Genomic DNA, 288,358 nt, shown 5'->3' with positions numbered 1-288,358 from the left:
GGGAAAACTGAGCTAAATATCCCAGGCAGGTCATAGGCCAGCAATTCCAATGGGACGATAGATGATATGTCAGAAGTAACGAAGAAATCAGATTTCAGCAAAGTGGAGCAATAAAGTGTGGCCTCTGCTGATTCCAAAAAGGCACGTCAAGCAGGTCAGGTCACAGTCACACCCAGGATCTCTTGAGCAACAGCATCTGGGTTATGTTATGAGCCGGAATGTACTGGAACTCTAGAAGAACTCTTCTGAGGCCTAGTAGGTGGGTTAGAGGTCCTGACTTCGTGTTTCCATCTCATGGCTTGATATTATTATTATTATTTCCATCAAGTCTATTCTCTGTTGCCCATTTCATCATTAATACTCAGGATCGTTTGCTTTCTTCCTTTTTCCTTTTGTTCCTGTCTTGTCAATTTGCCTAGAGTAGTAATTCTCAGGTGCTGTTCCCAGACCAGCAGCATCACCATCACCTGGAAACTTACTAAAATGCAGATTATCTGGCCCCACCTCAGACCTACTGAACAAGAAACTCTGGAGCTGTGGCTCAGCAGTGTGTGTTTTAAGAAGTCCTCCGGGTGATTCTGATGCATGCTAAGGTTTGAAAACCACTGGCTAAGAATTAAGGTTATCCTAAACGGTAGTAGGTGGCAGCTCTCAAAGAAGAAAGTAGACCTACAGGAGTTGTCAATGAATATTTAACAATGTATTTCTGATGCTTTCTGAGATAGAGAATGCTAAATTGCCTTACAAATATTTGTTCCATTTTTCTCTCTCGAAGAAAGTTGTACTTTTAGGTAGGCACGTTGTCTTCTGGCTAAAGACTAAATTTCTTGGCCTCTCTTGCAGTGAAGCATGGCTATGTTTCTCAGTTTTGACCAATGGGATGCAAATGGATTGGTAATGTAGAAGGGAGCATGCTTATTCACATTTCTTTACACATCTTGCTATTGGAAAAGAATGTGACGGCTGCAATTATGGCAATTGTCTTGAACCAAATGAACAAAGACTATAGACCTTGAATTTGGTGCAGCCAAAAGTAGGAAGAAACTTGATTTCATCCTGACAACGTTGTAACTATGTAAGTCTTGGAGTTATCTATCTCCAAATTCTCTTACGTGACAGAGAAATAAACCGCTACCTAATTTAGATGACTCTTTTCTAAATCCCTGTTACTTAGAGACAAATATAATCCTAAATAAAGTAATTCTTACTGAATCTGCAAAACAATACCCCTTCTTTTTCTCTACTTCCTCAATCTTTGAGAAGACGAGGTGATTTTATATGACTCTGCTAGTGGTCTCATAGGAATTCAGAGCATTTGGCAGGAAATTGCCTAATTCATCCACATGGTTTAGATTTTGCTTCTTGGCTGTTAAATGAAGCAGTGTGTAAAGGTAAAAATAATTTTCTCATAGATTACTTTTCACACCGCAATGCAGCACAAGCTGCATTAACACCTACGGGAATATTCAGCGTCTCAGAAAAAGGCTGAGAGTTGTTCTATTTGTTTTATAGATGAGCAAATTAAGCCTAAAGACAGTAAAGTCACTTTGGTTTTAGATTATGTAATTGTACTATGAGCTCCTTGAGGGTAAGAAATGTGTCTTATTAATATCTATGTCCTGCATGCCTATAAACATGTGTGGGATATAGTCAAGTCTTCAATAAATTTTGTTGAACCTGTAATTAAATGAAAGAGAACTAGGACTAAATTCAGTAGCCTCCTCCCTCAATTGATCTATTTTAGTGAAATAAATCAAGTAAAGATGATTTCTGGGTTGTCTGTGATATTCTGGACTGAGTTTTAGCCTTAATTTTAATTTGGGGCACTTGGGGAAGACTATGAAGAAAGGAGTAGTAGGGAATGTAGAATTTCCAAACAGGAAGATGTAGTAATTTTTTTTATCATGGCAGCTGAAAGTCTCTTTATGGTCCTAATTTTGCCTATGGTAAGCTCTGATAATCAAGATGATTAAGGAAAAGTTGGTCTGAATTTCACTGGTTTAGTCATATTCTATTCTCTGACTGTTGATTATGGGCTGTGTCAAGAGGAGAAAGATGTGATGCTATTAATCTCATCTTTAACCCCAAGCCTGCCCCATCATGGGGCTAGATCATGAGCCTATTCCTCCCATCATTACTCCATAAATGGATTTCTCTTCATTCGTAAACTGTATCATGAACATGACACCACAGCCAGCTTATTAACCTAAGTCCTTAGTGCTAATAATTTCTCATTTAAAGGTATCTGGTTTTAATTGCTGGCTTTGTTACCTACTAAGCTGTGTTTATTTGGGTAAGGTTTTAACTTCTCTGGACCTCATGCTTCTCATATTTAATATGAAAATAATACTGCATTTACAGGGCTAGTGTAATAACAAAATTAAAAAATAGTTTGAATTACCCCTTGGGTTATTTTCCACCTTCATAATGCAAGCAAACCCAGAGACTCCATATTTTACATTATAGAATTATATTTTATGTGTGGAAGAACTTCCCTAAGGTTCAAATTTGTGTCTCTGGAGATTTATTTACCTTTTCCTCAGGATTTATTACTAATTTGTACTCCCACAACCATTGTTCGCTTTTAATTAAAGCACAAGTCTAAACTCACAGGCTAAAATACTTTTAAATGACACCCCCACAGAAAAAGGGAGGGGCAGGGGAAGTAAGTGTGAAGAGTAGCATGCAATCCACTTGTAAGTTCTACCTCGTTCATCTGCATTCATCTGACCAATCTTAGTGTTCCCTGGTTGCTAGATGCTGCAAGCCTCTGGATGTTGAGTTACATGAATGAATGAGTCTTTGATCTCATGGAGCTTATAATCAGAGCATCTCCTTGCTTCAATTCCAACCTGTTCTTTGTGGTAGGGATCATCTTTCCCTCACCTCTCAGAAACATAAGAAAAGTAGAGACTTAAGACTTGAGTGAGGACCAAGGAAAAGTAGTTTTCTCCCTGGGTAATTTCAGGCTGGTTCCAGATTCCTTCCTAAAACCTAGCTCTTCCACAGATACTTGACATGAAGTCTACTCACTTCAAGTAGAGACTCCACCCTCCACCAAAGGGATGTGGGCTACTGCTGACGGTTTACAGTTGTTACATCAGCACACAGCCAACATGAACTGCAGGTTACATCCTATTACATCTTGTCCTGAGCTCTTCAGTTGCATAATCTGTATATAATGAATCTTAGTTCTATCCCTCATAAGATAATAGAATCCAAGTACCTTTGCTTTGGAGTCTTGATCTTCTATCATCTGTTCTAACATTGTATTACATTACTTCCTTACTTGAACTTTCTGTTTCAGCCTAATTGAGCCACTTGTTGTCCCTAAATCAGATTATGCCTGTTGTTCATATTTTTATTCTCCTCATAGAAAATGTCATTTCTTATCCATTTATTTAAGTATTTGCTCTTCAATATCATCTCAATATTTGCCCTGTCTAGGAAGACTTCATGATCTAAATGAGCCCAGTCAGACCTCTTCCTGCCCAGTATTGATTATCACATCACTTAGTTGGTATTTATTTATGCTGCTGCATGCTGCTATTTATATGTTGTGGCCAAGTTATTTCTTTGATTGGACTGTATTCTCCTGAGGGAAGATGGAGAGTTCCAGGCCATAGGTACAATGTGTTTCCTGTGAAATTTATAAATGCTGAAAATAAGTTTTTGATAAAATTTTGTGTTTTATTGAACACATAGACATTGATCCTAGTATTAAAAAGCAGTAGCAAGGTTTTGCTTCCAGTAATAGCAGAGTAGGTCCAATTGGGCCAAATCTTTCACAAATAACAACTACTGATTCTGGACATAATACCAGAAAAAAAAGTAAACTAAAAGCACTTAAGAATGACCTCAAACATAGTTTCTCTAGAGTGCAGGGCAACATTTGGCAGAGGGGAATGGCATTGGGTGAATTTCCTGATTTTATGGCTCTTTGACTTGGTGTAGGCTTTAATTTGGCCTTCCGTGGAGTGGCTAAAACTCTGGTGGAAACTTGTGGTTTTTCTGACTGAAGAACCACAGGAACGACCACAGCAATTGGAAAGTAAGGGAGTATATTTTAGAGAGAAGACATTTAAATTCTGTGCAAAAATGACCCAAATATCTGTTTCATCACTGAACTACATAAGTGCAGGGCAAACTTCAAGCATCTAAATCTAAAAAAACTGAACAGAGATATCAGCTGCTTTTTGCTATAGAGAAACAGAGTTTGGAGTTTGAGTCCTGTCAAGTTAACAGCCTGCTAGGACCAAAACAAACAAACAAACAACATCAACAAAAAATCAAGACTCTTTCAAGGAATATAAAATATAAAAGTTCTACAATCTCTGTGACGTATCATTTACAACGTTCAGGATAGAATCCAAAATTGCTAAATGAGAAATTACTAAATGTGAAGATAGGGAAACATGGCCCATACTCAAATGTGGAAAAAGAGCAATCAATAGAGACCAACCTTAATATTACCAAATGGTGGAACTAGCCGAACAGGGTTTTAAAGCAACTATGCTCAGGGATGTAAGGGAAAATATGCTTGTAATAAATAAATAAATAGGAAATCTCAGCAGAGAAATATAAACTATATAAAGAAACAAATGAGATTCTAAAATTAAAAAATAAACACCTGAAATAAAAAAAAATCAACTGGAGAGCAATAAGTACACAGAGCACTCAGATCTTGGTTTGGAAATATAATTCTTCCAAAATGAATGAATAAATAAACATAAACCCAGGGCTCTTTGGAGAAATGGCTGATTCTAGTGCTAGGACAGATAAAATATAATGTGGGCCTGGAGCATTTTGTATACCAGAAAGTAAGGAAGTGCACACATGCGCGTGCACACGCACACGCACACACACACACGGATGAAGATTTTCAAAGGAACACAGGAGCCCACTGAAAGAGCACCTACTGGTCAAAGCAGTAAAAATTTAAGCAACAAAACAAATAAAATAGTATGGAGTTATTACTTAAAATTCAAAATAAATATCCATGAGTTTGTACTGATATAAATAGATGATTGAATTTAAAAATGCACAGGGGAGAAGAGGCAAACCATTCTTACATAAGAATTCCAAACACTACATGTAGAAAATCTCTCCTTCAAGAGGTGGAGCTTACTCCTCCTTATGTCCCCAAGGGTGGGCTAAATTTAGTCATTCTCTTTGAGAGGATATAATAAAATAGGGAAAGCAAAAAGTAGTAACTTTAAGGTGGAGAAACCTGGCAAACAGGACATCAACTGATGTGGTGAAGGTTAACCACCAGTGGTGTCGTGTAGATACCATGTACTCTCGGGCACGATCCAGCAAGGAGGATATTTCTTCTCTGTTGTATTCTTGCCCAAAACCCTAAAGCCCATTTTAGTCATAAGAAAACACTAGACAAACCTAGATTGGGGCATTCTATGGGCTAACTGGCCAGTACTCCTCAAGACTGTCAAGGTCACTAAAAATGAAAAACAACAAAAAACTATCATGGATCAGAGAAAACTGGGGAGACATGACAGCCAAATGTCTCATTGTACCCTAGACTGGGTGTGGAACAGAAAGAGGACACCAGTAGAAAAGATGTTAAAATGCAAACAGAGTCTAGAGTTTGGTTAATGGTAACATATCAGTGTCAGTTTCTTAGTTTTGACAAATGTGCCATGGTAATGAAAGATATTAACAATGAGAGAAATTGGGTGGAAGGTGATAGCACACAGGGGAAGCCTCTACTATTTTTCTAACTTTTCTGTTAATGTAAAATTATTCCCAAATAAAAACATTTATTTTAAAAAATCACTGGAGAGGCTGAAGAACAAATTGGAGATGACAGAAGTGTCAGTAAATTTGAAGACTGAGCAGTAGGAAATATACAATCTGAAGAACAAAGTTAAAAAATCCCCAAACAGAGAACTTTCATAAATGCACATAACGGGACACAGCATGTGGCTCTTTTCCCTTTTGCGGCCATCACCAAAGTGGGAGCAGCCAAAACGACGTTCAATCCCTTTGTGACTTCTGACCAAAGCAAGAACCACCAAAGGCATTTCAATGCACCTTCTCACATTCACAGGAAGATTATGTCTTTCCCTCTTTCCAAAGAGCTGAGACAGGAGACAGAAGTGCAACATTTGATCCATTTCCATCTGAAAGGATGACGAAGTTGAGGTTGTACCAGGACACTATAAAGGTCAGCAAATGGGCAAAATAGTCCAGGTTTACAGGAAGAAATATGTCGTCGACATTGAAAGGGTGCAATGGGAAAAGGCTGATGGCCCAACTGTACATGTAGTCATTCGCCCCAACAACATTTCGTCACTAAGTTAAAAGTGGCCAAAGACTGGAAAAAGATCCTTGAACAGAAAGCCAAATCTCACCAAGCAGGAAAGGAAATGGGCAAATACAAGGGAGAAACAATTGAGAAGATGCAGGAATGAAGTAATCTTATATATAGGCTTTCGTTAAAACTTAAAATGAAGGAAAAAAACTAATATCAAAAGGTCTAACAAAAATGAAGTATCAGAAGGAGAGGAGAGAGAGAATGGAGCAGGAAAATAAAATTGAAGGAATAATGATTTAAAAATTTGCCAAATTTGCTCGGGTACAGTGGCTCACATCTGTAATCCCAGCATTTTGGGAGGCTAAGGCGAGTGGATCACCTGAGGTGAGGAGTTCGAGACCAGCCTGGCCAACACTGTGAAACCCCGTCTCTACTAAAAATACAAAAAATTAGCCAGGTGTGGTGGCTCATGCCTGTAATGGTAGGCTGAGGCAGAAGAGTCTTTTGAGCCTGGGAGGCAGAGGCTGCAGTGAGACGAGATGGCGCCAGCACACTCCAACCTAAGTGACAGAGAGAGACTCTCCCTCAAAAACAACAACAAAAAATCTTTGCCAAATTTGATGAAAGACATAAATTTACAGATCAGGAAGCTCAATGAACCCCAAGTAGAATAAATAAAAACGCCCTCCCCCACCCCCCCCAAAGTACCACACATTATAATGAAACTACTGAAATGAAAGAAAAGGAGAAAATTCCAACAAAAGTAGAATGCTGCTTGGCTACATACATCAGCGTTTGGAAATCTCGCTGCAGTACTGGACTCAAGTAGAGGGGAGAGAGAACATAGAATTTCCAAGCACATTAATGCAAGCTGTGTCTCTTGGTATTTGCATGCATTCACTTCACTGCATCTTGCTTTCTGTTTATGATCTGACTTGGGGAAAAAGTTAATTTGCTACATAGCAGTGGGTATTCTCTGCTCTCACTAAGTACCATGAGTAAGGGAGGGAAAAATCAGAGCTCAGAGACTAGAGTCGTCTCCATCCAGTCTCTAGAAGGGTGAAGTTAATGTTCAGATGCTTCACAGGAGCACTGGAAGCCCTCCATGTATAAAATACCACGGAGCTTTCATGAGGATTGCAGGAATTCAGGGAGTATCTGTCAAATTAACCTCTTGCAAGGAAAACTGGGAGATTTGGGCTCTAGCAATACTCAACATTTCCCCAAATCTTAAACTCCTATGTATTGACACTGGCCCTTGAGAAAACAAAGGACCTCACACATCTTACTCTACCTTTCCTTGTAGTCTTGATCTCTCTGGGTCTTTCCTTCTCCAAGTGTATTATTCTTCTAGTAACACTTTTCCTTCCCACATGGCTCTAGGGTACTTAGGAGCTAAAATGAAATGAGTGGGCTGAGAAGGCTCTAAGGAGCAGGATGGGGCTAGTGGTAGGGGTGACCTTGGCAGGATGTAGCAGGGCTGAAGATGGAAACCAGAGAGTGAGAGGATCATGGGAGGAAGGAAGGGGAAGCCAACCTCCTCACAAGAGGCTGGTCTGTGCTGCAAGGGAAGAATTCCTGACTTTGCTTATGCCGTCTTATCATCATTAGGTATTAGATCCAAAGCTCTACTTCTTTGAATATGTATATTATGAATTCCATCCCCCATTCATGCAATGACAGATTTGTCAGCTTCTGTGGATGTTGGCAACCAGGGAAAGTGGAGGAGAGAAGCCCTTTCATCAAGAGGGCACGCCCCTGTGAAGCTCGCACTCACCTCATCACACATAAAACTTTTCCCAACAGCAGCACACTTTCTTCTCTTCCCCACCTTGTCTGCTGATCCCCTCTCCTGCCCAGTGACTCTCCTCCACCACCCAGACCGGAATGAAGGCTTCTTTCAGCAAAAGGGATTTTTCCACCTGGTTGACTTGATGAAAGCTTTATGAGTTGACATTATGTGAAAAAAGAACAAAGTGAAGTCAGAATGTGTGTGTGTGTGTGTGTGTGTGTGTGTGTGTGTGTGTGTGTGAAAGAGAGAGAGAAAAAGAGAAAGAGAGTGTTTGCAGGGGCAGAGGTTGCAGCAGCTAAAAAGAGCTGCTGAAAAGTTTATTACAAACTAAGAGACGTTAGGAGCAATAAATCACTCATGTGTCTGCCATGAGGCACAGAAAACAGGGCTGGCTTTCAGGGAGAATTGGATGCGCAGGCACCTCCTCTGTTAACAGTGAGGGTCCAGTTGCCCCTTGAAGCAGGCGTGGGCATTGCTATAGAGTTTTTCTTCTATTTGTCTCTCTTTTCTTAACCCAAAGAATAAATAATGTCACTGGAAGAGCACAGAATTTTAAAAAAGGCCATTAGCCGCCTGGAAAGTTGAGGCTCTAGTTTTCCTTTGTCTCATGAAAGAAAGTTAAGAAATTAGGCATAAGGAACCAGTTTCCTCAATCAGATGTATGTGTCTCAATTTGTGTGTGTGCGTGCATTCCCACGTGCGCGTGTGTGTATGTGCGCATGCTTCTTCTTGGGTCTTCTTAATTTTCTTAAATAGGGAAGATAAATACTTAGCCCTTACATCATTGCCGGTCCCTTCCACAGAAAAATGTATGCTCATTGAAGAGAGAAGATGCCAAAAATCATCCATAACTCCCATCACCCAGAGATATCTACTGTGTCTTTGAAACACGGATTTATATGTCCATAACAGTTGTAAATATAGTATTTGTACTTCTGCAAGAGTTGAGATTCTTTTTGTGGCAGTCTCAGAGAAGTTTGTCCAGTTTCTTTCATCACCTCTTAGATGCCCTCTGGAGCCATAAAAAAAGGTAAATCACTCCTTGGTGGCTCAGGGTGGGTGATTCTTCATATGAATGATTTTAAAGGTGGCAACAGGGTTTGGTATTGGAAATTAGAAGATGTCATTTGCAGCTATTGTGACCAGAACACTCTTGACCCAGCTAATTCCATGGAGAGAGGCCTTCAGGGAGAAAATCCATCAGCGCCAAGGATAAAGCTGAAGTTTCTGGAGAGTGTGGTTCATTTTCCTTTTGAAGGGGAATCATTATTATTACTACTACTCCTATTACTAATACCACCCCGAGTCAGCCATAATTCTTATTACAATAACAACTTTTACACTGCTTTAAAGTTAGGGAAAGTATGACATAAAGAGGATTGGTTGCAAGGTCTTACTAGGTGCTAAACACAAAGCCAGATCTTAGCCAGTTCTGTCTACAGAGCCAATGCTTCTTCTGCTACCCCCTGCCTTGTGGATTCACATATGACAACTTTTAAATCGCATTCACTTATGTTATCTCATTTAATTCCTATGAAATTTCTTTAAATTATGCATGACTTATCCTGGGTTCTGTCCGATAGGATTGCCTAAGAAGACATGTTACAAGAAGGGTTAAGGGTGAGTCAGTGACCTTCCATTTCATGGAAAGCTCTCTTCCAGTATTGTAAAAAGAAAGAAAGAAGAAAGAAATAAGGAAATAAAAGGAAAGAAAAGAAAGGAGAAAGAAAGAAAGAGAAAGAAAGAAAAGAAAAGAAAGAAGGGAGGGAAGAAAGGAGGGAAGGAAGGAAGAAAGAAAGAGAGAAAGAAAGAAAGAAAGAAAAGAAAAGAAAAGAAAAGAAAAAGAAAAAGAAAAAAAAAAGCAATGTGCTCAGACATCATGGTTATCTCCTAAAATTAGGCAGGTAAGGAAGCTGAATTGCTCCCTGCAAGGTTCATCCTAGGCTCTGCCAGCTCTCCCAATTCTTCAATAGAGGTAAATTAGGGAGAAACTCCTGGAAGAGCTCTCTTAACCGAAATTTTCACCATCACTTAACTCCCTGTCACCCTCCCTCCCGTAATTACCAGCACAGCCAAATTGCCAAGCAAAGCTTTTCACAATCAACATACAAGACTCCCTCCCTCCTCCTCCAGCCTGTCAGGCTACAGTGCTGTGTTAGCTAGCTATGCCTGCATTCGGCGTGTTCTTGGTCTCTGGGGTGCTACTCTCTGGGATGCATTTTGCAACATAAGCTATTCTCCTGCTCCATGAAGCAAAGCAAAGAATTAAAGACAAGCCTGAAATTAGAGCTACTGCGGCACTGGGATTCAGAGAATCATAAAATCATAGAATTTTGTTTTAGTTGAAAGGGGCCATAGAGATCTTTTCAACCTGCTGATTTTACATAATAAGAAATGGGGAAGGGGGAGATGGAAAAAGGAGAATACAGAAATGTCCAGTACAGGTGGTGATATTAAGTTTTAGATCATTAGTGGGTGACCAGGGTGGGAAAAATAAGAGGAAACATGTTAAGTCTTACTTAGAGTTTTCTAGTGAAAGTCTGAGTCTTTAATTCTCTCTGAAAGTGCCATGACTTTAAAAAGGCTAAACATTTTTAGAACTATAATCTAAGTCACGTCATTTCCTTGCCCATCACATACCATTTTCCTCCAAATAAAGTGAGATGGCCAAATGCTTTCATTCTTTAGATGTGGGCAGAAAAGAAAAATGTCCCTTATGTCCCTGAATATCATAGCACATCAAGTTTGGCTCGTTTATTTGTGTTTTTAAGCAAAGCTGATAAAGTAAGAAAAATGCCCCAAGGGGCTCTTCTTTCTGATGTCTCCAAAGACAATAATAATAAAAAAAATCTGAGGAATCTGAGAATCAAATTTTTTCTCCCCTAGAATAAAGGACTCAAGTACCTTTCAGGGAATATGAGTTGAAGTGAGAGTTGCATTATTTATTCCCCCAGATTTTAACTCTTTCACCTGACCAGGCCATGAAGAGCCTACCTCTTCAGAAACATCTCATTATCACCTGGAATTTTATTCCCTTTCTACTTCTCAATCATCAATCAAGTCTCCAGGGGCCTTAGGGCATTAAGAACCATTGTTAGATCACTGAGGTTTTGAATGGTTTGCAAACTTCTATGTGTATGCGCATTTTCCCAGAGGGTCCCTAGCCTCCAGCACCTTCTCAAAGGGGTGTGTGATCCTCAAAGTTATAAACAAAAAGCCTGGATTGTTAGGGCTGAAGGGGTCCTAGCTCACACCTTCCTGTATTCACTGACTAGAGATGCCGTAACAAAGTTCTGCAGTGTGGGTGGGTTAAACAACAGAAACTCATTTTCTTACCATTCTGGAGGCTACAAATTAAAGACCAAGGTCTCGAAAGGGGAGGTTTCTTCTGAAGCCCCTCTCCTTGGCGTGCAGATGGCCCTCCCCGTATCTTCACACAGTCGTCCCTCTGTGCTTGTCTGGTTCCTAATTTCCTCTTCTTGTAAGGACATCAGTCATATCAGATTAATGCCCAACCTGATGACCTCATTTAACCTTAATGATGTTTCTAAAGACCCTATATCCAAATAAAGTGACATTCAGAGACACTGCAGGTGAGGACTTCAACATATGAATTTTAGGTGCAGGACACAATTCAGCCCATAACACCCTCTACCTCTTTTCTTTATTGTGTGGGTAGAAAATTGAACCTTGGAAAGATTTGACAGTTGACCTTGAGGTTATAATAGAGCCAGCTTTTGAACCCGGGCCAAAGCCCATGCTCCCATCTCTGTCTTCAAAACCCCTGACTTTTTTATTTTATTTTATTTTATTTTAATTTTTTATTTTATTTTACTGAGACAGAGTCTTGCTCTGTTGTCCAGGCTGGAGTGCACTGGCACAATCTCAGCTCACTGCAGTCTCTACCTCCTGGGTTCAAGCAATTCTCGTGCCTTAGCCTCCCGAGTACTTGGGATTACAGGCATGCATGACCATGCCCAGCTAAGTTTTGTATTTTTAGTAGAGATGGGGTTTCATCCTGTTGGCCAGGCTGGTCTCGAACTCCTGACCTCAAGTGATCCACCTGCTTCAGCCTCCCAAAGTGCTGGGATTACAGACATGAGCCACCGCGCCTGGCCCAAAAACCATTTCTTTAAGGAGTTCACAGTTTCAGAAAGATAGCCTGACACATAAAGTTCTCAGCAGCCATACACATTGCACAGTGCGGTTCTATGTGCAATGCTGAAATGGGTAAGGGCTCGAGATTTATGGGGACTCAGATGATGGAGCAATCACTTCTGCCACAGAGGGCCACAGGTTCAAAGTGCTCCTAAGAGTCCTAGTCCGTGGGCTTTCTCACTCCATAGGGAGGCCACGTGTAATGATGAAAAGAAAACTGGACAAGAAAACTGCAATTCATATTCTCAATACACAATATCCCTGTGATTCCATTTTCTGGAGATGTTCGAGGTGGGGATGGGGCCAACTGAGGCAGGGACAAGCCGGGCTCCTTCACCCAGTGGAGGTGGTTCCTTCCTTCGCTCAGGCTTCACTGACAGGTCTCTGATTCTGCAGCCTGATTTCAGGAACTTATTCTCGCCTTTTGCTTTTCTCAGGGTAATGAGCTTTCAGCCTAGCACTTGCTAACACTAACAAATGAGGCCAATTGCAGCTCGCTGTGGATCACCTTTCAATAGTGAGTTGACAAGGAGAACAATGCATGTGTTTGCTGCTGTCGGGTCTTCAGGGAGGATCTGTCATCGCGAGGTGCGTGTCGAAAGGGTTTCAGGCTTCCTGTGACTGTCAGAGGAGAGGAGAGGAGGAAGGCGAGTTCAGGCCTGCTGACACTTCTGGGTGGAACTTGCAGCCACCTTGCCCTCTTCTGAGTTTCTGCAGGAGTAAACTTTGTTCTAGTTAAAGAGGCTTTTAATTATAATAATAGCATACTGCCTATTAGTGGGTTTTTCCCCCTAAAGAATAGTTCCCCTACACAACACATATGCATTCATGACTGCACGATGGGTAGAGGAATATCTTGGCTTCTATATATAGAAATATACATTTCTGCCTAAATAGAACAATTGTTTTCACCTTCATTTCCCTGTTGGTATTTTCTGGGCTGGAGGTGGTCTCATGCCTCTTGGAAGATTTATACCAACTATTTCGAAGGCAATGAGCAGAACAAGGTGTTCACTGCCAAGTCTCTGGTGAGGCTGCTCTTCTATTAGCTGGATGACCAGGTGGGAGGCCTGGCAGGGGTGTCAATTATTAGGAAATTTACCCTGAATCACTGGGCATAACCCACTGACAATAACAGTCCTCTGCATTTCTCAAAGGACAGGAACTTGATGGCATAGGCAAAGCTGTACAGACACCTGGGAAGGGACTTGGTTCACATAAAATTTCAACCTTCGATAATTTAACTATTGGCAACCCCCAGAGGGAGGCCACAGGGAGCAGTGCTGAAATGGAGCCTCTTGTTCATAGTACATCTGTTTTCTTATGATGCTCTGAAGTGACTGTGATATTATTGGTGAATTGGGTATTATGTCACAGTTCCCACTTTCAGACACAATTTCTATCAGGTTTCCCTACTTTTTTGCAAGAGCATTTACTTGAGTGCCTCACAATTCCTATCCAGTTTGATGTGACTACCTGCTTATAACTCAGGGATGCATTCTTAAAAGAGAAACATTTAGAGAAAACAAAAAAGACCCTTTGAAATCATTTAAATTAACCCCATACTTCCCCTCTCATCTATATCTTTGTGAGATCACAATCCAAAATAAGGTTTTTCTTCCAGATTTGATTGAAAAAAACCCTCAGTATTCATGGATGAGAATGAAAGAGGAAAAAAATACCGCAAAGACCAATGGAAAAGAACGATTAAAGACTGAAGGAGAAGAAACGTCATTTCTATGATTTGCTCCTGCACTTGGTTCAGAATTCTTTTTGGTAGCCCTTGACCTGCATTCCACAGTTCAATATATAGATTATTTATCCTGCAGGGGAGCCCCCCAAACTGAATCTGTTGTGATCCCATTAGTCACGGGGTGAGAGTGCTCAAACTTTATCTCATGTTGTAAAAAAGCAGAATTCAAAATCTGCTGGGATTTTGAATCACTTTTTCTCCCTACACCTCACCAAAGATAGGACCAAGTAGCATTTTATATTTGAAAAACAATGTACTACAAAACTTCCTACCTCTAGCAATTGAGACACTGGTTAAAGGTTCTTTGTCTACTCTTTTCTGAAAGAGCATTCAATTAAAAAGTCAAGAGACTGGCTTTGTGACCAGCTGACTTGCTATGATTTGAATAGCAATGAATGAATGTGTCCCTCCAAATTTCTATGTTGAACCTAACCACAAATGTGATAGTATTAAAAGGTGGGGCCTTTAGGAGTTGATTAGCTCTGGGGGTTCCAGCTTCATAGATGGGATTGGTGCCTTCTACAAGAGCTTGAGGGGGCAAATTTGTTTCTTCCACCCAATGAGGATGTTGTGGGAAAGCATTGACTGTGACAAATGGGTCTTCACCAGACGCTGAATCTGCCAGAACCTCGATCCTGGACTTCCCAGCCTCTTGGACTGTTAGAAATACATTTCTGTTGTTTACAAATCACCCAGTCTAAAGTATTTTGTTATAGCAGCCCTACTGGACGAAGTCATCACTGTAATGAAGATGTTAAATGGCTCAGTGTTTAAGAGTTTTCTCGTCTCAAAATCTTTATTAATTCCCCCCGACTGGTGCAATTCACCCATCTCCTCCACTCAATTCCAACTCTCCTTCTTTTTTAAGTTGCCACGTGTTGTGCCCTTTCCCTGTAAGGCCTCTCCATTTGTTGTGAGTCCCTCCTCTTGGACGTGGACTACCTTCTCCTCTGTATTGTTTGTGAACATGTGGCTGCATCTGTCCTGCTGGATAAGAAGCCGCCGGTCACTGGCCCCTAAAGCCCTCTGAGCATGTCGAGGAGAGAGAGTTTTCACGAGTGGCTTCATGGAGACTGGCATCTGAGGCATCTAGGGTGAGTGTGGTTCTTTCCTGTCAATCCTCATCCCTAGTGTCGTCCAAACAATAGCAACAATTTTCTTCAACTCAAGATTACCACATTGCTCCTATTTATAAATAATAATAATAAACTTTATCAGAAAGTGACTTTGTAAGCAATAAGTCACTCTAGGATAACAAGTATCTTGGACACAATTGGTAGTACTAGTTGAGGGCCACAGCTATTTTTTGTGGGGAGGCGGGGAATAATGTAGAAAGGAGTAAAATTCCATTTTTATTAAATCTTGCAAAAAAGTCTAGGCATAGAAATGAAATTGGGATGCATGTTGAGGCAGCGGTAGAGATGAAAATAATTAGGATTGACGTCTTCTCTGAGCTCTCACCTATCTCTTACCAATGCAAGTAACTTTTAAGGTAACCAACTACACAGGATTCCTGATTACTAGCCTGAGACGACTTCTGAAAGAATAAGATGTTTACAATGCCGTTTGGAGCTGTTGGCTTCTCTTAGAACTGAATGGCCACCAGGGGCCTGGAGGACCTAAAGTCCAGTGACTTCTTACAAAATCTAGAACTTGCTGCTTTTGAGATTAGGTGGCTTGTCCTTGGACAGTGGTGGATACCTTGATTTCTGTGCTGTGATTGTAAGCCGAGGCTATAGCCTGCTATAGGAAACCCTTCTGGTATTTTCCTAAGCTGTGCCGACTTTTCTTTTTGCAAAAGCTAATAATATGGCCAACCTATCTTACACAAGGTGGGTTGGCAAACTTTTTCTGTAAAGATCCAGATAGTAAATAATTTAAGCTTTCCAGGCCCACCATCTCTGTCACAGCCACTCAACACTGCTGTTGTGGTGCAAAAGCAGCTGTAGACAATATATAAACACATGAGGGACACTGTATTCCAATAAAACTTTATTTATAAACACTGGCATACATTTCACAACATTTCCAAGGGTCATCACATAGTTTTGTTTTGATTTTTGTACCAACCATTTTAAAATGCAAAAACACTCTTTGCACGTTGTCTGTACAAAAGTTAGGCAACTGGCCAGGTTAGCCTCTGGGCCATGATGACAGACCCCTGCTTTAAAGGAAAACTATTTACCATGGAAATCTGTTCCTTCAAGTGCTAGGTGCTCACACTGACCCTCACCCTGACAGTTGAATTAGGGTGTCTCTTCAAATCCGTGAAACTAAATAAATGAGGGCAGGCCCCTCTTACCATCCAGAATGCAGCGTGTGTACACCAGTGTTATTTCACGTATCAGATTCCCACACGGAAAACACTGTCACACCATTAATAATCTTTGGAGGAACACCTTGAAACTTGACTCGCTGAGGGCACGTTGCAAATGGGCTCTAATGGCTTTTATTTCTCATTCTTGTCACCTCAGATCTAATCAGCTGTTTTGTCATTTTTAATTCCTACTTGGCAGGATTCTCCAACTTCTCTAGCCTTTCAGATAAAGGCTCAGAGGAGAGCCTGAGGCTGTTAGACTGGGAAGCAGAGCAGAGAGATTAGGCAGCGTGGATGGTGGCCTTCAAATTTGGCTGATTCGGGAGGAGTGGGGAGGTACCCACATCCTCAAATGACCCCTGCCCCTACCTTCCACCTCTCCATGGGGGCTCATCTGTGTTCTGAAATTTGGGGACAGGATCTTTCAATCCTCAATTAGGAGTAAGTTTCAAATCTCATGCTGTTCTACATTGGTTAGGAAGAAGAAAAAGCACTGAATTAGAGACCTCTAACACGTGTAGCTTTTTTTTTGGCTTTTTTTTTTTTTCTTTTTGAGGCAGAGTCTTACTCACTCTGTCACACAGGCTGGAGTGCAGTGGCACCATCTCAGCTCACTGCAACCTTCGCCTCATGGGTTTAAGCAATTCTCCTACCTCAGCCTGCTGAGTAGCTGGGACTACAGGCGTGCACCACCACGCCCGGCTAATTTTTGTATTTTTAGTAGAGACGGGGTTTCAACATGTTGGCCAGACTGGTCGTGAACTCCTGGCCTCAAGTAATCCACTCGCCTCAGGCTCCCAAAGTGCTGGGATTACAGGTGTGAGCCACCACGCCTGGCTGAAAATATGTAGCATTTTCTTATGCAGAGCACTTGAGCTCTGGTGCAGCTCCCACAAACCTGAATTTCTGTGCCCATCTGGCTGTGAGCAACCAAAGCACCACTTTTGACTAAGACCTTAACTTCCATGGATTGTGAATGATGAAAACAATTCATTTACATCATTGTAAATGATGTAAGGGATTGTGAATGATGAAAATAAATTTCTTAAATAAATATAAAATTATAATTTAATACAAGATCCTTTAAAATAAATAAATAATGAATAAATAAAACTAATAAGAGCTAAGTGGTTTTTAGTGTTTATCACGTCCCAGGCATGATGCTAAGCATCTTTCTTATATTAGCTCATTTAATCTTCAGAATATTTATTGTTTTCATTGTACGGATCAGAAAAAGAAACACAGAAGAAAGCATATAGTTTCTCAAGGTCCACAGCTGGTAAGTAGCAGAAGTGCTTTACAATATGCAGATTCATCTGGCTTTAGAGTGTATGAACTTCACAACCCCTTAGGTGGCTGTGTGTCTTTGCCAAATCATCTTACCTTTCTGGGCCTCTATGTCCTCAGCTCAGAAATGAAGTTTCAGACTATAAAATCGCCAACCTCACTTCCGAGTCAAAATTCTAAATCTACAATTTTCACCCTTCTGTTTTCAGGAGGGGTACAAAACTAAATATGTAAGTTCATATGGTAACTTAGTGGAAAAAAACCCTAAATTTTCAGGCTATGACGCTTTGAGTCAGTGTTTATTTAGTAAAAACTCTTACACCTCTTTTCATAAACTGGAATACCATCGAGACCATTGAGCAGTAATAAATAATGAACACTCATGCTCTGCTAGATGTGGGAAAGAGACAACATGGGGATCTGCTTTGATCTCTCCTTGCAGAAGCTTGTAAACGATCCCGAAGGGTACACATAAATCAGAGCAAAGAGCTTTTCAATCAAAAATTCAAGATTCTGAATTATTTAAAAAACATTATGCTTATTAAACTGTATTTATTAAGTCAGAAAAGTAGTTGCTACCAAGATTTTTCAGCAGGAGTTGAAGCGCTAGGTGTTTAGGAGTTCAGCAGAAACTTGTTTGATGAATTATTTAAACATGAGCATTTCTGTTTAATTCTGTAACCTAAAGTAACCAATTAACTAAAGTTCCCCATTCCTGGAGTGTTCCAATATTAAGTGTCAGAGATCGAGGGAAGGATCAGGGCTGGAATAATAAAACCCAAAGCCCTCCCCTGAACATTTCCAATTTTAAGGACAAAAGACTGGAGCAATTGCTTTTAAACCAATTAAAACCAGAAATCTGGAGTCCATCCCAGCAGGGACATGGGGAATAGGTGGAAGATGAGATCTCTAAATCAAACCCAGTGATGTTATCCAATCAGCTCACAGAGAGAAACCACTACCAACCTTCCCAAAGGATATAAGCCATGACATTATTATTATTTTTTTTAAGTCAAGAGTTAAGTATCCAGCAGAAGACAGCTTTCCCTCCCTGTCTAACAGGCCCTAGCGAATGACCTGTTCCTAACTTCATTTATGTGCCTCATTTTGGTCTTTCAAATATTGATTTTTAAAATATTCTTCAGGAGAAAGCCACTTGGGGACCTTTAAGTTGGGGTTCACAAATGATGCATACCCAGAGGTGTTTATTGCAGGATGGAAATATAGACTTTTTCCCTCTCCTCATTTCCCTCCACCTAAGTATCTCTTTATTCATTACTTTAATTACCTAATCGTAAATTTCTTTAGGGGGTTACTTAGAAAGAAAATTAGCATCAAAGCTTGGCAGTAAATTCAGGGGCTTTTGGAGACAGTCCAAGCTGTTTCACCTGTGATTAATTAGATGATTTTTTTTTCCCTTTAAGTGCCAGAAGGCTGTTGAGGTCTTTAAGCAGTTACATGACTGCCGGCGGTGCTGCAATTATGATTGATGCATGCGTCTGGAGTCTGAGGCTGCAGCCTGGCTTTTGTTGGCGGTGTGTGTGTGTGTGTGTGTGTGTGTGTGTGCATGCGGGCATGTGTGTCAGACTGAGGGACAGAGACAGACTTGGGTAGCTAGAGCTTGGAAAAACTCCAAGGGTTTTAAAAACAGTGAGGTGTCTCTTTAATATTCTTATAAGTGCATGTCTTCTAGAAGCTCGAAGCCAGAATCTCCTATCAAAATATTTCAGCCATTTCAGAAATGTTGGTTTAGTAGGCCTCTTCCTAACCATTGATTATTGTGGAGTCTAGTTCTCTTTATGGGCGGATACACTAAGGAAGGCATATTTCCAACAATGCTTTTGCTACATATAAAGCAGAGTAGCCAAGCCGATTTTTGTTTAAAGATGGGGTTGTGCATGTTGTCCAGACTGGAGTGCAGTGACTATTCACAGGCACAATCCTTGCACACTACAGCCTAGAATTTGGGTTCAAGGGATCCTCATGCCTCAGCCTCCAGAGTAGCTAGGACTACAGGTGTGTGCCACCACATCTATCTCAAACATTCAAAGAGTCCATGTCTCTGTAACATTTCACATGCTGAAAAACAAGAGAGAAGAAAGTGGTCTCTGTGGGTACTTCGTTGGAAGTAAAATTATCCCCAAACTCTAGCAATAAAGTCAAAGCCACCTCTTGATAAATTTGGGAAAAACGCAAATACTGCTAGTCACAATAAACATGTGTTCAAGGATACAATATAGAAAATTGGTGATTGTTTTATTACTGGTTTCAGCTTATCATTTTTTCTTTATTCTCTATGTGGAGGAAAGAATTCTGAAAACCATTTGACTCATTCATGGTAGCAGGAAGTTCAAAGTTTTTGCCAACTTTTGCTGAAGTCTTTATGAACTTCTAAACCCCTAGAAATTGAGGTTGTTTATTACCTAACATATATTCCTCTACCTGTCCATAGGATCCCATAGGGTAAATGCACTTGCTAGCAATGATTTAAGCAGACTCTTAGAATGACCCTGTAGGGCAGATGCACCTGAATGTGTGTTCTGAGCTAGGGAATGTGGGCGTGGCCAACCCAGAGATTTGTTCCTTATTTATGATAAACATCTGAGCCCCGAGCCTGTCCTGTGGAACACAGGCCATGCAGGGGATTGAGGTCCCCAGTTTCGGGTTAAATATAGATTGCCAGCTAGAGGCCTTTGGGTGGAGGGTGTGAAGTAAAAATGCCATAGAAACTGCATGATGTTTGCAGATGGCCATGGTTTTCCTGGCCAGCCTGCTGTCCCTGGACTGTAGAAGGTGGATCTCTTGTCCAGTCCACCACCACCGGACTCTTTTTCATGTATATAACCCCAAATAAAATCCCATGTCTCTGAGTCTCTTCTTCAGCCTCTCAAACCTGGTGCCTTCACTATTGAGGTTAATAGGGGTTTGACAAAACACAGCTATGAATTATTTATTTTTTGAGACAGAGTCTCTCTCTGTTGCCTAGGCTGGAGTGCAGTGGCACAATCTCGGCTCACTACAACCTCCGTCTCCCAGGTTCAAGTGATTTCTGGCTAATTTTTATATTTTTAATAGAGATGGGATTTCACTGTGTTGGCCAGGCTGGTCTTAAACTCCTGGCTTTAAATGATCCACCCACCTCGGCCCCACAAAGTGCTAGGATTAGAGGCATGAGCCACCACACCCAGCCCCTATGACTATATTTAAACAATAAATTAAATATCTGGGGTTAGCCTGTCTTCTGAGGATGAACAGAAATGTTTGTCACACGTGTTCTTTACAAAGATTTCTGCCATCTTGGTCAGTGCAGCCTAGAGTCAGGGTTGGAAAACTCTTTCTGTCAAACAGGGGCAGATAGTAACTATCTTAGCCTTGTAGGCTGTTAGGTCTTTGTTGCAAATTCTCTGCTCTGCTATGGAAGTGTGGAAACGGCCATGAGGAATGGGTAAGAAATGGATATGGTTGTGTGCCAATGAAAGTTGTTTGCTGATCCTTGGCCTAGAGCACTGCTTCTCAGAGTTTAATGGGCATATGAAACACCTGGAGAGCTTGTTAAACTGTAGACTCCTATTCAGCAGGTCAGGAGTGAGCCCGAGGCCTGCCTACCTAGGACATTGCTAGATGATGGTGGTGCCACTGGTCCACAGATCTCACTCCGTCACCCGGACTGGAGTGCAATGGTGTGATCTCAACTCGCTGCAACCTCTGCCTCCCAAGTTCAAGCAATTCTCCTGCCTCAGCCTCCCAAGTAGCTGGGATTACAGGTGCCTGCCACCACGCCTGGCTAATTTTTTTTTTTTTTCGTATTTTTAATAGAGACAGGGTTTCGCCACGTTGGCCAGTCTAGTCTTGAACTCCTGACCTCAGGTGATCCACCCGCCTCAGCTTCCCAAAGTGCTGGGATTACAGGCGGGAGCCACCATCCCTGGCCCGGTTCTTCCTTTTTATATCCAGGGTATTCCGCGTAACATCAAGGCTCAGAGAATAGACACGGGCTCTTCGTTCATCAGAAATATTGCTGTAGGACAATGTTCTTCAAATCTATGATCTTCAAACTTTCCTCTAGCACTTCACTCCTTGGGGAGCACCCAGATTTCCCTCTCCTGAACATCACCTTCCTTTTGTCACCTTTAAGATTGGTTGTTGAGGGTCTCACACTCCTAAATGGACAGATGGCTTCAGCCGTGGTGCAGCTGCACACACACCTCATCAAAGCCCTTCACGCCAGCTCTGCTCCCTAACTGCTGCCCTTCTCCGCCTCAGTGTGCAGGGCTCTAATGACCAAGCAGAGGGCCCTCTGGCCCCTGCCTAATTGGCTGCAATGCAACAGCTAATGTAGGTTGAGAGACCAATTAACTGGGCTTGTATCTACCAACGCTGCATCTGAACATCAATTATGCTAAACAACACGCTCTATTAAGACATTTCCCTGCCACTGTCATTTGCTATGGGACATTTCAGAGCAAAGCAGAAAGAAGCTGCTTCTCGTTGACTGCCTGAAGGGTTTCTCTCTCTCATTGTTACACAGGGCTGGCAGTTGGGAGTGTGATTTTAGAACTAGAAAAACCACAAAGCAGGGAAATAGTCAATGTTAATTGGCTACTTTATCTGGACCTCAGTCTCTAGACCATGGGGATTAAGGTCCAAGAAACCAGAGAATAGGTTGGATGAGAGATTCTGGTACTGATTGGACCATTCCATTTAGAAATGGAAAATGCCAAGCACTGGGATGTTCAAAGGATCCTTTACCTAAAACTTACATAATAATGACAGGAAGTTGCTGGGAAGAAGAAGATTGTATTTTCTTCTAAAGGTTTAGCTAGTTTTGAATTTCATTCCCCATCATTTCGTCTCATCTCAAGCTCCTCCCTTGGAAGGCACCTCTTGATTTCTCACATTCACACTTTGGTCCTTACGTAGCTCAATTTATTTATATATATATTTATTTATTTATTATTTATTTAGAGATAAGGTCTCACTCCGTTGCCCAGGCTGGAGTGCAATGGTGCAATCACAGCTTACTGCTGCCTCAAACTCCCAGGCTCAAGCGATCCTTCCACTTCAGCCTCCCAAGTAGCTGGGACCACAGATGTGCACCACCACTTCTGGCTAAAGAAAAAAAAATTATACAGGTGGGGTCTTGCCATGTTGCTCAGGCTGGCCTCAAACTCCTGAGCTCAAACTATCCTCCTGCCTCCTTGGCCTCCCAAAATGCAGAGATTACAGGTGTGAGCCACTGCACCCGACCTTTGATTCATTTTAATATGTCGTTATTGTGTAGTTCCTTTGTACCAAACATGCTGAGCAATCCAACCAAGTTTAAGACACAATCCCCACCCTGGAGTTAACAGTTTAGTTGGAAAGACTGGACTGATTTAGACATCTACTCCATAGTCATTCATCCATTCAACAAACACTTGTTAATCATTCATTATATTTCAGGTGCTTTGCTAGGCTAGACACACTATTCCTTCCCTATCTAGGGTTACTGCTATATGGAAAGCAGGTAATCAAATAAGCACTAGTAATGCTGTGTGAGCCATGCTATTATGACTATGACGGTACGGCTACTAAGGGAGACACAAAATAGACAAAACACAACAGTACAATAAAATCATGCAAGGGCATTATACCATTAAAATGTAATGTAGGTTTAAAGCAGAGTGTTATGCCCTGTTTCCCTACAGTGCTTATTTCAAACTTCTACCCCTCTACTTAAACTTTTTCAAACTTCAAGAGACAACTGAGATTATCAGGCTTAAACACTCTCAATCTCCAGCCATTGAAAAGCTGTTCATATTTGCATTTATTTTCGTGCCCTCCTTCAGGTCTTGTAGGAAGAGCTGTTATTTATCTTGTTTAAGGCCATTCCCTCCATCTGTACCCTTGACTGACAATGCTCCTATCACCCCAAGGACCCTGTTGCACCTGGAATTCCCTTTCTCCTTCCCAAATGGGCAAGTCCATCTGGATTGGCTCCTTCTTCATATCATAAAATTATGATCAAGCATGTTGTCCATCTTAAAGTCCTCCCCTGATCCTACACCTCCTTTTCTTTTCTTACCATCCAAGCCTACAAATTCTTGCTTCTTGACTTGTTTTCCATCTGTCCACCTCCCAGTTTTCCTTCTTCAGACAAACTACAGTTTGGCTCCTTCTCTCCCTGCGCTCCACAGAAACTGCTCTGGCAAAAGGCCCTCGCGTTCTTCTTGCAGCTACACCAATCCTACTCTTCGTTGGACTGCATCTTCCTTGACCCCGACCCGGCATTTTGTGTCCATGGTCATCCGATCCTCTAACTCCCTTTGCTTGTCTTCCAGTTCTCCTCCTCCTCCACTGGCCAATCCTTCTGTCCTCTGCTGACTCATTTCTTTGTGTGCCCTCTAAACATCATGTTTCCATGTTTCTTCTTTGGACGTCTTCTCACTTCATATTCTCCCCCAGTGATTCCCTCTAATCACCTGCTCTCAATTTCCCACCATCTTCTGACTTTGAAAATGCATTTTGGTTAACACTGTGCCTCTGATCCTCAGCCTCCTCTACCTACTGCTCAGGCATCTCAACTTGCTCTAAACCTAAGCCACCAATTTTCCACCAAAATGTGCTACTCCTGTGTACCCTGTCATGGCAAATAGCAAGATCACTTGAAACTTGAATGTTTTTATTTTTTTTCACTTTGACAATCAACCAATAAGTCCTATCATCTCTGTTTCACTAACATCTATTATATTTGTCCTCTCTATTCCTTCTGCTCCTGCATTAGTTCAAGACTCATTATCCTTTATTTGGACAAGGACAATTAGATTATCTTCTAGCTTTCTTGCCTTTGATATTATCTGTGATTTTACACCCTTTCAGTCTATCCAATAAATAAAGCCAGGGTTGCCTTTCTAAAGTACAAATCTGGTCTTAAACAAAAGCACACTCAAAAGTTTTTGTGGCTGATCACTTCCTACCATGGTTGCCACCTTAAAGGAGAGGTTCGCTCAAGTGTTTGCAGGGAAGGTTGGTGAGAGAAGGCAATTTGGGCTTTGAAGTGTAGACATCCTTTTTCTGCCCCCAGCCCCTAGCTTAGAATTGTGCTGGCAAATGTTTAACAACCAGCTCCCCAAAAGTGAAAACAAAAACCTCCCACAAAATCCTTATTTGTAGATTTGGCTAGTTTCTATAATACAGACACTCCCACTATGACCAATTTCAAGCTACCAGCATCATGAGATTTTGGAAGAAATGTGAAGTCAGCTCTAGTGCACCACTGACTCCACCTCCTTGACCATAACAGGGCCTCAGCCAGAAAGACTCTACCTTTATCTGTCACATACACACTTGGCTTCCTCGTGAGCTGAGGATGGAAGATAGGTGTTAAGTCATGAAAACTCTGATCAATTGTTAATAGCTGTCTAGAGGACTCCAGTGAAGAATTTCTTAAATTGCCTCCAGGCTCAGGGAGTAGAGTGCTATGATCAACTAGTAATGTCTGCCATGGGCATGGAAAGCTACAGTGGCTGCCTATGCTACATATTTTTACTCTAGCTGCTATAAGTGCTAATGTGAATTCAAGAGTCATTAAACAACTAGAAAATAGTTTGAAAGCATACAAAACAAAGCCAGAGCTCACTAGCATAAAGTACAAAGTCCTCCATACTGGCCTAGGCATAATTTTTTGGCCTTAACTTTTCTACCCTCCCCAACACTCTAAGCCTTAGTCATACTGAAGAACTTGATGAGCACTGAATACACACCATGCTTTTCCACAACTCTGTGCCTGTTCTCACCCTCCTAAGACTGCTTTGGGTGTGCCCTTTCATATTCTTCCTGTGTGAAGAATACCCACAGGAATGATCCCCAGAAAGATCTCTTGAGTTATCTGGATGCTCTAAGCAGTTTAGCTTTTAATAAGGACCTTTCCCTTTGCTCACCAAACTCTCACCTAAACTAATTGAAGCCTGTAAGTCTTACGATTTAAGCAAGAGAATGCAATGTTGTAATAGTTCAGTAGCTTCATTGCAAATGTCCTGTGGTTTGGGAGGACTTGTGGATTATCTGCATAAATGTGAGTGGCCTGCAAATGCCCTGGCTGCTCTTATCAAGAGCCATGATGAGACTTCTGTTGGCCCCTTGTATGCTGGTCTTCTCTGAACATGCATAGACACATAACAGGACTACTGTCTGGCCTGTGCTTTTCCTCTTTCTTCTCATCTGGAGAGATGGACTCCCAGTTCCCTCTCGGCTGAAACTCTGAACCTCTGGGATCAGTGTGTGTTGGGCTCTGCCTGCAGGGGGGAAAGCAAATTCCGCATCAGCACCAGGGAACTCTCCTTCCTTCCCACAGGGGCCAGAGAGGTGACAATTGATAATAAAGTTTGCTTTTGCTTTGTACATATACGGCAAGTCTGTATTCTCTCTGTAAGGGCATATTTGGAAGCTCTTAGTTCTATCTTCTGAACTTTATTACTAGTTTTTTAATATTTAATTGACAAAGATTGCATATATACAAGGCATACAATGTGATTATTCTATATATGTATCCATTGTGTAGTAATTATTACACTCAAATTAATTAACATGTCCATCACCATCATGCTGTACATTAGATTCCTTGAACTTGTTCATCTTACAACTTAAAGTTTAGACGCTTTGACCAACATGCCCTGACTTCCCCCACCTCCTACCGCCTAATAACCACCTCCTACTCTTCGCTTCCATGATTTTTTTAGATTTCACATTTAAGTGAGATCATGTACTTTGCCTGGCTTATTTCACTTAGCATAATCACCTCCAGGTTCATTTTTGTGGTTGCAAATGGTAGGATTTCCTTCTTTTTAAGGCTGAATAATATTTCATTATTTTCTCTGTGCATTCACAGATTATTTGTTTTTTAATCAGACTATACTCATTTATGTTCATCCATAAAATGGGAGTAAGGGCAATTTAGTTAATTTTTATGGTTGTTTTGTGAACACAGAAGACACCACCTGTAAATACTTAACACAGAGACCAGGACACAGTAACTGCTTTAAAATACAATTGTAACAACAAAAATCATAACCATTATCATCCTTCAGAATTCACTTACATGAAGGCTTTCTTTACCATCTAGTTAGGATTGGCTCCTCCCTTCTCTGAAGAACACAGAGATTTCTCCATGGTAATTATTATTTAAAGTATTAACGTTTATTAAGAACTGACTAAATGCCCAAATCATGCTAAGGATCACATGTGTGATCCTATTTTGTGCTCATTACAGATGTATGAATTAACAAAACTGGAGGTACCGAAGGGCTAAGTAGGTAAAGACACCCAGTAAATAGATGGAAAGGTGGAATTTGGAGGAAAGAAGTCCCTGTTTCTACAGCCCATACTTTTAAGCACTATGCATTGCTACCTCCTCTTTGCATTGTGCTTGTTTTTGCAGACGGCTTCTCCACTATGAGCTGGGAGCTACTTGAGGTGAGATAGCTTTTTTCCTCTTTATAACAAGAGTTTTAGCATCTTGTGCCAAGCCTGGCATCATTCATAGAGGCTGAAGTAGAATAGAGGAATTAGAAAGGAGGACATTTTGTTACGAAGCCAACACTGTTCAAAGATGGAGAGTGTTTACATCTTTAAAACGATTGACACCTTCCTTATTTGATGTTCTCTTCTTTAGACTGTCTCTGATCCATTTTCAGGTGGCCACTGACAGATGAGATACCTCATCTGAAGAAAGAGAACAAGAGCTATGGGCTGGAAAGACAGAAGCTCTAATGTTTCCCTGGCCACCTCTGGTCCACTGTAGGGGAGGCATTGTACAAGTCCCACTTGGAGCCAGCAGAGCCTGGATGGACATGGGTCTTGCTGTGAACTGCACTGGGCTTCAGGAAGAGGCAATGCTGGGCAGAAACTTGATACTAACTAATGAGATGCCTGGGCTCTGTAATCAGAAGATGAAGGGGAGCCAATGATCTCAGTAACACTATGCAGTTGCTTGTGCAAATGCCCATTTTTCCATACAGAGGACAGGGAGGCACAGTAAAGGGCTCCTCTTGGTCCTGGGCTGACCCACCAGCGTGCTGATGTCATCTGGCCACCTTGCCTGGAAGCAGCCTTCCCTGATGACACTGCCTCTGTTCTCCAAAGCAATACATACAACTTTTTTATTATTGTGACCAAATGGATTACTCCCTTCTGCACAAGAATGTATGTCATTGTCAACATCAAAAACTTCCCTGCTTTACCCTGACAGCACATGCCTTATTGATCGGGTGCCTCTGAACAACTCACTCACACAAAGCACTTAAACCTGTATGACTTCAAAAAGTAAGGTAAGACAAGCCACGTTGAGCAGTATAGCACACACCTAACATGATTATTTCTCTTCTTCTTGGTGATAATAGAATTATGCAAAAACGGCCTTGACCCAGTAAGCATTTGCTCTTCAGAATCAAATCTCTGCTCTCCCTTGACTCACAATTCCCCCCACCCTCCCACCCTCCTTGCTTCTGAGTCCCTCAACATGGCAGCATTCATTTTTGTACCATCTGCTAAGTCTAAAGGTTTCTGAACTGTAAAGTACAACGAAACAATGAAACATGTGGCTCTACTTATCTAGGAAGTAACTGATGAAGAACAACCTCCATCTTCATTTGTTAATTCATTCTGGAATGTTTATTGATCATCTCCCACATGACTGTGTAAGTCAGACTGAGTAGCTACATTTAATTTAATGAATGAGACTTATGACAACTGTCTCAGGACTTCTCATTTCCTACTTTCCCCAAGTTGTCTGGATCTTGGGAAGAGGTAGGCCCTGCCACTAGTGTTAGTTACAGTAGTCAGTAACAGCTGATTAACAGTGGCCAAAAGAGAGACCTTGGAGGGATGACCCAGAAGAGTTTTCAAGAGCTTACCAGCGGCCGGGCACGGTGGCTCATGCCTGTAATCCCAGAACTTTGGGAGGCCAAGGCAGGCGGATCACCTGAGGTCAGGAGTTCAAGCCCAGCCTAGCCAACATGGTGAAACCCCATCTCTACTAAAAATACAAAAAAAACTAGCCAGGCATGGTGGCACATACCTGTAATCCCAGCTACTCTGGAGGGTGAAGCAGGAGAATCATTTGAATCCAGGAGGTGGAGGTTGCAGTGAGCTAAGTTTGTGCTATTGCACTGTGGCCTGGGCAACAAGAGTGAAACTCTGTGAAAACAAAAACAAAAAACTAGCTCCAGGAATGGGGCCTGCACTTTTCCCATATGTGCCAGGCCAGGTAGATTATGCCTACACCTTATAAGCACCTTGCAAGAGAGGCATATTGGCAGCCTTTCTCAGGTAGGAAAAATGAGATTTGCAGAGAGTAGGCTACTTCCTCAAATTCATGCCCCATAAAGCAACAGAGCCAAACCTGGAGCCTGGGCCTCTCTGACATTACAACTAGCTTCTTTTCTTCATCTTCCATTTTACCCATTTCTGGCACTCAGATTTTTATCACTTCAATAGGAAGGTGATGTTTTCCCAGTGGGGTCAGATGAGGTTATTTGGGTTTGGGATTATTAACAGGCAATAATAAAATGGCCATGCAGTGAGGAGAATATTTGGGAATTGTTGGAATGGCTTAAGAAAGTAGGAGATTCTATTAACTGTAGAATTTTAATAATATGCTCTAAATGCATGGATTAATAAACGGCATACATTCTGAAGAATACCTTCAAAAGGATAATTCTTTTTAGACTTCTTGGAGTACTAATTTCTTGGCAGAAGGCTAGTAAGATTTCCTTTGAGTCTTGGATCAGAACCCCATGAGTGAAGATGCCCAGATGGAGTATCTTTGATAGCAACAAAATAAAGAGCTGCTATTATTCTGAACAGCTTCTGCTCATGTTTTCAGTCATATAAAACTTCAGGACACATGTTCTGACAAAGAATTTATAAATTTATGGGTGAATTAAGTGAGAATTTGTGAAACTATGAAAAGTGCTCTTTTGGTATGAAACTCCACATTTATTATTCATTCATTCAACTAATATCTATTTAGCATCTAATATGTACAAAGCACTATTCTAAATGTCAAGAATACAGTAGCAAATGGGACATATGAGTCTTTTACAGAATCCTACCTAAAACAAACTCAATTACAACTTAAAACAAGACCTGTTAGGAGGCCAGGCAAATTGCCCAGTTGTGAAGTGAAGAACTTGAGTAAACTAAGAGGTAGCAATTTAATAGAGAGGCAATGAGTTTACAGAACCAGAATATGTTTGAGAAATAGAAGTGACAGATTTGCTAATAGATTGGATATGGACATAAGGAAAGGAGAGGATAAGGCCTTTCTCCTTTGGCCAGAGAAATTGGGTACATGAGGGTGGAGTTAACCAAGACACAGAGTAACAGAGAAGATAAAGCCTGGGGCCCAGGGAATGGTGGAATTCATTGTTTTTTCTTGACCATATTGAATTTCAGATGCACCCAACATTAAGATGTTGATGTTGACATTAATAGACACATGGAACTCAGTGGGAGATGTAAGGGCTGAAATACAAATTTTAGAGTCATTTGCATTTAGAAGATACTTAAAATTATGGACTTGGATGATATCACCAAGGAAGACAGTAAATATGGAGAAGAGGAGTCAGCCTTGGTCTGATCTGTGGAACATTCCAACTCTAGAGGTTAGATAATGGGATCTGTCCAATATGTCTGGGAAGGAGAGACCAGTGAGAAAGGAAGAAAATCAGAAAAGTGAGATACCACGAAAGTGAGTGAAGCAGGAGTTTTCAGGTGACAATGATCCTGGATGTTTCTTTGCAAAAAGCCCAGGGCTTACTGAGTATGCATTTTGTAGATTCATTGCCAAAGTAAAACGTATTTTAAGGCTATTTCGGGGTCCAGAGCAACACAATTTCAGAGATTTATTCAGCTGAGATAAGTAGTTGCCTGCTCGTATTTTACGAGAATGAGAGTGACCTCACAAGAAGTATTGATAGCAATCAAATATCTGTTCATTCTATTTCCATTTTTCAATAGAATAATCATCAGGTGAAAGCAGATTTTAATCATGACTCTAGATAGCACTGTGCTGATTGGACTCTCATCACCTGACTCCGAGTCAACTGATGTCCTTGCTTGGAGGTTCAAGCACAAAGCACAGGTAAAATCCATGTGTAAAATCAATTGACCACTCAGGAGAATTGTTAAACTGTTAAGGTGATTGGTCTTTGCTGTTCAAAATAACTATCAACAAGGAATTTTATAATCATAAAGATTCACTTCAATAATAAGGATGAGATGTATATTTACAGAGATCTAAAAACTGAGAGAATTTATGACCAGAAAATCACTACAAAAATTTCTTAAGCAATTCTGAAAGAAGAAACATTATTACAGGAAAACCTTTTGAGATGCAAGATGAGGTGGTACAGATAAAGTTAAAGAAATGAATGAATTTTTAGAAATGTACAACCTACAAAAACTGAATTATGAAGAAGTAGAAATTCTGAATAGACCTATAACTACTTGGGGGAATAAATCCATAATCAAAATCTTCAAAAAAACCAAAAAAGTGCAGGACCACGTAGCTTCACTGGTGAATTCTACCAAACATTTAAGGAAGAATTAACACCAGTACTTTTTAATTACTTTCAAAGAATTGAAGAGAATGGACACTTCTAAGCTGATTTTTTGAGGCCATCATTCCCCTGATAGCAAAACCAGACAAAAATGCTACAAGAAAACCATAAGCCAATATTCCTGATGAACATAGACACAAAAAATACTGAACAAAATACTAGTAAACTGAATTCAACAGCACTCAATGGTCATATAACATGACAAAGTAGGATTTATCCCTAGGTGCAACATACACCCATCAATTAATGTGATACACCACATTAATGGAACAAAAGATAAAAATCACATGATCATCTCAATATATGCAGAAAAAGTATTTGGTAAAATTCAACACCCTTTTATGATTTAAATGACATCCTCTCAACAAACTAGAAATTGAAGGAAATTACCTCAACCTAGAAAGGCTACATATGAAAGGCTTAAAATTGACATTATATTCAATGGTAAAAAAACTGAAAGCTTTTTCTCTAAGATTCAGAACAAAGCAAGGATGTCCACTCTTACCACTTTTACTCAACATAGTACTGAAAGTCCAAGTCAGAACAATAGGCAAAAATATAATAATAAAAGTAAAGAAATGAAAATCATCCAAATTAGAAAAGAAGAAATTATCTCTCTTTGCAGATGACAGGCTTTTACATGTAGAAAACCCTAAACACTCCACAGAGACAAAAAAATTTGTTAAACTAATAAATGAAATCAGTAAATTTGCACGATACAAACTCAACATTAAAAAATCAGTTGTAAGGCCAGGTGTGGTGGCTCACACCTGTAATCCCAGCACTTTGGGAGGCTGATGTGGGCGGATCACGAGGTCAGGAGATCGAGTCCATCCTGGCCAACATAGCAAAACTCTGTCTCTACTAAAAATACAAAAATTAGCTGGGTGTGGTGGCACATGACTGCAATACCAGCTATTCAGGAGGCTGAGGCATGAGAATCGCTTGAAACCAGGAGGCGGAGGTTGCAGTGAGCTGAGATTGCACCATTGCACTCCAGCCTGGTGACAGAGTGAGACTCTGTCTCAAAAAGAAAAAAAAAATCAGTTGTAATTCTATAAACCAATAATAAATTTTCTGAAAAGGAAATTAAGAAAATAATCTCATTTATAATATTAATATTATCACAAAGACTAAAATACTTAGCAATGAACTTAAGGAGGTGAAAGTCTTATACACTAAAAATTTTAAAATGTTGATGAAATAAATTTAAGAAGATACAAATAAATGAAAAGATATCCCATGTTCGTGGATTCATGGATTTGAAAAATTACTATTAAAGTGGACCTACTATCCAAAATGATCTATGGATTCAATGCAATCACTGTCAAAAGCCCAGTGGCATTTTTTACAAAACCAGAAAAAAATCCTAAAATTTACAGGAAATGACAAAGAAACCCAGGTAGAGAAAAGATTCCTGAAAAAAATAATGCAGCTGGAGATATCATATTTCCTGATTTCAAAATATATTACAAAGCTACAGTATTAAAGCAGTATGTTGCTTGGACAAAACTGACATGTAGAACAATGGAATAGTATAAAAAGCCTGAAAATAAACCCATGCATATATGGGCAACTGATCTTTCACAAGGATATCAAGAATATATAACGGTGGGGTGGGGGCTGGGGAAAGGATGGTCTCTTCAATAAATGGTGTTAGGAAAACTGTATATCCACATGCAAAAGAATACATTTTGACCTTACTTTATATCACACACAAATTAACTCAAAATGAATTAAAAACTTAAACATAGAACCTAAAACTATAAAATTCTTAGAAAAAAATAGGGAAAAATCTTCATGGCATTAGATTTGGCAATGAGTTCTTGAATATGACACCAAAAGCACAGGAAACAGAAGCAAAAATAAACAAATGGGGCTAAATCAAACTTAAAATCTTCTGCACAGTAAAGGAAACAAAAAACAGTGAAAAGAAAATCTACTGAATGGCAGAAAATATTTGCAAACCTTAAATTTGATTAGGGGTTAATATCCAAAGTACATAAGGAACTCCTTCAATTTGATAACAAAAAAATTAAACCCAATTAAAAATGAGCAAATAATTTGCATAAACTCTTCTTCAGAAAAGCCATGCAAATGGCCAACAGTTACATGAAAAGATGCTCAACCTCACTATCATCAGGGAAATGGAAATCAAAACAAAATGATATGTCATCTCACGTCTGTTAAGACGGCTATTATAAAAACAAAAAATTCAAAAAACAGAGATAGCAAATGCTGGTAAGGATGTAGAGAAATTGAAATCTTTCTATACTGTCCATGGGAATGTCAAATAGTGCAGCTGCTTTGGAAAAACATTGTGGCACCTTCTCAAAAAATCAAAAATAGAAATACCATATGATCCAGCAATCTCACTACCTCAATTTCAAAATAACTGAAAACAGGATCTTGAAGAGGTATTTGCACTCCCATGTTTATTGCAGCATTATTCACAATAGCCAAGATGTGGAAACAATTTAAATGTCAATTGGCAAATAAATGGATAAAAAATATGGTATATAAATACAGTAGAATATTTCCCAGCCTTAAAAAAGAAGGAAATCCTGCTGTATGTGACAAGACAGATAAACCCTGAGGACATTATGCTATGTGAAATAATCTAGTCACAGAAGACAAATACTGCTGATACCATTTAAATAAAGCATATAAAATATTCAAATATGTAGATGTAAAGTAGAATGGTGGTTGCCAGGAGCTGAGGGAACAGGGAAATAGGGATTTGCTATTCAATGGGTATACAGTTTCAGTTATGCAAGATGATTAAATTCTACAGATCTTCTGTAAAACATTGTGCCTATGGTTAACAATAATGTATTGTTCATTTAAAAATTTGTTAGGAGGGTAGATTTCATGTTAAATATTCTTACCATAATAAAGAAGATGATATGATACAAATATAAAATGTTAAATCTCCAGTAAATCCAAATAAACATTGTCTTTATAAAATTATCATAAAGATGATGTTTAATTTGAGATGTTTATAAAAAAGACTATGGGGTTCTTCTTAGAATTTAGAAAGCCATAAACAAAAATCAATCTCAAGCTAATAACAATGCATAAACCACCCCCAGGTAATCTACAAAACAATCACTTTTCAAGAAACCAATGGAGAGCTGAGTATGCAAGGCAACTTGGTGCCCTAAATTCCAAAATCTGACAAGACCCTCTCAGCAAAGACAGGACACACAGATCTTTTCATCTTTGCAGAGCACAGAAGGAAGAAGTGACCCACATAATAGTAGGTAAGAATAAACATCCACGTTTTGTAATTCTGAGGGGCAGAATAACATTGAGAATTCCTGAGAATCTCAGACACAAGAGGAGTCTACATGCACTACAAAATTATTTTTTATGGTCTTTCATCAGGTGCTTATTCAAAAGATTGTGGACAGAGCAGGAGATCTGAGAGAGACTCCTTGGAGGTGCACAGGCATGAGACCTCTCCTCATTCTCCAGTCCCTTTCTCTCATGCAAAGTACAAACCTTTAACTGCTTGAGGGAAAGCAGAAAAGGCCTAAGCAAAGATTCATTGTTCTGGGATAGGAGCAGGGGAAAAAAGCCTTCTGACTCTAGGTAACGGGCTAGGAGACCTTCCTGTCCAGGGTCCCAGGAAAAGGTGAACTGATGCTGAGATAAGAGTAGAAGTCAAACCTGTATGCTCCTAAAGGAAATGTAGGAAATATCCTTAAGCACAATCCTTGTGCTGAGTAATAAGTGAGAGGCAAAGGGAAATGCATTGAGGGAAGAGTGAAAGAACTCTTTTCCACTGGGAAGGGGAAAATCCTGCTGAGTTTAAGGATGTTGCATTGCTACAAACCAAAGGCTGGTGACCACTGGGGAGGGGCAGGAAGTGCTCTCTTGCCCAAGATCTCCCTATAGGTAGCTGGCAAAGTTTGGCAGCCATAGAAGGAAGGGGCAGTCATACTGAGAAAACCCTAACCATGACATCAAGTACGCAGTGCCTGACTAAAACTGAGGCTGAAGCAGGAGAATCCAGAATCTCTGCTCCTTCCATGCATCGTATACCTGTTAACCAGTAGTAGCATTGCTTGGGGGAAAGTACTGCTTGGGGGAAAGACAGAGCATAAAGAGAAATATTCTATGTGGTAGATGGAAACCAGACCTACAGAAAGCTAAAATTGAAGTAGAAAAAAGCCTTCAACATCCCATGCCCAACATTGACCACAAAGTTACACCCCACACCCAACATTGACCACAAAGTTACAATAGCTGCTGCTGGAGGAATTTGAGGTCCATAGGGCTTTCAAAGTAACTATTTCAACAACAAAACCCAAATACATTGAATTACTAACTAAACCCCAAACTCTTTATCTGAAAGCAAAAGATATGTGCTAATTTTCAGCACAAAATTTTTGAAGATAATTTTCAACACAAAGTTAGCACATAGGCCTCAGCCTCTGCTGTTCTACATACAATGTCTGGCATTCAATCAAGACTTGTGAGACAGAAAATAATCAAAAGAAAAGTAATTATCAAGAGATACAGCAGTCAAAACAATTAGAGGTGGCCTAGATGTTGCAACTATCAGATGAGGACTTCAAAATAACAATGATATATATGTTAAAATAACTCATGGAAAATATTAACATTGTACACAAACAGAAAATGTCAATAGAAAAAGGAAAGCCAAAGAAAGGGGTCAAATAAAAATGCTAGAATTAAAAAAACCACAGTATGAAAGATAAAAAGTCTCAATGACTGATTTATCAAAAGTTTGATACATGAGTGGAAAGAATAAGGGAATTTAAAAAGAGACCAAAGAGATGATTTGATCTGAAATACAAGGAGAAAAATAATTAAATAAAAATTATACAAACAAACAAAAACTGAACAGAGTATCCAAAATCTGAGGGATAATATTAGATAAGTAGCATATGTGTAATTGGATACTGAATGGAAAACAGAAAATGAGGCAAAAGGAATATTTAAAGAGATAATGGCTGAAATTTTCCAAACTTAATGAAAGACAACAGACCATAAATTTACGAATTTAAGAGAACTACAAGTAGGGTAAACACACACAAACACACACAGACACACACACACACACACACCCCTAGTCACATCATAGTTAAACTGCTGAAAATCAAAAATAAAGATAAAGTCACAAAGGCAGCCAGAGAATAAAGAAACTCCATATCCTGAGGAATAAAGACAGACTTCCCATAAGAAACTATGAAACTCTGAAGACAAGGTCTTTAGAATACGGAAATTAAAGAAATAAACATCATTTTTACTTTCCAATATTGTATTGGATGTCCCAGGCAGTGCCTTAAAGAAAAAAGGTGTAAACATTAGAGAGGAATAAGTAAAACAAACTTCATTCAAAGATGACATAAATATCGATGTAAAAATACCCAAGGAATCTGGAAAATGTTAATATAACTAATAAGTGAGTATGACAACATCACAGATACAAAGTTAATATACAAAAATCAATAGTACTATATTTTAGCAACAGAAAATCTGTAATTCAAACATTAAAAGTACCCATTACCCTACATCAAAAATTATGAAATACATAGGGATACATATGTGCATGATTTGTACTCTAAAAACTACAAAAAATGTTGAGACAAATTAAGAGCGAAATAAATGAAGGAATATATCATGGCTATGAAACTTCAACAGGTTTAATTATACACATAATCAAAGTCCCTGAAGGGAGGTAGAGAACAAAAAATTCAAGAAATAATGGTTAACATTTTTCTAAATTGGAAGAAAACTCTAAACTCACAGATATGAGAAACTCAATGAGTCATCAATTACAAGAAACAGGAAAAAAACTATATTAAGACATTTCATAATAAAATTATTCAAAACCAGTGACAAATAGAAAATATTAAAAGCAGCCAGAGAGGAAGAAACTTTAAGGAGAAAAATCACGTAATGATAGGCATTCACATATTCTACAATCCTGCAATTACATTTTTGTATTTCTGGACGTATATTCTCTTGATACTATTGCACATGTGTACCACATCAGTAAAAATGTACAGAACAGTTTACAATGATGAATAAAACAAAACAAAAATTTAAATGTCTATCGACACTAGAAATGGTTATACTATACAGCCACTGGCATAAATGAATGAGAAATATCAAAACATCACAAATTAGTCTTAGAAGCATAATGCTGAGAGAAAAAGGTAAGTGTTAAAACAATACAATAGAGTTTAAAACCCACCAAAACTAATTTAAAAAACTATTTCAGATACACATTTAAATGTGATAAAACCATATAAAAGGTTTGCAGAAATAGATGCAAGTTATTAAAATTATTTAATTCTTGAGTTGGTTGGGAGGCTCAAGGATGCTGACTACATTTTGTGTTTCATAATATTCATATCACTTATATTATTTTAAATGTATTAAATATGTTTAAGATGATAAAATGTAGAGAAATGGACTAAATTTATATATGTCTCAATGAATAGATCTATAATATGTTGAATAAAAAGAGTAAAATTCCATATTTGCACATTAAAAACACTGAGAAGTATACATAATTCACAAATATGTATGTGTGTAAAAGTTAAAAATAAATTAGAAGGAAATATACTAAATTCATGGTAATGGTTACCTTTATACACATCTATTAGGAGCACAGATTGGGATTAGGTTCAGGATCCAATAAAATTTAAAATTTTGGCCTGGCGCTGTGGCTCATGCCTGTAATCTCAGCACTTTGGGAGGCCGAGGCAGACGGATCACGAGGTCAAGAGATTGAGACCATCCTGGCCAACATGGTGAAACCTCGTCTCTACTAAAAATACAAAAATTAGCTGGGCATGGTGGTGCACGCCTGTAGTCCCAGCTACTCGGGAGGCTGAGGCAGGAGAATCACTTGAAATCAGGAGGCAGAGGTTGCAGTGAGCCGAGATCGCGCCACTGCACTCCAGCCTGGTGACAGAGCGAGACTCTGACTCAAAAAAAAAAAAAAAAAATTTAAAATTTTACCTGTAATATCTTCTTTTATTTAAAAAATTGAAGTACAACAAAATGCTGATAACAATCACTTACAAATGATGGAAACATAAATGTTTTCTGTACTATTTCTAAGATTTTATTCCTCAGAATTAAAATCATAATAAATTAAAGATTCTATGAAACCAGAAGTCTTGAAGTGTGGTTCCTAAGCCTGGAGTCTTTTTACGTTCTTTTGTTCTCTCTTTCTCTCTTTCATGGACATTCCTTTAAGTGTTATTATTCCTTAAAAATCTTAGAAACGTAATGTTGAGAGAAAAAGTTAAGTGTTAAAACAATACAATAGAGTTTAAAACCCACCAAAACTAATTTAAAAAACCATTTCAGATACACATTTAAATGTGGTAAAACCATATAAAAGATATGCAGAAATAGAGGCAAGTTATTAAAATTTTTAAATTCTTGGGTTGGTTGGGAGGCTCAAGGATGCTGACTATATGTTGTGTTTCATAATATTCATATAACTTATATTATTTTAAATGTATTAAATATGTTTAAAAGATGATAAAATGTAGAGAAATAGACTAATAGACCATTTATATGTAGGCATATGTCACCATCTTTTTTAAACAAACATTAACTCTGATTAGGAACAGGCCATTTATTAAAACAATTGTACCCTGGGGAAAAGGAAATACTCAGACCTTTAAAAAATTACTAGACATTGCCCCTGCTTTCATTCTAGTTCCTACAGCCCCAGAATGCCATTGTGGTCCCCTAGCCAACCTGGAGGCTTATAGTGATAAGGTAATAGCCAGAATCCCTCTCTCATTGGCTCCAGCTGGCATGTTGACTCACCCCCACATGTAGTTCCTGTGTGTGTAGTTGGAACAGACATACTTGAGAATTGGCAGAATTTGCTCAGTGGCACTCTGGACCCATGGGTGTGAGTGCTATCATGGTAAAAGGTGCTAAGTGAAAGTCTGGAATTTCCCCTCCCTACCAAGATAGTAAAGCAGGAATAATCCCTCATCTCTGAGAGAGCTGCAGAAGCTAATGCTACAATCAAAAGCTTGAATGAAGTAGGGGTTAGCAATACCTATTTAACTCTCACTTAACTCAGAGGGTGGCTTCCTAGAAATTGTTTCAGCCCCTCAGCAGGTGGCATCCCAGTGAGTTGTGCTGGCACCCAAGTAGGGGGCTTCCCAGAAAGTCACATGTCACCCAAGTAGGTTTGTTTCTAGTGATTTTCACCTGCACTCAAGGAGGTGGTTTTTGCTTACAAGTTCCACCCGTTGGCACCTTAACAACTTCTCTGGCACCCAATGGGCCACAGCCACACCCAATGATATCCACAGCTCAGCTTTGGGGGGTCTTGTGTACTTCTCCTCAGCCCTAGGAGACAGGTAATGGCTACTTCCTAAATATGCTGTTCTTCTATTTTTCAGACTTCTCTTTACTCCTCTTAACAGTTAATCTTTTGGTATCAGTTTATAATTCATTTTATTAAATCTCTTTTATAGTTAGTGGTGAGATTTCCATTCCCTACTGGACTCTGACTCATACAAGAAACCTCCAGATGTTTTGTTTATACTGAAAGCATAATTTTTGATAAATTATACTTTTCAGGGAATTTTTCCCAGTTCATCCATGTTGCCAAATTTACTATATAAACTTGTTCATATCTCATTAATATGTAAGATCTATACAATGTTTCCTTTCTAAGTTCTAATACTGATCATTTATGGCTTTGCTATGTTTTTCTTAGTTTTGATACAGTAAGCCAATTTGATTAATGTTAACGAAGATATAACTTTTGGCTTTGAAAATTTCTTTGTTGCATTATTTTCATTTTATTAATTTCTGTTCTTTATAATTTATTTGCTATCAGTTTCTTTGGTTTTGAATACCTTTTCTTTTTATAACTTATTGAGAAAGATACTTAGATTCTTAATTTTTAATCTTTCTTTTGAATGTAGCTATTTAAAATGATAAATTTCCTAAGTATAGCTTTAGCAGCATTTCTTAAATTTTGCATATATTTTCATTGTAATTCAATTCCCAATGTATTCTAATTTCTTCTTTTTTCCTTGCATTTATGGATTTTTTGGAAGAATATTGCTTGATTTCAAGTCATTTGAGAGGCTTTCTAGATTTTTAAACATTGATTTTTAGTTTAATTTTACTGTGCTCAGAAAATGTACTTTAAATATTTTCAGTCCTTAGAAATTCATTGAGATGTTCTTTATGATCCAAATATGATCAAATGGTAAATATCCCATGTGCCCTTGGAGAAAATGTTCATTCAGCAGTTGCTGCATATCATGTTTTATATTTTTCCATTAGGTTGATTTATTCTATTTTGCTACTTAAATCTTACATATCTTTACTGATTTTTTTCTCTTAAATCTATCAGTTACCAGGAGATGTTTGTTAAAATGTTTTACCTTGTATATTTATTTTTTCTGTCTCTGCTGTCATTTTTTGTTTTAAATATTTTAAGAACATATTATTAGGTAAATATAATTTAGAATTTTTAAACATTCTCATTGGATTAACATATTTATTATTACAAAATGTCCCTGAATATCTTTATTAATGTTTCTTACCTTCAAGTTTGTGTTATTTGCTATTAGTATAGCTATGCCAAGTTTCTTTCTGTTATTTTTATGGTATAAGCTTTTCTATCCTTTTTTTCAATCTTTTTGTGCCATATATTTAAGCTGTGTCTCATTGACATTATATACATTGGGATTGTTTATTCTGTTTATTCAATCTGAAAGTTTTTATTTTTTGAGTAAATATTTTTATTTTTAAAGCCTACCATCTTGCTATTTGATTACTAGTAGCTTTTTTCTTTTTTCTTTTTGTCTTTTGCCTTCTTTTGACCAATCACAGTTTTTTCCATTTTGTTTTTTATAGTTCATTATGTATTCTTTTTATTATTCTTTTAATGCTTACCCAGTAAATTATAATGAGTATCTTTCACTTAATAAAGTTACTATGAATTAGCATTTTAGTCAGTGTTTCAATCATTTTCCAGCAATGCACAAACCTTAGATATCTTTACCTCCATTTAGCAACTCCTATTTTTTTTTTATTTTAAATCTTACAAGATAATTACTATCATTTACCTTGGTCAGTATTAATTTGTATTTATCTATATATTTGCCACTTTTTTGCTTTTCATTCAGTACTGTATTTCCATATTACCATTTATGGTCTCATCTCTTGATTAAATAATTCCCTTTGGTGTTTCTTATAGTATAAGTCTGATATAGTATAAGGTGATGAATTATTTCACTTTCTGTATTTCTGGTAATGTTTGTATTTTGCCTTTATTTATAAAGGATATTTTCACTGGGTATAGGATTCTGGCCAGTTAGTTTTCTTCTTTTTCAAACCTTAAAATGTTTTATTCCACTGACCTATGACTTTCATTGTTTCAATTAAAAAGTCAGCTATAAATTTTATTATAGCTTCTTTGAAGATAATGTGTCTTTTTTGTCTGGATGTCTTTAAGATGTTCTATTTTAGTTTAATACAAAGAAATTTTACCATGATGTGTTTAGGAGTTCTTTTCTTCATGTGTGAGGTACAAAAAGATTCTTGAATGCGTGGGTCAGTGTTTTCAGTTTAGAGTAGTTCTTGGTTAGTATTTCCATAAAATTCTATCCCACTTGCTCTATCTTTTCTGTCTTTCTGGGGATCTAATTACATTTGAGGCATTATCACCATGTCTCCTACACATATTTGTGCATGTTTTCTTTTTTTCTCTATGCTATACTCTGATTTTATTCTGCTAACATTTTTTCCAGTTCTCTAATTTTACCTTCTTTTTTACCCAAACAACTGTTAAACATGTCTCTTACATTTATAATTTTACTTCTTGTATTTTTAAAATAGTTTTGGGATAAATGATCAATTTCTAGTAAATTTCTCCATCTTGTCATCCAGTGTCTTGAACGTGGTAATTAGAGTGACTTTAAAATCCATGTCTTATGTATGATATCTAGATTGCCTGTGGGCCATCTCCATTATCTATTTTTTCTTGGTTTCTGGTTTATTATTATTTTTTTGAGTTTCTCTGTTGCTGTCATTCATGATAATTAATTACCTATTTATTTCTTGCATGGGTAAAAAAGGAATAAGAGATGGTCTACATTTTTATAACTCAGAAAAGAAGAAAACAAAGCTTGCCACCCTACCTAAGGAGTAAATAAAGGCAGAGATAATATTGAGTCTAACTATTTTTATTGAGTGCTTGATATGGTGTATAAAGAGCATAGAAGAGCTCTGAATAATGTTAACTTCTAGCAGAGAGAATTTATCTTATTTTTTTTTTTCTTATGGGAAGTTACAGTAGGGATTGATCACCTTCATATAGTCAGGGAACACGAGACATTGAACTGGATTTCAGATGTTGTGAGAACTGCTCCATTCCTAGTTTGATGTAATCCTAAAGTAGGGCCTTTCAAGGACCCCAGTGAAAACAAGAGATGGTTTTGGGGGTCTATTCCCCTTTCCAGGATTTGAATGCCAATTTTCATCTTTCTAGCACTATGAGAAGGGCAAAAGCTCTGCTTAGCTTTCTAGCTTTTTAGCTAATGCTTTCTTCTTAGGTGCTCAGCCTTTCATGCTGAACATATTGGGAATAAATAAATTTCTGAAGGAGAAAAGCAGCACAGGACCTGCTTTCCAGTTCTCTTCTCCTGAACCAAGTCCCCTCAAAACCTGGCTACCTTGATAGCCCCCTGTCCAATTGTTTTCTTTCTCCCAGGATCATGAGTCTGCTGAAAACTGCCTTACAGTTCAACCTGATCTCTTGTCCAGTACCACGTACTAATTGGCAGATGCCCTAAGGAAAAAGTGGCAGAAAATGGTGAGCTTACCTCAAAGTTTTTCTTTTTTCTTGGATCATAGCCTTTCAAGGTCTTACTGACTTCATTGCTCTCTGATTACTTCAAATAGATAATTTTAAAAATGTTTATCTAGTTTTAACTTTTTTTCTTGGAGTGAGGGTTGGTCTGCTACAGCTACTCTATCACAGTCATAATCCAAAATTTAAAAGGATAATGTTGTCATATAAATATCAGAATTGCCAGTTTCTCTTAAAAATTAAAAAAAAAATCTAGCAACACCGAGCCTGCATTCTTGCATGACAGCAAAGGCTAGAGGCAAGTAACCCCTGTCCTTTTCATTTCAGTTATATGCTCTCCAGTATTTTTTTTTTGTCTGCCTAAGGGATCCCTGAGAGTGAAAAAAGAAGAGGGTCCATGATCAAGCTTTGAGTGATTCCAATACTTAATTGTGTTGTAGAAAAGGAGAATCAAAAGTAATGTGAGAATGCATAGCCAGAGAAGTGAAAGAAAAACTAGACGATTGTTATATCATGGAAGTCGGGGGAAGACAATGTTTCAGGTTGGAGAAGGAGGATCAACTGTACTGAGTCCTGCTAAGGCTTCAAGTCAGGCTAGCACTAAATATTCTAGTATCCTGAGTAACATAAATGTCATTGGTGATCTTAGGAAGAGCATTCTTAGTAGATTTATAGCCAGGTTGGGTGGTTTGAGTAGTGAATCAGAGATGTTGAAATAAAGTAGTGAATATAGACGACTAGTTACCAAGTTTGTGATGGGAAGGCAAGAGAAAGGATGGAGGCTGGAGAAAATACGTGTCATTGAGCAATAAATAGAAGAGTGGTCCTTTTTTACTGCCTCCTTAGCACATTAGCTGGCCTTTCCCACTTTCTTGCCAGATGAAATGCTGCAAAGACATTTTCTTGAAGGCAAAGAAGAGTAAAAGAGCTGGTCAGCATTTCCATATCTCAGAAAAGGAGGAAGCAAGGCTTGCTGGGCTATCTGGAGGCTAATTTAGGTTGCTAGAGAAAAGAGTAAATTAAGGCAGAAAAAAAGACTGACTGCCACCATCCGCCTGACCTGAGGAGTCACTGCATCTGTATTGTATGAAGTCATCTTTCCTGTCTTTAGAAAAGGCAGCACTCAGAAGACAGCAGCACAGGGGCTGCCTTATTTTTTGTTTTCAAAAACAAGAGGAGGGCTGGGACATTTCCCCCCTAGCTTCAGGGATCTGTTAATTGGCTCCCCAGTAAAATTACAGAAGCAGCCTGCCTGATAATGATTGTAAATGACAGAGAGGATCAGGTTTACCTTGGGACGTCCCCAGGGGACTTGCAGCTAGTTTAGTCTGAACTTAGCATCAGCTGCTAAGTTCCTTTCTTCTCAGCATGCCGTGGCTGGCCTCATCCTGTAGTCTTTCAAACCTAATTAGTGTTAGGGCCTTTCCTCGCTGGCTCCCTCCGGTCCCCAGCAGCCCTTCATTCTTCTCACTCCCTCCTTTTCTTCTCACTGTTCAGAGCGCCCTGTGTATGCAAATCAAGAAACTGACTTGAGATGACTTTTGGAGCTCTGGCTCTTGTGTTTCTTTGGCCTGGAAGAAACAACTCTTAAGTTTTGAGCTGTAAGTTGTTTTTCCTCCAGGAAAATATACATCAACCTCATTGAAGTTTAACCTCCCTTAACTCCTTTATGGTTTGAAGGTATGCAGCTTGAGAATTTTATAATTAATTGGAGGTGTTGGAAGGTATATGTCTTAAACGTAAGTTAACACGCCAAATAGCAGAATGTTGGTGGAGGTCGTTTCATTAAAACCAAACCTCCAGATCTTTTTAATTTTTCAGAAACTATTGTGTGTGTGTGTCTATATCTATATGTATATGCATATTTGTGTATATATATTTGTGTATGTGTACTATATGACACATATATATTGCATACACACATTCACATGTGTATGTTACTATAATGAGGTAGTTTTCATTGAAACCAAACCTCCAGATCTTTTTAATTTTTCAGAAACCACTGTATGTGTGTCTATATTTATATGTGTATGCATATTTGTGTATATATATTAGTATATGTTTGTGTGCATGTGTATTATATGACACACATATATTGCATACATACATGCACATGTATATATCCCTTGAAAATATTACTTTTCAAACTTTAACGTATAAATCATTTATCAACCTTGTTAAAATCCAGATTCTGATTCAATAGGCCAGGGATGGGGCCCGCTTTCAGGTAACATAGATGTTGCTGGTTGGGGGACCATATTTTGAACAGCACATCTTAAAGAGATTTTCACATATTGCCTCCAGCTTCTTCATCTTACCCTAGTTGCCCTACTCTTCAGTTCTGTTCAAATGTTGCTCCAGTATTTCTTTAGGCTACTTAAAACCATCCATTTGATGGAGAATGTTTTCCCTATTTCTCAGAATAACAAATGGTTAGCTATTGAGTAAAGCAGAGTCTTGATTTGTGTTCTGGTTTCCTGTTCCAGACAAGTTTGTTGGGAAATATGAAAACTGATGCAAAATTCCTTTAGATTTATGTCAGTTTACTCCACCATTCTTTCTCTAATTTACTATAATAAATTGAACGACTAGCTTATTAATTTTTAAGATTTCATCTATTCCTACATATGCATATAAAGTTACAAATTCACTTCTTTCTACTAATTTATATGTATGTAACAATTTATTTTATTGTGGTCAAAAACACATAACATGAAATTTACCACCTTAACCATTTTTAAGTTTACAGTAAAGTATTATTAACTATATGCACACTGTTGTGCAAAAGATCTTGGAAACTTTTTCATCTTGCAAAACTTAAACTCTATACCCATTAAACAAACTCCCCTTTACCCTCTCCCCCGCCACTTGCAACCACCATTCTACTCTCTAAGAGTTTGACTTTTGATGCCATATATTAGTGGAATCATGCAGTATTTGTCTTTTTGTAGCTGGTTTCTTTCACTTAGTTTAATATCCTCAAGGTTTGTCTATGTTGTAGCATGGATACAGTATTTGCTTTCTTATTAAGGTTAAATAATATTTCATTGTATGTCTATACCACATTTTCTTTATCCATACATCTGCTGATGGACATTTAAGTTGCTTTCACCTCTTAGCTATTGTGAATAATGCTGCAATAAGCATGGGCATATGCAATATCCCTTTGAGATACTGTTTTCTTTTTTTTTTTTGGATAATCAGAAGTGGGACTACTGGATTATATGGTAATTCAAGTTTTAACTTTTTGAAGAACTTCCACACTGTTTTCCATAGTGGCTGCAACATTTCACACTGCCACTAACAGTACACAAGAGTTCCAATTCCTCCATGTCCTTGTCAACACTTGTTATTTTCTGTTTGTTGTTTGCTTGGTTTTTTTAAGACAGGGTCTCACTCTGTTGTGCAGGCTGGAGTGCAGTGGTGCAATCATAGCTCACTGCAGCCTTGATCTGGGCTCAAGCAGTCCTCCCACCTCAGCCTCCCAAGTAGCTGGGACCACACCAGGTGCACAGTAGGTGCACACCACCACAGCTGGCTAATTTTTGTTTGTTTGGTTTGTAGAGACAGGGTCTTGCTTTGCTGCCTGGGCTAGTCTCAAACTCTTCAGCTCAAGTGATCCTCCCACCTCAGCCTCCCTTAAAATGCTGGGATGAGAGGAGTGAGCCACCTTGCCTGTTGCACAATTCATGGTGTACATAGTGATGTTTCAATACATAAAATGTATAGTGATTAAGTTAGGGTAATTAGCCCATCCATCATCTCAAATATTTATCATTTTTTGTGTGTGTTGGGAACATTTAAAGTCCTCTCATACCTATTTGAAAGTATATAATAATGCACTGTTAACTATAGTCATCCTACAGTGCTATAGAGCAATATAACTTATTCTTCCTATCTAGCTGTCATTTTGTATCCTTAACCAATTCCTTTCTACCCCATTCCCACCCCCTCCTTTTCTCATCCTCTGGTAACCTCTATTCTACTCTCTACTTCCACAAAATCAACTTGTTAAGCTTCTGCATGTGAGTGAGAACATGCGGTATTTATTTTTTTGTTCCTGGTTTATTTCACTTAAAATAATGTCCTCTAGGCTCAATCATGTTGCCATAAATGACAGGATTTTATTCTTTTTAAAAAAATGGCTAAAGACTACTTCATTGTGTATATCTATCACGTTTTCTTTACTTGTTCATCTATTGATGGACACTTAGGTTGATTCCATATCTTGACTTTTGTGAACAGTGCTGCAAACAACATGGGAGTGCAGCCATTTCTTCAACATACTGATTTCCTTTCCTTTCGATATATAACCAGCTGGATCATATGGTTGTTGTACTAATTTTCTGAGGAATCTCCATACTGTTCTACATAATAGGTATACTAGTTTATAGTCCCACAAACTACGTATAAGAGGTCGCTTTCTCCCCACACTCACCAGCATTTGTTGTTGTTGTTTGTTGTTGTTTTTTATGGTCTTTTTGATAGTAGCCATTCTAAGTGGGTTGAGATGATATCTCATTGTGGTTTCGATTTACATTTCCCTGATAATTAGTGATGTTGAGCATTTTTTCATATATTTGTTAGCCATTCGCATGTCTTCTTTTAAGAAATGTCTATTTGGATTATTTGCTGTATTTTTAACCTGATGACTTCTTTTTCTCTTGAGTTTCTTATGTATTCTGGATATGAATCTCATGTCAAATAAATGTTTGCAAATATTTTCTCTGTAGGTTATCTTTTCACTGTGTTGATTGTTTTCATTGCTGTGCAGACACTTTTAAGTTAAATATAATCTCATTTGTTTATTTTTGCTTTTGTTGCCTGTGCCTTTGAGGTCTTATTTATGTAATCATTTTTCATATCAATGTCCTGAAGAATTTATCCTTTGTTATTTAGTTGTTTTATAGTTTTGGGTCTTACGTTTAAGTCTTTACTCCATTTTGAGTTGATTTTTGTATAAGGTAAGAGATAGGAGTCTTGTTTCATTCTTACGCATACAGATATACAGTTTTCTCAGCACCACTTGTTGAAGAGACTGTCCTTTCCCTAATGAATGTTCTTAGTGCCATTGTCAAGAATCAATAAGCTGTAAATACATGTATTTATTTCTGGGTTATATATTTCATTTCACTGATCTATGTATCCATTTTATACCAATACAGTGCTCTTTTGTTTATCATACATAGCTTTGTAGTATATTTTGAGGTCTGATAGTATAATGCCTCCAGCTTTGCTCCTTTTGCTCAGGATTGCTTTGGTTATTTGAGAACTTCTGTGGTTCCATACAAATTTTAGAATTGTTTTTTCTGTTTCTGTGAAAAATGTGATTGGTATTTTGATAGAGAGTGCATTAAATCCCTAGACTGTTTTGGGTAGTATGATCATTTTAACAAAATGAATTCTCCCAGTTCATGAACGTGGGATTTCCATTTGCCTACATCTTCAATTTCTTTTATCAGTGTGTTATAGTTTTCCTGGTAGACACATTTCACCTCCTTGGTTAAACTTATTCCTAGGTTTTTCTTTTTTCTTTTTTTTAGCTATTGTAAATGGGATTTTTTAAAATTTATTTTTCAGCTAGTTTGTTGGTGTATAAAAACACTACTGATTGTTAATGTTGTTTTTGTGTCCTATAAATTTACTGAATTTGTTTATCAGTTCTAAGAGTACTTTGGTGGAGTCTTCAGGTTTTTCTATATATATTACTATGCTGTCTGCAAACAGGAACAATTGTATTTCCTATTTTCCAATTTGGATGCTCTTTATTTATTTCTCTTGCCTAATTGCTCTGGCTAGGACCTTTAGTACTATGTTGAATTAGAATGATGAGAGTGAACATCCTTGTCTTGTCCTAGTTTTTAGAGGAACAGCTTTTATCTTTTCTCCATTAAATATAATGTTAGCTGTGTGTTTATAATATGTGGCCTTTATTGTGTTGAGGTACATTCTTTCTATACCTAATTTATTGAGAGTTTTTGTCAAGAAAGGATGCTGAATTATATCAAATATTTCCTGCATCTATTGAAACGATCGTATTGTTTTTGTTCTTCATTCTGTTGATGAGATATATCACATTTATTGATTTGCGTATGTTGAAGCATTTTTGCATCCCTGAGGTAAAGCTCACTTGATTATCATATATAACGTTTTTGACGTGCAGTGGAATTCAATCTGCTAGTTTTTTTTTGAGAATTTTTGCATCTATGTTCATCAGAAATATTGGCCTGTAGTGTTGTTGTTGTGTCTTTATCTGGTGTTAGTATCAGGGTTAAAGTGGCCTTGCAGAACGAGTTTGGAAAAATTAGCCTCCCTTCAGTTTTTTGGGATAATTTAAGAAGAATTAGTATTAGCTTTTTTAAAAAATGTTTGGTAGAATTCAGCAGTGAAGCCATTGGTCCTGGGTTTTCTCCTTTGGGGACTTTTTTTTTTTTTTTTTTTTGAGACAAAGTCTCCCTCAGTAGCCCAGGCTGGAGTGCAGTGGCGCGATCCTGGCTCACGGCAAGCTCCACCTCCTGGATTCATGCCATTCTCCCGCCTCAGCCTTCCAGGTAGCTGGGACTACAGGCATCCGCCACCATGCCCAGCTAACTTTTTTTTATTTTTAGTAGAGACGGGCTTTCACTATGCTACCTAAGATGGTCTCGATCTCCTGACCCCATGATCCACCCACCTCTGCCTCCCAATGTGCTGGGACCACAGGCATGAGCCACCGCGCCTGGCCCCTTTGTGGACTTTTTATTTCAGATTCAACCTCATTACTCGTTATTGGTCTGTTTCAGTTTTCTATATTTTCTTGGTTCAATCTTGGTAGGTTGTATGTATCTGGGAATTTATCCATTTCCTCTAGATTTTCAAATGTTTTGGTCTGTAGTTGTTAGTAATAGCCTCTAGTGATTCTTTCTATTTCTGTTGGTATCAGGTGTAACATTTTTCTTCATTTCTGATTTTATTAATTTGAGTTTTCTCTTTTTTCTTAGTATAGCTAAAGATTTTTCAATTTTTTTCAAAAAAAAATTAAAAAAAATTATTATTATTTTACACTTTTAAGTGCAGGGGGTACATGTGCAGGTTTGCCATATAGGTGACTTGCATGTCACTGGGGTTTGGTGTACAAATGATTTTGTCACCCAATAGTGAACATAGTACCCAATAGGTAGTTTTTCCACCCCCATCCTCCTTCCACCCTCCCCACTCAAACAGGCTGTGGTGTCTATTGTTCCCATCTTTGTGTCCACGGGTACTCCATGTTTAGCTCCCACTTATAAGTGAGAACATGCAGTATTTGGTTTTCTGTTCCTAAATTAATTCATTTAGGATAATGGCCATCAACTGCATCCATGTTGCTGCTAAATACATGAGTTTATTCTTTTATGGCTGCATAGTATTCCATGGTGCATATATACATTTTCTTTATCCATCCCACCATTGACGGGCATCTATGTTGATTCCATGTCTTTGCTATTGTAAATAGTGTTGCAATAAATATATGAGTTTATGGTTTTTTTGGTAGAATGATTTATATTCCCTTGGGCATATAGCCAGTAATGGGGTTGCTGGTTGAATAGCAGTTCTCATTTAAGTTCTTTGAGAAATCCCCAAACTTATTTCCTTAGTGCTTGAACTACTTTACATTCCCACAACATGCATAAGCATTCCTATTACTCTGCAACCTTGCCAGCATCTGCTACTTTTTGACTTTTTAATAATAGTCATCTGAGTGGTATGAGATGGTCTCACTGTGGTTTTGATTTGCATTTGTCTAATGATTAGTGATGTTGTGCATTTTTTTCGTATGCTTGTTGTCCACCTGTATGTCTTCTTTTGAGAAGTGTCTGTTAATTTCTTTGCCCATTTTTAAATGGGCTTGTTTTTTTCTTGTTGATATAAGTTTCTTATGGATTCTAGATGTTAGGCCTTTGTCTAATACACAGTTTGCAAATGTTTTCTCTTATTCTGTAGGCTGTTTATTATGCTGATAATTTCTTTTGCTGTGCAGAAGCTCTTTGATTTACTTAGGTCCCACTTGTCCATTTTTGTTTTTGCTGCAATTGCTTTTGGGGATTTCATTGTGAAATCTTTGCCAAAGCTTATGTCTAGAATGGTATTTCCTAGGTTTGCTTCCAGGATTTTTATAGTTTCAGGTCTTACATTTAAGTCTTTAATCTGTCTTGCATTGATTTTTTTGCAAATGGTAAAAGTAAGGGGTCCATTATCAATCTTCTGCATGTCGCAAGCCGGTTATTCTAGCACCATTTATTGAATAGGGAGTCTTTTCCCCATTGCTTGTTATTGTCATCTTTGTTCCAGATCAGATGGTTGTAGGTGTGCAGCTTTATTTTTTGGCTTTCTAACATGTTTCATTTGTCTATGTGTCTGTTTTTGTACCAGTACCATGCTGTTTTGTTTATTGTAGCCTTGTGGAATAGTATGAAGTCAGGTATGTGATGCCTTTGACTTTGCTCTTTTTATTTAGGATTGCTTTGCTATTCAAGCTCTTTTTTGGTTTCATATGAATTTTAGAATAGTCTTTTCTAAATCTGTGAAAAAAATGATGTTGGTAGTTGAATAAAAATAGCATTGAGTCTGTAAATTGCCCTTGGCAGTATAGCCATTTTAAGAATATTGATTATTCTTATCCATAAGCATGGAATGATTTTCTATTTGTTAGTGTCATCTATGATTTCTTTCAGCAGTGTTTTGTAATTCTCCCTGTAGAGATCTTTTGCCTCCCTGCTTAGCTGTATTCCTAGGTATTTAATCTTTTTGTGGCAGTTGTGAATGGAATTGCATTTTTGATTTGGCTCTCAGCCTAAATGTTATTGATGTACAGAAATGCTACTGATTTTTGTAAGTTGATGTGGTATCCTGAAACTTTAATGAAGTTGTTTTTCAGTTCTAGGAGCCTTTGGGCAAATACTATGGGTATTTCTAGGCATAGAATGATATCATCAGTGAAGAAAGATAGTTTGACTTCTCCTCTTCCTATTTGCATGCCTTTTATTCCTGTTTCTTACCTGATTGCTCTGGCTAGGACTTCCAGTTCTATGTTGAATAGGAGTGGTGAGACAGGGCATCCTTGTCTCATTTCAGTTCTCAAGGGGAATTCTTCCAGCTTTTGCCCATTTAGTGTGATGCTGGTTGTGTGTTTGTCATAGATGGCTCTTGTTATTTTGAGGTATGTTCCTTTTATACCTAGTTTGTTGAGGGTTTTTAACATGAAGGGATGTTAAATTTTATTGAAAGTCTTTTCTTCATCTATTGAGATGATGATGTGGTTTTTATTTTATGTTTTGTTTATGTGATGTGATAGTCTGTTTTGCTTATTTCTGCTGTGATCTTTATTAATTCTTTCCTTCTCTAATTTTGGGTTTGGTTTGTTATTGTTTTCTAGTTCCTTGAAGTGCCTTCTTAGGTGGTTTATTTGAAGTACTTCTACTTTTTGATGTAGGTATTTATTTATTACTATAAACCTGTCTCTTAATACTGCTTTTTTGTGTCCTGTAGGTTTTTGTATGTTGTATTCCTATGTCAATTTGTTTCTAGAAATTTTAAATTTTCTTCTTAATTTCCTCCTTGATTCATTGGTTACTCAGAAATACGGTGTTGAATTTTTATGTATTTGTATATTTTTGAATATTCTTGTTAATGATTTCTAGTTTTTTTCCATTGTGGTCAGAAAAAAATACATGGTATGATTTTAATTTTTTTTTAATTTTTGGGACTTGTTTTGTGTCATAACATATGGTTCATTTAGGAGAATATTCCATGTGCTGAGAAATAGAATGTGTATTCTGCAGCTATTGGGTGAAAAATTCTATAAATGTGTTAGGTCAATTTTGTCTATGGTGCACCTGAAATTTGGTGTTTCTTTGTTCATTTTCTGTTTACATGATCTGTCTAATGCTGAGAAAGGGATGTCGAAGTCCCCAACTATTATTGTTCTGGAATCTCTCTCACTCTTTAGATCTAATAATATTTGCTTTATATATCTGGGTGCTCTGGTGTTAATGCCTATATATTTTCATTTGTTATATACGCTTGCGGAATTGATCCCTTTATTGTTACGTAATATTCTTCTTTGTCTCTTTTTACAGTTTTTGATGTAAAGTCTGTTTTATCTGACATAAATGTAGCTACTCCTGCTTGCTTTTGGTACCCATTTGATATTCCAAGGAATATCTTTTTTCATCAGTCCACTTTCAGTCTATTCATGTCTATATGATGAATTGAGTTCTCATAGGCAGCATATAGTTATGTCTGTTTATTTTTTCAACCCATTTGGCCAGTCTATATCTTTTAATTGGGAAATCAATTTACATCAAAGTTATTGATAGGGGAGGACTTACTCCTATCATTTTATTGTTTTCTGGTTGTTTTGTATATCCTTTTAAAATTTCCTCCTCTATTATTGTTTATCATTGTGGTTTGGTGGTTTTTCTGTCACAATAAGGTTTGATTCCTTTTTCTTTTTTCTTTTTGTATCTGCTTTACAGGTGAGTTTTAGAATTTTTTTGTGTTTTCATGATGATTGTTATTACCTTTTTACTTCCAAATGTAGGACCCTCTTAAGTGATTCTTGTAAGACTGGTCCAGTGGTGATAAATTCCCTCAGTCTTTGCCTGTCTGGGAAAGACTACTTCATTTCTGAAGAATAGATTTGCTGGATACAGTGTTCTTGGTTGGCAGATTTATTTTCTTTCATCACTTTGACTGTATAATCCCATTTTTTCTGACTTGTAAGGTTTCTGATGAGAAATCTGCACTAGTCTAATGGAGATTCCTTTATATGTGACTTCACATTTTTATCTTGCTATTTTTAGAATTGACTTTTGAAAATTTGACTATAACATGCCCCAGAGAGGATCTGTCTGAGTTGAAGGTATTTGGTGATTTTTGTTGTTTCTGGAACAGATGTCCATCTCTCTCCCTAGACTTGGCAAGCTTTCAGCTATTAATTCATTTTGTATGCTTCCTATGCCTTTTCCTGTCTGTTGTCTTTCTGGAACTCATATAATATGAATATTTGTTTGCTTATTGGTGCCCCATAAATCCTATAGGCTTTCTTCATTCTTTTAAGTTCTCTTTTCTTTTTCTTTTACATCTGTCTGCATTATTTCAAAATATCTGTCTTCCAGTTCAGAAAGTCTTTCTCTTGTTTGGTCTAGTATTTCATAGAAGCTCTGGACATTTTTATTTTATTCATTAAGTTCTTCTGCACTAAGATTTATGTTTGGTTCTTTCTTATGGTATTTATCTCTGTTGAGTTTCTCATTTAGATCATGGATATTTTTCCTGATTCATCAAATTGCCTACCTTTATTCTCTTGTGTTTTACTGCATGTCTTTCAGATTATCATTTTGATTTCCTTTTGTAGCATTTTGTATATTTCCTTTTATTTGTGATCTGTTACTGGATAATTATTTTGTTTCCTTGGTAGTGTCATGTTTCCTTGTTTTTTCATGTCATTTCAAGAGTGTCACTCATTTGGAACTGGATGTTTCTTTATTACATTTTCAGTTTCAAATTTCTGCCACACATGGCATAAATCTGAATATTACATCAGCACATGATATGAGTTTGGGGCTTCAATTTCTCATGATAGGTGTTTTTCATACCCAGATTCCTAAGCAAAGATAAATGTTCTTGGTCCGTTTTTGGCCAGTGGAAGGAGGCTATCTATTACTTCTTGCTCAGACGGGCTGGTCCTTCCCAGCTTAAAGTTATATTGGTTCCCAGTTCCCATCTCATCTTATGGCTCCCCATGACATCACAATTCCAGCCACTGACTAAACAGTCCTACATATTAGTCCTGTATGTCTCACAGACACCCTCTCTGGCTATGACTTCCCTCCTGCTTCTGCCTGGAAGTATTCTTTCTTTTTAAATAACTACTATCGACCAGGTGTGGTGGCTCATGCCTGTAATTCCTATAATGTAATTTCAGCACTTTGGGAGGCTGAAGTGGGCAGATCACTTGAAGTTAGGAGTTTGAGACCACCTTGGCCAACATAGTGAAACAACATCTCTATTAAAAATACAAAAATTACCTGGGTGTGGTGGCACGTGCCTGTAGTCTCAGCTACTCAGGAGGCTGAGGCAGAAGAATCACTTGAAACTGGGAGGCAGAGGTTGCAGTGAGCCGCGATTATGATACTGCACTCCACTCCAGCCTGAGTGACAGAGTGAGATGCTATCTCAAAAAAAAAAAAAGGAACTGCTATATATATATATATATATATATATATATATAATTTATTATAGTTTACCTACCATTTCTGAGTGTTTCTAGCAGAGAGAAAATCAATTTGAATTCAGTTAGTTCTGAAACCCTAAGTGCCACACTAATCTTTGAAAAATATACAGTTGACCCTTGAACAATACAGGGGTTAGGAGCCCCAACCTGCCACATAGTCAAAAATTCACATATAAATTTTGACTCCCTTCAAACTTAACTACTAATAGCCTACTCTGGACTAGAAGCCTTACCAATAACATAAACAGTAGATTAACACACATTTTTGTATGTTATATCTATTATATACTGCATTCTTACAATGAAGTAAGCTAGAGCAAAGAAAATATTATTAAGAAAATCATAAGGAAGAGAAAATACATTTACTACTGAGTGGGAGTGGATCATCATAAAGGTCTTTTCCTTGTCATCTTCACATTGAGTAGGTTGAGGAGGTGTCATCTTAACGTTGAGTAGGTTGAGGAGGAGTAAGAAGAGAAGGGATTGGTCTTGCTGTCTCAAGAGAGGATGAATAGCTGTATACCACGCAGTTCAAACTCGTGTTGTTCATGGATCAGCAGTAAATCACATCACTCACTCCAGTATTTAAAATTGTTAAAGAGCTTCTCATCACACTTAGAATCAAATTAATCTTTTTTGCCTATAGAGTCTTTATTAATTAGGTCCTGCCTATCTTTCCAGTCTCATCTCATGTAACATTTCCTCTGGTTTATTCACCATGCTCTAACAATGCTAGATTTCTTTCTTATTTTCTGCCTCCTTCAACCAGAATGTATGCTTCATGGAGAAAGCAACTTTGTCTTGGTTACTGCTCTATCCTTGGCATCTAGCACAGTGCCTGATACATAGTAGGAAGTGAAAAAAATGTTTGAATAAATGAAAATGGAAGTAATGCTCAGCATCTTCTAGTTCAACTTTATCCTTTTGCAAACAGTAAAATGAGCTGAGGAAGGTTTTAAGACCTTGCCCAATATTAAAAACAAACAAACAAACAAACAAACAAAAAATCTTTCATGAGATATCCAAAGCAGGTACTCAGGTCTCTTGACTCCCCTCTCCTATGTTCTATCTGGTGACCACTCTGCTGATTATAAAAAGTCTGTATCAGGGATTTTGAAAGATAATAAATAGACTATAGAGTGATCCATGTCCTTCTTCCCACTTACATGAGGAATTTTGTGAAATATATGCTTATGTAAATTTTTCTGGGGAGGAAGTCTGTAGCTGCCATCCAATTTTGAAAGTATTAAAGTGTCAAAAAACTTAAGAACTTCTGGTCCACATATTGTTTGTGAACTAAATTCCTTGTATGTTTTCCCTTGTCTTCATATCAGTTCTTCTATTAACAAGAATCAAACAATTATTATGAATTGAATATCCACCATATTGCCAAAGAACCTCGTGTTTATGATTCATATTATTAAAATGTTGTCACAGGTGAAGAGTTGGGTTCTGGAGCTATAGAATCACTTGGCACATAAATTTAGGGGTACTCTGCCAACTTTATTTATCAATACTGACAATATGAATGCTCACACACTGGCTGTAGTTGCAACAGATATTTCCTTAGCCAGATTTCCGGTACTCATTTCCTTAAAATACTGGATTTTGAATATCCATAGAGCCAATCCATAATTTCTTTCTCAGGAACATTTTGTCTCTACTAAACCAGTTATGTGTACAGACTGGCCAGAGGAATGGGGAAAAGGATCTAATACTGTCTTTGCAATAGGTTTTGGTGGCACTTCATCCCAGGCCATGGACCCTCCTCCCTTCCCTGAGAACAGTCCTTCATTCAGAGGCACCCTGATCCTCAGCCGTTAATAGTTGGAATGGAGTGGCCAAAGCTGAGTCCATCAAATACTTTTAAAAATTAGGATTGAGATTTAGAGAAAGTCAGTTAAAGCTTTGATATGCCTAGAACTCTACCTATATATTTGGAATTGCAGGAAGATATATCTTGCCATATATATGGAAAAGCAAAGTCTATCTGAAAAGGGGGAAGGATGAAGATGACTTTGGTAGACTTCAAAAAGAATTTTTAAATTTCCTTGGTTCCTGCCAAATTTCCTTACAATTACTCTATTTTCCACATAGATTGAGTTGATTTCTTTACAATCAAAGCTTAACTGATGCAAAATTGTATTTCCTCCAGATGGATATTTTTGTGTTTCTTTAGTTTGTTTTGTTTTCTTTATTAGTATATTTCAAAGTATAATGTCTACAAGTGCTGGAGTGAAATAAACCAGGTTTGGATGTTGATTCAATCACTTACTAGCTGAATGGAATAATTTCGACATACTTACAGTAAAAATATTATTTGTTCTTTTATCAGAAATTCATATTTAACTGGGCATGTTTATTTGATCTGGCAACACTATTTGTGACATAGTTTCTTGCCCTGCAAAACAGAAGCAACAATATCAAATCAGCAAAGATATTGTTAAAAATGTCAAGGATATTATAAATGTTATGTAAACAATTTACAAAACAATAAGTGTTATGTAAAACAATTTAAGAGAAATGGTTAATTATTTTCTTTCTCCCTCCACCCCCCTTCTACCTGTGTTGTATTGATAATGCAAGGAGCTTGCTTACAAAGTTCATCGTTGTAAGACAACCAATTGGGAGTGGATACATCCTAGATATGCTGAACTTTTGTTTACAATGTAAACAGTAACCTCTAGGTGAAATGACTTAATTGTAAGATAAGGTTTATACAGCAGTGGATTGGTTTGCTTTGGAATATGGAATAGGGAAATGTTTCAGACCTTTTATGCAATGATGTCTCTGTTCTTGAATTAGATAATTTGAAAGGTTACATACTTTAATCTATCTTATTTCACTCAGGCACCCCATCCCAGGATACTCCAACATTCATTTTTATGAAACCTCTACTATGTTCCAGGCATATGCCCAGGTCTTATAGACAAATTGTTTTCCAATTCCAGTCACATCTCCTCTTCTGGTGCTTCTCACCTCCTATAAAAAGAAATGAAATAAAAATACAATGGAGTAACAAAAAATACGATGGGGAGGGAAAGAGGGAAATATATACTACTTTACTATTTGCCTGTTCTGGGACAAAAGAAAATGTAAGATTCTTGATTGAAGGGGGTCTCTTTACTTCTTTCCTATGTCTGAGTAATTCTCCTTTTTATCTTGATTACCCGTATTTCCTGACCTGGGGAATCCAGCAAGTACTGGAGGACTTCTTTAATGCAGCTCAAATTAACATGTTTTCTAGTCAGGAGCAATGAACTTTCCTTACAGAAGCATTGATCATATATTTCTTTATTTATCACACAAGATCCAGTGGCATTAGACTTTTGTCTCATCCGAAACAGTGTGGCCTTCATGAACCACTAAGCCATGGGCAGAAAAATGGCATGCTTCCATTCTTATTTTCTTTGTTAAAAGTTAGCTTCTCGGGAGATGATTTGTAAGCAGCAAGTTAAGAGCAAGTGAAGAATATGGGTAGGTCTATAGTGGCTCTGAATATGCAAAGGGGTCCTCATCATAAACCTCCTCATCTGAGGTTTTCCTTTCATTTTCTTTTGCATTGTCACCTAAAGGTGTCTGGGATGATATAATACTGTTTGTTCTACTCTGATTCCATGCTATTTGCTTAGGAACAGAGAGGGAGTTAGTTCTCGGCTGGTAAGAATAGACTGGTGAATACAATATCTCAGTAACTGAATCAATGGTGGGAGGACAGTTTGTGTCTGAATGTGTCTCTGTTGTCTGTGATGCTTTATTTACAATTTCATATGACTTTTGCAATGAAAACTCTTCATTCCTTTTATAACAAGCAGTGCTGAAGGGTATGGCACAAAACACAAGATCTGAAGGCAGCAGCTTGAACTCATTGGCTGGCCGGGTGATCACAAACCTGTAAGACAAATCAAAGATAAATGCTGAGCCTCTGCAGCTGGCCAGTGTGGCGACAGGCAGTGGCCCAAACAAAGAGGTCATTTTGCTGGGCCCAAAGAGGAAACGTTTTTGTTTTGTTTTGCTTCATGGGTTTCTGATTAATAGTAAATAGCTATTTAGTACTTACTTATGTAGCACAGTGCAAGAGAAGAGGTTCTAGAGTAGGAATGAGGGGGCTGGCTTTCATCCCTGCCTCTGAACCCAACCACTTCTGACTCTGGGCATGGTGTCCTCCTTCTCTGGGCCTTGCTGCGCTCATCTTTTGTTCCAGTGGGAAGAACGGGAAGACTGTGGTTTGGACTGGTTGATGTCTAATGGCCTTACTCCAGGTCTATTTGATTTTAAAAGTCACTATACTCATGAATTCAGCTGGCACAATATTGACCACATAGCCAAGCTTTGTCAACAGAAAGATGACATATATTTCAGGTATTTTCATCCTGACTTAGACCTACTCTAACCTAATGCTTATGCCACCAGCTTTCCCACAGAATGTAGCCTGGCCAATGGAGAAAAGCATTAGAAAAAAACAGTTTCATCTGAAACCCTGACTAGCAAGCAAATAGCGAATGTTAATGAACCCTAAAGAATATCCAGAACCCTTAACACAGCATCAGGTACATAGCAAATGCCCAAAAATGTGAGTTGAGGTAATGAGTGCGACAGTGCTTATGTGGGAACATTGAGGCACGGTAGCTTTGTATGGCTTTCATCCTGCATTGCCTCACTAGTGCCTCAAATGATCATCTCTTTCCTAGCATAGATCTCAAGGCACCATTGAATTTCCTTCACTGAATAACCTACCAACTTTTATCTTTCCCACTGAGTCGTCTGTAACCTCAATTCTATTTTTAAAAACATCTGCTGAACAAGATCACATATTCTGTTTAAAACAAAAACATCAATTTTTCCCCTGAGATCAAGTATTAATATAAGCTGTATATTTTCCCAGTTATCATGTTGCAAGGGCTGTACAGAGGTGTTAGGGGGAGGGGTGGAGTTCAGGCAGAGAGGGAGAGAGAGAGCTATTTCCAGAACATTAGTCCTCCCCCGTTGTCTTGGTGGTGGGTACTATAAAGCCATGGCACCTTCCTTCCCCATCCATCAGAGTCGTCTGTAGACCTCGATGCTTATTTTGTCCTTTGGCACTTGACATGCTCTTCCTTTCAAACTCTAGTGCAGTCATCTTTTTACATGCCTACAGTGTCTATGTGGTTTACAACTCCAGCATTCAGACATATTGCTATGACTTCCAGTACCCGATGATCTTTACTTCCAAACCACTTTCTTGGCCATGTCCTAGCTGTTTTAATTCCTAACATTGTTCCACCTCTAAAATGTTACATTTCAATAAATCACTGCTGACTACAACTTCTCATCATACTTTCTCTCTCACTCCCTTAACTCTGAGTACATCTACTATTCAGTGCATTGGGATTTCCAATCTTTCTTCTTTCACTGTATGGTCTAGGATTGCTTCACAAATCCACAATAAGCCTCCTCTTCCACTCCTCTCAGCAGCTAATCTAAAAATTGACTCCTTTCTCAACTCCTGATACTATTTCTTCCATTTTTCTCTCAGCAATGACTGTGCACTGAGAAATCCTAGTGCAAAATAAAAATTCCCATACACACAGCCCTCACCTAGAGCTAGATCTGCCTTGGCATCTCTTCTTTTCCTCCTTTTCTCCTGTGGGCCAAAAAAATTGTTGCTGTTATTTTCTATTCAAGACCACTCCACTTTGAGTAATTTGGCTTCCTTCTCCTTTCTCCTGGAACAGGTTCCATCGATCTATTTCCACCCTATTCCTTTCAATTTCTTCTTCCCTTCTGAATCCTGTCCATTCCCACTGTGAGGATCTTAGTCTGGGCATACACCATTGTGTTGTCTCTAGACTGTAACCTCTCCTTTCCCTTTCCCCTCCATATACATTTCTATCTTCCTCAGGGCTGTCAGAGTGGTCTTTCTTTAAATTGAAAGATGAACATATCACCCCCATGATTTATATGTAAAAAGCACCATGGCTAAAGTTGATCTCAATCAATATCTACCCAATGAGTCCAACAGAAAACAAGTACATCTTTCAAATGTAGATAGTGGCATTCAGCTTTAGAAAGTTGTACAGACACGGATGAGGAGTAAGTTACAAAATTGAAACGTGGAGCTGATTTAAAATCTAGCTCCACATTTCAATTTTCACTGGGGGACAGAGACTCCATTCTTCTTACATGGCCAATATTAATAGGACCCTAATTATTCGTCCCTCTTGTTTATACCCATCCCTCCTTATTCTTACATAGTTCTTTATTTCCCATGCACCCTTCCTTGCAACTGTGGACCCTGAGCTCTGGAATTCTCTTTCACATTGAATAAAGTAGCTTTGGTTCTTATGCTTGAATGGGTAGATGGTGCTTTCCAATCTAGCACACTCCCCTTTTGTTTTCTGGGTTGAGCTCCTCTTCATCAATTATTCGGTATAAGCCAACACACAGGATTCCAAAAAGATCTAGTGAGCCACAGAACAGTTGTCCAAAGGTGTTTCTTGGCTGAGGAGAGAAGAGACAAAAATATGTCGGCTGGGCACTTTGATCAAGCAATTATAAGCACTCACTGGAGTGTCGTTTGCTTTACCTGGTAGTAGAAGCTTGGAAAGCCATTTCCTAATATCTTTGTGGCGGCACTGCCAGGTGGATAGGTAATTAAGAGTATGATTAGTTCTGAAACTCTAATCCCGTGATTGTTTTTATCATTCTGGCTCTTTCAAGAGCTTCTGGTGGGTGTGGTGTGACATGTTGTTGTGCTTGTCCTTATTACCATTGCCATTCTGGTAACCACTATGAATTAACAATGAGCCACAGGTTGGAAAACGCAGTTTTTGAGATAATGAGTTGGGATGTTAAATGACCTCTTAAGAGTCATCTTATCCTACTGCAAAACAGATCACAGTCCCAAATACTCATCTGGACCTTATTCTCGGGCTATAGCCAAGATCATTATGAATAGACAACAATTTCAAGCCCCTGCAGCAGCAAATGGGCTCAGCAAGGTCAAAAGAGATCAATCCATCCAGTTCTGTAATTCCTCAGGATAAAGAACAAAGGGAGGACATGGCATAAATGGAGAGAGGAGGGAGAGGAGTGGGGACAAGTCTACCGTCCTCTTTGATGCCAACAGGAAGTTGCTAGCAACAGTTTCCTGGGCTTATATACACTTACAAGTCCACCTGTAGGTGAGCAACCTGGGACTACGGAAATGCAAAGGACCAGACCACAAAGAGGGAGCTTCTGGAATGTGGTTTACACCTGAAATGCTAATGCACAGAGCATGGGTCTTGCCCCTTTTGGCAGCACACATCAACATGCACCAGGTATAGTATTCTGCCCAGGGGTTTTGCTAATGTCCTCTGAATCAACAAAAGATGTTTCCTTGGAAAAGCCTGCCCCTAGCAGTAACACTGGACAACTGAATGCAATGCCAATTAAAACCAAACCAGAAGGCACCACAGTGACAAGTAGATCTCTCATTTCTTGGCTGGACCCTACTCTGATTCCCAAATGCCTGGATGCCCTGTTAGAATTTTCCAGAATTATTATCTTCTCCCTTGCTGTAATCTACTGTTTACAGGCTCCCTTGGCTAAGAAAATGCAAGCATTTTCCACTGGCTCGTGCAGCCAGATTCTTAGACCCACGTACAGAAGTCTTCTGCCTGATTTCAGCTGACCTTATCAGATTTCTTTAGCATTTTAAATATAGGGAGAGTAGGCAGGCCCAGGGTCAAACTGCTGTAGCTGGGTCCCTGCTCTGACACTGATTGACAATGTGGTCTCTGGCAAGTCCTTGCTTCTCTGAGCTCCAGTTTCTTGATCTGTTAAATAGAATTAATAATAATGCCTACCATATAAATCCATGGACAGATTAAGTGGAAAAAATACTAAAAAAGACAAGCACAGAGAAAATACTCAATAAACATTAGCTGTTATAATTATTATGAATACCCTTGTCAAGGTACAAAGTTGCCAGGCCTCTCTGATGCTCCCTGTAGATTTGGGTTATTTATCTAGAAGATGGGGATAATAACAATTGCTTTATCTACTTCTCATAATTATTATAAAAAATGAATATAACATATGAACACACTGTGATTTGTAAAATACTCTATGAATAATATAAACTTGTATTCTTTTTTTGTTATTTTTATTGTTATCATTTCTGTGCTATGGGACATCTATGAACCCAAATAGCCTGGACCATTTTCAGAAGCTCAGAGAGGTAAGGAAGTGAAAGACTGAATTCTGAGAAGAGTAGACTCACATTAACGTCTGATAAAACGGTTTCGTGTAAGGACAGAAGCCCCAGCTTACACCGGTTTCTTCCAGACAAGAGCGTCGTGCAGCTATCTGCCACACCATACACCTTATCCTTATCTAAATGTTGTTCCAGCTGAGAACTTACTCCTCCTGTCACCAGCATCTGAAGCAATTCCAGGACACGATAATTGTAGAAGGCCTGGAAAACAAGGAAAAGCCACATGCAAAGTCAGAAGAGCCAATATGTGAACTGTGGAGGGGTATAGGCTTGGAGATTTAGTGGGCATTGCTGTTTAACATGGACCTGATGGTGTAGAACAGTGTTTCTCATTATCATTATCTAATGCAGCTGAAGGATGGCAGTTTGGGTACTGTGCTAGGTTAGGCTAAGTGCAGAGAAAACAATACTGACCCAGTTCCTGTTCCTTGGAGATTACACTGCAGATGAAGAAGAAAGTGGATAATGATACTGACACAAGGCATTCCCCTCTTCCCAAAATGACCAGAGGAGGTATATATGTCAGGCCACAGATACCCTAATCATCATCAATGTATATTTAAAAATACATATATTTACTGAGACGTTCTGTAGATTTTCCAGTGGGGAACTAATGATATTATTGTCATCCATACTTGAGCCTTCTGGATGTGAATTTACTTATAATCCTTTGGTTTGTGACCTATTTAGGGACAGATATTGACGTAGGTCTTATTAGTATTTGGATTTCCCATAGCTCTCATTATACTTTAGAAATTATAGCTGTTTAATAATTAAATGGATAGGGTTTCAGAATCTTTGGCATCCAAACGAAACCAGAGGAAGACATGGCAAACTTCTTATTTTGCAATGAGCTTCAGTCTGAATAATCCCAGCCATTTTAATAAAGTCTCTTTCTCCAGGATTGCTACTACATTCAGTGTGGACCAGGCATTAAAATACATGGAAAGGTCATTGGAATATATTACCCACTAGGTTTTCTCAAATTTATTGAATATATAATATTTTTAATTTTTCATCCTTCATTTTATCTAAATTAGACTTTTGCTTTATTAAAAATGAGAATTTCTATGTTTATATATTATCTAAATGCAATCATTTTTCTTTTATAATGAATATCAGGAATAACTTCAATTGTTATTCATTTACCATTTATTTTCTCTACTTTCAAATTCAGGGATCCATCTTCTGAAATCTGGATTATCATAGGAACCTCTTTACTTCTTGTTCTGCCTTGATTTTCTTCTCATCTGCATCCCATTGTTTACAATGCTTCCATTGTAAACATAGCAATTCCCAGAAACACAAATCAGATCATGACCTCCACCTCCTCAACCTTTTAGTATCCTGACACAAAACCAGGTCCTCTGTCTCCACCATGGCCTTCAAAACCTTCAGGATCTGATGCAGCCCCCTTCCCAGGCTTGTTTCCCCCATGACCTGTTCCCTCTGGGGCATACTAGTCTATGTGCAGGTGCTTAAGCGGTTCTTTTACCGCTTCATGCCTTTGCTTTTGAAACTCTGGTTCATCAGCTTTGTGACTATTTCCTGGGTCTTCTAAGCAGAATGAAAATTCTCTTTCTTTGGGATTCCATGGGCATTGGGTTTTACTTAATTTCATTTTTCTATATTTTACAGTTTTTTACAGTTAGTTGCTTTTATGAAACACACTTGAGTTTGAATCCTGGACTGTCATATCCCAGCTGGGTGCCTTTGGGCAATTCATGGTTTTTTTTTGTTTTTTTTTTTTTTGAGACAGGGTCTCACTCTGTTTGTTGTCTAGGCTAGAGTGCAGTGGTGTGATCTCGGCTCACTGCAACCTCTGCCTCCTTCATTCGAGCAATTCTCCTGCCTCAGCCTCCCAAGTAGCTGGAATTACAGGCGTGCACCACCACACCTGGGTAATTTTTTTGTATTTTTAGTAGAAACACGGTTTTGCCATGTTGGCCACGCTGGTATCAAACTCCTGACCTCAAGGGATCCACCTGCCTTGGCCTCCCAAAGTGCTGGGATTACAGGCATGAGCCACTGTGTCTGGCTGATTGTTTGTTCAGCAACAGTTTTATAATCTTTAAAGCTGACGTGGCAATACTTACCTTCTAGCATTGCTTGTGGGATTAAGTAAAATATACTGCACACATTGCTAAATTCTGTTTTCTTTATCATTGCTTCTCATGTATCTGGATCATCTGAAGTGATATTAATGAGTGTAGATTTCTGGGATCCCAGATCTCCTGGATCAGAATATATGGACAGGAGTGGGAATTGGAATTTAAAGAGCACCCTGAGTGGTTCTGGCACTGGTTGTCCTCAGATCAGACTGAGCAATACTTCCTGAAGACGATGTGCTCCTTCAGAAGATAGGCTATGTCTACATAACACTCATATCCTCAGTAGTGCACTGAACAAGGCAGGTGTTTGAAAGCTGTAAGAATATTGACTTCAATGGATAGGTAATTTTTAACAAATAAATATTGCTGGTAAAATGTAGACGTGATTGGGACAAGTTGACAAGAAATAATATAATCTATATGAATTAGAAGATAATAAAAATAACTTTTACAGTATTTTTTAGGTTAAAAGATGACTTCGCCCTAGTCCCCAGACTAAAGAAATTTCCGGAGTGATGTCTTCCTCCTTATGTTTCTTCTTTGTTATATCCCACTACCACCTGGGAGGGTGCTTATGGAATAAAGTCCCCGATATCCTGGCGGGGAGGGGGGGGTAGTGGAGGACATAAATCCAGGTTCAGTCACAATCCCTTTAAGAACATGTGGCCATAGTGTAGAGTGATCAAACGTAATGCTGTTAGAATAATTCTCCACTGATTAAAGAAAAGGTGTAAATTCTAGGGTTATCCTGGTATCAACAGCTCTAGGGAAACATGTGCTTTACATATTTCACTAAGAGAGGCTTAGCTTTTGAATATATCATTTCTTCAGCTCTGACATCAAAAGGATTATAATTCTATATTGAGAAAAATAATGGGATTTACATGTCACCCATATGCTGTGAGCTCATCTCCTATTCTTATTATTTGGGGTTCTCTGGCACAGACCTTTCTCAATATCTCTTTCTTTCTATCTTCCCTTTCCCTCCCTCCCTCCCTCTCACCCTTCCTTCCTTCCTTCCTTCCTTCCTTCCTTCTTTCCTTCTTTCCTCTCTCCCTTCATCCTTCCCTCCCTCCCTCCCTCTAGTTCTCTCTCTCCCTCTTGTTCTCTCTCTCCCTCCCTCTTGTCTTTCACAAGAAAATCTGCAAGTTGAAGGGTACTTGAAATATTTCGGACTTTCAAATTTGGTCAATGTTTCTAATATCATCTTATTTACTGGAACTTGGACTTTCAATGTTAGAAAATGTTGCTGCCCAAAATGTTTTAACTTTCAGCTACTGTGAATGTTGTGGTCCCTGTCATAACCTAGAATATTACCTAATGGTATAGATGCTAACATCCTAGCCAAATGCTGCTTTTCATTCTGAGAATTCTCAAAGACCTTAAGATCAAACATTCTTTGGGAAATACTTCTAATCTCAGAGTGAGATTATAGGATAGGAAAACTGCAACTAACAAGCCAAGTGACCTTAAGAATGTCATGTAATTTGTGTGGACTTGAATTTCCTTATAAGTAAGGGAAAGTGCTCCCCAGGTTCACATCTAGTTTTGAAAGTCTTTTGTTCTAGAACCAGATAGGAACCCTGCATATGGGCCTGGCTGCCCCACCATATTTGAATGTTTACAGCACTGAACTGATAGAGGATTAAAAGCAAATCTGAATTATATCCTATAGGCATATTTCTTCAGCTGGGTCAGGAGTTTAGGGTAGTATACCAGGAACACTTGAAGCCATTTTAATGTCAACTGTATCAGAAGGTTTGGAGGGAAAAACCCATTATTTTACATTGAAAAAACTAGCACAGGTCTATCAAGGGATAGAATTTTTAAAATTGCATGAAAATGTAAACAAAACCTTAGTATTTCTAAGCAGTAACAAGTTCACAGCACATGACTGTGGGCTTTGTGGCCTTCTTCGGATTCGCACATTTATTCTTGGTGTTTATTAGGGGCAGTGGAGAGAGAACACATGGGAAGGAAGTGGGCCCTTAATATCCAGTTGAAAATACAGTTCACTGGGATTGAAGTAATGGCTGGTGTTCTCATCTTGTTTCACAAACTGCTGAAGCATTAGCAGATACATTCAGGGAGCCTGTCCTGAATGCATCTGCTCTTAGCCTTGACCTTCTGTATAGTGTGGGTATCAGGGAAACCAACGTTTAGAGTCTAATTGCAACCTCTGTAACCTCTTATGTTGCAATGGGACACAGATCTCTTGGTGCATTAAGCTGGGCTGCAGGTTGGAAGTGTCAAACCCAGAAGACAGTCTTTGTGGAGGGATATTATGGATAAAAGGGACATGCAAAATTGGGCAAAATGACTGACTCCTGCCTCCTACACCAGACTTCTGGCTGGAAATCGGAAAACTGTCTCAGAATAGAGGAGAATAGGAATCTGTTTATGTTATGCCTCTCTGTTGGTCCTGCATCCTAACTTGAAGGGAATGAATTCCAAAATCTTCTTAACAACAGACGTCTCTTGTGCAACTGAATCTTATGCAGGTGCCTCTAATATACCACAGATGAAAGTGGAGTTACTCTGATGGAGGGGAGAGGTGTGGGTGGGCAAGGCAGGGTGGGTACATCTCCTTCTTTCTACACAGAGCATTGTCAGGGAAGGAGCCCTCTAAACTAAACTTGAAAATCTCTGTGTTGCAAGAACACTGATCATTACAGAAATAGATTTTTGGAGGGGCAGTTGATTGTGGCAGCGAGGAATGACTCTGGGATCACATACACTTGGATCTGAAAACCAACTTGTTACTGGTAAATGATGCAGCCTTTGGCAGATTATTTACCCAGCTAAGCTTCCGTATTTAACAGGAGAATTAAACCAGGTAATGGAGGTAATGCACTTAGTGAATTCCTTGGCTCTGGGTAAGTGCTTGAGAGATGTTACTCTTCTTAAGATCAATAGCTATTATTCTTGATATTATCTCAACAAGAAAACTCATCTAAATAAATTGCCTAGAGACCTATGTAGGAAAAGGTATGATCTGGGGGACGAGAACTGTGGTCATCAGCAATGTCTGCCTTGCGGGTCTGTGGGGGTCACAGCTCCAGGACCCACAACTGCCTTTCTAAGTTAATGGGGAGATCGAGGTCATTGCCTTCCTACCAACCCTCAGCCAGGAGATGCTCCAGCACATATGGAGAATAAATGAAATGTTTGAGAACGTCTTCAGGAGCCACTGTAGTGACTCTAGATGTTGTTATTGGAAGGTGATAAATGTTCTCTTCCTCTCCGAGGGTATTTCCATGTGACTAGGTGGTAAGATCCAGAGTCCACCCAAAATCAAGTGGTCCCCAGAATAAAGGAGACAATGAGATTGGAGGCTCAGTCTTGATCCTTGGGTCTTTCTTTGGTGATGGGAAGCCACCCCCACACTGATAAGGGCCCACAGAACCAGTAGAATCAGGTGCAGGGAGAAGGGAAACAAGAGAAGGAAAACAAAAATTATCAGCATTCACAATTATTTACAATGGCCCAGTTCACTCATCATTAAATAGTGTTACAGTGTGTTCATTTTGCTGTGGTGTACAACATTAAAGATTCAAGAGCTGGGGCAGAAAACTGCTAGGTAGAGATTTAGAGGTTCAAGATTCAGTCGGCACCCTTGACATAGAAGATGCCTTCTTCCCGGATGCTCCATTGCTGTCCCTGCCCAAATTCAGTTGAGCAAATGCCAGTCCTAAAATAAGTACTTACCAAGAGTTCTGAAGGCGAAGCTGATGACCCACTGCGTGTTGTGACCTCATGCGATGACCCCAGTTTTAGGTCACACTATGTGGCTTTTATTCTCTATGTAGCACATTTTGTTTTCCAGCAAGAATCTTCCTGTTCCACCGAGTGAAGCCCATCGACCCAATATCTGAAGGCAGCCTGGGAAGAACCTGCACTCTTTAGACCACCCAAGACCAATGTCACGATCAGGTGCTGAGTGGTGGGAGGAATCAGGCTCATGACCAAATCTGTGTTCCTCATACTGGCTTGTGGTTGTGTGTTCATTCATTTTTGTCCTTACTCTTCCAGCCCTTCCCTGTCCATCCTGCCCTTCTGACCAACTCTAAATAGAATCTGTGGCTCTATTCCTGCCTGTGTGAGCCAGTGGTGTTTAATTAAGTCTCAGTTTTAATTTAAGGCATGAAGCTGCCTGACATCTAAGGATCTCTGAAGAGAACTGGGACCTGAAACCCATCTGAAATGTATCTGCAGACAGGTCAAGTTCAGCGAAAGTCACCTCCTGCCTGACACTCCAGTCATTAATTCCAGGCGAGTTAATTGACATATCAGTGACAGACAGTGATATAACACTTTCTCTGACAGAGCCACCTTCTCAGAAAAGTAACCTGACTTGACTTCCTCTAGTACCTCCCTGGCTCAATGAAGGCCGAGCTGCTTAACTCTTTTGGAGCCTTGCACTCTACCAATTTGTTTAATGTTAAACTACCACTGAAGTGGTATTCTCTCTCTAAGAGCTTGATGGGGTGTATGAGACCCCTACCACGGCTTAGAGAGGCAGAGCCCAGGGCAACACAATCTCATGCCGAATGGCATTGATGTCAGGAAGGGGATGGAGATGCCCAGCCGTGCTCCCTTAAACTTGCTAACTGTGCCTTGAGGCATTCCTGAAATTCAGGCATGATGCCTCTCATTGTAGACCTCCAGGAGGCAGCAAGTTCATCAACTGTGCTCAGATTCTTCTGCATTTAAGCATCTGCATATTGACATTGCAGCTCTTCCCTTGAAAATCCCGGGCAGGAGGAGTGTAGGAGGCAGTGGGTTATGTGGCTTTCCTTTGGAAGAGTTTTTGCAAGTCATTCACAAATGGCTACACAACGATCTCATGAGTCTCGGTCAATTTGAAATTCCTTTAACACCCTGGGGTATACTCTGTAGAAAGCAGAAAAGTTCCTCTTCGAAGCTCATCTTGGTTTAAAAATAAAATAATAGACACTAGGAATAATAGCTCCTTACTCTAAAGCCTCCTATCAACTATTAGTTCTTACACCTTCACCTGGTTATTTGCTTTGGCTTATTCAGGCATGCCTGGACAGACCCAGGCAAGTCTTAGCTCATAGCTTATGCACCTTCTTTATGTGGAAATGTTATTGCTTCCTTAAACCTTTCATAAGCAACTTCCTCTCCTTCTTCATTCTTCCTTGCACTTACCTATTTAGGAAACTTTTAGGTTATTAGCAAATTGGGTATCAGTTTAAGACTGTGAGTTCCAGCTCCAGCCAATGGATGCAGGACACAGCAGTAAGGATGACCCAAATGCATAAGGGATAAATATGTCTGCTTTTCCTTTGTTCAAGTGTGCTCTTGCCATTGTTCCATCTGCCATTGAGCACCCTTTCTGCAGAAAGTAAAGATTGCCTTGCTGAGAGGTCTTTTGTCTCCATGCTGACTTTTCTTCACAGCACCAATTATCTATTTCCAACAACTCCCACCTCACTGCTTCTGAATGCTGTGTTCTCTCCTCTCCCCTAGAGCTGGGGTCACCTGCTGCCTTCTCAGCATTGCCTTCCCTGAGAAGGCAATGTTACTGAATCTTGCAATTCCTTCCCCAAATTCCTCATTTCCTATCTCACATCTCCTTAGCCCTTTAACTGGCATCCCTCTGTGTTACTTATTTATCATGCATATGTCAATCCCCTCCACTCAGCAGGCCCCAGGTGTCATTCTCACACTGCGGATTCCCCAGCACCCCAACAGTGCCCTGTGCAGAGTAGGCGTGTTCAGTGGGCATTTGTAGGATGAATTAATTCCACCCAGGGGAATCCTAATGGATGGAAAAGGTCTGCCAGGTGGCTAAAGAGGTGCTGAAAACTAAAGAACAACCATGTAGTCAACAATGCCCCCCATGAGAGGAGGAACTTGGAGGGAGATTTGACTTAGCTCTGAGCAAAACTCACCAGCAAAGGCCAGAGCTTCTTCCTTGAAACCCGGGATCCCTTTATGGCCAATTTCCACATGAGCTGTTGGGAGGATTTTAGAGAGAAGGGAAAGTGGTATCTCCTGAGCTCTCATCCCAAGGGACCTGGTCTGCAGTGATGCCTTAGAAGCTGAGAGGCTGACACTCACTCTTCCTGGCATCAGGGGTTCTGGCTGCAAGGCCCTCAAGTTTTTAATCTTGAAAATGTTGCTTCCCACACCAAGTAGTTATGAGAAAAGATTAGTTAATGTATGGGAACAAGCTTGTTTTTCAAAATCAAAGAGAACTTAGAACTGTGAGGTGTTATCATCTACTCAGCCCTACACCACCTGCTCACTTCTCCGCAGAGGGCTTGGTTTTGGGGGCTCTGTGGCTTAGCTTTTCTTACCGTGGCCAGGAGAGAATCCAAGAAGCTGCCAGAAAAAACAGTGCCCGTAGAAAAGGCAGTGCTGAGATGCAGATTTGTTTCTTGGAGGGACCCTTCCAGTCCACCAAGCTGTTCAATAAAGTGAATGTTGGAAGGATTTTCTGCAAGGCAAGAGGCAAAAAGGAAAGACAAGCAGATCAGAGTGCCATCCATGCCGGCCAAGGAGCGACCACGTGATCAAAAGATCTGATGTCTACTTTGGGGTCTCTGTGGGATCTACCCCTATTTCAGTACATTTTTTTTCTTTCCTTTCCAAATATCTTCCTTCCCAGAAAAGACATAGTTCTATTGGGTACATTCACCATCATGGGGGCATTGCTGGAGCACAGGCTGTTTCTCAAGAAGTGTTCTGATTGTCATCCTTGTATAATTTATCTTTCAAACCAGGATATTTTGGGGGAGCAAAAGGGAGCATGCTCAACAATTGTCCTGGAATCATAGGAATAAATAGGAACACATGGTCACCCCAGTTAAAGTCTTTTATTTCTCAAAATACTATGAGATAGATGACTTGGTATTTACTTGGGTTCCTAGAGTCACTTATGCCCAGTGCCTTTCAAAATTTAATGCACATATGAATCACTTAGGGATTTGGTTGCAATGTAGATTCTGATTCACTGGATCTAGGGTGAGGGCTGAGAGTCTACGTGCCCAGCCAGCTCCCAGATGCTGCTGATGTTGCCGATTCATGGACAGCACTCTGTGTGGCAAAGGCTTAGGGAATCATCCTAACTGAGGCCAGTATACCAGTAGCCAAACTATCCATCAGCATGTCTATACTGGCCCCAGGCTCCAACTCAGACCCTTGTAGGCAGCCTCTGAGGTGAATACAGCTGGTCATTGTGGTCCATGAGAGGAGATGCACAGGCTGCCTTTGTTCCTAGACTTTTTTTTTTTTTTGAGATAGTCTCACTTCATCACCCACGCTGCCCAGTGGCATAGTCACTGCAACCTCTGCCTTCCAGGTTCAAGCAATTCTCATGCTTCAGCCTCCCAAGTAGCTAGAATTACAGGCATGTACCACCATGTCCGGCTAATTTTTGTATTTTTAGTAGAGACAGGGTTTCACCTTGTTGGCCAGGCTGGTCTCAAACTCTTGACTTCAAATGATCCACCCGCCTCAGCCTCCCAAAGTTTGTTTCTAGAATCTTCTTTCAAGAATGTTTGTCTCAAGAACAGCATTGGAAGATAGAGATGGTGTCTCCCACAGGAGCAAAGGGAAGGCATGCTTACTGCCTGTCATAAAAGACTCTGGTTTCCTGAGTTCAGGTTCCTATCCTAAAGAGCAATCCACTGTGGGTACAGGTGTCACGTGGCCCTCTTCATGTCACCTGCTGGAAAGCAGGGCTTGAGCAACCAACACAAAAATGAGGATACTCTGGCTGCTGTTATTACTCTGAGTAATAAACTGGTTTTGTTTTGTTTTGTTTTGGTCTCTGATCCAGGAGTCTCATATCTTCTGCCAGCATCCGTGACACTGGGGTAGGTGCACTTGTTGGTTTGCAAATAGGATATCCTTAGACTCCCCACAGTTCTTGATATTACAGTTCTTGAAATGACCAATCCAAACAAATCTACTGGACATGTAACTCAGAATCCATTGCTTACTATGACTAGATTATCCCCTAATGCCTTAAATTATTCCTCAGTATGTTTGGAGGAAGTGACGTTAATGAATGAAGTGATATTAATGAATCATTTTCTTCGAGAACAGCTTTATTTTCATAAAAGATGAGCAAGGGATGACTAATATCAACCCACATCTCCTGTGCACTTCTACGTTCCTCTCCTTGCATTGTGAACCCTCCACACACACACACACACACACACACACACACACACACACAGACACACAAATATCCCATGAGCCTTTGTCCAAATTCTGCTGTATCATCCTAAACTAGTGGCCTCAGCTTTCCTGGCCATTTCCTTCAGATCCCCATGCATTCTGTACCAAAGTGGTACAGAACATCAGACCTGCAACTCCCATGTCAACATGACCCTTTCCAGCCAGCCAGACAACAAGAACCTGGACAAGCTGGCAGGTAGGTTGTTAGGCTAACTTGACAAGGGCTACTTGGTGCCAGAAACAAAGCCTGTAAGTCCCTGGAGAGTGATCAGATGCACCTCTGGGTCAATGAGAAACTGGCTCATTTCTTCCCAACCACTCTAACTTACACTCTTCTTTGAATTAATGCATTTGGTGTATACAGTTGGCCCTCCATTTCCACAGGTTTTGCATTCAAGAATTCAACTAATTGAATTCTTGAATGGAAACCCATGGATGCAGAGGGTTGACGGTATTACACCATTTTATATAAAGGACTTGAACATCATGGATTTTGGTGTCTGCACGAAGTAGGGCCAGGAGAGGAGTAGAGAGTGAGTGAGTTATGGAAACAATGCCTCACAGATACAGAGAACCAACTGTATACAGCTCAGGAGTGAGAGATGCTTCAAAGGGGAGGAAAAAAGTGAAATGTAATTAAAAACTGCAGCAGACAGCTTCAAGGTGGTTTCCAAATAGGCAAGCAGGTACTAGGATCCAGGGGTCTAGGATCTTCAGAGCTGAACTTCAACAGCCTCTGCTCCACAAAATGGCCAGGAAAGCTAGGTAGCAATGAGGCAGTGACTCACCTCTCACCTGCTACACTGTCACTCCCAGCTCACGTGGTGGTGACACCTACTGATTCCTCTCTAAGTTGCCCTGCTTTGTTTGCAGGACTAAGAGTTCTAGATGTTCATCTAATTTGGGATAAATCCCAGTGGTTTTGGTAATCTTGCTCATAAAATGCCCACTATGCATTTTTCTAGTTAGTAAAATCAGGTCAAATCACAGCCAGGACCAGTTTTTAGAGATCATCTCCTAATTGGTTCGATCTGCGCTAATGGCACTGTTCTCCTTTTGCCTGGGATTTTCTCCTTTTCCTGTCAACTATACTCAGTAGTAAATCCCAATGCATCCCCTGGTGCCCCAGCAATGCACTCCACCAAAGGCACTTGGGCAGCCTTCCCTGCCTTCCCTCCCTTGTCTTCTGTTCCCAGAGCTCCTCATGCCTAGGGAAGTTTTGTACAGGTGTTGGTAACAGATAACAGCATATTCTGTTAATTCTTTGAGAGGTTTTTTTTTTTTTTTTTTTTTTTTGCCTATTTTAGGAAAGTATCACTCAGGGCTGGGATTAAGGTGACAGGGGGGAATACATGGGACACAAAATTTGGAGACACCAAGGGTGAGCACCTCCTCTAAGTCTGTACCCCACATGCCTGTCCTGCCTTACCCTGGCCCCAGGCCTGGTGTCATTGCTGGAAAGGAAGGCATCTGACTTGAAGTCCTGTGATGGGTTTGACTAGTCAGTACAGGGAGATACTTTCTAGCAGTCTTCATATCCGTGGCCCCTCCCTCTGAATAAGACTAAGCTAGTTGCTAGTCCCCCTCCCTCTCTTGGTAACTAGAAGAGTGGAGAAGGCAGATGTCATTTCTGAACCCTGACACCAGATATACCGACGTCCCCAGTTGGATCAAAGCCCAGTGTAACATTCAGGCAAACACTTAAAGCTCTGAGCCCCATTCTGGTTCCTCAGTCCTTTGACTGTGCATTCTAAATAGATCCTTGGAACATCAATTATATATCACAAAAATTTCTCCATTGAATTTTGCCCTCGAAACACCACTTACTCAGTTCAGTAAGGATAGGGACTTTTCGGCAGTTTGATTTCTCATTATGTCCATTTGTGTAACCTGGAGTCTCCTCTGCAAAGAAGAAAAGAGGTGATAAATGCAAACAGAATGCCTTACAAAACTTGTCAAAAATGTAGAAGAATATCATGTAACTTGGTGCTTTATCTTAGCAAAGTTACTTTCATGTGCAAATCCCAAATCCTTTACTATGTTTAGACAAAAAATTATCATGTGGGTCTCCTCAGCATCTCCTTTTGATAAATGTGGGGAGGGGAGTGTGTATGTGTGTGTGTTGGGGGGGTCTTTCTTCTTTTCTTTTTTCTTTTTTCCTTTTTTTGAAACAGAGTCTTGCTCCATCACCAAGACTGGAGTACAGTGGTGCCATCAGAGCTCACTGCAGGCTCCAACTCCTGAGCTCAAGTGATCCTGCTGCCTCAGCCTCCTGAGTAGCTAGGACTTCTGGCACATGCCACCATACCCAGCTTATTTATTTTTATTTTTATCTTTGCAGAGATGGGGTCTTGCTATATTGCCCAGGCTGGTCACAAACTCCCAGCCTCAAGTAATCCTCCTTTCTTGGCTTCCTGAAGTGCTGGAATTACAGGTATGAGCCATTGTGCCTGGCTATGTCTGTTCTTTCTCAATGGCACTTCAAATGACTTACAAAAAAGGCGAAGCTCTCCCAGTAGTTGCTTATTGATGCCACAATTAAGATATGCTTACTCTCCACTGAGTGGCTGTGCTAGGTAACAATTCAGTCAGGCTGTAGCTCAAACCACATCAATTTGCCTGTAGTATTTTTAGGAAACTGCAAATATATGGGTGGTGCTGTCCCCATGAGTGCTTTAGGACACATTGTGAGTGGCTGCTGGCTCCCGTTATTCTCTGCCTCTTTGAGCTCCTCACTGGGCTGAGGCACTGCTGTGGTCTCTGCAGAACTGGCTGCCTGCCTGTCTCCATGTGGAAGGCTGTGGGGTTTCTTAAAGACTGAGCTTGGATGTCACTCAGAGCCCTTGACCTCTGTGCTCAGGTTGTAGACACGTTTCCCTCCTGTCTTCGGAGATAAGGCACTGCAGTAACCTCTGTGAGACTCGACCCCAAAACAGGGGATGCACGGCACTGGCTGACACAGCTTTATCACGTGGTGAGTTTCAAAAAGAAGTATGACATCAGAGGTTTGGTCTCCAACTTAAACTAAAAATGTAAGAGGAAAGAAATGGAATAGAAAGTTGGGTGCAGTGGCTCACACCTATAATCTCAACACTCTGGGAGGCTGACACGTGAGGACTGCTTAAGTCTAGGAGTTCGGGACAATCCTGGGCAACATAGAGAGACCCGTTCTCTACAAAAATTAAAAAAAAAAATAGCTGGGTATAGTGGTGCATAGCTGAAATCCCAGCTACCTAGGAGGCTGAGGTGAGAGGGTCACTTGAGCCCAGGAGTTCAGAGCTTACGGTGAGCCGTCATCACGCTACTGCACTCCAACCTGGGTAACAGACCGAGATCCTATCTTAAAAAAAAAAAAAAGAATTTGGTGGGGAAAATGGGAAAATAGGGTGCCACGAAAAAGAAAAAGAAAAACACACCATAATGGCATTGTAAGTTTTGCTTACAACCGTTGGTTACTTTCTTAAAGTTTTCTCAGGATGTAAGAGGAAAATAATATTGTAAACCTTCAAGATCTACTTGTAATTAAGATTCCCTGCTGCTTAGAAGAGAGTGAAATCTTTGGAAGGTCCTTTGTTCCCTAAGTGGGGTAATTGGTAGGGGTGAGAAGTGGAATGAATGCAGGTGAGCTCTGTGCTAAGGCCCCCTGAGAAACAGACAATGGGAAGATGGCAGGGAATGGAGCCACTGAGGTGGAGACCAGGAAGGAAAAGGGGAAATCCAAAGAGAAGTTTGTTTCCAGAGGGAATGCTACATACTACAATATTTCACACCTTTTCCACCTCGCTACTGAGATGGAAAAGAGCCATTTCTTGTTCATGCAGAGTAGAGCTGAATATATTTCTGATTTCTACTAAATTTCTGAGTAATGAACGTAGGATAAAAACTGAAGCTCCTCATGAAGAACCCAAGACATTTGGTTTATGTATAGAACCATCAGTGACCTCCGGAATTTCGCAAAATTTTTCAGTTTTTGGTGAGGAAATGGAAGAGCAGAGGGCTAACTGGATTCGCACAGCTGTTAAAGAGGAAGGTTTACACAGATGGCTAGAGATCATAATTCACTGACAATTCTTACTCTTGATGGGATCTAAATACCTTAAATTGTTTTTCCTCAAAAATATCTCTGAGATTTCCATAATGCAGGAAGACTTGGGGGAATTAAAGTTCTATTTTATTCTCAGATTAAGATGCCTTATCTGTTTCATGTGCCCTCTTTCCCTCCTTTTCTTCTCCCTTCTCTTCCCTTCCCTCCTTTCCTTCCCTTTTTTCCTAATTTCTTTCCTTTCCTCTTTCCTTCCTTTCTTTCTCCCCTTCCTCATTTCCTTCCTTCCTTCCTTCCTTCCTTCCTTCCTTCCTTCCTTCCTTCCTTCCTTTCCTTCCTTCCTTCTCTCCTTCTTCCTTTCCTTTCCCTTCCCTTTCCTTCCTTTCCCTCACCCCTTTCCCTTCTTTCTTCCTTTTCTGTTTCCTTCCTTCCCTTCCTTCTTTCCTTCCGTCCTTTCCCTTCCCTTCCCTTTCCTTCCCTTCCGTTTCCTGCCCTTCCCTCTCCCCTTTCCTTCCTTCCTTCTTTCCTTCCTTCTTTCCTTTCCCCTCCCTTCTTTTCCCTTCCCTTCCCTTCCCTTCCTTCCTTCCTTCCTTCCTTCCTTCCTTCCTTCCTTCCTTCCTTCCTTCCCTTCCTCTCCTCCTGTTCTTTTTTCTTTCTTCCCTTTCCCTCTTCTCCTTTTCTTTTTTTTCCCTTCATCCTTTCCTTCATTCTTTTCTCTTTTTCCATTTTTTCTTTTCTTCCTTTTTTCCTTCCTTCTTTCCTTTTTCCTTCCTCCTCTTTTCCTCCTCCCTCCCTTTCTTCCTTTTTAAATATTTTAAAGTATCTACTCCATGCTAGAACTATGCACAGTCCTTGCCCCAGTTACATATCACATGTTGCAAATACAAAATATTTGCAGATATTGATGAGTTTGAGAAAACCCCAAACTTTAGAGGATAGTCATTGAGTTTGGAGACACAACTTTAGATAAGGTCCCAAAGAGGGGCTTCTCTGACATTGAGACAGAATCTGAGGAAAAAAGAAAAGTCATCCTGGCAGAAGGGTTGCGATAAAGAACTCATGGTGGGAAATAGCCAGTGTGAACTGGATGAAGGAGGAGAGAATCCAATCTCCTGGCTGGCTTGCAAGATTCTAGATTTTCCTTTAATTGCCATGGGTCAACGTTGTAGAATTAAAGTAAGGAAATGAGATTATCCAATGAATATGTGTAAAAGATCTCTGGCTGCTGTGAGCAATGGACACCGTAAAGAGATAAGAATTACATAAATAATTGTTACATGTACTCTGTGAGTTAACCATAGTGAGATCACCTTTGACGACGAGAAAACTGCAGCCAGGATTTACATACCATGCCCAAGATCACATGGCTTGTAAATAATGGAGGTGGCTTCACAGCCTGATCGGCACCAACTTAAAGCCCATACCCTTTTCAGGGTACCTACTTAAGTTGTAGCCCTATTAAAATATACAAGGTTTGACTGGAATTTTCAATAAAATATTGAAATCAGTTTTCTTCAAAGGGGAAACCTCTCTATGCGTAAATCCCCCTTTGAGCCCCGCTTTCTGATTCCAGTTCTCTGCTAATAAAGGACTTGAAATATCCTGACTTTTAGAATCTAGTGTTCTAATTGGGTACAGACACATTCACATCAGCTGAAGCAGCTGTATGAAAATCTGCTTCTGATGCTGGCTGAAGGACAGCAACTGAATTTCCACCTTAACTCCATCTCCTTTTCGAGCAATGGTTAATTTGAATGTGTCAGATCATAGCCTGGGTAAATTTTACTAATGTCAATATTTTTGCTACCTAATAGTACACAGTATTATACCTGAAATCTTCCAGCCTGGCAGGGTGCTATTACAAAAGATTGCTTAATTGTAGATTACTTCTGTACATTTAAATTTCAGTAGCATATTAAGTTGTCAGGCTTAATTACTGTTATATGTTTAGATTATGCCACAGATTATTTAGTTCAGTACCTAGGTTTGCCAACCTGTTCTCCTTGTGATGTGACAGGGCAGTAATTAGAGTATTACAGAAAAACCTAAAATTTCCCATGGAGATGTCCAGGAGGCCTGGCATTCTCACTGATCCTTCAGAGAGTCCTCACTCTGCTGCTCCCCCAAAACCCCCTGCCCCATCCAATTTCCGTTGGTGAATTTCTACAGGGAATAGCCTTGGTGGTCCTAGCTTGGCTTCACATGTATGTTTATCATTACTATGAAGATGTGGAAAAGCCTGCTGATCCCTCAACGGGCTCACCAGATAGGTTAGGGCAGAGTTTCTCCACCTTGGTACTGCTGACATTTTCTAATCGTGTGAGGCCGTCCTGTGTATTGAAAGATGTTTAGCAGCATCTTTGACTTCTACCCACTAGATGGAGATATCATTCCCACAGTGGTGAAAATCGAAACTGCCTCCAGCCATTGTAAGGTGACCTCAGGAGACAAATTGCCACTGGTTGAGAGCCACTCTATCCCCTAGTGAAAGGGACATAAAACTGTCTACCAGCAAATCTTATTTTAGTGCTGATTGTGGACGATGCTTTCTGCCTCCTGGTAGAATCTCACAATCCTTTATAATTTTAGTTCTTGGGGGTGTGTATTCCTGGTTCTACCTCTTACACATGGTGGAAGAGGAGTATTATTATGGAATGAGAAGAATGATTAAGAAAGCCAAACAGGCTTCTGTGAAGATTGGGAATTTCTATATTATTAATACAAATTCCAGATAGAGACTTATGATGCCAGAGTAATTGGGGAAGATTCTGGGTAATAGCCCTTTGCTATTCACAGGTTGCCTCAAAATGTTCTTAAAATGTGACCTCATGGCCAGGCATGGTGGCTCAAGCCTTTAATCCCAGCACTTTGGGAGGCCGAGGCAGACGGATCACAAGGTCAGGAGATCGAGACCATCCTGGCTAACATGGTGAAGCCCCGTCTCTACTAAAAATACAAAACTTAGCCAGGCGTGGTGGTGGGCGCCTGTAGTCCCAGCTACTCAAGAGGCTGAGGCAGGAGAATGGCGTGAACCCGGGAGGTGAGCTTGCAGTGAGCCAAGATCATGCCACTTTACTCCAGCCTGGGCGACAGAGCAAGACTCCATCTCAAAAAAAAAAATAAATAAATAAATAAATGTGACCTCACTGATGTGACAGTGCCAGATAAGCAGACCTGACGCCTTCATTAGGTGTATCCTTAAAGCCTATATGCACCTATGCTTCCCCATCACACAAATGGGTATGATCCCATCCAAACAAGCCCAACTTAGCACATTCTTCTCTAACCTTTGCTTTTCATCTTTTCAGGTAAGCACACTCATACTCATAATGATTCAAATACTTTGACATTCCTTCCTTTTATCTTTGCCTTTCCAATTTTTTTTGACTTTCCTTCCTTTTCTCTTTGCCTTTCCAATTTTTTTTCCTTCTTTCCTCAACCTCCTTCCCCCAAAACCAGTCAGCTCCTCCTTTAAGGGCACTCTTCTTGCCTGTAACAGAGTACCCGACATATCATAAAAGATCAATATTTTTTTGTTGATTGAATGAATAAAGTAGGAAAATCACTAGATATAAAGGAAACTAAAATTAGAATCATAGGTTTATATTTTGTCTAGTCCATAAAGAAGGTGAAATTTCAATAATAGTAATAACAGGAAGAACTATTCACCTATACCATCAACTAAATGACTTACAGTGTTGTCAGTTATCCTGGGCTTATATTGTGCATGCATTTTCATTTGTATATGGATTTATAAGCATTTTTTATTTTTTTTTTGCTCTGTCACCAGACTGGAGTGCAGTGGCACGATCTCGGCTCGCTACAGCTTCTGCCTCATGAGTTCAAGCAATTCTCATGCCTCAGCCTCCCGAGTAGCTGGGATTACCAAGCTAATGTTTGTATTTTCAGTAGAGACAGGGTTTCACCATGTTGGCGAAGATGGTCTCAATCTCCTGACCTTGTGATCCCCCCACCTCGGCCTCCCAAAGTGCTGGGATTACAGGTGTGAGCCACCGTGCCCTGCCTGTACTGCTTTTAAAGTGAATACTTCTTCTTTGCCCAGTCATGGACAGTTACAAGCATGCACATGCACACACACACACACAAATGATGAGTGAATCCAAGGAGTGACCCTAATTGCTAAGCTAAGGATTCCTATGGCAGAACAAAACAGCACTTTTATGAATCTTCAGATTTGCTCAGCAGAGGTAGGGCTCACCCCTCCTGAGTCTGGCTGTTCATGGCATTTTGATATTCATGAAGTGCCTTGTTATTAGCTCTGCTTTGGAAAACACCCTGAAACCCTAATCTCTGGGTCAGGATTGGTTGCTTAGTGGAGGTCTGTCTAACAGCTGGCTCAGTTTGCCCTCCAAAGATTAGATTACCGTTTTACTCCTTTGTGCCAATAACCTTATATTTTCTTGCATAGCAACAGTGTCTAGGAGTCAGAGAGAGATTTTTGGTTTTCCAGTTTGAATCACGAACATTGTTATCGACAGCCATTATCATGAAAAGCCTTGCAATGCCTTCAATGCTAACCTCTTCAAGTGCCATGCAAAGTGGGACGGCCGTGGTCAGAGGCTGCATGGCCCAAGGATTGAGTACCTGATCTTGATACAGAGAATCAATTGTCCCCAAGGAACATAGCTGGATCCAGGGGATTTCAGTCATGACTTACTTTTATTTCTAGAATTGGAAATCTGTTTTAGATACAGAAAATTCTTCAGTAATAGTACTTTTAGATTAGGTTGAGGGGATGGTAGTCAATTTTTAGAAACAGACTAATGTATAAGTTTTTTCCCTTTTTGAGGGAGAAGGAAAATCACAGTTTTGTCATGGGGATTGACCATAGGCACATTTTGGGCATAGTGAAATGTGTGGAAGCTCTTCAGGTGTCACAGCTCATTTGCTGCAATTCAACGAGTATTTGTTAAACATCAACCAAATGACAGTAATTGCAATAGGCACTGAGAGAAACACAAAGGGAAAAAAGACATGATCCCCATCCTGGAAAGACCCTTGCATCTCCCTCACCATCTCCTTCTAGTCTGAAGTTGAAGTATGACAGTTTTAGTCTATAAGTAAGTGTTAGAAAGATCTTAGTCTTCTAAAATTCATATACTGAAATCATCTCAAAAAGTAAAAGAGAATCATGTTTCATTCTCTCAACCACAAAACTAACAATTTGAACTTGATTGCATTAGATCTATAAGATCCAATGAGAATTTCAGAATAACTATAGTAGTACCTCATTAATTAAAGTAATATACCACATGGTACGTTCACTGATCATAACAACAAAATGATAACACTTCAAAATTGTGTTATTTTTTCCTTAAAAATTAAAAAAAACTGTGTTAAGTGCATTCCATTTAGAAGATGCATGCCATTATCCATTTGACTTACAATTCCAGAGCACCGAACTGTGGGTTATTTCTACTATAGGATTCTCAGGATTGGAAGGGACCTCAGAGGACATCTGGCCCACTCTCCTGCTCCCCATAATTAAAATACTTCAAAGAGGAGTTAATTCTCTTTTCTTTTTCCATACATCCTAGCTTCTTCTTTTCAGGGGTGCTGTTCTCACCTGACACTGTGGGTGACGGGTCAGAGGAGGAGTCAATTTGCAAGGATCCGATGGTGAGGGTTGCCATGATGGCTTCTGTGTCTACCAAAGTCTGGCTGCTAGATGGCTTGGGTGGGGGGGACAAGACAACACACATGGAGCATTGCTCTATGTTGGCTGCATGGAGGTCTCCAGAATAAAGTGCACATCCCTAATGAGAGGAAAACAGAGAAAGGAGGCATTTGTCTGATGGAGGGATGTTATATCATGGCTCATGGTAGTGTCTCTTTGTGAGTGATGTAATTTTTGAGCTTTGAGCTCCAACCTTCACTGACTTGATTTTAAAACTTAGTTACCTCATATCGGACACATTTAACCTTATCAAATATTAATATTTTAGTGTGAATAAATTTCATAGATTCTTTCCTGAAAGCAAGTTTGGATGAGACAGAGGAGAGTGGGGAGGGAGGAACGTAAGTCTGTGCCACTGACTCAGGTGGAAGAAGAGAGTAGGGTCAGGGTAACAGTGATGAGGAAAAAAATTCAGAAAAAAAAGAGGTTATGGCTCTAGAGGCAAAATGTGCATCCTCACAATATTGCTAGTACAAACAGCTGGCCCTACTTGTACTCTCTGGGTTAACTAGCAAAGTGGCAGTTGCTTCTTTCTTTGGTGCGAAAACAGAGATCGATCTGGTACTGTCTTCTGGTAGGTTGGAGTCTAATATAGTGGTAAGTCCTAACACTAGCTGGATCAGATTTGCTCTTTTTTTTCTTCCTTTCAATGGACTTAAGCAGGAGAGGTAGTACAGGGAAACTTACAGTGGCTTTTTAAAAAAGCCGAATGCAATTTGCTTCTTGATAGAATTATTTTTGAAATTTGAAAAAGATTCCTTACATTAGGTTGGTGCAAAAGTAACCATGGTTTTTGCCATTACTTTCAAATATATTGCCAGCACTATGAAACTGCTTTGGTGCATATCTCAGGAAAATGAAATGCTTTGGTGCATTTCATAGTGCACACAATGGACTCCTCAACCAGCGAAATGGTGGCATAGAGTGGGACATAGATCTATGCAAGTTCAGGGAAAATATAGTTGTAACCACAATACCACATAAGCAAAATCCCTCCTCTCCATACAGCTATCAGGGACCATGTAGCATTATATGCTCCATATAAAATGTCTCCAGAAAAGACGAAAAAGTTAGAGCACAAACACTGGCCAGTATTAGCTTAGGTGTAGCCATTAAATTACAATCTGACTCAGAAATGCAAAGAAACTCTTATTGGTACAAAGACCATAAAACATGGTGATTCGAGCATTAACTCAAGAGCCACAACATCTGGATTTAAATCCTAATTTTGTTACTTACTTACTGGCTGTGCAATCTTGGTCAAGTTACTTACTCTTCCCATGCTTAAAGTTCAATAAATTTAATATTTACCCCATAGGGTGGTTTTGAGATTAAATGAATTAATATAGGTAAAATATTTAGAACAGTTTCTGGCATCTGGCAAGCACTGTAGAACTGCAATATTATTATCATTATTAATTCTAGTCCTATTAATATTGAAATCCTTATAAATATTAACTTTTCCTTATATGATACTTACAGGCAGAATGTATATCTGGGGAAAATTCCGGAGAAATCGCCATTCTCTCTGTAGATAGTCCAGAGACCCAACGAACACTATATCCTTCAGCTCCTTCCTGGTATAGTTGCTGGCTCTCAAGGGCATTACAAAGTTCCGAAGCCCCATCGGGGCTGAATGGGCATCTCCAAATACACATGCTACAATGTGGTTCCGAAACTTATGTTTTGACTTGCCAGTTCGTTTCTAAGGATAAGGATGCCAGAGTCTGGTCATTTTTATAAACAATATGAGAATCCCTCCAAGTAGGCCCCCTCTCCTCCTCCCAATTCTTCTAGGTACATCCAAAGCTCTACTTTCATAAGGTGAATAGAATTTTGCAAATTGTTTATAAAAAACAGAACTCATGCATAAGTGGTGCAATTACACCTTTTACTTTTTTGTGGAATTTCTTTTTATTTCACTTTCTTTTTAGTTTTCTATTAGCTTGGAATGCATCAACTAAAACTCAGATTAGCATCATTCCTCAGGGTGTGAAATCATTGGACCAAATGGAGAAAGTATTTCTTGATTTTTATTACACATTTTTAGCCTTGGATGTGCCATAGTAAAATTCAGTGAAAGCCTAAGACATTCCAAATTCAATGCTAAATTATGTCTTCTAGTGGTCTTGAAAATTACAGCAAGCTGTATAACATATTGCAGTATTAAGTGGGCTTTCATTCATTAGTTTGAACCACATGAATTTACCTTTTTATGGGTCAAAAATGGTTGAATAATGGCAATTTCATATGGTTCAGTTGAATATACTGAACTGATTCTATAGACTCCTGCATCAAGGAAATTCATCACACAAAGTGCATACAAGAAAAAGAAATATTATAAAAATTTCATTTCCCCATTGTGTGTTCAAGTGTTCTCATTGTTCAATTCCCACCTATGAGTGAGAACATGCAGTGTTTGGTTTTCTGTCCTTGTGATAGTTTGCTCAGAATGATGGTTTCCAGCTTCATCCATGTCGTGGGGTGGAGGGAGGGGGGACGGATAGCATTAGGAGACATACCTAATGTAAATGACAAGTTAATGGGTGCAGCACACCAACACGGCACATATGTACATATGTAACAAACCTGCATGTTGTGCACATGTACCATAGAACTTAAAGTATAATAAAAAAATTTCATTTGATCTCAAACATTTGAATATGTCTCATACTACTATCAGCATTGCCAATTGTTAACATTGCCCCTGTGTCTCTAAGTTGAAAACAAAAGAATATTCATGGAATATATTTAGGTTTCTCCCACAGTCATAGAGACTCATAAAAACAATAAATGTAACTTTCAAAGAATGATATTCCTGTGGGAAACTTATTGTAAGCCTATGTGTGGTTTCTTTCAGAGTATGGCTAATGTCTCCTCCTAATAGCACTGGGATGTGACAGAAAGAACCCTGGACTTGGAGTCAGAAGACATGATATTGTATTTTGGTTCTATTGTTAGCTATATGACTGAGCAAATTACTTAACCTTTCTGGTTCTCAATTTCTTTGTGTTTAAAATGGAAAAAAAAACCAAAGAGTTAATTTTGTTGTAGGACATAATATATTCAAAGTGTTTATTTCTTAACTCACTAAAAGTTGTTCAATAACTATCAATCAAATCTAAAAGTTATTGAATTTCTATATTTTCAAAGGAGAACATTTAGAAGCTGGTACAGAGTAAGTTTAATTTTCAGCATGAGCATTCCTTGCATTCCTAGACACACAAAGAATACTTCAAATGGATATATCATTCTTCTTTATGCCAGTCCTTTGCTGGGTTAAATGGCAATCTTCTATGAAACAGGCATTGATGAAGTCTAACAGGATAAATAAGTAACATCTGACATTTCAACAATTAAAGTTTACCAAATTAGCATATACTGGGAAATACTGTACTGTACCCTCCTTCCAAGAGAGATCTCCCTGCGAGGGGAAATAAAGCTACTTGTCTGGAGAGCCTTCCTAGAGTGATATGAATCTTAACCAAATCTATTAAATAATTGTCTCTAGCTAATCCGATTAGTTTTAAATTGAATAATGAAGCCTCTAACGGTATTTAATGTAACATGTCTAAAGTCCAACAATTGCTCTTCTGAGTAGAACTAAACAATTAGAAACAAGATACATGGCCAAGTGCATTAATGGGCACAGCTAGAGAGGCAATTTCTCCAAGAAACTGTGGCACAAAACTGTCTCCTGATTAAGAAAGATGGTGGCTATTGGAGGAAGGAGAGGATGTTCTATTTGTTCAAAGTAACTTAAATTGACCATTTCTACTTGACCTTTTTGCAAATGAAACCAAGTTTAAAGACACCCCAAATTTTGCAATCCAGATATTTCTTTCCTAGGGGCACACATTTCAAACTCCTTAGCAATTTGAAAGCTAGAAGGCATCCTAACCTTAACAAAAGACCCAGTTGGTATTCTGAACTATATTCCATATCAAGTATCATAAGGGAAATATCAATCATGGAAACCTATCTGCATTCTTAATAAATATGATCTAATAAAACTTCTGCTATTTCCATCCTTTGGTCTCAAATGTCTCAATCTGCAACCAACTTCCTGACCTTTCTAAAGATTTGTCTCCCACTGAAAATATGTTTGGCTTCCTGCTCAATGGATGTTTATTTGTATAGTTCAGAATAAGACATAATTGCTAAAATGGTGAGTTTCAGCAACCCTAATAGTCTTCTAGTTGGTATGACAGCTCTGACAGTTTTGTGTTTCTGATCAAATGATGGATCATGCTTTTACAAAAGTTGAAATATATTCTGTCAGGACACTGGCGCTGAGCCACAAAGATGTGTATGTATGCATGTGTGCATCTATCAAAAAAGTGAACTAAACTACTTTTGGAAATCAAGAAAATACATATAAGTATCAATTAGTCATATATGAAAAAATATATATAGGGTTCATACAGCATGCAAGCAATCATTTTTATTAGTTAAATTTTTCAGCTACTACTTGTAAGGTAAACCACTAAGATTATAGTTGAGTTTCCAATTCCAGAAAATTACAGTAGATGGGCATCTAGAAAGCAGGTGCCAGACCCTGGGTTAGGATACAAGACTTTTTCCATCTTAGTTGCAGGCATTTCTGTGAGTTGAGTTAGTTTGTCTCTTTGAGAAGAGAGACAAGGACATGACTGTAATATCTACAAAGATTCACCCTGGTTGGATGGAGTGTTTAGGAGGCATATTTGTGGCTAATGTGTTAAATCTAAGTAGAGCCAGCTTTAAGAAAAACCACTACAGAAAAATCCAAATTTCAAAACCAATACATTAGAAAAATGCTTATTTACTTAAAAAAAAAAAAGACTGCAGAGTCCTTGTAAACAGTAGGTTTCCCTGGTGTGTTTAAATTAATAGATTTACTAGGAAAACAGCAAAACTTCAGGAGAGCATTATTCTGAATAACTGAGTCAGCTAAACTGTCAAAGGAGAGAGGAAATAGTTGAAGACATATAATTGTTTGAAATTCCAGCATATTGCTCATGTTGGCTTTGTCAAATGCCTCGTGTGTTACTTTGCATATTATTCATATGGCTGGTGAGGGATGTGGGGTTTTTTTCTTTTTTTGACAAATTCACAGTTTACAAAGAGAAGTGACAGGTGCTTATGACTAACAAGAACATCATTTACCCTGAGAAATACTTTATCTTATTTGAGATTTGATGATGCAAGATCACCTACCAGAGTCACCTTGTCCAAAGAGGTTGGTTTGCACCAGTGAAACATCCCACTGCTATCAAGCTGGTCAGAATCTTGTTCTACATCATGTTGAAGAGTCCTAAGTAGGAAGAATTGAGAATTAGTTTGAGATTATTTGGAGCTCCTCTGTAACAAAGCCGAGATGTAAAACTCATCAGAGCCTTGAGCTCAAAGAGGAGAATAGCGTAAGTAGAATGACCTCAGGTCTGTAAGACTCTAGAATAAAGTCTTAGGTCTGAAGAGCACAAAGAGTCCAGACTGTATCATAGCTGAAGACACACTAAGCATTTTGGGCAAAAGCCACATCAGGATTTTTTTTTTTTTCCTTAGATTATATGTACCTTGAAGATAGTTATTTCTGCTTTTAATTTTGATACTGTATGATACTGTTATCCATTGGCAGATATCATGAGCTGTGTTTTGGGCACCTGAATATAGAATTTAAATAGCTGTGAGAGATTCAATCATGGGTGATATTTCTCTCCTTAGCCTATTTTTCTCCTGTCTCCTTTCCATATATTTTTCCGAATGGGTCCCTGTTGAAACATCCTGATTTAGTAAATACTTTTCGCATTCTTTAAAGCTTTCATCACTGGTCTGCATTGGCCTAGACTTTCCTCTGATCTTGATCTAAGTCTTGGCAATGTCATCCCCATGGTCACCCCACACTGCAGTTAGACACAAGCTTGTTTCATAATATATTCAATCCCTGACAGGGCTGGATGTTCTTTTGAAAAATCCCACTCTCATCCTAAGGAATGCATATTTGCTTGTGAGAGAATAAGAAAAGCCTTGTCAAATTACAGAAAATCGAGGATTAGAAAGACCTATATCAGCCAGGAAAAATCTAGGCTTATACTGCAGAAACAACCTCAACATCCCCAGGGCCTAACACAACACAGCTTACTTCTTCTCACCTACACTATATATTTTACTCAGGTGAAAAGGTGTCTCTCCTCCACACAGCCATCCAGAGCCTGGGGAACAGAGGCTCTACTATCTTATGGCCTCAACATCTGGCACATGCATCCTCCTCAGTCACCAGGCAGGAGAGGAGAAAGGAACTGGAGAACCAAGCCTAAGCCTCTACCTGCCTTGGCCCAGGGTGACTTGCTTCATTTCTCCTCACATCTCATTGGCCAGAATTAGTCACATGGCTCCTGCTGACTTGAAGAGGCCTGGGGAACATGGGAAGTAACTTGAAATGTTCAGTGAGCATTTCTGTCTCTGCCAGAAACTTTAAAGACTACCCGCCCTTATTTTATGGATTAAAGTCAAGGAGCTAACAAAGTGCAAAACTGGCATTTGAATAGACTGCTGAAGTTGAGGTTACCAACCTCACCATATCCAGTTCTGCTTTCCTTCCTGAGTGTAGGGATAGGTAGGTGGGGCCATGTGACTAGCTCTGTCCAATGAAATGTAAGAAGAGACGGGCCAGGCAGTGAGAAGCTCTCAGGTGAAGTTCTCAGGGTCTCTCCTAGCCTGGCTGCTCCAGTGGGCACCTTGAGCTGAGTGCCCTGGCCTGCTTGGCCTGTGCTGGACATGTAATGTGAACAAGAAATAAACCTTTCTTGTGCTCAGCCACTGAGATTTCGTAGCTGTTACCAGGGCATAAGTCCATGTCATTCTAACACCAATTCCTTTTGCAAAACACATGTTTCATGGTATATTAGTAACTGGAGATATCCTAGGAGTAACCAAAGTTTGAGAGGAATGGCCCCTCTTTGACAGTCACTGATACGGTCTGGCTGTGTCCCCGCCCAAATCTCATCTTGAAGAGTAGTTCCCATAATCCCCATGTGTCATGGGAGGGACCCAGTGGGAGGTAATTGAATAATGGGGATGGTTACCCTCGTGCTGGTCTCATGATAGTGAGTGAGTTCTCAGGAGATCTGATGGTTTTATAAGGGGCTTCCCCCCAATTCACTTTGTACTTCTCCTTCCTGCCACCATGTGAAGAAAGACTTCTTTGCTTCCCCTTCCACCACGATGGTAAGCTTCTTGAGGCCTCCCCAGCCATGCTAAACTGTGAGTCAACTAAACCTCTTTCCTTTATAAATTACTCAGTCTCAAGTATTAGCAGTGTGAGAATGAACTAATATAGTCACAGTGCACTTTGGCCTGTGAAAGTTTCTGACAACAGCATATAAAAGGATTTCTGCAATATATAAATCCTTTAAAAATTGTATAATCCAGTGTTTCACAACTTGTCTGACCACGAAAGCTTTTACTATTTACTTACACACTTACTTATTTTATTTATTTATTTAAAAGTATCTGTTATTGTCCCCTACAGCCCTTTGGAATATAGTGTACTGTGTGTCACATTACAGATTCAGTCCTGCTCATCTCAGATGTAACTGATAACAGTGTTCTCCCATGCGATTTTACTCTACATCCTGGGAGAAATACAATCTATTCCCCTTCATGCTGCAGGGTTAGGGGGTTTCCTTGTGAATTAATACAGTTTATTATTCAATGCCTAGCCCCCAAACTCAGACCTCAACATAATGACAAGCAATTTTGCTTTCCTCAAGCAGGCTAGCTTCTAAATTGATATCTTACACCTTATTTTTTTTCAGACAAAAGAACTTACTCCAACTTAGATTGAAGTGTCAAACTTAAAGCAATAGGACAGAGAGGACCTAGAAGGAGAAGCCAGGGTAGGGGGACTGTGATACTAGAGACAGGTTTGGAAAGTCAGAGAGGGTAATTCCTAATAAGATTGGCCAAGGTCTTGATGCAATCCTTAATATCCTCTTGCACTTAAGAACTACCTATAAACTTGGTGGGTTTAGTGAATTCTAATCATTTGCCTAGCTAGACGATGTAACATATAAGCTTCAAGGTCAGCTTGACCAAAATGGGTTACCCTGTTCATTCAAATTAACATGTCTTTTGGCAATTTAAATATCTATAAGCCATGAGCTCCAACACCAAGTTCCAAAAGCCCCACAGGCTCTCTTAATTGTACCAGACAGGACCCTGATGGCAACCTTATGCCAAGCTTGTTAATGGGACTCACCAGCAAACACAGCTGATACCTGAGTCTGGTCTTGATTTTCATCAGGATTTGGAGAATTGATGAATGATATTATTCATCCGTAGAACCTCTTTCTATCTATGAGTCACTTCCTAGACACTGTCCCTAGGATCCTCAGAACATGTGTTTACATATCATGACCAAGTTGGTAGTGATTATCTTTCAGGGACTCTTTGAGAACAATTTGGAAATAGCTATGTCACCTTTTAGGAGGTGGTTCCCTGCTGTCTGCCCTCAGCACTCAAGTCTACAGCTGCTACTGCTACTTTCCTTCTGGTCACTTTCTTCAGCTTTTCTCTACTTCCCCTCCTTCTCCACCCTCTCCACCCTCATGATAAATGAAGTGTCTTTGGTCTGGTAATTAAATGCCCTTTTGGCAAATTTAAGATGATCTTCTCCCAAGCACATTTTAACATGACTCAGAATAGGGAATCAATCACTGTACATTTTTATCATAATAAAAGTGTGATATATGTATACAAGCTGTCAGAGAAAACATTTTTCTTCATTCTAATGTTATGAAAAACAGATATGCCTTAAAGGAAACACCTGTTGGAGACCAATATTTAAAAAATGCTGGAGGAAACCCACTTCATCATAAAGGCATCCATCTGGTGTCCTTGCCAAAGCAAAACCGAATGCAATTTACAGCACCATCCCTTAACTAAAGCTCCCTTCTGCCATATGCTTTGCAAATGTCATGATCCTCACAGAAACATACTCTCCTAAAGAGACTAATAAATCATCTATGAGAATGTTCAGCACTAGCAGTCTTAGAACGTGGAAGCAAGGAATAGAACATAAAGGTTATGCTATAGGAGGAAAAGGTAGCCACGGGGTACCATTCAGGTCAAAAAAGACCTGTCAAAGCCTGACCAAGGTGGAGGGGGCTTTGTATATAGGAGAGGCTGTCAAGAAATGTGGTGGGAGTTGTATGGGGTGGCCTTCAGCAGAATGTGTTTGGGATAATGGTGGGGTTGGTTCCCTGGTCACAAGTCTTGCTTCTTACTGCCCAAAAAACAGCGTGTTGTATTTCTGTCTGGGAGCATCCAGGAAGCAATTAACCTTGAAATGTTCTCAGAGTCCAATCTCCAGCTTTCAGCTTTGAAAGCTGCTGGATAAGAACAGTTTTCGCAGCCTATCCACTTGTGGCTGTGTAGAGCAGCACGCAAATCAGCGTTCCTTTCTGATGACTGCTTTTCTTTGGGTTGCTTTGATATGCATGAAGACTGTGTCTCATGAGCAGAACGTGTTGCCTCATGAGCAGAACGTGTCACTTGAACGTGTTCCAGAAAAGAAAGGCAGCTCTGTTTTCTGCGACCATTCTGAATAGAACTTCTATTCTCCCATGTTCCTAGCAACTTATCCTGTATAAATCCTATCAGTTAAAGGAAAAAATAAATAAACCCTGTGCCTTTGGTTGCCAGTGGTGGCACCTGATGAGAGAGAGAACAAACCATGTAAGAAAACTTCTATTAAGAAGATGGACTAGGTTTCACTGTGCTAGGTCAGGAGGCATGGATTCCAAGAATGTAAATTTGTCATCATTATTTTCTCCAACTTACAGATTTGACTCAGATGATTCTTGAAGGTGATCTGCCAAAAAATGAGATCTTCCACTGTTTGCAATATTTATTATAAAGTTCAAAAAGCCTCTACAATTCCTTTTTTTGTCTTTTGTAGACCTCATTTTCGGCTGTGTTAGGAAATCCTGGCTTATGACCATTCTAGTTGAAATTTCCTTAAAACCCCACAGATGGCTTGTAAATTCTTAAGACAGAGTTTTCTGGCCTGGATGCAGAGCAATATACTTTTGGGGCAAGATTTGAGTTTTACAAAAATAACAACTTTCATGAAGTTCTAGCATAGATAAAAAGAGTGAAGAGCATTTGTGTGTCCAGCAGTTTGAGTGGCTTTCTTGCTTCAATCTTTTGAAAACTCCATTGTGACTGTCTCTTGAACATAATAGTCAAGTTCTCACCAAAAATCAAGAAAAAAATCCTGTGTCCCAGGATGCCTTTGATGGTTCTGAGATTTTTGTATATCAAAGGCTACATCTGCCCTCTCTCCAATGACTTTATATATAGCAAGGCTATTCAGTTTACACCTGACTTGGAAATACTCACTTATTGTCAATTCTGATGACTTCTGTATGTTATGGGGAAAAAAAAAATCACCTAAAATTGGGGAATGTAAGGGCAGGTTACATAGTCAGTGCTTCCCACCTGATCCTACTCACATACCCCCTCCCACACCTATACACATATTGTAGTCAAATATTAAAATCAGAGCCTAATCTTTATGGCCACATTATGACTTAATTTTTCTGGATTTCATCTCATTGCCGTTTATTTATTACGAGGCATTTTATTTTACCTTGGAGGGAAATTTAAGGTTTAAAAAAATTGATAATTTTATATAGTTCATTTCCCCAGAAACCTGTGTATGAGCAAGCTGAAAAGAGATCCTGTGAGCGCCAAGAAACTTTCAGGACCAAGCAACTGGGGACACAATTCACCCTCCCTGTTAGAAAGGCCTCTGTGACTTCTTCCTTTTCCATGAGGAGTGAAACAGGCACCAGGCTCTGTGTCTTGGCATCCAGCTTGGCCAGTTAATCCTTGCTGTTACTCCTTTACCGGGTAACATTTTAAAAAGACCTGCCATGAAATCTCATGGGATGTGACATACGTTGACAGCAACCTGGTTACTTCCAAAGCACCAAACCCCCTTGGTTGCCATCTGGAAAAACCTTAGGAAACCATTTGAGAAGAGGAAAACAAACCCACTGTCTACCAGCCATTCTGCTTTGCTTGGGTTTCCCAGGACATGGAGACTTTCAGGGCTAAAACTGGTCACTCTGTTGCCCAAATGGCGATACTTCTTTGTGCTAATTTGAAAAACTCTCTGGGAGGAAGAGGAGGAAAGAAAGAAGAAAACACTTGAAATATCATGCCTAGAAAGCCTTCCACGTTGTGCAGAAAACTTTTTACACCTCTGTGTTTATTGATGAGTTCTGCTGATGTTTAATGGAAGAGAAGACAGAGAAGACGGCTAGGTGGCCAATAGCCCTGAAATGTTTTAAGATAAACAGGCTCTGTATTCTTCAACCTCTCTCTGCTTCCTGGTTTCTCCTGATTCTTTGCATACACAGAATCTTCATGAAGACATTATTAAATTATAAACTTTAATGGTAGAGATAATAGGTATGATTTAAATAACATCTGTAAATGGTATTTTTAAAAGGAGGTATATGAAAATTCAGGATATCATTCTATTCAGTATAATCTTATTTCAGTCTACGTAGGAGAATGTAAACTGTGTTCTAAGGTAAACCAGATCAGCTGTGAGCAGAGTGTTCTGTTTGCCTTTAAACGCTGCTTTACAGATGGGCTCTATCAAACGCATGGCCTCTATTTTCAATGTTTACAATCTAAAATCTCCACGAAGTCATTTTTTTTTTCTATCTTCTAGCTTAGAAGTTAGACCCAAGGTCAGAGCGGCCCCAGCCCAGGTGAGGCAAGACTAGGATAGAGTTTCTATTAGATAAACCCACATCTGAGCCCATATTTGAACTTCTCTCTGTTAAGCTTTGCTTTATTTCTGATGAGTAAAAACTGACAGCTTTTCCGCAGAGCTTTTTCTGTGAATTTATGTAGGCATCTCTGAGTATAAATTGTTACCAGATGAAAAGAGAAAGACAAAAAGACAATTTCCCTCTTTCTCACCCATTCTGCAGGTGAATCCTCATTTAAATCCCTTTATATTTCATGGAAATTGCATTTGGAATTTTCTACAACGTTAGGACAAATGAGACATGACCCAGAGCAGCAGGTACCTTTAATAAAAGCCAGAGTCTGTGCCCTCGGCAGAAGAGCCTGGGGCTCAGGGCAAGTCTCAATCCTCATGACAGCAATTTCTTCAGTCAATTTTCTTCAGCATAAGGTTGTAGTTTTAGGTGCTCTTTCCCACACTTTCCAACACTTTCTAAATATCAACTTGCATAGTAAGTGTAGAAGTTGATCTAAATAAAAAATACTTCCCTCCCATAGACAGTTGTGGCATACAGTTTTCTTTGTGTATTGAACAAGGAACTGAACGATGAAGTGAGTTACTCTGACACTTTCAATCCTAAAATGCGTTACTGAAACAAATGCAAATTTCAGACACAAGACTTTTTTTTTTTTTTTCCTTTTTGGTGGGGTATGGAGATGGGGAATCGGAGCATGAGATATCTGAAAACTACCTCCTTTTTCATTGTATTGGTCCACTTCCCAAGGTTTTATGGGATTGAGTTCAGGTCAGGGTTCAACATGACATAAATGCTTTCCTTATGCAGTGGGTTGGGAGGCTTGGCCTGGAAAATTATTAACATTAATAACCCCCAAAAGGAATTGGGACTGGAAACAATAGCACCCATCAAAATGTTACTGGTGTGAGGTGCACATGTGTTTATGTATGTGAGAGAGGGATACAGGGGGTAGGTATCAAACTCTGCAGAGGCAATTAAAATAATTGCAGGGTATGTGGATATTTTAATTCTTTTCTCTAGAAATAGGAAGTTATTTGTGAAGTCTTCTTATCCATATTGCTTAGTTTCTCTGAAATCCCTGTGGCTGAATGTTGAAATGGAGTCAACATAGTGTGCTGGTGATTATGGATTTCTGAAAACATTGGAAGAACCCAGTGATGTGTTGAGGACCACAAACTTTAAAAATTTCCTCACATCTGGAAGCCATCACTGGAGGAAAGCCTGTGAATACAGGCATCCTGAGTGTTATAACATTTTACTTAGTATCAGTGACCTGTCAAGAAGCAGTGGAGATAATGGAGATGGAGGCCATTTGGGATCACTCATGACATGGAGTCCTCCCGGTCTGTGTGTTACACAATGGCTATTTTTAAAAGGAGGCACGCCTTGATTAAAGATGAAAAGTTAAAATTAGAAGTCTCTTGTGGGAGGGAAAAGGTTATGGATGGTGTTCTTTAACAAGAAGATGTGATTAGTGTAGGGCTGTGACTAGGGGTGAAAGATAAGCATCAGAGTTTTTTAGTGGGCCGTAGAAGAAGTGCAGGGTGAGATAGCCTCAGTAAGGCAGGGGCACTCATGCTTAGATGTTTCCTATGCTTTAGTTTTTTAAATTAAAGGTGAATGAAAATGAAAGGGGGTAAGAAGGAGGATATTCACCCTGCTCTGTTCACCTCTAATTTGAAATGGAGTTTGTAAAGGTCATTAAGTCCTCAGCTTTCCTGGTGTGTGACTCTTGGTGACATTCATATTTGGATTCCTTGAAGCTAAGACCTGTTGCATCAAGAAACTATCTAGATGTTCCACTTCTTATTCTAAAGCTCCGGAGGGAAATAGTGGAAGTCATTTATTTCCTTGTAAATGTTTTGTGCTTAGTTGCAGCCATTTATGTGGGGAGAGAAAAAGACAAACAGAGAGAGAGAGAGAGAGAGAATGATTCTATAAATTTTATGGGAATTTTTCTACAATAGAGAGAGGGAGGGAGAGAGAGAAAATGATTCTATAAATTTTATGGAAACTGTTCTACAATTTAAAAATCACCACCAAACATACACATACACACAGCTTTTGGCAATAAAATTCTGTCTTATGTATAATCAAAATGTCTGCACAATGGAATCACTGTGCATGCTGATGAGTGAGTTTTGACTAGGACTCTTTTGGCTATTGTCCCATAGCAAGAACAAAATCACCCCATGGTTCACCACTTGTTATAATTCAGGCAGAAGCACATGCATCTCTCTCTTTACTGATCTTGTCGAGTAAATGGAAGATGCAAAATTGTGTACTGTGAAAGTTTTTTAGGTAATCAACCTTGGCTTTTATAGACTAGAATAAATTGGCATCTGTATGAAACTATCTTAATACAAATATAAATAATATCTCACTTCCTAGTGATCAGTTTCTTGATTATTTTGCAAGAAAAAATGTTTTCCTATAATCTCTTTCTTTTTCATATCAAAAGCTCCATTGAAATAAATTCCCAATCATGTCTAAGCTCTTTTTACTGTGTGAAAAAGAAAATAAACTGCATGTTCTCTGAAATTTTCCTCCAACCTCTTCTATTTGATCATCTCAAAGGAGCGGACCTTCTTTCTCAGAGTTCCAGGGGTAAAAGTCCAACAGTAACCATACCAAATTTTAGATGTCTTAATGATTATCGCATTCTATTCTTTGATTCCTTTATCTGCTGTACTATTACTTTTTGTTTCCATGGAAAATTGAGATTATATAATTGAGTCAATTTCTCTTTAAAAGTATTATTTACTCCTACTTTTCCCAATTTTCCAACAACCTATTAATCTAAACTCAAAACATTTATTAATAGTTTGGAATGAAAATTATTGCTTTTATCAAATTATCATAAATCTAATATTTAACTATTGTTTCTAGACATGTGATGTCATACCGTTCATCTTAACTATCTAGAACAGAGTTGACAAATTTTATTTTGCAAAAGGCTAGATATAAATATTTTAAGCTCTTCAGGCCAAAAGGCTAAATCGGTATCACGTAGGTACTTACATAACAAGAAAGAAAATAAGTTTTTATAAATATTCATTGGTGATATTTAAAATATAATAGTTTAGTAATTCAAATTTCTTAAATTATAGGTCTATGAATGAAAAAATAATTTTTAAGGGATTTTTTAAAATTAGCATTCATAGTTAATATTCTCTATAATCAAAATTAATTGCAAATGTTCATATGTTAATGTTGACACCAACAAAATTTAACATATTTTATCTTTGAAAATGTCTTTTCACACAGATAGGTACTATCAAATACCAATAGTGCTCCAAGAGCGTAAGATTCTATAATAATTGAGCATATTTATTGCTTAGAAGGCATTTATAGAATTTTATTAGATTCTTCTTTTGATATGTGTCTTTCAGCATGTCATTATATTGCAGATTAATCACTTGCAATAAAAGTTTAGGTAGAAACTTCTCAATTGCATTGTTAAGTAAACTTTGAAATACAGAATTTTTTTAGCACTTGCATCAAGGTCTAAAACAACAATGCTGAAACTGAGATCAGAAAATATATCTACAGAAAATTTGTGTGGAAATAGTAATTTCATTTTTTATTTTAACTTTTGACAGCATGGGAAGTATATAAAGAAGAATGACATTAGTTGTGATTCAAAGATTGATGATTGTCATTGTAATTATTATAGTATAAGTTTCACATGTTAGCTCTGCTTTGACTTTCAATTTTAAATTCGTTAATAGAGACTATGAAACCTGCAGTGAATAATAAGTTTTGAAGTCCTTTAGTGTTCGGAAATAGTGGTTGACAGCACAGTTCTTATTCAGAAACATTTTAATCTTGATCCAGGTTTTTAAAATAACATAAAAGGCCAGGTACAGTGGCTCATGCTTGCAATCCCAGCACTTTGGGAGGCTGAGGTGGGCAGATTACTTAAGGCCAGGTGTTTGAGACCAGCCTGGCCAACATAGTGAAACCCCATTTCTACTAAAAATATAAAAATTAGCTGGGCGTGGTGGTCAGTGCTTGTAATCCCAACTACTTGGAAGTCTGAGGCAGAAGACTCACTTGAACTTGGGGGGGCAGAGGTTGCAGTAAGCTGAGATTGTGCCACTGCACTCCAGCCTGGGTGAGAGAGTGAGACTCTGTTTCAAAAAAAAAAAAAAATCACAAAAAAACATTACTATTGTTAAGTTCTTAAACTGAAGTGTGGTAGGGTAAGTTAGGATATTCATATTCATATTTTATTTCTTACAAAATTTTATGGAACTAACAATGGCAAAGTTCATGAGAGCTAATGAAATTCACCATTGACACTTCTGGTTCAATAACTCATGGTAAATTCATATATTTTTCACAAAATACTTTCTGATGAATAACACAATAAGGACTATATTCTTTATGCATTTTACATTTTATGAACTTTGTAAATTTGTCTAACTAAGACTGTTTCTGGTCCACATGTATTTTTGTATCAGCTGTAATACATCTTAGCAGATTCCGCTTCAGATTATACTGAATTAATATTTTCTCAACTTCTTTGAATATATTTTCACAGGTAATTGTGCCATGCAGACTATTCACAGAGGCCATTTAGGCACTTCAAACTCTGCATTGACTCCTTGAATAAACAATAACTAAGCTGTATCAGTAACATATATTAACATATTAAAAGCTGAGAGAAACCACTCACAACTATTTTCCTCATTTTTAAGTGATATTGATATTGCTTCTGATGTCTTCAATTCTTCCAGCAATGATTTTTGCTGAAAGGTTAATAGTACTAGGCAGTTTTATTTTGTCTGGATACATTTTTTGGTCTGCTGCAATCAAACACAATTTAATTGACTCACCACTAGTAAATGACTTCTCTTGCTTGGCTAACAAGTGAGTCACTCAGAAACAAACTTTGGTTGCAAATTCTGCTGTGTTAAGATGTTCTTTTAAAATTTTATAATTTTTCTAACCATGGCTTTACCATGAATTGAGAATATTGTGATAAGTGCCAAGTTTGATAATATCAACATATATTGTAGTCTTTTACCACAGCTATACTTTCATTGCAAATTAAACACAATGCTTTTGTACGGCAAATCATATAAAAACAGGTAGTGAAGTGGATTTTGACTTCTAATCTAGAAAGCAGCCTGACACCATTTTAAAATAGCATTTGCATAGACCAAAGATATCACAAATAGTGGCAATTGTTAATGGAAAATTTTTTCATGAATTATCTATATTGCTAACATTTTTGGATTTTTGGCTTGCAGATTAAAAGTGTCAAGTTAGAGATGAAGAAAGGCGTTGCTGCAAAGAGATGGTCTTAAACCAGCTTAAGGGACCATCACAAGTTTAATACGAAGATGAAAAATAACTATAAAAAGTAACTACAAGGGAGATTCTTCCAGAATGGCAGAGTTAGGGCCTTTGAATATTCACTATTCTACACAAGCAATGAGAATATTGACAAAATTTATCAAAATCAACATCTTCAGAGTTCTGGAAATAAACCAGGGACTTGAAGCAATATGAGGAGTATTTATTTAAGAAAAATGGTGAGATCTTGGTAAGAACAATAAGCTTCATGGCATTTTTGAGAAGTGCTATTCCCATTCCACTATCTTTAGTTCAACAGTGGCCTTCAAGATCAGAAACCTTACAATAAGAGTAGCTCTGAAAACTAGCAGTCTAGCAGCCACCGGAGAGAAAATAATAGATCCGAAGCTGTTAAATATCCTTATTCACAGAATATGTTACTATTTGAGCTTTCTAGCAGCTCCCTGGAAATGCACACTCACAGGGCTTATCTTTATTTGGCCTGGGAACTTTCTCAGTGGAATTTTTCTTGAGGCATTTTAAAAAAATAATCAGCAGTGATTTTTTAAAATTCCAAATATCTGAGTTATAGTTAACAATGTGGCAAAAAAAAGACACATAAAAATCTTCAAAAGAAAAAGCTGGAGAATTAGAAGTCTATAGAGAGGGCCAGGTGTGGTGGCTCATGCCTGTAATTCCAGCACTTTGGGAGGCTGAGGCAGGTGGATCACCAGAGGCCAGTAGTTCAAGACTAACCTGGGCAACATGGCGAAACCTCATCTCTCCAAAATAAAAACAAAACAAAACAAAAAACAAAAAGTAGCTAGGCACGGTGGCTCACACCTGTAATAACAGCTACTTGAGAGGCTGATTCAGGAGAATTGCTTGACCCCAGGAGGTGGAGGCTGCAGTGAGCTGAGATCGTGCCACTGTATGCTGTCCTGAGTGACAAAGCAAGACTCTGTCTCAAACAAAACAAAAGAAAATAATAGACTTCTATAGAGGGTATTAAAAGGTTTTGAAACATTCACTGTAGGAAACTAAATAAAAATAAAACCATGTGCATGTGCAGAGTTGTAAATACACCCAGGGGAAAAAAAACCTGAGATATTCCTAAACTCTTCTGGCTGATCTTGAGACTGCACAAACCAAAAATGAAGGCTAAGGCAAAGATGTAAACTGCTAAAATGTCAAAGGAATTACCTCAACATGCACACAGAATCCCTTGGCAAATATAAGAAGACTTATCAGTTCAAGGCATTTAAGGAAATCTCAGTGCAATCATTAGCTGACCATAAAGCTAAGTGAGTAGAGATTTAAGTGTCAATATACAATAAAGCATAGCAAAATAGTTTTTAGAGTTGTCATATAATATTATTTAAAATGCCTGGCTTTCAACAAAAAATTATGAGACACAAAGACAGACTAAGTATGGAACATACCTGGCGGGGGGTGGGGGGTGGGAACACCAACAGAAACTGTCCTGAAGGAAGCCCAGACATTGGACTTTCTAGGCAAAGATTTTATAAGAGCCATTATAAATATATTTAAAGGACCAACTGAAACCATTTTTAAAGAACTAAAGAAAAGTATGAGAACAATACAGCACTGAATACAAAATATCAATGAGGAGATAGATTATAAGAAAAAAAACAAATGGAAATTCTGGAGTTAAAAAGTACAATAACTAAAAAGAAAATTTTAGTGGAGGAGCTCAACAGCAGATCTGAGTTGGCAGAAGGAGGAATAAATGAGCTTGAATATAAGTCAATGGAGATAATGCAGTCAGAAAAATAGAAATAAAAACCTATTGAAGAAATATACACAGAGGCTTCAGAAAACTGTGGGACATCATCAAGTGTATCAACATACACAAAATGGGAGTTTCAGAAATAGGGGAGAGAGATAAAGAAGAAGAAAGAATACTTAGATAATGGACATGAATTTTACATATTTAATGAAAACATTAACTTACATATCTAAGCAGCTAAAGGAAGTTTAAGCAGAGTAATCTCAAAGAGATTCAGACCTGGATATATCATAATCAAATTGTTCAGAGCCAAGGGCAAATAGGAATCCTGAAAGCAGCAAGTAAAAAGCAACTCAGCATCTACAAGGGATCCTTAATGAGATTAACAGCTAATTTCTCATCAGAAACCATGAAAGCCAGAAGGCAGTGGAAGGACATATATAAAGTTTTCAAAAAAAAAAGACTTATCAGTTAAGAATTCTATATCCAACAAAGTACTATTCAAAAATGATGAAGAAATTGAGACATTTTCAGATGAAGAAAAATGGCCAGAATTGTTGTTTGCAAACTTTTATTACAAACCATACTAAAGAGTATTACAATTCCTTTAGGCCGAAATGAAAGGATGACAAACATTAACTTGCATCCACATTAAGAAATAGAGTATCAGTAAATTTAATTACATAGGTAAATAGGAAAGATAGTATTATCTCTCTATGCATCCGTCCATCCATCCATTCTTCCATGCATCCATCCATCCTTTCGTATTATCTTGTCTGACTTAAAATACAAGTTTGCAAAGCAATTATAGGATTGTGTTGATGAACGTATAATATTGTAAAGATGTAATTTGTATGATAATCATAGCACAAAGGTGGGCAAAGAAATAGAGCTACATGGAAGTAAAACAGTTATGTACTAGTGAAAATAAGATAGTATTAATATGAACTATATTGCTATAAGTTGTTAATTGTAATCTCCAAGGCAACCATTAATAAAATAAAAATACTCTAAAAGAAATCACAAGAGAATTAAAATGGTACAATAGAAAATATCCATTTAACAATAAAATAAGGCAGTAATGGTGGAATAGATTAAAAACAGACAACAGACATATATAAAAAATAGCAAATGGCAGACTTAAATGCTTCATTATTCATAATCAATTTAGGTACAAATAGATTACACTAATAAAAATACAGAGGTTATAATAATATTCATAAAATATGTATTTCATTTACAAGAGACAGAATTTAGATTCAAAGCAAAAATAGGTTGAAAGTAAAAGGATGGAAAATAATGGCATGAAAATAGTAATTAAAGGAGAACTGTAGTGGCTATACTAATAATAAACACAATAGACATCAAGAAAAAAGGTACTAAATATAAGTGTTAGCATGATTTATCTTTCTTCATTATTTTATTTTTAATCTGTCCAAATATTTATACTAAAAGTAGATTTCTTATATACAGCACATGTTGAATCTTGTTTCTTTATCAACTCTAACAATAGCTGTTTTTTAATTGTATTTATGCCACTCATATTGAAAAGATTATTGATACAGTTGGATTAATGTCTACCACATTTGTAACTGTTTTCTAATTTGTTACATTTGTTCTTTCTTTCTTGTCTTCTCTGGTCTGATTGAGCATTTTATATGATTTCATTTTATCTCTTTTTTAGCACAACACAACACTTATATTTATTTTTTTAAATTAGGAGTTGACCTCAAATTTTCAATATATATTTTTAACTGATTTAAGTTTCTCTTTGAAAAACACTACACTGCCTGATGTATAGTGCACGTAGCTTAGTGCAGAGTATTTCCAACTCATCCTTTCCATCTCTTATGATGCTGCTGTCATTCATTTCAAGTATCTAGGTATATTGGTCACCTCATACAATTTTACTATTAATATCTTAAACAGTTATATTTTAAGTCAATTAAAAATAAAAAAATTTAATTCATTTATTCTGTCTTGAATATTCTTTATATAGATCTCACTTTCTGATCTATATAATTTTCCTTCTGCCTGAAGACTTTCTTACCATCTTTTGACATTTCTTGTAGGGTAAGCCTGCTGGTGATAAACTGCCTCAGTTTTTGTTTGAGGAAGTCTGCCTGTTCCCTTCAATTTTGAAGGAAAATTTTACTGCAAATAGGATTTTAGGTTGATGGGGTTTTTCTTTCAATACTTTCACTCCACTCTGTTCTTACTTATGGTTTCTGACAAAAAGACGACTATAATTATTTTCCGTGTTTCTCCATGGACAAGATGACTTCTTTTTCATTTGGGTTCTTTTGTAATTTTCTTTCTTTTTTTTCTTAGCAGTTTGAATATGATAGGTATATATTTTGTTATGTATCCTACCTGTTTTCTGAGCTTTCCAGGTCTGTGGGTTGGCATCAATTTTGGAAAGGTCTCAGCTATTATTACTTCAAACATTTCTTCTTCTCCATTTTTCTTTCTCCTCCTCATATTCCAGTTATGCATATATTCACATTTTAAATTTGTCCCACTTTCTTTTGATATTGTTCTTATTTTTTATTCTTCTTTATGGCCTTTTATATCAGTTTGGAAAATTTCTGAAGATGTATCCTCAAGAGTATTTATTCCCTCTCTTTCTTAGTTTAAATGCATTTTATTTTCAGACAATCCACACAACAAGTTTTTTTTTCCTTAAAAGTGATGCCTCCACACCAAATAAGTCAGAGTCAAAACAATTAAAAAGCTCAAGATGACATCAGTCTCATTTGTCTTAATCTCTGGTGTTGTGTTGATGACAAGTGGCAGCCAGTTATGATGACAGGTGATAGATCCAAAGTAGTTACCAAATTTCTTAACATCTTTTAATTTCTAAACCCTTCTTTAAAAAATCATATATAGGGTCATACTGACCATCCTTATGGTAGTTCAGCAGAGCAACCATGCCAGGTGGATTTAGGTTTTCACCAATAAAGAACTGGTAGTTTTGCTGGGCATGTGGCTCATGCCTGTAATCCAAGCACTTTGGAAGGCCAAGGCAGGTGGATCACTTGAGGCCAGGAGTTCGAGATCAGCCTGGCCAACGTGGTGAAACCCTGTCTCTACTAAAAATACAATAATTAGCTGGGCATGGTGGTGCATGCCTGTAATCCCAGCTACTGAAGAGACTGAGGCAGGAGAATCACTTGAACCAAGGAGGCAGAGATTGCAGTGAGCTGTGATTGTGCCACTGCACTCCAGCCTGGGTGACAGAGCGAGACCATATCTCAAAAAGAAAAAAAAATGGAACTAGTAGTTTTTGAAATTAACAAAGATGTGCTTCATTTGTTCTTCATTCCTGTTATAAAAGGTTTCACGCTTTCTGGTCTCTGTTCTTCAAGTTTTTCTTTGATTGATTTCATGTAATCTTTGATATACTTCTTGTAGGCTTCTTTTGTGAAGCTGCTTTCCTGAAAGTGATGGTTTGTAACAATATCAACACCAGTGATTATCGTGCTTTCAGTAACTTCACCCTCAGTACTTTCAGAGGAGGAATTTCTGCCAATGAGTGAGTCATCAGTGTTCCCTGTTGTCTTACTGACCATCTTCTGCTCCACTTCCAGGCACAGCCCATTTGTGATCTCCCAGATCTTGTAAATGTCAGAGAACATCTCATTGTGGCTGATGAGGTCCTGGAAGATAATCATGATGGGGCTGAAGGGAGATGAAGGTGGCACTAGCTTAGCAGAAGCCTGGAGTTCAGAGCACGGTGCAGCCAGAGTGGTGGTGTGCGGGAGGGAGGAGTGGGAGGAAAAGCTACTCTCCTTTTCACACTGTCCAGTCTACTGGTGAGCCAATCAAGGCATTTTCTATTTCTGTTACTGTGGTTTTGATTTCTAGTATTTCCTTTGATTATTTCTTAGGATGTCTACCTCTCTGCTTACATTGTCCATTTGTTGTTCCATGTTGTCTATGTTTTCTATCAGAGTTTTTAACATATTAATCATGCTTATTTCAAATTCTGATAATTCCACATTGGTATCATCTCTTAGTTTGTTTCTGTTACTTGGTTTTTCTCCTCTATAAAATAAAAATAAAATTCTAAATACCCCTTTCCCCGACCAACTGAACAGACTCCCTCTTGGATAAGGGCACCCCAGAGAAATCCTTTAAAACTGAGTTCCCAGCCATGATAGGAGAGGAGATTAGATGAGCCTCGTGATACCCCCTTCCTTTCTATTGTTTCAACATAACTACTGACTAGTATTAATGTTAAAATAGACATTATAAGACTGACAGAACAGACACTTTGTGGCAATAAGATACCAAATTATAAACGGAACTTAAGGCCATTCTAGGCAAGGGTTAAGTCATGTACCCTACACTTAAGAAATAAATGACATTCTAACTGCCACAAAGTTTTTTGTTTGTTTCTCTAGCAGCTAAACAAGCACTGACCTCAAGATGAGCAATATTAAAACAATTTGTAGTTCACCACCACATTCTGATTAACTGATCTCTGTTCTACCAGCCATAACTACAGCTTTTATTGGACAAGAGACTGATTTCAGCACTTTCTACAGATAAGAAGACCATCAACCATGGATTGGTTCTGGCCGGTTTCCAGAAGATACACTGTTACATGCCTTCAGGCCCTGACAAGGCATTTTGATGTTTAGGGCCTAGTTGTGATACATTTAAATGTCTCATTTCTCCAAAAAAAAAAAAAAAATACAAATGGCCAATAAACACGTGAAAAAATGCTCAACGTTTTCAGAAAAATGCTCAACTAATCACCAGATAAATGCAAATTAAAACCACAATGAGATATCACCTTTACTCCAGCCAGAATGGCCATTATTAAAAGTCAAAAAACAATGGATGTGGTGAAAAGGGAATGCTTCTACACGGTGGGTGGGAATGTAAATTAGTACAATCTGTATGGAAAACAGTATGGAGATTTCTCAGAGAACCACAAGTAGATCTACCATTCAATTCAGCAATCCCACTACTGGGTATCTACCCAAAGGCAATAAAAGTAACTGTGTCAAAAAGACACCTGCACACATATGTTTATTGCAGCATAATTCAGAATTGTAAAGATATGGAAACAACCTATGTGCTTATCAACTGATGAGTGGATAAAGAAAATGTGGTATATATACAACCATGGAATACTACACAGCCATAAAAAAGAACAAAATAATGTATTTTGTCACAACTTGGATGAAAGTAGAGTCCATTATTCTAAGCAAAGTAACTCAGTAATGGAAAACCAAATACTGTATGTTTTGACTTATAAGTGGGAGCTAAGCTATGGGTATGCAAAGGCATACAGAGTGGTATAAGGGACACTGAAGACTCAGAAGGGGGACATTGGGAGGAGGATGAGGGATAAAAAACTACATATTGGGCACAATGTATACTGCTTTGGTGACAGGTACACTAAAATTTCAGACTTCACCACAATGCAATTCATCCATATAACCAAAAAACCACTCGTACCCCTAAAGCTGACATTCAAAAAAATTAAGTCTCCACCCCAAGGTAAACATGGGTCTTATGTTGCATGCATATTCATAGCTCTTCCTGTAACCTGTTGAATACGTATGTTTTGCCAACCTGTTCAACAAAAAGCTCCTACCTCAACCCCTTCTCCTTTGAAATTCCTGTTTCTGGTTTTTTCTGGAGGCACACTTCCCAGCTTGTGGGATGGCCACCTTACAGGCTGTAACCTTTTACAAGAAATAAAGTCTCCTTTCCGAATTTATAAATGGTGTGGTTTTAAATTGAACATCTCAGAGAGAGTTTTGTTTTGTTTTTGGCTTTTTGCATTCTTTGCAATTTTGTTTTACAATAGGATATGTTGTATTGGATAATAAGAACTGAGGTAAATAGGTGTTCAGTGTGAGGTTTTATGTTAATCTAGCTAGGAATTGCACTGTTTGTTTGCTGTAGTTGTAGTTTTCAGTGGCTCTAAATTCCTCTAGTGTCATTGCTTTTGTCTACTTCATTGTCTTTGGGTTTTCCTAAGAACTCCTTCTTGAATAAGCCGTACCTTGCACCTCTTTCAACTATAGTTCACTTTTGTGATACTGAAGCCCTATTGATGTGGTGGTAATGTGTAGGATACAGGAAGATTATATGATTGTATGACGAAGTCTCAGATTTTTAGTGGGTCTGTTTTTGGAGGCTGTGAACATCAGCATGGATCTTAACTCCCCATGTTTCTCCTTTCTTCTTCAGGTGATACAGGGGTAGAGTAGGAGACATGCCATTCCCTCAGCTGAGGCAAAGCCCTGGGAAAGTATTTTTTCCCTGGAGAGCAGGTCCTTGTAATGGAGAGTGCTCTGATTGTATTTCTTTTTTCCTTTTTCTTTTTTTTTTAGACAGAGTCTTGCTCTGTCTCCTGAGCTGGGGTGCAATGGCACAATCTTGGCTCACCACAACCTCCGCCTCCTGGGTTCAAGAGATTCTCCTGCCTCGGCCTCCAGGGTAGCTGGGATTACAGGCACCCACCACCATGACCAGTTAATTTTTGTATTTTTAGTAGAGATGTGGTTTTGCTATGTTGGCCAAGCTGGTCTCGAACTCCTGACTTCAGTTTTTTAAATTTTTTTAATTTGAGACAGAGTTTCGCTCTGTCGCCCAGGCTGGAGGGCAGTGGTGCGATCTCACACACTGCAACCTCCTTCTCCTGGCTTTAAGCGATTCTCCTGCCTCAACCTCCCCAGTAGCTGGAATTACGGGCACCCACCAACATGCCCTGCTAATTTTTGTATTTTTAGTAAAGACGGGGTTTCATCATGTTGGTCGGGCTGGTCTTCAACTCCTGACCTCAGGTGATCCGCCCACCTTGGCCTCCCAAAGTGCTAGGATTATAGGCATGAGCCATCGTGCCTGGCCTCTGGTTGTATTTCACAATCGTTACTCTTTCTCTCACCCTGCCAGAGTCTCTGAGGGACTTTTTCTAGGCCTTTCATTGGAAAAATCCTGGAACCTGGTAGGACTTCTGAAGGCAAAACCCTCCAAAGTGTGCCCCCAGGAGTTTCTCATTCTATACCTTATCCACACTCAGCCTCTAGTAATTTATCCCAGTTATCATGTAAATATTCCTACTAGTTTACAGCCTCAGTGCTTCCCCCAGTGAGCAGATCTCAGCTGTGATTCTCCACATTTCTGGATTTTGCCCTATAACCTCAGTTTCATTGGTGAGCCAAGAAAAGTCTCTAATTTTCAGTTTGTTTAGTTTTTTTGTTATTGTAAGGACAGGAGTGATGACTTCAAAGATCTTTACAAGCCAGAGTTAAAACTGGAAATTCAACCACAGCTTTCCTTATTCACTAAGACTGCTTCTCCCAGGCCACAGAAACAGGAGGCTTGGTTTTCTTTCTTTTTTTTTCCTGTTTTTTATTTTTATTTTTTATTTTTTTGAGATGGAGCCTCACTCTGTTGCCCAGGCTGAAGTCCAGTGGCTCAATCTTGGCTCATTGCAACCTCCACCTCCCAGGTTCAAGCGATACTACTGCCTCAGCCTCCAGAGTAGCTGGGAGTACGGGTGTGCACCACCATATCTGGCTAATTTTTGTACTTTTAGTAGAGACATGGTTTTGCCATGTTGGCCAGACTGGTCTGGAACTCCTGACCTCAGGTGATCCACCCACCTCAGACTCCCAAAGTGCTGGGATTACAGGCATGAGCCACCATGCCCGGTTATTGGTTTTCAAATGTGGTTCACATCACGGCATACCCCCGCCATGCATTTAACCTGAAAACTCCCCTTTCAGTAATTAAATACACTTTCTTCACGGGTCATTATGATGTGATTTATGACATATGTGTAATTGTCAGAATTACTGTGGGTAATTAAAATATGAAGTGAATGCTGCCAGAGGCTTCAGTCCCTCTCAATGTCCTCATTAAAAATCAGGAGCTGACCAAATTATAAATAGACTGGTTTGCACAAGTTCCCAGCAAAACCTAATTATGAAACTTATCCTTATTCTATCAGAACTCACTCCATTAGTCATGCAAATTCTGAAAATGATTAAGTTATTTTATGTGCCGGAATTGTGGAATTAATAATAAAGAGGTAGGTAACAGTAATTAGCCATTACTATGAAACTTCATTATCTCAGGTCACTCTGGGTCAAAGTTGCATGTCTTCCCAACCCCACACCCAACACACTGAAGAGGCATCCCTACCTTTCAGATAGTTTAATACATGAATTAATGGTTTTAGTGAATTTATGATAACTTTTTAAAATGAAAGCTAAACTAGGAGAAGGAAGAGGATTTATGAACTCTGCATGAGGTAGTATTTTGCAACTGATTGGACACAGATATTTGGCAACTATAATCAGCAGAAGTCTTTTTTTTTTTTTTTTTTTTTTGAGACAGGGTCTGGCTCTGCTATCCAGGCTGGAGTGCAGTGACATCATCTCAGCTCACTGCAGCCTCGACCTCCTGGGCTCAAATGATCCTCCCACCTCAGCCTCCCAAGTAGCTGGGACTACAGGCATGAGCCATCACACCTGGCTAATTTTTGTGTGTGTGTGTTTTTTTTTTTTGTAGAGACAGGGTTTCACCATGTTGCCCAGGCTGGTCTTGAACTCCTGGGCTCAAGTGATCCCCCCACCTCTGCCTTCCCAAGTGCTGGGATTACAGGCGTGAGCCATGTTGCCAAGCCAGTGGAAGTCTTTCCTCCCAGAAAAGGTAAAGCACAACAAGGAGAAATTAGTTACCCTGAGGTTGTTTCTGGATATGACAGCGGGAACAGGAGTAAATGATAAAGTTCAAAGCTTAGATGATTATGTCTCATTTTCTCTGTAATTTCACAGATAGGGGATTTAGCCTGGAGAGAATATATGACTGCCAGTTACTAAGAGAGCCAGACATCAAGCCTAGTGCCACATGTCTCTTCTTTAAAGCATGATAGGCCACCAACTGAAGAGGAAATTGGTGAGCATCAACTTTCTCAGCATGGTGAGAGAACATTGATGGCTGGTTCACGCTAAATGTCCAGAGGAAAGAAAAGGTAATTCACTGATTGTTCAGCTTGGTGAATTATAACCTCTCATGAGAAAAGAAAATTACTATGTGGAAACACAGACATCATGATGCTTATTCAGAAGATGCTAAGAACTTTGATGACTCATTCAATATATCTTTGTAAAAGTAAATAAAATGCAAAAGATAAGGAAGGCGAAAAAGAGATGGATAGAAAAGGAAGGGAAGGAGAAGAAAGAAAAAAGAGAAATTTTATATTTTATAGATTGATGCAATATTTAAGAGTTAAACAAATGTGGCGGGCGGGCCTGGTGGCTCACGCCTGTAATCCCAGCACTTTGGGAGGCCGAGGTGGGAGGATCACCTGAGGTCAGGAGTTCAAGACCAGCCTGACCAACATGGAGAAACCCCATCTCTACTAAAAACATAAAATTAGCTGGGTGTGGTGGCGCATGCCTGTAATCCCAGCTACTCAGGAGGCTGAGGCAGCAGAATCGCTTGAACCTGGGAGGAGGAGGTCGCAGTGAGCTGAGATCGTGCCACTGTACTCCAGCCTGGGCAACAAGAGCAACTCTATCTCAAAAAAAAAAAAAAAAAAAAGTGAAATGTTTATGGATCAGCCTATGGGGGCTCAGTGCTGCCAATTTGGTGAGGACGATGGGGTTTATGCAAATGTCCTTTTGCAGAGGCAATGAGAAAAAAGAGGCAGAGAAGGGGCAAGAGGTATCTCTCACAGGAATACAGAAATTCTAGCTCTGCATACATAACTAATTGACTGCCTTTATAAACTCAACCATCTGAAATTCACCCTTTTACACACTCTCTCTCTGGGTTAAGGACAGAAAACTTTCTGTGCTACTCAAGAATGAGATCTCAAATGAAAAGGAGCAACGCTGTGAACTTTGCCTGGAAAGAAACATTCCTCCATAGCCCTGCCGGTTTCAGGTGTCATTGGTAAATATGGACTTTTAAATGGGCTTATCCAAATGACATCCTCACACGAATGAGACAAATAGACAGAAACTCATATGAAAGGTCCTTTCGGAAATGACATAAAAGAAGAAACGATTGAGACAAGGGAGTCTAGGGGTGTGGTAAGAGAGAATGGGTCTCTTTTTGGAGAGGCTGTAGATGACTGTCTGCAAATCGCTCCTAGTAAGGTAGCACTTTTAAGAGATGGTGGAGAAAGGGCTGAACATTTAGGGATCTGGGGATGAGGAGATGAGTAACAGAGATTGATAAACTCGTGAAGATGCAGAGCTTTATAGGAGAGAAGGTAAGAATCTGGCTGTAACATGGTGACTCAAATACCTATCTTTGACAAATGTAGGGGCCAGTAAACTTGAATGTGTGTGCGCGTGTGTGTGTGTGTGTGTGTGTGTGTGTGTGTGATTTGACTTTTCCTAGCAACACCATGAGGTAGGCAGGAAAAAATATTTTTATTCCCATTTTATGATGAAGAGAAATTAAGTGACTCACTCAAAGTCCCAAGATGGTGAGCAATGAATTTGAATTCCAGACACTCAGGCTTTGTGTCCATTTTCTGTTTCTCTATAATATGCTAGTACTTTGTACAACTACTCAGAATGGACGTCGAAGTGTGTGTGGAGACTAGGTGAGGAAAATTTCATGTTTCCCCCTCCTCTTAAAAAGATGGTTGGCTTGGCCAGATGAAATGGCTCACATCTGTTAACTCCAGTGCTTTGGGAAGTCAAGGTGGGAGGATCACTTGAGGCCAGGAGTTTGAAATCAGAGTGGGCAACAGAGTGAGACCCTATCCCTACCAAAAATTTTAAAAGTTAGCTGGGCATGGTGGCTCATGACTGTTGTACTAGTTACCCCAGAGGCTGAGGTGGGAGGATTGCTCAAGCCTGCTATGATGGTGCCACTGCACTCCAGCCTAGGTGACAGAGCAAGACCCTGTCTCAAAGATAAAAACAAACAAAAAACAGTTGGCTGGCCTTTTAGTGAGTTAACTTTCTCTCCTCCTCCAATGGTTGCAAAGCCTCAGAGCTTTGCAGAGGGGCTCCCGAAAGGTTTAGTGGCTGCCTGGTCCTGTCAGTGGGGGCAGCTAATGACTCCTAAGGGCACACTGCCCTTCAGTTTGTAGGAAGTCTTGGAGCACCATGTTCCTGCCTCCTCTGTGAGATGTTGAGAACCTCCAGGGTGCTCCTTTTATTTTTTTTTTTATATTGATGCCCAGGGCCCTGCAAAGCAATCCACATTACTCAGCATCCTTCACGCCCCACCCCCAAGCCCAACAACAGGATGTTTGCAGTATTAGTCACCCACTCAAAGAATATTCAATTCTTTCTGTGCATCTTTCTTTTTGTTCTACCAGGTTTTTTTTTTTTTTTTCTCAGCTTTTTAGGAAAAAAGTAATAAGACAGATTTACCTCCAAATGTGGAGGTGGGTGTCTCAGCAAGAGGCACTCAGGAAAAAAATGCATTTGAAAACTGCAGTTTTTAGCTGCTGGTGCCAGATTCAGCCACCTCATCTCTTGCTTGAAACCCAAACAGGGTGACTGCCAGTCAGGGATTCCAACCAGCTGGTGGGATTGGCCTAAAGCATCTGACAAAGGGATCCCTTTCCTCAACAGCAACTTCCCCACCCCTTTCTCTCTTCTTTTTGCTTGAGAATGCACAGTTTTGCGCTTGTCCTTCATACCAATAACTGGAGGGTGGGAATTATTCAGAAAGCCTGTGTTCGACACCCCATCTGTTCATTTCTGACAGCAATATATAATGTAAGGCTATAAAAACTTGAAAAATAATGCAACATAAAAAGGGATTGACTCAGCTCCAAGAGGCCATAAATGGTAACAAATACCACTGGATGATTTATTTCATGCTGCAATCTTTACAGTAAGTCATCTTTCAGACATTTCCTTGTGACAGGTTTTAATAATATTAATGCCCAGAGCAATCCAAATCATCGCCAATAGACGTATTTATCAAGCTGCCAATCCGAGTAAATGAAATTCTATAAGCAATAATGTAACATGTTTAAAAGAAGCTAATAAAACAAGTCAGCAGAGAAATATTACTTCAAAGTATTCTCTCCCTCTAATCCAGTCCTGCATGCTATACAGCCAAAATGCAAATCTTTTCATACTTGATTTATTGCTCCAAAAATACCAATGACCTTTTCCCAAGCTTCTGTATATTCACTCTCATACATTCATAAAGCCTGCAGTACATCCTGCCAGAGTTGCTGTACGCTGGAGTGCTTAGCATTTATTGTTATGTTTGTCTTGCTTTTACGCAAGTACTTGATTGGCGGTTGGAGTGAATAACGTCTAAGTTTCCAAGCCTTATTAAAATGTAACAAATACCCGAACCATAAACCAATCTTTTACAGTGCCCACTCCAGGAAGGCCTTCCAGAAGATCTGAGAAAGTGACTTGAGCAAAGTCCCAGTGATTTACCTATTATAGTTGCCAGGTAAATTTCACCTGAGGGAAAGCCAATCAGGTTTGCTTTGCTTTGTGCTAATTTTTTTTCTTATTCCTGCAGATCACAGAGCACCAGCTGTTGAAGCATTTGGCATTTCAAATGCAGCTCAAAACCTGCCTCCTGCAGGAAGCCTTCCTTATTAATTTCCCTAATTTTCTGATCTCTAGCACAATACCGGACCCATCCTTCAACACAGCTTTCTCATTAATAAATTGATGAAAGCACAACGCATATCAAAGGCACTCAACAAATACTAGATGGAAATATGCCCTGCATTAATTTATTCAATCAATTCTGCAATTAATTGATAGCTAATTTTTCTTGCATACCAGACATATACTTCTCAAGGTTAGATTTACACCACAAGTGTGTGCTATACCACTGAGTACCTAGTAGGTATAGCAAACATATAATTTTATATAAAATTACAGCATATATGGGTCTATATATAACATGAAAATATATTTTTATGTATCTCATATATTTCATATATGTATATATATATACACACATACATGTATGCCTGAATTGCAGAAGTACTTGATTGGCAGCTGCAGTGAATAACATCTAAATTTCCAAGCCTTATTAAAATGCAAGAAATACCCAAGCCATAAACCAATCTTTTACGGTGCCCACTCAATGTAGGCCTTCCAGAAGATCTGAGAAAGTGACTTCAGCAAAGTCCCAATGATTTACTATCACAGTTGCTAAGTACATTTCACCTGAGAGGAAAACCAGTCTGAATTTTCCTATATATAAAATTGTTCGTATATAATATATATATAAAACATATATTATATAATGTATTAAAATGTATTATATATTTATATACATATGCAATATAAATATATATTTTATATAAAATATGTAAATACTTTTCAGCATTATCCTATTAATTAGGGCAGATATGTATGTATAACTATATTTTATATGTATAAAATATACACATATGTCCTAATTGATGTGATAATGCTTAAAAGTATTTATTTACTGTGACTATTGTTCTTGTGTTTATTTGGAATAAATCCTTTGGAGTTTCTTCCAAGTCCATATCTGCACTCCTTTACTTCTTTGAGAACTATTTCATCCCCTACCCAATGGTCAAGTTTGTTCCTAATGTCTCCACTTCCTGACATAACACAGAAAGCTGACTTGAGCTGAGTCAATTGGATACTCTCTTCTTGTCACGAGAAACTGGAAACTGAGAAGCTAGTCACCTAGTTTGTGAGCAGGGATATGACTTCAGGACAGGGACAACCATCTGTTGCTTTACAGAGGTAAAGAGAGCCTTTGTGCGGAGGGTGAGGTCTACACCACAGCTCACATGGACCCGTGGCAGAGTGCAGCTGACAGAGCCGCCTCCTTGGGTGGGACACACAGATTTCCCATTCCTGGTTCCAGTCTCACCTGAAGGCCAACATCACTTTCTCCCTTAGAGTTTTTCTGATCTGAAATTCCTTATCAGAAATTTTCTTGTCTTTATTTTTAATTGGTTTCTCTTACTTGCAACTAATTGGGCATTATTTAAAATACTTATATTTTATTGCTAAATCAGCTTTTTAAAATACCACATGAGAGACATATTTTTGTTTGAAAAGAGATCATTCCTTATAATGAGAAGCTAGATATTTTTGGGATGTTAATAAAATACGAAGTCCTTTTTATCTTGGTAATCTGGGGTATTTAGAGTTGATTTTCAGAATAGCCTTGGAATGCAGTGAGAATTTATTAGGCAAAGATGGGAAGACAGAAGCACATTCTATGTATACATACAGGACCAAGGCAGATAAGAAGTATAATGCATATTTGGACAAGTGAGAGGGTAGAATATAGTTCAAGTTTAGAGGGATTTTGAGAGATAGGAGCTATATGATAACGGGCATTGTTAAGGATTTTGATCTCATTCTTAAGGGCATGGAGAAACCATTCCAGGGAAGCAATATTTCACATTTTCATTTTTTATGCATCCCTCAAGCTGTGATATAAAAACGGAGAAGGGACAAGTGTAGATATGGGAAGACCACACCAGAGGATATTTCAGTGTTTGTCTAGGAAGAGAAGACGGTAGCTTGATTTGGGATTAGAATTAAAAATGGAAAAACTAGGCCAGGTGTGGTGGCTCATGCCTGTAATCCCAGCACTTTGGGAGGCTGAGGCAGGAGGATCACCTGAGATCAGAAGTTTGAGACCAGCCTGACCAACATGGTGAAACTCCATCTCTACTAAAAATACAAAAATCAGCTGGGTGTGGTGGCGGGTGCCTGTAATTTCAGCTACTTGGGAGGCTGAGGCACGAGAATCTCTTGAAGCCAGGAGGCAGAGGTTGCAGTGAGCCAAGACCATGCCATTGCACTCCAGCCTGGGCGACAAGAGTAAAACTCCATCTCAAAAAAAAAAAAAAAAAAAAAAAAGGAAAAACTAGAGATTCAAGAAATCCTTAGGAATAAAATAGAGAAAGCAAGAGGCTTGACTGAATTGAGGAGAGAAACCCTTCTCACATCTTCCTCACTTGATTCTATGAACCCTTACCCCAACTGCTAGCCCAGATGTGAGCAATCTGCAGCCCCTGCTGGGTTCACTGTGGATCATCTGCTTTGCCCTTCGTTTTTGCTTATTTTAGAGTGTGTTTCTAAGTGCAGGTAACAGACAGTTAGAGAGAAATCAGGTGCTTGGGAAAAGCGTTGATTTTATAATTGTACTCTCTAATTTGGTATAGTAAATTATTTTTTCCAGAATCCAGTTGCTCTTCCTACTTCTCCATTTCTTCTCTTGTCTCCTCACCTCCTTTCTGCTTCAGTGCTCCCATCACCAACCTCTCGCCTTGTGTGTATGCTGTGATTCTCAGGGTGGAAACAGGCCAGCCAGGCAGTGTATTATTAGACAAGGGTTTGAAGAAGCCTCTTATCCCCTGACATTTTTATATCCATACCTATATACACACCCACCTTGGAAAGTACTGTTTCATCTCTTCTCTACTCTTATTTCTTGGCTTGAAAAAATACTAGAACCAAATATAGTGGCTGCAAGGTGAACTGAAGGAGAGGAAAGGAGGAAGAAGGGGAAGGAGGAGGAGAACTTGAGGCAGCTCCACAGATCTGGAGGTGGGGGTAAGAATGTCTGGTGACAGAGCACCTCATTAGGAATTCCCACCCTGCCCTACCTCCAAGAAAGAAGATGGTTCTAGGTGGGAAGATAGACCTCGAAAGACTGTTGGAAGGAGGGATAGAATCAGGGTTGACAGAGATGATCTGCTTGTGTAATTACACAAACATGTTTCTTCTGTGATCTTATTCCTGATTCCCTAAAGATTGAGTCCTCTGACATAGCTCTTTGACTTTGAAAAACAGAAAAATGTAAAAGCCACCCAGGATGGTTCCTTGTTTGTTTTCTTTTTTAACACATTCACCCAAATCTTTCCTGATTAGCTGTAAAGAAACACAGATAGAATCTATGCAGAGATGTCAAAGCCTTATGCCAGTGGGTTCATAGGTTTTTTATTTTTGCTCAGCTCAGAACTTGTCCTGGGTGGGCCTAGGGGATGCATGATGGAAATCGATTAGTTTGAGTGGGACCTCGATGGCTGTGGGCAGGATATACTGGTATTGTTCCTGAAGACTAAACTCACAAGCCAAGCAGATACTTGACCTGGCCCTGAAAATCCCTTCAAATTGTCTTTTGCCTCTGAGCTATCTCTAAGTCTCTTAAAACTGGTTTCTAAGGCTGATCCATTAAAGAATTTCTCAAAGGAATAAAACAGAAGTCAAGTGAGAAAAAAAGAAAACATGTTGCCCGTGGTCCTGGCAGCAGATACCTACGCTATGGGCAACAGCTGAAAACAGGGGTTTTTAGAAAGAAGGTCTCCGGATATTTATATTTATACCTAAAGAGTGTAAAATCCAGGCACCAGGCTTGACTGAGTATAAAATCAAACAATATTTCAGTTGAAGCAAAGCTAGCTAATCTGCACAAAAATATTTTTCATAAAAATATTATTTTATGAACTAGAAATTTTAATGTGCTCTTTACTTGTAATAAAATGTGAATATAAAGGTATTAATCATAATTATTACATGCAATAAGTAAATAAAAACTGGACATTTTTATTTTGGAAGGTCATTTGCATTGTTCTCAATTACAAAGCCATATCACTGGATTAAAAGGCTACTTTGAATCAAAGTCTGTAAATCAAAGTTTGCCAATCCTTATTTTTAGCTCTTCTAGATCTTCCAGTATATATATAATATATCTGTAATGTGTGTGTGTGTATATATATATATCTGTAATGTATATATGTTATACATAATATATATACATATATAACATATATATAACATTATTATATATCTGTAATATATATTATATCTGTAATGTATATATGTAATATATGTATGTATTGGTATGTATAAATAAGTCATACATATGTGTGTATATATACACACACACACATGTGATTTATTTTGGTTGATTCTTATGTAGCAACACCAAAATCTTTCCCTAAAGAGTAATTTATCTGCAATATATGAACTAGCAATTCTAATAAAATGCATTAAAATATTTCTTCCATTATCTAAACAGAACATTTTAGAATTTTGAGACAGACAGAAAATGGCAGCTTCTTTCACATTTATACATGGCCTTATGATTTTTTTTAACTAGCTTTTTCCCCCACTGGTACCTTAAATGTAGATGAGATATAATACCACCTACATTCATTAGGAAGAAACCAGGAAGCAGAAGGGCAACAACCTGGCTGGGTTATGATTGGAAGTGGGCTTAGAACCCCTCTGGTGGAAGAGAGCAGGGAGGGAACGGGACATTCAAGGAGAAGAATCTGTTAAAGGTGCCTTTTCTTAACCTTCTCTCGGCAAGAAAGGTTTTCCCAATTAAATGGGGACTGTTACACACTCCATACTCACTTGTTCTTAATGTTTATTTTAAAAGGTATAAATAATTGTACGAAAGCCAATAACATATTGTGCTGGGTAAGCTAATAATCTATAGTGTTGGGTAAGCAGCCTTTATATTTGATGCTAAGTTGAGGAGGACAATAATGGTTGTGTCCTCACCTGACCCACAGAGCCCCAAACACTCCTCATGGGATGAAGCCCAGCTCAGGGATGATGCCACCAAGATCTCCTGCCCAGGGAGGGCACGTGGTGGCACCTGTGCCTGGGACATCACATGAATGTCCTGTCACTCTGTACCATCCTTGAGTGAGAGTAGAGTGGCGTTCCCACTATGACCCTGTGAGCAGAGGAAACTCCAGATTTTAAAATGAAAATGAGGGCTTATTTCTTATCTTTACATAAGGACTGCCCCCACAGAATTCCATATAATAATCTACTCATTTAGAGTGTAAAACAGAATAGCATTCAGGAAAAAAAATTATTTCCACATGTTTTAAAGAACATGACTATTGCTTAAAGCGAGATGGGCTTATAAATAAAAAAGAATGGTGACTACTCGGCTTTTCCTGGGGCTTTGAAGAGAATTGAGTAGGTTTCCAGGGAGTAAGTTTATTTGGTTTACTTCTTAGCACTATCTGCAGCAATATTTCAGAGTGAAATAAGTAAACTATCTGTTCCTTTTCATTTGGCAGCAGAAAAGATCCAGGGAAAAAAATAAATAAGAAATATGTAATCCCCACGGTGTAATCCCACGGTATGGAAACTCACTTCTCTTAAATGCCTCCCTCTGGCATAATTGACTTTTCATGTGCATTTTAATAATGATATTTCAGCAGGTTGCAAGAGATTTTTTTTTTCTCCTGTTGTTGTTGTTGTAAATTATGACTTGGAAAAAAAGTGTTATAAATCTAATTACATTTTCACTTATATTAACAAGTCAGCACAATCTTCCAGCATGTTTACCAAGCAATTCCAATATTTACAGCTGACCTAATTGGTTGTGGGGTAGAAGCAATGAACAATATTTTATTGTCCTGATCGTTGCGCATGTGCTGAAGACAGCTGCCAAGTTGTAAAGCTGCCCAGCAACCCTGAAGTTCTGCCTGCCTTGTGCATGCAGTCGTCAGCCAGCTGTGGAACAGAGAGCAGGGAGAGAAAAGGGCGTTCAAGGAGAATTTGTTAAAAGTGCCTTTTCTTAACCCTCTCTTAGCAAGAAAGATTTTCCCAATTAAATGGGGATTGTTACAGACTCCACACTCACTTGTTCTTAATGTTTATTTTAAAAAGTATAAATAATTGTATAAAAGCCAATAATATATTGTGTTGGGTAAGCCAATAATTTATAGTGTTGGGTAAACAGCCATTATATTTGATGCTAAATTGAGGAGGACAATTATGGTTGTGTCCTTGACTTTCACTATCAAAACTGGCGTGGTCTTAGGAGCCAAGCATGGGTCTAATATAGGTAGAGAATTCTTACATTCTTGTATCTTTAAAGAAAGGGGTGGGGTGGGGGCTGGGGGAAGGAAAGAAAGAAAGAAATTATTCTTAGTAGGCAAGGACCACATTGCTTCCTGGGGGGAATGAGACAGGGTCTACCTCTCTTATTACTAAACGTGAGTTCTGCTGCCACTTTGCCACCCCCACAAGATGTAAATTGTTGGGTTTTTTTGTTTGTTTGTTTGGTTAGTTTTTTTTTTTTTGAGATGGAATTTCGCTCTTGTTGCCCAGGCTGGAGTGAAACGGTGCAATCTTGGCTCACTACAACCTCCACCTCCCAGGTTCAAGCGATTTTCCTGCCTCAGCCTCCCGGGTAGCTAGGATGACAGGTGTGACGGGGTTTCACCATGTTGGCCAGGCTGGTCTCAAACTCCTGACCTCAGGTGATTCACCCACCTTGGCCTCCCAAATTGCTGGGATTACATGCATGAGCTACCGCGCCCAGCCCAAGATGTTAATTGAAATAACATTCATCTCTAAGTCCTCTGTCTTACCTACTCAAACTGTTGGTGTTAGCACAAATGCAGAATTTTAATATTAGCAGAAAGCTTATTTGCGGTGACTTTCCAGACCTTGACTTCAATTATTTTATGGGACACTCCTGACTCTTGTGTAGTGATAATTGCTAGCATTTATTGAATGCTTACTACTCAATGCTGGGAACTTCTCTCAAAGTCTTATACTTAATCTTCTCATCATTTCTATGAGATTGTATTATTTATTTTACTCGATGGGGATTCTGAGCCACAGGACAGTAAGTGACTTGCTCATGGTCACAGAGCATGAACATCACACAGCTGTGATCTGACACTCTACAGTTTACTGCTGGAGCCCCCACCATAGTTACAGGGCAGGGCGGCATCCCCCTTTATCTCTCTTTCTGAAGCCAAAAAGCTAACATAGCATAGCATGCGATAGGCTTCGAGATGTGGTATTGGACGTACATAGAAGACTCTTATTGGATGTTGCTTAAAATTATACCTCCCCTTTACGTTGATATCTGAAATTTGTTAGTTAGGGCTTTGTTCCTTAGCTGAAGTCCCTGATTCATGATGAAAGGGAAGCTGCCCCAGAAGGGTTAATATTTTATTCTTCTATTTTTGCAAATGAAGTTTTAGATAATAGATGTTGATGAGGACATTTAAATACCTGGGGACTGTGAGCCCCTGAGAAAGATGATGGTAAGGTGTTACTCAGAGGGCAAATAACACAAAGTGAAAATCAGTGTGATTTGCCTACTTCACATTTTTTTTTTCTTGGAAACTATGCAAGCCATGTCTCAAGGCCTTGAAGAGAGTTTTACTTAGAAACAGTGACTAAGCTTCGCATAACCTTCACCTTGTCTTATAGAGTTGGTCTTTTATATATGACCCTAAACAGACAAGGTCTCATTCCTGCCTTTTAGGAGATTATAAATGAAATGAAGAATAAAAGCATGCAAATACTAGTTAACTAATGCAAATAAATCTATGCACTCAGTAAATGATCAGTCATCCCATGGTAATTTTTATCGCAATGATCTGAGGGCTACTTCCTCATCTTAGCACCCAGCCAAATCAATCTCTATACCCGTAATTCCAGGAGAATTTGTTTTTAGTTTTTTAAAAGACCTGTCCACAGACTCACAAAGATATTTACAAAATGCCTTGTCTCTTCTTTATTATAGTCTGTGAAGCTAGGCAGGATGAGTGAGGGAGATGAGAGTAACGAAGAGAGATGCTGAGTTTTCTATGGTACAATTCTGACGCTTTTATGAAGCTGAAGCTATTTTTCTGCTATTTTTAAGCAATAACAATAAAATTTTGTTTGTTAATCTAAAGAATCAGATTATTCAATACATACTTGATGATTATTGCTCTCTCTCTCTCTCTATATATATATATATATCGTACTTTGCTAGGATTGTGGCACATTGCTTCCCAAAAATGGGATTTTTGCCTATGAATACAAAATAAGAACTAGAAAAGAGGTATTTAGAGGATCTGAAGGAAAATATCTAGACATCTTTTCAAAATTCTTATTCCTCTATTCCCTGCCACCCTAACTCTTTCATCTGTCTTTGGAACTCAGGCTCATTGTGATTAAAAGTATAGTTTTTATATGTATATGTATATGTTTATTTTCAATCCTACCCGTAGATTATCCCTATAATTATATGTGAATATATTTAGTCCTGCTGTCTTCTTTGGTCTTGCTATTGAGACCTGATGAAGATATTTATTAAACTTCATTGCGGACACATAGCCCTGCTAGGGATTCTGGTGGTCCCAAATTATACTGTCAATTAAAATGAGAGAAAACATATTTTAGAGGTTCTAGAATCTCAGGTGGAAAACCACAGAATGGGAAACATAAGTGCCAGTTGGACTCTTGGGGAAAGGTAACTCTGGAAGATGAAATACTGGCCATACAGTGTTAAGTGAATGTAGACTTCCAGAACATGATTTGAAATGCTACAGTAAAGGCACCACTCAATAGGCATATATGAATGAAAGAACCAGAGAATGCTTTGGATTTACTAGTTATGGGCTACATTACACTCAAATAGGAAAGTCTATGCTTGTCTGGAGGGAAAGTAGTTTTAAAAGCTTAATATAAAACAAGAAGGGATAAAAGGAATTGCTCAGATAATCTCATCTGATCAGTTTCTGTAGAAAGCTCAGATATGACATGAAAACAGCCATGTATGGTGATTTGTATCCGATCTTCTGCCCCCACTAGGTGGACTCAGAGGCTGGCTCTCAGTAGGAGTTCAGACATCATTGAGGCTAAAAGATGGGGATTCTCTTGCCTGAATAGTTTGGGACACAGAATTCGATAAAGTGTACAGAACTGAGTAAAAAGGGAGGAAGGGCTCAGCTTCTTTTCCTGAGACAACAGGGTATGTATGGCAGAGGGGGTATGAAAGTGAGAGGTCATAGGGACAGGTGTCTCAGGAGTCATGCATGGGCATAAATTATGTAGGGCTGGAAATAGATGTACCAGAAAAGAAACAAACAACTTATCCCAGTTGGATTGATCCTCTTACATCCTTACGGCCAGTGCACTACTTACTAGCAAGCTTCCAGCTTGGCAAAGCCTATCCTGGCAGTCCTTCTGGATGGACTATAGTTTTGTTGGAAATGAAAGACTGCCATAGGATGACTGGAAGGCACTGGAAAATAGCCAAGGAAGGAGCTGGAATTGCCATGGAAAAGAATGTTCTGGAGGGAGAATGGCAAGCTACAGGCAGACTTGGACATGGCAAAGTGACCTTACCAATGGGAACTACTGCATCATAGATCTTCACTGCAAACCCTGCTGGTATGCTTATCAGGCTGGTGGTCTATAGATGGTGGTTGTAGACAGTGAATTAAATCTTGCAAGGTCTTGAACTCTGTAACCTCTCCTCTAAAATGTGAAAGAAAGTGGTAGCAAAAACGTAGAAGTCTAAGAACCAGATACATGATGGCAGAGGGTGACAGGAGATACAATGACAACAACAGCATGAAACATTTTCCACTTGCTGTATTTTCACTATGTATATTAGGCACTACATAAGAATTGAATCAGTCCTGTCTCAACCAATCCTCACAACATTTCAATTAGATTCTAATATCATCTCATTTTACAGATGAGAAAACTGAAGCTTACAAGCTAAGAAGATGGCGATCTGGAGCTCATGTCTGCCATAGGTGCTATTGCTCCTGGCTAATATTTGTGGACCACTTATCCTTGAAAGAACTAAGGCTGGCTTGGACATTGGCAAAGAGAGAAAAAAATAGCATTTATGGTCCCTGGTATCTGTAAAAGAACATACAGAGGATGGAGATGAAGCTGATATTATAAATGTGATCTCATTCATAGATACCATTAAGACATGGTGAAAAGAGATGTTATATGGAAAAGTATTTAGATTTCAATATGGGCCATAAGTTGACTTAAGCAGACCCAGTAGGGAGAATTTCCAGGGAAAGTGTGATAGGGCCAAACAAAACAAGCATTTCTATTAAAAGTATTTTCCTCTCCTGGCCCAGGTCTGTTATACAATGCTTGGAAATTTCTGCCTTGTTTCATGGACTAAATATCTTTCACTATTCACTTGAGATTATTCGCACCTACTTTTTAGAAAGCTGGATAATTTATTGTGGTTATGACGTTATTAGTCACAACATCATACAAATCAGTTGTATCTAAACCTTTTCTTTCTAATATCTAATTAAAATCAGTTTTTCTAAAGAAGAGTTTTGATAGAGAAGAAGCAGAGAATAGTAAATAATTGTGTAATAGGTAGAATGGGCAAAACTGTCCTAACTCACCCAAAGTGGAATGGCCAAGGTAAAGAAATTGGAAGCTAGGACCAGGGAGCTCCAGAAATGAATGAGATTCATGTTCACTTACTGTAAAACACTGCACAGGTCTAACTTTATCTCCCTGCAAAGAAACAGGAAATACTTTCTCTCTCTTATATCATATGATCCCTTGATTTAAGGACATAAAATTCAAGCAAATAGAGCTAATGTTTGTATACTTATTCATTCAACAAATATATATTTAACTACCATCTATTAAACAGTCTTTTGTGTGCTAGCCTGACAACATAACTGCTATTTATAACATTGCTTATTCTATGGGAAAAGAAAGACACCAAGGATACCATAAAATATTGGACAATAACTTTTGTGTAAGTTAGGGCTGTCTGTAGTGCTTTAAGTACTAAGAATAGAAAATAGTAGTTTCCAAACTTACTGGAAAACCCACTGGTGGCCTGAAGATTACATCTTTAAAAATACCAATTTCATTGTCAGCAAAACTATAAATAATAATATGTTGCTTTTGGTTTGTGAATGTAAGACTATTAACGCATAAAAAATGGATCACAAATAGCACATAGCACATACTTTACATTTTTTTCCAAAAATGCCTACTAGTCTCTATTAAGCCATCTAGTTTATTTTACCACTCATCGTTGTTATGGCAAACATAGATCCTCTAGACATATGTTGCCAGTTTGCTAGCTGGAACTCCCTTTGTCCTACAACTTAAACACAAAACAAACACAAACTGTTTTCTGTGGTACTAAGTGGGAGTACTCTACCACTGACCCATTAACACGGTATGTAAGTCACCTGAACTAACCAACTCCATTGATGAAATATCACAGAGACTCACCCTCAAATGGAACATATTTGTTCAAGGATATACCACCATCTAAAAAATTCTCAAGTGTGGCCCTCGTTTATTTCTTTAAAGCTCTTTAATTCATGCAAACCTACCTTGATTTTGAATTAAGAAGTGCAAGGGAATTATTTAGCAATCATCTTCATGGGTTACTATCACAATCTCTGGTCTACTTGGGGTCCAAAGCATATTTAGGGATCCCCAACCAGAAACAGGGCTAACAGACCAGGTCTGCAGATGAACCAGGTTATCTGGATCCATTCTCCCTTTAGATGCCTGCTTTAAACCATTTTCTTGTTTATTACAGACAACGGGAATTAAAACCAATGGGAAAAATTCCGATATGTTAAATTATTTTTGTTTTTACAGCTGTGCTAAAGAATAGAAAGAAAAGCCAGTGAAACTGAATGGGTAAAATTACATTTGAGAATTTTCTGTGGCGTTTGATTATCTATGGCTCGCCAACTCTTTACCATCACAGAGAAGACGTGGGAGAGAATAAACAAAAGCACAAACATGACTGGAGCATTTTCTGTGTTATCACATATGTTGTCTTTATGTCTTCACAAACAATTTTCAAGTTCGAATCATGTTTTTATAACAACTTTGCATTAACATAAACATAGTGTACACACACATGCATGCATGCACAATACCAAAATCCAAGACTGTGCTCTTAATAAATTTGAGACTTTCCCACGACACTCTACCGTGCATTCTCTCCTCTCATCAGGCTGGCTAGCTGCTACATGGAAAATGCACATTCCCCCCAGGCTTTATCCATGTCACACTATTCACAGGAGTTGAGATTCCCACTGTCTCCCACCTTTCTTTTTTTTTTTTTTTTTTGGAGACGGAGTCTCGCTCTGTCACCCAGGCTGGAGTGCAGTGGCGCAGTCTCGGCTCACTGCAAGCTCCGCCTCCCGGGTTCACGCCATTCTCCTGTCTCAGCCTCTCCGAGTAGCTGGGACTACAGGCGCCCGCCACCACGCCCGGCTAATTTTTTTGTATTTTTAGTAGAGACGGGGTTTCACCGTGGTCTCGATCTCCTGACCTTGTGATCCGCCCGCCTCGGCCTCCCAAAGTGCTGGGATTACAAGCGTGAGCCACCGCGCCCAGCCTGTCTCCCACCTTTCTAAATCCCACCCCCGCCCCCACAGGAAGCTTTCTAGAACAATCTTTCCAGCTCTCATTGACCTCGTCTTCCCATACCTTCTGCCAGAACCATCAATGTAGCACTTGAAAGAGTACCACTTTATTTGGCCTCTGATTGATTAATTGATTGGCTTTTATTATGTGTTTATTCTGAACTGCAAAAACTTTTTATTGTGAAAGATTTCCAACTTCTTTCTTTCCGTTGTACTTTTTAGGAAAGAAAATTAACCTCTCTTTTCTGTATATTTGTACTGATGCATAATATTGGTACATATTTATGGGATACATGTGATATTTTGATATGTGTGTAAAATGTGTAATGATCAAGTCAGGGTATTTAGAATACCCATCACCTCATGTGTGAACCCTTTCTTTGCATTGGGAGCATTTTACATCTTCTCTTCCAGTAATTTTGAAATATGCAATATATTGTTATTAACTATAGTCACTTTACTGTGCTGCCAAAAACTATCACTTATTCTTTCTTTGGCCTCTGATTCATTTTATGTGAATCCATCTTGTTTACCCATCTAGACAGCAAGGAAGTTGAAACATGATTTCTATATTTACAAAAGCATCAAGCATGGTGCCTACTTAGCACGTACAGGCTACTCAATAAATGCCTATTTATCAACAGTTTTTGGAGAAAAAGCATCTGCAGATCCCAGTGCTCATCTGTGACTGTTTTGTTGTTGGAAATAGCCAGGCAAAATTTGGGTCCCTGAAATGCCCCAAGACCTTTCCTTCAACTAGTTCTCAGTGCTTTCCCATAGGCTATCTCATGCATTTTATAAAATCTGGGAATGGAAGGCAGGAAGGGCACAAACTGTAATTCCTGGACTTTTATATTGCTCTTAGAAAGTGCATAAAAGGGAGGGAAAATTGGTGGCTCAGACGTTTGACTCCCACCCCACCTTTGGGAGGGTACAGGAAAATTTCCATTAACCAGACCCAACAATTCAGAATCCTCAGGTAAACAGAAGAGGACTCTGTGTGTGTTAAAAGAAATAGGTACGCGGTGGCTCACGCTTGTAATCCCAGCACTTTGGGAGGCCGAGGCAGGCGGATAACGAGGTCAGGAGATCGAGAACACGGTGAAACCCCGTCTCTACTAAAAATACAAAAAATTAGCCAGGCGTGGTGGCAGGCGCCTGTAGTCCCAGCTACTCGGAGAGGCTGAGGCAGGAGAATGGCGTAAACCCGGGAGGCGGAGCTTGCAGTGAGCCGAGATCGCGCCACTGCACTCCAGCCTGGGTGACAGAGCGAGGCTCCGTCTCAAAAAAAAAAAAAAAAAAAAAAAGAAATAGGTAAATTGTATCAAAACCAAGTACAAGTAAAAGATTTATTGCAAAATCTACATCATTGGAAGGCTCTGCACTTAGTACACTCTCGGCCCAATTTTAAATACCTTCCTGGCTATAAGAATTGATCATTGCAATAATAAGAAGTATTTAATGAGGACATAATAACAGCCGGGAATCAAGCAAAGTGATTCCTTGGTACCCTTTGACCAACAGCTCCCCATTTGCCCCACCCACCACTTCTGAAAACCACCATTCCACTCTCTTCCTATGAGTTTGGCTATTTTAGAGTCCACATATAAGCAAGATCGTGCAGTATTTCTTTTTCTGTGTCTGGCTTACTTCACTTAGCATAATGTGTTTTAGGTTCATCCACGTTGCTGCAAATGGAGGAATTTCCTTCTTTATTAGGTGTGAATAATATTCTGTGTGTGTGTGTGACATTTCCTTTACCCATTCTCTTTTTTTTTTTTTTTTTGACAGTCTCTTGCTCTGTCACTCAGGCTGGAGTGCAGTGGTATGAACACAACTCACTGTAACCTCAAACTCCCGAGCTCAAACAATCTTCGCATCTCAATAGCCCAAGAAGCTAGGACTACAGCTGTGTGCCACCATGCCTGGCTCATTTTTTTTTTTTTTAATTTTTGCAGAGACAGGGTCTTTCTATATTGCCCCAGGCTAGTCTTGAACTCCTGGGCTCAAGCAATCCTCCCAGCTTAGCCTCCTAAAGCACTGGATTATAGGCATGAGCTGCTATGCCCAGCCCTATTCCATTCATTTTCTGAATAACACTTAGGTTGTTTCTGTATCTTGGCTATTGCGAATAGTGCTGCAATGAACATGGGAGTACAGAATTGTCTTTGAAATACTGATTTTGTTTTCTTTGAATAAATGCCCAGAAGTAGGATTGCTGGATCATATAGTAGTTTTATTCTTAATTTTTTGAAGAACTTGCATATTGTTTTCCATACCGGCTGCAGCAGCAAAGTGCTTTATATACCTAATCTCATTTAATCACTATAAAAAACCTACAAAATATTTATAACATTACGTAATGCCAGGGTATAATGACTCTTCGATAATATATTTACCCTTAGATAATCACAGTTTTTAATCATCAAAGATCTTCCTGGTATATTATCCCTAATAAACTGAAATGTTGTCAAGATATTACAGAGTTATTTTCATTAAAGTTTGGAACGATAGAACTTTTGGATTGCCCCTCTAATTAAAATCAACTAAGCAGGTCACCCTCCTCCAACTCTGCTTTCTGGTTAGTGGAGGTTTTAGTGTACTAAAAAGCTGCAAGGAAAAGGGCAAAGAGGAGGCATTTGTTGCCCATGTTTTGCAGATGCAAAAACTAAGGCAATCACATCTTGAATGTATTGGAAATAGGGGATTGATTAACAACAGATAAGCTATTTGGAGCTGCTAAAATTTGGCTTTAACTTACATTTCTAAAGTGCCTGAAAGGTGATCTGAAAGAAAGTTGGGTATCTAACTTTTGGGTTATTATGGGTACAGATGATTTGAGCAATGGAAGAAAGAGGTGTATTTGATTAGCTTAATGATATGGGCAAGGTGGAGACAATCTCATTTTGGGGAGGAACAATTCCATTGGTTAGTATAGGAGTTTATAAAGCAAATATTCTGGTTTAAATACAATATATATGGCCCACTGATTCTCAAAAAAACTATAGGAGACAGGGTTCTCTGCAGCTCTTACCTGGTGGTGAAGTTTGATATGCTCGAAGTGCTTGCAGATATCCTTGGAGGAGAATCCTGCCCTGATATACGAGAGGAGATTCCCTTCAGACATTTTTTCATTCTCTTTACCGATGGTGCTGCAATAGGATGGAAACCTCAGTGAGTTGGCACATCTCTTCACAAGGGATTTTTGGACTATTCCCCTTGTCTGAGCCATTTATAGACCCTTGACTAGGGAAAGGCTGGGGAGTCTCAGCTACAGCCTAGTTCTAAGAGGATGAATTGTAGCAAACTCTTTGGCTTCCTTCTACAGAATTAGGGAGTGCAAGAGAATTTCAATTCCATATGGTGTGTTTAAAATAAGTACCTACTCAGTAGCTGCTGCACCTTTCTAATCCATCACCCCTCCCATTTCACCCAAGTGCATTTGCTACAGCATGTCTAGAGGCACCTTAGGATGCTAAGAAAGCATCACTCTACAAAAATCCTGTCTCCTTCCTGCAGATGCTGCCCAGGCTTGCAATTCATTCTGCTTGGACATCACCTCCTTTTGCTTTATGTTTTCTTTGAGGCTTTCTTTATTATTAATTTTGACTTTTGAAGAATCTCGATCTTACAGTAGATGCATATCAAAGCCTTTGTGTATTTCCAAATCTGGAAATAATACAAAAGGAAATCATTTTCTCTCCTTCAGTATGGGGATACTACCATGACTTTGAAGGGTGATTATAAGGATACATGCAAGAATGTTGAAATTAATAGATTCAATGAGCACCATGAAGCCACTTTAATACGGAAAAATGTGACAGGTGAGCCATTACTTCTTCCTGCACCCATATGTTGATATGTAATCATGTAGTTCTTATCCTGGAACCCAGATTCAACCCAAGAATCATTTTCAACCCTCTGGGCTAGGTAGGCATTGCACACAATAAGAATTTGCACTTGCTGTTGTGATTTTTAAAAAACATATTCTAAACAATGCTCTGCAAATTAAATGCTTCTCTTCAATTTTCAAAGAGCCTGTATGATCCGCTTGCCAGAACCTGATTGCTTGGTGATCAGAGATGGAGAGATTGTCTGAGCAGAAGTTCCTAAGGAGGTGGACCGCATCAAGGGGCAGTCATCACTGATACTCCTCTTCCCCTGCCCACCCAAGTGGAGAAAGGAGACATGACCTTTTCCTACTGTCTCAACATAAGCATTATTCCTGTACTTGGACTAGCCACAGTGGGGAGTTCATGTGGGACAAGCCCTTAATCCCACTTATCACCTCATTTTGATGAGTGGCAGACAGAAAAAGCCACGAAAATGTCTTGGTATCCCTCTTTCTTTTGATGTAATTCTTTTCTGAACCATTCTAATCCATAAAAACATCAACTGAGTCAAAACACACTTCTGGAAGAAGAAGGACATCCTTTGGATATGTGATTTCTCAACTTGGATTGGCAGTGATTGCATCACCCAGGTGTGCTAAGAGATGGGTTTGGAATTAAGTTTACCCTACCTGTAATCCTCAGAAGCCTTCACTTGACTGATGCTTCCTTATTTCAAGGTTACCTTTTGCCCTGGGGGGAATGGCTCAGGAAGGGAACACCCGAAGTAAAATCTGAGCAAGGACTAGCTGTGTTACCAACTGTCAGTCTCTAAAGGCTGGTTGGTTGTGATGGAAACCGAGTTATGGAATGTCTAAGACAACATGCCCGAACTAGCCTAGGAATTATAGAACTTTTAGCATGTCTCTCCTTTTCTCAAAGCCTAACTCTCCAGCCAATAACATTTGTCGGCTGTTAAAAAATGAGGGTTGGGGGAAGGATAAGTGGGAGGGGTGAGTGCTTTCTGTGAAACTCTCAAAATCTTTGCTAAAGCTTTGAATCTTTCCTTGAATCATTCTTGAAACCTCATCTGAAAACACATTAATGATTTTTATAATTTTGAAAGCTTTCATAATTATGGAAGAATGTGCATGTGTGTGGGGTGGACAGAACAGCTTGTATGGGGATTGCTGATGTCTCTGATTGGTGTTGACCACCTGAAGGTCAAGGACAAACTGGCCCAAGTGATCTCTTCTGATTCCTTCCAGGTCTAAATTCTATAATTCTAATGGCATTCAAAAAGGAAGTTGAAAGTTGTTTATTTACCAGGTTGCAAGATAGGGCAGATAAAGAAATTGCAACCTGGTAAATAAACAATTTTATTGTTTAACAGTTTATCCCCAGTTTCAATATTGCTTCAAATATTTGAGGAAAAAATTTAAGAAAAAATAAGACAGTCTCTTCCTCAAGGCAGTAGATAAGCAATGAGGTTTCTCTGATCTCATCTGTTTGATCATTTTATTTATTTATATTTTTTCTATCTATCTACCTACCTACCTACCTACCTACCTACCTACCTACCTACCTACCTATAGCTAACAGTGTGCAATATATTTTAAATCTATTTGAGGCAAGGAAAGTTGAAATGGATTTTTCCTAACACTTTAGCTAGACTGTTAATGTCTTGTCATGACTTACCATGAGTTCCCTATGGATACCTTACAGATTTCTAGATAAAGCACTGGATACCAAAAAAAAAAAAAAAAAAAAAAAAACCAACAAACAAAAAACAACCATGGGATCTGAGACCTGTAAATGACTAGAAAAAATGAAAGTCCTTCTAAATACATGGCCAAAATTTTGGTTATCTTTCTCTTTCAAAAAGTAATTCCCTTGAAAGCAACAAGCAAATCTTTCCTTTTCTGGAATACATGATAGGACTGCATTTTAAGAAATGCCTCATATGTGATTTCCATATGGATAGCAATAATTCCACTTATTTCTATCTCCCTCAAGAAGTTTTATCATTGTTCAAATGAGTGAAAATAATGCCTATATTATTCAGATTATTCCGAATCTTCTCCAATTTACTAAATAGCTAAATTGTTGCAATTATTTATAAAATGTAGCACTTTACCACTCATTGTGACACACCTAAAAAGTGATATTACATATTCTAGATAAAAACCACTACTTTTAGAAGCTGAAAAAGCAACAGGGCAACAGAGCAAGCCCATGCCTTAGTCTTGCAGAAGTGGGGTAACAGTCGCCTATCTATTCCTTATTTATTTACGTATCCATTCATGATCAGAATGTCATAAAAATCATTATAGCTATGAAAAATGTCATGGATTGGCATGAAAGGAGACCAGAGCCAGGGAGACCAAGTAGAAAGCTATCTCATCAGTAGGATGAGAAAGAAGGCCTCAGCTAGGGAAGAAATAATGCTAATGATTGGAAATCACGGAAAGCCACACTCAACTGTACCATTAGAAGAATAATGGCAACTGACACAAATATAGGAGTGCAACATATCTGTATAGGGTCTTTACAGACTTGTTACCAAGTTGCTTTTCTTTTTATTGAAATTTGGTGGACATGTGGTCCTGAACTCTTAGAGAAGAAAATATGCAGGAACCATCTTCTATTCTTTCTCCTACCTAACCTAAGACCATGGGACCTCTGACTGTTCTTCATTGCTGTTAAATAAGCTAAGCTGGGAAGATGAGCTGGTAGATTCATTAGGATAGCTAAATCTCTACCTTATGAGTTTGGAGTTCTCCTCCCTAGGAAACGTTAGCTGGGGTCATTCCTCCTTAAAAAGGTCAATTAATAGTCTGGAATGTTTATAAAAAAAAAAAAAAAAAAAGTGACCCAGGGCCAAACCTAAAGAAAACTGTAAAGTAAGATAAATCCATATTTGGACCACCTACTCAACCCATTTCTTGTCATTTTTTTTCCTGTCCCTGTTTTTGCACCCTCTTTCCAATTTCCTTTTCAGAATTCTGCTTTCCATTAGATTTGACTCTATTGCAGAATATTAGCATTTTAATGCAGACTCTAAAACAATTCTCAAGGGGTGGGGATTAGGGGAATTTGGGCACAACTTTCCTAAGGGCTATTTTCAAATTGCCCATTCCCTCTACTCTATCACATGTAAAGATTCTTATGCACCCCTCCTTGCCCTGGTTGAATACTACTATTCTTAAATCCTAGATGTCAGAAACTGCAATGAAGAAATAGCAGGTTGTGAACTGTAGAGTTGAGGCTGGGAAACTTCATGCCCAAAAACGTATCTCATTCCATTAAGAGGAAGGTCAGAAAGACAATTATTCCTCCTACTCTGAAGGCTTAGCCCTACTGGTGTTTATGCTGTGAACCCAAAAATCATCAGGGAATGGGCTGGGTGCGGTGACTCACACCTGTAATCCCAGCATATTGGGAGGCTGAGGTGGGTGGATCAAGTCGTCAGGAGATTGAGACAATCCTGGCTAACATGGTGAAACCCTGTCTCTACTAAAAACACAAAAAATTAGCTGGGCATGGTGGTGGGCATCTGTAGTCCCAGCTACTCAGGAGTCTGAGGCAGGAGAATCACTTGAACCTGGAAGGCGGAGACTGCAGTGAGCTGAGATCGCACCACTGCACTCCAGCCTGGGCAACAGAGAGGGACTCCACCTCAAATAAAAAAAAAATCAGGTAATGGGTTAAAATAAGTATAATCTACTAGGAATTCTCTTTCAATTCTTATTTTACCTGTAATCATTGATCAAAAAAATAAAAAGTTTCCTTTTGAGTTTGTGCTCCCATGGGTGGCATAATAATTATCATATATGCAGAACTTACTATTGGCCAGGCACTAGGCTTAATGCTTTTTATATTAATATAATCAATTTATATATTCTTTATGTACTGATATTCTCATTTAACCTTCTGAGATATGCAATGTTATTGTCAACATTTCAAAAAACTCTGAAGCACCTTGAAAATTTCAATAATTTGCCTAAAGTCACACAGTTAGTAAATGGCCAATCCAGAATTCACGTTCTTAACCAGCACTCCATGTTGCCTCTGTAAAATATTTGATTATGAATTTAATTGGAGAACCTCTAGTGTGGTTCTAGTTTGGAAAAATGGAAGTAATCAAAAAAAGAGGGATTCAGAATTACAGAGCACCAGAGTTGAAAATGGTCATAGACACTGAGAATTCCCCTCTTTGGAGATGATTACACTCAGACCCCAAAAGCTAACATGTTTTTCGCCAACCACAGTAATCAGTGGAATAGCTGTGATCACAACTCAAGTCTTTTGAGTTCTCACTGAGTATAGTAGCGGAGAGAAAGTGGTGGGACCAAGGAAATTTAATGAACGCATTAAAGAGATAACTATTTGAAGGGAGTGGACTGAGGATACTCTTAACTGGCTCTAAACCCATAAAATATTCAACCTGATAATTGTACCAATTCAGTCAGTGTAAGGTTTCTATGTTGTCATTTATTGATAAGTTCCTACGCCCTTTTTGAAAGTTAATTCTCTAAGAGAATGCCCAGATGTTATCATGACATTTAAAACTATGTGGTCAAGCAGCCTCTTTCTAAAATAATGTTTTCTTTTGGCACATTTTAGTTAGAACCGGGATCTCCAGATTCAAATTGACACACCAAGCCATTGACCTGTGAGCATTTCATGGTACTCTGCTGCCATCATCTGGCAAATTGAAGTCAGTAACAGTTGATCGTTTGCTGCTTGTTACTTTAGAATCTCAGTACCAGATTAATAAGAGTTCCGGCTGGAGTGGAATAGACTTGGTAATACTGGTGATTGAGGATCAGTATAGGGTAGGAAAAAGAAATTATTCTATTTTAAGAGTAATGAAAGATTCTGAAGAGTATGATGACTACATTGAAGCTAAGAAATTAGATTGTAAATTGAAAGTCTCATTAACTTATCCCTAGATATCATAAAATACATGTCATAGAAGTGGGTAAAATTTGGCATGTCTACAAATATGAAGGCAGAATCTTCCTTTTCATACAGAGATATTTTAACATTTATACTAGAGCAACTTCCTGTTTTAAAATATTTATAGTAAAGTCACAAAAGTCAGCTAAAAAGGGATGATTATTTATTTTTATAAAGCATTTTTGTTTGCAGAATGACAAGTATATGTGTGTGTGTGCTTGCATGTGTAATTTCTTTTCAGAAAGTTTGGTTTGTACACTGTGTTTAAAGGCCTATGTATACTGCATGAAACTACACTAAGTTTACATATGATAGGATGACATGCATAGTGAGATTATACTTTTTAGTGTATTATCTTGTTCTTTTTTATGGGCCCTTCCTTTAATGGACTTTCTTCCTATTTAGTCAGACTCATCCATTGCTTCAAAAAAGATTCACATTTTTATTGAATGTAAGGAGTTCATGTTTAAATTTCCAGTTCCAAAATAAAGTCTTGAAGACATTTTGAGAAACAATATTCTTCAGACGCAAGCATTCAGTTGAATTACCCTGTAGACAATAGGGACTTCAGGATGTAGATAATAGGGATTTCAGGAAATTACATAGGAACAGGTTTTCATTTTTTTTTTTGTTTTGCCATCCTTGAAATTGTCTTAGACTTTCAAGGGGAAGTACAAAGATTCACAGAAAATCTTACATTAAGATAATGTTAAGACAGAGCCTTTAGTTTTGGGTGTGGAATAGCAGCAGAAGAAGCTTTATAAACTGGCTCCTCAGTGAAACAGCCCTAACTAGTGAAATTATCAAAACATAAACACACACACATTGAAAATCTCTAGAAATTGTTCTGTGAACATATAGCAAATGAAGAAAACTTGTGGCCGGGCACAGTGGCTCATGCCTGTAATCCCAGCACTTTGGAGGCTGAGGCGGGTAGCTCACCTGAGGTCAGAAGTTCGAGAGCAGCCTGGCCAACCTGGTGAAACCCCGTCTGTACTAAAAATAGAAAAATTAGCTGGGCGTGGTGGCAGGTGCCTGTAATCCCAGCTACTCGGGAGGCTGAGGCAGGACAATCACTTTTAACCCAGGAGGTGGAGCTTGCAATGAGCCGAGATCAAGCCATTCCACTCCAGCCTGGGGGACAGAGCAAGACTCCTTCTCAATAACAACAACAACAACAAAACAAAACACAAAAACCAAAAAAAAAAAACCAAACAAAAAACACAAAAACAAAACAAAACCAAACAAAAAAACTTGTATTCAATAAAATACACTAAATCTTACTAAGGGCAGAAAGAATCTTTGGCACTTGAACCACAAACTGCTTCCTTTCCTCCAAACCCAGCTGGGTGTGATAAAAGCTTCATTCGGGACAGGTGTGCTCAAGAATGCAGGGCTCCCCCTTCCTCCAGCTCCCAGTCAAAGGCTGTGCTATGTTCCTGTGACTGACACGGCCTCAGTATTTCTCATCCCCTTCCCACTCTGTGTTGCAGAAACTAAGTTTCAGGTGAGTGCAGCCTAGAGGATAGAGACTCTCTTACTCCTCACAGCTCTCATTTATAGGTGAGGTGATGTTTAGGTATCACAGGATGAAAATAATGAAGCATTAATCTCCCTGACTCCAGCTCACCCCCAAGGCAGAGGTTTCATAGTGGGAGAAGCAAACAAAGAAGGCCAGAGGCTACCACCACTGCTAGTGTCCTACCCATAAAACAGGTGTGTCACTTCAACAGAAGCGGTCTTCTTTTCCAACACCACCCACCATCCTGCAAGCTCGGGAGCAATAGCTCAGAGATTTTGCCCAGGAGGAGAGGCAGGCCATAAGAACAAAGAGCTCTGAAGCTCTCCAAAGGAATTGATTTTACTTGGAATAGAGTATCAAGAATTTCAAGCCCAAGGGTGCTTTTTGACAACAGTGATTTTGGTGGTAAACAATTAATTGGAGGCTGGTAACTCCATGAGAACAAGATAAACTGTAAGTCAGAATTTACCATAATGAACCAGAAAAAATACATTTAATAACTGTTCTCTTAGGGACAGAACAAATTGCAAAGACTGGTCTTAGAAACCACTCTTGCAAAGGGGCCCAAATTTAATTGCATAATACCGTGGAGCGATAGACACCTCAGGCATAGTAAAAAACAATAATAGGCAGCCTGCTAGTGTAGTTTAGGAACTGGGTGTGATACCAACAGAGGCAGAGAGCTTACCATAGAGATCAGGGAAAGAGACAATTAAAACGAGCCCTGCTAAAACCACTATCAGCCCAATGGTTGTTAACCACTGCAGTCCAACCGTGCACTCTCTAATGAGCAACATCAAAGGCTTCACAATTAGGGGAAGTTTATTTTATAAAACAGTTCGGCCAAGTCACTAACCAACTAACTAAACAACCAGTGACAACAACAAGCCTTGGTTTTCAGAGCTGCTATAATTATCTACAATATCCATTTTCAACACAAAATATGAGACATGCAAAGTAACAGGAAAGCATGAGACATGCAAATTAACAGGAAAGCATGAGCTATACACAGGGTGGGGAAGGCAGGCAAAAGAAACTTTCTGTGCAAGAGTCCATGTCAGAGTTAGCAGAAAAAATATTAAGAGCCAATATTCTAAATATGTTGAAAGAAATGAAGGAAATCCTGATTAAAGAAATAAAATCATGATGACAATGTCTCCCTAAAGAAACATTATCCATAAACAAATACAAATTTTAAGAAGAACCAAATAGAAGTTTTATAGTTAAAAAGTACATTAACTGATGTTAATTATTCACTAGAGGGGTTAATAAATTGGAGATTGTCTCCCCAAATATTAATACATGTCTACCCAGAACCTCAAAATGTGACTGTTGTGGATTAAATTGTTCCCTACATCACGAAAAGTCTTGAAACCAGCATGAGAAAAATGTGGTTTACATGTGAAACAGCTGACTTCTTATCAGAAAAAATGGAGGTTAGAAGGCAATAAGATGTCATAAAAAAGTGCTGAAATAAACTGCCAACCAAGAATTTTATACACAGGAAAACCACCTTTAAAAAATGAAGACAAGATACCAGAAAAAAAAAATAAAATAAAAGGTAGAGGAAGGACCCGAGATAGGCTGCCCCTCCATAAAAATAGAATAAACTGGCAAAACTTGTGAGAATTATTTTTTTTTCAGAACTCTGGAAACTAACCAACAGGAGCCATGGAAACATTTTGTCAAGAGAAATAAATAGATAGCAGTAAGAGATATAAGATTTGTGTTGTTTTAATTTACACTAGTTTCATCTCCAGCTCCACAGCTCATCGATAGCTTTCAAAACATAATACTCCATATTCTTGGCACTAGAGGGAGTACAGCAGAAATACAGTTCTTCAAAAGCCTTATTTCCAAAGAAGAGTCACTATTTGACTTGTCTAGTGGTTCCCTGGATAACCCTACTTGAATGGCTTGTCTTTTTCAACCTCATTTGCATTTGTCTAGTGCTACAAGCCTATCCCCAGGGAATGTTATCAACTATATTAACGTCACATGTGCCTGAGGCAACAGATAGCAGGGCAAATTGAAGACCAAATAAAAGCATAAAAGGAAAACTGAAGAATAAAATGTCTTATTACTTATAAGGGACTTTGAAAAACTCTAGAATATTACTGGAAATCTAAATGACAGTGAAGATGCCCAGAACTGTGTAAAGCTGTATGCATAAGTAGAAAGGCCTGAGAAGTTCCAAAGCTCTCATCTCTGACTGACCTTGAGGTTTCATACAAGCAGAAAATGAAGGCTAAACAGAGTTGTCAACTTTACAGCTGAATATTGAAGGCATGCCCCAACACAAATACAGAATCCTTTGACAAAGACTGAGAAACTTCTTGGTTCCAGGTGTTTAACAAAAATAATTGTCCAATTATAAGCTTACCACTAAACTAACAGAGTAGAAAATTCAATGGCCACAAGTGACACAGATATAGACTTTGGGAAAGTCTACTGGAGAATCTGATTTCCATAAATAACACATTATAACCTGTGTAATGTCTAATTTTCAACAAAAGGTTATGACTTGGAAAGAAACAAGAAAGATAAAAATACACAGGAAAAACGCTCTCAATAGACACTGTCCTTGAGAGAAGCTCAGACATTGTACTTACTAGTCAAAGACTTTTAAAAATCAGCTAATTTAAATACATTTGAAGAGCTTTAAAAACCTGTATATAAAGAACCAAAAGGAATATGAGAATGATGTCTCAGAAAATAGAGAATATCATTAAATAGTTATAAGTTTTTTTAAGTAGAAATCTTGGAGTTCAAAGTACAAGAACTGAAATAAAAACTTTACAAGAGGAACTAAAGATCAGACTTGAGCATGCAAAAAAAACAGAATCAGCATACTCAAAGATAGGTGAATGAAGATTATACAGTTTGAGGGACAGAAGAAAAAAGGAATTAATAAAAATGAAGACAGCCTAGGGGACCACTGGGACGTTATCAAGTGTACCAAAGGATTTCATGAATGATCCAGGAGGAGAGTAAAGAAAGGGGTAGAGTGAATATTTGAGAAATAATGGCCAATAACTTCTCAAAGTGGTTGAAAAACATTAATCTACACAACTGAAAAGGTTATTAAACTCCTAGTAGGATAAATTTAAAGAGATTGACACATGGAGACACATCATAATCAAAATGTGAAACTCAAAAACAGAGAATCTTCAAATCAGCAAGACAGAAGTGACTCATCGTGTACAAAGGATGACCAATCAAACTGAAAGCTATTTACCGACTCTTTAGAAGCATGGTGTATTTTTAATGTGTTATGTTTTTATTTCATTAATTTAAAATACTTTATAATTTCCTTGTGTTTTCTGTTTTCTTTTTTTGTGTGTTTTTGACCCATTGTTTAGAAATGTGTTGTTTTTACTTTCACATACTTGTGAATTTTCCTAATTTTCTCTTTTATTGTATTCTTATTTAATTCCATTGTAGTTGGAAAGCATACTTTGTATGACAAATTCTTATAATATTTTAAGACTTTATTTTAATATTAATATTTTAATATTTCCCTTTATTTTTAGATATAAATGACTATTTATCTATTTATTTATTTTTTGAGAGAAGTCTTGCTCTGTCAACCAGCTTGGAATGCAGTAGCATGATCTTGGCTCACTGCAGCCTCTGTCTCCCAGGTTCAAGTGACTCTCCTGCCTCAGCCTCCCGAGTAGCTGGGACTACTAGCACGTGCCACCACACCTGGCTGATTTTTGTATTTTTAGTAGAGATGGAGTTTTGCCATGTGGACCAGTCTGGTCTCGAACTCCTGATCTCAGGTGATCTGCCAGCCTCAGCCTCCCAAAATGCTGGCATTACAGGTGTGAGCCACTGCACCTGGCAGCCCAGTATTTTTTCCTTTTTTAAAGAAAGGAAAAATCTGAAATCAATTACTTCACTTAATGTTTCACCTTAGGTGATATTGAACAAAGGAAGGCAAGTTAACCCAAATCTAGAAGAAAGGAGGAAATAATAAAAATTAGAATGAAAATAAATCAATTATAGAATAGAAAAAATTAGAAAAAAGCCATTAAGAAAGTTGTTTTTTTTTTTGAAAAGATCAATAAAATAGATAAACATTGTAGCAAGTTTGGCTGCAGAAAAGAGAGAACACTCATGTTACCAAAATAGAAAATGAAAGACAGACTATTACTACTGGTCTGAAAAAATAAAAGAAATATAAAGCAATACTTATATATATCATATGTAAACATAGGTATACAACATGGATACTTACATGATCAAATGTATAGTCATATGAGTAGATGTATATAAGTCAATAAATTTGATAATGTAGATTAAATGAACAAATTGGTAGAAAGATGAAACTACCAAAACTGTCTTAGGAAGAAGTAGAAAACCTGAAAAACTTATAACATGTAAAGAGGTTGATTAATAATAAAAAATGTTAAGTTAGGCCTTGATTGCTTCACAAGTAAAATTCTATTAGATCCTTAAAGAAGAATTAACACTAACCCTTCACAAACCCTTCCAAAAAATAAAAGAGGAGGGAATTTCCAATTCATTCTATGGGGTCAGTTTTAATATGATGGCAAAAGTAGACAAAGACATACAAGAAAAGGAACCTACTGCACTCCAGCCTGGGCGACAGAGCGAGACTCCGTCTCAAAAAAAAAAAAAAAAAAAGAAAAGGAACCTAAAGACCAAAATTTGTATTGAATATAGATTCAAAATTCTCAACAAAATGCTAGCAAATTAAACCCAACAATGTATAAAAAAGATTCTATACTATGACCAAGTGAGATTTCTCTCAGAAATACAAGGTGAGTTTAACATTTGGATATCAATTAATCCAATATACCATATTAATAGAATAAAATACAAAAACCACATAATTATCTCAATAAAGCAAAAAAATTGACAAATATCCAAGCCCTTCATGAGAAAAAACCTTGACAATATAGGAATAGAACAGAACTTCCACAAGCAAATAAAGAGCATCTATGAAAAATTCACAGCCAACATCATGACCAATGGTGAAAGATTGAATGCCTTCCCCCTATGGTCAGGAACAAAGTAAAAATACAAGCTCTCACCACTTCTATTTAAGAATGTACTGATGGTTCTGCCATGGCAATTAGGCAAGAAAATGAAATAACAGGCAATCAGAAAACTATTAGAACTAATAAACACATTCAGTAAGGTTGCAGGATATAAGACCAATATACAAAAATCAATTGTACCTCTATATACTACCAATGAACCATCTAAAAATAAAGCTAAGAAAACAATTTTATTTACAATAGCAATAAAAATAAAATACTGAGCAATCAAATTAACAAAAGTAGTACAAAACCTATGATCTGAAAACTATAAAACACTGTTCCAAGAAATTAAAGAGGATCTAAGTAGATATGAAGACATCATATGTTCATCGTGTATTATTCAATTTTCACCCTGCTATAAAGAACTGCCTGAGACTATTTTATGAAGAAAAAAGGTTTAATTGACTCACAGTTCTGCATGGCTGGGGAGGTCTCAAACAACTTGCAATCATAGCAGAAGACGAAGGGAAAGCAAAGACTTCCTTCACACGGTGGTAGGAGAGACAGACAGAGAGAGAGAGACAGAGACAGAGAGAGAGAGAAGGGAAGTGCCACACTTTAAACCATCAGACCTCATGAGAACTCACTATAATAAGGACAACGTGGGGGAAACCGTCCCCATAATCAATCACCTCCCACCAGGTTCCTCCCTTGACTCATGGGGATTACAATTCAAGATGAGATTTGGGTGGGGATACAGAGCCAAACCATATCAATAAGTCAGAAGATTTAATATAATTAAGATACTTCCAAAATTAATCTATAGATTCAATAGGCTCACAGTTAAAATCCCAGCTAGTTTCCTTACAGAAATTAACATATTGATGCTGATCCACATGGAAATGCAGAAATCCAGATTAAACAAAATAATATTGAAAAAGAATAACAAAGTTGGAGACTTACTGTTCCCAGTGTCAAACTTACTACAAAAGTATAGTAATCAAGACAGTGTGGTACTTGCATAAGGTTACATATTTAGATTAATAGAATACAGTTGAGACCCAGAAATAAACCCAGATATTTAAAGTCAATTGTTTTTTGACAAAAATAGTTTTTGAATAAATGAATTTTGGGATAACTGGATGGCCACAATGAAAAGAGTAAAGTTGGATCCTCTTCTTCTACGATAAACAAAAATCACTCAGAATAGATCATAGAGACTGGGCACATTGGCTCATGCCTGTAATCCCAGCACTTTCGGAGACTGAGGCAGGTGGCTCACTTAAGCCTAGGAGCTCGAGACCAGCCTGAGAAATATGATAAAACCCTATCTCTACAAAAAATGCAGGAGTTAGCTGGGCATAGTTGTGGGCACCTGTGGTCCCAGTTACTTTGGAGGCTGAGGGAGGAGGATCTCCTGAACCCAGGAGGTCGAGGCTGTAGTGAGTCATGACTGTACCACTGCACTGCAGCCTGGGTGATGGAGTGAGACCCTGTCCTAAAGGAAAAAAAAAAAAGATCACAGATCTAAATGTAAGAGCCAAAAATGCAGAATTTTTAGAAGAAAGTTTTGGAGTAAATCTTGCTGAGCTTAGGTTGGTCAAAACCTTCTTAGACATTGCACAAAAGCACAAGTGACAAAATAAAAAATACATCATCGTACATCATCAAAACTAAACAATTTTGTGATTCAAAGTATGTAACAAAAATGAAAAGCAAAACCACAGAATGGGAGAAAATATTTGCCAATCATACATCTGATAAGGGACTATGTAATTAGAATATATAAAGATCTTATACAACTCAATAGAAGAAAGACAATAATCAAATTTAAAAATAGGATCTAAGTAGATATTTCTTCAAAGAAGATACGTAAATGGTCAATGAGCTCCTCATGAAAAAATGCCATTTAGGAAAATTTAGATCAAAACCATGAGGTACCACTTTACAACCATTAGGATGACCATTATTTTTTTAAATGAAAAGTAAGTGTAGGTGAGAATGTAGAAAAATTGGAACCTTTCTGCATTTCTGGTGGGAATATAAAATGGTGTAGCTGCCGTGGACAATAGTGTGGTGATTCCGCAAATAATGAAACATAGAATTTGCATTTGATTTAGCAATTCTACTTCTGGGCGTATACGTTAAAAAAAAATGGAAAGCAGGAACTTGAACAGATATTTGCACCCCAATGTGCATAGCAGCCTTATATACAATATTAAAGGGTGGAAACCATGCAAACGTCCATCAATAGATAAATGTATAACAAAATGAGGTATAGATCTATATGACAGAATATTATTCAGCAAGAAAAATACAACAGAATAATATTCAGCAAGAAAAAGAAATGAGGTTTTTGGTGGGCTTTGTTTGTTTGTTTTTTGTTGTTGTTGTTGTTTTTGAGACAGTCTTGCTCTGTCACCCAGGCTGGAGTGAAGTGGCATGATCTCGGCTCACTGCCAACCTGCACCTCCTGGGTTCGAGAGATTCTCCTGCCTCAGCCTCCCAAGTAGCTGGAATTACAGGCACGCACCACTGCACCCAGCTAATTTTTGTATTTTTAGTACAGACAGGGTTTCACCATGTTGGCCAGGCTGGTCTCAGACTCCTGACCTCAAGTGATCCACCCACCTCAGCTTCCCAAAGTGCTGGGATTACAGGCACGAGCCACCGTGCCCGCCTGAAATGAGGTATTGATACATGCTACAGCATGGCTGAATAAAAGGAGCCAGACACAGCAAGCCACAAACTATAGGATCCTTTTTTGTTGTTGTTGTTGTTTTTGTGTGTGTGTGCGAAATGACCAGAATAGGTAAATCTACAGTGACAGAAAGTAGACTAGTGGTTTCCAGGGCTGTGGGTTGAGGAGAAGGAGGCATGACTTCTATTGGGTATGAGGTTTCTTTTTGAGGTGAGGAAAATGTTCTAAAATTGATTGTAGTGATGACTACACAACTCTATTTGTATAAAGAAACTCATTGAATTGTACACTATAAATGGATATATATTTATTTCATGGTATTTGAAATATATCTGAATAAAGATGTTATAAAGATAGGACAGAGCCTGATCTCTGAGAAAGAACCCAGTTCTCCCCCACACATACATACAGTGCTTCAGGTTGATAAGAGGTGACTAGGCCAGGAAAACTGATATTTGTCTGACATGCAAGGAGACATATGGATTATTGGTGGGGTGCTCTTGAAACCGTGTCTAGCAACAATGCAAGAGGATCGCAGAAGAAGAAACATGACAGCGTCTGTAAACGGGGAGAAATGTGGAGAGAAACCCACTGAGGTTCCCACGTCCTGACATACAAATGCATATAAAGGAGGAGAGTTTAAAATCTCAAACAGAAGAGAGACTAAAATGACATTAGGCCAATGAAGGTGCCACAAACACACCAAGTGGAATGGATCCTGTTCAGTAATGGTGCTGGCGAAACTGGATATCCATATGCAGAAGAATGAAACTAGGCCCCTTTGTTTCACCCCATATAAAAATTAACTCGAAATGGATTAAAGACTTAAATGGAATACCCAAAACTACAAAACTGCTAGAAGAAAATAATGGTTCAAGATTTTAAACTAAGCAAATATTTTATTGCTAAGACTTCAAAAGCACAGGGAACAAAACCAAAAATAGACAAATGGTGCTATATTAAACCAAAACCTGCACAGCAAAGAAAACAATCAACAGACGGAAGAGACACCTGTAGACTGGGAGAAAATATTTGCAAACCATTCATCTGACCTGAGACTAATATCCAGAATATACAAGGAACTCGATGGCAAAAAATATATAATCTGATTAAAATAGGAAAAAGATCTGAATAAACATTTGGCAAAAGACATACACATAGTATATAAGTATGTTTAACATCATAATTATCAGAGAAATACAAATCAAAACTATGATGAGCTATCATTTTACTCCAGTTACAATGACTTATGAAAAAGACAAAAAACAAAACAACAGATACTGACAAGGATGTGGAGAACACGGAACTCATACGCTGTTGGTAGAAACATGAATTAGTATAGCTGCTATGGAAAACTGTATGGGAATACATCAAAAAACTAAAAGTGGATCTACCATATGATCCAGCAATTCTACTACTATGTATCTATAAAAATAATCAGTGTATCAAAAAGATATCTGCACTTCCATGTTTATTGTAGGACTATACACAATAGCTAAGTTATGGAAGCAACCTAAATGTCCATCAAAAGATAAATAGATAAAGAAAATGTGATACGTATAAACAATGAAATACTATGCAGTCATTAAAAAGGATGAAATCCTGTCATTACCAGCAACATGAATGAGACTGGAGGACATTAGGTTCACCACATGTTCACCCACACATGGGAGCTAAAAAACAATTGAGCTCATGGAAGTAGAGACTCAACTTGTGGTTATTAAAGGATGAGAAGGGGAGAGAAAGGGGAAGATGGGGAGAGATTTGTTAAAGAATGCAATGTTACAGTTGGACAGGAGGAATAATTTCTAGTGTCCTTCGTAGTTAACTATAATTTATTGCATATTTTCAAAAGACTAAAAGGGAGGATTTTGAATGTTCACAACACGAAAATGACAAAAGTTGGTGATGGATGGATATGCTAATTACCCTGATTTGATCATTACACATTGTATATCTATATCAAAATATCACTTTGTATTTCAAAAATATACACAATTATTACATGTAAACTAAAAGTAACAGAAAAAAATTTAAAAAGGAATGAAAAGACAAGGATTACTGAAAAGAGTTTTGCAGACTTCAAGACTAGGAGAATGGATTTCAGTTACAAGTGACAGAGCCCGACCCAAAGCCAGGAGGAGCAGATTCATTGGTTGTTGAACGCAGAGGTGAGAGAAGGTAACGATTACAGACCAAAGTTAATGAGGAACCTCAGGAGGAATCAGTGAAGACTTGCGGTTCACTGCAAGAACACTCATGATGCTAAGCCAGTTTACTCTTGTATTTAAATAGCATTCTGAGAAGAAGGAGAGAAAAAGAACCTTAGGGATGAAAATAGACCTGATAGAAAATTCATATTTTGAATTGACTTAAGTTTAAATTCTGAAACCCTGGGGTTTTACACAGAGTCTGAATGTACCTGGATGAGGCTAAGTTTTTTTTTTTTTTCACTCTGTCGCCCAGGCTGGAGTGCAGTGGTATGATCTCAGCTTACTGCAACCTCTGCCTCCCAGGTTCAAGCAATTCTCTGCCTCAGCCTCCCAAGTAGCTGGGATTACAGGCGCACGCTGCCACGCCCAGCTAATTTTTGTATTTTTAGTAGACAGGGGGTTTCACCATCTTGGCCAGGCTGGTCTTGAATTCCTGACCTCATGATCCACCCCCCTTGGCCTCCCAAAGTGCTGGGATTACAGGCGTGAGCCACCATGCCCGGCCGAGGCTAAATTTTAAACCGGAAGGGACGAAGTGATTATGAATGCTTGAGATTAATTTTTCCTTTTCTGCCATTAAGTGGAAAGGGGTGTTGGTAAACTGCTGAGTTCAGTTAGAGAAAATTACATTCCCTCGGCACCATGTCAGGATGAGTAAACTTTAAACTTCTTGCTATCCATTAAGGAAATAGTACTCGGCCGGGCGCGGTGGCTCACGCTTGTAATCCTAGCACTTTGGGAGGCCGAGGCGGGCGGATCAAGAGGTCAGGAGATTGAGACCACGGTGAAACCCCGTCTCTACTAAAAATACAAAAAAATTAGCCGGGCGTGGTGGCGGGAGCCTGTAGTCCCAGCTACTCGGAGAGGCTGAGGCAGGAGAATGGCGTGAACCTGGGAGGCGGAGCTTGCAGTGAGCCGAGACCGCGCCACTGCACTCCAGCCTGGTCGACAGAGCGAGACTCCGTCTCAAAAAAAAAAAAAAAAAAAAGGAAATAGTACTCAAGGCATGGTCATGAGGTAGCATCCTCATGGCCAACCAAGTGGTCAGATATAGGCTGAATTTTCAGTCTGAAGTTGTGAAAAACTGTGAAATCATGAAAAAGCAATGGGCTGAAAGTCAGCATGCCTGGGATTGAGTTTGGTGATGCCACTAACTGGCTATGTGACTTTGGACAAAGTGACTGGATCTCTTAAAATGCATTTGCCTGCCTTCAAAGGAATTGAATTAGGTAACTAGTTAGGTTTCTTCCAGCTCTAAAACACTGATTCTCACCTCTGGTGTGGTCAGTGAAGAAATGTCTGCCACTTCCTGGCCAAATGTCTGCCACTTCCTGGCCAAGTTCAAATGGACATTGCCTTTTAAGAGATGGAACCCTCTTCTCTTTCCTCAGGCAGCTCCCTAGAGGCTGGGCTAAGGACAGCCAGAAATAAAGTGCAATTACCTGTGATGTGCTGCTGGCTTCTGCTTTTGCAGCCACAGTTTGTAATTAGCTCAGGAATAAACACATCATCGTGACAGACTGAACAGTAAAACAAGGCTCTGGACAATGAAAGAAAACCAAGAATGACTTATGTGAGTCTTAACACAAAGGAGGCATGGTGCTGACTCAGTGGGCCTCCCATTAAGCTGTAGTGGCTTTAGTGCTTTTCCCCCATAAAGTAATAAAAAAAATTACCTTCTGACGTCCTTTGGAGTTTCAGCAATAAAGAATCCTAATGTGTTCTTATGTATCCTAACTTGTGCAGGTGGATTTAGTATCAGACCACTGGAAAAGAAAAACACACGGTAATGTTTCCCTCTGATTTCAGTGGCAACAGTTGGTGCCTCTTTCTGTTATGATCAATGGATTCTCTAAGTTGCTAAGTTAATGGTATTCAACCTCCTCTTACTGCCAAACACAGTGGAGAAGGTGAATTTGACATTTCTAATTCTTTGTTTGATTGGAGCTGACTATGCAGAGGGGAGCCAGGGAACAACTTGATCAGTGAGCTGAACACACAGTGGACCTGCGGGAAGCCTCTCCTGGATTCTGTCATGCATCTGAGATGGTCCGACCAACTCAGGTGCACAACATCTTGCTGATTTAAGCTATCAAATGACAACTATGCCGAGACTACACAATTGCCAGGCTTAGTGTCATACTAGTAGTGCTCATCTTTAGGCCACTTGCCATTTAAAGTTAACGTTTAATTAACCAGCTGGATTCAAAAGTTTCTTGTATTCACTTACGCAGTTTTTGAGGTTGTGCATTTCTTTTGACTTCAGTTTTGCTTATTTTGATTGCCAGATTTTTGACAGTAGGAACCATGTGAATTATTTCTATTGTTATCTTACTTGAACCTTTTGATTTTCTATTTTCTTGTGGTTTATGTGTTTGAGAATATTGTATTATAATTTTCTGTCCATGATACCCTTTGATGCAGTACTCTGCTATGGCTTGTCAAATTACCCACATTTCTCCCTGTTTATCAGGATCTCCTGCCTTTATTTCCTTCAATTCAGATGTCTATGGTGAGGTCTTACAACCCTATAATTCCCCTCACTTCTTTTTTGCAGAACGGAAGTTCTTCCTTCCTCCTTTAAAAATCATCCCTCCTCTTGTATTCACATCAAAATGAGGTGAAATTTTAATTCTGGCAAAGCTTATTCTGTTGCTGGGATACTCACACCTTTCAAGTGTTAGAGAACCCTCACAAAAATAAATGAGCTTGCACAGCCAAAGTTCTTCAGCCTTATGGCAAGAATAGACCCAGGCTGTACAGCTGTGTTCAAGTAGATTACTACCTAAGACAATGGATGGCCTTTTCTGAGTATTTACTGACTTATATTAATGAGTGAAATAATTGGTTTTAACTTTGGAAGGAAAAGAAAATACAACTGTGGCCCCTTAAATATTATTGACTGATGCTCACTAACTAGCAGATGCATGCTTAGTTGTGTCTTACATAGCCTTTTTTTTTTTTTTTTTGAGACGGAGTTTCACTCTTGTTGCCCAGGTTGGAGTGCAATGGCACAATCTCGGCTCACTGCAACCTCTGCCTTCCAGGTTCAGGTGATTCTCCTGCCTCAGCCTCCCGAGTAGCTGGGATTGCAGGTGCACACCACCATGCCCGGCTAATTTTTCGTATTTTTAGTAGAGACGGAGTTTCACCATGTTGGACAGGCTGATCTCAAACCCCTGACCTCAGGTGATCCACCCGCCTTGGCCTCCCAAACTGCTGAGATTACAGGTTTGAGCCACTGCGCCTGGCCGCTCCTTTTGTTTTTTTAAAGGAGAAAGTTTTCTCTGAACTCATATTAAATATCTAGCTATGAAGATACTGTCATAATAAAACATATATTTGACTGTATTTGAGAAAAGAGGTGAGCCTCTCTTAAGGATTTTCCTAACATGGTGTTATTAGTCGATTCCCTCTTTATGATTTGGCTGGTTGCTCTATCAGAGAATGTTTGTCCCTGGAACAAAATCATTACAGTAAGTGACTGGGGTCAGATCCAGCTTCATCTGTTAGCAGGTGACAAATAATTCCCTAAGAAAAATTCTTACAATTCTCCAAGCCTTTTGCAAGTCTTAGGATCTCTTCAAGCTTGCCAATTAGAAGAGGAATTAAAAGGTGAGAAAAGATAGGCTTTTTCTCCAGAATTTCAATATGTTTGCTTAAAGTCCAACTATTTAAACGTGCAGTCTTCCTTCTACCAATAATGGCAGCAGTGAATTTACTACAGGATGGTTACAGAAGCACAGCCCTGGAGCCAGAGGACCTGAGTTCAGATCCTGGCTCTGCCACTTGGGTGTTGTGTGAGGTTGGGAAAATCATTTAACTTTCCAGGGTTCAGCTTCCTCCTCTGTAAAATGAGACTAATAATAATAGTACCCATCTCACAGCACTGTTCTGAGGATTATTCAAGAGTTAACATATGTAACAGGTCTATAGCAGTGTTGGTCACAAAGTATCAATCATGTAAGGGAATGTTCTTATCAATACATTTACCAAATCAGAACTTAATCCTTTTGATTCACCAGGCTTCCCAGGGAGAAGGCAAAGTTAAATCTCTGTTTCCATAGATCCCCCTTTCATTGAGGTACATGTGTGTTAGGTAGTAAACAGGGCCTCTTAAATCTACGTGAGATTAGTTGCTAAATAAATATTCATGTTTCTGGTCTGTGATGTCCTAACTGTCATCTTAATAAAGTTTACAGAAATCTAGAATGTTAAGAGGTGGAAAGGATCTTAAGGGCATGTGGTTGTAGTTTCCAGATTCCAGTGAATAAACCAATTATATTATGGAGACTTGAGAAAGAATTCTCAGGCTCACCCTTGAAGATTTGGTTTTGCAGTCAAAAGTAGGGTTTTGGAATCTGTAAGTCTTTAAAACTTATGCAAACAGGCCGGGCACAGTAGCTCACTCCTGTAATCCCAGCACTTTGGGAGGCCGAGGTGAGTGGATCACCTGAGGTCAGGAGTTTGATAACACCAACATGGTGAAACCCCGTCTCTACTAAAAATACAAAAATTAACCAGGCATGGTGCACACACCTGTAATCTCAGCTACTTGGGAGGCTGAGGCAGGAGAATCACTTGAACCTGGGAGGTGGAAGTTGCAGTGAGCCAAAATTGTGCCCTTGCACTCCAGCCTGGGCAACAAGAGTGAAACTCCGTCTCAAAAACAAAAACAAAAAAACTTATGCAAATAACTCTGACATATAAGCCAGGTGATTGAAAGACAAAATTGTTACTAAAACTTGATAAAATTTTGGGCCAGTCTGAAACCCAAACTACCTGGCTTATGATTCCAAGTCTACCCATTTTACTATGACCTGTTTCTAGTAGGAGGTTCATTTACGCAGATGTTTACATTCAGAGGTTTTGATTGTGAGATTTTCTTGAGCACAGCAGGATTTTTAAACAGAACTTAGGCAGCCAGACAATACTACTTGTTATTCTCTTCTTAATGACTTGCTTTTTACAATCCCACTGACGTCTTCTACCCAGATGCGTTCTATATCCTGTCAACTCAGACAGGTCTTTGATTCTTTCCAAACTTTTCAAATATAATAATTCCTTTATAGCCCATCTGATATAATTGAAAATTATTGCATTTTGAATGTTTTCCTATAATTTTACAATTTCTGGTAATGACAATTTTAGAACAGGAAGGTGTGTGAGAGATTCATTAACTCTATTTCCTCATTCTACAAATGATGAATCCTTATCCATGGCCATAGGGCCAGCAAATCAGTCAGGATCAGAATCTAGTCTGTTAATTCCTATTTAGCACAAGTTAATTTTTCACTAAAAAGCACACATGAGCCAACACACAGTTTTTCTTGCCCTTATCCCCTTTAAGCCCCACCCCTTTTCTTTTTTTTTTTTTTACAGATCTTTTTCTCTGTATTATAGCATCTATTTGTCTTTCTTTTCCACCTTTTCTTCCATTTATGTTTATGTATATTTCATTTGCTCTGAATTTTATTTCGCATTATGTGATAACTTCTCTTACTTTCATATTTATTCACTTATGGGTTTTTGGGAAATGCTGATGTCTGGTGATGGTATGTCTCCTTTATCAACTCTATCAACAAAAGCCTTTGTCCAGTCAGCTGGTTAGATTCCCATTTTGCCATATTTTGTCCTTTACTTTTTTTAAAATTATTTTTTGGAGACAGAGTCTTGCTCTGTCACCTAGGCTGAAGTGCAGTGGCGTGATCTTGGCTCACTGCAGCCTCCGCCTCCCAGGTTCAAGCAATTCTTGTGTGTCAGCCTCCCAAGTAGCCAGGATTACAGACCCAGGTGCACGACTATGTCCTGCTAATTTTTGTATTTTTAGTAGAGACAGGGTTTCCCCATGTTGGCCAGGCTGCTCTCGAACTCCTGGCCTTAAGTGATCTGCCTGCCTCAAACTCTCAAAATGCTGGCATTACAGGCACGAGCCACCATGCCCAGCATTTTCCTTTACTTTGCATGGCCAGTGTTTGTGGGAACATTTTTATCACAAATAATTCAATTTTGTGATATTATTTCATGGTCAAGATCTGGTAATATTACTAAGAGAAACAGATCTGAGAAGGTGACCATTTCTTCTCCTCTCTGCTCCTGAGAGAGAACTGGGGCAGGGTCCGAGGAATAAAAGAGAAGTGTTTACCCAAGAGGGTCACCACTCTAACCTGAGCCACCAGAGACAGCACAGCAGAGGAGCCAGGGAACCCCAGAGGCTGCCTCTCAGCCAATCCACTAAAGGGAAAAAAGCTTAGTTATAGCTGCATCTTTGGAAAAAGTCTTAATCACAAAGATTCTCCAGAAAAAAATAAAACAAAAAAAACCAAAAACAAACAAACAAAAATACTGAAGAGATGAGCAGACTTATTGGTACCAGAAACCATCTGTAACGAGGGACTTGTATTCGATGGCTATCAACAGGAGGTGCATCTTCAGAAAGCAGAGCCTGGGAAGGAAGATGAGGAGTCATAAGGAGAGCAAGGGGTCAGTGAACAAGAAAATAACTAACACTCTGTGCCCTGTGCCTAGGAGGAAACCAACGTCTTAGAGGAAAGAACTCCCAATGTGGAATGATCCCTTGTAAGTGAATCCACCTAAAGTAACCAACAGCCACTGCGCCAACTGGGACAGAGATGAAATTGTCCCACCCCAACTATAAACTTCTAAGTTTCAGGGACCCTGGGCTGTCCCTTCTTAGATCTTCAGTTTGTAATGGAGCCTGGCCTATAGTGGGCCCTCAGTGAACGTTGTTGAAAGAATGTTGTTGTCTGAAGAATGAGGGAAGTATTTCCCTTCACTTACCGGGCAACTTCAGGAAAGCTCATTCCAGCAAAGTCATCAGAGAGACGTTGGGTCAGGATTTTGTTTTTCATGCTATTCAAGAAGTGTTTCTGCCAGGTCTGTTTAGGCGTAACCTGGAATACATAATCATGCCACACGAAGCAAAATGACAAGGAATGTGGAATGTTAGAATTCACATTGCATATTCTGCTAAGCACAAACGAGTCTTCATTGCATGTAAGTCATAAAAAGGAGATTTATCTTAGTGCTTAACTAGAGAAATGTTAAAGGAATAACTAAAAAGCTAACTCCATCTCAACTATTTTCACCAGCGTTCAGGATGAGGCAGACACATCATTACTTATTTTCTTTCTAGATGGCGTTCAAGTTTCCTTGCTGGCAGTGAGAATTCTCCATCACCCAGTCCTGATTTCAGCTTTTGAGTTAGTAAAAATCAGATGGGAAAGTTAATGTGGAATCTAAATTATCTCTCTCTGGATATGACTACTCAAGATTGGTTTAAGGTATTTTGGTTTTCTACTAACCATATACCTCAAAGAAGAAAATACTCATAGTTTCTGTCCAGTATCAGAATGCTTCATAAGTTCAAATGAACTTGAAGGGCCATCCTGATGCATGGAAGAGAGAATGGAGAAATCAAGGTAAACAGTAGGTTTCCAGAGAAATGGGAGATGTGAAAGGAGAAAGATATCTCAAAACGGCTAAATGCACCCAACCCAACAGAAAGGCTGTTAGCAACTCATGGCTGATGTTTGTGTAAGACCCTCTCCTCATCCTTCTACACCTACTGCCATGAGAATCACCACCACACTGTTCTTTTTTTTTTTTTTTTTTGAGACAGAGTCTCGCTCTGTCGCCCAGGCTGGAGTGCAGTGGCGCAATCTCGGCTCACTGCAAGCTCCGCCTCCCGGGTTCACGCCATTCTCCTGCCTCAGCCTCCGAGTAGCTGGGACTACAGGCGCCCGCCACCGCGCCCGGCTAATTTTTTGTATTTTTTAGTAGAGATGGGGTTTCACCGTGGTCTCGATCTCCTGACCTCGTGATCCACCCGCCTCGGCGTCCCAAAGTGCTGGGATTACAAGCGTGAGCCACCGCGCCTGGCCCACACTGTTCTGATATAGCAAGACAGTCTTCTTAAAGCCTAGAATCTCAGATGGAAATCTTGAATTTCTAAGCATTTAGGAGCACTGTTGCTGTGGAGAGTTATGGCTGGTTCAGAAATTCTCTTCAGATGGTCACGATGCATTTTGGGAAAAAAGCAAAACAAAAACAAACACATAGATAAACAATTCTGCCCTACTAAAAAGGACAGACTATTTCAGGCAATCCAGTGCCTGTTTCAACCACCAAGATTCAGCTGAATGAGTCTTTTTCCTTTTCCCACTTTCTTAAAGTCCTCTCATGAGGAGGGCTCTGATCATTAGGTGGTTCATACCACTAATTTCCAATAACTCAAGAAATTGGCTTAGTGCTTCGAATCTAAATGTTTCAGTGTTTGAAAGAAGGTAAAAAATGATAGCGTGGGGATGGAGAAGACTTCCTGAGATAGATTTAAAAAGATCAGAAAGGAAAACAGAAGGATTTTGGATAGAAGAATCTGGGTGCTCAAGTAAGCCAGTTGGATCAGATCTAATGCAAATTTAAGTTTAAGGCCATGCTCTGAACCGAGGACCAACCAGAAATGTTTTTCGAGCTACAATTTCTCACAATATGAATATAATTAAAACACATGGCATTGATTCAAGGCCTTTTAATCTGAGTTCTCAGAAGTTTTACAAATATTAACTCGATACTTGGAAAAAGCCAGTTATGAGATTAATAACTTTAATTTTATAGAGAAATTGACAGTCAGGGAAAGTAAGGGCCTACTCTGAGAGAAATCGGTCATAAATCTCTGGAGTCCCAGCCATTAAACCAAAGTCGATAGTTTGTTATAGAATCGAAAGCACCAAAGAATAATGCAGCTTTCACATATTTTGCCTGATGCTGTTCAGTAAAGATTCCTGAAAGTAGGTTTCAGACTTCACTCAAAAAAACATTATGGAGACCACAAATATCTCTCAATTCCTGTAAGCTAAAATTCATCTTGTATAAATGACAGGTGATCATCCTCAATGGGGAAGTTACAACTCTAGTCTTATTTTTATTTAATTATTAATTTTTTTTTTAGACAGAGTCCCACTCTGTCACCCAGGCTGGAGTGGAGTGGCGCGATCTCGGCTCATTGCAACCTCCATCTCCTGTGTTCAAGTGACTCCCCTGCTTCAGCCTCCCCAGTTTCTGGGGCTACAGGCTCATGCCACCATACCTGGCTAATTTTTTAAAATATTCTTACAAGATGGGGTTTCACTTTGTTGGCAAGGTTGGTCTCGAACTCCTGAGCTCAAGTGATCCACCAACCTCAGCCTCACAAAGTGTTGGGATTACAGACGTGAGCCACTGCACCCGGCCACAACTCTTCAAATAAGAAAAACACAATAGGATGGTTTTACATCTCTATCTTCTATAGTTTCATGAAGGAGGATAAGTCTTCATATGGAGTTCACATTCCATTTATTTCCATTTACTTTCTCCAGCCATGGAGATTGAAATCACAATAATCACAAGAAATATTGAAGTTCTCTGCTACTTTCTAAATATACAACACAAAGACAATGTCCTTATCAACCATTTTCTAGGCTGTATACAGTGACCACTACATGAAAGTAAAAGCTTGTGTGTTGTAGCTGCATGAAGGCTCATTCCCTCCACCCTGACTGCCATTTCTTTTCATCTGTATATTACATCTCTTTACATTCACAGAAGGAATTACAGAAGCATTTCGTTTGTTGCAGTTAGCATATAGCTGGCCAGAGCACCTCTTACCTCTTTTGCTTTTCCTTAAATAGCACCAGGGAAGAAACAGAAAAAGATGCAAACATTTGTACTGAACACAAGAAAAAAAGAACAGAGGAAAGAGTGAGCAAAGAGAGGTCAAGAGGGAAGTCAAGTGTATGAAAGGCAAGCATGGACTCAGAATTAAACGGAAAGTAAGGTCATTCTCTGCAAGAGCTTTAGAAAAGGAAGACCAGGTCCAGCCAAGGGCTGGCACGCCTTGCCTGGGGCATTTCATGGAAATAATATCGGGAAGACCACATTTTGTGCTACAAAAATTTATCCCAAGAGTCACTTTTAGCCCCTTACTTTGTCTCAGACAAAAATATCAAAAATCTTAATGTGAGACACTGTGTGGAAATAACACCAGAGGCATAGAGCACTGTGGTAACAACACTGTGGACCAGACAGTTCTAGCTCTGCGGCTCACTAACTTACGGTATGATCAAGTTAGTTAGCTTCACCAATTCACTGCTGGGATATTAACTTAACATATTATTGAGGGGAAACCAAAGACAGTAGGCACTCATTATATGGTTACTGTTATTATTCCTGCATGGAATTCTCCCTAAAACAACCTGGAAAAATTAGATTTTAATTACTATTTGTATCATTATTTCTATTTGATGAATATAATTATTATACCAATTACTATTTTGAATTTAATTTATATTGAAATATATGAATCCTTCATTAATAATATAACCTTTATTTATATTTTCACTTTCAATAACTCAATGCTTCTACTTTGATGAATGTACTTTGATTTAAAACATCCTGGACTGTAGGTAGGAAGCAGAGTTATATTTTTTCTGTTTTGTTGATAAATATTCTTAGGCAGGAATAAAATAAATGATTTCTGCAAGGTCAATGTGGTACCTGGGACTTTTAAATTCAGATCTTCTAATCCCTTCCCAGTTCAAGCAGAAGTCAAATCTCATTTCTTGGGGCCTTGATGCTTTTCTCAATTTTTTTTCCTATTTCTGATCTTAATATGTAGGACATGGGGACAGAGCCAAGAATCGACATTAATTTACAAGGTTACCTTTTCGTTTTGCTCCACGAATAGAGATGTTAGGAAGGTACACAAGCCTGGCACCAAACAGCCTTGGGCGATAAATCCAAGCTTTAATTCAGCAAAGCAGATGATGTTGTCTCCGGTGTCCCAGTTCCAGCTGGGAATCTTTGGCAGATAAACCTGTTCCATAGTACAAAGCAGGTCAAGCATTAGGAATAAACACACCTCAAGAAAGCTCTTGTGGATGGATGTCTTTCTTTTTTTTTAATTTACTTAAAATCGTATATTCTTCATTTTTGCACATAAAAGTGGTGTCCAGGTCAATGAAAATGTTAAGAACAAATTCAGCATTTGAAAATGGTTAGTGGTCAATGGCTCTCATTTTTTGAAACAAAAATAGCTAGAGTTGCAAAATCAGGTCAAATGGCTTAAACCTCTAATTCTGCCCCCAATTTACATTGTTAAGTGATTATCCATCTTAATGAGACTCCAAATTTTACCTCTGATTAGCAAAAACTTTTTATTTACACATCCATTAAAAAATTAAAAAGTTCATCTAGCTGTATAGATAAAAGGAGGAGATGGAAAATGCTAGAATGTTACTATACCTTGTTATGGGATTGCAGTATCTGTATGATGATTCTGGTGGTAGAGTCATAGTTCTTGATAGAGAGCACCCTATATAAACCCCAAACACTCTCATTAGTCAAGTGTCATAGCCAAAGGGCTTTGTAATATAATTTAATTCAGAGTTAAATTGGTATGTAGGTAAGTGTAGAAAAACTTGGCATATAATAAAGTTTAATGTTGTGTTGTTTTCTAAAAATGTTTTTAGTAGCCTACACAGAAGAGCGTCATTGTTTTCATGACTTTGCCAACCAAATCTATGGAATGATTATCTCTTGGTATGAGAAGACTGTGTTCTTCTGAGACCAATTCTTGAGGAGGAAATCAACAGTTTCATGTTTTAGCCTTCAAACCCAAACCTACTAATTACAGGTAAAAATAGAAATTTGATGGTAGTCTATGGCTTGAAATAGCTCATAGACTGTCTAATTCAACTTCCTCATTTTACAAATTAGGAAACTAAGATCTACCTCATATTTGCTGTATTATGTATGGTACAGATTTTCAGCTGTTTCTTGCTATATGTAATGTCACCTTCAGCTATCTGTGTTTATTTTACTCTGGAGATTGCAAGTTCTTCTGGATTAGCCAAAATGCCATTGTCATCATAGTCACAGTTAGATCTTTATTATCACAAGTCACGTTCTTGCTAGAAGAGTTCACAGTTTAACGTGGTAACACTGACTCTAGCCACCTTGAAAATACTTGCCGATGGTCAGGCCAGGCGCGGTGGCTCAGCATGTAATCCAAGCACATTGGGAGGCTGAGGTGGGCAGATCACCTGAGCTCAGGAGTTCAAGACCAGCCTGACCAACATGGTAAAACCCCATCTCTACTAAAAATACAAAATTAGTCTGGCGTGGTGGCACGTCTGTAATCCCAGCTACTTGGGAGGCTGAGGCAGGAGAACTGCTTGCACTCAGGAGGTGGAAGTTGCAGTGAGCTGAGATCACGCCACTGCCCTCCAGCATGGGCAACAAGAGCGGAACTCTGTCTCAAAACAAAAAAAAAAGAAAAGAAAATACTTACTGATGGTCAAACAGCACGTCATACCAGACCATGCATAATCTTTCACCACAACTACTAGAGAAAAATCCCAATAAATAAAGTGCACTAATAGGGTTCATAAAATTCCATCTCTATTTTTGAGGAGAGGATATTAGTTATAATGGTGCTATCTGAACAATAATCAGTTATTTGTATGCTTGCTTCTTAAATTCAGATGGCTACTCTACATACGAAACTTCAGGGAATTATATGGAGAAGCACATTCACACTCAGGATGCTGTGTTTTCATTTCCTTTTGCATCTGTCTGCACAGTCTTGGGGAGGGGGCAAAAGTAGGCAGAACCTTGGAATACGATGAACCTAGTGATATGATAGATGGCATTTTCTCCTGTCGATGCTTATGTACCGGGCATTACTTTAAAAGAGATAGAAAAAAACCATTATAGCATACAAAATGCAGCTTCTTACCTCATAATGTTGGAAATATCTTCAGCATGGGAATCACTGCACAAAGGGTTGGCTATAATCAGGCATGCCTCTGCAGATTCCACCTACCCTTCAAGATCAGACAGGAGCCATCTTGTTAATTACATGGGAAATGCTCTGGTCTTCCCTTTTCGGGTTTTCTTGGAATTTTGTAATAAAATTGCTAACAAAAAAGAGGACACACTTGGGAGTGAGTTGTAATGAGGATGTCTTTACATCAGGATTGTTGTCCTGCAAATGCTGCAAAGGGCAAGGGTTGCAGCTGATGGGCCAGGGCACAGGGTCTCTGACACAGGTAAAAGATTGCTTTCAAATGGGTAAAATACGGAGTTATATTTTTCCTACCATCCATCACCATTATTTGATGCCTAGTGATAAGCCCTAAGACCTTTATAAGCAACCATCTATGTATTTATTTGTCTTTCAGGACAATAAAAAACAGAGGAACTGGAAGTCTACTTGGTTCAAAGTAGGCAGTTATTCAATATTGGTGGAGTGTCAAAGTTCTAGAAAATTACTGAAGTGGCTCTTACAGTACTAAATTGCAGGAAAGAAATATTTTTCTGGGTCTGTCAATTCTTCATATTTACTCTATAGATCTTGGCTTTAAACAGAAACTTTTCTGTTTGTTGATTCTCCGAGACTGAGAACATGACAGGAAGCTGTCTTTGATCTTAAGCCAAACCTGTCTAGAGGGTTGGCTGTTGCTCATTATTTTTACTCACAACTTTAATGAGATTTCTACTATTTTCCTTTACGTTTTTCCTATTGGAAAGCATATCCATGCATTTAGGAGGAGAAATTGATTAAAGCTGACGGACTCAGAGATCTGCCTTCTAGTAAGAATTCTATTTGTGTGGTAAGATCAAACACACCTTGCTATCCATACCTTTTTCAGACCTCTTAGGCTGATAAAATAAAACTGATTTAGATAGAGAATTTTGTGAAATGAATAATTTAAATATAAGTGTTGGCAAACAGTGAGGTCTGCTTGACATTTCTGAAATCAGATTTGGAGGTCAATTACTATACCTCCTTTACAATTGTTTTTAAAGTTGAGGAAGTTATATTTTCCACCAATTAAAGAAGCTGAAATAATACATTTTCAAAAAGCAATATATCCTATCATTTTGATTGTTGCAACTTTGGAAAACTACAAGGAACAAAAACAACTAGATCTTACCGCAACTCGCCTCAGATCCTCCCACTTCATTGCAGATCCAGAAATGAACGTTGTGTAGGCCAAGTAGCATTTAAATATGGTTTCAAGTTCCAAAGAAGGAGGGGTCCTGGACAAAAAAGAATGTGACAGCAATGAGGGAAAAAAGATGATTGACTCTGGGTTTAGAGGTTTTTATAACTTATTTGGTGCATTTAGTAGAATCCCTCATAGTGATATAAAAAAATACAAATCAAGTTAATGCTATTTTTTTTTAAATGTAATTACTAAGGATGAAGAAGTTCACTATTTAGTTTAAAAAACTGAGTTACTGAAACAGGCATAACATTTTAAATCAACTATACATTTAATAAAATGGCTTTTAAATATAAGAAGCAAATATGAAAAAAATTAGGAGAAATTGATGAATCTGCCACTGTTATGAGAGATTTTGACATATCTTTTTAAACTATTGATAGAGCAAGCAGAAAACAATCATCACGGATTTTGAACACACATGTTTAATATTTATAAATTCTGCAAAGAACATTCAGAGGAACTAATTTTTATAAAGAACACACAAATATTTATCAAAATGGTACTTTACTTGACAGACAATGAAAGCCTCAACACATTACAAAAACATAGTTATTATATATAATGATCTTTGATCACAATACAATCAACTTAGAAGTTAACCAAAACACAAATAAAAATAGTTTTCAGATTTAGGAATAAAAAAAATAGACTGCTAAAAATATTATGGGCTTAGAAGAAATTGCAACAATTCTTCATCATTATTCTTAGAAATATGTTGAAAATATTAAATATATATGCTTTGGGATACAACAACAGCAGTGCTTTAGGAATAATTTATAGCTTTGGAGACATATTAGAATAGGATCAAGGAAATAAGAATAAAAGAAATTATAAAAACAAGAATAAGAAACAATGAAAAAGGAACAAAAAGATAACACAGAGAAGATAAACCACATCAAAAGTCAGTTCTTTGAAAAATAACCTAGCATAATAGGCAAAAGTTTTGTAAAGTTACTGGAGAAAAAATAGACAAAAATGATGCAAATATTGAATAAAGAAGATACAATACATATAGTCAAAGTAGAGATAAAAAATAACAAAAGCAGACAGCAAATAATAAATGTCAACAGCTCTGAAAACTTAGCCAAAATGAACAAATTATTTAAAAGTATATCTTACCAGAACTAACTCTAGAAGAAATAAAAAGCCTAAACTGCTAAAGAAATTGAAGCTGTGGTTTAAAATCTCTCAAAACACAACACACACACACACACAAACCTACACACCCAAACACACACACACCCCCCTCAAATAAAATGTAGGAAACCACTAGTTCTACATGGTTTCACGTTTAACTTCTACCATACTTTAAAGCAACACATAATCTCATTTTTATACAAAGACTTTTAAAGACATTAAAAATAGGAAATACTTCCCAGCCAATACTAAAAAAGACAAAATAATCATATTATCAAAAATATCTGTGAGATTCACCACATTAACAAATTAAAAAACAACACTTATATAATCACCTCAGATGCAGAGACAAATTGATAGAAATATTTCTTCAGAGTTAAGAAACACAACTCATGGTATATTAGAAATAGAAGATAATATTTTTAAACCAACAAATATCTTTAAAATAAAAAAGATATCTTTAATGAAAAAATATTAAAGGTGCTTTTAAAAATGAGAAGTAAAGAAAAGATATCACTGCTCTTTTTCAACGTTATATTTGATGTCTCAGCAATAACTATTTCAGACAAATAGTTTAATTCCTTCTTTCTAATCCTTATGTGTACAATTTATATTTTATTATAAAGATTTATTTTATTTATAAAGATTTATAAATCTGGATTAATATTTATTTTATTTTATTACAAAGATAATAAAATAAAGATAAATTGTTTTAATGTAAATAATTACAATTATACAAATATAAATAATAAAAATATAATTATTTATATGGAAACCCCTAATATTACTACAGAAAAAAATAAAATTTATGTGGTTAGATATAAGACTAATATACAAATTTTTTTTTTTTTTAGACAGGTTTCATGAGTTGTTTATTTTATTATTATTTTTTTTTCAAAAAGCTTTTAGAATAAGTATGTTTCATGCAAACATTAGGACATACTTATACTAAGAGGTCATTTATCTAAAATTCAAATTTATTTATTTATTTATTTATTTATTTTTTATTTATTTTTTTTATTATACTTTAGGGTTTTAGGGTACATGTGCACAATGTGCAGGTTTGTTACATATGTATCCATGTGCCATGTTGATTTCCTGCACCCATTAACTCGTCATTTAGCATTAGATGTATCTCCTAATGCTATCCCTCCCCCCTCCCCCCACCCCACAACAGTCCCCGGAGTGTGATGTTCCCCTTCCTGTGTCCATGAGTTCTCATTGTTCAATTCCCACCTATGAGTGAGAACACGCGGTGTTTGGTTTTTTGTCCTTGCGATAGTTTACTGAGAATGATGTTTTCCAGTTTCATCCATGTCCCTACAAAGGACACGAATTCATCATTTTTTATGGCTGCATAGTATTCCATGGTGTATATGTGCCACATTTTCCTAATCCAGTCTATAGTTGTTGGACATTTGGGTTGGTTCCAACTCTTTGCTATTGTGAATAGTGCCGCAATAAACATACGTGTGCATGTGTCTTTATAGCAGCATGATTTATAGTCCTTTGGGTATATACCCAGTAATGGGATGGCTGGGTCAAATGGTATTTGTAGTTCTAGATCCCTGAGGAATCGCCACACTGATTTCCACAATGGTTGAACTAGTTTACAGTCCCACCAACAGTGTAAAAGTGTTCCTATTTCTCCACATCCTCTCCAGCACCTGTTGTTTCCTGATTTTTTAATGATGGCCATTCTAACTGGTGTGAGATGGTATCTCACTGTGGTTTTGATTTGCATTTCTCTGATGGCCAGTGATGATGAGCATTTCTTCATGTGTTTTTTGGCTGCATAAATGTCTTCTTTTGAGAAGTGTCTGTTCATGTCCTTTGCCCACTTTTTGATGGGGTTGTTTGTTTTTTTCTTGTAAATTTGTTGGAGTTCATTGTAGATTCTGGATAGTAGCCCTTTGTCAGATGAGTAGGTTGCAAAAATTTTCTCCCATTCTGTAGGTTGCCTTTTCACTCTGATGGCAGTTTCTTTTGCTGTACAGAAGCTCTTTAGTTTAATGAGATCCCATTTGTCGATTTTGGCTTTTGTTGCCATTGCTTTTGGTGTTTTAGACATGAAGTCCTTGCCCACGCCTATGTCCTGAATGGTATTGCCTAGGTTTTCTTGTAGGATTTTAATGGTTTTAGGTCTAACATATAAGTCTTTAATCCATCTTGAATTAATTTTTGTATAAGGTGTAAGGAAGGGATCCAGTTGCAGCTTTCTACATATGGCTAGCCAGTTTTCCCAGCACCATTTATTAAATAGGGAATCCTTTCCCCATTTCTTGTTTTTGTCAGGTTTGTCAAAGATCAGATAGTTGTAGCTATGCGGCATCATTTCTGAGGGCTCTGTTCTGTTCCATTGATCTATGTCTCTGTTGTGGTACCAGTACCATGCTGTTTTGGTTACTGTAGCCTTGTAGTATAGTTTAAAGTCAGGTAGCCTGATGCCTCCAGCTTTGTTCTTTTGGCTTAGGATTGACTTGGCGATGCGGGCTCTTTTTTGGTTCCATATGAACTTTAAAGTAGTTTTTTCCAATTCTGTGAAGAAAGTCATTGGTAGCTTGATGGGGATGGCATTGAATCTATAAATTACCTTGGGCAGTATGGCCATTTTCACGATATTGATTCTTCCAACCCATGAGCATGGAATGTTCTTCCATTTGTTTGTATCCTCTTTTATTTCATTGAGCAGTGGTTTGTAGTTCTCCTTGAAGAGGTCCTTCACATCCCTTGTAAGTTGGATTCCTAGGTATTTTATTCTTTGAAGCAATTGTGAATGGGAGTTCACTCATGATTTGGCTCTCTGTTTGTCTGTTATTGGTGTACAAGAATGCTTGTGATTTTTGTACATTAATTTTGTATCCTGAGACTTTGCTGAAGTTGCTAATCAGCTTAAGGAGATTTTGGGCTGAGACAATGGGGTTTTCTAGATATACAATCATGTCATCTGCAAACAGGGACAATTTGACTTCCTCTTTTCCTAATTGAATACCCTTTATTTCCTTCTCCTGCCTGATTGCTCTGGCCAGAACTTCCAGCACTATGTTGAATAGGAGCGGTGAGAGAGGGCATCCCTGTCTTGTGCCAGTTTTCAGAGGGAATGCTTCCAGTTTTTGCCCATTCAGTATGATATTGGCTGTGGGTTTGTCGTAGATAGCTCTTATTATTTTGAGATACGTCCCATCAATACCTAATTTATTGAGAGTTTTTAGCATGAAGGGTTGTTGAATTTTGTCAAAGGCCTTTTCTGCATCTATTGAGATAATCATGTGGTTTTTGTCTTTGGTTCTGTTTATATGCTGGATTACATTTATTGATTTGCGTATGTTGAACCAGCCTTGCATCCCAGGGATGAAGCCCACTTGATTATGGTGGATAAGCTTTTTGATGTGCTGCTGGATTCGGTTTGCCAGTATTTTATTGAGGATTTTTGCATCAATGTTCATCAAGGATATTGGTCTGAAATTCTCTTTTTTGGTTATGTCTCTGCCAGGCTTTGGTATCAGGATGATGCTGGCTTCATAAAATGTGTTAGGGAGGATTCCCTCTTTTTCTATCGATTGGAATAGTTTCAGAAGGAATGGTACCAGTTCCTCCTTGTACCTCTGGTAGAATTCAGCTGTGAATCCATCAGGTCCTGGACTCTTTTTGGTTGGTAAGCTATTGATTATTGCCACAATTTCAGAACCTGTTATTGGTCTATTCAGAGATTCAACTTCTTCCTGGTTTAGTCTTGGGAGGGTGTATTTGTCGAGGAATTTATCCATTTCTTCTAGATTTTCTAGTTGATTTGCATAGAGGTGTTTGTAGTATTCTCTGATGGTAGATTGTATTTCTGTGGGATCGGTGGTGATATTCCCTTTTTCATTTTTTATTGCATCTATTTGATTCTTCTCTCTTTTCTTCTTTGTCTTGCTAGCGGTCTATCAATTTTGTTGATCTTTTCAAAAAACCAGCTCCTGGATTCATTAATTTTTTGAAGGGTTTTTTGTGTCTCTATTTCCTTCAGTTCTGCTCTGATTTTAGTTATTTCTAGCCTTCTGCTAGCTTTTGAATGTGTTTGCTCTTGCTTTTCTAGTTCTTTTAATTGTGATGTTAGGGTGTCAATTTTGGATCTTTCCTGCTTTCTCTTGTGGGCATTTAGTGCTATAAATTTCCCTCTACACACTGCTTTGAACGTGTCCCAGAGATTCTGGTATGTTGTGTCTTTGTTCTCGTTGGTTTCAAAGAACATCTTTATTTCTGCCTTCATTTCATTATGTACCCAATAGTCATTCAGGAGCAGGTTGTTCAGTTTCCATGTAGTTGAGCGGTTTTGAGTGAGTTTCTTAATCCTGAGTTCTAGTTTGATTGCACTGTGGTCTGAGAGACAGTTTGTTATAATTTCTGTTCTTTTACATTTGCTGAGGAGAGCTTTACTTCCAACTATGTGGTCAATTTTGGAGTAGGTGTCGTGTGGTGCTAAAAAAAAATGTATATTCTATTGACTTGGGGTGGAGAGTTCTGTAGATGTCTATTAGGTCCACTTTATGTAGAGCTGAGTTCAATTCCTGGATATCCTTGTTAACTTTCTGTCTCGTTGATCTGTCTAATGTTGACAGTGGGGTGTTAAAATCTCCCATTATTATTGTGTGGGAGTTTAAGTCCCTTTGTAGGTCACTGAGGACTTGCTTTATGAATCTGGGTGCTCCTGCGTTGGGTGCATATATATTTAGGATAGTTAGCTCTTCTTGTTGGATTGATCCCTTTACCATTATGTAATGGCCTTCTTTGTCTCTTTTGATCTTTGTTGGTTTAAAGTCTATTTTATCAGAGACTAGGATTGCAACCCCTGCCTTTTTTTGTTTTCCAGTTGCTTGATAGATCTTCCTCCATCCCTTTATTTTGAGTCTATGTGTGTCTCTGCACATCAGATGGGTTTCCTGAATACAGCACACTGATGGGTCCTGACTCCTTATCCAGTTTGCCAGTCTGTGTCTTTTGATTGGAGCATTTAGCCCATTTACATTTAACGTTAATATTGTTATGTGTGAATCTGATCCTGTCATTATGATGTTAGTTGGTTATTTTGCTCGTTAGTTGATGCAGTTTCTTCCTAGCCTCGATGGTCTTTACAATTTGGCATGTTTTGCAGTGGCTGGTACCGGTTGTTCCTTTCCATGTTTAGTGCTTCCTTCAGGAGCTCTTTTAGGGCAGGCCTGGTGGTGACAAAATCACTCAGCGTTTGCTTGTCTGTAAAGTATTTTATTTCTCCTTCACTTATGAAGCTTAGTTTGGCGGGATAGGAAATTCTGGGTTGAAAATTCTTTTCTTTAAGAATGTTGAATATCGGCCCCCATTCTCTTCTGGCTTGTAGAGTTTCTGCTGAGAGATCAGCTGTTAGTCTGATGGGCTTCCCTTTGTGGGTAACCCGACCTTTCTCTCTGGCTGCCCTTAACATTTTTTCCTTCATTTCAACTTTGGTGAATCTGACAATTATATGTCTTGGAGTTGCTCTTCTCAAGGAGTATCTTTGTGGCGTTCTCTGTATTTCCTGAATCTGAATGCTGGCCTGCCCTGCTAGATTGGGGAAGTTCTCCTGGATAATATCTTGCAGAGTGTTTTCCAACTTGGTTCCATTCTCCCCATCATTTTCAGGTACACCAATCAGACGTAGATTTGGTCTTTTCACATAGTCCCAAATTTCTTGGAGGCTTTGTTCATTTCTTTTTATTCTTTTTTCTCTAAACTTCCCTTCTCGCTTCATTTCATTCATTTCATCTTCCATCAGCGATACCCTTTCTTCTAGTTGATCGCATCTGCTATCGAGGCTTCTGCAATCTTCGCGTAGTTCTCGAAACTTGGCTTTCAGCTCCATCAGCTCCTTTAAGCCGTTCTCTCCATTGGTTATTCTAGTTATCCATTCTTCTAATTTTTTTTCAAAGTTTTTAACTTCTTTGCTATTGTTTTGAATTTCCTCTCGTAGCTCAGAGTAGTTTGACTGTCTGAAGCCTTCTTCTCTCAACTCGTCAAAGTCATCCTCCATCCAGCTTTGTTCTGTTGCTGGTGAGGAACTGCGTTCCTTTGGAGGAGGAGAGGTGCTCTGTTTTTTAGAGTTTCCAGTTTTTTTGCTCTGTTTTTTCCCCATCTTTGTGGTTTTATCTACTTTTTGTCTTTGATGTTGGTGATGTACAGATGGGTTTTTGGTGTGGATGTCCTTTCTGTTTGTTAGTTTTCCTTCTACCAGACACGACCCTCAGCTGCAGGTCTGTTGGAGTTTGCTAGAGGACCACTCCAGACCCTGTTTGGCTGGGTGTCAGCAGCGGTGGCTGCAGAACAGCGGATTTTCATGAGACCACAAATTCAGCTGTCTGATAGTTCCTCTGAAAGTTTTGTCTCAGAGGAGTACGTGGTTGAATGAGGTGTCAGTCTGTCCCTACTGGGGGGGTGCCTCCCAGTTAGGCTGCTCAGGGGTGAGGGACCCACTTTAGGAGGCAGTCTGTCCGTTCTCAGATCTCCAGCTGCGTGCTGGGAGAACCACTACTCTCTTCAAAGCTGTCAGTCAGACAGGGACATTTAAGTCTGTGGAGGTTCTCGCTGGGTTTTTGTTTGTCTGTGCCCTGCCCCCAGAGGTAGAGCCTACAGAGGCAGGCAGGCCTCCTTGAGCTGTGGTGGGCTCCACCCAGTTCGAGCTTCCTGGCTGCTTTGTTTACCTAAGCAAGCCTGGGCAATGGCTGGCGGCCCTCCCCCAGCATCGCTGCCGCCTTGCAGCTTGATCTCAGACTGCTGTGCTAGCAATCAGCGAGACTCCGTGGGCATAGGACCCTCCGAGCCAGGTGCGGGACACAATCTCCTAGTGTGCCGTTTTCCAGGCCCGTTGGAAAAGCGCAGTATTAGGATGGGACTGACCCGGATATTCCAGGTGCCGTCTGTTTCCCCTTTCTTTGACTAGGAAAGGGAACTCCCTGACCCCTGGCGCTTCCCGAGTGAGGCAATGCCTCGCCCTGCTTCGGCTCGCGCACAGTGCGCTTCACGGACTGTCCTGCACCCACTGTTAGGCACTCCCTAGTGAGATGAAACTGGTACCTCAAGCAGAAATGCAGAAATCACCCGTCTTCTGTGTCGCTGGGGCTGGGAGCTGGAGACCGGAGCTGTTCCTATTCGGCCATCTTGGCCTCATGAGTTGTTTATAAAGCTAACTGCAGCACATTTGGTTAAACACTTCGGCTTGTTTTCACCTCTACAGCCTCTCTGTGTTAAGTCCTGCTGACATTTTCAGGCTTTCACTCTAGGAAACAGGAGCATGCTTGCTGAATGGTCGCTATCCTTTCTGTACAGATGTTGACTCATCTGGAATGAATGCACTTAATTATTTCTATTTTCTTTTCCTCTCATATGCCAGCTATTTCTTCCACCTGCTAAAACTGTCTCAGAATTTCTCCAAGTCCAGGTCAAGTGTCTTTCTTTACCCAACCAAAAAAAGTCCAAGACCAGACGGATTCACAGCCGAATTCTACCAGAGGTACAAGCAGGAGTTGGTATCATTCCTTCTGAAACTATTCCAATCAATACAAAAAGTGGGAATCCTCCTTAATTCATTTTATGAGGCCAGCATCATCCTGATATCAAAGCCTAATAAAAGGTGAGCTGGGGGAAACCAAACAGCATCCACTAGAATCCATCATGTGCTTCAATCTGACCGGCTTCCTCCTGACATTAGGCTCACTTTATCTTGTCACAGCTTCACTAGGATTCTGAATTGTCATACTTTAGGATCACAAGGTGAAGTCCCACGTCTGCAAGCTGAGGGGCAATTAAGCCAGTAGTGGCTCAGTCAGAGTCTCCACGTCAAAAGTAAGGAAGCCGGCAGTACCGCCTTTGTTTTGTGTGGAAGGACCCAGAGTCCCTGGCAAACCACTGGTGTAAGTCCGAGTCCAAAAGCCAAAGAACTTAGAGTCTGATGTATGAGCACTGGAAGCATCCAGTGAAGGAGAAAGATGAAGGCCAGAAGACTCAGCAAGTCAGCTTCTCTCACCTTCTGCCTGCTATTTCCAGCCGTGCTGGCAGCAGATTCTAATATACAAAATTTAATTGTGTTTTTCCTGTACTAAGAGCAAACAACTAGTAAACCCAACTGGAAGATATTACTTTTACTAATATCAGAAAATACCAAGTACCTAGAAATAAAAGTTAGTAAGCTCTCTACCTGGGAAATTATACAACATTACTAAGGGGTACTAAATGAGAACTAAATAAATGAATAACCTCAGTACAGTAAAAGTTGGAAAGAGTTTGTAGCATAAGGCAGTCAATGCTGCATCTAAAGTTTCAATTAGATTCGCATTAAATTTCTGCAGTTTTTCATAATAAAATAATATACATGATAAAATAATTTTAAAATTTATATAAAATATAAAGGACCAAGTAAAGCTTGTCAACTATAAAAAAAACAAAATAAAAGGTAAAAAGACTTGCTCTAGGGATAGAACTAGTTATAAAGATTTAGTAATTAAAAGACTGTAGTATTAACGCAGTAATAGAAAATTATACAAATTGTCACTCTATAAACTCTATCGTTACTCTATAAAAAATTCTAAATGAATTAGAGACATAAATGATGAAAAAATTTAAAATTATTGGTAGGAAATGTAGTTCAACATATTTTAAACAATGGAATAGGGAAAGAGTTTCTAAACAAAAAACAATAAGTGCTTTAATAGAAAATATTCAATATTTGACTATAATAACATTAAAAACTTTTAAGCATCAGAAGATATGTAATATTCAGTAATAAGGCAAATTATAAACTGAAAGAAGAAATTGCAGTTCCCACAACAGATGAAGAATTATTGCAAATAATATATTACACATTCCTAAAATTAAATAACAAAAACCACACAAAATAGTTAAGTAAAAAAATAAATAGGCAAAACACATGGATGAGTATGTCACGGAAACAGAAAAGATGTGTGGCTAGTAAACATGGTGAAGGTCCACATCTGTAGAGCTAAAGGGCATAGAAATCAAAACCACAAGAAGGTTTTACACTGATTTCATTGCAAAGATTAAAACATATAACCATACCAGTTGTTAGAAAGAATGTGTGTGTGTATATATATATATATATATTTATGTGTGTGTGTGTGTGTGTGTGTGTGTGTGTGTGAAGTCTCTTACACATTCCTGATAGGCTTGCAAATGGTGCAATGGCTTGCAAAAAATGATTAATGGCCTAAAAATGAACATTCACATGCTTGACACTATTAAGCACACACACGTACAAGCACAAATGCACACAAACACGCACACAGAAGCACTACTTCATGTGTCCACAAGGGGCCATATACAAGCATGTTAACAACAAAACTATTTCCAATTGCAAAATATAGAAATAACACTAATCACACCAAAAGAAGAGTGGAACTAAGGGAAATGAATATCACTAACAAGAAAAACCAATTAACTATGGCAACATTCAAAAATATGAAAGCATCTTACTAACATAATATAAACTGAATAAAGCCCCAAAGATTACATTGGTATGATATTCCTTCTATAAAATTAAACATGTCTAAAGTAATATGCACATTTTAGATGTGAATATAGAGGTAATAAAACATAGGAGAAAGAAAGAATGGTAGTGATATTAGAAAAAATTGACCATAGGTTGAAATATGGGGAGGATTATATAGTTAGATACAGATTATTGTCCTAAATTTGACCTTGGTGGTGAGTTCATGCATTGGTACTTACAACATTATTAAAAAGAACTGTAACATAAATAAGCAAAATGTGCTTATGTGTAAACCAATTATGAATGTTATGACTAAGAATTATAATAAATCTAATCCTGATTTTCTAACACTCAAAGAAGAAAACTAAATCTTAGTAGGAAATGTAATTCAACACGTTTTAAACACCGGGATAGGGAAAGATTTTCTAAACAAAAAACAAGAAGTGATTTAATATAATAGAAAATATTCAATCTTTGACTGTGATATTAAAAACTTTTAAATATCAAAAACATATAATATTCAGTAAAAAGGCAAATTACAAACCTGAAGAAGAAATTTGCAATTCTCACAATTGATGAAGAATCATGTCATCCCTCTACTCAAAGTACTCCAACAATCAGAACTGACACAGAGAAAATTACCTTCCTTAAAGCCAAGTCTCTACAATGGTACAATGGGCTCAATACACCTTTATTATTAGGCCCACTATCAATTACAATATTTTCAAATACTCTGAAATTATCAGTCCTTATGAGTGAAACTTCCCCCTTTTCCTTCAAACAGTTTGGATTCAGTATGTGATACATGACCATCAGCATATGTGGAAAAGTGAGAGCTCTGTTTATGTTTGCATACATACAATATTAACAGAGCTGACAGCTTCTACTTTCAAGAATAATAAATTAGGTAACTTCAGCCAACTCCCTCCTGAGGATATATAAAAAAGCTGGATGAAATATTAAACATGTCTCTTAAGAAGTCATCAATGACATAAGCAGACAATGAAGAGTTATCAGGCCAAAACTTGAGAGAAATCAATAACTCGGGAGTTAAGTCCAATTTTCTTCCCCTGAACGCATTTTGTAATTCAGAAGAAGCAGCTACCAATCTGAGATAACATTTGGTGGTCACACAAGTCAAAGGACAAAAAAGTGCAGTTCCCCTGACATACAAAATGAAGGGTTTGATATCTTTTCCAAAATGTAAACTGGCATAACAAAAGCATAGAAGCAAAGAAGAAGGGTAAAATTGAATAAACTAGCTTATAAATGGGCTGTCATCCTGAGTTTGTCACCTGGGAAGTACAGAGAGTTTCAAGCATTGAGCTTGGATTAGATGGTCCTGAGGCAGAAGTGCCCTGTTGTGCTTCAAAGGAGTAAAGAAATACACTCTCTGGAAGAAGGTAACATCATCTTTCTAAGTTAACAGTGTTTCCATGTATAGTTGTGCAAAACAGGAATCAGTGCATAATGTAAGACAATAGGCACACACACAAGAAAGAAAGTAAACAAGACAGTATGTGTAACATCCAGCAGAAGCCACAGCCAGTAAAATCAAAGACGTGAGGCATTCAATTATTGGACACTAGCTACAGTATATTTATGCTTATTTTGTTGAAATACACAAAAGTTAAGGTAGAAATGCAAAAAATAAAAATAAAAACAGGACAGTTTGATAAAGAATCAAAAATAACTAATGGGTACTGGGATTAATACCTGGGTGATGAAATCATCTGTACAACAAACCCTCATGATACAATTTTACCTATATAACAAATCTTCACAGGTACCCCTGAAATCAAAATAAAAGTTAATTTTTTTAAAAGAATCAAATGTAAATTCTAGAACTGAATAATATAGTAACTGAAATTGAAAACTTAATGGATGGGTTTATAAGTAGATTAAACACATAAAAAGAGCTAAGGTTCTAGAATCTAGGTCAAAACAAATTATCCAGAACGCAGCACAGAGATATAAAAAGGGAAGAGTAAGTTCAAAAGAGGGGGTAAGAAATTCAGGTCATATGGCCCAGCACAGTGGTTCACACCTGTAATCCCAGCACTTTGGGAGGCCAAGGTGGGCAGATTACTTGACGTCAGGCCAACATGGTGAAACCCCATCTCTACCAACAATACAAAAATTAGCCAGGCGTGGTGGTGGGCTCCTGTAATCCCAGCTACTTGGGAGGCTGAGGCAGGAGAATTGCTTGAACCTGGGAGGCAGAGGCTGCAGTGAGCCAAGATGGCGCCAGTGCACTCCAGCCTGGGCGACAGAGCAAGACCCTGTCTCAAAAAATAAAATAAAATAAAATAATAAAAAAATAAAAAAAATCAGGACATATAACTGGAACAATAAAAAAGAAAAAGGCTAGCAGAGTTAACCTGTAATTGGAATCCCGGAAGAAAAGGAGAAACAAAAAGGTGACACAAGTAATATTTTAATAATTAAAATAATTGAGAATCCTCCAGAAATGATCAAAGACACCAATCCAGAGACTCAGGGAGATTTATGCATCCTAACTGTGGTAAATTAATAGAAATTCAAACCTATACACATCATAGGAAAAGTATAACATACATCCATATTAAGTAAAATGTATGACCTTTAAAAAAGATACCTCTTTCAACAAGGTAATTCAACAGACTTCTTAATAGCAACAACAGAAGTCAGAACTAAGTGGAATAAAATTTCATGGTTCTTAAGTAAATAAACTGCCAGCTTGTAACTCTGTATCAGTGAAATTGTCCTTCAAGAATGAAAAAAAAGGCCGGGCGCAGTGGCTCACGCCTGTAATCCCAGCACTTTGAGAGGCCGAGGCGGGTGGATCACAAGGTCAGGAGATCGAGACCATCCTGGCTAACACGGTAAAATCCCGTCTCTACTAAAAAAAAAAAATACAAAAAATTAGCCGGGCGCGGTGGCGGGCACCTGTAGTCCCAGCTACTTGGGAGGCTGAGGCTGGAGAATGGCGTGAACCCAGAAGGCGGAGCTTGCAGTGAGCCGAGATCACGCCACTGCACTCTGGCCTGGGAGAAAGGGCAAGACTCTGTCTCAAAAAAAAAAAAAAAAAAAAAAAAAGAATGAAAAAAAAAGACATCTTTACACTTAAAAAAACAAACAACATCCAACAGAGTTAGTCACTGGTAGATCTTCATTTAAGGAAAATTCAAAAGTTTTAGGGGTTGGGAGATGAGAAATTACTTAATGGGTACAATGTACATTATTCAGGTGACGGTTACACTAAAAGCCTAGACTTCTCCACTGCACCATGTTTCCACGTAACAAAACTGCACTTGTACTCCTTAAACTTATACCAAAATTTTTTTACTTTTTGGCATGAAGAAAATCGTTACAATAGGAAGGAAGAGCAGAGGTGAAGAAGAGATAAATAGAACAAAAGGTTAAATGTTAGGGTAAATTTAATGAAATTTGTCATAAAACTTTAAGTTGGTAGATTTTATAACATGAAATAAGCTTAATCACGCATATACCTGACAAAGGCTCGAATCACATATTACCTTATGCAAATAGAAAAGGTCTAACGATTCAGCATAAAAATGGTCAAGACAAATGGATCATCATTTAATATGAGGGAGTCCAGGTGGCTTATGGATCAGAAAAGATGCTTGGCCTCACTAGTAATGAGAAAAATGTTAATTAAAACCACAAGAAGTACCACTATCTTAATAAAGTACTACCCACAAGAATGGCTAAGATTAAAAAGACTGCTGTTTCTAAGTATTCGTTTGCCGAGTTACATTTCCAGTGTTAGTAGGATGCAGGGCACCAGGAACTCTCAGGGCTACTGGTAAGGTGCAGATTGTTCAAACCATTTTGGACAACTGACAGTTCTACCGAATAAAAATATTTAAACTTTATTACCCTACAATTATATTTTTGGGTACCAAGATACATATAAAAAAATTTGCACAGCACCATTCTTTATAACAGCCAAAGTATAGGGGAGAAATGCCACCAATGGTTGAACGGATTAAGAAAAATTGTGGTGTATTCATAGAATGTTGTCTACACAGCAATAAAAATAAGTATTACACAACTATTTCCAGTTGCAATATGGATAAATCTAACAAACACAACATTGAGATAAATAAATTTATATTCCATTTATACAGGTGTAAAAAACAGGAAAAGGCAAATAATATTCTAAATAAACATAGAAGATAAGACAAAAAATAATAAGATATAATGTCTGAACTGTAGTTACTTCTAGGAACTAAAGATGGAGCTTCAATTGAAGAGGGTTGTGTTGGTGTGCTAGCTGTGGAACATAGTAATCCATCCTTATCCGAAGGGGATACATTCCAAGACCACTAGGGGATGCCTGAAATCACAGATAGTACCAAACCCTGTATATACGGTACCGTTTTTCCTATATACACATACCTACAACAACATTTAATTTATAAAATAGGTACAGTAAGGCATTAACAATAACAACTAATCATGAAATAGAATAATTATAACAATATGCTGTAATAAAATGTATGTGTAAGCAGTCTCTCTTTCAAAATACCATATTGTACTGTACTCACTAAGTTTTAGAACACGACTGACCATGTATAACTGAAATTGCGATAAGGAAAACTGCAGATAAGGAGGCACTACTTTATTTCTTGACTTGAATGGTAGTTACATGGATGTTCACTTTATAATCACTTTAATTCTAAGTGACTTTTTGAATTATATTTTGGTATAAAAAAGGCTTAAACATGGGCCGGGTGTGGTGGCTCATGCTTGTAATCCCAGTACTTTGGGAGGCAGAGCACCCGCAGATCACCTGAGGTCAGGAGTTCAAGACCAGCCCTGCCAACATGGTGATATTCTGTCTGTACTAAAAATACAAAATTAGTTGGGTGTGGTGGTGCACGCCTGTAAGCCCAGCTACTTGGGAGGCTGAGGCAGGAGAATCACTTGAATCTCAGAGGCGGAGGTTGCAGTGAACTGAGATCGCACCATTGCACTACAGCCTGGGCAATTAAGAGCAAAACTCCTTCCCCCCCCAAAAAAAAGGTTTGAACAAGGAGATTAATTATTTCCTTGCTATTTTAGACATGAATAAACGTTCTGGCATATTTTTTCTATAGTCCAATGACCCATGTGCAACTCTTAGAAATTTCTCACTCAACTTTTGTTCCTATTGTATTATTACATATTGGAGAAATTGGAAAACATTTATTGGCATTCATATGGTACCTCTATTATATATACTATATGATATAATATATATGATAAACATATTATAAAATGAAACAATCATTGAGGATTGAAAATAAAATTTTGAGGAAATATACTGTTATCCTTATACAGTTTTACTTGAATCTGCAATGAACAATATTTATTTGCCACAATGATATAAACACTAATCGTGTAACTACAGATTTAAGATCATAATACTGAAACAATAGAAGTGATGCAGAGTGTTGAACAATCCTCATTTGCAAACCTGATGGTTAATAAATACCATCTATAACTGAGGAATCAAAAAAGTGGTAAAATTTAGACTTAAAATTTGAAGAAATATTAAGTCTGAAAGAACTGAAAGCAGTTGTCTCTGAGCAGTAGGACTGGGGAAAGGGAAGGAGAGATAAACACTTCATGGTAAGTATTTTACTTTTGATGTGTAACTTACGGTCATGTACTGTTTGGCATTACTTTTAATGGCAAAACCACAATTACTTTTGCACCAACCTAATACTTTCTTGAATGGTACTTTCTTCTGAATGCGTACTCTGATCGGCCCCATCCCCTAACAATTGCTGAATTAGCTGCCCCCTCTGTTATGACAACACTCACATGCATGCCTCTCTTTATCCCTATGTTTTGATTTTCACTTTTCAAGTACATGGAAGTATACATGATTTATTGTACCTTCTCATCTGAGAACTGATTTCTTTTGTCAAACCTAGAAAGTTCTCATCTTTCAAATTTTATTGTAAAAAACAGTACATAGACAAAATGTGTAAGACACATGCAGTCAGCATAAAGAATGACGAGGAAGTCGACCTTTATGTGCCCACTCATAAAACAAATTACTCAAGGAAAGAGGTATCACATTATCACTGCTCCTTGCTGTGTAGTCTCTAAGCCTAGTTATCTGGCTTTTGGTGGATTTAAGAGCTGTGTAAGATCTATTTGTATATTCTTTTCTGCTTAATTTAGCCATAGTTTTTCTTGCGTGCAACTAAGCAGTCTGACTTATGGAAATGTAAGTTAATATTTTATTTTCATAACATTTCATAGAATAATATGTTAGATACTGCTTTGTTCAAGCAATAAACAAGTAACCAAAGAAAGAAAATGATAATACTGTATTATTTATGTAGTTTTGTATAGAATCTTACAAGAACCTTGTAGCTTAAAATAGCAAGTTATTATTTTTTGTATTCCTTGTTTTGACTGGGCTCAGCTGGGTGATACTTCTGTTCCCTGTGGTTTTGTTAGAGTCCTTTATAGGACTGACTTTGGCTGAGAGCTTTAGTGGTCTAGAACATCCAAGATGGCATCATTTACATGTGTGCTGTCTCGACTGAGCTACCTGGAAAGACTGGCAGTGGGATGGGCCTTATTCTCCATCATACATACATACATATGTATATATATGTATGTATATATGTATGATACATATATACACATAGATGTGTGTATTTATTTTTTATAGTTATATTTCAAGGCTCCAAGATACTAAAAGCAGATGCTGTCAGGAGTCTTAAGGGCTGGCATAACTGGCATACTGTCACTTGTTGATATCTTATTGGTTAAAATGAGTCAAAAGGCTAGCCCAGATTCAACAGAAGGGAGAATGGACTCCACTTTTGGTAGGAGGAGCAGAATACAGACACTCCTGAACTTATGATGGGGCTACATCCCTATAAACCCATCATAAGTTGAAAACGTGGTAAGTTGAAAATGCTTTGAATACAGCTAACCTATCAAACATCATTGCTTAGCCTGGCCTATCTCAAACATGCTCAGAACACTCACAGTGGCCTACATTTGGTCAAATATCTAACAAAAAGCCTATTTATAATAAAATGTTGAGTATCTCATATTATTTATTATTGAATACTGTACTGAAAGTGAGTATACAAAGTATGGTTTCTACTGAAGGCATATGGCTTTTGCACCATCACAAAGTAAAAAAAAAATTGTTTTAAGTCAAAGTATCATAAACCAGGGATCATCTGTATGTATAAAGGGGAATTGCTATTAGCCGTCATTAAACTACCACAGTCTGCATCCTGGCCACAAGAATCCACATCCCTCCCTTGTACAAAATACTCTCACATTTCCTCCCAAAGTTTCATCTCTTTACAGAATCAGCTCAAAGTCCTGGATCTTGTCATCTAAATTAGGCCTAGACCTGGATGGGGGCTCCTAAATACATCTAGTCCTGATGTGAACACCTGTGAACTGAATGGAGAAGTGAATACCCCAACTCCAACAGCCAACTCACCACGATGACACCAACAGGGATAGGAAAATTGCAACAGACAAGCCCCATCAAAAGTGGTGGGGGTTGTAACGGAGGGCACTGAGAAATCACGGGTCCATAGAAATTCTGAAATCTGAGCATGTGTTATTAATGGTAGAGAATGTTTCTCAATTATGGCCCAGTTCTGTGCTCACGAGTTAATCTACTGTCCGTAATTCTTTTCTCTGTCCTCTGATCCTGAGTCATCATGCTTCCCTTTCTTTAACAAAAGGTCTATGTTTATACTTCAGTAGCTTTCTCTGCCTGATTCTTGTGTGTGCTAAATTGGGCTCAGAAGCATTTTTTTTTTTCATTTTGAACTCTTTCTTTCCCTTTTACTTCAAGTTGGTAGGGCTGCTATCAGAAAAATTCTGTTTAAAGCAGAATTCTGTTGAGTATTTTCTATAAACCTAATTCAGGTTCATGTCATGCTTTAAAAGTCAGATCCATGATTCCTTGCAGACAGATCTCTCTCCACTTTGACAATGTCAGGCTTCCGAGAAGAATGTCTGTAAGCTTCTTTGCAGCCCCTTTGCCTGACTGAGAGCCTCTGTAAGTCACCACCTTAAATCTTTCTGAGGTCTTAACAAATGATCTTACAGTTGCATCCTTGATTCAGTTTTGACCTTGAGGTCAAATATTATAGATTGCACCCTAAATTTGATTTTTTTTCTCTCTGAGGTCATTCTTCCTTTTTTTGACCATCTGGAGAGATTGTTCTATATTTCAAGTTCTGCTCGAAAACTAAAGAATTTCTTTCTTTTTTTTTTTTTTGCTGAATTTTCTTATAATACCTTAGCATGCATGATTAAACTAGAATAAATGACTTCCTTTTGGGAAACCTTCTCAGCTTCACAATTTCATTAGGTACATTTCCTGTCTTCCATATTATTGCTGGTGACAGTGTTACTAAAATTCTGCCATAAAACCATGCATGGGCTGTTCTTCTTCCAGCACCCTACAGCAATTTCCTCATTGCTCTTCCAGCCTTTACTGAGTCTCCATGCAACTCTTCTGGCCTCTGTCTCCACCAGTTCCAAGGAAAAGGCCACATTTTGGCTCTTGGTATGACAGCACCCCATTTCCAGTACCACTTGCTGTATCAATTATCTATTTCTGCAAAACAAACCATCCTAGAAATTATTGACCTTAAGCAACAATAATATACTATGTTCATGATTTTGTAGGTCGGCTGGTCTCAGTCAGGTTGTTCTTCTGTTCCATGTATTGTTGACTAGGGGCATCCACATAGGTATATTCATCCAGGAGCTTCACAGGGAGCTGGAATGTCCAAAGTGGCTATACACATGACTGTTGCTTCAGCTATGTGACTAGAGTAGCTGATAGCTGACTGGGCCTTCCCTCCAGCAAGGTAGTATGGCTTTTTACATGATGACTCAGGGCTCTAAGTGGAAGCTGGAACTGTCAATCCTCCTAGACGCTAGGCCTGAAGCAGCAAAGTGTCACATCATCTGTGTTCTTTTTATCAAATTAAGCCACAGGTCAGCCCAGATTCAAAGGGAGAAGAAAGAGAATTCACATTTAAAGGGAGAAGGGGTAGGAGTATATAGTAAAAGAAAGACATGTTAACAGCTGTGTTAAGGGAAACTCTACCACAATTGTAGATTGTGATAATTGCTTTAAAGGAAATAAAATAGAGTAATGAGATAGAAGGAAATTAGAGGACACCAATTTAGATGGAATGGAGAGGGACTGTCTCTCTGAGTGGGAAGGATGGGAATAAATTGGTCATATAAAGGGAGAAGAAGAGCTTTGGAGCACAAAGAACAAACAAACAAAGTGGCCTTTAGAGAAATTTTGGGAAGACAAGATTTAACTATGAATAGGGTTGTGATAGTGGAGAAGAAATGGTAGAAATAGAATTAGGATTTACATATGAGACAAAATTAATGGTATTGATGAAAATGTATACAAGGATTGAGGGGGACAGGAGTATCACAGATAATACTCAGTTTTCTGTTTTAAGGAAGTATATTAATCAGGTTTCATTTACTAGGATAGAAAATGTTTGCTTTCCTTCTTTGATTTTTGTTTGTTTGCCTTTGAGTTGGAAAGGGGAACACAAGATCATGAGTTCACTTTTGAGAATGTTGAGCTTGAGGGGCCTTCATAACACTAGGTTAAAAATATCCAGGAGGCAATTAATTGTGTAAATACGAAGCCACAGAGAATGTCTAAGAGAAGATGTAAATTTTTGCAGTCATCGGAGTATAGATGAAATTAACAAAATTCTAGATAGACACTTTCCACATTTTTCACCATTAAAAAAATTTATTCATTATCTTGGCAAGTACATACAACAACGCACGTTAGTCCATAAAAATGCAATGGCGGGTAAAACATGTCACACATCTATTGATTTCCTCTCTGTCTCAACTGGATTATAATAATTAGCTTTTAATCTCTAGTTTTAGTACTCTTTGTTTTTACTGTTTTCTAACAAAGGATTTAAATAATGCACAAATTACTAGAAAGATGGACAGGGTGATGCTACTTAAATGGAATTCTTGGCTGTCAGTAACATCATAGAGTGCTTCAAACTGCTATCGGTTATTCCATACATGAGGGCCCAAATTTATGGTGAATTGAACATGTCATAATGTAAAAGTAGAGTACTCATCTACACAGTGCCCAAAGATGCAGGCGATGCTATATACAATCCTATGTAAGATCAAAATGTCATTTCAAAATCTAGCTGACTTATTTAGTGAATGATATTTGGGTAAATGATGAATCATCTGATAAAAATAAAGAAGTTAATTCTCTACACGTCAGGCAAAAGCAATTCCATGGATCTTAAACACTAAAAGAATGAGCTGACTGGAGTGCATGCAAATCAAACACTTCTGTATGAAAATAAAAGCACGAAAAAAATTAAAAGGCGAAGCCATATAACACGAAATGGCTACTATCAACATATATTGAGCAGAAAAGTCAATAAAGCAACAGGTAATCCACTTAATAGGAGGGGATGAAAGAAAGAAAGAGAAATTTCAAGAAGAAAAGCCAACAGTCAAAACATAGAAAATTAGTCAATCTTACCAAATTGAAAATTATAAAATTAAAATATAAGAAATCATTTTGTATATCTAAGCTATACTTAAAATCTTTCTGTACTAAATATTTTGTCCCAGTGCTTGACAAAATATTTGACTTAGGCTCTGTTAGTGGAAAGATAGACTGCGTAGAACAAAAACAGCATCAACAACAATCATTTCTGTATTGATTTGAACTTCACATTTCTAATTCTGAGAATTAACAGAATAATAATTATAAAGTGCACCAGGCTTTTGCATAAGATTATAGTCATGTATGATAATAATGTGTAGAGTAACCTAAATGCCAAATAATAATCACTTAAATCATATTAGTACCTATGCAGAAAAACATCTGACAAGATATATTCCAAAATATTTGCAGAGATTAGCTTAGTCAAAGATTTCTTTTCTTTTTTGTTTTGTTTATGATCAACACCTAATTTTTCTATAAATATTGTGAAGGTAATTTTCTTGCATTAAAAATATTCGCACATATTTTAAGTATTAATTTAGGACCCATGAGCCATACACATATACTTACTCTCCCAGGAAAACAATTTCAGTGTTGATCTCTCCTGACTTGCGGCGGAGGAAATTCCTCAGGAAAGCGGTCACACTGTCCACAGTGATGTTTCCACAGACCACAATAAACCTAGGCAGCAAGAACAGGTGAAGTGGACCATCTGAGGAACACAAGGACCTTCCTGTCAGCATTTAGAGATGAATAATTAGCTTAAACTTAGTTTTCAATAAATATGGTATTTGCATCACCCAGATATTTTTTTGTGTTTTTTTTTGAGATGGAGTTTTGCTCTTGCTGCCCAGGCTGGAGTGCAATGGTGTGATCTCAGCTCACTGCAACATCTGCCTCCTGGGTTCAAATGATTCTCCTGCCTCAGCCTCCCAAGTAGCTGGGATTACAGGCATGCGCCACCACGCCCAGCTAATTTTGTATTTTTTTTAGTAGAGACAGGATTTCTCCATGTTGTTCAGGCTGGTCTTGAACTCCTGACCTCAGGTGATCCGCCCACCTCAGCCTCCCAAAGTGCTGGGATTACAGGCATGAGCCACTGTGCCTGGGCTGCATCACCCAGATTTTAAACATTGAAACAATAAGGACTGCATTTCTAATACAACAGAAGCATCAGATATCCACAGTCTTCTATCTCATCTCAAGTAGAATATGACGCCAAACATTTAAATTGCACCTAGCTTTTTAGGAATACAAGAGCAACTATTACTATTGCTAGATTTTTCACATTTATTTATAACTTATAATAGATTTTTTATTTCATTTTTTCACTTGATTCCTAGTTGTCTGATAGAGGGTTTTTTTGTTGTTGTTGTTGTTGTTTGTTTTTTTCTTGAGGAGCAGAAAAGTTCATCAATTTTTCCATTTCTCAGCCAAATATCATGGCTGAGAAAGTACCACATTCCAGATTGTTTCAGCTTATCTGCCACATTTACAAATATCTAGTAGTTACAAAAACATGAGCCCAGTGGAGGGACATTGAAGACAGGTGCAGAACTCTATGCATATAGTTTTTGTCATGAAAAATTTTCTTAGGTTTAATGCATTTAAAGGGGCTATTTTCCTCCTATTAGTCATTGAAGAAAACTGAAAACATAATTTTAGCCTAAGTTAACGTTAAAGTTCCCAGACCTATTGACTGATTTAGTATGTGCCCCATAGGCCTTTCCTGAGACAAATGAGGCCAGATTTTGGCTTATCTAGTTAAATTCATTGCTTCTCATTATTTATCTTTTGTTCATTTCATCATATTTTTCCTTTCCTCTTCATAGTCCTAGGTCAATTATAATTTTCATCCAACTGTATTAAGAGACTGCTTTCAGGGAGCCTATCTCCATTATGCCTCTTTCATTACGGCAGACAGGGATTAAGTTTTTAAAAGGATCACATCTAATTTAAGATCTCCATTTCATTCTTTTCGTCTTAGATGGGAAAAAAACCTAATGGAAGCTAAAGTAACATGAATCCAAGAAGAAATAATATAAAAACAACTCCACTCCATTTTCCTCCTGGGAACACATAGCTGTGGCATGGAAAAAAAATCAGTCATCTAGGAGGCGCTATAGAAGACAGGGTAGAAACTTCTCACACTGGCAAATCCTCATCCATAAATGAGCTCCCGATGGTTTAGGAGAGCTTTGACTAAGACAACCGAAGTAAATTAATTATTTTAAATTGGAATTATGGCTTTAATCTGATCCATTATGTAAAGTTAGCCATAAGTTACCCATACAAGGAAAATGAGTAAGACAATTGGTATGGCTATAGGAGAAGTTAGTGAAAAGGAATGTACAAATAGTGTCATAATCAATAATATTTATTGACAGTGAATTACAACATTATCTGTCATTTTAGCTGATTTAGTTTTCTTATGAGCATCTATGTAGTGGTTTGGGTCAAGTAGCAAATATCATTTTCTTATGGTATTTAATTTAGTACAATCCTTTTTAGTGAATGCAGGATGTTGCTGATATATTCACCTTGGGTTCTACAGCTAAGCCAGACAATAGATGTCTAGAACGAGATATGTGGCTAATAGAATTTCTTAAACTGTAGAAATTATACTTAAAACACTACTTACTTCTTTCCTTTGAGTGCTTCATAGGAACTGGTGTATTTCCTCTTATTAGCAAACAGTTCCACCATTTCAGGTATATATTTTGCAAATAATATCTAAAATTGATCAGCAAATAAAACCTTAGTTCCCATTATTTTGATGGATACTTCAAAAACTTCAAGATTAGAAAGGAAAAGGAGGGTACATAAAACTTTCTGTCATCTAAGAGCACATGATAGCATGTTAAAGGGACCTCGTTTTTCTTCCTTATTTCAGCCTTTGAATTTTGTTAAAATTTAATATAAGGCTTTTCTATATTCAAAATGATGAAAGCAAAGGAAAGCAGCAAGGTGACTTCCCCACGTCTTATCCTTTCATCACTTTTGTTTTTGTTTTTGAGACAGTCTCTGTCTGTCTCCCCGGCTGGAGTGCAACCTCCGCCTCCCAGGTTCAAGTGATTCTCCTGCCTCAGCCTCCCAAGTGGCTGGGACTACAGGTGCCTGCCACCATGCCTGACTGATTTTTGTATTTTTAGTAGAGATGGAGTGCCTCCATGTTGGCCAGGCTGGTTTCGAATTCCTGACCTCAGGTAATCCGCCTGCCTTGGTCTCACAAAATGCTGGGATTACAGGCCTGAGCCACCGTGCCCAGCCCTCCTTTTATCACTTCTAACTTCCCTTCTCACTCTGACTTTATTCTATTTGGGACTTGGAAAAATGAAAGCATATGGGACAGAGGAGGGTTAAGAGACAATGACTAAAAAAAGGGATGTGAGACCGTGGATGGGTAGATATCAAAAAAGTGGAGTGGAGAACTCTATTGTGGTTTTTAAGGAATTGAAATGAAAGTCACTAAAAGAAAAGAAGGCTTTTGCCTTTCCTACACTCGTAAGCCAGGCACAGATGTTCACATCTCTAAAGTTAAATGCTGTTTTAGTGAAAGGTTACTCATTTGAGCTAGGAAGAATGGAATTTTCTTCAGATCAAATCTCAAATACCTTTCCTCTTTAGAAAGAAGACTTTAATTTGATGGGCAAACTATGAAGGAAGATAGATTTGCTCAAATCAATGTAGAGCTTAATAAGGCAAGTCTGCTTCCTTTGTCTACCATCCTTCATCCCTGAAAACCAAGCAATTTTATCCTGAGCTCCAGGTGATGCAGTTTGGAAAATATGGGATCTGTGCATGTTTTCATTTGCCCTTGACATGTGCCCCAAGTAATGCAACATTCACACTTAAACCTATATTGCTTCACTGATTACCATTAACCAAATATTTTCTGGTTTATGTAGCTATATTCAAAATATATTAAAAATATTCTTCACCAAACTCCCCAGTGTGAAGAACATGATGAAGGTCCGTCCTAAGGATGTCTTGGCTACCACATCTCCAAAGCCAACGGTTGACGTTGTTGCCATGACCAGGTAAATTGACTCAAAATATGATATATTCTGTGAATTTCTACCTTTGAGCCAGGGATCACCAGAATTTTCCACCTGTCCAAAGAGAGAAGACTCAGGAAACGTCTCTGAATAGAATCCAAGAGAAGATTTTTAAAGAATAGGCAAAACATTAGATTAATTGCATTTCATTCAATCCAAATGAAATACCAAATGGCTTTCAGGTTGCTATGAAGAGTTTACATAAATGGAAGAGTTTGTAAATCATGGGTAGTGAGTGTAAAGTCTTGGTTTCCTTAATTGTGAGCATTGCCGAAATCTGAGGGGGCTTGTAGCAGCACAGAATTTGAAAAGCTGCACAGGGGACAGATGCCTCTGTGCTCTCTTTTCAAGTGGGCACAAGCATTGCATCCTGGAGCCAGGGGACTCCAAAGGCTCTCAGACTTAGCAATTATGACATAGTCTCACTTTTTAAGCAGATTAGGATTATCATTAAGGAAAGAAGCACTTAAATGAGCACTTCATTTCAGTGAGCTTAGGCACATAGAATGCTAGTGTCTACGGAAAAACAAACCAATTTTCCAAGTTGTTTCCCTCTTTGCACAATGGTCTTTTCAGTGATTTTTTTTAAAAAAAGCCTTTAAAAATATTTTCCTCTGATTTTTTCTTTGAGTCTTCACCTTTCAAGAAAACTAAATTTATCATATTTTTTTATATTAGATAAATGAAGTAACAGACATTTATATCGTATATAAATTTTTATTAATATATGTAAAATATTGCATAACATATATAACATACATTTATACATGTATACTTTATAATAAAATATTTATTTCTTTGTTTTTTCTTTTAGGCCTTTTTTTCTCCTCAGCTCACATATTTTTTAGATGTTTTCCATTTCTATTTAGCACAAAAGATGATAAAATCTTAGAGATGTCTGACTGGGGGAAGTGGGCTTTTTGTTTTGTTTTTAAGAACTGGGATGGAAATTAGAAACCATGCAGTTTGCTCAGATATTTGTTCCCTTTTTAAAAGTGATGTGTCAAGTGCTGACCCTTTCTTAAATTTAATGAATAGGTTAAGAGTGTGGACCCCTATAATACTCCACTCCAAAGTAAGAATGGGATTATATGTCTGTTCTTAAGTCTTATGGCTGATAGTGGATACTGTTGCAAAGTCACTGACTTCTGGAGTCTTCACTGTTTTCCAAGACATACATTACAAGAAAACCAAATTTAAGTCACACAGATTTAAATCATTCATATTTACTGGCACAGTTTCCTTTAAGCTAAAATCCCACAGCGTCTTTAACAATGTCGTAGTACAGGGATTCAATATTATCCCTGCACAACACGTACAAAGTAAAACTAAATTTATCTTAACCTGTAAATATCCTTTACAATTTTTTAAAGAATGCTTTAAAATTTAACTCACTGTCCTTGGGAGTAATAATTTCCTGTTTCAAATCCCTTTCCACTTCCTCAGTATCTCTTTAGTTTATGGAGGAAGGGAGCTGGCAGCCTTCTGTGGGTCCACTTATTCACACTGTTGTTCCTCTTAACCATGTTAGCATTGACCCATCAGCCCAAGGTGGGAAATACAGTTAAGGTAAAGTATTATGGACTAATGTTAACAGACTGAATCATTATCTATTTTAACTCCATATTTCAAAACTGAATTCTTATTATTTTAAACTTCGTTTCAACTTTAGATAAGATACACTAGGAAGAAGAATATGAGGACACTCTCTCATCTCCCCTTACCTGCCCATCAACATTTATATTAGCTGTTTTATTTGTGCATCTACATTCTAGTCTGTAGTGATAATTACCTTGGTTATGTCTTAGCTCTATTTTTTATCCATTCAGTAATCATTACCATGACTTTTTTTTTTTTTGTTTTTGAGAGGAGTCTTGCTCTGTCACTCAGGCTGGAGTGAAGTGGTATGATCTCGGCCCACTGCAACCTCCACCTCCTGGGCTCAAGCAATTCTCTTGCTTCAGCCTCCTGAGTAGCTGGGATTGCAGGTGCCTGCCACCACACCTGACTAATTTTTCTATTTTTAGTAGAGACAGCTTTTCCTCATGTCGGCTAGGCTGGTCTCGAACTCCCAACCTCGGGTGATCCACCCCTCCTTGGCCTCCCAAAGTGCTGGGATTACAGGCATGAGCCAAGGGGCCTGGCCAAAATATCAGGGTTTTTTTGTTGTTTGTTTTTTGAGATAGATTCTCACTCTGTCACCCAGGCAGGAGTGAAGTGGCATGATCTCAGCTCACTGCAACCTCCGCCTCTCGGATCCAAGTGATTCTCCTGCCTCAGCCTCTAGAGTAGCTGGCATTACATGCCACCATGCCCAGCTAATTTTTTTTATATTTTTAGTAGAGATGAGGTTTCATTAGCCAGGCTGGTCTCGAACTCCTGCCCTCCAGTGATGCACCTGGCTCAGCCTCCCAAGTAGCTGGGATTATAGGCACCTGCCATCACACCTGACTAATTTTTGTATTTTTAGTAGAGATGAGGTTTCACCATGTTGGTCAGGCTGGTCTTGAACCCCTGATCTCCAATGATGTGCCCGCCCTGGCCTCCCAAAGTGCTAAGATTAAAAGCGTGAGCCACCATGCCTAGCCACTACCACTGCTTCTTACCATGGCTTCCCCATTCTTGAATTCTCTTTTCATTAATCTCCTATGTGGCTGAATTTTATCATTAAGCTATTAATACAGATTCAAAAGAAGCTCACTGGTGCATTTCCCCTTGCACGCTTAAAATGACAGGACAGATTACACTTCCTTTATGCAAACTTTATGGACACTGCTGCTGTATCATCTTCTGGTATTGACCAATGTTGTCAAGAAACCTGAAGCTAGTCTCATTGGTTCCCCCCTGTATAGACCTTGTTTTGTTCTGCTTGGATTATCTTTTTTATCCTTGGACGTCCGTAACTGCTCCAATATATGATTAGAATTAATAAGTTAGAATTATCTTTCATAGAATACAGTCTATCCTTTAATCTACAGGTTCAACACCTTGTTTTAAAACACCTTTCTGGTACCATTTATTGTGTTATTTTCTGTAATACCCTAATGATATTTACAGTAGGTTGAATCAATATTGTCCTTTCATGTTTCTTCTTTACAAACGTTTGAGTATCTTTGTTATTTTCCATGTCAAGATTTTTGCTCCAGTCCTGTCCATCATGTTTCTGAATGTGATTTTGTCAAATTTATTACATTTTGGTTCCCTCTAATTTGGTTTTTAGCTCTGTAATACTCTTCTTCTTATTTTTCTCTGATATCTTTTGGCCCACTTCCAATTACTTCTATTGTTTAATAATCCCTTGGTTAAAGCCATATAAATATTCTATGAAGGATCATTTCCAGTTTTTCTAAAAAACTTATTTTTATTTTTTAAATATAAAGGACTTTTTTTCTTAATTTTTCCTTTGTTCCCTTGGGCAAATTATCTTAACTGTTGCTCTCATAACTGTTTTATTTTGTAACTTCTATTATGCTAATGTTTCTCTGCTTTCCAACACACCTTCTTGTTATTTTTAGCAGAATTTAGGCACAGGTGCCATATTGATTCCTTTCTAGTTAATACTCATCTTTGAATGATACCATCATTTAGCTGAAGGATAGTGTGAGAATGGGAAGATGGTGAGTTAGGACAACCATAGCTTTTATTTTGGCTTGTCATTTCAAATATCCCCTCAATAAAATCTGCTATTTTCTTTGTTCTGGGATATAGCTTTTCTAGGTTTTTAATGTTCTGGAAACTGGTATGGCTCAAAGTGGCACTGTCTAATTCACACGCCATCTGATTGCTTCTCCTTTTTTCTGTGCTTACATCCTTGCTGGAGGTCTCCTTTCCCAGGAGACCAGATGTCCAGCAGGGAAACACGCTTACATCCTTAGAGGGATGGAGCAAGACTATAATGACTTCAAGGAGGCCTGGCAGAGACTGTGTTAAACCCAAGAGCACCTGCTGTACATAGGGAGAAGCTATAGGGAGAAGCTATTTTTTTATTTTTTTTTGAGATGGAGTCTCGCTCTGTCGCCAGGCTGGAGTGCAGTGGTGCAATCTCAGCTCACTGCAACCTGTGCCTCCCGGGTTCAAGCTATTCTCCTGCCTCAGCCTCCCAAGTAGCTGGAACTACAGACGCATGCCACCACGTCTGGCTAATTTTTGTATTTTCAGTAGAGACAGGGTTTCACCATGTTGGCCAGGATGGTCTCGATCTCTCAACCTCGTGATCCGAAGCTATTCTTCAGCTATGGCTGTTGGTGGCCTTGGGAAAGTGGGATTATTAGAACCTTATATTTTCCCAAAGAATTCAGAAATTCTGATTTTTATGTGAGCTCTTCATAAAAGTCAGCGAGTGATAAAAAATAGCAAACAAAAAATAAAAACAATATTAGGTCAAATATAACAATATGCTTGTAGGCCACATTAAGCCTTCTAGCCTCTCATTGAAACAGCTATTAAAGGAAAAAGAAAAAAAAGTCCTAATGACTCTTCCTTTAGCATCCTGTGGTGGCCACGAGGTTTCTACAGGGACACTAATGTCTGCTTATCCCCTGGTGGGCCCAGGACTCTAAGGTTCAATTCTCTAAATCTAGGAATCAGCCTTTACTGCTGTGACATTTCAGGAAAATCTCTCTCCTTCCTGAGTGCTGAGGATGATGTAGAGAGCTTCAGATTTCTTGAAGGTTCACATCCTTGTTTGCATGACATTTTTCTTGTTGAATTGAACAACGGTAACTTTTTTATGTATTTTTAAATTGTTATTGTTTTATATTAATTTTGAGAGAAGGGCTCAGATAAAAAAGGCCTGTTATGCATTATGTTTTGTTTATCTCAAAGGCTCTGGCGGGCTTTTAACATCTCCCATCAATTTCTGTATTTGCTAATGACTGCTCTTCAACTGTCCTCAAGAAGTAAAGTCCAGGAGTACCTTTCCTATAGCTGAGATCCATTTCCCAGATTTCTCATTATGTGGGATAAAAACCAGACTTTCCTACAGGCAAAGGAGGCAGCTAGGTATACAGATTGATTTTGGGAGGATCAAGAAAGCCCCCAAACTCCCCTTTGCAACAGTAAATCCTCCCTCATAAGTCTCCAGCATTTATAAGTCTGAAATCCTGTAACTGGCTTCATTTCCTTCACTTTTTAATTTTTTTTAATGCTAGAACCCTTATAAGATATAGTGATACATTTTACCTATTGCTGACACCTTTGGAGCTTACTAGGTCTTTCCCTAAGAGTAGGTTTTGAAAGCTGGAAGAGGGAACAGAGACACCTTGATTGTAGGAGACACATATTTGTGAGAATATGAGGGTAAAGAAAACCTGAAAATGGGAAGTAGAAAGACACACCTCCAACTGGCTTACAGTGATGGAGACGGGCTCAGCAGGTTCCCTTCCATTTTTCAAAAAATGGATGCTGGTAACAACAGACACCACTAGGGGCTGTGATGAGATGCTTACCAGGTGAATGAATCCTGCAGCTGTGAACCAGGTACTGAGAACGATTGACAACAGTTTGGAAAACTTCACTGAGTTACTAGAGGAAGAGAGACAAAGAGCTGTTGGGTCTAACAGATTCCAGAACAACATAAACACCTCATCCTCTAAGACGTTGCTACACAAAGTGTGGCTCATGGACCAGAAGGAATGGCGTTACCCGAGAACATATTCGAAATGCAGCATCCTAGTCCCTGCCCCGATCTCCCAATCTGCATTGGTACAAGATTCTCTGCTTGATTCATATACACATTAGAGGTTGAGAAACACAGCTCTGAAACTCGCCCAGTCGCATATACTTGTTTGGAAAGTTTGAATTTTGCTGCGATATGCACTAGCCTCATACCACTTTTTAAAATATCTACATGTGGGACATAGAGATTGTTATATTGTCCAACATAATAATATGCAATGCATTATGCTAGAAATCCAAGGGGTAGAAATCCAGGGAGCAGACCTGCAAAATAAAATTCTGAACAGAACACAAAAATATAAAGTCACTCGGACTGCTGAACTAACAAGGTCTTTAAGTGAAGAAAGATCAGAGGGGCCCTTGTCACTGAAGGAGAGCCCTAGAGCTTAGCTGAGATCTCTCTGGTTTTCAGGCAGGACCACCCGTCACACAGGACCAGGCTTTCCTCCTCCAGCTTCTCCATAATTCATAAACACGTAGCAGTGAAATCCACCTGGCCTCTAATATTTGATGCTTCTAGTTTGACTGTCAAGGCATGTAGATTCTGAGTGGGTAACAGACAAAACTACTCAAAATTTTACAAGTATTGCTGTTCAAAGGTAGTTTGGATTGTGTTCTTATTGTCTGGAAATACTTAGGTGGCTATATTTCTGCAAGCAATAGTTCACTGCTTGCTGCTACTGGGTAATGTATGCTTCGAGGAATTGTCTTACATTCCAATGCCTGAAGAAGTGTTTCTTTTTTTTTTTTTACCTAGCCAGGAGAGACATGAGTTACTAAAGCAAATATATAGAACTAATGCCTCTGAATTGCTTTGACTTTTTTTTTTTTTTTTTTTGGTGGAGGGACCTAGAATTAAAACCTAAATAAACTTATACACCATAGCTTTACAAAACAAAGACTAAAACAGCTCTTTAAAATGATTGCAAAGTTTTCAGCTAGTGTAAGATGTAACATAATGGGAGAATGTGAACAAATAATATTTTGGCAGCTGAGAGATCTCATGATCTTTGCACTGAAATTCTGTAAGAAATGCATTGAGTTTAAGGTCCAGTTAATACATTCATTTTCTAATCCAAACTAGTAAGTAAGCAGTACTTCGGTCAGGGCTATTTACCTGGTCTTGATGGCTCGTAGAATTTGCAAGATTTGAGGGAGTTCTAGCAGCCGCAATGCTCTTAGGAACCTTAATCCTACAAACCAATGGAAAGGAGAAAGCTGCCAAAATCAGAGGGTCACTCCAGAGGGAGCCTACATTATAATACCATTGGAATCGCTTACATTCTTTTTCTTCTAGACATGTTCCAAATCTATTCTCATGTTATAGGTTTAACAGCATAAGCTGTAGTTCAAACTAGCCCTGTCACTGTTGTAACCTAAGGCAATCCCCTCGCCTTCTCTAGTTCCTTATCTGTAAGATAAGGAATGTAAAATGTTAAATTATTACTGTTATAATAGTACCAACCTCACAGAGTTGTAGCATCCATGTCAAGCATGTAGAAGCATGCGTCACGTATTATGGGGACTATTCGTTTTACTCTATTTAACTCTTCTTTAGAACGGAGAGCAAAATTTCCCTTAACCACTTAAACTCCTGACTATACAATCTCTATGATATGCTTCACAATGCTTGTATGATGTTTTACTTTAGGTGGTATGATAATAACATTAGCAAGGAATGGAATTCATATTTATTTTATAGATAATAAATCATAATATAAAATTACATGAAACTGATAAAAGCTACATAATGTCCATGCACTGTCAACACATTCATCTTAAAGACAAGATAACTAATTAAATAATTCTCTAAAATGCCATAGCACATATGGAGATGATGATTAGCTTTTAAAGACAAAGGGAGGTTTTTCATCTCCCCCAGCTCCTGTGGGATCCCAGCATAAGGGTGCTACCAGGGGAATGAGATGTTGGACCCTTGCCTCTCACATTACAAATGCAGTCAATTCCATCAACAACTATTGAACACCTACGGTGTGCCTGCTGCATTGCTAAGTGTTAAAGTCAAAAGGTTTCTGCAAGTGTATTAGAAAACCATACTATTAAGGTGAGAGGTTTTTAAAATGATAGTCAGGCATTAAGGGCAAATGAAAAATAGATACTTATAAAATGAATGTTGAGTTTTTATTTTATTCATAGATATTGCTACCTGTTCCCACAGCACACTTACCTAGCCAATTGCTCTTCAAATAATAAGAAATAAAGGTTGGTGGGATGGTAAAGATGTCTACGATTGAATTCATCTCCAGCCAGAACTTGATCTTGTCATCAGCTGCCATAAACTATGAAATGGAAACAGAATAACACAAATTCTGTTACCCTCAAGAATTTTAAAGTGAACACAAGAGATAGCATTATTCAGCTACATTTTACTTATCAGCTGAAGCCTTGATCTCCTTCTATTTTACATATACACAGACACATATATTTATATGCTATGTGGATGCTTTGGGAGGCCAAGGAGGGCAGAGAGCTTGAGGTCAAGAGTTTGAGACCAGCCTGACCAACATGGCGAAACCCCATCTCTACCAAAAATACAAAGTTAGCTGGACGTGGTTGCAGCTGCCTGTAATCCCAGCTACCCAGGAGGCCGAAGCAGAAGAACCACTGGAACCTGGGAGGTAGAGGTTGCAGTGAGCCGAGAACGCTTTACTGTACTCCAGCCTAGGTGACAAAGCAAGACCCTGTCCAAAAAAAAAAAAAAAAAAAAAAAAAAAAGATATGTTTTTATATATAGCATACCTATATATACATACATATATGTGTATATTTTATATACAGACATTAGTCTCCCACAAACAAGAAATGAAGAGATTGAAATCTAGGTCTAGAACAGGTCTTAATACCTCCAGAGTGAGAGAAATATTTAACAAATGAGTGTAACAAAATGACACAAAGATACAAAGTTATTTTCCACAGTTGTATTGCAGGCATGCCACCAGTGGAGCCAAGGACATCTCCAGAGACTTGCTACTCAAGTTCTGTTCGCTTGTCATTATTAGTAAAGATGGGAAGCTAGTAAGGAGGCCATGGGAACACGATGATGGCATTTAACAAAAGAATCACTTTCATGTTCGTTGGAACTTTTAACCTGGTTTAGGGTTTCACATGCAGGAGAGAGAGTTTTTAGGGATCAGTATATATTTAACAAGTTAGGGCACAGATGAGGTATCCTTAGAGTTTGAAAACTCAGGCAGATTATAGGACTAACTGAGACACGGTTAGTTCTCTGTATGTTGTGCCTGTGGTGTTTGGATATTCACTCCCACTTTCAATAGGCACTTACTCTCAATCCAAAATAGAAACTAAAGAAAGCATTGAAAACCAAATCAATAGGAATGGTTTTGTCTTCGTATGATGAACAGCTTCCAACAGGGCTGGAAAAGAAAGAAGGACAGTTTGTGAAGATTAACATTTTAACAGTGGTGTCTATACAAGACCGACTAAAGGGAAAGAATAGGAAAATTTTTCTTTATTCACCATGAATCTAGACACTTGAGATCTCAAGGAAATTAACTTTTCTCTTGGGAGTAGAGGAATGCATGAACAAAACCAGTGGACTGCCCATGGCACTGGAAATAACAGGAAAATTACCCACAATTTCTTTCGTAGGATGTATTGGTTCTATTTCCATTTTAACAATGGGGATTCAGAGCCAGAGAGATGATGGGGCTCTTCTTGGTTTGCAAGATCATCTATCTAGTCAGTATATTTTGATTTTATTCTCTTCTGATAAGAGATACTCTGTGTCAAATGGAGATTGATTTGAATCAATTTCAAAGAAAATCTCCTAAAAGATCTCTTAGGAATTTGCAATGCAAAGACAACCAATTTCCCTAGGTTCTCTAAAGTTGCCTGGCTTTCTGTGGCCCTGAAATCCCAATTCCATTTTAGCTAGAAATCCAATATAATTCCCAGATGATTGACATGGAATTCAGATTAGATTGGGCTTTGTCCAAAATAGCTGCCCTAACCCCGAGAAATAAGAAGGGGATGCTTTCAGAGGAGAACAGGCAACAATTTGCTTCTTTGTCACAGGTGAGGGCTGGCATTTTCCTTTCTCAATACCATCCGAAGTTGCTTGAAATCTATGAGAAACCCTAGAACTACGACAGAGTTTCTGCTCCAACACCTAAGGAAACCAAAGACATATAAAACCTTCATGAGTGGCCTAAGTGAGTGAAAGACAGCTGAAGGCTGGTGTCCCAGAGACTCCAGAGTACATCTGGGGTGGGGGTTGAAGACCACCCTGACCCCTAGCAGTGGAAGGCGGCTGGATACAAGGAAATTCTTGTATATTTTGCAGAGCTGGGCTTAGTGCTTACTGCGAGAAGCCAAACACATCATTTTTTATGAGCTTGTGTGTGTGCGTGCATGTGTGTGTGAAAGTATGTTAAGCATTATTCCTGAGGAGAAAATTCCAAATTAGCCGAGCAATGATATAGCAGACAAGCATGACTGGACATTGTACTCACTCAGCAGAATTGATGAAATAGATTATAAGAGACCCAATGCTTAGTACAAAGACAAGGATCACCTGAAAATGAAAAACAGGGACAAATGTCTAAATCCACTTCATTTGCATTAAATAAATTGACAAAAGTGTGTTTTCTCTTTTTACTGTGCCTGTGTATGTGTAGCCATTTATTCACATATTCACTTATGTTAGCATTCATTCATTCATTCGTCCATTTATCGATTCAAGAAAACCTGATTGGACCTTTTGTGAGTATTAAAAAAATGAATATGTACCCATTTTACTTATCTAATTTTAACTTGCACACACTTCAGAATACACAGTTCATCCTTCCTGCCGCTTCCAGAGCCTTTTAATCTTTGATCTCAAGAGATCCTATCCTGTGATCACTTATTCACTCATCAAACATCTATTAAGTGCTTAATAGGCATTATGCAATTTATCACATGCTAGAAAAGGGGTTATTGGAAATAGACCCTGGATTTGAATTGTTCGTTATATTACAGAAAAAATTCCAGACATGTGTTCCCTAAAGGATAGCCAGAATTCTCACAGTAGGAAAAATGCTACAAGTGAGAAGAAGGTGACTTTTTATCATGCCAGTGCCTCTGTAAAACAGGGGTAACTGGGGGAATGCAATTAGAAACTGTCCATTCAAAGGCCTGGGGGTGTTTGGATAAAATCTTTGGCAGCCTTCATGACATTTCAGGTTAATTTTAGGTAATTTAACATTCCTCCAGTTATTTCTAGTTTCCAAACGATCCAGCTTTTGAACATGTTCAGTCCAGTGTAATTCTAATAATGAAACTCTGGATTTTATTTAGGACTAAATCTTCTTTTTATCTTAGCTCAGATATTCCTTGGGTGGGCTACGTATATTGTGAAAGGACTCAGTTTCATCTCTATGAACCATTTCTAGGTTTTTATTCCTAGATTCTGCTGACTAGGCTACCTCTGACCTCTCTAGAATTGTAGCTCCATGTGGGGAGGGATCAGAAAGGGGAGATCAGAGAAGGAACTTGCTTCTCTGACTGGTGTTAGATCATGATGCTCACACCCTGGGGCTCTCTGGGCATGAAAGGTCTTTAATGTTTACTTTCACGGGTGGTCCCATTGTTCTTTGGAGATTCCAACTGAATTCATGTTCAAATTCCACAAATATTTCTCTAGCTCCTCTTGTGACCCAAGTACTCTTCTGTTCATCAGTGAGCAATATACACAAAGATCCCTGCCCCCTCATGGACATCACAGCCTGGATGACAAATGAAGATAATTCGTATGCAAATCATCTGATATGTTAGAAGTGACATTCTTTGAAAATAAAACAAAGTAAAATAAAGGGGGAAAATGCAAGGGGAAGGGGAAGAGGAAAGACAATCTTTTTGATATTTAACGGCTAAGCATCCCATCTGTGGTTCCCTTGATTTCGGTGAAGCCTGTTCTCTCACCGCCACTCTTCTCTCACTACTTCTCACCCTCCTATTTTCTGCTGGAACCCTTATCCTCCCAGATTCCCCATTCAGCTGGTTCTAGAAGTCTCTCCCTTGTGATTCACGTCTGGCCCATGGAAACTCTTAAGGTTTCTTTGCTCCAACAAACACTGGAAGGGACAGATTATGTCCTGGGTGGCAACTCGTCTGACACAAAGCAGCTAGCCAACAATGAGCCACAAAGGAGCACAGACCTGTCCTCTGTGCTCCCAAAATTCCAAGGAAGGCAAATTGAGATTTCTGAGTGGTCCCTCTTCAGCTTCCTGTCCTAAGTTTGAGATGAGAGGAAAGTACCCTCACATTTCTCCAACAGCAGAGCTCCTTCCAAAAATGCTCTTCTATTTCAAATTTACCCTAGTTTCCAAGTGATTGGGTAAGAGGCTAGGAGCTTCAACTGGTTTTCTTTCAAGAGCTTTGTAAGTGGTAGTGTTGGGGCCTCAATTCTTATCGTAAGTTCCATTTTTTGTTTGTTTGTTTTTGTTTTTGTTTTGTTTTGTTTTGAGACGGAGTTTCGCCCTTTTGCCCAGGCTGGAATGCAGTGGCACAATCTTGGCTCACTGCAACCTCTGCCTTCCAGTTTCAAGCAATTCTCCTGCTTCAGTCTCCCAAGTAGCTGGGATTACAGGCACCTGCCACCATATCTGGCTAATGTTTGTATTTTCAGTAGAGACGGGGTTTCACCATGTTGGCCAGGCTGGTCTTAAACTCCTGACCTCAAGTGATCCACCCGCCTTGGCCTCCCAAGTGTTGGGATTACAAGTGTGAGCCACCACGCTTGGCCCTGTAACTTCCATTTAAAAAATCTAGGTTAAGTGTTGATGAAGATAGTACTAAGTTTGAGGGTCTCATGAAGATATTCAGTCTGCAACTCAGAAAAGATGTTGGGAGTAGAGATATATATGTGCATATATGTGTGTGTGTGTATATACACACATCTATACATTTAATAGCAGCATGTTGATAATTATTAATAATTTTAATGAAATCCTTTTGCTTTTCTTTACATATGATTCTGTACATTTTTTTCTCTTATGAAACCCCATAAAAGGTTCAAGTAAAAATCATATATTGACAGATTTCTGGAAAGATGATGGCATACATGCCTTATGTTTACAACCCCCCCACAAAACCATGGAAATGAACAAAAACACTTGAGTAAATTAAAAAAGAAAAAAAATTATCAAAACTAAGAACTGAATACCACAAATTCAAAGAATATTACCCAGAAATCATAGGAAACTGACAGCAAAATGTATATTAAAACCAAAAGAAGGCACTGGGAGCTGACAGCTTTGTGGACACTAAGGAGAGGGGAGATCACCTGGTGCCCATCAAGCAGACCATCCAGAGACAAAACTCCTTACCTGAGGAATTTACAAGTAATTGGACTTTCCTATTATCTAAAGCAGGCATCTGATTCCATGTTTCTTTCCCCCAAATTTATAAGTAACTAGAATTTCTATACATCTCTGGATTGCATGCATGTCGAAATTCTTTGCGCAACCCTTGTTGACATCAAGGCACCACAATGTCCACAACTGTAATCATTTATGTGACCCATGTGGCTGATATGGTTGAAATTTCCCTTAAGCTCCTGCTTTAAGGTCCAGAAACACCCCTAAGGAAAAATCCATCTCGACACACTCAGTCCTGTTTTGCTGAAGCACATTGCTGAACTCTGCTGCAGTTTTCTTTCCTTCCGGTAACACTTTCCTTTTTCAAACCTATACTGTTGTCAGTCATTCTTACCAACTCGCAAGATGACTACTTTCTGATGCCAGGGATCTGACTGACACTGTTCAGTGAGTTGGGTAGAAATGAAAGATAATTCTGAGAAGAGCTGTAAATTTTTCTTTGGATTGGAGGAGCAAAATCTGGAAGAGCTGGCTGTTCAGAGACGGGTAGAAAGGCTTCCACCTGAGCCATGGAGGCCATGGATTGGAGATGGGGCCACCCAGCTGAAAGTGGATGAGAGGAGACGCCCTGAGGCTGAGCAGTCCTAGAGGAGGAACCTCTTGGCTAGTGGCAACAGTTCTTTTTCTAGGAAGCACATCAGAAAGAAGTCAAAGAAAAATTAACTGAAAGAGTGGAGACCTCATCCAGACAGAGCCTTGTTTGTAGAGTTGCTGGCTCCAGCCCCAGCCTTATTCCCCACACTTATCTTTATGAGGAAACACATAGAAACGTGGGACTTTGATTTTCACAACGGGATCTAAAAGACCCTGTTTAGTTAGCAGATAGTTGTGGGGGTCTTCAGATGGAGAAACAAAATCCAATGCAGTTTAAAAATGGCACCAGAAATACTCTAAACCTTGGGAATATTAACATACCATGGAAAAGTGCCTGTTTTATGAGAAGTATAGGAAAACGGGAGGATTAGGCAAAGAAAGTACATGGAATGACTTTCATGAAAGAGTTAACACAGAATCTGTTACGATTCAACATTTTAAAGTTACAATTAGAGTTTCTAGTGAGATTTGAGAGGATATTATACAGATAAAATAAACGCAGCCTACAATCAGAAGAAACGATAAGAGAGTGAGAGAAGTCTTAGGGCAGGAGGGAATGTGATTGACAAAATTAATATCTCAATGGAGGTACTGAATAGCAGAATGGATACTGATGAAAGTGAACTAGAATAAAGGAATTCTCCAAAACCACCAAGCAAAAAAACCGAGATAAAAATTATAATTAAAAGGGCAGGGGCTGGGTGCGGTGGCTTATGCCTGTAATCCCAGCACTTTGGGAGGCCGAGGCAGGAGGATCCCCTGAGGTCAGGGGTTCAAGACAAGCCTGACCAATATGGTGAAAACCTGTCTCTACTAAAAATCCAAAAAAAAAAAAAAATAGCCAAGTGTGGTGGCGTGTGCCTGTAGTCCCAGCTACTCAGAAGGCTAAGACAGGAGAATTGCCTGAACCCGGGAGGCAGAGGTTGCAGTGAGCCGAGATTGCACTACTGCACTCCGGCCTGGGTGACAGAGTGATACTCCATCAAAAAAAAAAAAAAAAAAATGGCAGGGAGGTGAAATGCAAGAGAAACAGCTATAATGGGCATTCTAGAAGGATAAGACAAACACTTCTACCCCGCAACACCCCAAAAAAAAGAATAGCTAAAGAAAAAAGCAAAAGATGATTCCCTGAACTGAAAACTAACCTGAGTCTAGATCGAAAAGGCCCACCAAACCTTGTCAGGGAGGAAACATTGAAAGAAGACACACACACAGCCATATCATGGCAAAATTTCAGATTTTGAAGATACTCTATACCTTTCTATATTGGAAAATATAAAAACATGGGTTATCTGCAAACTAAAGAGAGTAAGACTGCCTTTGTAATTCTCCTTTCTAATCTGTAGCAGTCAGGATCAGGAAGGGAAAGCAGAAGTCACACCAGTCATTTTAAGAGAATTGAATTTTAAAAATTTATTAAGTAGGATTGGAGGATCAGAAAGGCAAAAAGAGGAACACAGGCATAACTAACTGTGAACTTCTGCACCCCAGTGTGTGGGGGTTCAATAAAAAAGAGGTTGGAATTCCCAAAATTTAGTAGTTTAAAAGAGGTGCTTTTTGGAGTTGGGATTCAGACTGTGGACGACAAGAGGAAAACTCTGTAAAATATTTGAAGAGATTTATTCTGAGCCAAATATGAGTGACCGTGGCCCACGACACAGCCCTCAGGGGATCCTGAGAACATGTGCCCAAGGTGGTCAGGGTGCAGCTTGGTTTTACACATTCTAGGAAGCATGAGATGGCAATCAAATACATTTAAGAAATACATTGGTTTAGTCCAGAAAGGCAAGACTCAAAGCAGTTGTGGGGAGCTTCCAGGATATAGGTAAATTTAAACATTTTCTGGTTGACAATTGGTTGAGTTTGTCTGGAGACCTGGGGTTGACAGAAAGGAAATGTTCAGGTTAAGGTTAGACTGTGGAGACCAAGGTTCTTCTGAAGTCTTATGATGGCTGCCCTTAGAGACAATAGATGACAAGCATTTCCTATCCAGATCTTTAAAATGTGCTGGACTCTTAGTTAAGTTCTGTAGGATTGGGAGGACCTGGAAGAAAAAGATCTAGCTATGTTAATAGAGATTCTTTACAGATGCAAATATTCCCCCACAAAGGATAGCTTTGCAGGGCCATTTCAAAATATGGCAAAGAAACATGTTTTGGGGTAAAATATTTTCACTTTCTTCTTCTGGCATAACGTTATGCCATTCGGATTGGAAAGTAACTCACAATATATAGGGTTAAATAAAACCCATCTGATGAGAATTTGTGGTTTGTAGGGCATGACTCCCCACCTCCCTTAGATAGGAATTTGGGCAAGAAAAAATAATCAGAGCTTAGTCCTCAAGACCTAAGAGGAAGGATCCCGGCACGGATGGTAATTGTGCCTCTGCAGAGATGCTGTGAGCTGCTTGTGGCAGTGTTGGAAGAAAAAAAATGGAAACAAGAACCAAGTACAACAACTGGACTAAAAATCTGTTGAGTAGGCGGGACTGAAAGGAACAGACACGAAACACAGAAGCAACAAACAGTTCCCTTTTCTGACCTCTAGGTTTCCTGCCTCGTCTTGTACTCCCTATTGGCAGAGTCTAGGAGCAGGCTTACAGAAGAGACACACTTGCTGAGTTCTGGCCCCGCCTCACAAAACAGAGAAGAGAGGCTACATTGGGAGCTGCTAGACAATAGCTTAGTACCTGGCATGTGGCCCTAAGTGCTAGAAAACACTGGAGCAGCTTTTACAGAGTTGTAGGAAAAACAGATTGCAAGCCAAGAATTCTAAACTCAACCACATTGTTGTTTCCTTGTAAGAGCAAGAAAAAAACTTTTTTGGACACTCAAAGATTCAGAAAGTATACTACCCACACTTCCCCATGGCAAATGAATATGGGCACTTCTTTAAAAAAAAAAAAAAGAAACATTCAGAAAGAGATAGTATGTTATGTAAGAAAAACTGGTACATAATAAAACTGATAAAATTAGGTTTTAATGTAATTTTAAACTTTAAAGCGAATATTAAGAAGAAATCATGCTAGATGTATAATGCTACTGGAACTCTCCTGCAATTATTCTCATACAAAAGGAGCATATAGATATAACAAACACACAAAGATACACAGAGAAATATAGGGCAGACAGTTTGTTCTGCATTTGATTTATATAATGCCTATAATAGTCTATTAAGATTAAATTATCCACATTAGAGGATGCCAAAAAATAAATTAAAGTAATAAAAAAATAAAGTAGAAATGTAAATATCAGCCAATGATCAATGCTTACTCTGCCTTGAGTGGTTTGCATGTATTATGACAGAATTCTCCTTGCAACACTCTAATGGGTGTGTTATTATAACCTCCTTTATATTCATATTATGGGAATGAATTCCAATTTAGAAAAATTAACTCACTCAAGATTACATACTAGGAAGTGGAGTCGCGAGTGTTTGAACCGAAATCTCCTGAAATTCACAATCACCATGTAGTTCTGCCTCTCTGGTGAGATAGGAAATTCAGACCCTAACAGAGCGCCTAGTGTGTGTCCAATGCCTGTTCTTTCTTGCTAACAGATCTCCCATTTGTTTGTTTAAGCCACTAATATTTAGATATTCTATTATGCAGTACATTTAATCTCCAAATATTATAATAAAATAGATCACCATAAAGGAAAATGATTACATTGTCCTGGCAAATTAAAAAATAAATGTATTTTTAAATCAACACAAGAACAAAAATCCAGCTATATGACACTTCCAAGAGACATACTTAAGAGGAAATAAGAAAGAAAGATTGAAAGAGAGCTGGGCAAAGATATCCTAGTCCAGTAGGAATACAATGAAAACAGGAGGATCAGTGTTACATGCTAATATTGCATCCTAAAATATTCCAGCAAAAGCAAAACAAAGCCAAAAACAATACAAAATTTGGCAAAAATGGATATTTCATATTGATGAAAGGCACTATCAACCAAGAAGATACAATAGGTGACTTTGTATATCAGTGGATATCGTGTAAGAATATATCACTCAAAGTCTGCTGGAAATACATGACAGTCAATAAAACTAAAAATTTGTAAATGAAGCTGTCTGACATGTCCCTTTCAATCATTCAGCAAATAATTAAGGATATGGAAAACACATATAACATAATTAGTATTGCTTATACATCAAGTAGTCTTTCAAAATTCCATTACATGGTAGTAAAAATTGATCATGTACTAGGCAACAAAGAATTTCTCCATAAATTCCGTGAAGTAGAAATCATAAAAGCTTTGACATTCTTGGACCATAAATTTCTACCAAAGTAGAAAAGATAGCCACTCTATCCCCAATCGAAAACCCCTCCATCCGAGGAAAGTGAAAGCATACAACATTTCTCTAAATAGATAATGTATCAAACAAGAAACTAAAATTAAAATTTAAACAACTTAAAAGATGAATTATGCATCAAGAAAAATAAGAGCATTACTTGCCAGAGTCTCTGAGATATAGCCAAAGAAGTACTCTGAGGAAAAAATTCTGATACAATTAATTTCAACTCAAGAAGCTGGAAAATTCGGCCAGCCCAGATGGCTGTTTCCATGGTGAAGGCTGTGCAAGATGGTGGGACCTAGCCTGGGCTTGTGGTGCTGTCCCGTGCCTCTGGGCTAAGTCGAGGGAGATGATGAAACTCTGGTCCTGAATACAGGGATACCCAGACTGACAACAAATATTACCCCAAGCCCATGGCCAAGCTGATCCAGAGGGCAATGGATGAGCTGGATCTCAGAAAGACACTCATCAAAGCTGCCCCAGCCAAGAACACAAGTTCTGTGTTGGAAGATCCAGTGGTCCAGTGAATTCATCAACACGATGTTGGAAGGAGGAAGTCAAGTACAGCCAGATCCTTCAGGACACAGACTCAGGGAACTATGGACAGGAGAAGTTTGGAAAGTACCACACTGCTTCTGCAAAGGAAGGGGCAAGTGTCCAGCCCAACCCCCACACCATCTTCCACCAACCACTGAGGAACTTTCCTGGGGTGCCAGCCTGGGATGGATCAGGTACACACCCTCCAGGGGGCCATTTCTACCAAGTCCCTGTGCCCCTCATTGACCAGCCACTTCCTGGCCTTGAAGGGGATGATTACTGACAGCCTGGACAAGGCATGGATGTGGATGCCAGATGTGAGGGGCGTTACTGCTAGAGGTGCTGGGTATCTGCAATCAGGGTCAGTAATTAAGATAAAGTGCCAAGTGCATGAGACATCCAAGACTAGTCACTGCTGGTGACAGAGGCAGGTAGAGGCTCCAGGGGGAAGGAGCCCAGGCCCCTCTGCCAAAGCTAACAGTGTGAGCCACTGCCACTGAAAACACCTGTCCTGAGGATGTTCTTTTTAAAGGGCAAGCTTCACAAGAACCATCGAGCAATGTGTTTATTACCCATTAATCCTTTTTGCCCTGTGGGCTAGAATTAGCTCTCCCTGCCCCATCTCCTTGCAAAGAGGAAATGTGGATTTAGGGATTCCTCCCAAGAAACTGAGGGCCCAACTAGACTTCTCTTTCCTCAGCTTGGGTTGGACTTTCATTTCTTGTTTTTTTTGTTTGTTTGTTTGTTTTTGTTGAGACAGAGTTTTGCTCTGTTGACCAGGCTGGAGTGGGTGGTACAATCTCAGCTCACTGCAGCCTCAGCCTCCTGGCCTCAGGCAATCCTCCCACTTCTGCCTCTCACTTAAATAGCTGGGACCACAAGTGTGTGTCACCATGCCTGGGTAATTATATTTATTTTTTGTACAAATGAGGTCTCACTATGTTGCCAGGCTGGTCTCAAACTCCTGGGCTCAAGTGATTCTACTGCCTCAGGCTCCCAAAGTCAAGGGATTATAGGAATAAACAGCCATGCCTGGCCAGGATGGACTTTTGGATGGTAAGAGGAAGCAGTTTGGGTACCAGAAAAAGTTATGAGAAAATGCTCATCCTGAACTGGTGGTGTAGCATGTGATAAGTTCATATAACTGACTGAAGGGGGAGAAAAGGAAAATTAAGATAAATTGGAAAAAACAGTACTAAAATTAAGAAGGCTAAGGAAGATATTAATTACACATAACGTGTATGTGTATAAATTGTACTCACACACTGAGGTATATATGTATTTATGTATGTAGAATTAATGAATAAAGCTACTTTTTCATGAGACTAATGAAACATATACATCTCCAAAAAGGCTAAATGAGACCAAAAGGAAGGAACATGACCCATGAGGACAGGGGAAGAAGGGTGCAAATTAGAGAAAAAGAGGCATACCAAAAAAATAGGTTCTTTCTAATCAAAGCTGGAATTTAATCTGTGGGGCCATCAAGGAGACAAAGTTGTCTTCTCCCTGTTGGCTCCTCTTCTTTGGAAAATGACCTGTGACTTGCTTTCATTTAAAACAAAGGTGACTATATTATTTATTATCCGAACATATAGACTTTTTTTTTTTTTTTTTTTGAGAGACAGAGTCTCGCTCTGTCACCCAGGCTGGAGTGAAGCGGCATAATCTCAGCTCATTGCAACCTCTGCCTCCCAGGTTCAAGTGATTCTCCTGCCTCAGCTTCCTGAGTAGCTGGAATTACAGGTGAGCACCACCATGCCTGGTTAATTTTTGCATATTTAGTAGAGACGGGGTTTCACCATGTTGGTCAGGCTGGTCTCGAACTCCTGACCTCGTGATCCGCCTGCCTCAGCCTCCCAAAGTGCTGGGATTACAAGTGTGAGCCACCATGCCTGGCCATATATAGACTTTTAAGAATAAAAGAGGCTCTATTAACAATTACACTAGGACAACTAGAAGAAATCTGTGTTTACAATCATCCTAGTTACAACATAAAATGTCATGTTGATTAGTAATTACTGCTTAATGCCTCTAACAAATATTGTTTCCAATAATAAACAAATGGAAAAATGGGAGAGCACATTTGAAATCTCAAGATAGGTGCAAGAAACCAAAAAGGAATCTAAATTTCCTGACATCTGCCTTGAAATATTATTTTATATATTTTTTTCTGGATTGAATTGTCATAATTTTTATTAAACAACATATTACAAGCTGATCATTACAAAACACAAAAAGTAAAATTTTATAAAAAATTCATCCATGAGATGGATTTTTCTTTTTATTTATTTATTTATTTTATTTTTTATTATTATATTTTAAGTTCTAGGGTACATGTGCACAACGTGCAGGTTTGTTACATATATATACATGTGCCTTGTTGGTGTGCTGCACCCATTAACTCGTCATTTACATTAGGTATATCTCCTAATGCTATCCCTCCCCCCTCCCCCAACCCCACAATAGGCCCCAGTGTGTGATGTCCCCCTTCCTGTGTCCAAGTGTTCTCATTGTTCAGTTCCCACCTATGAGTGAGAACATGCGATGTTTGGTTTTTTGTCCTTGAGATAGTTTGCTGAGAATGATGGTTTCCAGCTTCATCCATGTCCCTACAAAGGACATGAACTCATCATTTTTTATGGCTGCATAGTATTCCATGGTGTAGATGTGCCACATTTGGATTTTTCAAATTAATGTAGGTATTTATAGATATCACTTATTGTTAGAATGAGACAGGGTTCAACATCAATATTAGCCATAGTTTATGTTTATAGATGTAAGTCCTGAGATATTTTGTTTATACAAATATTAATAACAATACCTATATATGCTTATTATATGCAGAACCTATAAATATTTTACACTTATTAACTACTGTAATAATGACAACACTATAATAATGATTACAATGTTAACTCATTCTTATATTTTAGCTCATTTATTGAAATCTATAGATAGTATTTTTCATCCCCACTTTATAAATTTTACATTATATTTCTATGAGATTGTGTCAGTTTCCTTATGTAAAAAGCAGGTAATGATAGTGCCTCTCTTGAAAAACAGATTGTGAAATGGTAGTGGGGGAAAGGAAAACGAGCATGTGGAGTTTGCAGCTTCATCAATATTAGGAAGTAGAACCTAGGAAAGTTGGAGAACCGTTCCACCTGCCGACCCTTCAGAAACCTGTTGACATCCCTCCCTTTCTCACAGGGTGTATTCCTATTTGAAGACAGGATCTATGGACTAACCTGAATTCAGATCTAATTTTACCTCCACTGGCTTCACGAGCCATACACTTTACTATTCTCCACAAAGTGCCACAAGAACTAACACATTATTTCAAAATTTATATTTATAGATACAATTATGGGAGGAGAAGAGTATCCTAAGTGGCCTGAACACCTAAATAAAATAAATCTGACAATGTTGCTGAGAATTTGCAGAGCTTTGAAGGAAGAAACTCATGGCAGTAGGTACTTGCTTCTGGGGATAGGGGTAAGGAAGGAATTTAGTTTTTACTTTGTACTTTTAAAATATTGTATCATGTACATGAAAAGATAAACAATAATATCCATAAATGATCGGTGCAGAAAAAAACATAAACAAGGTAATCATCTGCAAAAAATTTTCTAGGAAGATAGTGTAGTGTTTCCCGCCAGTGTTTTCTTTATTCATATGATAATGATCTCTAAACTGTCTCATGCTACATACCAAAATAAATTCTTGATGCTTGATGGTATATTCAATATAAAATATGGAATAAGGAAAGGAAGTGGAAAAAAACAAAGATAAAGATACAGCTCATCTCAAGGTGGTGGAAAAGATTTATTTTATTTTCACATAAACAATGCATATAAAATATGAAGAGACTGATCTTTTCCAACATGTTTTATGTCTTTCTTATTTTTTTCTGAGGTTGCATTACATTAGGAAAATGAGCAAAAAACAGCAAAATAAGTAATTTAGTCATTCCAGACACCATTTTTGAAATATTCTTTCCCATTTCCAAATGAATTATGATGCTTTATTTGTGCATTTAGTTCTTCTGTATACTAAGGTTGACAACTGTTGTTGTTGCTAGGGGCTTAATTTATCTAGAGAGGATTACACATTCACAGAAAAGGTTATGCATTTACAGAAAGGATTTAAGGCAGAATACAAAAACACAAAATGCTAGACTACCTGAAAAAAAAAAAAAAAAAAAAAAAAAGAAGCCAGAGAAGCCAGAAAAACAGAATGTGAACATACAGTAGTGCTTAGGATGATGCTAAATTAGATACACTTGCTAAAAATAAGCCATAATTTTGGTTTTACATTTTCTAGCCACAAAGCAGTAGAGAAACACAGTCAGTTACATAATTAACAACACCACAAAATCTCAAAAAGGAATAAGATAATTGCTTGAGAATAGGATCATATTTGGAACTGAATTTAGAAGAAAATTTTTTTCCACAGGTAGTTGATACAACACACCTAACCCATAGATGCACTAAACATCAAACCCATAGATGCTACAGAGTTGATCAATACCTTGTCATATTCTATTAATATTAATAATATAGGAAGACCTCTAGAAGGCTTGCTTTTTTGAAGAGAATCTTTTCATTTGACTGTTGGAGTTCCCTTCTCACGTTCCTTCTTTCTCTTTTCCTCTTTCTCCTTTTCCTTTTTTTTTTTCCATCTTCCTATTTTCCTGTTCCTCCTTATTCCTTTTCTTTGTCTTCTACTGAGTGGTTGCTCATGTATTCTCCCTCAAAGTATTAACGGCGTTAGTTTGTAGGGTATATAAAAAATTTGCTATTTGGGGGAGTTTTCATGTAAGTGCTGTGTCTTTATTGGAAAAGAAAATGTAATGCTTTCTTTTCCATGACCTGGAGCCGTTTAATTAGCATTAGAGATACCTATTCCTTGAGAGTTTTATAGACTGGTCCTTGAAATCATCCAAGTCTCTCATCAAAGGCGCAAAAAGGAAGGGTGGTGATGATGATTATGGGTCTTTGACAACTTTGTTTTTTCCAGATATTTGGTCTGTTTAAATTCCTCCTTTTATGGACAGTTTTGGTAATTCATATTATCGTAAGAAATCATCTAGTTTTCAAAATTAATTGCATATATATATTTTCAATTTCCTTTTTATCTATACTTATTTTCTCATTTAAACGTCTTATTTCATATAGTTGTACTTTTTCCTTGTTTATAGACTAGCTATTGATTTCTCTGTTTCATTGTTTGAAGTAATCAGCTGTTTTATAACTCATTAATTTCTATCTTTTAAATTTATTCTGCTTAGATTTAATGTTTTTATTCTCTAACTTTCTGCATTTGATACTTAGTTCACTTATTTTAATTATTTTTCATTTATCAAAATAACTTTTTAATGTTTTACATATCTTGGGGTTATATTTTTGGTGCAGTGATGTTAATGATGTTATATCTTCTTTGTGGTTTGTTACATTTATCATTTCAAAGGTTATGGTTGAATTTTGTTGAATTTAAACTTATGTGATATTAAAATTGTATTCCTAATTTCTACCATCATTTTCCTGGCTTACTTTTGACAATTCCTTTATTTTCAGCCTTTAGTGCCTCTTGAACCTTAAAATATAATCAGACCATGTCAACTCATGCTTTAAGATCTCAGACATCCCTTTACCTTAGAATAGAGTGATTCCCTTTGAGTCTTTTAGCTCCTCCCTATGAATCTTAAGACACTGTGCCATTTTCCAGTCTCTTCTCAGACCTCGCTGTCCCCTGCCCTCCATGTCCCTAGCATAGGAGCCTCCTTCTGGTACTTGCAGTAAACTCTTGTGGAGCTCTTTGCCTCCACAATTCTATTCTCTCAATCTGGAACTCTATTCCCTTAATTCTTCAATTGCCTTATTCTTTGTCATGATGCTTTAGCTCAAATCTTACCTTTTTAGAGATTTTTTTCTCTCATCACTGTGATCTTACTCCGTAACAACCATACCTCACAAACACTTCACTCATATTTCCCTCATGGCATTCCTCATCTGAATTTATCTTATTTATGTATGTATGTAATTTTCATATCTACCCCCACTAGAATTTAAGTTTCTTAAATGCAAGTCTCTTGCCTGAACTTTCCACTATACCTAGAGTGTCTGCCTAGCATGTACCTGGCAAACAATAAATTATTTGTTGAAAGAAGTAAAAGAATAACAAAGGAAGGAAAGAAGGATAGAAGGAAGGAACTATAAGCCATTTTAAGAGAACTTAAAACTGTACTTGGGATCTCTAAGAGGCTCAGTTATGCCTTTGAATGCTACAGTATTTTTTTTTTTTAGATGGGGTCTCTCTGTCGCCTAGGCTGGAGTGCAGTGGCATGATCACAGTTCACTGCAGCACTGCAGCCTTGACCACCCGGGCTCAAGCAATCCTCCTAGCTCAGCCTCCTGAGCAGCTGGGACCACAGGTGCAGGCCAACACCCTGAGTTAACTTTTAAATTATTTGTAGAGGTGAGGTCTTGCTATGCTGCTCAAGCTGGTCTTGATCTCTTGGGCTCAAGTGATCCTCCTGCCTCTGCCTCTGCCTCTCAAAGTGCTAGATTACAGGCATGAGCCACCGCACCCGGCCTAGAGTATTTATTCTAATCTAAGCTTTACTCCTTGCCTCCTGCTGTTCCAACTAGATAATCACCAGCTGTTATAGGTTAAAATAATACAGTTTCCCTTCATTAAATAGTAAGTTTTATTGGTATGTAATTTTTCATCATTCCTTTCCCACCCACTTCCCACATGTAATGCTCATATGATGGATGTTGTAAGTTCCCTTCTCCCTCACCCAGTGACCTTGAATATATTATTCCCAAAGTTTCTCACACATACATGACTTGAACATTTGAAGACATCCTAACCAAGAAATCCCTGATATCATCAGAGAGAATTACAAAATCATTCTTCAATGGGTCATACCCACAGAGATTTCAGGAAAAGAGATAAAAAACTTTAGAAGACAGAAAAAGGAGAGGCACATTTCCAGATGATTCAACATTCCCTGCAGCTTCTATGAAAGCAGTTTTACTTAATACTTCCAACCAAGCTTTAGCAATTTATTATATTGGAATTAAATAGTAACTGGAAAAGAGCCATGTTTTTGCTAGTTATGAAAAACAGGATAATCTTTAGCTCACAGGAACCTACTTCCACCATAAGACCATCTGATGGCAGCATACCCCTAATTATGAATTTCATCTTTTCATATTTTAGATCAAACTACACTACTGAAAGGATGAGCAGGGCAATCTTCATTTATAGAGCATCTGCTATTTCCAGACAATGGGAAATAAACATTTCCATGACATAGTATGGACAAGAGCTCACTGTACTCTGGGAGAGACAGGCATGTGCACAGATAACTTTAATAGCAATGCTCAACGAATATTAAAGAAGCTAGAGGAGGAACTCTTAGCCTAATAAAGAGGTAAGGTTAGGATGCCCCGAGGAGATGATGCCCAAAGTGAGATTTAATACGTTCAAATTATTGAGATTAAAATAGGAAGTAGAGTGATAAATATCATAGAAGGACACTAAAGGCTAGTTTGCATAATGAAATAAAGAGGTCTATTGAAATTAAAGGAGAGGAAAGTAGCTATACATTTCAGGTCTGATTAGTTTACTAAACATTTTTTGAAAATATCTATGTGCACATCTATCTGCATATATAAGGAGAACCAAACGCTCACAACTATTGCCCTAACAAAGCTTTCTTCCTAATGGAAAGACTGAAAATGAATATAAAATATAATTATAATACATAATTAGTAATTATATAATTATAAATATATAATTAGTAAATATATGACTATAAATATACAATTATATAATTAGTAATTAACTATAATTAGTAAGAATATAATTACTAACAATTATATAATTACTCCATATAATATAATTACATATTATTACAGATAATGTATTATATATTATTAATAATATAACATTATTATGAAAAATAATGTCATAATATATAATATATATAAATACATATATTTCAGTAGTGTAGTTTGATCTAAAATATGAAAAGATGAAATTTGTAATTATATAATACATATTACAGATAATAATAATATAACATTATTAATAATATATCATATGATTTATATTAATATTATAAAATTATTACAATACAATTATTAGTAATTATATTCACTCCAGAGATAAACAAAGCAAGATAATGGGTAAAGAGCGGTAGACACAAGGAGGTGGGGACAAGGAGGTGGTGATATTATAGATAAGACGACCAAAGGAACATCAGTTGTTTACCTAGGGAATCAATTGATTTATACTGACTATAATCACACCTATGGCTACAGTTTGTTAGCAAGCTAACACTGAAAATGTACTTACCAACACTTGTCCCACAAAGGTCTGGGCCGAAAGCAACATTTCTATACGATCACGAAATTGTCCCTGGAAGTGGAGGCTTCTTACATGGTTCCTAGCGATGATACCTGATGTGAACAGTTCCTACAATCAAGACAAAGAAATTGACAATGTGAGCTGGATCTGAGAGAAAGAAATCTGTTTTACTTATGTTGATAGAGCCTCTTGTGATGGTATCAGTCGAAAATCACTCTATCTTGTCCAAACCAGGGAACCCTGAAGTTGCTTATTCAATATTTCATAAAAGGGATTTTACTGGATTTGCATTTTCCTGGTTTTCTGCACAGCTTTTTTTATACTGAATTCTGCAGTCTTCCTCCATGTCTTTCTCATGTATACTCAGTCCCAGACCCTTCAAACTGACATCGTTGCAATGATCAGAATTGGGAGCATCATGCTTCCTTCTGCTCTGGGTATAAGTGTAACAGTTTTCATCAAGATATGTGGACAAAGAAAAAAAGATTACAAATTGATTTTTTAGGTGATTACTTAAGTGTCCCCATTTTGTGAGAGAAGGGGGAGGTTTTCAGCAATTTTGTGTTGCTTTTAGTTTTTTGCCTGGTGTTGTATTCTGAAATTATAATCCTTCCTCACATTTATAGAATGTCTTTACTTATTATATTTAAATGTTACAGTAATCTCATATGATAAAGTTAGGCATGACTAAATAAATTTCATATTGATGTGGAAACCAAGGTATAGAGAAATTAAATGACTTTCCTAATATTAGGCAATGAGGAAAGGCTGGGGCCTGAGCTGGCATTCATTGTTTGTTGATAATAGTCTAGAACCATCACAAAGAAATACACGAACCAACTAGGACTACCCACACCAAGCTAGATGAGTCCCTCTGACTTTCAAAAAAGCTCATTTTATATGAAGCCAGGATTTAAAAATCACTTAATATTCTACTCATATTTTCTGAATGATAAGAAGGGAAGTCTCATTAAAAAACTCTTTGATAAAAGTTCACATCCTGATCAATGATTTGCCCTCTAATACACATGACTCATGTCTGTTTCTAAATGTTGTCTGAGAATTAATTTAAAAAAATACTAGGTATGACATTAATATAGAATACTCATTTGAATTCCATCATAAAATTGGAGCTACCTTCTGTGGAAAAACAAATTGGTCCTAAGATATAATAAAATCATATTTATAGATGTAATAAATGTTTTAAATGCACATTTAAGGAGAGAAATTTTAACTCTCCAAATAATTTTTAAGATAACTCTTCACAGTACACCTAGATTTCTGATTTTTTTTTTTTTTGCATTTGTCCAACTTCTCCAAAGGCTTAGAGAAAAACAGGTCACTCTTAATTTGATGTAACAAAACAAATCATTGAAAAGTAACTCAACTTGATCAAACTCCTTCCTCAAGATTCAAAAGCAGAATGGTACAGCATTCTGGTTGCTCAGGTTCACTTCTTAACATTTTGTAACATTTGCTAAATATTTGTAATTAAAGGGTACAGCTGGATCAAAGTGTAGATATAAATTACACCCAAAGTAAGAAATGAAAAATATAGGAAATTGAAAAATGTACTCTCACATTTTTGTAATCACACAAAATGAACATAATGGAGAAGAAGAACATTGCCTGGAGCAGAAGACTAAGAAGATTTAAAAATCCTACAAATTCAGTTGTGCATTAACAACAACAAAACAAGGTAGAAACCAGGAGGCAGATTTTTCATAGCTATTTACCCATAAGTCAGTATCCCAGAATTCTTTCTCCAATTATTGTGCCACTGCTTAAAATCCATAATGCAGAAATAATCAATAGAATAAACTTATTTAGGAACAAAATCTATAAGCTTCAATATTGGATAATTTTCAAATATGGAAAATAAAATTGCATATTACCCATAACCTTAAAAACTTATCAATTTATAAATTATATTTTATGTAGGTTTTAGCACTAAAAGAAATGTTTTAAGCAAATTTTCAATATTATGATGCACAGGTGAAATGTATTGTGTTATGGAAATTGCTATAATCTATTAGGGAAAGAAAGTTTGGGAAGCAAAATTGGAAACAAACTATACAGGGTATAGTAAAACTCTTCGCCTTTGACCTCTGGTAACAGAACATCCATTACACAGCATTTGAGAGCTTTATTTCAAGCTCTTAAGCTATGCCTTATCTGTATAATACATCATTTATTCTCATCATCATCCTTTGCCAGCTGTTATTCAACAACTTCAACTCCTGCTAAGCTTGTTTGGGTATAAGAAATGTCCTTGCATCTATGCCTGGATGGCACAGGCAGGTATGCATGGGCTTCTCTGCGTATGTGCAACTCAATGTGTTGTCTTCGTATGGTATACAAAAGGCAATGTACACGTCAGTACATATGCATTATGCATGAACAATTTATGAAAGCAAGGTTGACCTTGATGTCTTGTTCCCTTTCACCTCCTTTCTACGACCTAGCACAATTGTCTTGTTAAAATTCAAGATAGAGGCCTGGACATAATGTTTATGAACCTTTTTTTCAGAACAGTGACCTCTGTTTCCAGAGCTAACATTAATCATTATCCATACAAGACGTTGCTTTTTCCAGTGATGGGAGAGAGAAGATGCCTAGCCCTGTCTCTTCAGGCTTCAGAATGTGGCCTGAGGTCTGGCTTACCAACCTTTCTGAGGCACCAGGCCATAGAAGCTGACCCTGTTAGCTTGAAAAACTGAATGCAGCTTAGATCTTTTACTAAACACAAAACTACCCCAAACTCATCTCTGACTTCACACAGAGGGATCCCTAATAAGGAAACTGACCAACATAATTCCTGTTCCCCTGATGGTTTGCCATTTTTCAACAGATCTCCAGATCAGCCTGAAGATCAACAGGATGATGAGTCCACTGAAGAAGGTCACAAAGGAGGAGAGAATGAATGCTGCTTGGATCTCAGTTGTGCAGGACATTTTTGGCAAGTCTTCCCAAGTTTCATTTCATAGCTTAGTCTGAAACATGTTTGAGACATCAGTAGACGGAATTGCCAGGCCATTTGATGATGTCGTGGTCACCTGGTAACAATTCCAGTAATCAGAGTTCACTGTACCACAGTGTTCCAACATTAGGTGTGATAACCAGTGAGAGGTTCCAGGAACAAGGGTCTGCCAATCCCCCGGTGCCAGCTCATGGGTTGTGAATGAATACACAACTGGAGATGGCTGGGGCCTACAATATGAATAGTCAAAAAATCATAATCCTAGGTCAGATTGTTACTTTCTCTATGCCTGGAAGAAATCCCATTATCTGTTGCAATGATCAGCTGATTATCATTTCAGTTAATGCAGTCAAATAATTTCAAATCAACTCCTCTGGAGTGAAACAACAGCCAACTATGTGTGTGAATGAGTTGGTTCTCTATCTGGGAGGATGCCACGTGCTTAGTAGGCTTTGAAGGACAGAAGAGAGAAGTACTTTAAAGTTTTTGTTCATCCTTTATACAAAGGAGCAGATATGCAGAATGAATACATCTAGAAGATCTAGTGTACAGAACAAAGAACATAATTAATAAAATTATTTTGTATTCAGGATTTTTGCTAAAAGAGTAGATTTTAAGGGCTCTTGTTACAGGCACACAAAAAAACTCTGTGAGATGATAGATATGTGAATTTGCTTGACTGTAGTCACTGTTTCACTATGCATAAGTATATTAAAAGAGCATTTTGCATTTGTACTCGTATGTGGAAGCTAAAACAGTGGATCTCATAGAGAGTAGATTCATGGTTACCAGAGGCTGGGAAGGGTGGCTGAGGAAAGAAGTGGGATAAAGAGAAGTTGATTAATGGGTACAAATGTTTGGTTTGATAGAAGAAATAACATCTAATGTTCTACAGATCAGTGAAGTGACTACAGCTTATGATAATCTATTGTACATTTAAAAATAGCTAGAAGAGAAAAATTTGAATGTTTCTAGCATAAAGAAAATACAAATATGTAAGTTGATTGATATCCCAAGTACACTGACTTGATCTGTACGAATTATGTGAATGTATTAAATTATCACCTGACTTGAAAATATGTGTATCTGTCGATCAATCCAAAGAATATCACATTGTACTCCTAAATTATATACAATGAAAATCAAGATTACCTTGAAACAGAAAAAAAAAGGTTTTGTTTATTCTTTACATAAGAAAGGCATAGTATAGAGTGCAGGTATTGAAGAAGGCAATTTAACTAGTGTTGTCATTGGTTGATTGTTATTTCAGCCCATAAATCCATTCCACTTATCTCTTCTTTATGGAACTCTCCCCTTTCTTGCTTTTATTACTGCCCTGGCAGCAAACCTTTCGGCCCAGCAGAGGTAAAGTTCAGAATGAGAGAAATCTCTTTGATTTTCCCTGATGTTTTCAAAGGTGTAAGAAATGTCATGCCTTTCAGTGTGCACAAGTGGCAGGCGAAATGTCAGAGCCCAGTGGAGGGCCTAGTTCACCCCAGTTATTACGAAGATAACCTGACACCAGGTGAAGAGGCCCAAGAGGAATCATCACGCTGTCCTTAGGAGCCCGCCATGACTCCGCGCTGTTTGGCAGGCTGTTTCAGAAGATAACTGTGGCATTTCTTAGGACTGCTGCCACAGTTACATTTCCTGCCTTTAAGCTTACCTATCATTTCTACAAAATCCTGTCATTGAGCTAGCTAATAACAAAGGGCGATGTTTAAAAGAACACTGGTCTAGGAGTTAGGAGCCCTGCGTTCCAGCCCAGTCCTTCTATTAAGTTACTGTGTGATGTCTAACAAGTCATTTTAATGTTCGTAGTCTTTTGATTTTATGTGGAAGATAATACCTACTTGATAAAATTATTGTGGGGATTCAAGAAGGTAGTGTGAACATATTTTGAAAAGCATAAAACTCAATATAAGATGCCATTAGCCATTTCAGTTCCTTTTTTGAATGGCATTAATTATAAAGAAAGGAAGAGGAAGAAGTAAAGGAAAGGAGGGAGAGAAAGAAGGAAGGAGGGAGGGAGGGAAGGAGGAAGGAAGGAAAGAAGGGAGGGAGGGAGGGAGGAAGGGAGGGAGGAAGGAAGGAAGGAATGAAGGAAGGGAGGGAGGAAGGGAAGGACGGAGGGAGAAATCACTTGTTTATCTCTTTCACATATGTGTGTGTGCGCACGCACACAAACACACACTTACAGCTATGTGGACAAGATCAGAGTTTCCAAGCCAAAATTCATCCACATCCTTTACTTAGTATTCTCCCTTTTAAGTAATGATTAATCTATCATTATCACTTTAATTTTCTCATTTTCTTCACTTTTACTATTTACTATTTGTTAGGATGGAGAAAAGAAACAGAGACAAGGGGAGGTCGCTCAACAGCAACACAGGTTTATTGGACAAAGACTTGCAGAGGGGGAACACCAGACAGCGCTGAAGCCCAGGCCCCGCTTACAGACTGGAGCAGTTGTAGGTCTGGACAGGAGAGGTGGGGCAGTATGGGTCGCTGCCGGGCAGGATGTGATAAGGGAAGAATTTCCTGCAGTCAGATGGTTAGGCCTGGGACCTGCCAGGATGTTTCTCCTGGCCCGAGCCCCCTCTAGGGGAATTTCCCACCCTAATCAGGGTGTGCAAAATGGCAGGGGTTTACAAGATGGCGCTGCTTGGGCTAACACTATTTTCAAAGTATTTTGATTCTGCTGTATTATGGTGCATCCTGGGCACCTCTTCCCTTTTTGCAGATATTGCTCTATGAACACAAAAAGGATTCCATTCAATTCAAACAGGCAGGTAGTTTGTCCCTCTAATATGCTGTTATCATGATAATAATATTAGTGTCTGCAAATGAGTAGAAAAATGTGCAGGTGGTTTCAAAATCAGTCTCTTCAAACCCATCTTGAACCTAGAGTGACGAACAGTCCCTGTTCAGAACTGTCCCAGGTTCAAAACTGAAAGTCCAGTGACTGCAGAAACCGCCTAGTCCTGGCAAACCACAGCAACTGGTCACCTCGCATCCCACGACACATCATCTATGCTGCGCTCCAATCATACTGCCTCCTCTTAGCTATGAGGACATGCAAACCTTTTCCTGGTCCAGGCCCTTACAGCACAATGCCTCTGTTCCCTCTGCCCAGAGTACTCACTTCAGTAGTGGCTGCTATTTCGTTGTCCTTCAGTTCTCCCTTGGTCTCTCTTACGGCTTTCTGACCCTTTCTTTTATAGCACTTCATAGTACTCAAGATTTGTTGTTATGTGATTTACTTGTTGCCTGGTTTATTTTCTATCTCCTTTCACAAGATCGTAAGCTCCACAAGCAGGGGATATCATTTCCGCTTTACTCATCACCGATTACTCTGTGTCTAGTATTGTACCTGGCACATGCCTGGGAATGTGTACAGACTTCGTAAATATTTGGGGATTGAATGAATACATTGTTGATCCTCAAAAATATTTGTTAGGTGAATGAAATACTGAATCTGCATGAACCTTAACCCAAGTTATCCAGATTTCTCTGCTCCATATTCCCCATCTTTGACTGCAAACTGTTCTTGTGACGAAAGTATCATCCATAGTGTGTAATGCATGGTTCATAGTGTGTTTCATGTGCGTAAGTGTGTGTGTGTGTGTGTGTGTGTGTAGTGAAAAGGGCACCTGATTTGGATCAAGTGTCAAAGTGTCACCATCTTTGCAAATTTAAATTTGGTAATTATGGCCAGATGCGGTGGCTCACGCCTGTAATCTCAGCACTTTGGGAGGCTGAGGGGGGCAGATCACCTGAGGTCAGGAGTTTGAGACCAGACTGGCCAACATGGTGAAACCCCCTCTCTATTAAAAATACAAAAAAATTAGCCAGGCGGGGTGATGGGTGCCTGTCTGAGGCTGGAGAATTGCTTGAACCTAGGAGGTGGAGGTTGCAGTGAGCTGAGATTGTGCCGCTGCATTCCAGCCTGGGTGACAGAGTAAGACTCCGTTTCAAAAAAAAAAAACCAAAAAAAATCCTGCTAATTATTCTCGGTTAGTGAGTTATTTGGTGATGGGTGGACATAGGACATATGACTAGGCATAGCCCTTCGTAGCTTGGTAGCAGTTCAGTGTTCAGAACTTGGAAGGTAGAGAACTTTGAAGCAATGACACCCTTCACAGTAATTAAGAATTAAAAACAATAACTATTTTTTTGACTACCAACTGCAAGCTAGAATCTTTGTCGTGTGTGTGTGTGCTGAACAACTACCTTATACCAAGGACTGGGAGCACCAGGGACACTAAAACAAATCTAGTTCATTCCCTCATAGAAGATAGAGTCAACTGAGGAAGACATTTACAATGACAAACTGCAAAAAGTGTTTAGAAAACAAACTAATCTAGTGAGGAACGAGGGGGTCAGGAAAGCTACCTCAAATACGTCATGTTTGGAGCTGAGGTCTGTAGGATAAGAAGCTTCCCAGGCCAGGACCACAGAAGGGGTTAAGGAGGCTGGGGTAGAGCATGATCAGGCTGAGAAAATATGTGGAAAGGAGAATGCACTTTTTTTTTTTTTTTGAAACGAGTCTCGCTCTGTCGCCCAGGCTGGAGTACAGTGGCGCAGTCTCGGCTCACTGCAAGCTCCGCCTCCCGGGTTCAAGCCATTGTCCTGCCTCAGCCTCCCGAGTACCTGGGACTACAGGCGCCCGCCACCACGCCCCGCTATTTTTTTGTATTTTTAGTAGAGACGGGGTTTCACCTTGTTAGTCAGGATGGTCTCCATCTCCCGACGTTGTGATCCGCCCGCCTCGGCCTCCCAAAGTGCTGAAGTGCATTAATCATCGGCCAGACGGAACGCAGTGACCCAAGAGAAGGCTGGGCATGTACAAACGTGTTGCAGGACTTTTCCTTAGTTCGGCTAAAGACGGGGTCCTTGTCCATCCCATGGCCATGAAAATGTAGGCTCGTAGATGGTTTGAATGGTGAGTAGGAGAGAGTTGTATTGAGTGAAGAGGAAGAAAAAGGGCTCGAATCAGGATCTCTCACAAGGCGAGTCCCTGCTAGAAGGCCTCCCGCCTGCAGCTTGAATCCCAGGTTCCACACAGGAAGAGGAGGGGCCGGGCTCCTCCCTGCGCCAAAGGGCATGAACTTCTGTGTCTCCACCCCAGTGCGCATTCCTCCTAGTGCGCAGGCTGGTTGGAGGCTTTCCGGAGACCGCTTCCAACCTGGCTGTCTCAAAGAGAACCAGATTATGCAAGGCTTTGTGTTCCAGCTTAGGCTAAACCAAGAACAACTTTATCCTAAGGTCAAGAGGAAATATTTGACAGGTTCTAAAGAAGGGAGGTAAGTGATTGCATTTCTATTGTAAAAGCATCACACTGGTTTTCATGCAGAGACAGCTGGTCTCGACAGTGAAAGGACGCTAGTCCTGATGGGATGGGGCTGGTGGGATGAGACAGAAGTGGGCAGGTGTGAGTGATGTCTGGGGAAAAGTCAATATTTAGGACATGAGGGCCAGGAAGCCTCAAAGCTGATCCTGGGTCTCTTAGTGATACCTCTGGGTGGTTCCGGGGACTTTTCGCTGCTATGCCTTTAATAGTAAATCTAAGAAATGAAGACTGTGCTACGGAATCTTTTCTTTTTTTTTTCTTTTTTTTTTTTTTAGTTCAGATGAATTTTTTAACGTGTCAGTGATTTGATTAGAAAAATTGCTTCACTTTGTACACATTTCTGTAATTTACCTCTGGGCACTCAAATATTCTGCAAAATTATACTTTATAATGGGATTGAATAAATGTTTAATTTTAAAAACTTACTCTCTTCAAGAAACATGCCATATCTGAGAAAGGAAAGTAAGAATTACATTTTAAAGTGTAGATAGCAGCACTCACGAATGTGTGTGTGTGTGTGTGTGTGTGTGTGTGTGTTTGCAACGCTTCCGGAAGTAATAAATTATATTGTAATGTTGCCTTTTTAAGTGCCTAAATCCATCCATTGCCCTTAATGCCATAACCCCACATTTCTCTATTTCTACAAGCAGAGCTTTTTTTATATCCTCAGAGCACATTCATACCATTGGGAAATTGCACTGTTGAGAAATGCTAGGCCTCAATCCTCAATTCATGCAGCCGGTCAATGGCAGAAGCAGGTCTGAAGTTGGGGGTGGAAATGGCTGTAATGCCACAGAGCACTAGAGTCTTGGCGAAAGCCCATCACAGCCAGCTGCTTCCAGGGAATATCTCTCACTAAGGAAATTGATTTAAAGATTACAGCTTCAGTTTCTCAAGGTGTGTACATGGAGTTATTTAAGTCACCAAGTCTTTACCTTAGACCTCCTTAAGGATTCATTTTTGGTTTAACCCCTCTTTTTACATTTCACCAATAGGGTACATAACATATTAATTACTTTCAGAGAAGCTTCTTTTTGAGGGAACGTTTTTATTTTTTCTACAGAGTCTCACTCTGTCACCCAGGCTGGAGGGCAGTGGTGCGATCTCAGTTCTCTGTAACCTCCGCCTCCCAGGTTCAAGTGATTCTCCTGCCTCAGCCTCCTAAGTAGCTGGGATTATAGGCACACACTACCACGCCCAGCTAGTGAGGGAACATAATTCAATCCATATTTTGTTTAGCCCCATGACCTATTGAGACTTACCCTTAGAAAAAGGCGCTGTATTTTCTCTGCAGTCTGTTGTTCCGTGTTTATTCTAAATGGACAAACCGCAGCAAGACGTTTCACTGTGATATAAATGTTAACCCAATAGCAGGATGTCTATGATGCTCTGTTGTGCATATGGATCTGCTTTTAGAAACTAACAACCCTCGGGCCGGGCGTGATGGCTCATGCCTGTAATCCCAGCACTTTGGGAGGCCGAGGTGGGCGGATCACCTGAGGTTGGGAGTTCAGGACTAGCCTGACCGACATGGAGAAACCCCGTCTCTACTAAAAAAAAATACAAAATAAGCCAGGCGTGGTGGTGCATGACTGTAATTCCAGCTACTTGGGAGGCTGAGGCAGGAGAATTGCTTGAACCCAGGGGACGGAGGTTGCGGTGAGCCGAGATCGCGCCATTGCACTCCAGCCTGGGCAACAAGAGTGAAATTCCATCTCAAAAAAAAAAAACAAAAAAACAAACAAACAAACAAAAAACAAACAAACAAACAAACAAAAAAACTAACAACCCTCGAAAGAGTATTACAAACCATATAATGCATTTAAAATCCATATGGAAACCCTGAGTTTTATTTGTATTTTTGTTGAATTTGTTAATATACTTCTGAAATATAAGACTCAGAACAAGTTTCTTATGCTCCCTGAAGCATAGTTTTCTCATCAGTGTAAAGAAGAGTCTGAACTCATCTCTGAGATCACTTCTGGCACTGACATACTACCAATCTTTTATTCTGTAATCTTAGATTATTTCTGTAACAGACTGTAAACATCTTACCATATTTCTAGAATCTGACCTCATTCTCCAAATGGACTCTTAAAAAATGAACACAAAGGAAGAAGCATCATTTCTGAATGGCTTTTTATTGAAGGCATCCCCTTTAATAACGTAACTTGAAATCCAATTTGGTTTCTTTTTAGATCTCACGGAATTACTTTTTTTCATAGAGAGGATGTGTTTACCCTGGCCACTGTCTCTGATTTCATCTCTAACGCCACGGCCTTGTTCCCTATGTGGTCTGATTTAAAATATCCTGACTGGCTTGACAGAAAGATCATCTCTTACCATTGCTCTCCCTAGTCTCTCAATTCCTTTTTTCTCACCAATTTGCTTTCTGCAGTACTACAGATCTGTGCCTCATTTTGAGTGTTTGCAAAGTGCATTTGTATGTTCATACCTATATCAAATACATGGGGATATTACTTGGGTCTATTGCTAAATACAACGTAAAGCATTTCTCAGTTTCTTTAATTTTTGGATTTGCGATTCCTAATTTTTTGTATTAAATATTTGAAGAGTGGTTTTCATAAACTGTGGTACAAATTCAACAAAAGTTAAAACATGAGTCTTCTCCATTCAGCCAGTAGATGGAAGTATTTCACAGGGAATTAGCAAGCAGAAAGCTTTTGTTGTTTTGGGGCTTTTTTGGTGTTTTGTTTTGTTTTTTTTGGTGGAGGGGGTGTTATTTTTTGTTTATTTATTTTTTAAAGAAGATAGAGGAACTGTCTGGTAAAAAAGTGGAAAGGGGAAATGAATAAGAAAAAATAAAAGACTAAGAGAGGGGCACCCAATCCCATAACATGCAGGGCTTCCAAACTCGTTCAGCCTCAGCAAAAACCTGTTTTCTGTTCAGGCTCTGTCTATTGTCTTCTGTGATTTTGTTCCTTTTGAGAGAATAGGAGGATAAATTAAACTGTTGATAACTCTGGAGCTTTTTTGTTTTAAATATACTCTCTATAGATCCTTGAGAGTCCTAAAAATCTTTTCATGAGAATGAATAATGCAATCAGTCTCTTCAGCAATCAGGCCAGCTGAGCATCAAGCTGGTGATTTTATTGGAATGCTTAATGTCCACCACAAAGCAGAGTGAAGGAGACAGCAGTGGAGGCTCACTGTTGGCAGTTCTGACCAGCAACTCTGGCCAAGCTTCTGATGCCAGCCCTTTGCCCATCCTCTCTATCGCTCCTGTTTGGAATTAGTGGTCTATCATTAAAAGACTAAAGCAAATCACGAAGCATTGGCCCAGTGGCTGGTTTCATTATTTCCATGGGTGCTGTGTGAATGTGTTTCCAAAATCCTGATTACAATGAACTGTGTATTTGTTTGAGTCCCAACATGAGGCTTAGGTTAAAAAACAGTTGTCACCCCCCAACAGCATAGGAGATGAAAGCCATCTTTTCTGTATCAGATCTTGTTGAATTGGCACATTCATGCAAACACTCCTCTCCACAGCCACCTGTCTCCTTGTGAGCTCTGGCAGGGGTTGAAAGGACTGGCTGTTAGGTCCATCTTTGGTTTGAGGACAGCCCAGTAGTTTTTCAATTAAGAGAGAAACTAAAACACCATAGATAAAATAACTCTCCATAATAAAATTTATTTTAATTCACATATTTACAAGAAAATACAAACAAATGCTATAAGGTGCATGCATGAGGCAAATGAAATACCCTGAAACTGATTAACATATTATTATCATACTTTAAGTTTTAGGGTACATGTGCACAATGTGCAGGTTTGTTACATATGTATACATGTGCCATGTTGGTGTGCTGCACCCATTAACTCGCCATTTACATTAGGTATATCTCCTAATGCTATCCCTCCCCACTCCCCCGAACCCCACAACAGGCCCCAGTGTGTGATGTTCCCCTTCCTGTGTCCATGTGTTCTCATTGTTCAATTCCCACCTATGAGTGAGAACACGCAGTGTTTGGTTTTTTTGTCCTTGCGATAGTTTGCTGAGAATGATGGTTTCCAGCTTCATCCATGTCCCTACAAAGGACATGAACTCATCATTTTTTATGACTGTATAGTATTCCATGGTGTATATGTGCCACATTTTCTTAACCCACTCTATCATTGTTGGACCTTTGGGTTGGTTCCAAGTCTTTGCTATTGTGAATAGTGCCGCAATAAACATACGTGTGCATGTGTCTTTATAGCAGCATGATTTATAATCCTTTGGGTATATACCCAGTAATGGGATGGCTGGGTCCAGTGGTATTTCTAGTTCTAGATCCCTGAGGAATCGCCACACTGACTTCCACAATGGTTGAACTAGTTTACAGTCCTTCCAACAGTGTAAAAGTGTTCTTATTTCTCCACATGCTCTCCAGCACCTGTTGTTTCCTGACTTTTTAATGATGGCCGTTCTAACTGATGTGAGACGGTATCTCATTGTGGTTTTGATTTGCATTTCTCTGATGGCCAGTGATGATGAGCATTTTTTCATGTGTCTTTTGGCTGCATAAATGTCTTCTTTTGAGAAATGTCTGTTCATATTCTTCTAATTAAACTAAAGAGCTTCTGCACAGCAAAAGAAACTACCATCAGAGTGAACAGGCAACCTACAGAATGGGAGAAAATTTTTTCAATCTACTCATCTGACAAAGGGCTAATATCCAGAATCTACAAAGAACTCAAACAAATTTACATGATTAACATATTCTTATGCAGATCTTTACTTATTCACCCAGCTTTGTTCTTTCTCCCATCAAAGGGTAATGTTGCCTTCCTTACTGGTATTTCTGACTTTCTTCATCAGTATTGTGATTTTAATTGCATTTGTCTAAAAACTGCCTTTCTATGCAATGCCCTTGATGTGGAGCTGTTTGCATTAATACATTTATTTTCTTTTTTCAGCATGTCCTTGAAGTATGGGTCTTTGGAATATAAAATGCAAAAATATATAGATAAGTATTGGGGTACAAGAATCATTGAGCATTAAATCTGTTTAGCACTTAATCCTGTTCATTCTATTTAAAAAGGAGGAAACTGAGACCCAGGCAGAAGAATTTGTTCTTCAAACTGTGAAAGCAGAGCGACCCCAATTCATCCACATGCATAGTATTTCGGAGAAAAAAAGAAAACCGTATGATGGCAAGCAGTCATAAGGACTAATGGTAAGCTTATTTGGCAAAACCTTTGATTTGGCAAATCTTCTGAGTTTTAAAATATCTTCTAATCTTATTTCTAACAAGCATTGAACTGATGGGAGAAAAGGGAGTACTACAGATGAGATAAAGATCAAATCCTTTGTGGCCAGGAGAGATAGTGAAAGGAGAAAGCATAGCAATTTGGTGGCAAGATTTTATTTGCTTGTCAAGGTAGCAACTCTATGGAATGGCCATCTCTGAGCAAGTGACCCGTTCCTCTCCGCACGCACGTATGCTGGTACGCTGTGTCCGGAGCTCCCTGTGTCCAGTCCCTGACAAGCCAGTGTCATTGCAGTTTCTTCAAAGCAAAGGTCGCTCTTGGGAAATTTTGCCACCAGAGGGCAACACTGTCTAACTTTTGCTCTTAGGGAACTGCCAACACCCCCCACCAACAACTTCCACCATTTCCACCCCCCTTCATAAGGAAAAGTTGTGTGGTTTTTTTTTTTCTTTTTCCCCCAGGGGTATGCCAAATAAACCCTTCAGAAATCACATCTTTGCAGTCCCTGATCAGAATAGGGGAAAGAAATGCAGTCCTGATTAACAATGAGATACAGGAGAGCCCTTGACGACTTTCCTGGCAGTTACCTTGGTGCTCACCTCAATGAAACTGGAAGGACAAGTGTTCGGGGCTGTGGATATGAATCTCATTAGTATAACTAGGCAGGGTGGTTGCATGTAACACAGGTAACGTGTGAAAATCCAGAGAGGATTTAGGTTTGCAAAGTTCATCCTTGTCCTGGATCACCATCCTTGGATTTGTAAACTTAGTGAAAGAATTAAAAAATAAACTCGTTTATTGCGTTTCCACTCAAAATGTCTTCCTGAGCATGGGCTTTTCTTGCAGCAAAGACCATGTGACAAGATGATCTCAGTCATAGATTATCAAGGTCTAACACAGAAATCAAGACATAAGTGGGAGAGTCTTAACCATTTTCCCCATTTAATGTGCCCATACAAAACAAAAACATAGAAAGGTGGAAGGTAATTAACTCATTTTCCCCAGAAAGATCATGGTGATGTTAGAAGGATCATCTAGGACTTTCTTCCTTGGCTTTGTGAGTTCTCCCTAACCCCTTCTCCAGCTAGAAAATAAGCTTCTGGGAGCTCTTGGTTTCTGGGTTCTTCTTCTAAACCTGTCTGTCACACACTGGTTGTCATTTTCCCTCCCTGACCCATCTCATATCCTTCTCACTGCTGGGTAAGGTAACAGTTGGCAGTGGATATATTCAGAGTCTAGCACCTGGCCTGACCACACAACACCCAGATAACCACATTGTTATCCTTCCCACCCACGGTGAGCCTGGGGACAGTGGCTCCTAGGGAGGCAGACCAGCCAGCTCTGCTTCTCTGTTTGCTGAGAGTTTCCAGTTTGAAAAACACACATCCCCATTTAATGGACTATCTAATGGAAATCACCTGCTCCTCGAATAATCATTGAACAAATTGATAGCACACGGTAGCGAGGCTTCTGGGCTTCAATACTGCCTGGCTGATTCTAGTAGATGGAATGAAAACAAACCAAGCAAACCACTATTCATTGTTTAGAAGCTCATTATTCACAGGGGAATCACGGCCTCCGCAAATTGGAGCTCCTCTACTGGAAAGTCAAGAGCACCTGTGGCCAGGGGAAAAGTGCCCTGGATCCTCCAGGGAGGGCTTTGAGTCCTGGATTTGCTACTTATCAGATCTGGGAAAAAACAAAAAACAAACAAAACCCTACAGAATCCATGGATATAAAATACCTACCCTACCCTGAAGCCTCGTAGACAGTATGAGGTCAAGTTAGGTACCATGAGGAAAGCTCTTTCTCAATTTGAAGTATCAAGCCCTCAGTGCGACAGCACTCAGGCACTCAATAATAATACAGCAGTCCCATCATCCACAGCTTCACTTTCCGTGGTTTTAGCCACCCATGGTCAGCTGTAATCTGAAAATATTAAACATGAAATTTCAGAAATAAAAGATGTCTACGTTTTAAATTGCACACCATTCTGAGTAGTGTGATACAATTTTACATCATCCTGCTCCACCTCCATCAAGGACATGAATCCTTTTAACCAGAGGACCCACGCTGTCTCTACTCCCTGCCCACTAGTCACTTAGGAGCCCTCTTGGTTATTAAACCGACTGTGGTGGAATTGTAGTGCTTGGGTTCAAGTTTCCCTTATGATACAGGAGCTAAAAAGAAATTATTTAGGCAGATAGGGTAAGAGGGTCCTCAGTGGAATTTCCCTTTTAATAAAAAGCAGTCCCCAAATTATTTATTTTCTCACAAAGAGCAGCCTGAAAAATGGAGCTGCAGACCTAAGCAAGCTGGAAGATTGCACAGGTGAGTGCCAGCAGCTGTGCCAATAGAAAAGGGCTACTTGAAAGCCAGGTATGTTCACCGTGGAGGCTCCATCTTCCCTTTTGTTTTGTTGCCACGTGTACAGTAAAGAAGCAGGCAACATGGCGTCGGCCAGGTAGAGAATGGGTCTGCAACAGATTCGGCTGGGGCAGTCAGCCTCTTTGCACATTATGTAAATGGCAGATCTGGTTCAAACAATTCTTTGTCCACTGTGCAAATCAGACACCACCTCCTCAAGGTAGTCTAAAAAACCCTGTTCATTTCACGAAGGAACTGGCAACTCATTTTCTCTGGGACCCCTCTCTGCAGTTAGAGAGCTTTTCTCTTTCTTTTGCCTGTTGAACTTCTGCTCTGAACCTCACCCTGGTGTATCCAAATCCTAGTTTTCCATGGCCGTGGGACAAGGAACCTCAGGTATTACCCCAGACGAATGATGCCACTTCACTTATTAATAATGGCCCCCAAATGCAACCTCAGCGATGCTGGCAATTCAGATCTGCCAAAGAGAAGCCATCAAGTGCTTTTTTTAAGTGAAAAGGTGGAAATTCTCCATAAGGAAAGAAAAGAAATTATATGCTGAGGTTGCTAAGAGATATAGTAAGAGCAAATCTTCTATCTGTGAAATTGTGAATAAGATATTGTTATAATTGTTTTATTTTGTTATTAGTTATTGTCGTTAATATCTTAGTGTGCCTAACTGATAAACTTTATTGTAGCTCTGCATGTGTAGGAAAAATCGTTGTACTGTATGCACGTATTGGGTTTCAGGCATCCACTGAGAGTCTTGGAACATATGCCCTGTGGATAAAGGGGGACTACTGTAATAATAGCTGTTATTTATTGAGCGCAGAGTTCTGTATTAAACAGTTTTTGCAGACTGCCTATTAAATCATCTCAACAGTAAGTGCATGGTAGTGTGAAAGGAAAACAAATCTTGGGACCCCCAAATCACTAAGTTAAAGAGAAAAATCAAGCTGGCAACTGTTTGGGGCAAACCAGCCTCCCATTCTATTCAAAGTCATCCCTCTGTTCACTGAAATAAATGCATATCTGATTACTTCCTTTGGAAAGGCTAATCAGAAATCAAAAGAATGCAACTTTTTGTGTCTTATTTACTTGTTACCTGGAAGCGTCCTCGCTGCATCCAGTTGTCCCGCCTTTCTGGACCAAATTAATGTACAGCTTCATATATTGATTGAGGTCTCCTGTCTCCCTAAAATGTATAAAACCAAGGTATACCCTGGCCACCTTGGGCACATGTCGTCAGGACCTTCTGAGGCTGTGTCACAGACGCGCGTGCTTAACTTTGGCAAAATAAACTTTCTAAATTGACTGGAGACCTGACTTAGATATTTGAGGTTCACCGTAGATATACATTGATCCACTTTAGAAATTAAAAATTTCAGGGGCAGAGACATTCATTGATTTGCCCAAGCTCTCTGAGCCAATAAGTGGTGGTTTTGACTCACAGCTCAGTCTAGCAGGCTCCAAAATCATTGCTCTATTAAGCTTTACAGGCAGACCTGTTGCAAGCTGCTGCCTGTATCTTGGACAGTGAAACCTTCAGCATCTGAGGCTGCTTCTCTGTAAAGAGGTTAAACCTCCTTCCTCTTTCTGGCCACATGGTTCATTACAAAGGGGCACTCCATGTTAATGAAGGATCTTTAATGGCTTTAGGTAACTCCTGATTGCCTCCACCACTCTGATTTGGAAATCATGCTCTATCTAAGGGGACCTCTTCAGTCTAATGAGAAAGAAAAGGGACTGGGAGTGGGAGAGAAGGGAAAAGCACAGGAAACGCTGAAGCCAGTCACCACACCTAATTAGCTGCATTTGCAGCCTGCAAAGACAAGAGCTCTTCTGAGGAGCAGCCAGGTGAGGAGGGTGTGGTTCTTTGCAGGAAATGTTGTCCCCAAGGAGACAGGAAGAAGTGGGCTCTAGCAGGTAGAGCCAAGGTCATCTAGAAGTATTTCAGTTTGAGGTCTGAACTCGGGAGACTGGGAGCAGCTCCAGAGTTCTGAAATGCATCAGGGAGAGGATATAACCTATGATACATCATTTGCCGTTCCTTGCTTGGTGTGCATGTCTGGGATTAGTTTGTCCCTTCCCTTTATCTTTTAAAAGTACTATCTCCTTGGTTTGGGTAGGGTAGGAAGCCAAGAGTTTCAGATCTTCTTTTGCATCCTCCACAACATCTTGCAAAATCTGTTCATATTTTAAACACTGAGTTTGCTGGAAGAGATAGCTATGTGATGAGAGGGAACACACACACAGAATGGAAAACTATGAAAAATAAATTTAGTACTTTATTATAACCTCAAGAGTGCAGCCCGAAGGAGGGATGTGAGATCAGGAATTGTTTTTAAGGAAGAGACGGTAATAATGACCAGGTAGAATTTAGAGGATAAAGGAGATAGAGTCATTCCAGATGAGAAAATGTCAGAAACTGTAAGAATGAACATATGTGAAAAGGGGAGAAAGAGGAAGAAATAACATTTTTGGGATCTAGCCATTTTATAGTTCCTTTACAATGACAGTCCTAGATAATGAGTGTTATGATACCCAATTAACTCTAGGATGTGAGTTCATGTGTCTAAGGTTACAGACTTAATTAGGAATAGAAGGCCCAATCTTCTGATCCCAAAGCATGGATTTTTTCCCTTATACCATGTCTCCTCTTAATTTTAGAGTGTGATTTACTAATAAATGTCTTTTAAAAAGAAAAAAAATTAAAACCAGAAAAAAAGAATCCGGTTACTATTTATATGATATGGTAGGAGAAAGGACTTTCTAAGCATAAAACGAATGAAAAAAGTAACCAAAAATAGATTTCTTTGGTTATATGACAATTAAATTTTTTGTGGTTCATAAACATCATAAAATTAAAACCAAGCAATACATTTTTACAACAAATAATTGGTACAAAATTTGGTACCTCTTACATATAACTCATAAAATTTGTAAGCAATAGTGAACACTACTGGAAAAGTGAAAAGAAACATGAACATTCAGTGATGAATACAACAGCTAATATTTGATAACGATATGAAAACTCATATAAAAGAAAGTTTTTTTTGTCATGAGTGCAAAAATATTGCCTCATATATAGCTGTTAAAAATGTAAATATTGCAGAAGTATCAAAATAATTTATTTTGTTAACTGAGTAACTTATTTATTTATTTATTTATTTTTGAGACAGAGTGTCGCCTAGGCCGGAGTGCAGTGGTGTGATCTTGGCTCATGGCAATCTCTGTCTCCCGGGTTCAATTGATTCTCCTGTCTCAGCCTCCTAAGTATCTGGGATTACAGGCATGCACCACCACACCTGGCTAATTTTTTTGTGTTTTTAGTAGAGGCAAGGTTTCACCATGTTGGCCAGGCTGGTCTCAAACTCCTGACCTTAAGTGATCCACCCGCCTCGGCCTTCCAAAGTGCTGGGATTACAGGCATGAGCCACTGAGCCCGGCTTAGTAACTCATTTTTAAGGTATCTATCTTCAGGAAGTAATTAGAACTTCAAAATAAACTTCAAAAGAATAATTTTTGTTTTTAATGGAAAAATAATGGAAAGTACCTAAGTATTAAATGAAAAAAAAGATAAAGACATCCATTGGTGGATTATCTTGCCATTCATAGTATGGAAAATTATCACAAAATAATATTAATTTTTTTTTTTTTTTTGAGGCGGAGTCTCGCTTTGTCGCCCATGCTGGAGTGCAGTGACGTGATCTCGGCTCACTGCAAGCTCCGCCTTCCAGGTTCACGCCATTGTCCTGCCTCAGCCTCCTGAGTAGCTGGGACTACAGGTGCCCGCCACCACGCCCGGCTAATTTTTTTCTATTTTTAGTAGAGTCGGGGTTTCACTGTGTTAGACAGGATGGTCTCGATCTCCTGACCTTGTGATCCGCCCGCCTCAGCCTCCCAAAGTGCTGGGATTACAGGCGTGAGCCACTGTGCCCGGCCAAGAATATTAAATTTTTTTTTAAGTAGCAACATTAAATGTACAATATTATCTTTATTAATATCGAAATATGTATGCTTAGAAAAAAGACCAGAAGGAAATGTAATACAGGGTAATTTGCTATCTTTTAGTGTGAAAATATAGGCATTTAAAATACATATATTTGGCGAGGCACAGTGGCTTATGCCAGTAATTCCATATTTTGGGAAGCTGAAGTGAGAGAATTACTTCAGCCCAAGAGTTTGAGACTAGCCTGGACAGCATAATGGGAATCCCTTCTGTACAAAAACTAAAAAAAATTAGCCAGGCATGGTGGCATGTGTCTGTGGTCCCAGCTACTCCGGAGATGGAGGCAGGAGGATCGCTTGAGCCCAGGAGTTCTTGAGGTTACAGTGAGCCTGGGCGAGAGTGAGACCCTGTCTCAAAAAAAATAGAAGTAAAAAGAAAATTGTTAAAATATACTTTTTATTGTCTTTAAAATGCAAATGCACTGTATCATAGTAAATATTTTAAGTAAAATAATCAACTAGCTTGCCATTATTCCTTTATTCATTCATTCATTGAACAAGTCATTACAGAGAAGCTTCTATGTGGTGGCAGGCACTTGCCCACTATGCTACACAGAGTCCCTGCTCCCAAGGAACTTTCAAGTGTATGATCCAGTGTAAAATTACAAATAAAAATAAGTACTATGAATGAAGATGATAAGTTTCTATAAGAATTCAGAGGCTGGGCACAGTGGCTCATGACTGTAATCCCAGCACTTTGGGAGGCCCAGGCTGGTGGATCACCTGAGGTCAGGAGTTTGAGACCAGCCTGGCCAACATGGCGAAACCACATCTCTACTAAAAATACAAAAATTAGCTGGGCGTGGTGGCACATGCCTGTAATCCCAGCTACTTGGGAGGCTGAGGTAGGAGAATCGCTTGAACCCGGGAGGTGGAGGCTGCAGTGAGCCAAGATCGTGCCACTGCACTCCATCCTGGGAGACAGAGTGAGACTCCATCGCCAAAAAAAAAAAAAAAAAAAAAAAAGATTTCAGAATAAAATAACCTGCTCCAAACTACTTGAGAGGCATGGTTCTCAACTCTGATATTAGAATCACCTGGGACACTTAACAGACAACAATCCCTAGCTTGCTCCCCACCCTTCTCTCTTCCAGCCCCGGTCCCACTCTCCAGGTGACATAGCCTTCAACCTGATGGTTGGAGAACTGGGCTGAGGTGAGGAGAAGATGCAGACGGTGGAACTGGACATGGCTAGAGTCAGGCCAAGTGTGTGAGGCTCTTGGATCCTGGGATTTCTATCCTGTGCATTTTTTTTCCTGAAAGCACTGGAAAACCTTTGAAGCATTTAAGCCTAGATTTGACAATAGATTTACATTTTCTAAATCTCTCCTCTCTCTGCAATGAGAAGAAGAGATTGGTGGGGAACCAGAATGAAAAAGGGTGGTCCGTGTGCAATCATAGGACAGCGTGGAAGTGGATGAGGGTGAAACAGAGAAGGGTGGGTGAAATTGAGAGATATTTTTGAGTAAAATAGTGATGACTTGTTTATGACTGCATATGGGAATGGTGGCAAGACACACTAGTATTTATCATGTGAAATCTAATTGAGATTTATTTCCTAGATGCAAAGAGTTGCTAACAGCTGGTGAGCTTTATCATAATTGTAGGAAAAACGCACTTTATGATGCTCCCTTAACCAAAATGAATTTGTAACAGAAAGATATTCCAAGACTAAGTACAAATAAAATATAATTGAATTGTTCAAAGTCCCAAATATTTATGTAATAATGAACAGGGCCTGTTCCTAGGTCACCAGTGAGAAGTCTGGGCTTCCAGCACGTTGGGCCACATTCTAGACCCTTCATGGTTGTCAGCATGATGAGACCAGACTTTGTCTTGACACACTTAACCAATAATTCTGAGGTGACTGGTATTTTCTAGGTAAGGAAAGAAGAACATGACTATAGAATGTCTGTCTCTATTTTATTTCATGCAAGGGACAGTGAAATTTGATTCCTCAACCATACATTTACAATGCAGTTTCCCCCTTTCATTTGCTGTATTAACTGACATATTTCTCATTCTACCTTCATTAAAGAAAGGACTTGATAGGTCATGGTAGATTTTAATCGCTTATAATAGAACAAAGCATTTGCTTTGGGATAATGTAGGAAATCAAAGACTGGGCTGTGTAAGACCATAGGGGTATCCCAAGAGCATGCATTTTAGACTTTTCCTGCTTCCATCCCACTAACAATATGGGCCTGAAGTGTTTGCAGATCTTTTGTCAGACAAACAGGTAAGTACTGAGCAACTGGTAACGTGTTTATCACTGGGCTACAGACAAGATTAGGAACACACAATAGCCACCTCAGCTAATTGGGAGTGGGATAGGTAGACAAAGGAAAATATTAAAAAATAGACTCGAGATGATAAAGTGTCTTACTAGGAATGAAACGCTATAGGAAAACAAAACTTGGCATTTTGGGATAACATTTAAAATTTCAATTATTTTGGAACATAGTAATTAATAATTTTGCGGGCATCATGAATTTGTTTTTTGTTGTTGTTTGTTTATTTATTTATTTATTTATTTTGAGACAGAGTGGCTCGATCTTGGCTCACTGCAACCTTCGCCTCCTGGGTTGAAGCAGTTCTCCCTGCCTAGCCTTCCGAGTAGCTGGGATTACAGGCACCCCACATCACAACGGCATCATGAATTCGAATTTAGTATTTTAGAGTGATCTTAATAGGTGAGTACATAATTGGCTTCCCTATATCTAAATCTAGATGCAACTCTGTTCTCTGCTCAGCACTGCTTCTTGGCTATGGGTAGTGATTGAATTAAACAAAACAACAACAACAACAAAAAAACCAAACACGAAAACACACACTTATTTCTTTTGAAAAAATGACCTTGAAAAGAAAGTCAGTAGCTAAGTTTGGGATAAAAGTTAAGTAGTTCCAAAGGTTATACTTCTTAGACAGAAAAGAAAAAAAAAATAGAGTCAAATGATGAGTTCAACTCAGTATTATCATGCGCCTTATAGAGAAAGAAGAGTGAGCAATCTGTAGAACTATTTCTGCAACTGTTTCTGCCAGAATTTATTTTAATAGCTGTGTAAAAGCCTTCAGTGCTGAATTTATAGAATCGTTAATTGTCTAAGGGGGTCACTTAAAATTTTAAGTTATACTTTATATAGCATTTTATGGAAAAATGATGTGTAATAGGGGTATTTTCAGATTTGCAAATTTGAGAAGGCCTAGGGACGTTCCCCTCATGAATGTATATTTCTCCCATCCAAGTACTGCTTGGCTTCTGAGATCAGATGAACTCGGGCGTGTTCAGTGTGGTATGGCCGTAGACATGAATATATATTTCTTAAAGTGTTAATGATCTGATACAGATGAAAAGAACAAAAAAGAATTCCCTCTACCTAGTCAGATAAGGATTTGGAGATAAGGCAGTTTTAGTAGCCAGAGTCACAATAGATTGATAAGGGTAATAGTAATGGAAAAAAAGAGGGTGGGGGGGCAGAGAGAGAGAAAGAGAGAGAAATGTAGTGATATAGGTAGGAGGTTGGAAGCCCCTAAAAAATGCATAAATGCATATTATGGTTAAGGAAAATTTTTGTGAGCCAGTTTCAGAAACATTCAGTGGAGAGTTCAGGGACTTCAGAATTCTAGTCCTGGTTCTGCTCCAAACTAACTCTGTGACTTTGAGAAAGTCGTTTATCCTCTCCGATCTTTAATTTCTTTTCTGAACCTTAATTTCTTCATCCATAAAATGATCGCAGTGGCCTGGGTAATGCCTGAGGTACAGTTCAGTGATTTTATGGCTTGTAGGTAATCATACTATATCATTTTGCATCTTTTTTTTCTTCTATTGAACATTATATATTGAATATTTTCCATGTCACTAACATTACTGTAAGACATCGTTTGAATGCCTGCATAACACTTATTACACTATCTTAATTATTTAGCCATCTCCTACATATTTAGGCTGTTTTCAATGTTTTTATGATAAAAATGCTACATAAGCATCTTTGTAAATATTTGTCTACATCTCCAGTGAGCTCCTTGGGTTGAGTCCTAAAAATAAAATTACTATTTTAAGGACGATGAGCTCTTTTAAAGTGTTTGATATTTGTTGCCAAATCTCTTCTTAGAAAGCTTGAAATATTTTTATGCCTACTGGAACTCCTAGGTCTTCTCCATTTCACCCACATTGTTATATTTAACATTTAAAAAGTATAGGCTGGGTGCAGTGGCTCTCACCTGTAATCCCAGCACTTTGAGAGGCTGAAGTGGGTGGATCACCTGAGGTCAGGAGTTCGAGACCAGCCTGACCAACGTGGAGAAACTCTGTCTCTACTAAAAATACAAAATTAGCTGAGCATGGTGGTGCATGCCTGTAATCCTTCTGTGGGGATTATGGGAACTACAATTCAAGATGAGAGTTGGGTGGAACACAGCCAAACCATATCAAATTGAAACTGTGCCCAAAATAGTTAAAGAAACTAATGACTAAGAGATATTCATGAGTTTGTAGGATGGGAGATTAAACAACAACAAAAGACTTGCTGAAATGCTGAAGCTCCCCCAACTTATGAGATTTAAAACACTGCCAAAAATTGATTAAAATTGATTGGAACCAATATGACCAACTGGAGTCTGTGCAGAATGGGCTTGCTGACGTCCCAGCCCAAATTTCAACCACGTGTTTCATACTAATGCCCGTCAAATGTGCACATGCGACTGACTCATGAGAAGGCAGTGAAGAGATACCTGTGCATGCCGGAGAACTTCTTAGTCCTCCTCTTTCCGCCCACCAATCAACCACTAATCTCACAATTCACCCCCTAAACCTTTTCTAATAAAATGACTGCCTTGGAGCCAGTACAGGGAGACAGATTTGAGCTAGACTCTAGTCTCTTTGTTAGTTGACTTGCAATAAAAAATGCTTTTCTTTTCTCAAAAACCCAGTAATATAATATCGGCTTCCTGTGCATCTAGGAGCAAGCCATTTTGCTTGGTAACCTCTTCAGTTAAGAGATGGGAAAGAATGAGATGTCTGCAGATGATAGAAGGAGGGAGCAGCATCTCTGGTACATTCTGGTGGCTTGAGTATCAGAGGAGCTGGGATATTGCAGGAGGAAGGAGAAAGGGTATGGAAGAGGCAAGAGGGAGCACAGAGAACACTTATAGTGCCTCATGGCCCTGCAGTGTGGGGAAATGGGAGAGGGAGATGAAAGGCCTCCAACTGGGGGAGTTTTGGAGAAATGGGAAAGCCAGCTTTCAGTAAAGGCACAATCAGCAAGTGTTGAAGAAGGACTTGCTGTTTCCAGGTGAGGCCACCTAACGTGCACAGTGTAGGCTTTGAATGGGCAGGAAGGGGAAGGCAATGGACCAGACTATGAGGGGTCCCAAGCAGGAAAGGGACAAGAGTGCAGGTGGTACTTAAGGTGAGCAGGGATGCAAGACATTGTGGGGTTACCTCTGATGGTTCCTAGAGGAAGGGGAGCAATTAGTTCAAAGTACAGTTGCAAGAAGTTAAATTATATGGAGTGATTGCTTCCTCTGCAATTCCAGATGATGTTTGTGTAATAACCTTGACTGAGAATAAGACTGAGGGAGGGGAGAGTAGGATGGAAGATTCTCATTGGTAGTGAGAGGTAAGGTGTTGGTCTTTGGGTGACTACTTTCTCAATTGTTTCCTCTCACAATGGTCAGCCAAGAATAAGGAATTATTTCATAAGACAATTACAGACATTGTTACCACAAGCCCCAGAGGGGACTGTCTCAAAAAAGAAAAGGAAGCTTTTTATGCCAAGATGTCATTGTTATTAGAAAGTTCTGAAGGATATATTTGTAAGCCAGTCTATGGGCTATGATCATTTGGCAAAAATTTTTAAGCCCTAAGAAATGTCATCCAATATTTGTCAACAGTGCTAAAAATGATGTGGATCTGTATCAGTTAGAATTTTACTTGCAAGAAATAAAAGTTGACTCTGATAAGCAGGAGAGGGATTTATAGAGGAATATTGAGTAGCTCACAGTAGCTTGAGTAGCTAGAAGTGATATAGAAAGAACCAAGCTTGAAAGCCATCTAGGCACAGCCAGAGCCAAAATTGTGCCATAAATCTGGTCTGATGAGATGCCAACATCATTTCCGATTTTAGTTGGCAGAATGTATCCCAAAAGATATCCACACCGTAATTCCAGAGCCTGTGACCTTGTTACTTTACATGACAAGAGGGACTTTGCAAATGTAATTAAGTTTGTGAACCTTAAAATAGGGAGACTATCCCATATTACCCAGGTGGGTCCAGTGTTATAATATGAGCCTTAAATCACAGAACTTTTTCTGAAAGGAGAAAGAAGAGATCTGATGGAGAAGTTGGAGAGATTTGAAGCATGAGAAAAATTGCACCATTGCTGGTGTGAAGATGGAGGTGGCAACATGATGAGGGTTGACTGGAGCCTTAAGGAGATGAGACCCATTCCCAGCAGACAGTCAGCAAAAATGGGAGACTCAGCCCACATCCACAAAAAAACTAAATTCTGCCAACAACTTGAATGAGCTTGGAAGCAGGTCTCCAAGCAAACCCAAGACAAGGCAAGACTTGTTTACTGTTTAAACTAGTAAAAATACAATAAGCCACTTTCAGATTCAAACAGCTGATTTACTTACATAGACAGCAAGAGGGAAGATTAACCAAGGGCTGCAGTTCCCAATGGTCCTAATCCCTCACACCAGAAAGAATGATACAGAAACAAAAGGGGGCTGTAATACGAATTATGGGCTACGGTGTTGCTGAGGAGCTAATTCTACACTATAGCTAAGCAGTCTTATATCCTACAGCTCCATTTTCAGGGGAGCAGAGAAGACATTCCCATCCTTCACCACAACCTGGGAAGCCACAATAAACCATATCATCTCATGAATGCCTCTTGGGAGCAGTAGGTTCAGTGGCAGATGGCCTCACAGAAGCTCCTCATCATCCTCCTAGCCTCTCCTATTCTGTGAGGATCACGAAGCATTCTTCTAAAGCTCAGGTAAGCTGTGGTTCAAGCCTTTGCATGCATGAGCTATGTAAATACATGAAAAGTCACCAGGAAACCATGGAAGAGCCACTCTTCTGCACAGATTCTCCCCAGAGCCTCTAGGAATTAGCTCAGACTAGCCACTACCTTGATTTCTTCCTTATGAAACCTGCAATGGAGAAGTCAGTCTTACCTACCTGGACTTCTGCCATACAGAATGGCGAGAAAATCAATTTGTGTTGTTTTTAGGGCTAAGATGGTGATAATTTGTTATACAGCAATAGAAAATTAATATGATCCGTGAGCACCATAGTGGCCATCAGGCTCATTGTGACACTCATCACTGGATGCTGTTGCTGGCATTTCATAGCTTGGTGACCTTGGAAGCTAGATGTACCTCTCATCTGCTTGCAGAGAAGTTTCCTCCTATCTTGATACTTTGTTTCATCAGTTTCTTACTCAAGTTCCATGAGCACTCATTCCAATGAGTGCTTGTTATTAGCTATGCTTAGACCATGTGCCATGCACTAACTACAAAAGAGGCTTGGAATGTGGTTACCTGGAATAATCAGCTTCTATAGCAGGGAGGGGAGGGGTATGCTGTGCTTCTCATCAAGAATTCCCCAAATATTGAAAGGAGATTCAAATAATGGTATTTTCACACTGCTGATAAAGACATATGTGAGATTGGGTGATTTATAAAGAAAAAAGTTTAATGGACTCACAGTTCCATGTGGCTGGGGAGGCCTCACGACCATGGTGGAGAAAAGTCACGTCTTAACATGGCAGCAGACAAGACAGAATGAGAGAGCCAAGTGAAAGGGAAACCACTTATAGAATCATCAGATTTCATGAGACTTATTCACTACCACAAGAACCGTATAGGGAAAACCGCCTCCATGATTCAATTATCTCAGACCGGGTCCCTCCCACAACCCATGGGAATTATGGGAGCTACAGTTCAAGATGAGATTTGGGTGAGGACACAGCCAAACCATATTAAATGATCAGGCAACAAGTCTTATTACTGCCATATACCACTCTTTTCATTGTCCAATACAACATAAACCTCAGGCTCCCATGGTTTTAAGATTTCAATATTTCAGGAGAATACTGGTGCTTCCAGCAGGAGAATAAACAATGGTTCCATTGTATATGAAGCTGAGACATCCACTTGATAAATTTGGGCTTCTCCAGCCACTGATTCAACAGAAGGAAAGGAGGTTTATAATTTTGGGATATTGGCCAATAAAATTCATCTTGCTTATCAAGGAGGTATATATTTGCTGCTGCATAAGGTGAAATTTTGTGAGAAGACCATTATGTGTACAAAAATAAGAGGGACTCCTTTCACTTCAACCAGTTGAATTCTGTGCCTGTATATTCAGGGGGAAAGAGCCTCTTGTCGGTTGCTGTTTAGAGTGGATACCAAGCCTGTGAGCAACACCTCTGTCTCATGTGGTATTTTCTCCTAATTAACATTGTGCCAGAGTCTTCATGTACCATTCTATTTTACAGAGCCAGCTGCTTCTAAACAATTGAATAGAGAGTAAGATCAGTGAAACCCACAGGCTTGATCTCCTTTACTGTAATGTTAATTCACTATCAAGTAAGTTCCTTGTCCAAAAATAGTGTTCTGTGGGATATTATTCCATTATCTAAAATACATCTGGAGAGTGTGAGGTGTGGATGTGTGTGCAAGTTAACATGAATCTATACTGCAGGGATGATCACATAAATAAAGAATGCTGCCCAGCAATTTCCATTTAAAGATGCTTCAGAGGTGGTTGTTTGGAATTTAGAAAACTTTATCCCACAGTTTACACTTCACAGAAGTAGCTATGCAGGGTGTGTTTCACATATCACAGTCTGATTCAGTACTGGAGGGTTTATTAACTGACATAAGGAATATTAAACATATGTTGTTGAAGAAATAAATAGCATTCAATATATGTTGACTGGAAAGGTTTGTACAGAAAAATTTACTCTTGCATGATCAATCCTCTATGATCCCAGCAGGTTAATATTTTTTGAGTAGCACCTCAGCTCTAAAACTCCACTTATTCCCAACTTTCTCACCTAATAGAGAATTATTTGCTCTGTGAGACTAGAAACATTGCTTTTCTGCCATCAGAGTATTTGTAGAGTTGTCTCAGGGTGAGCTATTAGTGGCCTTGTGGAGTGAAAAAGAAGAGTGGGAAGGGTGGAGAGCTAGCAGTTCCTCAAGTTTGCAAGACCTCATTGTTTGCATGTTTTGATGCCTGCTCATAAATAAATATTGGTACTTGTTTCAGAATTTGTATTTTTTTTAACATAGCATCTAGCAATAATGTTGTAGAGAAAACAACTGGCTCCAGCCATCACTAGTCACTGGAGGCAACCAATATTTACCAAGGAGAACCTGATGACTCTGAATGGCTAAATTGGCTTAGGTCTATCCTTAACAGAAATCATTAGGGTAAATAAGGCATTCAGTAGGGCCATGGATGGTGATGGTGGTAGGTATGTGGTGCGGTGGCATCAATTTTCTGGGAGTTGCCTGCATAGTTTCATTGAGATACAGGAACAAATTGGCTTGTATCAACTGTGATCTCTTTGTAGGTGGTGCTTGCTCACGAGTGACTCAAAGTCAATCATTTGGCACTGTCAGGGCTACCCCTCCAAATGATGCTGAAGCCCTGACCCCACCTTCATAAAAGCTGCAGCATCTCAGTGACACCAAATGAAGCTATAGTCTCCTTCAGCCCTCCAGGTGCTGGAGCTATAGAGTAAGCAGAGAGAAGTAGAGAATACCAATATCCTGGCTTGTGTTGACCTTCTCACCCAGGCCCCCAAGCAGCCCTTGTACTCAGAGTCCAATAAAGACTCAAGGAAACAGCTATTTTATCTTGTGGTTTTAACATCTTTCTCCACAAGGAGTCAAAAACCACAGCTCAGGAAGCGCTGCCAGTAGTAGTAGTTGTTTCATTATCTCATTATCCCAAGTCTCCCTGAATAAGGTGCCCTCCTCCAGCCTAAAACAAACACCTGGTGTGTATAACATCATACAGATAGACCCTGATAGATAATATCTGTGTGTGTTCAAGTTTGTGTTTAGGGAGGGGGTGCTGCTGAGCCCCATAAAAGTTGTGTTTAGAATGATGTCTATACTACCCTAATGCATACCAAGTGAAAAAATTATATTTGGTAAAGATTAGTCATTACTCAATCTGGGGTAATTTTTTGTTGTGCTTAACATCTTTTGATACTTGGAATACTTCAGAATGTTTATGATGGTTTGAAATTATACAAAGGTAACAACTTATTTGCGGATACCTAAAGGGAGCTCACAGAGAAATCATGTTCAGACCCATAGAAGCATCCAGTTAGGCATTAAAACAGTATTTTTTTTGTTTTTTTTTTTGAGACGGAGTCTCGCTCTGTCGCCCAGGCTGGAGTGCAGTGGCACAATCTCGGCTTACTGCAAGCTCCGCCTCCCGGGTTCATGCCATTCTCCTGCCTCAGCCTCTCCGAGTAGCTGGGACTACAGGCGCCCGCCACCATGCCTGGCTAATTTTTTTTTTTTTGTATTTTTAGTAGAGACGGGGTTTCACCGTGGTCTTGATCTCCTGACCTTGTGATCTGCCCACCTCGGCCTCCCAAAGTGCTGGGATTACAAGCGTGAGCCACCGCGCCCGGCCTAAAATTTTTATTGCTTTGTTTTTCTAGTTTATTATTATAGGCATTGTATGATGTTTACATGGTTTAAAAATCAGAACAACAAGTTCAGAGAGATTTAATTTCTATTTCTGTTCCCTCACCCCATAGCTCTCTACCATCTCTAGGTAAACATTTAAAAAATGTTTGGTTGTTTTTTCTGATGATTCTTTTTTTTTTTTTTTATTATACTTTAGGTTTTAGGGTACATGTGCACAATCTGCAGGTTTGTTACATATGTATCCATATGCCGTGTTGGTTTGCTGCACCCATTGACTCGTCATTTAGCATTAGGTGTATCTCCTAATGCTGTCCCTCCCCCCTCCCCCCAACCCACAACAGTCCCCAGAGTGTGATGTTCCCCTTCCTGTGTCCATGAGTTCTCATTGTTCAATTCCCACCTATGAGTGAGAACATGTGGTGTTTGGTTTCTTGTCCTTGCGAAAGTTTACTGAGAATGATGTTTTCCAGTTTCATCCATGTCCCTACAAAGGACACGAACTCATCATTTTTTATGGCTGCATAGTATTCCATGGTGTATATGTGCCACATTTTCTTAATCTAGTCTATCGTTGTTGGACATTTGGGTTGGTTCCAAGTCTTTGCTATTGTGAATAGTGCCACAACAAACATACGTGTGCATGTGTCTTTATAGCAGCATGATTTATAGTCCTTTGGGTATATACCCAGTAATGGGATGGCTGGGTCAAATGGTATTTCTAGTTCTAGATCCCTGAGGAATCGCCACACTGACTTCCACAATGGTTGAACTAGTTTACAGTCCCACCAACAGTGTAAAAGTGTTCCTGTTTCTCCACATCCTCTCCAGCACCTGTTGTTTCCTGACTTTTTAATGATGGCCATTCTAACTGGTGTGAGATGGTATCTCATTGTGGTTTTGATTTGCATTTCTCTGATGGCCAGTGATGATGAGCATTTTTTCATGTGTTTTTTGGCTGCATAAATGTCTTCTTTAGAGAAGTGTCTGTTCATGTCCTTCGCCCACTTTTTGATGGGGTTGTTTTTTTCTTGTAAATTTGTTTGAGTTCATTGTAGATTCTGGATAGTAGCCCTTTGTCAGATGAGTAGGTTGCAAAAATTTTCTCCCATTCTGTAGGTTGCCTGTTCACTCTGATGGTAGTTTCTTTTGCTGTGCAGGAGCTCTTTAGTTTAATTAGATCCCATTTGTCAATTTTGGCTTTTGTTGCCGTTGCTTTTGGTGTTTTAGACATGAAGTCCTTGCCCACGCCTATGTCCTGAATGGTATTGCCTAGGCTTTCTTCTAGGGTTTTTATGGTTTTAGGTCTAACATGTAAGTCTTTAATCCATCTTGAATTAATTTTTGTATAAGGTGTAAGGAAGGGATCCAGTTTCAGCTTTCTACATATGGCTAGCCAGTTTTCCCAGCACCATTTATTAAATAGGGAATCCTTTCCCCATTGCTTGTTTTTGTCAGGTTTGTCAAAGATCAGATAGTTGTAGATATGCAGCATTATTTCTGAGGGCTCTGTTCTGTTCCATTGATCTATGTCTCTGTTGTGGTACCAGTACCATGCTGTTTTGGTTACTGTAGCCTTGTAGTATAGTTTGAAGTCAGGTGGCGTGATGGTGATGCCTCCAGCTTTGTTCTTTTGGCTTAGGATTGACCTGGCGATGCGGGCTCTTTTTTGGTTCCATATGAACTTTAAAGTAGTTTTTTCCAATTCTGTGAAGAAAGTCATTGGTAGCTTGATGGGGATGGCATTGAATCTATAAATTACCTTGGGCAGTATGGCCATTTTCACGATATTGATTCTTCCAACCCATGAGCATGGAATGTTCTTCCATTTGTTTGTATCTTCTTTTATTTCATTGAGCAGTGGTTTGTAGTTCTCCTTGAAGAGGTCCTTCATATCCCTTGTAAGTTGGATTCCTAGGTATTTTATTCTCTTTGAAGCAATTGTGAATGGGAGTTCACTCATGATTTGGCTCTCTGTTTGTCTGTGATTGGTGTACAAGAATGCTTGTGATTTTTGTACATTGATTTTGTATCCTGAGACTTTGCTGAAGTTGCTAATCAGCTTAAGGAGATTTTGGGCTGAGACGATGGGGTTTTCTAGATATACAATCATGTCATCTGCAAATAGGGAGAATTTGACTTCCTCTTTTCCTAATTGAATACCCTTTATTTCCTTCTCCTGCCTGATTGCCCTGGCCAGAACTTCCAGCACTGTGTTGAATAGGAGTGGTGAGAGATTCTTATGTTAAGGATGTGTATAATATATAAAGTCATATATATATGTTCTTATTTCCTCTTGTTTCTCACGTAAATATTAACATTATATGCAGTGTTCTTCATCTTAGTTTTTTAATTAACTGTTTCTAAAGATTATTCCATGTAAGTGTATATTTATTTTCTTCAACCTTTTTTATCTGGCTACATAGTAATTTAATGTATAATTGCATCATTTCTTATTTAACCTCTCCCTTATTATGATACATTTAGTGTTCTTTCCTGGCTTTTACTAGTACAAGTAATGCAGCAGTCAATAACTTTGGGAATTATGTTCTGGACTTCTGCAGGTATATTTTCAAAGTAAATTGCTCTAAGTAGAATGGTTAGGTCAAAGCATGAATGCATTTGTAATTTAGCTAACTTAATTTTACTTACTGTCCAATGCCTACTGCCTCCTCCACATAAACAGTATAATGCAGTGGGAAATGTGTGGGCTTTGGAGTCACACTGGCCTGGACTTGAACCTGGTGCTATAACTTACTAGTAAACTATGTGAACATGAAGATTCGTAATACCTACTTCATAAGGTCTGTGTTAAGATGAACAGAAATGATGTCTGCCGGAAGCATCGAGTACTTTGTCTTGTTGCAGCGGCAGTGCTCCCCATAGATCAGTTCCCTTTTCAAGTCCTCAGGTCAATAAAATCTGAATGACCTTGGCACCTAGATGTTTCAGAATCTGGATTCCTTGTTACAGATTCTGTTCTGACAGCTCTAATTAAACTTAATACAGCCTTAATTTAGCCAAGAGTATCCTTATGTTTTCTGTAGAAAACTTTAGCCTTTGTCATGTTAACCTAGAGTGTCTATCGCTGACCAGGTACTTACGAAACTCTATGACATCGTTCCTCTCTGTATCAAAGTTAACCACAGATTTTCAATACCATGCTTTACTGGGCACCCCATGGAAAGAAGGGCTTATCAGTCTGTACCTGAAATCCTTTGCTACATCTATTTTTAGGAATCCAGAACTGAAATCTATGTGATCAATTTCTACCTTAAACTATCTCACCATTTTGAATCCTAAAGATTTTCTGAGCTTTAGTTTATCAAACTCTCTCTGTTCTTTCACTACTAATTGCCAGGACATTTCTCATGAATACTGACTGAGCTCAAACAGCCTAGGCGTGCGGATAAAGGAGATTTTTTAAGGTTGCTTGGATCATCCTGGCTTAGCAACACTCATGCATAAAGGTGTAAGTCTACACCAAATGAATCCGAGACTAACTTGCTGAGGTAATTAGTGTTTCTAATTTGAGAAAGCAATCATATATGGATTATTCCTATATTATAGGCTTCAATGCAGTAGGGTCCTAGACTTTTTAAGATGTATTTTCTATTTAAAACATAAATATTTAATGTTTTGATTGTTAAGTGGAGAATATCTACAGAAAATGCTCTTTTTTGTGTATTTCTAATTAAAAGTTGTTTTGGTCATGAATGGGGGTTTCTACTTCTTATTAACAAGAATTACTTCTTACCCCCGACTGCTCATGATTTGAGAAACAGATGAACTAGCTTCACAAGGTCAGGTGGTCCTGCCCGCCTGGTAACTCAACAAATTTGATTAACATGAAAATGAACTCTGGGTCGGGACAAAGGGCAAACTCGGAAAATGTCAGGTGATAGGAAAACCCAGAACTGCCTCCTAATTTGGCAGCTGTTCTGAGATTATGATTTCTGGATTGGGTGACATCTTAAATAAACCAGAAATCTCATTTAGTATGAAAACCCAACTCTTGCCTTGGTCTTCAGTGTCCTTTGTTTTGCACCTAAGTCAGAAAATGAATGAGGATTAAAACCCTTCAAAGTATACGAAGAGCAGAGACCATTTTCTCCTGGTGCATTTTTTAAAGAGGATAAGACACATTAAGGGTGATTTATATTCTGTCAGCTTTATTTGAGAGGAATGATATTCAACATTTCAACCCATTTTTACTCAATTTCTGAAGAGAAATATTTTCTTCCTCTTTAACATGCTGAACTAATCTTGGTTTAAAATCTTATAATGATGCCTCAGATATCTGATGGAATTTTAGACTAAGTTAAACAAACAAAGGAAAGAACCATTTCTTAAACAGGATTGTATACAGTGATATGACTGAATATATTATTCTACTATTTTAAATTTTACTTAATGCTTCTGATATGCCACATAATTTTTTTTGCTACCCATGCAGTCTTGAATTGCAAAATAAAAGAGATCTCATAGAATCCATGAGGTGAAAGTCACAGCTGTAGACATTTCTCTCAATTACAAAAGCACGTTTTTTTCAAACCGTTCTCAATCTCTGGATTTTTGCAGTACCCACAGAAACCAGTGGCACTTCAGAGGATAAAGGATATGACTATTCTCCACATATTTCCTTCAAGTCAGAAGCCTGCCAGGGAGCTCAAATTCAACCCTTGGGAGTAGGTTGATCCTGGCAGAAGTCTCTAGGGAGTGACTGAAAGTTCCAACATCCCTACCTATTTTCTCCATAGCGTTGTATTCACAGGCAAGTGTTATCTTAGCATTAGGAGATTTTTTTTTTCAAGTTCCTCTGTTAACTTTAACATCTCTCTTAATAATTGACAAATGGGATCTAATTGAACTAAAGAGCTTCTGCACAGCAAAAGAAACTACCATCAGAGTGAACAGGCAACCTACAGAATGGGAGAAAATTTTTGCAATCTACTCATCTGACAAAGGGCTAATACTCAGAATCTACAAAGAACTCAAACAAATTTATAAGAAAAAAACAAACAACCCCATCAAAAAGTGGGTGAAGTATGTGAACAGACACTTCTCAAAAGAAGACATTGATGTAGCAAACAGACACGTGAAAAAATGCTCATCATCACTGGCCATCAGAGAAATGCAAATCAAAACCACAATGAGATACCATCTCACACCAGTTAGAATGGCCATCATTAAAAAGTCAGGAAACAACAGGTGCTGGAGAGGATGTGGAGAAATAGGAACACTTTTACACTGTTGCTGGGACTGTAAATTGGATCAACCATTGTGGAAGACAGTGTGGCAATTCCTCAAGGATCTAGAACTAGAAATACCATTTGACCCAGCCATCCTATTACTGGGTATATACCCAAAGGATTGTAAATCATGCTGCTATAGACACACGCACACGTATGTTTGTTGTGGCACTATTCACAATAGCAAAGACTTGGAACCAAGCCAAATGTCCATCAAAGATAGACTGGATTAAGAAAATGTGGCACATATACACCATGGAATACTATGCAGCCATAAAAAATGATGAGTTCATGTCCTTTGTAGGGACATGGATAAAGCTGGAAACCATCATTCTCAGCAAACTATCGCAAGGATAAAAAACCAAACACCGCATGTTCTCACTCATAGGTGGGAATTGAACAATGAGAACACTTGAACACAGGAAGGGGATCATCACACACTGGGGCCTGTTGTGGGGTGGGGGGGAGGGGATAGGGATAGCATTAGGAGATATACCTAATGTAAATGGCGAGTTAATGGGTGCAGCACACCAACATGGCACATGTATACATATGTAACAAATCTGCACGTTGTGCACATGTACCCTAGAACTTAAAGTATAATAATAATAATAATAAAAAGAATTGATACAGCAACCCAGTGCTAACAAGTTGCTAATGAATTAAAAACTATTCTCTGGAGAATTCTAGAAGAGAGATAATTGGCAAGTTAGAGAAATAGGTACTGAGTGGAGGAACACACATCCCCATTTCAAAGTGCCCTGGGACAAGTGGCCCCACACTGAGAGCACTTGGCCAATAGAAGTGAGTGGGTCAGAGAGGGAGAGACAGAAACTCTCCGGTGACCAACTAGGCAATTATTGCCTTCTCATACAATTGCATGCAGTCTTACAGTAAATGAAGTGGAGTTGGGTGCAGAATGGCTTTTTCCTGCTAACCTCATTAATCAGAGTAAGAAATCATCAGCCTAGGGGAGGAAAGGGCCTTTAACTTCATTTTCCTCTAAGGTCAAGTGATGTGGTCATTTTTGTTTAATCCTTTGCACAGTTCCTCCTAATTCACCACCAGAGGCACTTTGTGTGGCTCAAGGGTAGAAAAGAATTGGGGAGCTATGAACATGGATTACCCAGGAATATCACATTTTCAAAAAATGAGTAATAGGTATAAGAAACATGAAGACCCTTAGCTAAGTGCGTGGCAGAAGGTGATGTCGGGATTCATGAACCCTGGGGAACCCCAGCACCAGGCCACTCCTGCTCTTGGCTGTTCTCTAGTGTGGCTTGGCTGTTGCACTTTGCGTCACTGCTATTCATGCCTACCGTATCCCTATACCTGGACAGGAGCATGTATTTTGCAGGTAGAAGTTTATGTCGGTTTGAGTCCTGACTCTGACTCCTCCTAAATGTGTACCTTTGGGCAATATTTTCATCTCTCTGAGAGGTAAGACTGCACGCTTAGCTCTTGGATGGTGGTAATGCCAGAATCCTCTTCCTAATATCTAGATAGTGTTTTCCAGTTGACAAAGTCATTTCAAGTGTCATGTCTTTTTTTTTTTCACCTGCTCTCCCAAGTTGAAGTATATGAGAATATTTTCTGAATTAACCTTAAAAAAGCTGTGTTATATTAAAATCTGTAAATCAGGTGAATGAAATATATTTGTCCTTAAATGTATAAATATATCAAAAGGTATGTAAATATAAAAATAAACATGCACATATATTTATATAAAATATATAAATCAATGAAAACTAAAAATTAAAAAAATGGAAAAATCATTGAAAACTAAAAAAAAGAACAGGTATGTTTTACTTCATGTGTGCTTTATATTTTTTCTGTGATTCTATTTGTTTATTTATTTTTAGCCTTTAAAAAAACACAAATTTTTCTGTTGCAGATGCATGGCTTTTTTTTTTTTTTTTTGCCCTTTTCCGTGAAGATTTAATAAAATTCTGCCTTTCAGCCCTTGGCTTGGAGCTATTGTCCTGTTATTGCATTGGGTTGGGTCATGCCAGAAAAACTCTTGACCTTGTTCAAAATTGCTGCAATAAGGGGCTCTATCCCTCCTTCTCGAATAGGTATGCTGCTCTAGGACTGACGAGCTGCCCAAAAAAACTTTATATCCACCCCATAAAGCTGTCAGCAGTGAAAACAGTGAGTTTAACAGCAGGAAATGTGAAGCTATTGATATCATCCACAGTATCCCGAATGCTGAAGAGAACTTGCCTCTTAAATGTCTAGAGTGATGGGATTGATATTGGGAAATAAAAACATACACTTTGTTTCAGCGAACAGGACATATTGCCCTTTGGATTCAAAATAGCATCCATTCACATTGACCAGGATGATAAGTGAGAACTTCCAAGTCAGCCCCAGGAAAAGGGTGGACAGGAACTGTGAGTGTTGATGTTTTCCAGCAGTGCTCAGTGTGCATGTACCTTGACGTCTTGCATTTATACTTACTGCTTTTGACTTTGCTTTTCCCTCCAAAGAAAATTATTCCTATTTACCAACATTTACAGCATCGTGAGATATACAGCAAGTGGGCCAGTCTCCTTCAGACTTTGGGCCCTTACCAAGTGGCATATGTATGGCAGAGATTGTTAATTCCCTTCCTCCAACATTTGATCTCTTCTTCTTCCTCAAATAGATAACCCTGATTCTTAGCTGAGCATATTGCAGCTCAGAACTGAAGACTATATTCAACCTTCGTTGTTTACCTAGAAGAGGCAAAAGAATCTCTTTACCCGGAAAATGTGAATGGAAATGCGTAGAATTTGTGGAAAGGCTACTTGAAAAATGATGCTTCAGCTGAACATAAGCCCATCTGTGCTCTCCACCCATTCTTCCTCCTTCTGGCCTCAACTAGCCATGAATACCACAAAGTGACCTTGAAAAAGAGTCCATAGGCTAAAGATGGTGAAATAGGGAGAAGCCCAAATTCCTGATAATACCATGGAGCATCTCCTAGCCCAGAGCTGCTGATTCAGTACTTCCTCTCTGCAACAACAACAACAACAACAACAACAACAAAACAAAAACAAAAAACAAAAACCATGCCTCTCTTGTTTAAGCCATTAGTGGTTGTTTTCTTTGCTAAAGGAAGGCAAATTCTAAATGTTAAATATAGGCAAGATCAATAATGGTGCTGCACAGGGCCACATTGGAGGCTCAGAGAAGAGGAAACTTGAGGAATACTGATCCTGCCTTTACAGTTTTGATATTTTATTCATCATTGCATTTTTTTGCATGAATTTTGATTTTTTAAATTATTGCACTTGGACTTGTGCTCCTGAAAAGATAAATTGCAAATACTTTCACCTATTCCTCCTACTAAGTACAACTAAAAACCTTGGACATACATTTTATATGTAATGAAGGCAGAAGTCTTCCTCAGGACCGGAGGAATGACACAGCAGTGAACTCCCTCGATTTTCTTTTTGCCTTGTGTCACTTGCACATGTAGCTGAAGAAGCAGGCAACCCACAAATGCCAATTAGAGCTCAGACAACAAGTCCCAGCAGCAAACAGATGCTTTCACCAGTCAAAGGACCAGGAAAGGGGCAGTCTACTAAGACAGGAAACTTTTAGAAAATAGCTACTCAGCTTTATTCAAATACTGCAGAAAAACTGGCTCCACTCCAGCCAAGCCAGCAAAGATTAAATTGGTAACTGAGTGGGGACACTTGTGAAGATGAAATAAGGTGCCCAAGACCCTCACAGGAATTGTTTCAGAGAAGGCCAGTATGAATTCAGGTTTTAAAAATTATTTTATTTTATTATTATTATTTTTTTGAGATGGAGTCTAGCTCTGTTGCCCAGACTGGAGTGCAGTGGCGCAATCTCAGCTCACTGCAAGTTCCGCCTCCCGGGTTCATGCCATTCTCCTGCCTTAGCCTCCTGAGTAGCTGAGACTACAGGCGCCCGCCACCACGCCCATCTATTTTTTGTTTGTTTGTTTTGTATTTTTTAGTAGAGACAGGGTTTCACTGTGTTAGCCAGGATGGTTTCGATCTCCTGACCTTGTGATCCACCCGCCTTGGCCTCCCAAAGTGTTGGGATTACAGGCGTGAGCCACTGCACCCGGCCAGATTTTATTTTTTACAGTAGTTTTACAGCAACAATTATTGTAAGGTACACAGAGTTCCCATATGCCTCCTGCCCCCACACATGCACTGCCTCCCCTGTTACCTACATCCCTACCAGAGTGGTATGTTTGTTATGATTGATGAACCTGCATTGACACGTCATTAATACCTAAAGTCCATAGTTTACAATAGAGTTTTTTCTTGAGGTTGTACCTATTATGGGTTTTGACAAATGCTAATGACTTCGATCCACCATTCTAGTATTATAGAGTAGTTTCACTGCCTTAAAAATCTTCTGTGCTCTCCCTATTCTTTTCCTCCCCTGAATCCCTGGTAACCACTAGTCCTCTTACTGTATTCATAGTTTTGCCTTTTTTCACAATGTCATAGTGGGAAACATGTAGTATATAGTGTTTCCAGATTGGCTTCTTCTACTTAGTAATGTGAATTTCAGTTTCCTGTATGTCTTTTTATGGCTTGAGAGCTCATTCCTATTCCACTGTATGGATATATATAAAACAGTCATGAACATCTTGGTTGCTTTTAAGTTTTGACAATTGTGAATAAAGCTGCTGTAAACATTGATGTGTAGGTTTTTGTGTGGATGTAAATTTTCAGCTCATTTGGGTAAACACCAAAGAGCACCACTGCCGAATTGTATAGTAAAAGTATGTTTAGAGTTACAAGAAACTGCCAAACTGTCTTCCAAAATGGCTGTATCATTCTACATTCTGGCCAGCAATGAACGGGAGTGCCCATTGCTCCACATCCAAACCAGCGTTCGGCATTGTCAATGTTCTGGATTTTGACCATTCTAATAGTGGTGTGAGAATAACTTAATGTTGTTTTAATTTCCCATTCCCTAATGTCATACGATATTGAGTATCTTTTTAAATACTATTTTTTTGCCATCCATATATCTTTTTTAGTGAGGTTATCTGTTCAGATCTTTTGGCTATTTTTTAAATGGGGTTGTATTTTTATTATTGTTGAGTTTTAAGAATTCTTTGTATATTTTGGTTAACAGTACTTTACCATATGTGATTTGCAAATATCCTTTTTCCCAGTTTGTGGCTTGTCTTCTCATTCTTTTGGCAGTGTTTTTCACAGAGAAGATATTTTTAATTTTAACAAATTTATGAATGATTTCTTTCACAGATCAGGCTGTTGGTGTTGTATCTAAAAAGTCATTACATACCTAATGTCATCTAGGTTCTCTCCTGTTATTGTCTAGGAGATTTTTAGTTTTACATTTTACATTTAGGTTCATGATATATTGAATGTTTATATTTGTAAGGGTGTAAGTTCTGTGTCTAGATTCTTTTTATGTAAATGACCAGTTGTTGACACCATTTGTTGAAAAGACTCTTTGCTTTATTGTATTGCCTTTGCTGATTTGTCAAAGATCAAGTTGCCTATATTTATGTGGGTCTGTTTCTAGGCTTTGTCTTCTGTTCTATTGAACAATTTTTTTTTTTTTTTTTTTTTGGCCAATACCATGCTGTCTTGACTACCATAACATTTTAGTAGATCTTAAAGTAGGGTAGTATCAGTCCTCTGACTTTGTTCTTCTCTTTCAATATTGCGTTGTCGATTCTAGGTCACCTGCCTCCCTCTATAAACATTAGAATCAGTTTGTTCATATCCACAAAATAGCCTTCTGGGATTTAAATTGAGATTGTGTTAAATCTATAGATAGAGTTGAGAAAAACTCACATCATGCAATATTAGTCTTCCTATCCATGAACATAGAATATTTCTCCATTTATTTAGTTCTTTGATTTCTTTCATGAGAATTTTGTGATTTTCCTTATATACATCTTATAAAAATTTTGTTTGATTTATGCCAAAGTATTTCATTTTTGTGGGGGTTAATGTAAATGGTTTTGTATTTTTAGTTTCAAATTGTACTTATTCATTGCTGGTATATAGAAAAGAGACTGAGTTTTATAAATATTAACCTTGTATTATTGTGCACCTTGCTATAATCACTTATTGGTTACAAGTAAAGTTTTTTTTTGTCAATTCTTTAATTGTCATTTGTGAACAAAGCCAATTTTATTTTTTCCTCCTTAATCTGTATATCTTTTAATTTTTTTCTTGTCTTAGTTGCATTAACTAGGAATTCCAGAGTAATATCAACAAGAAGTGGTGAGAGAAGATATCCTTGCTTTGTTTCTAATCTTATCAGAAAGGCTTCTAGTTTCTTTCTTTCTTTCTTTCTTTCTTTCTTTCTTTTTTTTTTTTTTGAGACAGAGTCTCTCCCTGTTGCCAGGCTGGAGTGCGATGGTGCAATCTCGGCTCACCGCAACCTCCGTCTCGCAAGTTCAAGTAGTTCTTCTGCCTCAGCCTCCCGAGTAGCTGGGAATACAGGTGTGCACCACCATACCCAGCTTATTATTTTTTTTTTTGTATTTTTAGTAGAGACAGGGTTTCACCACGTTTTCCAGGTTGGTCTCGATCTCCTGACCTCGTGATCCACCTGCCTCGGCCTCCCAAAGTGCTGGGATTACAGACTACAGACATGAACCACTGCGCCTGGCTGGCTTCTAGTTTCTTATGATTATGGGTCATGTTAATTGTAGGTTTTGTGTAGATTTTTTAAAAATCAAGTTTATGAAGTTTTTCTCTATTCATAGTTTGTTAAGAGGTGTTTTTTTTTTTATCATGAATGGTTGTTGAATTTTGTTAAATGATTTTTCTGCATCTACTGATATAAAAATATGATTTTTCTCTTTAGACTTTTGATGTGATAGATTCCATTAATTGCATTTTGAATGTTGAACCAGACTTGCATACCTGAGATATATCTCACTTGTTGCGGCATACAATTCTTTTTATACATTGTTTGATTTGATTTGTTAATATTTTGTTGAAAGGTTTTGCATCTGTGTTCATGAGAGCTATTGGCCTGTAGTTTTCTCTTTCTGTAATTTTTTTGATTTTGATATTAAGGTAATCCTGACCTCATAGAATGAATTAGGATGTATTTCATCTGCTTCTATATTCTGAAAGAAATTGGAGAAAATTGGTATAATTTATTCATTAAGTATTTGGTAGAATTCGCCAGTGAACCCATCTGTGTCTGTTGCTTTCTCTTTTGGAAGGTTATTAGTTACTGGTTTAATTTCTGTAATAGATATAGGCCTATTGTGGTTGTCTACTTCCTCTTGTGTGAACTTTGGAAGATTGGGTCTTTCAAGAAATTGGTCCATTTCATCTAAGTTATCAATTTTGGGGGAATATAGTTGTTCATAGTATTTATTTTTCTTTTAATCTCCATGGTATCTGTAGTGATGCCTCCATTTTCATTTTTCACATTAGTAATTTATGTCCTCTCTCTTAACCTTTCTTAATAATTAATAGAAAAATTAAACAGAAAATCAGTAAGAATGTGGAAGAGAACTCACAACACCATCAACTAATAGTATCTAATCTATATTCATAGAACATTCCACCCTACAATAGCAGAATACACATTTTTTTTCAAGTGCCCAAAGGATATATAGTATGAAGACAAACCACGTACTGGGTCATAAATTCAACCTCAACAAACTTATAGAAAAATGAGCTTAGGTTGAATTGTTGTCCAACAACTGAGTTCAAGTGGAAATCAGTAACAAAGATAACAGGAGAATCTCTAAACATTTGGAAAGTGAACAACACACTTTAAATAATCCATAGGCCAAAGAAGAGTCTGAAGAGAAATCAAAATATATATTAAACTAAATGAAAATGCAGCATATAAAAATATGTGGGACACAGCTAAAGCAGTGCTGAGAGGGACATTGGTAGCACTAAATGTATTCACTAGAAAAGAGGAAAAGGGCTGGGCATGGAGGCTCATGCTAGTAATCCCAGCACTTTGGGAAACTGAAGTGGGTGGATTACTCTAGCCCAGGAGCTCAAGCCTGGGCAACATGGCAAAACCTCATCTCTACAAAAAATAAAAATAAAAAAAAAATTAAGCAGGAGTGGTGGTGCATGCCTGCAGTCCCAGCTACTTGGGAGGCTGAGGTGGGAGATCAAGTCTGCAGTGAGCCGTGATTTTGGCACTGCACTTCAGGCTGAATGATAGAGCAAAACCTGTCTCAAAAAAGAAAAAGGAAAGGAGAAAAAGTTTTATATGAATAATCTATGCTCCCACCTTAAGAATCTAAAAACTGAAGAGCAAAATAAACCAAAAACAAGGAGAATGAAAGAAACAATACCAACAAAATTAGAAATAAAAACGGTAAGACATAAGACAAATAACTGGCTCTTTGAAAATATCAATGAAATTCACAAAGACCTCTAGCAAGACTGATGTGTGTGTGTGTGTGAGAGAGACAGAGAAACACATAAATTACCAAAATCAGAAATGAAATAGGGGATGTCATTAGAGACCTTGTTGGCATTAGGATGATAATAAGGGAATATTACAAATAGCTCTACATATATAAACTTTACAACTTAGATGAAAAGAACCAATTTGTCAGAAAACACTAAGACAACGCCACAAATGTGAAATAGAAAATTTTAATAGCCCTACAACTGTTAAAATTGATCTCATAATTTTAAAATTCCCCCAAAAGCAATCTTCATGCCCAGATGGTTTCAGTGGATAATTCTACTGAACTTTTAAAAATAAATTAACACCAATTCAAAAGACATTTTCCCAGAAAATTGAAGAGAAAGGAACATTTTCCATTTTATGAAACCAGCATCAATCTGACAACAGCACAAAAACAAACAAAAAACCCTCAGATCAAAATAGTTCTTAAATATTACAATTTGTAAATTCATATAACAAATATACATCAGCAACATATAATAGGAATTATACCTATGACCAAGTGCGGTTTATTCCAGGGATGGATTCAAAAGTCAATTAATGCAATCCACTACATTAAAAGGCTAAAACCAAAAATCATATAATCATATCAATCAGTGTAGGAAAAGCATTTGACATGATTCAACTGACATTCAAGACTAAAAAAAAATCTCTCAGCAAAATAGAAATAGAGGGTATCTACCTTAACTTGACAAAGAACATCTACCAAAAGCTTACAGGGGACCCCAAAGTTAGTGATGAAAGACAGAATTCTTTCCCCCTAAGATCGGGAACAAGGCAAGTTTGTTTCTTGCCTTGCAAACTGATTTCAATATTTATGTATCCATAGTAATCAAAACAGTGGATGATTGGCAGAAGAACAGATACATGCATCAATGGAACAGACTAGAGAACCAAGAAAGAGACCCATTCAATACGACCAACTAATTTTTCACAAAGATGTAAAAATAATTTAATGGAGGAAACATAGCCTTTCAGAGAAAGTGGACATCCATAGACAAAAAATTTAATCTCAACCTGTCTCACATCTTATACAACCATTAGCTCAAAATGGATTACAGACTTAAATGTAAAACAGAAAATATATAAAACTTTTAGAAAACAAAATGTAAAAGAAACTCTTTGGGATTTAGCAATAGGCAAAAGTTCTTAAATTCAACACAAAAGCACAGTCTATAAAAGGAAAAGATGAATAAATTGGACTTAAAATTAAAAACCTTTTTAAAAACGATCTTTTAAGAGGATGAAAATATTTGCAAGTCATAAATCTGACAAATGACTAATATCTAGACTAATAAAAATTCTTAAAATTCAGCATTAAAGAAAGAAACACAAAATCCAATTAGAACAAGACGAAAGATATAAACAGATATTTCACTAAAGAGGATAAATTGATGACAAGTGAGCATACAAAAAGCTATTTAACATCATTATCCATTAGGGAAGTGCAAGTTAAAACAACAATGAGCTATCCCTTAATATGTCAGAATGGCTAAAATTAAAAATGCTGGTTAGGAAGTGAAGAAACTGGATTGTGTACACATTGCTTGTAGGAAAGTAAAATGATATAGACATTCTACAAAACAGTTCCGTAGTTTCTTAACAAACTAAACATTCAACTCCCATCATACTTGGGTATTTATCCCAGAGAAATGAAGAGTTATGACACAAAGCCCTGCACCATATTATTTGTCAGTTATATCTCAATAAAGCCAGGAAAAAAAATGTAAAAAGGAAAATAAAAACAAATCTTCTGACAAACAAAACAAAACAAAACATCCTGTATACAATGTTTATAATAGCTTTACTCTTAAAAACTCCAAACTAAAGTATCTAGATATCCTTCAATGAGCGAATGGCTAAACAAACTGTGGTACATCCATACCATGGAACACTGCTCAGCAATAAAAAGGAACAAACCACTGAGACTCACAACAGCATGGATGACTCTCCAGAGAATTAGGCTGTATGAAAAAAAGCCAACCCCAAAAGCTTACTTACTATGTGGTTTTATTTATTTCACAATCTTGAAATGACAAAATATAGAAATAGAGAACAGATTAGTGCTTTTCAGAAGTCGGTGGGGGAGTGGGGTGGGGAAAGTGGGTGTGGCTAAAAAAGGGCAACACCAGGGTCTTTGTGGTGATGGAAATGTTATGTATCTGACTGTATCAAGATTAATACACTGGTATAATATTGTACTGTAATTTTGGAAGATGTTATCTTTCAGGGATACTGAGAATAGCGTACATGAAGAGTCTGGGTAATATTTCTTATAACAGCATGTGACTCCACAATTACCCCCAAAATAAGTTGAATGTAAAATATATTGCATTGAGCCATTCATTGTTTTGGTTTTGGTTTGTTTTTTGAGATGGAGTTTCGCTCTTGTAGCCCAGGCTGGAGTGCAATGGTATGATTTCGGCTCACTGCAGCCTCTGCCTCCTGAGTTCAAGTGATTCTCCTGCATCAGCCTCCCAAGTAGCTAGGATTACAGGCATGCGCCACCACGCCCAGCTAATTTTTTTTTTTTGAATTTTTAGTAGACACGGGGTTTCACCATGTTGGTCAGGCTGGTCTCGAACTCCTGACCTCAGGTGGATGGCCGCCTGGGCCTCCCAAACTGTTGGGATTACAGGCGTGAGCCACCACGCCAGACCCATTTATCTTTATTGATGAATATTTTGTCATCCCTTAAATTTTGAGCCTGAGGCAAGTGCTTTACCAGCCTCATCTTGGTCTGAACCCTGATCCTAAAGATTCAATGAGATCTCCAGCATTTAGGACACTATAAAAATACAAGCCAGTGTACCTAATTTTCCTAACCCCAGCTTCTGAATCTGTAAAATGAGGATATTATCTACTACACGGGGTTATGGTTAAAATAGATATAATACATGAAAGCCCCTGTATTAGTTTGCTAGGGCTGGTGTTGTGCCAAACCCTGCTAACCTCAGTTGGGAAGAAACCAGGTTCAAGAGGCCTAAGAAGAGACCCACAGCCAGCAAACAAGACATGGGGTTTTATTGGGTCTTACATACAGAGGAGTCCAATACCAGCAGGCTAGACAGGATAACCATCTTACTTATAGAAATGGTCCAGTGGTGGCAGGCTGAACAAAATTACCACATGCCCCAGTGGCAGCAAGCTGGACAGGAAAACACAATCACCTCCAAATGTCATGCACTTTATATCGCATTTTCACTTAACACCCTTCCCCTAATGATTTCCACCTGGGAATCTCACAACCCCAAAGTCAGGGCCTCTCTCAATCCCCTGTATGGGTTATGTTCCATGGGACAGGGTGTGGGGCTTAGATGTTTATTATAGACAAGGAATGAGTCTTCAGGTTGGCCACTCCTAGATTCAATAGAACACACACTAAAGTGTGTCTGCCATACAGGGTCATTCTAAGGATATGCTTAAATTATTGGTGTCAGGCACATTTACCCTACAGGTGTCAGTAGGGTTGGTTTCTTCTGAGGTCTTTCTCCTGGACTTGCAGATGGCTGTCTTCTGGTGTTTTCACATTGTTCTTGAGACCTGTCTTATGTGTCTGTGTCCGAATCTCCTTTTCTTATAAGGAAATCAAACATATTATATTAGCCCCCACTCCTTTGACTTGATTTTACTATAATTCTTCTTTAAAGGCCCTAAATAAAATAGCCATGTTCTGCAGTACTAGGAGTTAAACTGAAACATACGAATTTGGGGTCGGGGGGACACAATTCAGCCATACAGCTACTAACGTATTATTTATTAAAATAATTTTACTTCTCATTTTCAAAATTATTTCCAAAGATAAACAAAACTCAAAGGCTTGCCTTTTGGAGCCAATCTAAGAATTAATTAATGAGCAAATATTACTCAATAAGAATGCCACATATAATTTATTAAATGTTTACTATATGCTGGACAATATATACATTTTAATTACTTGGCTTTTAAGATTTTTTAAACAAACCTTTATAAAGGACATTTTTCATTGAAGGGGGCACTTTCCTAGGAGATACTAAAATTCAGTGTTGTATTTCGTAAATTACCCTAGCCAGTTGAAGCAGATGGAAGACATAACCTTTGAATGACCCCAGTACTCTAGATTCTTACTGGGCATAACTGAAGAAGCTGTTCTAACCCATGAACAACGGGACTCATTTCATCCAATTGTTCTGGACCCACAGACTCATTCTATTCATAGTGCCAGCCTTCAAAGCTTAACTAGCATAGCCACCATTAACTCCTTCTTTCCAGCACTTAAACTCCCTTGATTTCTTTTTCTCTAGCTATTATACAACTAAGTGAATTTCTTCAATGGCATGTTTCCTTGTTGGCAAATTAACATGCTCATAGCTGTGTTTATTTTTTAAAAAAACTTTGTGATTTAATTTTATTCTTTGGTACTTGAAAGGCGAGTGCTGTAGTTCTCATTTTAGATATAAGGAAAATGAGTTTGACTATGTCGGCTGTTAGAGTTAAACCAAGGTCTGCAGCTTCTAAGACTAAAAACTCTTGCATTCACCCTCAATGCCTCTGTGTGCCCACTACTTTTAGGTGCTATGAATAAGGCACACATTTATCAAATAAAGCCCTGATTTCTCAAGAGATGAATTTTCTTTTTAGGTAAATAGGGATTAAAATAATAGCATGAGAGATTAGTTCAGGAGAAACAAATTGCTAAAGAAAGGGAGGGATCAAAAGTACTGGGGCCTTTTAGGTAGGAGAATCAGGGTAAAGATAGACATCTGAGGCAGGGATATGGAAGGTTAATTGACAACAGAGTGTACAAATGCTCCTTTATCAGAGATTCAGAAGACTGAACAGAAAAGGGAAGTCAGGCATAGCTGCAGTTAGTGTAGGGAGTTTGTGTTTTATTCTCCATTCTAACATACCTGGGGACTGGGTCGTACACATCTCAATAACAGGAGCTGACACAACAGTGGTCCTCAAAAACGGCAGAGAGAGGAGGTTTATAAATGTCAATAGATTCCCTGCTATAAGTCATGGGGAACTATTGGAGATTTTTGAACAGGGAGTGACATATAGTGACACTGATGCTTTTAAAAGATTAATATGGAAGATGAATGGAAGAGGACAATAGGAGGAGGGATGGGAAAAGTGATCGCATATTTTAATCAAGCTCAAAATTTGTTGTTTGTTTGGATTGTTTAAAGAATGAGAGGCTGAAGTTAGAAGTGCTGAACTGAATTGAAAGAAGGAAGTCCTCTGATCGAATGTCAGCGCTAAGAATGGAGAAACTGGGGCTACTTATGCCCAGCTGTGTCCTCAGAGCTCAGGCCAGTGCCTGTGACACAGTAGATATGCAATAAATATTTACTGAATGAATGGACATTGAAATGATTAAGCTAAACAGTGCTAGAGAACTGGGTTGGAATTGTATGTAATATGAGAACTTGGCAGATGCAGGGAAGTTGAAATGTCTCTTGTAGGGCTTTCTTTAATGTCAATGTCATTGGACATTTGAGTGGGAGCTAAACTTGGGTAATTGATTTTTTAAGTTTAAATTTAATTTCTTTTTTTATTATTATACTTTAAGTTCTAGGGTACATGTGCACAACGTGGAGGTTTGTTACATAGGTATACATGTGCCATGTTTCTTTGCTTCACCCATCAACTCGTCATTTACATTAGGTATTTCTCCTAATGCTATCCCTCCCCCAGCCCTCCACCCCACCACAGGCCCCGGTGTGTGATGTTCCCTTCCTGTGTCCATGTGTTCGCGTTGTTCAACTCCCACCTATGAGTGAGAACATGCAGTGTTTGGTTTTCTGTCCTTGTGACAGTTTGCTTAGAATGATGGTTTCCAGCTTCATCCATGTCCCTGCAAAGGACATGAACTCATCCTTTGTTATGGCTACATGGTATTCCATGGTATATATGTGTCACATTTTCGTAATCCAGTCTATCGTTGATGGACATTTGGGTTGGTTCCAAGCTTTGCTGTTGTGAATAGTGCTGCAATAAACATACGTGTGCATGTGTCTTTATAGTAGCATGATTTATAATCCTTTGGGTGTATACCCAGTAATGGAATCATTGAGTCAAATGGTATTTCTAGTTCTAGATCCTTGAGGAATTGCCACACTGTCTTCCACAATGGTTGAACTAATTTACGCACCCACCAACAATGTAAAAGTGTTCCTATTTCTCCACATCCTCTCCAGCATCTGTTGTTTCCTGACTTTTTAATGATTGCCATTCTAACTGGTGTGAGATGGTATCTCATTGTGGTTTTGATTTGCATTTCTCTGATGACCAGTGATGATGAGCATTTTTTCATGTGTCTGTTGGCTGCATAAATGTCTTATTTTGAGAAGTGTCTGTTCATATCCTTTGCCCACTTTTTGATGGGGTTATTTGTTTTTTTCTTGTAAATTTGTTTGAGTTCTTTGTAGATTCTGAATATTAGCCCTTTGTCAGATGAGAAGATTGTAAAGATTTTCTCCCATTCTGTAGGTTTCCTGTTCACTCTGATGATAGTTTTCTTTTGCTGTACAGAAGCTCTTTAGTTTAATTAGATCCCATTTGTCTATTTTGGCTTTTGTTGCCATTGCTTTTGGTGTTTTAGTCATGAAGTCTTTGCCCATGCCTATGTCCTGAATGGTATTGCCTAGGTTTTCTTCTAGGGTTTTTATGGTTTTAGGTCTAACATTTAAGTCTTTAATCTATCTTGAGTTAATTTTTGTATAAGCTATAAGGAAGGGATCCAGTTTCAGCTTTCTGCATATGACTAGCCAGTTTTCCCAGCACCATTTATTAAATGGGGAATCCTTTCCCCATTGCTTGCTTTTATCAGGTTTGTCAAAGATCAGATGGTTGTAGATGTGTGGTGTTATTTCTGAGGCCTCTGTTCTGTTCCATTGGTCTATATATCTGTTTTGATACCAGTATCATGCTGTTCTGGTTACTGTAGCCTTGTAGTATAGTTTGAAATCAAGTAGCATGATGCCTCCAGCTTTGTTATTTTTGCTTAGGATTGTCTTGGCTATGTGGGCTCTTTTTTTGGTTCCATATGAACTTTAAAGTAGTTGTTTCCAATTCTGTGAAGAAAGTCAGTGGTAGCTTGATGGGGATAGAATTAAACTATAAATTACCTTGGGAAGTATGGCCATTTTCACGATACTGATTCTTCCTATTCATGAGCATAGAATGTTCTTCCATTTGTTTGTGTCCTCTTTTATTTTGTTGAGCAGTGGTTTGTAGTTCTCCTTGAAGTGGTCCTTCACATCCCTCGTAAGTTGGAATCCTAAGTATTTTATTCTCTTTGAAGTAACTGTGAATGGGAGTTCACTCATGATTTGGCTTTCTGTTTGTCTATTATTGGTGTATAGAAATGCTTGTGATTTTTGCATATTGATTTTGTATCCTGCGACTTTGCTGAAGTTGCTTATCAGCTTAAGGAGATTTTGGGCTGACATGATGGGGTTTTCTAAATATACAATCATGTCATCTGCAAACAGAGACAATTTGACTTACTCTTTTCCTAATTGAATACCTTCATTTCTTTCTCTTGCCTGATTGCCCTAGCCAGAACTTCCAACACTATATTGAATAGGAGTGGTGACAGAGGACATCCTTCCTTGTCTTGTGCCAGTTTTCAAAGGGAATGCTTCCGGTTTTTCCCCATTCAGTAGGATATTGGCTGTGGGTTTGTCATAAATACCTCTTATTATTTTGAGATACATTCCATCAATACCTAGTTTATTGACAGTTTTTAACATGAAGGTCTGTTGAATTTTGTTGAAAGCTTTTTCTGCATCTATTGAGATAATCATGTGGTTTTTGTCATTGGTTCTGTTTGTGTGATGGATTACATTTATTGATTTGCCTATGTTATACCGGCCTTGCATCCTAGGGATGAAGCCAACTTGATCATAGTGGATAAGCTTTTTGATGTGCTGCTGGATTTGGTTTGCCAGTATTTTATTGAGGATTTTTGCAACGATGTTCATCAGGGATATTGTCCTAAAATTCCCATTTTTTGTTGTGTCTCTAGTGGGCTTTGGTACCAGGATGATACTAGCCTGGTAAAATGAGTTAGGGAGGATTCCCTCTTTTTCTATTGATTGGAATAGTTTCAGAAGGAATGGTACCAGCTCCTCTTTGTACCTCTGGTAGAATTCAGCTGTGAATCCACCTGATCCTGGACATTTTTTGGTTGGTAGGGTATTAATTATTGCCTCAACTTCAGAACCTGTTACTGGTCTATTTAGAGATTCAGCTTCTTCCTGGTTTAGTCTTTGGAGGGTGTATGTGTCCAGGAATTTATCCATTTCTTCTACATTTTCTAGTTTATTTGCATAGAGGTGTTTATATTGCATTTCTGTGGGATCGGTGGTGATATTCCCTTTATCATTTTTTATTGCATCTATTTGATTCTTCTCTCTTTTCTTCTTTATTAGTCTTGCTAGTGGTCTATCCATTTTGTTGATCTTTTCAAAAAACCAGCCCCTGGATTCATTGATTTTTTGAGGGTTTTTTATGTCTCTATCTCCTTCAGTTCTGCTCTGATCTTAGTTATTTCTTGCCTTCTGCTAGCCTTTGAATTTGTTTGCTCTTGCTTCTCTAGTTCTTCTAATTGTGATGTTAGGGAGTCAGTTTTAGATCTTTCCTGCTTTCTCTTGTGGGCATTTAGTGCTATAAATTTCCCTCTACATACTGCTTTAAATATGTCCCAGAGATTCTGGTATGTTGTGTCTTTGTTCTCATTGGTTTCAAAGACCATCTTTATTTCTGCCTTCTTTTTGTTATTTACGCAGTAGTCATTCAGGAGCAGGTTGTTCAGTTTCCATGTAATTGTGCAGTTTTGAGTGAGATTATTAATCCTTAGTTCTAATTTGATTGCACTGTGGTCTGAGAGACAGTTTTTTATGATTTCTGTTCTTTTACATTTGCTGAGGAGTGTTTTCCCACCAATTATGTGGTCAATTTTTGAATAAGTGCGATGTGGTGCTGAGAAGAATGTATATTCTGTTGATTTGGAGTATAGAGTTCTGTAGATGTCTATTAGGTATGTTTGGTCCAGAGCTGAGTTCAAGTCCTGGATATCCTTGTTAACCTTCTGTCTTGTTAATCTGTCTAATATTGACAGTGGTGTGTTAAAGCCTCCTATTATTATTGTGTAGGAGTCTAAATCTCTTTGTAGGTCTCTAAGGACTTGCTTTATGAATCTGGGTGCTCCTGTATTGGGTGCATATATATTTAGGATAGTTAGCTCTTCTTGGTGAATTGATCTTTTTACCATTACATAGTGGCCTCTTTTGTCTCTTGATTTTTGTTGGTTTAAAGTCTGTTTTATCAGAGACTAGGAATGCAACCCCTGCTTTTTTTTTTTTTTTTTTTTTTTTTTTGGCTTTCCATTTGCTTGGTAGACCTTCCTCCATCTCTTTATTTTGAGCCTATGTGCATCTTTGCATGTGCGATGGGTCTACTGAATACAGCACACCGATGGGTCTTGACTCTTCATCCAATTTGCCTGTCTGTGTCTTTTAATTGGGCTAAATGGGCTAAATGCCCATTTACATTTAAGGTTAATATTGTTATGTTTGAATTCGATCCTGTCATTATGATGTTAGCTGGTTATTTTGCCCGTTAATTGATGCTGTTTCTTTATAGCATCGATGGTCTTTACCATTTGGCATGTTTTTGCAGTGGCTGATACTGGTTGTTCCTTTACATGTTTAGTGCTTCCTTCAGGAGCTTTTGTAAGGCAGGCCTGGTGGTGACAAAATCTCTCAGCATTTGCTTGTCTGTAAAGGATTGTATTTCTGCTTTACTTGTGAAACTTAGTTTTGCTGGATATGAGATTCTGGGTTGAAAATTCTTTTATTTAAGAATGTTGAATATTGGTCCCCACTCTCTTCTGGCTTGTAGAGTTTCTGCTGAGAGATCTGCTATTTGTCTGACGGGCTTCCCTTTGTGGGTAAATTGACCTTTCTCTCTGGCTGCCCTTAACATTTTTTCCTTCATTTTCTCCTTTGTGAATCTGACAATTATGTGTCTTGGGGTTACTATTCTCGAGGAGAATCTTTGTTGTATTCTCTGTTTTTCCTGAATTTGAATGTTGGCCTGCCTTTTTAGGTTAGGGAAGTTCTCCTGGATAACATCCTGAAGAGTGTTTTCTAACCTGCTTACATTCTCCCCGTCACTTTCTGGTACACCAGTCAAACGTATATTCGGTCTTTTTACATAGTCCCATATTTCTTGGCGCTTTGTTTGTTTCTTTTCACTCTTTTTTCTCTAATCCTGTCTTTTCACTTTATTTCATTAATTTGATCTTCAGTCACTGATATCCTTTCTTCCACTTGATTGAATCAGCTATTGAAGCTTGTGCATACATCACAAAGTTCTCATGCCATGGTTTTCAGCTCCATCAGGTCATTTAAGGTCTTCTCTACACTCTTTGTTGTAGTTAGCCATTCATCTAACCTTTTTTCAAGGTTTTTAGCTTCCTTGCGATGGGTTAGAACATGCTCCTTTAGCTTGGAGAAGTGTGTTATTACTGACCTTCTGAAGCCTACATCTGTCAACTCATCAAACTCATTCTCTGTTCAGTTTTTTCCCTTGCTGCTGAGGAGCTGCAATCCTTTGGAGGAGAAGAGGCACTCTGCTTTTTTGAATTTTCATATTTTCTGCTCTGGTTTCTCCCTATCTTTGTGGTTTTATCTACCTTTGGTCTTTGATGTTGGTGACCTATATTTGGGGTTTTGGGGTGGATGTTCTTTTTGTTGATGTTGATGCTATTCCTTTCCGTTTGTTAGTTTTCCTTCTAACAGTCAGGCCTCTCAGCTGCAGGTCTGTTGCAGTTTGCTGGAGGTCCACTCCAGACTCTGTTTGCCTGGATACCACCAGTGGAGGCTGCAGAAAAGCAAATATTGCTGCCTGATTCTTCCTGTGGAAGCTTTGTCCCAGAGGGGCACCCACCTGTTTGAGTTGTCTGTTGGCCCCTACTGGGCAGTGTTTCCCAGTCAGGCTACATGGGGGTTAGAGACCCGCTTGAGGAGGCAGTCTGTCCGTTCTCAGAGCTCAAATTCTATGCTGATAGAACCACTGCTCTCTTCAGAACTGTGAGACAGGGATGTTTAAGTCTGCAGAAACTGTCTGCTGCCTTTTGTTCTACTATGCCCTGCCCCCAGAGGTGGAATCTATAGAGGCAGTAGGCTTTGCTGAGCTGCGGTGGGCTCCGCGCAATTTGTGCTTCCTGGCTGCTTTGTTTACACCATAAGCTACTCAAGCCTCAGCAATAGCTGATGCCCCTCTGCCCAGCAAGCTGTTGTAGGTCCATCTCAGACTGCTGCGCTAGCAGTGAGCAAGGCTCCGTGGGTGTGGGACCCACTGAGCCAGGCATGGTAGCATATCTCCTGCTCTGCCAGTTGCTAAGACTGTGGGAAAAGTGCAATATTTGGTCAGTAGTGTACCATTTCTCCAGATACAGTCTGTCATGCCTTCCCTGGGCTAAGGGAAATCCCCCGACCCCTTGCACTTCCCAGGTGAGACAATGCCCCACCCTGCTTCAGCTCACCCTTCGTGAGCTGCACCCACTGTCCAAGCAGTCCCACTGAGATGAACCAGATACCTCAGCTGGAAATGCAGAAATCACCCGTCTTCTGCATTGATTTCGCTGGGAGCGGCAGAACAGAGCTGTTCCTATTCGGCCATCTTGGAAGCAAGCCTAAATTGAGTTTCTTACCTTGAGTCTACCTTCTTACAGAGCATTAGAAACTACCTTAACTAAAACTAATAATTTAAACAAGAGCTAGGTTCTTGTCATCAGATAAATTTGTTATCTTTTGATTGGGACTAATACTTAGAAGTTAAAAAAAAAAGTCATTTAATATTAAGAATATTAAGGATCTGATCTTGGGTCAGGTCAGCATGATCCATATAACGGCTTACTTAAAATCTTTTTTTTTCCATAATAAGCTTGTCTTAATTCCCTGCTATTCAATTTTACACAGAAGAATCACCTGGGGAACTTTTAGAATGTCCATACTTGCAGCCACTACCAGATGTCCAGGTATAATTGGTCTGGAAGTGGGGCCATGGACATCAGGATTTTTAGAAAGTTTTCTGGTGATTTTAATAGACAGCCATAGCTGAGAATCATATCCTAGTAACTTAAACTCCTGTTATCACACCTGTCTGCTGCACACACCACAACTACCCACATTCTTCACCCCTCTCTAAAGACACCAAGCCCTTCTAAATGTTTTTGCCATTGTTTGCACTGTTTCTTGCCACTCGGATTTCATTCAGTGAATTCACACTTACTATCTTTGTGACCCACATCAAATCCATTTTGCGTTTCTTTTGGTGACATAAACCCTCTCTTCCCATGGAGTTAATTCCTCCCTGTTTGATGTCTCCACAGCCCACAGCTGACTTGTTTACCATTTCTCATTGCGTTTTTCCACTGGATTGTGTGTTTGTTGAGGGCAAGAAAGAGTTAATTTCTTTTAGCAGCTTGATTGCTTGGCACATAGTAAACAATTAATAAATGTGTGTTTGATTGAACTAACATTATGTGAGAAAAATGCAGAGTGATTTCTAAGCTGTATGTTGAAGTCACATTCAAAAAAATTTTTTAAAGCATCCTTTTTATGTGTTATGTATATAAATTAAGGCACAGAACTGAAGTCTGAGAGTTCCGTTTTCCTATTTTCTGATCTGGTCCCTTATTTGATTTATCTGAGAGTTAGTTTCATCACCTTTGAAATGAGGGAGTTGTTTAAGATGATGCTTAAGTTCTCATTGATTTTGAAAGCAGTTCATAGCTCATAGAATGTAGAATGTTCAAATAGCCTAGTGGAGTGTGAAGAAGACTTGCAACTTCCATGTTTGCAAACTATGTATATAGTAAATACATGTCAACCACCTTGACGCTTATTTTAATGGACTGAAACTTTCTCTGAAGCCCAGAAAATCAAGAAACTTGCTGACCTACCTGCCAATCCTTCAATAAGCATCTATCACTGAGTGGATGGCCACCAAATGTCACACAGCGATGATGGTGTTATAGGTGTCTACCTCTTTTATTGATCATTCATCCTTAAGCTGCAGTAGCACTAACATATGCTGTATTCGTGCTAATAGTGTTTGTTTGACAAGCAACATTGATTTACCCTTCACGACTCTAAAAAGATGAGTGGTAGGTGAAGTGAAATTAGTTTTAGAGAGAGACCACGTTGTTTATTCCAAGTGAATACACAATCCTTACCCTAGAATAAAAAATTCCCAATTTGGTGATAAAATTACGTATCACTTTTTGAACAGCTTTTACATGCCATGGATTATACTTTATGTTGTCTCATGTGTACCTTTTAATATTTGTTAACATGGCAAGATAGGTTTATTTATTACATATCTTTACATTTTATTATGAAAAAGTTTAAACATCTAAAAAATTTTGGGGCATAGTGCAATGAGCATCCGTATATCTATTAGCTAGATTTAACATTTTGACATTTACTTTATCTAATTTTTTAAAAATAAATTATAGATATCGTGGCATTTTAACCCAAATTCTTCAGTATGCATCTCTTAAAAAAAAGCAGTTTCAAAATAACAATTACCAATACTATTATAGCACCAAATGATAGCAACAATTTTTTTAATATTACCTAATACCAATTTCACATTAAAATGTTCCCAACTGAATACAGATTATGTGGCATATAGAAATACATATTGTCCAAACTCAGATCCAATACAGTAACCTGCCTTTCACTTGGTAGCATTTAAGAGTTTTTTGTTTGTTTTGTTTTTTGTTTGTTTGTTTTTGAGACAAAGTCTCACTCTGTCACCCATCTGGAGTGCAGTGGCAGGATCTCAGATCCCTGCATCTTCTGCCTCCCAGGCTCAAGCAATCCTCCCACCTCAGCCTTCCAAGTAGCTGGGACTACAAGCATGCACCACCACATCCAGATAATTTCTGTATTTTTTGTAGAGACGAGGTTTCATCATGTTGCCCAAGCTGGTCTTGAACTCCTGGACTCAAGAAACCCACCCACTTCAGCCCCGAAAAGTGCTGGGATTATAGGTGTGAGCCACTGCACCCAGCTGGTAGCATTTATGTTAACACATTTTTCCTCTAGCACAGTCCTCCCTTTACCTTTTCTTTTTCATGACATTAAGTTTTCAAAGAGACCAGGAGACTTCTAGTTTTGGCTCTGACATTTAAAGGGTTTGGAAATCATAACTCTTGTCCTTACAACATGAAAAAGGCTGAATAAACTGATAATCAGTTACTGGCTTTGGACCTATGAGAGAGTTGAAGTCTCAGAAAAAACTACCACCCCAAATTTGGAGAACTAAGCAAATCCAGAGAGCCTCACCCAAGATCTGTTCACCTGGAACATGTTGCTGGAGCAATACAGTGGTAGGAAGACTTAAAGGGTAATTTTGACAAATTGGTGGAGGCTGAATAGAAATAAGAATGAAAGTTAGAAACTCTTGGAGGCCAGAGTCTTAAGGGGACCCCAAAACTTTATTAAGTTTTACTTCCAAGAACCCTACCAGGTTCTCACATTGAAGAACTGAGAAAGATCTTCTCATGGTTCTGGCTGAGGAAGCAGAGACGTAACCATTATGATGATTCTCCCAAAGCCCTGCTATCTAAAGGGAAAGACTTCCTGTGACTTACCCCAGCTGAAGAAAGGGCATCTGCTCTGCTGCAGTCCTCTCTAGGGTTCCTGTCTCGCCTAAGTTGAATGAAGTGATGGGAGTCAGAAAGAAACACATGTGAAAGTTACAGCTCAGGGACATAGGCCCATTTAAAGATCAAGGTTTAATCATAAGATTATATAATGTTTTCCTTCATCCAAATTCTACCACCACATCCACAGGGTCCAGTATAATGTTGGAATATGGCTGAAAGAGCTCTAAGATAAAGACTATATAAGCATTCCTACACAACAAGGAAGACTAAAGCAAGAGGAATTTGAAGCCTCTGGAACCTACAACTACATCAAACATTAAACGCAGCTCTGGCTAGAAACATTTTATAAAAACAAAAACAAAACCAAAAACAAACACAATGCAACTATATGCCAGATTAATATTTTTAAAAATACACACAAAAGGTACTCACCTTAGTTCTTATTACTTGCAATATCATGGAAGGCTTTCAACAAGAATTACAGGGTATAGAACAAAAACAAAAGCAAAGCCGGCATTAGAGGCAAAGCCGGCATTAGAACCAGACTCAGATATGACACACATTAGGATATTAGTATTATTAGAATATAATCAAATACCTATGGTTAATGTATTAAGGGCTTTAATGGAAAAAAATTGGGCAGCTTGCAAGAAAGATGGGTAATGTACTTGGAGAAATGAAATCTCTAAGATGGAAATCAGAAGAATATGCTAGAAAGTAAAAACTCTGTAACGGAAATGGAGAATGTCTTTGTTGGGTTCTTCAGGAGAAGGCACACAGCTAAGGAAGGAGTCAATGAACTTGATAATGTCAACAGAACTTACCAAAATGGAATTCAAAGAGAAAAGGAACAAGAAACAACAACGGTAACATCAATGAGCTGTAGGGCAGAATCAAAGATATAACCTATACATTATCAAAATATGAGAGGAAGAAAGCAGGAAGGGAATGAAAGAAATATTTGAAATAATCATGGAGAAATTTCTAAAATTAATGACAGACAACAAATCACAGATCAAAGACACTCCAAGAACACCAAGCAGTATAAATGCCAAAAAATCCATACCCAGGCACATCATATTTAAAGGGGGAGGAAAAATGATGGGAAAAAAATTATATAAGAAGCCAGAGAATAAAACACCTTATCTATTGTAGAATGATAATTACACTGAACTTCTTGTCAGAAACTATGTAAATAAGAAGAGAGTGTACTGAAATATTTAAAGGGTTGAAAATAAAACAACCAATGTGGAATTGTATTTCCAGAAAAATTATCCTTGAACAGTAGAAAAGAAATAAAGACTTTCTTAGACAAATAAAGAGTGATGGAATTCAATACTGGCAGAAAATCATATAAGAAACGTTTAAATTCTTCAGGGTGAGGGAAAATGGCAAAGATTAGAAACTTGAATCCATATAAAGAAAGAAAAAGCATCAGAGAAGAATTAAATACAAATAAATCTTTTATTTTTCTTATTTTTAATTGATCTAAAGCATAACTGTTTACAATAATAACAGTAAAATATATTCGGTGATTATAGCATATTTTATAAGTGAAACGAATGACTACAATGTAATAAGTGATGGCAGGGAGAGATTAGGAACACTGGGTTATAGGGTGGAAGCAGTGTAATGTCTTGAAGGTGGATATAGTAAAGTGCAAAGACAATGAAAACCACTAAAATTTTTAAAAAGAAGTATAATTGTTATTCAAATATAATGGAATCATAAAATACCCAATTATAATCAGATAAGAAAGAAATAGAGGGAAACATGGGATAAGTTAAGCAAATATAAAAGAGTTACACAAGGCCAATATTAATATAATTATACCAATAAGCAATTTTTGTGTAAATTGTGTAAAGCGCCAATTAAAAGACAGAGATTTTCAGAGTGAATTAAAGAAAACAAGACACAATTATATGTTGTCTGCAAAATACATTTTAAATATAAAGATTCAGATACGTTAAATGTAAATAAACAGAGAAAGATATACTACACTAACATTAGTACAAAGAAAACTGGAGTAGCTATATTAATTTCTTATGGCACCAACTTCTGAACAGGGAAAATTATCAAGAATAAAGAAGTGCATTATAGAATGACAAAGGAGTTAACCATTCAAGAAGACATAACAGTATTTAACAAGTATGTGTATAACAACAGAGCATAAAAATATGCATGGCAGAAATGAATAGAACTGCAAGAAGAAATAGATCCATTACTGTACTTGGAGACTTCAACATATTCTTTCTATAATTGACAGATGAAGCAGGCAGGAAGTCAGTAAGAATATAATTGGTCTGAACGACACCATCAATTAGCTTGATTGAATTGACATTTGTAGAATACTCTATCCAATACAAGCAGAATATACTTTCTTGTCAAGCTCACATGGAACATTGACTAAGATGCAACACATTGTGGGCCACAAACAACACATGAACAAATTTAAAGGTATTGAATTCATACAAAGTATGTTCTCATTCCACAGTGGAGTTAAACTGTAAATTAGCAACAGAAAAAAGCTGGAAAATCAAAAACATTTGAACATTAAACAACATACTTCTAATAACATTAGTTAAAAATAAGTCTTAAGAGAAATTTAAAAACTCTTTGAACTAAATACAAATGAAAATATTACTTAAACTGTGAGATTCAGCAGAAGCATTGCTTAGATGGAAATTTGTAGCATTGAATACATTATTAGAAAGAAAGATCTGAAAATAAATCTGAATTTCTCTCACATAAGACTAGAAAGGGCCAGGCACGGTGGCTCACGCCTGTAATCCCAGCACTTTGGGAGGCCAAGGCAGGCGGATCACGAGGTCAGGAGATTGAGACCATCCTGGCTAATACGGTGAAACCCCGTCTCTACTAATAATACAAAAAAAAAAAATTAGCCGGGCGAGGTGGCAGACGCCTGTAGTCCCAGCTATGCGGGAGGCTGAGGCAGGAGAATGGGGTGAACCCTGGGGGGCGGAGCCTGCAGTGAGCCGAGATTGCGCCACTGCACTCCAGCCTGGGTGAAAGAGCGAGACTCCGTCTCAAAAAAAAAAAGACTAGAAAGAAAAAACAATTTAAGCCAAAAGCAAAGCAGAATAAAAAAAAATAGAGCAGAAATCAATGAGATTGAAAATAGGAATAAAATAAAGAAACTCAACAAAACCAGAAATGGGTTATTTGAAAAGATAAATAAAATTGGTAAATTTTTAGCCAGTCTGATGAAAAAAAAAAAGAAGAGGTGTAAATAATCTGTTTCAGAAATGAAACACATCATTATTACTGATTTTATGAGTACTCAGAGGCTAATAAAAAACTACTGTGAACAACTTTGTGCCCACAGGTTTGATAACCTAGATGACACAGACCAAGGCCTTGAAAGACATAAACTACCAAACTCATAGAAGGAGAAGTAGATAATTTGAATACACCTATATCTATTAAGGAAATTCAACCAATAATGTAAAAACTTCCCAAAAAGAAAGCACCAGGCCCAGATGAGCTCACTGGTGAATCTAAAAAAATTTGTGAGGAATGATATCAATTGTCTACAATCTTTTCCAGAAAATGGAAGCAGAGATAATATTTTCTAACAAATTTTATAAAACTAGTATTACTCTAATTCCAGAATCAAAGACATTATAATGAAAAATTGGCAAATATCTTCCATTAACATAAATGAAAAAATTATTAACAGATAGGGGATAGTGATAAAGGTATATGGGAGCTGTTGTTCCATGTGTATAAAGTTACAGTTATGCAAGGTGAATGAGTTCCTGAGACCTGCTGTACAACACATGCCTATAGTTAATAATAGATATTGTGTAGTTAAAATTTTCAGACAGTGGATCCAGGTTAAGTGTTCTTACTATAAAAAAGAAAGAAAGGGAGAAAGGAAGGATGGAAGGTAGGAATGAAGAGAGAGAGAAAGAAAGAAAGAGAGAAAGGAAGAAAGAGAGAGAAAGAAAGGAAGAAAGAGAAAAAAGGAAGGAGAGAAGGAGGGAAAGAAGGAAAGGAAGGAAGGAAGGAATGGAGGAAAAAAGGAAGGAAGGAAAGAAGGGAGGGAGGAAAAAGAAAAGAAAGAGAAGGAAAGGAAGGAAGGAAGAAAAAACTTTTAGAGACAATGGACGTAATGCCAAATGATATACATTAGTTACGTGTAATTTATTTGTGTACTAATTATACCTCAATAAAGTGTGAAACAAATTAGCAATTGAATACAACATGTAAAAGATGGATACATTATGACCAAGTAAAATTAATTTCATCTATGGAAGGCTGGTTCAGCATTTGAAAATCAATCAGTGTAATGCATTGTATAAACAGACTAAATAAGAAAAAAATTATCATATCAATTTGCATAAAAAATACCTGGCAGTATTCAACACTAATTCATCATAAAAACTCAGCCAACTAGAAATAGAGAGATTTTTTCAAGTTGGTAAAAGATATCTATGGTAATATCATACTTAGTGGTGAGAAACTGAATGCTTCCCTGTAATTTCAAGAAAAATACAAGGCTGTCCTCTCCCACCACTTTTGCTCAGTATAACAGTACAACAAAACAAGAAAGGAAAGGAAAAATTATACAGATTGGGAAGGAAGAAATAACATTGTCTCTGTTCATAGATATCATGATTGTGTAGAAAATCTCAAAGAATTGACCAAAACAACCTCCTGAAATCAATAACTGAGTATAACAAATTACAAGATACAAGGTTAATATTCAAAGGTCAGTTGCTTTCCTATATACCAGCAATGAACATCTGATATTTAAAATTAGAACCATAATACTATTTACAATAGTATCCAAGAGGTGAAATAAGATGAACCTCACAAAATATGCATGGAATATGTATGTGAAAAGTTACAAAATGCTAATAAAATAAATTAAAGAAAACCTAAATAACAACAGATATATTCTATATTCATGAACTGGAAGACTCATTATTGTTGAGATATCAATTCTTCCCAACTTAATCTATACAATCAACACAGTACCAATGGAATTAACAGCAAATTGTTTTGTAGTTATCAACAAAATGGTCCTAAAGTTTACACAGAAAGAAAAAGACCTAGACTAGATATCACAATACTGAGGAATAACAAAGTTGTAAGACTCACACTACCCAATTTCAAGACTTCACTATCAAGCTATAATAATCAATTGGTATTGGCAAAAGAATGGTTATATTGAACAATAAAACAAAAGGATTCAGAGTTCAGATATAGAAATCCATAAATATAGTTAATTGATGTTTGAAAAAGGAATAAAGAAAATTCAATGAAGGAAATACAGTCTTTTCAATAAGCGATGATAAAACTATTGAAGAAATAACGAACCTAAATACGGACATTGTACCTTTCACAAAATTAACTCAAAATGGAACATAGGTCTGAATTTAAAATGCAAAACTATAAGACTTCTTAAAGACAATATAGAAGATCTAGATGACAATGGGTTAGGTGATGAGTTTTTAGATAAAGCATTAAATGCATAATTGATGTATTAAATATAAAAGATTGATAAATTGAACTTTGTTAAAATCATTAATAAAAACTGCAGTATAACAGACATTATTTAGAAAATGAAAAAAAGGCACAAACTAAGAGACAATATTTACAAAATGCATGTCTCGTAAAGAACTATACCCAAAATATAAAAAGAACTCAAGAAATTCAACAATAGGAAAACAAATAACCCAAATAAAATGGGCAAAAGTATGGACACGTCAAGAAAGCAGATATATAGATGGCAAATAAGCACATAAAAAGATGTTCAATGACATTATTTGTCATTTGGTAATTGCAAATTGAAACAATGCACCACTACCATGTACTTATTGTTTTATAGAATGGCTAAACCCCAAAACACTACCACCACCAAATCCTAGCAAGATTGCAGAGCGAAATGATCTCTTGTTCATGATTGTGGGAATGCAAAATGGTGCAGCTACTTTGGAAGACATTTTGTCAGTCCTTATGAAGCTAAATATAGTCTTACCATGTGATTGAGCAAGTGCACTCCTAGAATTTACCCAACTGTTCACACTGAAACTTGCACATGGTTCTTTTAGCAGCTTTTTTCCTAATCACCAAAAAGTGGAAGCAGCCAAGATGTTCTTCAATAGGTGAATGACTGAACAAACTGTAGAAGGGCCATACAGTGGAATATTATTCACTAATAAAAAGAAATGAATTATCAAGCCACAAAAGACATAGATGACCCTTCAATGAATGTTGCTAAGGTAGAAAAGCCAATCTTAAAAGTCTACATACAATATGATTCCAATTATATGACATTCTAGAAAGGCAAAACTATGGAGCCAATGAAAACATCTCTAGTTGCCAGTGATTCAGGAGGAGGAGGAAGGTTTGAATAGAGGAAGCTCAGAAGAATTTGTAGGGCAGTGAAATTATTCTGTGATACCATAATGCAGATAACATGACACTATGCATTTGTTTAAACCCATAGAACTTTATAGCACAAACAGTTAACCTTAAGGTATGCAAATTAAAAAAATCATTTGAGAGATCAGGGGGTCCCAGGATGGAAAGCACAGTGACAAAATGAAAATCTAAGTATATTACAAATATATGAAGCAATCCTCGTTGACGTGGGTGGGGAAAAAGGTGATGACCCAAGTAATTTTTGGAAATGGGTGGAGCCTGTAAGACTAATGACAAAAGGAACTGCATATAGGTAATGCAATCCAGTAGATAAATTTGTTTCCCATGGGAGTATGGGTTGACGATCTGGATACTGTTATGCATTGAAGAAATTTAACAATGAAGGAAAGGGATGGTGAATGGCTTGAGCCAGATTTCTCACTGTTGGAATGGGTCTTTACTGACATGCAGGAAAGGAAGCTAGAATAATCCATGCAGTAATGGATTAGAGTTGGAGATAACAGTTTGAATTTATGTTTAACTTAATATAAATACAGATATTTATAGAAAGGAGTATAGATAGGTGTATAAACATAGATTAAAAAACATACATGCATTTCCTTGCTGTCAGCTAAGTGGGCCTAGAAGCAATGACATCCCAGTGGCAACAAGCACACTTACAGCCCAGACCTTGATTTCTAATGCCATTCCCTAAGAGTCCTTAGATAAATCGCTGATTTTAAGACTGGGACAAGAAATATACAGGATAAGCTTACAGCATCTTGTAATGCCAGAAATGAAAGAAATGCTAAAAAAAAAAAAAAAAAATCCCGCACAGATAGAGATATGTCAAAGGGAAACAAGGATCAAATAAAAGAGTTCTCAATGGCCAAAGCTAGAACAATTTGAGCAACAAAATAAAGTAGTATTGGATCACAACCACAAGTATAAATTAAATATCTGTGAATCCATGATGATATAAATTATTAAATTAAAAAATAAATGGGATAGGATAGATAAATATCCCATGCAGAAGAATTGCAAATAATTTATGTAAATACTCTGCTCTCAAGGAGATGAAGAATAACTGCCTAGTCCTTCAGCATTATCTGTGCATAGTGACTTCTTTCCAAAGAATACAGTATAGAAAGAGGAAGAAAGAACAACTTTACAAGGAAGGACTCTGACAAATACTACTTTATCCAGATGATCAAGGTTAACATCAATAGTGTGGTTTATGTTCATCACATGGACTCAATGTGTTGTGATGAAAATGGGACTTTACCTCTGAGGTCTTCCTCTCCAAAAGCCATAAGCCCAGCCTGGTCATTAGAGAAACATCAAATAAATTACAAAAAGGGACGTTCTACAAAATATCTGATCAGTACTCCTCAAAACTGTCAAAGTCATCAAATCGAGGAACGTCTGAAACAGTCTACAGTCAAGATGAATCTAAGAAAATGTGATGACTAAATGCAATGTGGCATTCTGATGTAATCTTGGAACAGCAGAAACACATTAGGTAAAAACTAAAGGAATCTGAATGCAATAGGTACTTGAATTAACAATAACATAATATTACTGGCTCATTAAGTATAATAATTGTACTATACTAGCATAAGGTACTAATAATAAGAGAAACTGCACGTGGATGGTATGTGGGAGCTGTCTATTACCTTTACAAGTTTTCTCTAAATAAAAAAAATTCAAAATAAAGTTTTGCTTAAAAAGAAAGAAAAAGAGAGGCATAGTTACTTCATAGAATGTTGCAAATTCTGATTTTTTTCTAATTATTTCCTTTACATGTTGTTTAACATATTCCTCTATTTCCTATGTTCTTAAGTGGAAGTTAGTTCTAAAGGCTGGATTAGATTCAGGTTAGATATTTTTGGCGAAAATTAGTCATAGGTGGTGGTGTAAAAAGCACAGTGCAATACGTCGGGGTGCAGGTCAGCAGCTTGTTATCCCTCTATTCCTGATGATAAAATTACTCATTGCATTGGTGGCCATCATTGTTATCATTTGACAGTGTGTGGTAACTGAGTCACAAAGAGCTTAATTTACTTTCTCAAGTTATTAGAGCCCACAGCTAATAAATGATGGAGTTAAAATTTAAACCTAGGTTAGTGTACCTCAAAACCCTTCATCCTAACTGCCTAATACCATACCGCTTCTGAAATCATGTATGAGACAATATTTATCCCAAGAATCCATTAATGACTGAACCTTGACACTTTCTCAATCTGACTATTCAGGACATAGTGGTATATTCAGTGCTGTTTGTGTTAAAGAAGAGAGAAAAATGTGACTTGAAACAGTTAGGGAAAGGCTTCTTTGAGAATTTGAACTGCCTCTTTAACCTACATGTAATACTGGTAGGTAGAAAGCAAGATTATGAATTTACGTATCAATTTGGAATAAATAGTGCCATTAAAGAAAGATTTCTTTAATATTCTGCTGAGGAATTTGTTACTTACCTCTGAAGGGCATATTACTCCATCTGTCAAGATATGCCTTCTCTTGGTAGCATTACAACTCAAAGGCAAGTCGATGGGAAATTTAATCCTTTCCCAGGCATAGTGTTAGAGTAGAGGACAAATGCTAGAATTATGGTGGAGCAGAATATGAATTGATTTGATATTAGAAAATTTGGATAAGTGGCCTGACTCCCAACTCCCACCTGGGACCCTGGCAGGCATCACTTCCATATGAATGAGAATGGAAGTAATAACTGCTCTAAACTGGGTTCCCTGAAACAATCTGTGAGACAGACAGTTGAATGCCGAATACTTACTGGAAAGAAATTCTTGGAATACATGCCTTCTAGGAAGTAAAAAGTGCATTGCTGAGCAGAAAGAGAAACTACCTGCTATGTGGTTGCAACTAAGGGCTCAGCTGATCCAACAGAGAACTGTGGAACTGGGTTGACCCTTCAAATACATGCCACATCAAGGCCAGTGATCTCTATGGACCCAAGTGAAGGCAAGTGACCAAGTCTTTATAACCTCATCTCAGCCAGCCATTACCTGAGGACACCCCCTGGGAAGGGGCATAACCTTGAGCAAGGAAGATCCCTTGGGCATCTTCAGGGCAATTTTCAGTGATGGACTCGGCCCTGCCCTGTCACCAGCTTATATCCTTGGTTGTGGGGAGTAGGTAATTTGACCCAAAAAGGAGATCCAGACAAAATTATCAATAGTCTACGTCCTATGTGAATCAGATCTACTTGCTTCACACAGTAAGTTTACCTCTAAAGGAACACCTTCTTTAGGATTCTCATTGGTCTCATTCTTTTTTTTTTTTTATTGAAGGGTTGTTTTAAAGTGACATTTTTTTTAATTTTATACTTTAAGTTTTAGGGTACATGTGCACAATGTACAGGTTTGTTACATATGTATACATGTGCCATGTTGGTGTGCTGCACCCATTAACTCGTTATTTAGCATTAGGTATATCTCCTAATGCTATCCCTCCCCCACCCCCGGCACCCCACATCAGTCCCTGGTGTGTGATGTTCCCCTTCCTGTGTCCATGTGTTCTCATTGTTCAATTCCCACCTATGAGTGAGAATATGTGGTGTTTGGTTTTTTGTCCTTGCAATAGTTTGCTGAGAATGATGGTTTCCAGTTTCATCCATGTCCCTACAAAGGACATGAACTCATCATTTTTTTATGGCTGCATAGTATTCCATGGTGTATATGTGCCACATTTTCTTAATCCAGTCTATCATTGTTGGACATTTGGGTTGGTTCCAAGTCTTTGCTATTGTGAATAGTGCCACATGCACACGTATGTTTATTCGTCTCATTCTTAAAGACGCTTACAAGAGAGGAGTCAGTGACCTGCACTATAGTCACTCCTGCTGCAAGGGATCCTAAAGTTGTGACTGATTCTCACTAGCCCCTTCCTGCTCTGCCCAATCTAGAGTTACCTCCTGCTTGACTGGCACCTTGCCGGTCTAGGTAGTTGGCTTGATGGGATGATTCATATCCTTATCCCCGAGGGATCTAAAGCAAGGGTCACTGTAGTAGATTCTGTGTGTATACAGACCAGATTGCCTTTTTAGAAGTGAAGCACTCATTGACCCAACTGTCAGAACTGTGCGTTGCTGATGTCTCAAATTTGAGTTCCTTCCTCGGAATTACCCTTTGTCAAAGGGAACTTGTCTTACCCAAAGTATGCCCCCTCTCCAGTGGCACCCTCAAATCCAATGCCTAGTTAATATAGGGTTATAAAGGCCCAGCCCCTTACTGTGATTTGAGACAATTCTGAAGGAGCATCTTAGTTCCAGGGCTATCTGTAGGATCAGTTAATGTCTCTGATGCAATTAATCACAGTTCAACATCTCCCTCTGTCCCATCATGCTTCCTTCATTTCTATTTCCCAGCAAACCTCCTAAAGGAAAATCTCTGGCTCATAATCTGTTTCCTGGATAACCTGACTTAAGATAGTTTGCTTCAAGTTTGTCCTGGGAAGCAAGCTTTAAAATGAGATTTTGGAGGAGCTCGACCAGGAGCAGGCTGGCTGGAAAAAAAGAACCTGCCACTAATGGTAGGTTGAGTGCTGAGAGCCCAGTGATGCTGCAGCATTGCGAATATTATAGCCTTCAGTGGTGGTATACCAGTATGGGATACAGGTGGAAGGAAGCACACTAGCAGGTGAGTGTCTCAGGCATTTGAGAAAATACAGGGAAAATAGTAATTACAATTATAAGAGCTTTAGAACAAGATGTCTGTGACTGAGAGCTATTGATGCTTCAGGGAAAGACAATGAAAGGATTGTTAATCATCAATTTAACATGAAGGGTGTATGCTGGAGATCTTTATAGCACATAAAGAAATCCTCAAGCTGGAGACCAGAAAAAGCTAAGGATGAGGAAAAAGACTCAATTATAAGGGTAGCAAAATTCCAGAAAGGGTTGGCCTCTCAGCCTTGGCAAGTCTTGTATACTAAAGGCAAGGCTGTGATTGGGAAGAAGTAAGACCGTGACACCTGGGTTGGCAGACCTGAGTTCATGCAATTGAAAATCCTGACTCTTCAGACTGCCTCAAATTCTCTGGGGATGTTGGAATGACTCATGTCTCTCTGCTGACAGACTAGTGCTCTCATTTGTTTGAAGTCTGTGCAGAGATATTTGCCTTGTATGGTAACACGTCTTCAGTATCTGTGCCCCCCAGCCTCGTAGCCCTCACTGGTCAAGTAACTAGAGTCAAGTCTCAACACAGCCTTGACTAGGAAATGCTGGATCTGCAAAGGAAGGAAAGGGCCCCATAAGTTGAGAGAACTCAGCATTTAGTTGGCATGAGCCAGGAGCATGCATACGGGACTGGAACCTGAAGATGCAAATCAAAAGGAGCAGAGCACAAGGTTATCTAAAGAATATATCAATACGGAAGCATAATATTTAACACCCTGGCAAGGACCACAGGAGATAGTGCAAATATGCTGATGGGATGCTACTAGAAGCTTGGGGAAGCTAAGACCCACACTAAGTTAAGTGAAAATGCCAGAACTTTCAAGGCATACAGGAGGAGGGATCAGAAGGCCCAGAGGATGAGCATGCTAGAGGGAGGCCAGAAAACCCACCTCTCAATTGTGTTCTGGAGGATTCAAGAGGACACACTGATTACCAAAGCAATAAGAAATGGCCTGGAGAATTGGGCAAAAATATCACTAAGAGGCTAAGTGGTACTCCCTCTTCTGCAGGCCAGGAGACTCAAATGGCTTCCTGAATAACAATAGGATGATATGATGTGAAATTATAGGGTCCAGGTGGCTGCACTTGGAGTGAAGTCATGTAGGCACAATGATTGCAACAAGTGTGAAGGTCTGAGCAGGAGCTGAGAGGTCTGGCTTGCAGAAAGCTATGGAAATATTAGCACACAATATTTCTGGGGGCAAGATAAATGGGCAGAATAATATTTATTTTATACAACAAATAAATTGAGAATCGATGATTAGGGGGCCAAGAAAAGAAACCTTAATATGTGAGCAGCATCCCTGCTCAGTTTCCAGGCATGAGCCAGTTCTCAGAGCCAGAATCTATTTAATGGAGGAAGAGGATTCTGCGATACCCTGGCAAGAACAGAGTAGTGATTCCCTGAATACTCCCCAGAAGTAATCACTATCATTCACTCAGCAGATGTTTGCTAGGGAAAGACAAATACTTGGCCCTTTCAAGAACTGTTGCATACATGGTCCAAGCTGACACTGATACTCTGGGACACAAAGTTATCACCCCAATAGAATAGGGTATATGGCGTTCAGGAAGCACGTCAAATCTTGACCTAGACCTGGCTCACAGTGAGTCCATGGGATCCTCATTATGGCTAAGTGCAATATTCCCAAGTGGGAAAACACTGACATTGTGTTTCTTTCTTAGTGATGGGAGGTGCCAGACACAATGTCTGTTTTACATTACAGAGGATATCCTAGCATACCGAGACCACCAAACCCATAACATGATGTTACTAATATGTCAGGTCTTAAGAGTCTTCATAGGTTTTATCTTCCATCCTCTGAAGCATATTCTTCCAAGTCCTCCAATATACTTGCCATTTTATTTTTATTTATTTATTTATTTATTTATTTATTTATTTATTTATTTATTTATTTTGAGACTGAGTCTCGCTCTGTCACCCAGGCTGGAGTGCGGTGGCGCGATCTCGGCTCACTGCAAGCTCCGCCTCCCGGGCTCACGCCATTCTCCTGCCTCAGCCTCCTGAGTAGCTGGGACTACAGGTGCCTGCCACTACGCCTGGCTAGTTTTTTTTTGGGGGGGGGTATTTTTAGTAGATACGGGGTTTCACCGTGTTAGCTAGGATGGTCTCGATCTCCTGACCTCGTGATCCATCCGCCTCGGCCTCCCAAAGTGCTCGGATTACAAGCGTGAGCCACTGCGCCCGGCCCATTTTATTTTTTTGCTCCCATGATCAGTTAGTGTCATGTCATCAATAGAGTGGACCAATGTAATAAGCTGTGAGAAAGCCAGATAGTCTAGGGCCCTGGGGAGAGCAGAATAAATAACAGGTGAGACTGTGGAAGTACACTGTGGTCCATCAGTCTAGGTGAGTGGAGTGGCTTCTGAACCACTCCAAACTCTTTTCCTATGCAGAAGAAAAAGAATGCATTTACCAGATCAGTAATGTAAATTCTCCTTGGAGGTGGCCACAGGTGACATCTTGGAAGGAGGCAAAATCTTAGGTATGGACATCCTCTGAGGCTGAAGACAATTACTCAGTAAGGGGGCTGTGAGCAGCTGGAGCTATTTCCTTGCAGATGCTGAAAGGTGTCCTGCCAAAGACACCTGCGTGGAGACAACAGTAACTATCGCAATAACTAATTCCTATAGTTTTATTGAGAATTAGGTTATCTAAGATATATATGAACCAGAAAGCAGTCTTAAAATTTTATTTATTTATTTAATTTAATTTTTTTGAGACAGGGTTTCACTTTTTCACCCAGGCTGGAGTGCAGTAGTGCAATTGAACTCAAATAATCTTCCTGTCTCAGCTTCCTGAGTAGCTGGGACTACAGGTGCACACTATCATATTCAGTTATTTATTTATTTATTATTATTTTGTAGAGATGGGGTTTCAGTATATTTCCCAGGCTGATGTTGAACTCCTGGCCTCAAGCAATCTTCCCACCTCTGCCTCCCAAAGTGCTGGGATTGCAGGTGTGAGCTACTGCACCCGATCCTAAGATTTTAACATTATTATATTTGGCTACTGGGGTGGAAGGAACTCTAAATTTATTAAGTAATTTTCTTGAACATTCTGGTATTTCTGCCAGTGACTTCTTCCTCACTGAATTGTATTAGGAACTCAGCAGTTTTAGCAAGATCTTCTTTATATTTCTTTTCTAGTCACTGTACTCTCAATGTGTATAAGTTAATTTGACTGTGTCACTTTAAGAGGGTTCTCACTTCGGTCTTGGAATCAATTTATAGATGTGAATAGCCTGTCCATTCACAGAATACTGATGCTTTGCACTTTGGGGAAAGGCTCTTACCAATAAGAATTCAACAGAAGGGACCTAGCAGACTTTTGCAGCTACAAAGAACAGAAACCGGAATTAAGGCTTGTCTGCGATAGTGTTCCAGCCAGCACTAAATGCAATAACACACATATTGATTGACCTCTCTTCTTTAGCCTTGCGATTTGTGTAGTGAAGGTTAGAAACAGTTTGATTTCTTTGTCCCTGCCTTCATAATGCTAGCAAGGTCCCTTGGTCCTTGGACAGCATACCAAGTGGGGAGAAGAGCTCATCTTAAAGAAGGCTTATCACAGACTTGGCCTTAGTGAAAGAATGGAATCTCCTTCTGCCCCTCTTTCCCACATGCTTGGATTCTGAGTGTTGGAGAAGCAGCTCACAGCCCCTCTGGATCTCAGTTCCACAGTTTTAAAATGAAAGGATTGAAATCAATGATAATTGTGAATGCTCTTAACTTTGAAATTGTTCTCCAGAACCTGAGATCACCTGTCTGTACTTAGATTATATTAAAATTGACTTTCAGTAGCATCAGTCAATGCATCTCACATGAAACTGTGTTTTAAACAAAACCGCATTATTTATATTATTTTTTAATTGATTCAAGTAATACATTCCTTTCAGAAATAAACTACTCTATGGATCCAAACCCTTCACAGTGATAGGTCCCTGGTGTGGTGGCTCATGCCTGTCACCCCAGGAACTTGGGAGGCAGAGGCAGGAGGATCAGGGACAATTATTTGAGGCTAGGAGTTTGATACCAGCCTAAGCAACATAGTTTTTATTGAAAACTTGTTAACATTAGCCAGTGTGGTGGCGTGTGCCCGTAGTCCTAGCTACTTGGGAGATGCAGGTGGGAGAATCCTGAGCCCATGAGCTCTAGGCTACAGTGAGCTATGATCGTGCCACTGCCCTCCAGCCTGGGTGACAAAGTGAGAACATGTCTCAAAAACAGCAACAACAACAACAAAACAACACAAAGAAAGAGGTAAAAGTCAAAATTATAGATTGAAACTAGGGACTAGGGAGGTAC

At 38.5% G+C, this 288,358-nt stretch overlaps 2 protein-coding genes across 5 annotated transcripts; both read right to left on the bottom strand.

Annotated features, from left to right (window-relative positions):
- Positions 1–58,561: 58,561 nt before the first annotated feature.
- Positions 58,562–216,984, bottom strand: KCNU1 (potassium calcium-activated channel subfamily U member 1). Of its 4 annotated transcripts, none has more exons than XM_055295949.2 (27): positions 216,795–216,984; positions 213,976–214,095; positions 197,269–197,330; positions 196,080–196,170; positions 194,964–195,075; positions 193,893–193,968; positions 192,547–192,622; positions 186,983–187,153; positions 185,683–185,774; positions 183,612–183,722; positions 161,815–161,920; positions 160,614–160,696; positions 159,119–159,188; positions 158,538–158,690; positions 154,619–154,731; positions 154,191–154,262; positions 149,494–149,583; positions 149,260–149,357; positions 130,612–130,729; positions 88,787–88,883; positions 85,068–85,292; positions 83,477–83,666; positions 75,675–75,749; positions 71,960–72,099; positions 63,529–63,723; positions 61,653–61,763; positions 58,562–59,177 (listed from the first exon to the last, which is right to left on the bottom strand). In XM_055295949.2, exons 1-27 carry the CDS (start codon positions 216,939–216,941, stop codon positions 58,767–58,769), a joined length of 3,405 nt encoding a protein of 1,134 aa, XP_055151924.2. In that variant the 5' UTR covers positions 216,942–216,984; the 3' UTR covers positions 58,562–58,766. The 4 variants fall into 4 exon arrangements, with proteins under 4 accessions (XP_055151924.2, XP_063466984.1, XP_063466985.1 ...); XM_063610914.1 differs by having other exon boundaries at positions 63,670–63,723; XM_063610915.1 differs by lacking the exon at positions 61,653–61,763 and having other exon boundaries at positions 59,002–59,175.
- On the bottom strand, positions 105,273–106,104 carry LOC129491503 (putative translationally-controlled tumor protein-like protein TPT1P8). The gene is given in 3 exon segments (XM_055295950.1): positions 105,273–105,406; positions 105,718–105,753; positions 105,756–106,104. Coding segments are annotated over 3 exon segments (519 nt in total).
- Positions 216,985–288,358: the final 71,374 nt, after the last annotated feature.

Source organism: Symphalangus syndactylus, chromosome 10 (assembly GCF_028878055.3).
Source record: "Symphalangus syndactylus isolate Jambi chromosome 10, NHGRI_mSymSyn1-v2.1_pri, whole genome shotgun sequence".
Lineage (NCBI taxonomy): Eukaryota > Metazoa > Chordata > Mammalia > Primates > Hylobatidae > Symphalangus > Symphalangus syndactylus.
The sequence above is the reverse complement of the archived record's forward strand: the minus strand, read 5'-3'. Positions and strand labels throughout refer to the sequence as shown.

Excerpts from the sequence above, each read along its gene's own strand:
- KCNU1 (XM_055295949.2), bottom strand. The coding sequence starts at position 216,941 with ATGTCCTGCACAACTGAGATCCAAGCAGCATTCATTCTCTCCTCCTTT. Across the intron at positions 195,076-196,079 it reads GTTTCTATTTTGGATTGAGA|TTTATGGCAGCTGATGACAA; the intron begins GTAAGTGCCTAT and ends TCCATTTCATAG. Across the intron at positions 75,750-83,476 it reads CCCGTCACCCACAGTGTCAG|AGGAGACTCCAGGTTACACA; the intron begins GTGAGAACAGCA and ends TCTTCTTTGCAG.